A 288358-nucleotide genomic window follows, 5' to 3' on the forward strand; every position below is an offset into this window, starting at 1 on the left:
GCTAATAACTACTTTTGAACACCACCACCACACCACAGTGTATGACTACCTCTAAAGTATGCAGCAATTACCCCCCTCCCCCCTTCCAAGCCCTATATTCAGACAACTACGGTTTGTAACCTCCACCCCCTCACCTCCCTTCACCAAGGGTCCCTACATATCAAAAGCTTATCATAAAAATAAAGTTTGATACATGCGACAAGCAGTCATATCAATGTAGGCCGAGTTCCTACATGTTACATCTTTTAGTGATGGTTTCATCAGTGCCTAATTCCAAATATTTATAGCCGCGTATCACTGATACAATGCTTAAAATGGCTTCAAAATAAATAACTCTTTATCTTAAAACTTGAGAGAAGATTATAAATTAGATTCGTGATAAAATGTTGATGACATTTATAGACAATGATCTGAGGTGTAATATTTGATTATAATAGACTAATGTACTGAAAGTAGATGGTTGTATACCAAATACTAAAGTTGCAGAAAACGTTTTCGCTTCCCACGGGATTATTTGAAGTAATTAGATTGTTTAACCTGTTAAGTTTTGCTCCTCGCAAAAGATCCAACTATAAGTTGGAAAATAAAAGCTTGAAGTGAACAACCACTTCAGTCCAATTAAGGGTAGTTGGACTACTGAGACTAGTTGGACTGAGGTAAGTTGGAGGTGAGTAGGACTGGGGGTAGTCGGCGGATGTAAGAATAATGTAGGACTGATGTAGTACTGATAGCCAGCTATTTGTGTAGGTCTGATGGTAGTTGGACTACTGAGACTAGTTGGACTGAGGGTAGTTGGACTACTGAGACTAGTTGGACTGAGGGTAGTTGGACTACTGAGACTAGTTGGACTGATGGTAGTTGGGGGAGTAGGGCTGGGAGTAGTCGGCTGATGTAGGATATAATGTAGGACTGATGTAATACTGACATTCTGATACTTTAATAATCACTTAGCATGATGAAAAGTATGACTTTCTCAATCCTTATAAGGTCCGTACATCATGCGTGGCATCGTTCTCCACGATGTGACTTGTTATTCCAAGCACTGTAAACTGTCTCAATGGTACCGTATATGCCTGTACTGAACTTATTAGTTCATGGAAACAAATGTTAACAAATGACAACTATCCAAGTCCAGTTTGGGTTATACGTTTACTTGATTGAATTTGAGGATATTTACATGTGGCTGTTGAACTATAACGCCACCCCCCCCCCGCACCACCCCAAAAGTGTATGTATGTCTTTTTCAGTTCATATCTACCAGGCAATCTCATGGTTTTGTTGGTGCTGGATACACCAGGCCTATTTGCAACTAGAAATGGATAAAGTTGAAGATCCCTTTCGAGCTACATAATATATCGAGAAAGACCCCCCCCCCCCCATAAACATGATTTATGTTGGTAGGGTATAACTTTATGCAGTGAAGTGTGGAAACAACTCATTCTTATCACACTATAGTTGCTTCGTCTGACATTTTCTGTTTATTTTACTTGTTTATTTATTTTTTTGGTCCCTGGGCATATCTACAGCTCTAGTTTACTTTGTATTCGACAGCTCTCTGATTCCAATTTTACGGTGGCTATAACGAAAAGGACTTCTTTTGACAATATGCAAGAAATTGAAAAAGAAAAAGAAGCATGTGCCAACGTTTTCCTTCAAAGGGTTATAACGTTATAATGTGGGGCGTCACGTTGTCCGGGTTTTAGAATAAAGTACTCCTAATATCTTTAAAAACAGAAGCGAAAGATGGTTAAAACCTACTGATGCGACCGATTATGAATTCAAATAAAAGGGAAAGAATTGAAGAGTTAGAGTTGTTGTACATGCTCTAAACACCTGACAGACTTTAACCTTGTGTTGTATTTTAAAGTACAACTGTAAATACAAAGTGCGTGATTGAGTGAAGATGCGATAATAAAGGAATGATTAATAAGCCGATAACAAATGTGAACATTGATGATAGCAAGATATAAATGTTTGTAACATTCATGTCTACAGAAGGCATGATATGCGGTACTATCTAGTATGACATACCCTGCGATCAATGCTGTCATATACATCTGATTGTATTGTGATTTATCTAGGCCTATATGTTGTTATGTATATAAAATGATTTGAGAGTAAACGTATATACTAACCAGGGAGCACCGGAACTTTTTTTTTTTATTCCTTGTGCTATTTTTCTGTGCTATATCTTAAAAGATAGCCTAGGCTGCCTTGATGAAAATCTGAAAGGGCTCACTCTCAAATGTTCACACAGCCCCCACTCCACCCCTGGGGGTGGGGAGGGGTAAAATTGAGATTATTTAAAGTATGGCATTGTGGATATCAAATTAAAGGAAATAATACCAGTAATCCATATTTCACAATGCTGAGAGGTGGAACCCTCAATGCTCTCATATTCCCCGTGAATTAGGGGAACCCAGGGAAAGGTCAAAATGGTATTTCATATAATAAATGAATAATATAGATATAGATATGACTATCAAATGAAAGGAAAAAACACAAGGAATATTAATCTACATGTTACTATTATATATGAAGACCTTTACCGAAAATATTAATCTACACCCACTGTTGGCTCGGCTGGGCAACGTGGGTGGGTGGGTGGGTGGGTGGGCGGGTGGGGTTGAAAAGGAATAATGGGTATCAAATGATAGAAATTACATAAGGAATTTTTATAAGGATAAAAGTGATACTCCCAAACTTTGTCTCATATGCTCACTTTTAGGATGGGGTGGGGGCAAGGGCGGCGGAAGCACTTTTAATCTGGGGGGGCACCGACATCAAAGGGCACTTTGCAGAAATTCGATTGGACTGATGCAGCCTTATATTTAGTACCCTTTATAACTCTTATTGTACTAACTTATTTGCGTATACACATCACTCCATCAACGTCCTGCCCCCCCCCCCCTTCAAGGAAAATATGCATACTAGCACTGCAATATCCAATGTGCAAATTGGGAAACAAGGAACAAGTTTTCTTTTGAGACAAAATGAGGTGAAAACATGCTAGTTGCTAATGTAGGAATCTTCCGAATTAGAGTTTATTTCTTGTTAATATCTTAACAAATTTTGTCCATTCGAAATAGCTTGAGTTTGACCCACAGAAATTCAATAAAAGTCAGGGGCGTAGCCAGAATTGGAAAGTTGTATGCACGACTATCTGAGCGGAGCGCCACCATCGGTTGGCGCGGAGCGTACAAGAAAATTTTTGGTTCAATACAAACCCCTCAGATGGCCGGAAACGGCCCTTCCCGAGTGTTCATTCTGGTTCTCTGGCCTCTTGCTAACTTGAGACACCTCAATTTTTATGTAGAAAAAGGGCACATTTTTAACCTGAGGAAAAGTGGGGGGCACGTGCCCCCTGTTCCCCCCGGTTCCGCCGCCCTTGGGTGGGGGTCGTTGTTTGAAAACTCAGCCAGTTTGCATATATGTAGCCTAATTTTTGAAAATAAATGGGGTAAGGGAAGCCTGTGTCATTAGAGCCCTCCTTTAGGAGAGCTTCCAAAGATATGCATAGGTATCTTCAGACACAATCGGACCCCAAGTCAGAAAAGATGTTCAGGGCAATGCCAATAAGATATATTAGGTGAAAATATGTGACTTTGTTTCTCTATGAAATAGAAGTTAGTAAACACACAATGGGTTTGTATCACTTTAAATACATCACTTTTGTCTTCAGTTTACCTCCTATTTATTTTGCAATGTAGGTTTATCCTTCTTTAAACTTCATTTGCTTCCATGTATGCTAGCACATCAATACCTTCATCTACATCTATGTCCATCAATCAAGTTCATCTATATCAGTAATATCACTTCCTTCATCTGAACTGTCTTCTTCCCACATATCTTCACTTCCGTCTTTCGAGTCATCAACAATCCTACTGCAGGTGTGCTGTTTTGCTTTGCATCCACAGAGAACAGCTGGAAGGCTGATTGTGTGGATGTTACAGGTTCCAGGAAAACATTTTGATTGATTTCCCAGCCCATGGTTTGAGCTGCGGGTAGTTCAGGCTGTGGTAGATGTGCATTCTTCATGACCAATGAGGACAAAAGTGCTCTCTTCAAATGGTGCATAAAACTATCCTGAATCTCAAAAGGGGTGGGGCACCCCCTCGTTCCCTCTCCCAGGTTTGCCTCAAAACCATTACTTGGAAATAAGCTTACTAAAGGCTTCACCTTATTACATATAGGGGCTTAATAAACCCCGTTTTTATCTTATGGACAAATGAGGCACCTCCCTTATTGCCTTCTCACTGGTGTACCCCCTTCAGACCCATCACCCTTGGACAAACATGTCATGCTTATCTTAAAAAGCTGCATAATATCTAATCGTGAAGGAAGTTAAGGCGCTACATTCTGAGTGTTTCACTTACATACCAATGGCACCGTGAGTGATTCAAACACTTGGTATTGCATTCTGAATGTTTCACTTACGTACCAAAGGCACAGTGATTCAAATACTTGGATTGCATTCTGAGTGTTTCACTCACTTTGGTGATTCAAACACTTGGTACAGCTCACGGAGTGTTTCGTTTTCGATCATTTCTTGACTTGATTTTATGAATTTGGTTTTCACAATGATCTTAAAGTAACTGGTATCTTCATCTCTATCCCCAGCACATCTAAAAGCTTCACAATTTACCCAAAAAACGAATCATATTATCAGCGAATCTGACACGGTAATGACCTTAAGGTCAACTAGCTGTGTTGTCGAAACACCTTGAAACTAACCTCAGCCGGTGGTCATCAGCAATACCAGGACAGTGTTGCCAGATGCAAGTCTGTACTAGATGCAAATTTGGTACAAACTTGGTTTTCTTTTAAAAAAAATCAACGTTGCGATAAAATGTTTGCAATGGAATGCAATAAAAGTATACAGATGAAAGATAAAATAATGGGCAACATTTTAATATCAAAGATGCTGAAATACAGTATTTGATAAAGAAATGCAACCAAATACAATATAAGGTCCATTTTGCCTATACCCCCTGTACAAAATATGATGTTTGCGACCCTCTGGTGGTGGTTGTGTGTAAATTTGGAAGTGAGCCCTTACAGGGAAGATGCCAGTTGTTACATAGTTATCAAAAATGTGAGTGAGACAAAAATAGCAGGAAAACCCAATTTTTCAGCAAAGTTTGCCGGTGCTCCCTGGTTACCTGTGAGACGCTGTAAACAGGGAGTTGTTATGAAAAACTCCCTGCTGTAAACATACCGTATTACTGTCAAAAGCCTACGTCAGCTACTTGCATCATCGCGACCCAGGGTGCGAGTGTAAACCGAACGATCAAATCTATACGGCTGTTTATCTCCACTTACACACACAAGTCAAAGATGTAAATATGGTACTTGTAACTAGATATGTGGGGTTTACGGTTGTTGGATGAACTGATGTATTCACTTGGTATATCTACAATTAATCTTGCCAAGTGAGCTTTCGTGTGTCGATTGTGGAGTTTTGTTTTGGGTATGACTTGTCACCACATCGCGTCTGTATATACAATATTTGTCACCACATAGACGCAAGCCTAACAAGTTTACATGCATTCCGTGTTCCTGCATGACACTACATATTACATAGAGGAATGCCATGTTTGTCGTTTCAGTAGCTGTAAACACTTTTAAAATTGCAAGTGTCAAAAGGCTACACGATAACTGCGATTTGAGAAGAAAAATATGTAAGGATTTGCCAGACTGAAATTTTATTTTGTATTTATGTATCTACCTTTGCCTTAGTAACATTTAGGAAGAAAAAAAAACAAACAAATGTAAAGGTTACCATCGCTTGACGAGATTGAACAAACTTTCCAAGCATAGGCAAAGTAGTTTGTTTAATATGTATTATTACCGTGCACAAGGGGCAGATAGAGGGGAAGGCTGGTACCGATATCGTCAGTCGGGAGGGGGGGGGGGGGTGGCGGGGGTTCTCATTCCTTCGGGCAATCACGATTATGATCAGCTAGAGACGGTTAAATTCGGAGTCTCATTGGTCAAACTCAGAATCGGTGTAACGAGTCACCTCCATCTGTGTAACGAGTCGACTCCATCGGTGTAACGAGTCGACTCCATCGATGTAACGAGTCACCTCAATCGATGTAACGAGTCACCTCCATCGATGTAACGAGTCACCTCCATCGATGTAACGAGTCACCTCCATCGATGTAACGAGTCGACTCCATCGATGTAACGAGTCACCTTCATCTGTGTAACGAGTCGACTCCATCGGTGTAACGAGTCACTTCCATCGGTATAACGAGTCACCTCCATCTGTGTAACGAGTCACCTCCATCGATGTAACGAGTCACCTTCATCTGTGTAACGAGTCGACTCCATCGATGTAACGAGTCACCTCCATCTGTGTAACGAGTCACCTCCATCGATGTAACGAGTCACCTTCATCTGTGTAACGAGTCACCTCCATCGATGTAACGAGTCACCTCCATCGATGTAACGAGTCACCTCCATCGATGTAACGAGTCACCTCCATCGATGTAACGAGTCACCTCCATCGATGTAACGAGTCACCTCCATCGATGTAACGAGTCGACTCCATCGATGTAACGAGTCGACTCCATCGATGTAACGAGTCGACTCCATCGGTGTAACGAGTCACCTCCATCTGTGTAACGAGTCACCTCCATCGATGTAACGAGTCACCTTCATCTGTGTAACGAGTCACCTCCATCGATGTAACGAGTCACCTCCATCGATGTAACGAGTCACCTCCATCGATGTAACGAGTCACCTCCATCGATGTAACGAGTCGACTCCATCGATGTAACGAGTCGACTCCATCGGTGTAACGAGTCACTTCCATCGGTGTAACGAGTCACCTCCCTCTGTGTAACGAGTCATCACTATAAGTGTAACGAGTCATCACTATAAGTGTTACGAGTCACCTCCATCTGTGAGTCACGAGGGTCGGTGTAACAAGTCTTGACTAGAGTCACTTTATTTTAATTCCTTGCAGAAGTCCAAAGACAAGCTGAAAGAGAATATTGAAATTTAAGAGATAACATTCTATACCAGTGCAATTGAGAGCTTTAACAATGCTTCATCGCCACCACTGAGTATGTTCTGTTGACCATATTTACAAGTTCTTGTTCTACCTTTTGTGCATCTTGTGACCCGGCTTCTGATAAATCTGGTAAATCAGAAGGAAAAAATGGTCTCCGCAATTTTTTTTTTCAGATGAAAAAGCAGCTCCATATGTTTCGAAGGTAACTAAAAGATTTAGGTGGTTGCATTCAGTTATTAATAATTTAGTCCAGGACAGAGAATTGCGTATCCCACAAACTGATAACATTCGTAAACCTTTGTATGTTTGACGCTTATAAACTCATCCTTCCTGGCGGAATGCAGTAACCATTATTATGTGTTCAGCTACCGGTGCATTATCTTTATAATGCAGTCAGTGGCGTACTAAGCGGTCCGCCCGGGTACCAGCCATGGTGTGCCATGTCACATCCCACCCCCCCCCCCCCCCCCCCAATGAATATTTGGAGCAAACAATAGGAACACTTCAGAAACATTCACTAAAGAACGAGAATTCCTAAACATATAATCAGTTCAAAGCTGTGCTAAAGCAACATTTGCATCTAAGCCACCTTACATAAACAAAAATTTCACAATGGTGGAGGGGGTTACCCCCTCCCTTTAGACCCCTCCCACAGGACGGCATCCCCTGCACGGAGTGACAAGGGAAGAATTCCAGGAAGGTACACCACTGTATGCAGTACCAAAGCACAGAATACAGCTCTGTGACAGCAGTCATATCGAGATAACCTTTCAAATAGACTTTTGACGCCCACTATTTTCACATACTTGTTCGACTACCTATATTTTGTAATACTTAAATGTTATCTTTGTCTCTTCTTCATCATTCCTATCTCAAATGATTGACGTGATAAACATCTTCACTGGTAACATTGACCTTTGTCTAGATTTGATTTGTGTGATTTGAGGAGACTCGTCTACGATTACAGTCTCATAGAATCATCAGAATAACAACCAATCACGCCTATACATCCTGCTGCCCTCCCGAGAGAAAGTTAAGAAAGACGTCATTTATACCCTTGGCAAACCATTGTCTGAACTACTATATATATTGATAACATGATTGATGTGTCAATCATAAGTAGGTATCACATTAACTTATCTCTTTTAATTATTCTTATCATATCGCATGGTATGATTTTATCATGTACATATCGTCATCCAAAAGAGACTTTGGAAGAAAATATCTCAACCAATGCACTCATCAGAACAAACATGCACCTCTGAAGCAATAGCTTAGGTTCGAGTCAAACGATGATAGGCGACCTGTCACGTTATCACGCATGTCAATGCAAATATCGTGGGCGGAAGCTGCAGGGCAATGAACTCATTTCGGAGTGGGGGGGGGGGGGGGGAGGCGGCAGGTTGGGTTGGTCTTATATATTATTAATCTCCCGCACATTACATCAAAAAAGAAGAAATCGCCCTTGCAAGTCAATCCACGATAAGGCATGAAAGATGGAATTCATACCGTATAGTTGAGCTGTAAGTGCATATTTCACAGATTACCTATGTTGTGCTTCATATATATACTTGTTCAACATAACATCGCTGAAATACTGTGTGTATTGGTGTGTCGTTTGCTTTTTACAAGAGAGTTCATATTCTCAAATACACTGATTTGTTAAAGCGGATTGTTATAATAGTTTCACCTTCGTAACACAACCCTGATCGCCACCTTCATTAGGCTACGCACATAGCCTACATACAGTGAATCATAGATTCCATGGCAATGTTTGGCAATCAACATATTTTGATGGGTTTGATCGCTTATCTCGATAGGTCTTCACGAATCAAAGTTAATGATCAAAATGGAATCGAATATCCTGCCAGATTAATGCTGGAAAGACTTCGATCTCAGTTGGTATGTGTTAACTTATATTTAGCGCACGTTAAGTATTGGCTATGTAGGTATGGTTATGAACTATAGTTAAATAATTCATGATTTATGTGCCGATCGTGTGTCATAATAACCAGACAGCAAAACTGCAGTGTGGTTTCGATGATGCTACATGAATATTCTTATTTGAATGTGATACAGTAGGCGGTAGCGTATAGCCAGGATGAACAACACACTTCTGTCTGAGTAGTACAGCAAAAAGCCTTGAGATATATACAAACAATATTCACATTGGTAGCGGATGACCAAGATGGAAACTAGCTTTTCTTGTATTCCGCATACAGATTGATCTATACCAAAGACAACAGGTTTCTTCAGTTCTTATACTCAATGTGGTACACCTACAAGCCGGGCAAGTTTTACTCCTTGGTCCTGAAGAATTTGCCTCTGAAACATCTAACAAAGTGACAGTTAATTTTCGTAAACGGTGCCTGGTCATTTCTACATAATGATTCCCAATTATATCGTCCATTCCAATAGCAACGTTATGTACAAACATATTATTACACAGGCATGTAGCCCATGCAGCGACGTATGCAGTTAGCGACACACTTAAGTCAATGGAGATGGTCGCCTTCTGATTCGAATCTAAAGATGCCCTTAAGCTCATTTCCAATTGCCAACAGCCTCTCATATTCATATGAGTCGTAACGCACATGTTATCTAATAGGCTAGTCGGTAGGAGGTACGGTAGAATGTAAAACGAAATTTCCAAGGTTTGACCTCTGGTGACTCCAAATGACCTTCGCCCTCCACAAAAATACAATAGGCTTCTTCTACTCCATGTGGTGCTCTTGCACGCCAAATATGAGATTGGTCCAAGCTTCCCTTCTTGAGATACCATGTAATTGTAGGTATTTGATAACGTTAGTATACAGGACAGTAGCCATTCAATGAGAGAAAAGGGAATTGTGCCCCCCCCCCCCGCCCATATACGGTCTCATGAAAAGTTATATCCATACAATCGCTGATTAAACTTAACTTCGCTGACTCCTGAACTTGGGAGGTGGAGGGGGGGGGGCCCAAAGCATTGTCCCCTCACAGTTCGAAGGCTGGCTACGTGCCTGTACTTGTTGAAGCTGGTATAACAAGGGAGGTAGAGCGGCAGTTGACGAAGTGTGTAATAGTTTGATGCAGGCGCGGCGGAACGGAAAAGTTATTGGGGGGGGGGGGGGCTAATGTGTGGAGACTATCTAAGCGGAAGCCAGCATCGGTTGGAGCGGAGCGTACAAGAAATTTGGGGTTTTTTCAAAGCCCCAGATGGCCGGAAACGGCACTTCCCGAGTGTTTTATGCTGCGAATACCTAGTCCTAGAATATGGGTCTCAAGCCTGCAATTTCTTAGATTGCACGTAAAAAAGTCTGTAAAAACATTGTAATTTGTATATTCGATGGTGTTTTAAGAGAGTAGCTATTACTCGCAGTGTACTCGCAAAGACGTTTTTGAGTGTAGTAAGGGCAGTGGCGGAGCTAGGGGTATTGGTCAGGGGGCAGGAATGGTCTGTAGGGGCGCTTTCGACACTATCTAAGCGGAGCGCCACCACAGGTTGGCGCGGAGCGTACAGAAAATTTTTGAGTAAAGATACTCCCTAGATTGCAGGAAATGACCCTTTCCGGTCCTTGATAATTTGCAGATAAACGGAGAATAAATAGATTTCGTCGCCATTTTGTCGGAAAATTACACCAACAGAATATGACAAATGTCAATAGGTATATGAGAGCGCAATAAAATAGTCAATAATAGCGAATAAGTGAAAAGTAGTGAAAAGCTGAAAAGGGCGCCAGCAGTCCATTTGAGTCCGTCAGGGGGGGGGGGCATCCGCCCCCTGACTGTATATATGGACGCTCCGCCATTACGTGAGGGGATGTTGGAGAACTGGCTGATATGAGGCAAGTCATTGGCCTAAGACGAAGTTGTGTTAGGCTTACCGGTACTCACACTCACTGCTTCCACTTTTCACGGGGCGTAAAGACCCGGTTGGGGTGACAATGTGGTCTATAGCCAGGGGACGGGCCGAGGGTCCCCCAGCAATTACTTAAATTATTACACCTATATAGTATACGTGTGCATCGGACAGATCGTCAAGTATGCATTGAAAAATGGGCAGATGCACGTTTCGGAGCCTTGGTAAATATTGGGGGGGGGGCTTATCATGCATTTGCCCCCTCAACTTTTTCATTGGGGGGCTGAGCCCCCCCCCCCCAAGCCCCCCGGTTCCGCCGCCACTGGTTTGATGTATTAATCATAAGACGGTCGTACATTTCGGCGACAAAAAGGGAAATATCAGCTTTAATGAGGTTTTCATACTGTATGTGACTGGCATGTGATGTTTGTAAATTTCACCGCAGTAAATGAGGGTATGTTACTGGGATTTGTTAATAATTACAATAAATGATGACCATGCAGCAGCATGGTGTTAATCAACACAGATACCGGTATTTAATAAGGACGCCGTACTGCTTCAGAAAGCAGAACAGGAAAATAAAATACTGAATGTTAAACTAGTTGTATAAATGAACCAGGTCAAAGTTGTTACGTTCCGGCAAACAATTCCTTACACATCATAATTGTGTATACGCACTAACAGAGAAAAAAATGCTCTTCTTACATGAAGTGCTTCCTATATTTTCAATTATACATATATATACTCACGTACCCTCATCAAGCCACATCAGACCGTGTTGTCTGAGTTTCACATTAGCACACAGGATAACAGAAAACATCTTTACAACATCGGGGAATTGCAGAAATTAGATGACATGAACCAATCAACTAATATGTAATATGTAAACAAATTAGTACAGATAGAAATAAAGTCTTAACTTTTTGAACTTCCGTGTTTTCTTGTGTTGTTTTGAAAATTGCTGATCTACTGTGATATCGTGGTTACTGATACTTTCTTGTGTTGTTTTGAAAATGCTGATCTACTGTGATATCGTGGTGACTGATACTTTCTTGTGCTGTTTTTGAAAAAATTGCTGATCTACAGTGATATCGTGGTTACTGATACTTTCTTGTGATGTTTTTGAAAAGTGCTGATCTACTGTGATATCGTGGTGACTGATACTTTCTTGTGCTGTTTTTGAAAAAATTGCTGATCTACAGTGATATCGTGGTTACTGATACTTTCTTGTGATGTTTTTGAAAAGTGCTGATCTACTGTGGCATCGTGGTGACTGATAGTTTCTTATGCTGTTTTTGAAAAGTGCTGATCTACTCTGATATCGTGGTTACTGATAGTTTCTTGTGCTGTTTTTGAAAAAAATGCTGATCTACTGTGATATCGTGGTGACTGATACTTTCTTGTGCTGTTTTTGAAAAGTGTTGATCTACTGTGATATCGTGGTTACTGATAGTTTCTTGTGCTGTTTTTGAAAAAAATGCTGATCTACTGTGATATCGTGGTGACTGATACTTTCTTGTGTTGTATTGAAAAGTGCTGATCTACTGTGATATCGTGGTTACTGATACTTTTCTTGTGTTGTTTTGAAAAGTGCTGATCTACTGTGATATCGTGGTGACTGATACTTTCTTGTGATGTTTTTGAAAAAAATGCTGATCTACTGTGATATCGTGGTGACTGATACTTTCTTGTGCTGTTTTTGAAACGTGCTGATCTACTGTGATATCGTGGTTACTGATACTTTCTTGTGTTGTATTGAAAAGTGCTGATCTACTGTGATATCGTGGTGACTGATACTTTCTTGTGCTGTTTTTGAAAAAATGCTGATCTACAGTGATATCGTGGTTACTGATACTTTCTTGTGATGTTTTTGAAAAGTGCTGATCTACAGTGATATCGTGGTGACTGATACTTTCTTGTGCTGTTTTTGAAAAGTGCTGATCTACTGTGATATCGTGGTGACTGATACTTTCTTGTGTTGTTTTGAAAGTGCTGATCTACTGTGATATCGTGGTTACTGATACTTTCTTGTGTTGTTTTGAAAGTACTGATCTACTGTGATATCGTGGTGACTGATACTTTCTTGTGTTGTATTGAAAAGTGCTGATCTACTGTGATATCGTGGTTACTGATACTTTTCTTGTGTTGTTTTGAAAAGTGCTGATCTACTGTGATATCGTGGTGACTGATACTTTCTGTGATGTTTTTGAAAAAAATGCTGATCTACTGTGATATCGTGGTGACTGATACTTTCTTGTGCTGTTTTTGAAACGTGCTGATCTACTGTGATATCGTGGTTACTGATACTTTCTTGTGTTGTATTGAAAAGTGCTGATCTACTGTGATATCGTGGTGACTGATACTTTCTTTTGCTGTTTTTGAAAAAATGCTGATCTACAGTGATATCGTGGTTACTGATACTTTCTTGTGATGTTTTTGAAAAGTGCTGATCTACAGTGATATCGTGGTGACTGATACTTTCTTGTGCTGTTTTTGAAAAGTGCTGATCTACTGTGATATCGTGGTGACTGATACTTTCTTGTGTTGTTTTGAAAGTGCTGATCTACTGTGATATCGTGGTTACTGATACTTTCTTGTGTTGTTTTGAAAGTACTGATCTACTGTGATATCGTGGTTATACTGATACTTTCTTGTGATGTTTTTGAAAAGTGCTGATCTACTGTGATATCGTTGTTACTGATACTTTCTTGTGTTGTTTTGAAAGTGCTGGTCTACTGTGATATCGTGGTGACTGATACTTTCTTGGGCTGTTTTTGAAAAGTGCTGATCTACTGTGATATCGTGGTGACTGATACTTTCTTGGGCTGTTTTTGAAAAGTGCTGATCGCCGGTGATATCGTGGTTACTGATACTTTCTTTTGTTGTTTTGAAAAGTGCTGATCTACTGGGATATCGTGGTTACTGAAACTTTCTTGTGCTGTTTTTGAAAAGTGCTGATCGCCGGTGATATCGTGGTTACTGATGCTTTCTTGTGTTGTCTTGAAAAGGGCTGATCTACTGTGATATCGTGGTTACTGATAGTTTCTTGTGTTGCTTTGAAAAGTGCTGATCGCCGGTGATAACGTGGTTACTGATACTTTCTTGTGTTGTTTTTGAAAAGTGCTGAGCTACTGTGATACCGTGATTACTGATACTTTCTTGTGATGTTTTTGAAAAGTGCTGATCTACTGTGATATCGTGATTACTGATACTTTCTTGTGATGTTTTTGAAAAGTGCTGATCTACTGTGATATCGTGGTTACTGTTACTTGCTTGTGTTGTTTTGAAAAGTGCTGATCTACTGTGATATCGTGGTGACTGATACTTTCGTGTACGAGGGAAATCGTTTTGACAATAACAATGATATTAGAAATAAAAGTACCGTACTTACTATTTAGAATTTCTAATACAATGGATCATTGAATCAATTGCTAAGGTCATTTGTGCATGAGTACAAGTTGACTAACATTGGTTGCAAGCGCTCGGTGCGAGGTCTGGGGTATACCTTTAAGGGAATCAGACTTTCATCCCTATATAAGTACACATATGTGTGTAAATAAAGGTAAATTGGGTTTCATGGTGATTTCGTATGCTGTAAAGGGCAGCTGTATTGATTAGATAAGATAGTAAGCACTGTAGCTGTAGCCTACTTACGTTTATTGTAACTGACAAAAATCAGCATATTCTGACCCAGCTGCTTATCTTTATTTACATAAAACTGAAATAACTACTTAAAATAATTCCGAGTATAATAAATGATCTTGCACAAGCTCTGTCTGTCGAGCTCAAGATTATGATCTAGCGGCTTATCAAATAGTTTATGACCTTCATAAATAGATATGTATTTACGTCTGCATCTTAGAAAATAATGTATTGCTGAACCATTTTTTATAACGGTCATAGGTGACGTAGTTTGACTTCAGGGACTATGCAGTGAGCAGACTAAAGGTTACAGTCTCACGGGGTTTCGTCTCCATGGGTGCATAACACTATATAATGTACCGCAGATTTCAAACTTACCTCACTCTTACTTTTGAAGTCACCATTACAAATGTAATCTTAACTCCAACTCTTTATGATTTCGTGAGGTGATACCGCGAGTGATTTAAACTTGGACAGCAACTTTGTGAAGGGTAGTGATCTCTGATATTTGGCAGTGCCACTTAGACTCGAAAAGATCTTTCAAAATGTCTGCAAACGGTGTGAACAACAAGCCGTCCTCTAAAGAAAACAAAATATTTATGTGGATAAACCCTCGTAGCTTGTCTACATCTTTTGAGAAATGTGTTGGATGTATGGATAACGCTCAGACGTGGCATGAGCCGTATACTTCATGTTACTTCAATCTTCTCTTCAATGATCCGGCAACCTTTGCTCTATTTCCTGGCATGAGAGCGTTCGTCGGTCAATTTATGAATGCACAGAAGTTGGTTGATGCCGGCGGCCATTTATACGAGGGAGGAAACTTGTCACCTGTAACTAGCTTTAAGTAAGTATCTCATTTATGCAAGAAGTCTATGCATCTATATACTTGATATTATAAGCGCGGAGGGCACAGTCCTGCTCCCTATATGTTTTGATGGACAAGTATATATAGTGTAATAACGGGACAAACTAAAACGAATGACAGCGAATGACCGAATGACAATTGACTTTGTACAGGGTTAATTATCATTTGCGAATGACAGCAAATGACAGCGAATGACAACGAATGACAACGAAGGACAACGAAGGACAGTGTCGAGTGGAGATAGAATGATTAACGGAGTGGAGTAAATGCGGTTATTGTTTTACTGCGCAAAAATGATTTGAGGAAAATCGCATGTTACGTGGTTGCAGGGTTTTGGTGTAATTTACGGATAGAAACCACAGGGAAAGTTTGTGTGTGAGAATACGCTTGAGTGCTTTGCTTTTTACCTCTGTAGATTTATATAGAAATATATCCCTTTCAATATTATATTATTGTTAGTTTCTAACAATTAATATCGGAAAAATGACGTTAATTTTTTAACGCTTACTATAAGGTGCGTTTTTATCTTGTCCGTACTTTACTAGATCTAGATACCCACGAAATCTGAACTGTGATATCCGGTTGAAGCAAATGTCTGTGCTGTCATTACTGTCATTCGTTTTAGTCAACGCAATTTTTTTAGTGTGTACAACATATGGTCATTCGTTATGTGTAACGCAATTGTCATTCGTTTTAGTAACACCCGTAATAACTGTCTTATGGTGGAATTGTCATTTGTTTTAGTGAGGTCTATACGCATAAACAATTACCCTTTTGAGTAACTTGAGACTGATAAACATTTTGCACTATCGGACACGTTAAGTCCATCAGCTTCATTGTACATCAATGTACATCATTGATTGGTTATCTATTGTATCACGCCATGAAGAAGCAATTCAAAATATTTGAAAATTTCAATTTCATTTTGATGCAATTGTTACTACAGTGAAAAGAGAGAGAGACTGCAGTCTTCGCCGGATGTTTGTATTGGAGTAGAAGCATTAGTCACCCAATAGATAACATACATTTGAATACAAATCTTACAGGGGGTTTCTAAGATACACGATCACCATCTTATTTTGGGTAATATCTGTTGGATTTGTTGAAACTAATAACCAACCTAAGGTGCTCAGCGGCCTATGCATGACAATCGCTTGCAGTAATTTCAACTAGCGACCCTGTCATGCTCACAGCTCTAACATTGATCATTTACACAATACAAAACATCCATCGAAAGGGTTATGAGACTAGGGAACATTCTAGGGTAATTCCCCTTCCGGATACTTTATTTATTTTTCTATCAGGCACAATCATATCCAGAAAGGATGGATATTGGAAAGCAAATGTAAAGTTCACCGAGAGTAATCAATACATGTATTGGTTATTTATATATGACTAGATAGGTATTGGTAATGATGGTTAGTGTGTGGACACAAAGAAACATACGTAGAGGAGAAGGAAGCGGCCGCCATAGACATGTATAAAATAAACCTTGTTAACAACTATTGCAATAAGTGTTGAACGACATTGTCACGAAACCCTCTTTGAAAATAAATATTGAAAAACATTAACATTTTATCAGTTAAGCTTAGTTGGGTTCGTTAATTACATAGCAGTAAGTGCATGGTTACTTGAAGAAATGGTATACAAGAAATAATAGAAATGACTTTTTAAGTTGAAAATATTCCAAATTTGAGTTAAAATGTTGAAATGGAAGCAAACCGAAATATAAGTTGTAATCCATAAGCCCTTGCGGGTTTCTCCCACATTTGTGGTCGCTTAAGCGTCGTAAAAATAACTTCTGAGCATTATTATTATGATTGTTGTTGTTATTATTGTAATTGTTATTATTGATATAATTATGATTATAATTATGATTATGATTATGATTATGATTATTATTATAAATTATAATTATAATTATAATTATATTTTTAATTATAATTATTATTATTATTATAATAATTATAACTATTATTATTATATTATTATTACTATTTATTATTATTATTATTATTATCCTTCTCCCCTTGTTCCCCGCCCCCCTTTTCACTCCTCTTCTCATAACTCTCTTCCACCCTTTTTTCTCCACACCTTTCTGTCGTTGTCCTTCTCCAGTTAATTCCCTTTCCCTTCCCTTAATCCTCTCCTTGTCCCTCCACTGTTTGTCTCCTACCTCTCCTCTTCCCCTGTTGGTTTCCTTCTTTCTTCTCTCCATCCCTTGTCTACTAATCCCCTTTCATCAATCTCTTTGTGTTCACCATGCTCAATTAACCTGTCTGTATTCTGTGTGTGTTTTTGTCCCTTCTGTTACTGTTACTTGTCATTTAGCCTTTGAAGAAGATCCTGCTAGGATCGAAACGTCAGGCCAACTTACTTTTACACATATTAATATTTTTATAATAATTTTTATTATCATTATTATTATTTTTATTTACTCCCTTGGTTATCTCGGAAAAGCAAACAGCTCCCCTATACCAAACGGCGTTATAATAACAGGTCTCGTTAACTGAGAGTCAAATATGTTAAGATTGGATCAGAACTCTCCAGAATAAACAAGGCTTGAGAAATACATAATTGATGTTGTTACGTCATATCGTTTATATAAATAAACGAGGCAAAATAGATTAGATACAAGTGAATAGGTAAAAAAAAAACGTAGCAACTCCATGGTTAAAAAATGACGTATTTGCAAACGGTCAGTTTCACTATAAGTATAAGCATTATCAATACACATATATACGAGAGTCTAGTGGTGAAAAATTATGCATACTGGTAGTTTATAACCTCGTTGAAACATGATCTGTCATGCTATGTTTCTTTTTTATACTTTTATCGACCATATAGGTGTAATTGTTGATATAGACCATATCCATTTTACACTTCACAGCCACGACTGGGTAAAGGAACAACTTGAGAAACCAGTGGCCGAGGGGAAGGACTTCATGTTCATTAAAGATACTGCGTTCGGCATAGACGGTTACTACGACAAACTACCACAGGTAAAGCAACCCTACCATATGCACATAAGAATGTATTTTAGTATTTCTTGATAATTTTGGAGGTTAAAGTCATATTGCTATCTTGCTGCTACTTTCGCTCAAATTATAAAATCCATTTTAGCTGAAGAAACCCTTTCCCATGTAAAGGAAGCCTGTACAGCGTAAGTCATAGCAACCATACGAAATTCACATGCCACTGTATCGTCTTATCTGGGTAACCCTACATGTACTCAAATCGTAAACTGATATCCTTTGTACGATGACTGTTTATTCGTCCGTTTATAACTGGTTTCTATTTTTGGTGTTTTCACATCGAGTGTAGTATTATGGTGCTGGGTCGGGCTGTAGGACACTATGACTGTTCAGACACTAGACAATATCATATCGCAGATAAAAGGTGAACAACAGCTTGGTGCATTAAACTGTACACCTTGGGAGAGACGAGTGGTTATTGTGGGAGGGGAGTAAATATATTTCTTCCACACACTTTGCAGTTAAACCCATTTCCCTGCCGTTAGGTAGCTTAAAGTTTTAATAAATACCGCACACTAACAGTTAAATGAGTGCCATGCAGGCTATCAAATGTTCAATTTGTCGTTTCCATATTTTCAATTTCTTCCTCGAAATGTCTATGACAGTCGAACTGCCAGCGTAAAAGTCAACAATTAAATGAAACGCTTACAGTATACCAAGCAGTCTAACATAAGTATCTTCCTAAATAGTCACAGTTTCGGGAAAAAACGAAAAAAAAATAGGGGGGCAATCAAAATTTAGAGAAAGTGTTCAAAACTTTGAGAATGAAGTCAAAAGTTTGAGATAAATAGACTTTAGGGTTCAAATAATAAACATTGCGAAATGAAATGAGTTATTCAATTGAGTGAGAAGGCGACCCCTGACCCTTCCCCCATTGAACCGGGGCCCCTCCCCCAGTGGATCCGAGGCCCCTCCCCATTGGATCAGAGGATGATTTCTTTTATGTGTCTGATTTAACAATGATATTACACACACATGTAATATAATAAAACCTTAACTTATTTTAATTCGAGATAAGGATCACATACAACTTCATATTTATTCTTTGATTACAGATTAATGCGAAGCACACATTCATAATACGTCATCCTCACAGAGTAGCCTTATCAGCTCGGCGGTTACTGATGCATCTATATGAACACAAAGGAGACCCGGATGACTTCAACTTGAGCGGCGACCATCCGTTCATGGCCTGGGAGAAGTTATCACCAGACCCGCTCTTCAAACTCTGGAACTACGTCCGTGAAAATATCGATCCAAATCCCATAGTGATCGATGCAGATGATCTTCAAAATTATCCAGAAGAAACCCTGAGAAAATATTGTGAAGCGGTCGGCATTCCCTTTAAGAAGAAGTACACTAACTGGCCAAAGAGTGACGAATCTTTAAAATACTTCCACGGGGCACTGGAGCAGATGGTATGGGGTAAGAATGAGGGCGTCTACGATGCGGCCTTCTTATCGTCCTGTATCTTACCGCTAACGAAACCACTGCCGGATAAAGTACCAGAGAAGTGTGAGGGCTACGCAGCAGAGTTCCGTGAGGGATACAAGATAATGTACGAAACGAGGCTAAAACCCACTGAATGAGGCGACCCTATGACGAAAACAATAGCGAACTACGGACCAGAGATGCATCCTCGTCATCATGATCAAAATATCGATGACATATTAAACAAACAAAAAAGACACTTCTAGTAGGCGGGAAAGAAACGTTGACAAAAATGGTTTTCGTATCATTCAAGTTTTCAAGTTCAACTAAAAATTGTTGCAACAATGAGTAATGTTAAATTTAAAGTTGGTTCATGTTTACTAGAAATCAACCGAAAGAGGGTCAGGAGGGCCATGCCCACTCTAACTTCTTATATTTATCTGGATTTCTTTTCCTATTCACTACTATCCTTCGTAGTCTTTGCCACCCTAACGTTACCCTCTTTAACTTCAATAAACAAATCATCAAGTCTTATTTTCATTATTTGAATTGTCCATTAGAGTAGTTGTTCAGAAGGGGTTTTTCCCCACATATATAGCAAACCGCTCGTGAAATATTTTCCCATGAAACCCCCGCACCCTCCCGCTCAGATTAAAACACCCAAGACCCCGAAGTATAAGCTCTACATTACCCTGATACCCTAAAGCCTTCCATTACTTACTCCCTGTAGTTACGACTTATGGTTGTTACAATGAAATCCTTTCACAAGATACCGGCAACATCTAACATTAATTTGATGTAATGTTCTCATTATAAATACCTTGGGAGCGATTTGACAAGAATATTGCACGTGTACGAATATGCGTTATTGTGTAAGGGTAATATAATTGGAGTTATATATTTTGTTGAGATATTTGTAGCCGTTTGTAACATTTTTATTCCTAATCAAAATAAAGTGAGCATGTTCGTACTGCCCACTAAGAAAGGAACTTTCATCGCTTTTTCTTTTCTAATATGTATTTTTGTGCTTGTAAATTTTTACGAGAGGACAAGAAATTCAAAAAATGTTGGAGTTAAGGAGGTTCCGCCACCAGTATTTCGTCCTTGGTGGTCCCTGAATCGCCAACCAAGAACAATGTATCAGCGAGTTACTCAGATACCGGCGTATCTGCTCACGTGACCAAACTTTTCTTAATAACAGGCATGAGACTCTTCCGCGGAAACGCGGATTTCCGATTTTTTTTTTTTCATTTTCGCTTTTTTTCTCGTAATTCGCGTTTTTTATTATTATTTTATTTTTTTATTTATTTTTTTATTATTTTTTTATTTATTTTTTTAAATTTTTTTTTGCCGAACATGCTGGACAGTGAAGAAAAGGAACACCGAATTTGACCAGTGGTGGAATCAAGTAGCACAAAGTAAGCAAAAAAGCCTTTTTTGGTTCAAAAAAGCTAATGGATAAATTATACAAGCAGAAATTCCACACTTTTTTGGCGAGTTACGTGATGTGATAGATTCCATCTAGAGTCCACCATTTTGCATCTAAGCCCTCCTTACCTTACAAAAAATTTCTAAAGGGGAGGGGGATCCCCCTCTCCTTAAACCCCTCCCCCAGGCCGGCGATCGATAAATTTCAGATTTTTTTTCCCCGGCTCAGTCTCATCCCTGTAATAAGGCCGTTGAACTGCTTGATTTCTTCCTCAAAAGGGGATACCCGCACCGACTACTGAACTTCCACCTCAAATAGGTTCTGTCTCTACAACGATCTAGTATCCTAACCTATCGTAACAAATCTGATTCTGATAGACTATACCCCTCGTTGTCACCTTCCACCCCGCCCTTCGCCCCTTCTTAAATGAAATCAAGCAAGCATGGGGTACTCTAGGTTCCGACCCCACAATAGCTGAACTTTTTGAAGGTCCCCCAGTGAAAGCCTATAGACAACCACGTAATATCAGATCAGTGCTGGTTCGAACTAAATCCCCCACCCCCCACCCAGTGATGAGCCTGATAGTGGAAACATCACTTGCAACAAACCGAGATGCATGGTGTGCACACATCTCGACCCCTCTTCCGCTTTCCTCCACCGGGCCTCAGGTACCACTCTGAGACCTGGTAAATTTGGTTGCGACTCAGCCAAAGTCATCAACCTTCTTTATTGTTCCAAGTGCCCCAGGTCACCTGGCGAAACCAGCAAGCTCAGGCTTCGGTTAAATAATCACAAACTGAGCATCCATAAGAACAACCCAGGTTTCCCCTTAATTTGCAGAACACTTTAATCTTCCAAATCACAGCCTATGATATATATATATATATATATATATATATATATATATATATATATATATATATATATATATATATATATATATATATCTATATCTATATATAAATATAAATATATATATATATATATATATATATATATATATATATATAGCATATATATATATATATATAGCATATATATATATAGCATATAGTATATAGCCTGATAATTTATGTCCTCAACTTACACGTGGTACAGTAACACACTAAGACCATACGTTAACATACAAAAGGAACACAATATCATGCAATGTCAATATATGTAATCATATGTTAATGATAACAATGAGTCATATCTTGCTATCACCTAGTGAACCATATACTGCTGACAGTACCGGTACTACGTCGTAGGATCGCATCATAATGAATAATGGATACAATATTCTCTAATGAACATTTTTTGTTCAGATATGTCATACTTTCCTTTAACCAAGACATTGTTTTGTTATGCTATTGCCGTCTTAAACCTCCCAAGACACATCACATATGTTATCACCATAGGTGCGGCAAACAAACCGTATCGAATGTTCATAAAGAGGGCGTTCCGTTACTCGCTGTGAGTGAAGTGCAAAGTCTGAACATTCGAATAGCTCTTAAAACTGATGGACTCGGTGGCAAATGTTACTCTTTTCAGCTACTTTCGTTGAGTACAAGCTAGATCACTCAATATGGCTACTAACGGCATCGGAGATCCCAAACCAAAGAAGATTTTTATGTGGATCAACCCAAGAAGTTTATCAACTTCCTTCGAAAAATGTGTCGGTTTGATGGATGGGATACAGACATGGCACGAGCCTTACACAACGTGTTACTTCAATCAACTTTTCAACGACCCGGAAACTTTTACAAAGTTTCCAAAAATGAATATATTTGTGAACCAATTCCTTAAAGCGACAAAATTACTTGAAGCCGGTGGTCATATTTATGATGGGGGCAACTTGCAACCTACAACAAATTTCACGTGAGTAAAAAAAATCGTCGAAGGTTTTTCACTTCTCAACTTTCAATTTCACGTGAGTTTAAATTTATCAGCGTAGAATGAATAAAATATATTTATAATTTTTTAATAACAATAAGTTTTTCAGCCGATACATACTTTACCAATGAAACATGAACTAATTAAATTAAAGATTTTGTTAACATAAATGCATCTACTTTACAATTTGTGATAATTTTCCAACCGGATCTATCACGGATCCTCAGAGTAACCTTATAACACTCCGAATTCTTCATTATTGGTCTGGGGAGGGGATAGGGTTATCTGGAGAGGGGATAGGGTTTTCTGGAGAGGGGATAGGGTTATCTGGAGAGGGGATAGGGTTATCTGGAGAGGGGATTGGGTTATCTGGAGAGGGGATAGTGTTATCTGGAGAGGAGATAGGGTTATCTGGAGAGGGGAAAGGGTTATCTGGAGAGGGTTATCTGGGGAGAGGGGAGAGGGGATAGTGTTATCTGGAGAGGAGATAGGGTTATCTGGAGAGGGGAAAGGGTTATCTGGGGAGGGATAGGGTTATCTGGAGAGGGGATAGTGTTATCTGGAGAGGGGATAGGGTTATCTGGAGAGGGGATAGGGTTATCTGGAGAGGTAATAGGGTTATCTGGAGAGGGATAGGGTTATCTGGTGAGGGGATAGGGTTATCTGGTGAGGGGTCGGGTTTCCGTGAAGGCTACCCGCCCGTCCAGACACCTTGCATAGACTATCATGCATGGATCCTTGCAGCATCTTCCTCCTAAAGCCCGCTGATTTCTTCATTATTAATCTGCGTCTGTGCTATTTGTCCATCTTCACCTGCCAGGGACGACCATGGATCATTGCAACATCTTTCTCCTACCCCGAATTACCCCCTAATTAAGCTGACCTTATTCTAAATTGATCCTTCGAGGAGCTACAGAGTTGATACTAAGAGTTCAGGTATAACATTTTTCATGTAATCAATTGTTACAGTGTTTTACATTGTTACTCCTGCATCATTCCGTTCCCCCATACACCCCTCCTTCACTCATCTGCTCAACTATAAATGCAAGTATGTCCCACATGTTCTCTTTCTTTCCAAAACAACTAAAGAAAGAAAAATGAATATTAAAAACGTTCCATAATTTAATGAATTGCATGTTAAGTGATATGGTCATCCTCAGATTGCTTGCATTTCATTAATTATTAATATTGTTAGTATTATTGTATTGGTTAATATGCTACTTTAATCTTTGGTGTTCGCAAGATCTGCAATAATTAGTATAAAGACAATGCGTTAATTTCTAACACACTTAACAGGCAACGGTGTAGGAAATAATTAAGTTCCAGCATGTCAACAACAAAAAACATACTGAACCAATTCTGAAATTACAACAATAATCCTACGAAAAGAAAACAAACATATATATCAAGTTAAATTCAGCCTTTAATATTTAGGGAAAAGTAGATTCCATTTTGCAACACTGTGTACCTACCGTTAGACATATAAATATTCTTTTATTAAAAGTCAACATAAAATATTCGCGTTAGAAACTGTAAAAGACACTTAATTCCCATCAAACATCAGAAATATTTTCGAATGGTCATTGAGTCACGGTATTTTCTCTTTGTTTTCCGGCAAAGTTAAGTTTCGATTCCCGACATTTTCTATTGACCTATTAGACAGAAATATTTGAAAATAAAAGCATGTTATTACATATTGTGACACTCAAGAAAGAAGTCATCACATGATTAATTAATAAAGTGAGTTAAGTGAGAAAATAAATTAATAATGTTAACTAATGGAAATTATGACTGACCTTCACAGATAAGTACAATTAGTGGCGTACTTTATCCATCACAAATGAGTACAATTAGTGGCGTACTTTATCCATCACAGATGGGTATAATTAGTGGCGTACTTTATCCATCACATATGAGTACAATTAGTGGCGTACTTTATCCATCACAGATGAGTATAATTAGTGGCGTACTTTATCCATCACAGATGAGTATAATTAGTGGCGTACTTTATCCATCACAGATGAGTACAATTAGTGGCGTACTTTATCCATCACAGATGAGTATAATTAGTGGCGTACTTTATCCATCACAGATGAGTACAATTAGTGGCGTACTTTATCCATCACAGATGAGTATAATTAGTGGCGTACTTTATCCATCACAGATGAGTACAATTAGTGGCGTACTTTATCCATCACAGATGAGTACAATTAGTGTCGTACTTTATCCATCACAGATGAGTATAATTAGTGGCGTACTTTATCCATCACAGATGAGTACAATTAGTGGCGTACTTTATCCATCACAGATGAGTATAATTAGTGGCGTACTTTATCCATCACAGATGAGTACAATTATTGGCGTACTTTATCCATCACAGATGAGTACAATTAAGGACGTACTTTATCCATCACAGATGAGTACAATTAGTGGCGTACTTTATCCATCACAGATGAGTATAATTAGTGGCGTACTTTATCCATCACAGATGAGTACAATTAGTGGCGTACTTTATCCATCACAGATGAGTATAATTAGTGGCGTACTTTATCCATCACAGATGAGTACAATTAGTGGCGTACTTTATCCATCACAGATGAGTATAATTAGTGGCGTACTTTATCCATCACAGATGAGTACAATTAGTGGCGTACTTTATCCATCACAGATGAGTACAATTAGTGTCGTACTTTATCCATCACAGATGAGTATAATTAGTGGCGTACTTTATCCATCACAGATGAGTACAATTAGTGGCGTACTTTATCCATCACAGATGAGTATAATTAGTGGCGTACTTTATCCATCACAGATGAGTACAATTATTGGCGTACTTTATCCATCACAGATGAGTACAATTAAGGACGTACTTTATCCATCACAGATGAGTATAATTAGTGGCGTACTTTATGCATCACAGATGAGTATAATTAGTGGCGTACTTTACTTTTCACTTCAGTTGCATTGATTGAAATGAAAGGTGATCATTACTTTATGGAATTTTATCTCGAACAAATTTGAAAAAGTTGTGTTTTCATTTCTCTCTCAGACGCGACTGGGTGAAGGAGCAGCTGGAGAAACCAATCCAAGAAGACAAGCAGTTTATGTTCATCAAAGATACAGCCATGGGTGTTGACGGGTACTACGACAAACTCCCAAACGTTCGTACCTTTCTTCCAAAACTCATATGTACCTCAGTCTATGTCAAATAATACTAAATTGCAAGTTTATCATTTTCTCTCATTGCACATTCTCAAACCTATTCATGCCACACTTTTAAAATTCATGCACAGGTGAACAATTGTAACTTTATAGTACTGGTCACTCGTGTTTACAAATATATTGCAGAAGATATCGACAATGGTTAAGAGTTAATTATGACTTCAGTGATGAGGTAAAGCATTGTACTCTTGTTAGAAACTTTCTATATGAGAGAGTGAGAAAGAGAACGGGAGAAAGAGAGGTGGGGTTGTACCCTCCCCACCTTTCAAATCTTATGCACCCCATTGGAGTTACGAGTTGTCCATATAATGTAATGTGTTATAACAATGATATTAATAACATATTTGTTTCTAGATTGAAGCCAAACACACCTTTATCATCCGAAACCCTCACCGAGTGGTGTTTTCGGCTCGGCGGTTACTGATGCATCTATATGAACACAAAGGAGACCCGGATGACTTCAACTTGAGCGGCGACCATCCGTTCATGGCCTGGGAGAAGTTATCACCAGACCCGCTCTTCAAACTCTGGAACTACGTCCGTGAAAATATCGATCCAAATCCCATAGTGATCGATGCAGATGACCTTCAAAATTATCCAGAAGAAACCCTGAGAAAATATTGTGAAGCGGTCGGGATTCCCTTTAAGAAGAAGTACACTAACTGGCCAAAGAGTGACGAATCTTTAAAATACTTCCACGGGGCACTGGAGCAGATGGTATGGGGTAAGAATGAGGGCGTCTACGATGCGGCCTTCTTATCGTCCTGTATCTTACCACTAACGAAACCACTGCCGGATAAAGTACCAGAGAAGTGTGAGGGCTACGCAGCAGAGTTCCGTGAGGGATACAAGATAATGTACGAAACGAGGCTAAAACCCACTGAATGAGGCGACCCTGTGACGAAAACAATAGCGAACTACGGACCAGAGATGCATCCTTGTCATCATGATCACAATATCGATGAAATATTAAACAATTGTTTTACCCAATCACTTTGTTGTATATAATATACGCATAAAGCGTACTTAGTGAGATGTCGATTTAATTCGACATACACCGATTTCTTCAGCCAGAACCCAAGAATCTGAATTAGCCAATGAGAACACCAGAAACTGTCATTTATCGGGAAAAGCGTCTGATGTCGATTTATCTTACACATATGAACTTTTTGTCCAATGACAGCACGAAAAACTGACATTTGCCAAATTAATTAAAACATACGTCGATTTTAGAACCTATGGCAACAATCTCGTCTAATTTCATATTATGTTAGTGTTTAATTCGTCCTTTGTTGAAAAATGTTGGATTGTGACAGGGACAGGTGGCAGAGTGGCTCACCCTATCGACAAGATAGGTGGTTTGAAATCCTTCATCAGAAGGTAATAATGTATGCATTTTCTTTCTTTCTATTTTCTTTGCTGCAATGATTTCCCCTAAGAAAAAAAATATTCACAGATATGCTTAAGTGCTCATAAATATATCATTCGTTGAATTGGACTTCTTTTAGTAATGTAACGAATGTATTTTCACTGAAACAGACGACGAAAACTATCTCAAAGTTTATATATTAAGAGACATGCTGTTATTTCTGTATTCTGCATGGGCGACGGGAAAGAGTAACATTGAAAGGTAAAATACAGCTATTTACGTAAAGCAACAACTTATTCAAATAATTATCTTAAAGAATTAAATATACTACATATACTGGAGGGATACCGCGGTAGATAAAACAAACTATATATACTGGAGGGATACCGCGGTAGATAAAACAAACTATATATACTGGAGGGATACCGCGGTAGATAAAAAAAACTATATATACTGGAGAGATACCGCGGTAGATAAAACAAACTATATATACTGGAGGGATACCGCCGTAGATAAAAAAAAACTATATATACTGTTATTGAAAGTATAGAAAATAAAGATATAAAATATGAACGACTTGCGATGGTTCCTATTTATGTTTGTTTATATGTTAACGGTCAGTGGCGTAGCCGGGGGGGGGGCAATTATGTGGTCAGAAGTTATCGGGCACGGCGCAAAAAGTTACATGCACGTCAAGTCGTTTACCTTGGTAAGATTTAAATTTGTACTACACACACAGGGGCGTCGGAAGCTATTTGGGATTGGTACGGCAGAACAGTGTGGCCATCTATCATAACTATCGGGGGACGTTTGGTAGGTCAAACTACGCTACGCGCCACCATGGTCGGCGCGTAGCGTAATGGAGAAAATTTGGAAAAAATGCCTCCCAGATTGCAGGAAATTGCACTTCCCGAGCTTGAAAACAAGACCCCTGCCATGCCAGAGTAGTCACATTAAGCCTACTTGCCGTCATTATTATTGAAAATTATTGAAAAATATAGGCTACCTACCAGATTATTTTTTGCCATTTTTTTTTCTTAGTCCTACTTTTTTTTCTTCTTTTTTTGCGCCGTGAATATTGGTTCGGCGAACTCCGACGCCCCTGACACAGGTAGTTAAAATGATGGAAATGATAGTACCATGTTGCATTTAACGCCCCTTATAGAGACACAAATTTCTCAAAAGAGCGGGGAAGCCACTCCCCTTAGACCCTGCCTAGAACGAATACGAGCAGAATAATTTCTAATTCCCCCCCCCCCCACCCGAAAAAATCCAAATAGAGACAGAAGGAAGAGCAAGGGCGCAACCGCTGATACTTTTATGTGGCTTTAACCGACAGAAAAACCATAGTGCAAAAATGCATTGTGGTTTCGATGATGTAACATGGGCAGTTTTCTTCATGAATCTGACGTAATGTATAGTGAGGGTGTACATATTTACAAGGGTTTCATGATTTGACCTCTGATGACCCCAAATGACTTTTGATCTCCACCAAAAACAATAGGCTTCTCAATGTGGTACTTCTAACACACTAAATACGAGGTCGGCCCAAGCTTCCAGTATTGAGATATCGTGATTACAAGGTTTTCACAATTTGACCCCTGGTGACCCCAAATGACTTTTGCCCTCCACCAAAAACAATAGACTTTTTTATACTCAGTGTGGTACTTTTACACACTCAATATGAAGTCTGCCCATGCTTCCCATCTTGAAATATCATGTTCACAAGGTTTTCACAATTTCACCCCTGGTGACTCCAAATGACCTCCACCAAAACCAATAGGCTTCTTATACTCAATGTGATACTTCTACACACCAAATAATAAATTGGTCTGACCTTCCCTTCTTGAGATATCTTGTTTACAAGTTGCGTATCACAAACGCGCTCACACACTAACACACACCTACGCCATCTTGAGTGCAAAGGTTACAATTATCATCGAAACCAAAAAGGAGTGCTGAGCCCCTCCTCAAACTGTCAGATAGAATATTACAACCAGAAAGCCAGTGGGCTTATTGTGATTCCCTGCCAATTGAGATTATAATCCCAAGCTCTCATCATTGTTGATTAAAATGATCAGCAAGGTTCTTTCACCGGATGTGGACCTACCTACTAAATATGTTAACTTACCAAGTTTAAAGTTATATTTAGCAAAAATCAACTCAAGCCCTGTCCCCTAATAAATGTGCATAATATCACATTGAACATACATTATCATCACCTGCTATCAACCAACCTTCACACAAAGTATGTTTCAATTCTGAAAATGTTTACATTTGACCCTGTGACCTCATTTATATTCTTGAGATGAGCACCAAAATCAATAGGGCTCTTCTACTCACTATGACGCATGTATGTACCAAGTATGACTTCAATCCAACTTGTCGTTGTTCAGCTACCATGTTTACAAGCTATTTTAGTGAAAATAAACTTAAGCCCCGCCCCCTCATAAATATGCATATATCAACTTGAACATATATTACCATGTACCCGCTATCTACCAACACACTAATACCAAGTATGAATAAATTCTGAATTCGGTTGCAGAGTTATAAGCATTTAGAGATTTTCACGTTTGACCCTGTGACCTCATTAGTATTCATGAGATGAGCTCCAAAATCAATAGGGTTCATCTACTCACTATGGCACATATATGTATCAAGTATGACTTCAATCCAAGTTCTGGTTGTTCAGTTACCGTGTTTACAAGCTATTTTAGTGAAAATCAACTTAAGCCCTGCCCCCTAATGAATATGCATCATATCAACTTGAACATATGTTACCATGTACCCACTATCTACCAACACATTAATACCAAGTATGGATAAATTCTGACTTTGGTTGCAGAGTTATTAGCAATTGGAGATTTTCACGTTTGATCCCGTGGCCTCATTACTATTCATGAGATGAGCACCAAAATCAATATGGTTCATCTACTCACAATGACGCATCTATGTACCCAATATGACTTCAATCCAACTTGCCGTTGTTCAGTTATCGTGTTTACAAGCTATTTAAGTGAAAATCAACTTAAGCCCCGCCCCTAATAAATATGCATAATATCAACTTGAACATATATCACCATGTGCCTGCTATCTATAAACATATTAATACCAAGTATAAATACATTCTGACCTTGGTTGCGAAGTTATTAGCATTTTAAATTTTTTACGTTTGACCCCGTGACCTCATTATTATTCATGTGATGAGCACCAAAATCAATAGGGTTCTTCTACTCCGTATGGCGCATCTATGTACCAAGGATGACTTCAATGCTACTCTCCATTGCTGAGTTATCGTGTTTACGAGCCAATGGCGTCACATACACACACACACACACACACACACGCAATCACCATCGCATAGATTCCTTTTGTCCTCTTGAATGCCTCCTGTTGCCTCACTGAAGCACCCTTGCCATCTTCTTGAAAAACTTCACTGCCTCTTTGAATACCTCTGGGAAGGGAAGGAGGTGAAGTGTAGAAAGCACAGGGGTGGGACAGTATAAAAAGAGGGATATGGAAGTGACCTACCCCCCCTCACAACCCACACTTCCAGTATTGTACATGTGCATTGAAACTGTTATTTTGCCACTTTTGTTGACTTCCCTTCATCGAACAGGCCACTGCTCAACAATGGTCAATGGAGCTGCAGCTGTGTGGAATATAATACAACTGTGCTCCTATCTTCTCAGTAGTTATCAAAACTGAATGGTATTCCTGTCTTTCACCATCAGCATTGCAGCCATGTGTTATTATCACATCACAGTATCCAGAATGAAGGTGAAGCATCATAGGACTAGGAAAGGGGGTAGGGGATAGTGGGTAGGGGATAGTGGGTAGGGGATAGTGGGTAGTGGATGGGGGTTGGACGTATGGAGGAAAGAGGGGCATTTACTTGAATATTCACTACATAGACATGAAAGAAGTAAAAACATATTATTTAAATGCTTGATCTGTAATACTTTTATTGGTATTGTTTACAAGAATGTTGTAAAAGAAAATTATTTTTGCTAATATTATTCAAAAGATTGCATATGGTGAGATGTATTTTTAAGTACATATGTGTGGGCAAACTCTAACATAAGATAAACTAAGTTATGAATGGAATGATTTGTTGTTGCTTTTTTATGAGCTTTACATTAAAGCTTTGTTAAGTCCTCATCATCTACCGCAGGTAGGGCTAATCAGCCTTTTCAGGACTCCATACATTTGCTTCCTTCTCACAAAGTCTATAAATTACAATTTACTTCACTGGATTTTACTTCAGAGTAAAAATTTGTACATTTTGTTTTTCCTTCAAATAAAAATATAGTTTGTAGTCCTTGTCATCTGGGGTTGTAAAGTGGTGTTGGTGTAGCATTTTATATCTGTGCACATAGTGAGCTGGGGCGGCCGTAGTAGTCCCTCACACTCTTGCATACAACAGTTTTCTCTGCATAAGACACAAGCTGTGTTCTAAAAAGTTTCTTCATGATCAGCTTAAGATCTGTAGTTGTTGTCTCCTCCTTTACATATGCAATATGCATCATGGCTCCTAATGAAAAGAGAGAAAAGAGCTAACAGTTACCATGCTGTAAATAACTTCGGTTGCATCTATAACTCTTCCAAGGCCACAATTGTGCCAAGATAAATTGCAGCTAAAATGCTAAAATCACGATTTTGAAGAAAAAGTTAAGTTAAAACATCAGACAGTAGTACAATTGGATCACAAGAATAAAGTGCACAAACTATGACTGATAAATATAAGCTAAAACCTTTGTCACAAACCTGGAATGCCAAGTGATTCATTGTGAAAAAAAAAAGATCCAATAATTTACTCTTACAAGTAAAAGTGCAACACAGTCTGAAATAGTTTGTATTGACAATATCATGTGATGTTAGACATTTTATTCGAAATGGCCACTAATATTACCACTTTATTACCTGAAATGCAATAGATGCTTGTTTTTCTTCCTTTGGCAAGGGTGTGAAAATGAATTTGGATGGTTTAAGAAAAGCTGACAACTTGATTGTTTTTTTTGCATTTCTTGTTTTTAACTTGTAACAGTTTTGAGTTCAAGTAACTGTACACTGTTTTCAATACATCGGTTGGCCACAGAAGTTCACATGCAGACCCTGAATTAAAAGAGTATAAAATTAAAATCTTTAGTACTAACCATCTGTTGCTGTTGCAAGTTTAGCATAAGTTCCCTTTGGTGTGTCAAGAACCTCTGTGATACTTTCAGCACTGCTTCGCTTGTTGAACAATACACTGCCATCATAGTTGACACCGATGATGGGAACTTTGCCGATGGTCTTCTCAAGTCGGTTGTAGTTTGAGATGACATTAAAGGTGATTCCATTGTTTGACAAGGTGTTTACAGCTTCATCACGTTCTGTTTCCAAGTACTGGAGAAAGACAAAACATATTTGAACCATTGTTATGCTTGCTTGATGTGGCATAGGTATACAGAAACACCACCACAAAGGAAACAAAAATATATTTCCATTGATGAAAATGAGACTAAACAATCAGTAGAGAGTACCTTCTAATTGGAATTTTTCCACCAATAATCTCTCAAACAGGATAAGACACTGCTACAGAATTTCATTTTGACATTGAGGAATTGTCCCAAATTGTAAGCAAGTACCAACCTCTTTGTTGTTATCAGCATCAATCAGAATGAAGATCTTTCCAGCTGATGGTCGCAGGGCCAGCTGTGAAGCATACTTAATGGCCTTGAGGGCATCACCCTTCCTTGGAGAGCATGGACACGACTCTTCATTCCCACAGAATTCGAGACTCTCTACAGCGTTGCCAAAGTTATCATTGGTGAAGGATTCCATCTCGTGGCTGTGGAGGTGAGGAGCGCAGTGATCATAGTCCCGACCGCCAAAGGCAACCATGGCAAAGTTAGAATCAGGATAGTTGCTGCGGATGCTGATGTAAAGGTTCTTGAGGTTCATTTTGAGGTCTTCTTCTGAAATACCATTGGTCATGCTTGCGCTCTCAGAGATGACAAAGACAATATCAGCTGTTGTGACTGGTGGCCTGGAATATGTGCATGGCTCTGTTCTGACTGGGTCAGCTGTAAATCAAAGAGGAATTCAAATAAGAACATCAACTGAAATAAAGATCATATATGCAACTTGATGCAAACACAGTCTTTTGACTTAGTTTAAAGGTGATTGACTAGCTAAAAAGAATTCAATTAACTTCACTGAGCAACAGTTAATCTCACCTGAAACAATCTCCAATGTTCAAACAAAAACTATCAGTCGAAACATTTCTTTGCATTTAACAACCTAATTGACACTAAGGTTTTAGATAAGCAATGAAGCATCCAAATGTCACATTCAATTAACCAGGCAAAGAGTCCAAGCATAACTTGTGAATACAATCCTTCCAATATCATATATAAACTTATTGGCATTGCTAGATTGCAATACAAGGGGAAAAGTAATCAGCTCCCACATGCCATCACCATCTACACTTCCAGATTCTATCCTGCTGCTTGATAGTTTATATATCTTAAGTAATGTAATCTTTACCCTGAATCATACAGTTGAAAAATCAACAAAGTTAGCATCAATTCACATGAACTGACCCAGCTCTGAATGACTACATGGTTATTTTATGACAGTTTCAGACGAGCTGAACACTCACCACATCCTGGAATGTCAACGAAAACTCCCTCAACACGGGCAAGGTTGATGTATGGGTTGACCATTTCAACAGTGGGTCTGCACTTCTCAGCATTGTTTCTGCAGGCTTCAAGGAAAGGCTCTGGGTTGATGATGTCAAAGATAGGGGTGAGGTAGGACAACTCCTGGTTAAATGCAGCTTCACACTCAGCCTTGAGACTGTTCTGGTCAGCAGTGTAACAGGATAGATCTGGAACTGCAGCATCTTCTGGCAGAGCAATCTGGCATTCTGCCAATCCAGAGACCTCATAGCTGTTAGCAAAGTCTACCAAACTTGGAGTGACAGTGCCATCTGGCTTGATGAATTCGTTGAAATGTTCTGTGTCCAGGTTACCAAGGAGACCCTGTGTCTTACTGTAGTACCATCCACTGAGCCTGTATATGCACATGAAATTATCTTCATTGCATTTCAGTTCAATGCCGTAGGTAGTAGTGACATTGATCCATGGACCATCACGTGTGACAATGACATCTCTGCTTGGTGTCACAAATGGTGGTGACTGAGGCTCTGGGTTACCATTGATGAAGAAAAGTCCCTTGTCGTCTACTGTAACTGTGCATGTCTTCAGAACCAGGGTAGTGCTCAACTCCTTGACGAGGAGAGTGAAGTTTCCATCAACAAAGTCACGTGCCAGTACATAGGTGCAAGCACTGTCTTCATAGGATGGAAATTCATAAACATGACCATCGAAGGTCATTACATGGCCAGTTCCAAAGATCATTCCAGTGTCTGAGAAGAAAGGCAACATAAAGATTAGTGATCTTTCTGTTATTCTGTTTGCAGTGTCTTCACAGTAGTATCATGATAGGTTTGTATCGGAACAAGAAAACTTTGATTTTCTAGAAACAGCTGCTAAACAATACATTTTATGGCATATTTTGCTTATGAATATTCATTGTGATGATGTCATTCATGATACGGTTACAAGCCTTCTGTTAATAAGAATTACTTTTCTTCATTGATACCCAAGTTGTCACAATGATTACAGTTACTGCAAGCTTTATGTTTGTATTTTTCCATTAATATTCACCCCGACGATGTCATTTAGAACAATTATTAAGGATGCTTTGTTCATGTATATTCATCATGATGATGCCATTTAGAACAATTATTAAGGATGCTTTGTTCATGTATATTCATCATGATGATGCCATTTAGAACAATTATTAAGGATGCTTTGTTCATGTATATTCATCATAATGATGTCATTTTTTAGTATGGTTACAGCAAGCCATTTAGCATGGTTTTGAGTACTTACAGGTCCATGGTTTGACAAGAGGTGGCAGATCAGTTGGCAAATACAAGTCCCGGGTCAAATCTGCAACCTTCGCAAGTAATTGAGATACAGTCTCTGGAAATTCTTCCTGGTACTTCTTCAGTTGCTCTGTGATGTTGCCAGCAATCTCCTTAACTCTGGTGATGTATGTAGGGTAGTTAACCTTGATGTCTTCAATGGCACGAGTGACATTTGCTTTGAGTTCGGCCATGATGACGGGGTAATTTTCTTCAACATATTCCCTGGCTTCTTGGTAGGTCATAGTGACATTCTCCTTGAACTCTGTCCAGTTGAATTCAGCTCGCATCTCCTCAATTTGTTGCCTAGTCTCCTTGATCTTCTGTCTCAGTTCGGAGAGCTTTTCCTCAATCTTGGGACGATTCTCTTCAATTTGGCTGGTGATGTAGGTCATCAATTCCTCATAACGGTCTTTGATCAGCTCGGCCAGACGTTCAATCTGGTATTTGCTGGGTAGGATAAGACGGGTTACAATTTCATCTTTGGTGATTACCAAAGCCTCAATCTGAGCATCAGTCAAGGTTGGCAGAGAACGGAAGCTGGTCCAGTTGAATGGATGGGAAAAGTTGACGGTCAAACTATTGCTATCAATGCTGAAGTGGACAAAACGGCTAACAAACTCTTGCACAAACACTTTGGTGGTGTTGCTGAGCTCAATGATGGTTTCTGCTCCTTTGACAGAGGTGTAGTTCCACAGTTGGAATGGTAGTGCCTCCACTTTGTAGTACCTGTACATCCAACCTGGAAAGGAAACACCAATCATGTTAGACATGAAGACTTGGTACAGCATCAAGAGTGAAGTCCCCCACCCACTCCTTCCTCTTCTTCTTAACTATTTTACCATGATGGATGGATCAAATATGGTTTCAAATGAGCCAATGATGGCTTCTCAATCATTGGGTACACTGCACTATCAACCAATTAAGCAATTCCCTATTAAAGTGAACAGAAAGAAGCACTCTAAGAATAAAGAGTATGTATGAGGAAGAAGATTAATAGGTAAGGTCAATATCTATGATAATCTTTCCTTCTGAAGAGGGGAACATTCTAACCACAATGAGTGCCAGCCTCCCTCCCTTCACAACCTCCCCTATCCCCATCCACCTTACACTGAAGTATGGCTTGACATACCTGGCAGGGTGTTGTTGAGATACTCTACGTATCCTGTTGATCTGAAGACAACAGTATCCTTGGTCATCAGAAGAACCTCAATGGTGGAGTCCTTAGTTTGCTCCAAAAATTTGGTGATGTTAAGTCTAAGTTCTTCAACCTTTTCTTTGTATTCTTCCAGCTTCTCGACAAGCCCAGTTTCTTCCCTCAGGTACTCGATGGCTTTCTTGGTAAATACAATGGTATCCTGGATGGTTTCATTAACTTGGATGAAGGTTTTATTAAGGAATGTTACCACATTCTCTACATAGATGGGGATCTTGTCAAGGTTTTCTTGGCTGGTTAGGTTATTCCACAGCTCAATGGAGATGATCAGAGTTTTGTTAGCAACTTCTACAGTCTTGATGAGAGTTTGATTTCCCAAATCCAAGGCTTGAAGAGCAGTTTTGTTAGCAAACTCAATGATCTGCGATAAAGCAAGAAAGAACAATCCAAATCATTTTACGAAATTAAATGTTACTATAAACCTTGCAAAGTCTTCAACTGCATGCTATTTTTTGATATATGCAGACAGATCTGTGTTCAAATTCTCCAGCTACTTCACATTTTTAGCTACACAGGCTTTACATATTGGATGAAAAGATTTTAAAAAGTTCAAAAAATGAAGATAAGAAGATGTTTTCTAACCTGCTCAATGGTAAGATTTAATGGTTGATCCTTAGCCACCTCAATCCAGTTCTTCAGGTCTATCAAAGTTTCGTTCATGAGTGTCACAACTTGCAAAACGGTATCGTTAAGGCGCTCAAGGGTAATGTTGTACTCGATGAGGGTCTCGTTGATGGTAATAACAGATTCGTTGAAGAAAACCTTTACAACTTCAATGTATTCCTTGCCTTGATCTACCAGAATAGTGACATTCTGCTTGACATCTTCGTAAATCTGGTGAAGAAATACAATGGTATCGTCAATATTGTATAGAATATAGTTGAAAAAATGACTACACATTTCTTATATTTATAAGGCAAACTTGTAGAACACTCTCAAAAGGAGTGCACATAATTGTCCAGTTGAGTACTAACTTATCATCCTCCCAATGTCCATTCATGAATGTGCTGAATTATAATGGCACACAATACAACCCCCCCCCCCAAACCCATCCACTCACTAATATGAGAAGACTAAAAAACATTTTTTTAAACAGACAATGGAGACTGTTTATAAATTGTGCATCCTGATATAATGCACATCATTAATTTACTTTGTGATTGATAAATAAATGATGTATTAGCTCACATTAATTAAGAATGTCTTAAAGAAACTCACCTCAAACACAGACATTCCAAGCAACTCGATGGGGTATTTGTTGATGGAGTGGGTCTTGTCTGCTAAGATCTCTTCAAGCAAGGCAAGTTTTTCTTTGGTTGTTAACTTGAGTTGTTCCAGCTGCTGCTCCATGGTTACTTTGACTGTTTCCCAGGTCTCCTGGCTTAGGGTGTTCACAGTCTTTCCTGTCCATTCAACTGGGTAGTAGTTCAGACAGTTTCCTTCATTCTTTGTTATCTCAATGAGCATATCCATGGTTTCAATGCGCCATTCATTAAGAAGTTTGAGTTTCTCTGCAGTGTCGTTGAGGGTTTTGTTTGCAAAGATGGTCACATTCCTTATGAGGTCTTTGCTTAGCTCAGTGTATTGTTCTGTCAAGTTCAGCATGAGTTGCTGGTATTCAGGTAACCTCTCAATTGTGTCGTCGATGAAGGTGGTAATGTTGATGCACACATCACTGGATTGTAGGAGGATATCATTCTTGTACCTTGTCAAAAGACCAATTGCTTGAACAGCATAAGGCTTGCTCTTCTCAACCAACAGGGAAGTGATGTTTCGGACAATGATCATACCTTTCTCTGTGTTGTTGCTGACAAATTCGGAAACAATTGGATAGTATTCCTCATACTTCTCTTGGAGAGTCTGGTTAGCCTTCTCAACATAGTCAATGATCACAATCTGCCATTCTCCAGTTTTGTTGACAGCAATTTCCGAGACATTCTGAACTAAGTCAATGAGCTTCACACTGTAGATTTCATACAAGATGGTTGCATTGGTGTACAATTCCATGCTCTTCTCAATCGTGATATTGCTGTACTGCTTGTACAGTACCAAAGCCCTGACACGGTAAATCTCGTAGAGCTCGACAGCTTTCTGGCCATACTCTTTGGTCAGTTCAAAAGCCTTCTCACCGTAGACATCTGACGCATTGACAGCCTTCACCCAAGTGACGTTGAGGAAGTCTAGCACAGTGACGTCCACGAAATCAAAGATGGTGGTGTCAAAATACATGACTGGAAGAATGTTGATTGGGTGTGTTTCGTTCTTGGTAGCATTGATGATGACTTGGAGGGTGGTATTCAGTTTCTCAATTGCAAGGTCAACTTTGGTCATGTTGATTCTGCTGGTAACATTTTGCTTAAGCTGCTGGAGAATCTCCTGTATTTTAGTTGTGTTAACGTTCTCATAAACTGTCTGGTTGAACTGCAGAGCGATGGCAGAAACCTTGTCCTTGAGTTCAGGCCAGTTCATGCCAGAAACCTCCATCAGAGTATCATTGAGACCTTGAACAGCATCTTGGACCATGACCTTGAATTCTTCATACCTGATTTTCATTTTCTCCACTTCTTCATTGGCTTTGTTCTTGAGATCTTCAAGGGTGGCATTTAGTTCCTCTTTGATGTAGTCAGCAAGTTCCACCATTGTGGCATTCAGCAGAGGGATATCCACATAGGAACGGATGGTCTCGTTCCAGGCCTCTAGATCAAGGTTCGCCTTCAGTGTCTGGTTAGCCTGCATGGCGAGCTTCTCAACCTGAGAAATGTTGATAAACTGCTTAAGGTTGTCAAGCATCAACAGCTCCTTGATTTTGATGTATGTGCTGTTAATGGTTTCCATGTCGATATCAGCAAGGTCCTTGAAGGTAACACAGCCAACATTTATTTCGACTGCCCTCATTTCATCTATGGCTTCGGTAAATTTGGTTGTATTGATCAGCAGTTTCATCTCTTCTACGAACATCATGAGGTTTTCTCTGTTCAACTCTTTAAGCTGCTTCCTGATGGTGAGATTGAGCTTTGGAACATCAACAATCTCATTGAACTTAGCACTGATGAGGTCGTACTTGATGGATTCCTTCACTGTTGCCAGCATCTCCTCAAGTTTTGGCTTCAAAAGTTCCCAGGTCTCTTTGGGGTAGGTGATGTAGAAGATGATATCTAACATGGTCTTATTCACTTTGTCAATCTTCTCTTGAAGCATGTATCTTTCATCTAACTTTCCATAGGTCACAAGAGTGATATTGACAGCCTGTTCTGTGGTTGCTTTCACAACATCATACACATTCTTCAGGGCTTCCTTGGGGTTTTCTTGAGTGAACTCAACAATTTCCATAAGTTTGTCATTGATTTCATCATATAGTGTAACATTGACATACTTTTCCAGGAAGTCCCTTGGGTTTTTGATGATGTCGTTCACAGTGATGTTGAGCTCTGCTAATTTCTGGTAAGAAAGTGACATAACCTTCTCATAGCTGTCCCTGGTCTGGTTTACCAAAGTCATGGTGAAGTTGATGGTGCGGTTCAGCGCATCAGTAGAAATGTCCATAAGTTCTGCAATGACCTCTGGATTCCAGCTGAAGTTTGTGTATATAACATCACTCTGGTTCAGTTTCACAAAGAGACTGAAATCTTGAACCAGGTCTGTTGTCTTGCCCTGTAACAACAGAAAATATGAATTTTATACTTGTTAAGTAATGATATTCATCAGGCATAACCCAAATCTTTCATATCAAAGAACCTTATCAAATGTAAATTAGGTGTAGTTGTTAATGCAATTTAGACTCAAGATGAAAAATCATCATTCCTATTCCATATCTAGGATATTAAAAAAAGATCATTTTACAAAAGAAAATCATCAGTTTGAAGTCCATAGCAGAGGAAGGTGGCTTCCAAATTTTGAAATTTAGTAGTTATTTATTAGTATTTATTCATTTCAAACTCACCTCAAGCATGTGCTTCATCTTGATTGTCATCTCATCTCCAACCTCATTAAGGTGTCCATGAAGGTGGATGTAGCCATATGATGGAATAGTGATGGATACTTTGGCATTTTCATAGTCGATGAGTTGAGCAATCTCTACACTTCCCTTACTGGTGATCAGTGTAGTGGCCAGGGTCTCAACAACATTGCCCCAGCTTGATTCTCCAGCCATGGAAAGAACCACCTGACTGTCTGTGAGTGGAGTCCTCATCTTGATTTCACTATGAAGATTAATATCATCAAAGGAGTTGATGCCATCCATCCCACTGAGCTGAAGGCTTGATGTCACGTTGGTGCTAGTGTAGGGGGTGGAGATGTTGTGGACCATGTTGCCCTCAAGCAATGCTACATCGAAAATGTTCCTAGAGGCTTCAACGTGGAAGAAACCATTTGAGGTGACATTCAATGGTTTGCTGAAAACCTTCATGTCATACTGACTAGTCAAGATCTTGAAGCTGGTCACATTTAAAACATTTCTCCATAGTGCCTCACCGCTTACTTGCATCAATCCCAAGGGTCCTGATACAGTGGTCAAGGTATTCATGTTCATCTGACCCAGTTTTACGAGGCCGTCCATGGCAGTGATGCTCATACCATTAACACTATCCATGTTGCCAATTAGAGTTTCAGCAGTAGCATTTCCATTCAGTTCCACTTCATCAAATTTCAAGAAGCCGGTGACACCCTTGAGAGCATAAAGAAGACCAGTTGTTACATTAGCTGGCTTGCTGAAGAGGTCAGTCTTAGACACGAGGCTTATCAGGTCAAAATCAAAGATGCTCCTTACATTACTGATGAGCAGAGTGGAGCCACTAGTTGTGTTCATAACTGAAGTCTTAACATCCCAGGCAATGGTAGCATTGGCCTTTGTAAAGTTAGTTAGACTTTCGACATCATTAGCTTCTAGGTGGACGAATGAAGTACCATTGGCAACCAAAGACTTAACTTCATAGCTGTTTGTCAGGAAAGCTCTGGAAAATTTGGTCAGGCTTTCAACGTCATTGGCTTCTAGGTGCACAAGGGTTGTTTCATTTACAAGAGCAGTTGTGATATTATAACTGGTAGTAAAAAGAGCTTTGGAAATGTTGAAAAGACCTTTGCCATTCAAAGCCTCCACAACCATGTCACCGGTGTAGTTGACTAAGAAGTTGATGGTTTCAAGAGACGAGGAAACATTCATCCTTTCAAAAACAAATGGTCCTTCAAAGTTGACAAACTCAGCTCCGGCCATTCCTGTCAAAAGCTTTCCAGCTTCAACCTTACCACTCATAGCCATGTTAGTGAAGTTCATGAAACCTTTGAAGTCATCCATGTTAACAGAGCCAATAACTTCCAGTTCTCCAAATGGTGTGTTAACCACTGTTCCAGTGGTTCCTACACCCTTTGTAAATGTAAGTAGACCATTAGCAAGCATGATGCTGAAGACATTGGTTGATGTAGCATTCACATATCTGGTGTTCAGATCCATGACATTGTTTAGATGAAGTTCATCATAGATAAACAAGCCAGCATTGCCAGAAACTGCATACCTGAATTTATTGGTAGAGTTGATAAGTCCAGTGTTATATCCATTGACGCTGACTTCAAACAATTCACTTCTGAAGAGGCCTGTAGATTTCATCATGGTAGCTTGGTATCTCTGTTCCATAGTTTCAGGTTCGCTGACAAAGCTCAATGTTGCATTGTGTGAAAAAAGGTCGAAGTGCATGAATTTGTCATGTCCAAGTACTGCAACTTCTGTTCCCAAAGTCATGTTGGCTAATTTGCTGGTGACAGCCATCATACCTCCTAGATGTGCCTTGGTTAATCTGAGAAGACTAGTCTGGTTTAACATTTCAACGCCTGCTTCTGCCTTCATAGAAACGATGGTAGCATTGACAGAGCCACTTCCTCCCACCTTGAAGGTGGTGTAGTTGAAAAGAGCCTTGGAGTCAGTCATTTCACTGCCGACTGCTGTTGACATGTTAACCACTGGAGTTGAAAGACTCATGTTAGCACCCATGCTTGCCCTCTCAAACTTGAAGAGAGCATTCTGTCCCAGGAGTTCATAGCCAGCAGCAGTTTCAACAGACAACAACTTACTCTTCAAGCTTGATTTCATTGCAGCAGCAATCTTTTCTGATTCTACCAACTTCCTCATGCCAAGAATCTCATATTCAACACTGTTGTTCAAAACCAGAATTGGCAAGGAGAAATTTGTGCTGGCACCAAATCTGAGGCTGTCAAAGTCAAGGAACTTCCTGCTGTCAAGCATTTCAGTAATCATTCCATTGGTGAAGTTGATGTAGCGATTTTTGATGTTCATAGCACCCATGGTAGAGGCAACATCAAAGTCAAAGATTCCTCTTAAGTTGTTTATGTTGGTCTCCTGCATGGCTTTTGCAGCAAAACTTGAACTTGTTGAGGTTGCATTCTGTGTCATGTAAAATTTGTCAAAGGACAGGCCATTCATGTTGATCATGGAGGTAGTCATGCCCACAGAGCTGTTCATATACTTCAACAACATCAGTAGACCTTCAGAGGTGATTGTAAGTTCGCTGAAGGTGTTCCAGCTTTCAAATCGCTTTGCAAGCATTGAGCCAGCAGACGACATGTTCAAAAACCTGCTTATTAATGCATTTTCTGCCTTCAGGCTGGTGAGATCAAACTGGAAAGGTCCTTCAGAGTTCTCTGATATGTGTGAAATGTTTGATCCAATGCTGCCAATAGGTGTGGTGATGTTGAAGGCAAGTGTGTTGGTTGCAAGTTCATGCATCATAAACCCAGATGCACTGACCCATTTAGTGGAAATGTCCATGGTCATGTTAGAGACTGGAGTAGAAGATTCATGGGAAAGGCTGTTGATGATGTTCTTAAATTTGAATAGGCCATCCATACCCTTAGTGCTGGAGAACATGTTTCCACTCATGTTAAAAAGACGTGAAGTGGTCTCATAGTTCAATCTACCAAGCACAGTATTGGAATGAAGAAGTCCTTTCATCTTTTTTACCTTGCCAAACGATGTCAAAGAAGAGTTGATCCAACTACTTGTAACACTTCCTTCAATAGTAGAGTTTGCCTCACCGAAAGTCAAGAGTCCTTCACTTTCATAGATACCATACGTTTCAACAAGTCTAGCTGCACCCAAATATTTGCTGCTCATGGCATAATTCATCTCAGCAATAGCGCTATCATAAAAGGTCAGGTTTTGAAAGTTGTTAAGTTCAAACCTCTGGCTCATAAGACCATTACCTAACATGGATGTGACATTCCAGCTCATGCTGCCATTGACTTTGTCAAAACTGAAGATGTTACGGACACCTGTGAAATCCAGCCCATTGGTGGTTGTAACATTCACCATTCTAGAGGTGATGTTGAAACCAGAGGAGCCATTTATTTTCTGGAAGTCCAGTGGAGATGAAATGTCACTGATGTCATAGCCAAAGCTGTAATCAGCATTTCCGATGACTGAATCCAAGTGGTAGCTGTTGATGGACCTGATTTTACTTGCAACCAAGATGCCCTCGACATTGTTGATCTCAGATGAAGAGTTGATGTTGAAGCTCATGAATGGGCTGGTGACATTTACCGCAGAAGATGTGTTCAATCTGTCAAACTCCATGTAGTCATTGAAACCACTTGCTTCAATGCCGGACTCGGATGTGTAGTTCAAGAATCGAGATTGGAAGATTCCCTTGATTCCAGCTTCTGACTTGGAGAACTTGAAGAGGCGCTTGAATGTATCAAACTTGGCAGTACCAATAAGGTAGGAATAACCAAGGATGGATTCAACTTCTTGTTCCAGGCCGAATTCCATTACATCAAACTTGGTGTAATCTTTCATTCCCTTGATGATGAAGCTACCACCCATTGTGACGTTGGCAATTTTTGGGGTCTTCATGGTGCTGCTCAGAACCAGGTTAGAATTGAGGGATTTGCCGTACTTAGCCTTACCAGTAACTGTGGTAGTAAGTTCAGAAAATGTGCCAAGATTGCCACTCACCAGAGTGCTGACTGTAAATACACCAGAGTCTTCTGGTCCTTGAAGTAGGTGCTCGACATTAAAGTTGACTGATGGCCTCTTCATCATAACGATCAAGGAATGGTTCACCCTGTTCATGTCCAAGACTAAGTCATGGTCCATGCTGACGTTCATGATATATGGTGTACTTACATACAGATCATTACCAACAGTTAGACTTGAGTTAGTGATGTTGTAGGAAACTTCGAGGACGGTAGTTTTGATAGCTTCAAATTCGGAATGGTAGGTTTTGTTCAAGAGGTCACGCATAAAGAATGGCACCATACTGAGAGAAAAGTTGGTGACTGGCCCATCCAATTGTATCAGGTGGTCAGTGGAGATATTGATAAGTTTGTGGGTCAAGTGGAAGCCGAGACTGCTGTTCTGCCACATCTTCATGGTGAAATAGTCTGCAGAGAATAAATAAGACAATGACATCAATTAGCTAAAGGAACTTGCCGTGTCTCATCATCTGCTTCATTCTACTTTCAATGATATCTCCCCTTTTTATTTTTTAGTGAGTGGATTGTTTCATTTAAGTAGCAACAGATATTCCCAGAGTTTCAGTTATAGAGACCATATGAAGGATGGCAGAAAGAAATTCCAGATCAACCAGTGATAGTTGAGTAAGTGCCTTGCATGGTTGTCAAACTTTCATTTCATGTGTGCAACTTTCCATGGTGAAACTAGGGAACATAAGTGCTAAAAAAAACTAGAATATTCCATCAATTGATTGGAACTTTACTAGAGGGTGATATAAATGACATAAATATGAAAAAGCACTCTTATACATGCAGTCATGCTTATCCTAGTATGCACGTGATCAGCAATGACAACGAAGCCATACACTGACACATTTTAAACACTATTTGTTTGATGAATATTAAGAAAACAAGGCAGGTGACTTAATCTTTAAAGTGTCAGTAATTTACTCACAGTCAGTGAGGAAGTCAGTGATGTTGGGAAGGAGTACTCCCTTCTGGCCAATCTGGCTTTTGATGACCAAGCCATAGATGTCATCCATCGCAGCGACAAATTCGTCACTGTAGTTGTAGTAAGGAGAGGTGAAGTTGAAGCCATTCTTCAGTGACATGTTGTAAATGTCAATGAGGTTAAACATGTCAATGTTCATGTGTTTGCCATATTTGCGTTCCAGAGTCTGATGACTGAAAGACACATTGAAACCCTCTGCAGAGCTGTTGCTCATTCTTACTTCATTGCTGAAGTCAAGCTGGAAAACAAATACAAGGACTATAAATAAGATTATTTACAAACAAAGGTTACATACTACTTCAGCCACCTGCCCAATGGTTTCTAAAGGTGTGATGAATCACTTTACTAAGCCTGGTCTACCAATAAAATAAAATGAGCAAATATGATCACTGTCCCAGAACCAACTTTTTTAGAAAGTAATTATTTGATCTGAGGATCTGTTCGGAATAAATTCAGTATCTGTTATCATGAGTTTGATATAAGGCTGATATTTTGAATTCATACAACCTTTTGTTCAACTGTACCTGAAATTGCAAAATGCATTAAGCAAAAATCCCAACCTAATCATGATTAACGTTTGATGCATTACTGAAATTTAAATGTACAATGAAAATGATGTCAATCAGTCAGTTGTCTTACCAAGAGGAATGGAATGGTATTGTTCAGCTGCAAGACATATCCAAAGTTCTTCTCTGGAGTACTCAACTCCTTCATGAGACGAGCAGTAAATCCAAGTCCCAACCTAGTTTGGTTTGTAAGGTCAAGTGATGTGGGAACGGAAGAAGTGACATTCAGGGAAGTAAAGTAACTGGGTTCCGAGATGGTTTCATTGTTGAAATAGAAGTGGAGAGTTGTGTTGAAGTTGACTGGTTTAATGTCGTAAGCTTCATCACCGAATTTTTCTAAGAGTATCAAAAAGGTGAAACAAAATATTAACAGAAGAAAGAATCACATGTTTATCACCCAATGCCTCAACTTACTAATATCATTTGATGAACATTTCTGAGTCCCAACTTTTAATTGATGACTTGGAGACTGCATCCACTGCTTTGAATTAAACTCTCAATAGGGTTTTTCTAGCATAACCAAGATGAAAAGAAATGGCCGCACGGTACTTGAAATTAGCATTACAGAGCATTTGACATTCTAATCTATTTTGATGTGTTATGGTTTCGAATAGGCTTAGGATCTACTTTATTCATAAACAAATTTCACTGATGGGCTTTGCCTTCACAGAATGCATCATACTTTGGGTAGTGTGGAGCACTTACCACCAAATTGAGCAATGTGCATATCTTCCAACAATGCTTAAAGTACTTACCCAAAACTTTTTCCCCAAATTCAGAAAATTCCTTCTTCAGGACTTTGTTGGTAGCCTTCACACCAAAAGTGTAGTTTCGGCTCATGGTGTTAGACTCCAAGACCTTCTCGCCATCCTCTTGGTAGAAGAGAGCATAGTCACCACGGTGGACATCCAGATATCTGTAGGTTTCTTTCACACCCATACGCACAGCTTTATCATATTGGTAGGAGAAGTCAACAAGTGGCAAGTCCTGTAAAGCAAAGAATGAAAGCAAAGAATAAAACTGATGAATAACCCTCAGTAAGTAAGTTTCAATAATTGTGCCTTATTTATGAGTTAACAAAAGTTTGCCTGATGGTTCAGATGGGGATAACCGCCAGTGAATTGTGTTATATTCATTGGATGATGGTAATAAAAAACACAAATTTTATGAACATTTACCAGAGTGCACATTGACGGACATTTTTTAAAGCAAACATTCATGTGAAACTTTATGGAGACGAACAGAGAGATAGTGATGTTATTGTAAATCCTTTATCACAAATGACATCACACACTACTTTCCTGGTGTATTAATGAGTTAACCTTGCAAAACTAGGTATCCTTCCAACAATAATATCAGAATTGGCAAGGTAAGGGTCAAGGAGAAAATATCCGATTCATTATTTAGTACAAACACGAAAAGTAAATGTTGACATACAGTGTAGGTATTTTCAAATTTGCTGGTGATCTCATTTGTGTATGACTCTGGAAGACTCAGGGCCACACTCTCGACAGTGAAGTTTTGTCCCAATGAGCTGATGAATAGGGTAGTATCAGTTCTTGGTCCTTCATTCAGAGACTTCAGGAGGCCTACAGAGGTGCAGTACTTCTCAGGTTTGATGGCATATCCAGAAACTGGCCAAGACAGCTGTTCATAGATTGGTGTCTCATCATCCCTGCAGGAAAAACCGGAAAAACTGTCACCACCTTGTAGACCCTTTCAAACATATGTTTATAATTGGATGCCAGCTTCTAGCTTTACTTAACCTAACCATAACCATAATAACCAAATGAAAGTTCACAAAATTTGCTCCATACTTGGTTTCATACTTACATACCAATAAAGAAAACTGATTGTGAATACTTAGCTCAATTAGAAACCACTCTGGAGAAACTACATCCACCATATCGTGCAGTTTGTTGTTCTTTTGAATGGAATCAAAATACTACGTTACATTAATTATTAATGTCGCCTTAATATCATTTTAACGCTAACTTACCAGTAGTAAGTTTCATTCATGCTTGTGATCATAAATGAACCAGTGTTGATGTGCTGCATGACAGTTGCATAGTGCAGCTTCTCTACTGAGGCATTGAAGACAGCAGTGTAGTTGGTCTTGCCAACCATGGTCGAGTTTTTCACGGTGAATGATACAGATGACTTCATCTCATTGTAGGTAGCATTCCACACAAGGTGCATGCCTGTCTCACCAGTAGTCTTATCACTAATGTTCAAGAGACCAGCAAAGATCTGGAGTCCATTCAACTCAGGGATATCAAAGGACCATTTAGCTTCTGTCTTGTTACGATGGAAGGATAGAACAGTCATCACATCCCGTCTGATAGAATCACCTGAAAATAATAAATCAATCATTTGAAAATTGATTTATTTCTCAATACTGATAGGATAATTAGAATATTATTTGTTGATCAATTGCTTATCACCTCTCACCAAACCACTGCTTTCAAACATGATTCTAAGTACTTATTGTGGGGGACTGATCAGAAATAATGCTTGACATTAACAATACTGAGTCAACAAGCAATTCTCATTCAAATTAAAGAGAAATGAATTGTAAACAAGAATCATCTTAACACAAGTCATCTTAAACATCTGGATGTGTGGATTCAATTAGCCTTCAAACATCGGACTGCAAATACTGATCAAAACATGTTGCAAAATTGTCAACCAACCTGGTGCAGTGAAGTTAACAGTAATCATGTCAATAACCTCCTCTGGTGGCACATAGGTGCTGCTCTTGCCAATGCTGCCAAAGTTCTTCTTGCGGGGAACCTTGCTGGGCTTAGCTCCTCCCTTCACAACCTGGCGGTATTCTGCTACAAATGTGTAAGCTCCAAGAGTCCTGGAATCAATGAAAGATGATGCCAATTAATTAACTACAATGTTAGAGGATGAATGACTTATACTCTAATTCCCATACAAGGCCGAACAATGTGATGTTTGCAACTTCAACAATGGCAACTATAGATCAGGAAATATGTTATCATCACAAAAGCTGTACATGATTATACCATTTCTTGGCAGGAAGGAAAATTACGTTTCACATCCCAACAAAATTGTTAATTTTTTCACATGATAAATGATAACTTACTGATCGGTGTTGTTCAGGGTGATGTTGAAGCTAAGAGGTCCAGTCAATGGGAACCTTGGGGCAATCTCAACATAGCTGGCATTGGGGTATGCAAAGGACATACATAGTGATGCACCAAGGATCTTGCCGGGGTTGGCACATTGCTGATACTGAAAACAAAGCAAAATTACAAGCATTCAAATAACAATAAGGCATTTTGAACAGCAACTTTTGAAGCCACATAGACTGCAACATTCCACTTAATTTTTGTTTTGGTCTAACAATAAGAAAACTTTCAGTCGGTCAGATAAATTCTTTAGCCCAATGCAAGATTGGATAGCTTACTTTGGAGAACACTAATATTCACAACCTAGTCTACTCAAACTTTCACTATGCAATTGACGTATCTTTATATTGAACGCACACAGGACCATCTTCAATGTACAGTACATCTTGAGTGCATTAACATAATATCCACTAACAGATCTGTATAAAGGTTTGTAATCGGAGGGCTTAGGAAACCTTCAGGACCACCCAAACATTTCATAGGAAACAAAAGTATATCAGACTTAAAACTAACATACGAATAGTTCTTCTAGTAAGAAAAAAACAATCATCTTAATGATCAAACTTGATGATTGAGAGTTGAACTTGTTTGTATTGTCTTGTATTGTCTCACCTTGACAGCATCCTCCATAATTCCTGGGATAAAGCTCATCTCACCGTTGGGTTTCAGCAGAAAATAGTTGACAGAGAAGTTGAGAAGGTTCATTGGTTTATCAAGAGCCTTAACTTGGACCTTCAGTTTGGGTCCATCAATGGTAACATTACCCTCAATGTTAGAGCTGTGGTACATTGATGCATTGGCCATAACACCAGCATGCATTTTGGTTGTTGGGATGTGGACTCCCATGGTGCCAAGAATTTCAATGCCAGCGCTATTGGGAGAAAACACAAAGATAACTGTGTGAATGAAAATCCAACTGCTATGAATGAAAAACTTCTACTGAAAGCTTATAACTAAAGATTCCAGTGCCTACAGATATGCCCGCTTAGCTTTCTTTATAGCTATTGCCTCAAACTTTTATAGGTCATTTCTGTCGTTGCTTGTATTATGCCATCTTAGCTTTCATTTATTTTCACCATATTTTTTTTTCAGGAGATTTGTAACTGAAATTGGAGGAACAAAATCTGACAGTAGAAACTGACCTTGGGGCAAGACGTCCTGAAACAGTTGCAGAAGGTAGCTGAATGGAGAGCTGTCCACGAGTACGTACAGACATAACCAGTGATCCGTTGGCAGAGCAGTTAAGTGGCATACCAAGACCAGTTGGAAGAACAAGTTCACGCTCCAAGAAAATAATGGATCTGGTGGTGTTAAGATCTACACCTTCAGTCAACTTTTGACCCAACTGCAAAGAGACAGATTATTCATTAGGTTTTCCCTCTTGGAAGAATGATGTTACCTTCATCTATTACATTCTTCCCGATGTAAGCATGTATTTTTTGTCAAATTTTAATATGGTCTGGTGCAGGCTATGAAAAATATCTGATGGAGGATTGAAAGGAAATTGGATAGGATAGGATAGGATAGGATAGGATTCCAAACAAAATAGTATTGCCCTTTCACAGTTTGGGAGGCATTTCTTAAGTTAGTCGGCAAACTTAGGTCAAAGTTGTCCACCATCTGTGTATGTTTTACATTACCTTATATCTACAAGCATGGTTAAAGGGTTACTTGAATCAAGGGTGAAATACCTACCTCCTGGACCATGCCTTCAAGCATCTGTTTATCAATAACTGGAATTAAACTCTTGATGTCATCAAGGGTCACATAACCAAGTTCATTGCCCAAGATCCTGAGGTAGATGGAAGCAATGCGCTCCTTTTGTTCCTTGTTAATAACATCATGCATGTTAGCCAAGTTCTCCTGAATATCATTGTCCAATCCATTCTCAGGCTGCAGAACAAACAAAAGGAAATATACCTGTTATTGCTACCATGCCCTATACAAAATATGTCAATACCAAACACACACACAGCTATCACTCATGCTTACTGGAGTTTCCCTTAGTTATACATAAAGTTACTTAGCACTATATCATTCATCAAAATACATTTTTACATACAGTAGAAGAGATCCTGAAAACACTGTTACATTTTTTTCACTCACCAGTGGTTCTGGTTGTGGTACTGGCACTTTCTGTGTTAGGCTCTTAGGGAGGTTTGAGGCACTGTTCTTGGTATCAGCAATTGCCTGTGATCCTGCTGCTTGGAGATCCTTGAGTGGTGTGTTGGACATGATGATGTCCATTACACTAGCAAGCCAGTTCAATGGGAGGCTAGCATTGCGGACTCTGGACATGATCATCTCATCGGCTCCACGGAACATTGACTGCATCATGTTGTTAGGGAAGAAACCAGCTGGACCAAAGACACTTTCGAGAATAACCTCAAAGCCCTGAACATCCAAGCCAGTCTGAAATGACAATATGATTAACATTTAGCACAAAAACTTAAATGGATTGTGGCATTAACATTATCAGTAGGCATTCTGAGTGGTAGGTGAGATTGCATTTGTGTGGTAGGTAGGTCTGAGATATTTTTTAAGTAAGATGAATTATTTCTAAGGTTTGAAGTATGGAGTTATATTTGTTCCTTACCTCAATGAGTTCCCATTCTTTGCCCATGGCATTGATAGCAGATTTAAGCATGAGAGATTTAGGCATGAGAGCCTCTGGATTGAAGATGATGTTGCTCTCGATGGATCCACCGAAGGTCTTGTTGAAGTATGGGATGGTCAGTATCTTAGAGATCTCGATGTTACTTGAATACTTGAGGATGTTCTTAGGGTACTCTGGGAACTCTGTTTCACCAATAGCCAAAGCAAGTTCTTTCCTCAGGCTTGTAGGGAAGAGACAATATATTTATGATTAACTTCTTCATTCAATCCAAGTGTTTTCATAGTTTTAACATTTTAGCTGAACATAAAAAAAATTAAAACATATCTTCTTGGAGGTTTGCTTGTATTAGTTCTGTAAATCAATGATTCTTATATAATACATACCTCTGCACAGAGGGATCTTCAGATTCCAGGATATTGCTCATGTGGGAATAGGTAAAAGCCTTGAACTGCTTAACAGGTTCATTCTTAAGAGCCTCATACACACTAATGAGATGAGGGGCCTTGATATCAGATTTCATGTAGATGAGGTAGGCAGCAATACGGACTTCAACGTCGAAAGAAACATTCAGGAAAGCCACCTTGAGGTTGTTGATGACAAAGTTGCTGACAATGGACATGTTGAAACGTCTGAGAGCTTGGACAGCATTCAGTGAAATGTTGTAGCTGACCTTCTCGTTGATGGCACACTTCAACAATTCACGCTCAAAGTGGAGCCTCTTGCGGAATTCTGATGCATCATACTTCTGTGCAACAGGTCCAAGGTTTCCAAGAGCCTAGGATTCAAGGAAATTAGTTGTTATTTTGGGAGAACTAAACCCTCCTTTCATCAGAGAGTCCATTTTGATTTAATAAGTTTTGTACTACATGATATGAAACTAGTTTTAAAGTACAAAATGTCATTCATAGAAAAGCTGGTTGTATTTTGAGAGATAGAGTTGAATGGATAAGGTCATCTAAAAGTGAATGTTATCCTCCGATATTCACTAGAAAGATCCCAACATGACTGATAATGGTTAAGTTATGATCTCACTTCTACATTAGTTTTTCATTTCCAGAGCAATATATCTTCTCTAATTGTATCATCTTCATTGCTAAGGAGTAACTTGCATGATTCAAGAAACCACAACTGTTGAAATATTTAAATGTTTAAAAAAACTTAAACACACCTTGATGGCCAGCAAAATTTGGCGTTCTTCCTCAACAGCATCCACAGATTTGGGGTCTGAATTCAAAGTGCAGTCATTGTTGATGATGTTGTTCAACAATTCAATAAAATCCTGGATGGCAACAGGGAGCTATGGAAAGAAACACTTGGTCAGGTATATCACAATATATATCACACAGGTATATCACATACATACAACTACATATATCTGTTTGATCTTCTGTTCCTAAGCAGATCTACAATAGCTGTGATAAAAATAACAAAAGGCTTAGCAGAATGATTCAATACTTGATTCATTTAGACTGAGTTTGAATGTACTACTGAAGGTGTGAATGCTTCTTCACGGAACATTTATTAATGGGAAAACTGTGTGGTAGGGACAAAACATACAAAGAATTCAACATACCAACAACGTTCAGTATCAAACTTCCAATAAATTCTCTGAGCTAAATATTTAGGCTTACTCCAATATCATTAATTTGCCAGAGCTATAAAATACATACCTCACGTTCATTGTGGATCTCTGGATGGTCAAGCCAGTATTTGTAGATCATGGTACTGACTGGCAAGAAGATGGACCTGGTGCGGTTAAACTGAGCAACTCTCACCGCCTCGGAGATGATGTCCAAAGTTGGGTAGTCCCTGAAGGCCATTGTGTACATCATGACATGAGCAAGAGGCTTGGGGATAATGTTCTTAATGATGGCAGTGTTGACAACAGAGAAGCAGGGAAGAGTTCCACACTGGATCAGGCCATCCCAGAGGTACTCACTGGAAGAAAATGCAGTTTAGGAGGTAAATAATTGTATCAATTTATTAGCAAAAGGACCCATTTTCCACCTTCAAAAAGGCACTTTTGTTCAGTTCACAAAGGTTTGCAATACATCATAAAAACAAGAATGAAGTTTTTAAAAAAAAGTATTAAAAGAAAACTTTCCAACCAATTCCTGTGCCATGTGTGAGGTGTTTCTATAAGATCAAACTAAAACATTCTAAATTCATCAGATTTTACATTGATGGACCATGAACTCACCGTGCAAGTTCTGGTTTGCCTACAGTGTTGGCACACTTATCAGAGTACTTCTCACAGTAGAAGGTCTTTTCAAAGACTTCATGGATGGTGTCATTGTTCAAGCTCCTGAGAGCCTTGACCCAGTAACCGAACTTCCTTGGAGAATCCATCTTGACCTCATCAATAGTAGACTTGACCAAGTCTTTAATGTATGCCATAGCTTCATCAACAGACAATTCCTCCGTGGACTCAACCTTTGGGATTTCCTGAACAATGTTGGTAGAACGCTTATCATCTGTTAATAAAGTTAAGATAAACTTAAGTAGGCTAAAATACAGCAGATACATTAAAACAGAAATTAATTAGTTATCCTCATGGAGCAAAGTAAGGTAGATATTTTAATTTCAATGACTCACCTTAACCCTAATCACTTCTAGAGAGTAATGAAGTATACATTGGCCAGCACTTAACAAGAGATAGGGACAGACATGATATGTTCAGTCATTCAACTTACATCTCAGAGCCTTGAAGTCAAGAGAGTTCAACTTCTGCAAGTCCTGTTGCTCGAGTACTTGAGTCACGGTAGTCATGATACCACGGTCATTGGAGATGCTCATAGGCCAGAAAGAGTGGACTTCTTTACATTCTGCTCTTTGCATGTGTTGACCCTTGATGTCATAAGTCTCATAGCGACACTGTTGTGAGGAGTTGAGCAGGTTGCTTCCAATGCTCTACAAATAAAAGAGAAACATTTGTCATAGCTGCAAAACAATTGAATACTTATGTCATATATCAATCTTCAAAAATATCATTAGCTTTTAAATACACTCCCTTAACAATATGCAGACTTTCCATAACCCAGAATAAATATTAGGAAATAACACAGTTGGAATCAAATACGCCATTGCTTATCCTAGTATGCATATATGAACATTTTTCAAATAAATACTTGTATCCATGATTAATTTGATAGCAATATCTATTTATACTCTGTTTGGTATATCATTGTTTCCTTACCATGTTCTGCAAGTAGGCAAGTCCAGACCACAACAGAGGTGTCTTGAAGGGCTTCTGGGTACAGCTGCTAAGGTCTCTTGTCACCAAAAATTCTTCTGTGAATTCGTCAGAATTTGGAACATGAGTAGTAGTAGCAGAGCAGTTACCATGGATGGACAGTTGATCTGAGACAAGTTCCTCCTGAACAGAGCCAGTCCACTCCATCTGTAGAGCACTGAGAATACCCTTCTTCACATTGAGGACCTCCATAGTCTCATCAACATTAGGGAGCACTTCAATCATCAAACCATTGCTGACATGTGCCATAAGTTCATATCGCTCCAGATTCTGGGCAAATGCCCTTGTCTGTAAAAGAAATGAATACAGACATTCTTACAGTCTGTAAAGTCTATTGCAATGTTTTAAGGGAGGGACACACCTTTTGTCATCATAACAGGGAAGAGTACACTCAGTACAGAATATTTCTAGAAGTTAACTTACATTTGTAAATATAACATATACAATTTCCTCTTGTTATTGCATTCAGTTTCAACCTGCAAGATCTCTAGTGCATAGAATTATAGCAATAATGGATATACCATTTCCATACTTAGGCAAACAAACTGTGTTTTACTGAACAAAAATAATGACACTGTTCGTGATATTATGGACTGGTCTTGAAGTTATGGAGAAAAGGAAATTTGATAAATTGAACATGAAACAGCAATTGTAGCAGTTTACAATAAGAGAAAGATGAGTGAAGATATATGGAGGTGAGCTGTTCCTTACCTGGTCTGTTGCCGGTGTAATTTCACATTGTCCTATGTTCAGTACAACTACGCATTTCTGAGGTACTCTGATGACTACATGATCACAGGCGATCCTGGTGTTTGAGGTAACATCGTGAGTTCCTACGATTCCTGTTTCTGTGGTACCGATGTAATTGAATACATATTCCTTTTTGTACTGGAAAAGACCTATGGAAAAAGATTATTAATTGAAGAGATTATTAACCAATGAGAAGACAGAACAATGCGAGGAGCATATGATGGTTTGTATCACATAGAACAATTAAAAGACTTCCAACTAATCTCATTCACAAAACACGTACAGTGAAATCAGGTAATGACTCTATATGAAAACTATGAGGAAACAGGATTTAAGATTTATCAAGATGAAAAATCTTATCACAAACCTGACCCTTTGGGTCATGCATGAAGTTGATAATAAGCACCATTGTTTCATCAAGTAAATACTTGAGAGTTAATTGTTAATTGATAAGAGACTAATTAATCATAGTCTATCAGAATTAATCAGATAAATGAGATACAGTGATAAGCAACTATGACAGAATATTTTCCCAAAACAGAAATCCACCACACCAAGATTTAAATTTCAACTTAACTTTGTTGGCAAACTTATGCTGTGTGATACTGAATTTATTTTACTTGTCATTTTGATACTACTTTTGACAGCATATGATATAAGTTAGCAACATTGTCACCTACAATAAAACTACCATCTACTTTTAACTTCACATGGATGATCAAATACAGTCAACAAAACAGACATACAACGGGAGATCAACATAATTGTACTTACTGTTACATTGCACATCTTCAGCATCTTGGATGATTGGCACTGAGGAATTAAAAGAAAAGTGGGACATGGAGTAAATTTTTTAATTCACCGACTAATCGTATTACAATATACAAGAGTTAATCTAACTTTTGTTTGTGTTATTAAAAGTACTTGTGAAAATTCTTTGAAAATCACCTATTAAGTTAATAGAAATTGAGACCTACTAGAAGCAACTTAACAACAGTGACATAGTACAAAAAATTGTTATTTCATATGTTTCTCAAGTCTCACTTCCATGAAACGATCAACCTTTTCTGCAAAGAATACACCTGATATAACTATTAAGGATAGTAAAGTCTTGCAGTGGGAGGAGTGCCTCATAGAGTGGAATTATATGGAATGTTTTGAAAATGCTCTTAAACGGACCAGCCAATTATTAACTAGACTTGCAGTGATAGGAGCGCCTCACATGTAATACTCGTAGAATGGTATGGAAGACTTAAACTACGCCAGCCAACTTTACTGGGGAAGTGGGGGAATACTATCATAAACTAGCCCAGCAAACGATTACAGGAGGTTTAAAATTTGAAACCTCTTTTTGCTGACACACAAACACTGTACCATTGGGAAAATGTTTAAACTGAAAGGTTTTTTATTTCATTCAAATCTGAGGTCGTCTCTTGCACTTGTCACAATAAATTCAAGTGCCTGTTGATTTAGGAGGGACACTGAAATAAATTTGTATCACTTAAAGTATTGGAACTATGATGTTTTAGCGTTTACAAAGTTGCAACATACAAATTGTGTAGCAATCTGCTAAGTGACTATGCATCGTATGTTGCAATGGGATAAATTACTAAAAATATAAGCTGTGATCCTTCAGTAATAACATCAATACAACTGTTTGTTCTTAGTGTCAGATTTAAAATAACCTTATACAAAGAAAGGAACATGGATGTTAGAAACATAAAATTGTTGTACTGCAGTTCAACACACCAAATCAAAATAAGAACAGAGTTTGTTCCAAGACGTACCAAACAAAATACTTGGGTAAGAACACAAAGCATTATACTACCAGTTAGGTCCAAACCTCAAACCAACAGTTGGTTGGTAAAATATGTTTTGGTGGATCAAAATTAAATAAACTTTGATTCATCTTGGAATTCAATGCTTTTCCATAGGAAATTTGTTAGATGGTTAACTATCTAATCACTATTTCATTCTCCTATAAAATGTCTAAGTTACAGGTAAGAAATGTTAAGCAATGAAAAGTATCAGGGCCATTGTGTGTTTCACGAACACCCAAAATATTGACATTTTCGACAGTGGTAAGTAACCTCTCGTTCAAACCTGTCACTCTTAAGGTTGAAACTAACATCTATTATTATTAAGACACATATGAAAATAGGCCTACGCTACAATTTACTTGTGGAAGAACTAGTTTATTTTGATTCGCCACTTTCATGAAGTAGCCCACACGTAAAACATTTTATTACGTAGTCTTGTGTGTGTTAATTCTATTGCTAAGTTACACTACGTTCCTAACAGTAACAGTAACAGTTCACTGTATAGAACTTTGACTTTGTCTCGAAGGGTAGTCCAAATTGTAACTTCTTTAAGTTTATTCCACTGATTGTTCCTTATGCTCCCCCTAAATCCCTATCAATTTACCTCCATACAATCAGAAGAAACCATTTCCCCAACAATCTGTCGCTCTTGACTAACGCTGGAATATGTTGCCATATTTTGTTACTACGCAATTCACGGAGGTGCTTTGTTCAATTGAAGATTCCCAGTACACTAGTCACATGACAAACAGCTGGCTCAGAGACCGCAAATTTGCATACAATCTCTCCCAGAAAAGTTTAACTTCTCTACGCATGCGTAGTAACAAAACGAGCAAAACATATGAAATTTCAGTATCACATGGAAACTGTATGAAGGTCAACCTTTCATTCAACAATTTGGCAATGATTCAGAGAAACAGGGCAAAAATAAAAGAGTCAGAACACCATAACAACCTTTGCAAGTCTGGTATGTAATATGTGTGGCACATTAAAACGCAGCATCGACAACGATCACTGACATGAGTAGCCCAACCAATTAATTGGTAGAAAGGGGCATAAGGTTGGACTGCAAAGGAGCACTTCGGTTAGAAAGCCTGTTGTTTCTGTTCGCATTTAATTGAACTTTGAATGCCCGCTCCCAGCAATACACTTGGTTTTGATCTGTATTCTACCCCCTCCCCTTCACCACCACTACCCGATATCACCCCACTTCTTACGTCATTTGCCTTCTCTTTGCTCAATTGTCCTTACTAATAGCGACTATCAACAAAATATCACTGGAAAATCATTTATGGATGTGTCAAGCAAGTAAAATAAATATAGCACAAGGAGCATGAAGTGAGACATTTATACCGAATGTATGAAACATATATAACATCATTTCTTAATTTACTTTCATCCAATAGATCACAATAAATTTAACACATCGAAAACCAAAGAAAACATAATTGAGAACGTAATTGAGAGATTCGTCCAAGCCGATTATTTGATACAAAAAAATGTTAGAGGCCTGGGTTATATACGCCTTTAATTGCAGAGAATTAGTGTTTAAAAACTTAAAAAGTTTTTTTTTTTTTAAAACATTAGAAAAGAGAACTAAAATGTACATACCACCAAGAGCTGTAGCCACAACGAGGAGAAGTATACAGTACTTCATGGCGACGGTTTTTCCTTGCAACTTAAAAATTCCTTTTTCTAGTGCGGTGTCTTTTCCTGTGAACCGCCGACTTTCGTTGTGACTTGTAATCTGCCAATTTCTGACTTATATTCCAGCTCTTATCTCTTTCCGAGATTCTCTGCTTAACACCTTTATCAACAACGCAAGGCCTACAAACATTCAAAGATCAAAAGTCACGCAGCCTTGCATAATGTGTAGAAAGAATTGACAGAGAGAGAGCCAAGTTTAGACGTGAATATTCATATCGTAATACGTTGCCCAATGGAGACGTTGTATCTACGGAAAGTTGTAAGGTCACGCTTGCGCAGAGTTCCTTTTGTTACTTTTCAATAACAAAGTGATTTTCGCTTGGGATAAGTTATTGCGAAATAGATTTGCCCGCTCATTGTCACCAAGCCTGAATGTTTGGTCAACTAAAAGCACCTCGTGAAAGGCATATTCAGAAAGCAAGATTGGAAGCGTGCACTTTTGATCAGACACCCAAAGCAAGATTTCAATCGATAGTTTCAACTAAATTCATTACTTAATTTATCAAGCTGACAGTTTTCTATGATTGTAATAATCATGTTACCTTGCTATGAGTCGAAACAAGAAACAATTATTGGAAATTGTGTGTATGTGTTTTATGAGTAGTATCATGCAGGTTTTCAGATAGAAAAACATGAATTTTCTTAATCTGTTTGCGATGATATCCACCCCCCCCCCTCCCATTCTCCTAGTATCTCTCTCCAGCACCAACTTTATAGTGAAGTTAATTCGATTATTGAATCTCATGTACATACGGATTACTTTCTGGGTCATCCATTATGATGGATGAATCAGAAACAATACCACCATGATATGTTAACAAGCCTCCCCTACATTAAATAGGCTCATGCAGTCAGCGAAAATATGATGCTACATCATTGGTCCGAAATAATGTACAAGTACCCAGTTCACCCCCCCCCCCCCCCGGCCCAACCCTGTCCCTTCCTAGTAAAACCTGTACCTATATACTTTCCAACATTCCCTGCAATGCACGTTTGCGCAAATTAACAATTAACGAAATACTTCTCGATATTAACGTTGACACTACTACTACCATGAATGAGACTTATATCACAATAAACCCCTGGAAACCATCCTGCAATTAACACTAAGGTCCAAACTCAGTAGCTAAATCTTGTCCTTTTTGTCTTCTTCTTCGTAATGATTTTTTGAAACTGGGGAAGGGGATGGGTTAGGAAGGGGTGGGATTGGGAAGGGGTGGGATTGGGAAGGGGTTGGAAGAGGGTTGCATATTTCTCCCATGCACAAAACTGATGTATTTGGTTAGCACATTTACACTTTTAACGTAAGGCCTTTGGGAATTCCCTGTTACTAACGGCTTTCATAGCCTAAAATCCTGTAATGCGATTGAGTACGACGCAGATAGGTTGCCCATGCTAATAGTTACTAAGCTAACAAACTAATTTTCATACAATAGTTCACAGTGATTTATTCACACTGCGTACCTCAACTGGTTTACTTAATTACAGTAGGTTATCCGTGAAAGGCAACAGAAGGTCGTAGAGAGTACAGTGTTAGTTTCAACGAGAAGCTTATAGTAACAACGTGAGCAATAGATGGAACAAGAAAAGATATGTCAATGTATTGCTATGGCCAAGCGTATCCTATCTCCTTGACATCCGTGAGTGCACAAATTTACAGGATTCAAGATGACTTTGAGTCAGTCAACTTTACAAACCATTATTTCATCATTGAGAGTTCGAAGGTGATTTGATTGTTTTATACCGCAAATTTGTGGCAGCTCGAAGGTTGCAGTAACAAAGGCTACCTTTGGCCAATGCAGGTTTGCCGCTAAGAAAATGAAACTCTGGTTATAGTACGAAAAGTAAGAAAAAGAAATCCTGCTACAGAGAGAAACAGCTAGAGGAAAGGGGAATCCCCTCCCCCACCAGAATTTTCAGGACGAAAAGGGGTCGGCAAAACTTGGCAAACAGAAAATAAATAGCTATGGTGTATATGATATGCTTTTGGATAACTAGCACTATGTAATCTATTCTCAGAGCTAGGTTTCCTTAACCATAAGCACAGAACTAGATATTTTAGAACAAACTAAATTTGATATAGTGATTGACGCTTTTAAACACCTCCCTAGGCCAAATTTTGTCCCCCCCCCCCCCAAGAAAAAATATCAAACTCTCGATGTGAGCCTTATTATCCCTACATATACCGTTCTTTCGATACAACCAACAATTAAGTGATTACAATATTTTTGGTATTCTAACAGAATCAACAGTTTTGTACGCGCGGGGTCTAGGGGGTGTTGAGATGTAATCACTTCCGCGAGGGGTACAAGCGTAGTCCCTTCCCAGTGAGAAATTTTGATAAAATGTGGGGGGGGGGGATTCCTTAGGTACAAACAAAGTGGTTCTATATTTTGCAACTTATGAGACAATGTTGAACAATGTTTAGCTTGTACCATGCGTGCATTTTGCATATTTTTATATTTACGCTATCGGATTTTTGTTTTCTTTTTGGTTTCGATGATAATCGTAACCTACGCATTCGTACAGGCAGAGAGTGAGTATGTGTGTGTGTGTGTGTGTGACGCCTCGCTTGTAAACACGATATCTCAAGAACGGAAGCTTGGACCAATCTAATATTTGGTGTATATGAGTACCACATTTAGGTGCAAAAGCCTATACTTTTTTAGTGGAGATCAAAGGTCATTTGGGGTCACCCGGGTCAAATTGTGTAAACATTGTAAAAACGATATCTAAAGAAGGAAAGCTTGGATCAATCTCGCATTTCGTGTGATAAATACCACATTGAGTTCAAGATCCCTATTGTTTTTTGGTGGAGGTCCAAGTCCATTTGGGGTCACTAGAGGTCAAATTATGAAAACCTTGTTAACACGATAATTCAAGAAGGTTGGACGAATCTAATATTTAGTATGTAGTTGGTACACGTTCATTACAAGATTTTACTGAGGTCAAAGGGCAGTTGGGTTCACCAGACGCCAAATTGTGGAAACCTTGTTTTATAAGCTACCGTATCTCCCACAGACCAGCCTATCAGATAACATGTCATTACGCCTCATACGAATAGGAGGCTATTGGCAATTGGAAATGAGCTCATGGGCATCCATAGAATCTAAACTTCAAAACTTAAAACTCGAACATATTTGCATTGGCTACAACGTGCCGGTGTACTTTGTAGTACGGCGGTTCTATTGGACGTTTTTCGTCGTAGTTATTTCAGGTTGGATGTAGTTTCGTTGTGACCAGGCAGCGTTTATAAAACTTAATGGGTGTGAAGACTCGCGCACATATGGAAAGCCGTTTTAACATTTAATAAGGAATTTCAGATATCTCAAATTAAATTACAGATATCTCCAATTTATTTAAGATATCTACAAATAATTGCAGATATCTTAAAATCAATTTCAGATATCTCGAAATACCAGAGAATTTCAGATATCTGAAATTGAATTCGAGATATCTGAAATTGAATTCGAGATATCTGAAATTGAATTCGAGATATCTGAAATTGAATTCAAGATATCTCGGATTCAATTTCAGATATCTCGAATTAGAATCGCAGATATCTTGAATTCAATTTCAGATATCTCGAATTCAATTTCAGATATCTCGAATTCAATTTCAGATATCTGAAATAGAATTTCAGATATCTCGAATTCAATTTCGGATATCTCGAATTCAATTTCAGATATCTCGAATTCAAATATCTGAATTAGAATTTCAGATATCTCGAAATCCATTTTAGATATCTCGAATTCAATTTCAGATATCTGAAATAAAATTTCAGATATCTCGAATTAAATTTAAGATATCTCGAAATTAATTTTAGATATCTGAAATAGAATTTTTTGATATCTAAAATAGGAAACAATTTAAGATATCTAACATTCCCGATTAAATGTTAAAATGGCTTTCCATACGCACAAAGAAACGTCTCATGCCGGTAATCTGACCAATAACGAAACGTGATACCTTGTTATCTTTTATCTAGACCTGAGATGTCCATCGCTGTATCGTTTGTACACTGTGTTGTGGGTATTGACCGTAGCTGTATGTATTGGCTGTACACTAGTGTCTAATTACCGACGGTAGCAAGCCGTGTGTGTATTTTCTGGGATCGATGGTGGTGTCTAACACTTCTGTTACACCTCATTCGAAACTAGGTCAGATTACCGGCATTAGACGTTTCTTTTTGCGCGAGTCTTCGCACCCTGGCAAAACATCTCCTTAATTATTTCTTAAGGCATTTTCCTACTGGCTATCAGTCATAATTCGCAAAGCACAATACAATTTAAGGAGTTTTGAGACAAGTTTGCTCTTGTTGCTGCTAGGTATTTTGGAAGATAGATGCCCTTACCTCAGATTTTCATTGCGTAATAGATCTCTTTGATTTAGGCAGTGTAATGGAGTAATACTAGCGATATATTTCGCGCATCAATCTGCAGCTAAAAGACAAAATGAATTAAGGGGCAAATGTACGAGGTCGCGCTAATCGAGTAGCGGTTCAAAGTAGCAGTATAAGGTACTATAGGCTTAGGACTCGCACACACCTTGCTACTGTATATAGTATATACCTAGTAACATATGAGCCATACTGTAACAGAAGCCAAGCTATCTTCGTATAGGTGTTTTTACAGACAATTTACTTTTAATTGTTTACGACAGTACAGGAGGCCTACCTGCTTATTTATGATTCTGCGACATGTTTTACTTTGTTCAACACTTACTTTTGGTGGGAAAAGGTTAACTTTCATACTGCAAAGAAACATGACTTTCCAATGCGCGATTACGCACCACCATGTATCTGGCTAACTGCCTAACCTTTGTTCATAGAAAGTATTGATGTTGCAGATCTGTACTTTGAAAACGTTAACCTCAATCATAGGTCTACTGGCGAGTGAAATTTGGCGAGTAGATTTTTAGTCACGGTCGCCAAATAGCGAGTACTTTAAAAAATATTTGTCGAGGCCTGAAAACCTTCAAAACATGATTTCTCATGGTAGAAATCATGGATACTTTTCAAACATGATATATCGATTTGCCATATCGAGTACAAGAATCCTATTGCTTGTGAGGTCAAATCTATAGGTCACCAGATGTTAAACTCTGAAAAACCGTTTATATGATATCTAACGATGGAAATCGTGGATATACCTCTAATACTAGGTGTGTAGATTCATAACATTGAGTGCAAGATCCCTATTGTTTTTGGGGTTACATCCGACAATACGAAATTATTTTTGGACTCATAAATTTTTTTGACCAACATTTTTTCGGACCTAACTTTTTTTAACCAAAATTTGTTTGGACAAAAAATGTTTCGGACCAAATTTTATTGGGACCAAAATTTTGGTGCCAAAATAAAATTCGTCCGAAAATGTGGGTCCAAAAAAATGGGTCCAAAAAATTTGAGTCCAAAAAAATGTTGGTTGAAAAAAGTTGGGTCCGAAAAATGTTGGTCAAAAAAATTATGAGTCCAAAAATGATTTCGTATTGTCGGAACATAGAGACGTCGGAACATAGGGATGTCACCGTTTTTGGTGGAGGTGTGTGTAGCCACGTACAGTAGACTGACCTGTGTTTATCATATTAATTCAGTATGCAACAAAACGGCAAAAATTATAGGAGTCCTTTATAAAACAAGTCATTTTGTACCAAAGAATGTTCTCATTACGCTTTACCATTCTCTTATCTACTCGCACCTATCTTATTGTAACATTGTATGGGGTAATACTCATCCCACTTACCTTAATCGCTTGTTTATTCTTCAGACAAAAGCTATTCGTATAATCACACTGTCAGACTATAGAGCTCACACTTTACACCTCTTTAAAGATTCTCACCTTGTCTGACATTCATAGATTTCAACTAGGTATTTTCATATATAAAGTTAACAATAACCTTCTGCCCTCCCTGCTATGCAGACACTTTAGCTTAAACTCAGACATCCATGACCATTTTACAAGACACTCGAATAATTTACATTTGTATAGTATCCGCTCTAACATTAAAAAAAATATTTCAGTTTCTCAGGTACCCAATTATGGAATTATCTTGATAACACGATTAAAATGCCCCATCACTTGCTTCTTTTTCTAAAAATCTGAAGCATTTACTTTTATCCAATTACTGAACAGTTTAAGATGTCTAAGATAATACATATTTTTTGATTTTCTCTTTTTCATTTTTGTCATTACGTATATGATAATTCTTTAAATTGTATAATGTTATCTTCTGTAACGTAAGTACAGTTACATGGTTTATTTGTGTGTGTAACCTTTGTTTTATTGCATGCATTGTTCATTTTTTTCTTTTCTTATTGTCTTTGTACGGGGGGGGGGGGGTCTGCCTCGTAAGAGCCTCGGCTTTCTCAGACCTCCTCCACTTGTCACATACATTTTCTTCTATTATTGTGTAATATATTTTGAATGTGGAAACAAATAAATTAAATTAAATGAAATGTCATAGTGGTATTGTAACAGCTAGTTCTGGTTAAACTAACAAGCAGAAGTCTAGTGCATTGAAGTCATCGAAACCTCAACGCATTTTGCATTTGGTTGTTCTTGTAATATTATGTTTTCCAGTGGGGTTTTGGGATCCCAACCCCAAACCTCTGTACGTGGTTGCGCACCTGCTAACGCTTTAGTTACGTACTTACGTTTTAGACCGAAAGTTATCTCCAATGATGTATGGGGTGCAGGACGTACATGATTGTGCACTTCAGGCTTTTTTCTTTAACTTATGCAGTGTAAGAAAGGGTTTAACCTATATATATATATATGTGTGTGTGTTTATTTGTGTGTACCATCTGGAAGGTTTCAGAAAACACCGCATTATTTAATGGAACCTACCAATACCCTTCTCCAGGCCTTCTAGATCACGTCTGCTTGGATGCGACCATAACGAATATGCAAAGTTTAACTGCAGAGTGCATATTACTTGAAAGGTTGGGCTTGTATGGTCCTGTAGGGTCCTGTGGGGTCCTGTATGGTCCTGTTGGGCTTGTAGGGTCCTGTAGGGTCCTGTAGGGTCATGTAGGGTCATGTAGGGTCCTGTAGGGTCCTGTAGGATCCTGTAGAGTCCCGTAGGGCTTGTAGGGTCCTGAGGAATGACGGACCAATGGCCACACTGATCATCCCTTACCCATTATCAGCGTCTTCCTAGGACTATATGCGAACGGTCGTCACTTTGTATCAGAGTCAAGTCACAATTTCAATTAAAACAGTAGAAAGTTACAATGAAATGCCGAAATTTAGACTTGGTTAAACTTGTTGGAAGTTATAGCCAATAAGAACAAAGAATTTGAATTAAAAAATGCAAGTCTGATAACGAAAATGTTCGAAAAATGCATGGAAAAAAGTTGACAGTTTCCCATAGTTGGTGATTTATCAATGAATATGACAGAGCCCGGCCTATACTGGATATGCAGGGCCGTGGCTTGCACCAGGATTTCAACAATGGAGGACGAGGGAGCCTATAGAAACTCACAATTTTAGCCTACTTGCTAAATAAATTAATTGTATAGAGATTTGTTGGCTAAAATCAAATTCCCCTTTGCATTTTCCTTTAATTAGTACAATAGCGATAGAAATATACTAGGGCCCTTTGGGGGGGGGGGGGCTACTGGCATTCGGCGAAATCCACTGGCATTTAGCCAGTAAATAGCCTGCACTTCGCGGCCTGGGGGAAAAACTCTGAATTTACCCCACTGATTAGGAAATGGCAGGAACCTTTATGGGAGGACCAGAGGTGGATCCAGAAATTTGTAAAGGAGTGGGCGTAGTGGTGGGATCTTTGATAACCACTCTTATGTAGGGGCTCTGGGCTTCTCCCCAGAAAAAAAAACAAATAGAAAATGTATACGTCAAATGGAGCTTTTGAGCCAATTTGGACTATAATTGGTCTACAATTAGGTCTTAACTCAAGGATGTGCTGATAATTACTTTTGAAATTTTGTGTGAGTCTAAAATGGGTGTACCGCGCACGACCCGGGATCCAACTGAGGGCGTCCTGCGCCCGGCGGAGTGGTTTAATGTTTCCCCGATTGCATAATTGCTAACATCCCCGACTAAATGCAAACATATCTCGATTGAACATTTCATCCGACCCGAGTCGATGTAGATGGGGACCAATGCCTTCACCCCTTCGTGCAAGCCTGTTGAGATGACCGTTCAACTGTGTGTCCTTTCTATTTTAGCTTGTTCGTACCACGAATCTTATTTTTCTTGAATGACGATTACAATTGTCCATATCAGAATTGTAAACCTTGTTGTTGAACAATACTTTCTGCTCGAGGAAGTGAGTACACGCAGTATAAGCAATCCAAGCTTCCTGTTATTCTCCCACTCTGCAGTACCACATATGCATGTAAATGCGTGTTAGTATTCGCTGATCCGGTTCAAAGCGGTTTATTACCGGGATATTGTTAACAGCTTTCACCTCCGTCATAAGCGCCACGTGACAACAGAAGATGCATCATCGAGAACCATTTCCCCCTTTATTTTCACAGTATTTCTGGGAATTTGAATAAGTGTTTTAAAAGGTAAATGGACACACATGGACAGTCGCACACACACGCAAAAGTCAAATAATTTGTCAAAAACTAGAAAGCAAAATGCATTGAGGTTTCGATGACTTCATTGCACTAGACTTTTCTGCTTGTTAACCAGAAATAGCTGTTACAGTATAAATGGCCCAAACCACTATTTTTATGTACAGTTACACTATGGCATGATATAACCAGGCCCGATTACTGTGCGTGGCAATACACGCCTCCACCAAAAACAATAGGGGTATTTTACTCAATATGATGTAGCCATGCACACACCAAGTATGAGAAGTATCCACGAATCCAATCGTTAGAAATTATGTATTAAGGCTTCATAGGTTGACCTCTAGTTACCCCAAATGATATTTGACGTCACAAGCAACATGTTTCCTGTATTCAATATGGCAAATATACCATGTATGGAAAGTATCCATGATTTCTACCATGATAAACCATGTTTTAGTGGTTGTTAGGCCTCGAAACATTTTAAACGTACTCACTATTTGGCGACCGTGACTATAACTCTACTCGCCAAAACGCAAAATTCACTCGCCACTTTGATCGCTGTTCAAGTCTCCATAGTACAGATCTACAACATCAATAGTTTTTATGAACGAAGGTTAGGCACTTAGGCCTATACATTGTGCTACGTTGGAAAATTATGTTTCTGTGCAGTATGAAATTTAAACATTTTCCACCAAAAGTAAGTGATGAACAAAGTAAAACATGCCGCAGAATCAAAAATAAGCAGCTATGCCTACTGTAGTATCTCAAACAATTACACATAAATCATCTGCAAAAATAAACTCTGAAAACTCTTTAACATGATATCTAACGATGGGAATCGTGGATACTTCTCATACTTAGTGTGTGGATACATCATATTGATTACAAGACCCCTATTGTTTTGGTGGAGGTGTGTATTGCCACGTACAGTAGATGGCCCTGTGTTTAACATGCCATATAGTGTAATTTGAACAGCTTGTTCTGGTTGCTAACAAGCAGAAGTCTAGTGCAATGAAGTCAACGAAACATCAATGCATTTTGCATTCTGGTTACCCATAGTACCAGTTCGTGTTATTCTACACGATGAACTTAGATATGTGACATTTCGGGATTACTTTGACAAGAAGCCGATTTTATCAGTTGTTTTCATTGTCTTCTTGTACTAATTAATCGATTGTTTGTGACAATTCAAGTATTTACTCAAACGATATCGATAGTATAAGATCAAAGTTTCACCGGGAGTGCTCCTTGAACTTGTTATTAATTACCAGTACGTTATTCATCTACTACTTATTTAAACCAATCGTGTTGAAAACAAGATAATGCAATGAAAATGTACTTTGCTTCAACTTTTAAGTTATTTTGTAATTCACAATTGTATATTGTTTGGAAGATAGGATAAGTGTGATTTCCAATAATCACACCGTATACAGTTTCCTTCATATTTATCAGTTTCTAACGAGTTCAATTGTTCTTACTTGATCATTCAGAGGTTATCTTCTTACACAGTATGTGTAAGATGAAAAACCTAAAGGAAACAAAGAGATTCATGGAAGGTTGTACGACAAAAAAACCTATAAAAATGACAAGTTTTATCTTGGGAAGTACAATAAGGAATAAATTAAAAATAATTCAACTAATTAAAAGATATGTGTAAAAGTAAGAGGGCCTGACGTTTCGATCCTAGCAGGATCTTTTTCAAAGGCTAAATGACAAGTAACAGTAACAGAAGGGACAAATACAAGCAGGTAATACAGACAGGTAAATGAGCATGATGAACACAAAGAGATAGATGTAAGGGGATTAGTAGACAAGGGATGGAGAGAAGAAAGAAAGATAAAAACCAACAGGGGAAGAGGATAGGTAGGAGATAAACAGTGGAGGGACAAGGAGAGGATTAAGGGAAGAGGGTAGGGAGCAAACTAAAGAAGGACAAAGACAGAAAAGTGTGGGTAAAAAGATGGAAGAGAGCTACGAGAAGAGAGGTGACTAACATAGGGGGAAACAAGGTGAGATGGAAGGCGGGGGGGGGGGGCTAAAGAAAGGTTAGTCATGTCCTGAATGTTGAGCCCATGAGGTTGAATGGTGCGAAGGCGTTACATCCATAGTCTCGCTCTGCTGACTGGTACTATGTCAGGACTGTTACCTCAAGATTCAATCCCATGTAGGGACATGTCATTAACGGTATGGTTGGGAAGGTTAAAGTGTTCATGGTGTTGAATGTGGATCTGTGACCCTAGAACCGCTTCTCGAGGGTGGTTTTGGTTTCACCAACGTACTTGGATGCCGCAAACTCTAAAAAAGATCAGATAGATGACATTAGAGGTTGTGCAAGTGATGTGACCTTTAGCCTTGTGTGTGAGTTGGGTGCTGTGGCTGGTGATGAAATTGGGTTCAACAGTGTGGTGGCTGCAAACGATGCATCTCGAAGTACGATCACATTTGAAAGTACCATGCTGAATGGGTGTAGGGTTAGAAGTTAGAGGTGGAACAGCAGCATATAACTTAAAAGTTATAACCGTAAATGTTAATTTTCATTGAAATGTTATTCAAAGTTGGTTCAAAATGTTCCTTAATTGGCTGTAGATAATCAACGTCACCAGGCTGCAATACCAATAACAAAGAACAGGATCGACCAACTGTATAATTTTCATCTACATTCATAGGATTTCCATAATTAATATGTGCGTACACTGCATGTGCGCAAGAGCGTGTCGGAAGCATTTCATTGATATAGCTTCAGAAACATCAGGCAGTTATGTTTACGTTGCTTAAGCGACCCCGAATGTGTTGGATTACAACTCAGTCGCGGCGGAACGGAAAAATTATTGGGGGGGGGGGGCTAATGTGTGGAGACTATCTAAGCGGAGCGCCACCATCGGTTGGCGTGGAGCGTACAAGAAAATTTTGAGTTTTTTCAAACCCCCAGATGGCCGGAAACGGCACTTCCCGAGTGTTTTATGCTGCGAATACCTAGCCCTAAAATATGGGTCTCAAGCCTGCAATTTCTCAGATTGCACGTAAAAGTCTGTAAAAACATTGTACTTTGTATATTCGATGGTGTTTTAAGAGAGTAGCTATTACTCGTAGTGTACTCGCAAAGACGTTTTTGAGTGTAGTAAGGGCAGTGGCGGAGCTAGGGGTATTGGTCAGGGGGGGGGGGGCAAGAATGGTCTGTAGGTAGCTTTCGACACTATCTAAGCGGAGCGCCACCACAGGTTGGCGCGGAGCGTACAGAAAATTTTTGAGTAAAGTTACTCCCTAGATTGCAGGAAATGACCCTTTCCGGGCCTTGCTAATTTGCAGATAAACGGAGAATAAATAGGTGTCGTCGCCATTTTGTCGGAAAATTACACCAACAGAATATGACAAATGTCAATAGGTATATGAGAGCGCAATAAAATAGTCAATAATCGCGAATAAGTTAAAAGTAGTGAAAAGCTGAAAAGGGCGCCAGCAGTCCATTTGAGTACGTCAGGAGGGGGGGGGGGGATCCGCCCCCTGACTGTATATATGGACGCTCCGCCACTAAGTAAGGGGATGTTGGAGAACTGGCTGAAATGAGGCAAGTCATTGGCCTAAGACGAAGTTGTGTTACCCTTACCGGTACTCACACTCACTGCTTCCACTTTTCACGGGGCGTGAAGACGCGGTTGGGGTGACAATGTGGTTTATAGCCAGGGGACGGGCCGAGGGACCAGGGTCCCCCAGCAATTGCTAAAATTATTACACCTATGTAGTATACGTGTGCATCGGGCAGATCGACAAGTATGCATTGAAAAATGGGCAGATGCACGTTTCGGAGCCTTGGTAAATATTGGGGGGGGGGGGGGCTTATCATGCATTTGCCCCCTCAACTTTTTCATTGGGGGCTGAGCCCCCCCCCCCCCCCCCCAAGCCCCCCCCCCCCCGGTTCCGCCGTCACTGTTACAACTTTCATGTCTGGTGGCTTCCAATCCAATATTTTTTTCTCAAATTTGGAATCTTTTCAATAAAGACAATAATTTCAGATGGGAAAACGGTAGATTGCTCTTGGAAGAAAACCCACGATACTATGAACCGGCCGGGTATCCAACCCCGAACCTTCCGATTGCCAAGTCTCATTGCTTCAAATGCCACCGCATTTCAACTTTATAAGAACTCTTTCATCTACCGTGCTGCAATTTACATTCAATTTGGTAATTTGGAACCTTTCATTTAATTTTACTAATTGTTTCACCTAGTTCTAGTAATGAACATAGTTTTAACGCTTTCTTGATGTGCAATCTTTTGAATATCTTATCTATCACGGTTTTCATATTTATTTATCTTTAGTTTGACATGTGTACTCCTTTTTATAAATATGCTATATTTATACTGGTTTCAATAAATGAAATGAAAAAAATGCACTCGGCAACACCACCGATTTATAAATCATTTCTATCTTCCGCTAACAGGAAAGTAGTATGAACTCGTTCATATAAATATATTCGGGGAACTTTTCTAACAACTCATTTTCCCTCTTTGTTTACTTATTTATAGTCTCCCAACAGTCCAATTTTGGGGGGTCTCAAAGGTCAGGGATCATGGGCCCATTTGATGGGCTTAATAGCAAACCCGGCCCTGGATTAGTATCACCCAAAATAAGGGTCGGTTGTCAATATAGCATTGTCATGTTAGATCATGCAGAGATGTTTTTGTTTCGAGTCCCTAATCCCAACCGATGGGTTTTGACGATCATTGGCAGGTCATTAAGAATCTGAAACTTACAAAATATGTCTTAATCCGCAGTTAATCCTCAGTAGGGAGACCCCTCGATTCTTGGAGAAGCTTCTCTTCTCCCTGTGGACACTACATCCATGGGCGCAGATCGGTCTTGGATAATGGTATGTATGCGTGTATGTATGTATGTATGTATATTAGATCCTCCTGCAAGCAGGAACTCGCGAAGAAGCCTCATTGGCCTATCAAAGCCGCAAGCTGACCGAAGTCAGTCTCTCACATTCATATTTAACGTCCATGATTATGAATTGTTAATTGTCAACAACTCTGTAACTGGACGACATATACATTAATCTGGAAGTGACTCGAACCGGGGACCTCATGATTGAAAGGCACCGGCGTTAACCACTGAGCTAATGGTGGCGACCCATGTCTGTTCCCTGATACTATCTAAGCGGAGCACGATCATGGGTTCGCGCGTTTGGCAAATATACCTCCCAGATCGCCGGAAATAACACTTCCCAGACCCAATGATGCTCCCAAACCTGCTTAAGTTTTAGATCTCATGGCTTAGAAATTTAGTTTGGGAAAATACACGGGCGTTTGCAGAAAAAAAGGGGACAAATAATCCAAGTAGACTTTTGAATACTATGGGTCTGGGGTCCTCTCCCAGAAAACAATTATAGACTGCCGCAAATGCGATTTCCGTCCTATATTTAACAACTGTGGATAAATATAATGAAATGAGAACTGCTGCATGTCATTTGCACAATGGTGGATCAAACTGCGCCAAAGTTCAATACAGGGGAATTTGAAATACGGTGTTTGGTCAAGACAAATTGGTGGGGACACGGTATATCATGTCCCCACTACTGTAAAAGGTTGGCTGGGATGAGTCCCGCTGTCCCCGTCAGGATCTGCGCCCATGACTACATCCATTAGTAAGCTTTTACAAAGCAGCTGCAGCAGCCAAAAGAATTATTGTTCTACCAATCAACCTATGAATTAGTTTTGCATGTTTTCGTTGATTTCCCAGCTGACAATAATTGAAGACAATTAACATTTTGGTTTGATGACGATTTATCTTATGAATGTATGGAGAGGTGGAACAATGGCACACCTTTGCTTGGAAGATAAAGAAATTAAACAAACAAGTTGAGTTGAAATTATTGTTAATTTTTATCAGTTTATCGCCAGTTGTTTGATAATAAACATCTGTGGTCTGTGCAATCAAAAGCAGGGTAGTGGATGGAGGGGACGGTGTAGGGGGGGAAGGGCACATGTTCTCCCAGTTTGGGAAGCTAAAGTGCCCCTTTGCATAAATTACAAGTCTCCTTTGGTAATTATATGTACCTCTTTTCCCCTTTCGTTCATACATGATAAAAATTGCCCTATTGCTCGAAATTGTTGTAGTTGCAAGAGTAAAATTAACAGTAGAAGTAATAAAAGTGTAAACTTTTTGGTGAAAAACTTCCAAATACTGGAATTTGTGGCACAGAATACACAGAGGATTAATTTTGTTGTAAACTTGAAGGAAAAAAGAGGGATTAACCCTTATAGGAGGTTTAAGTGCTTGTTTAAAGCAAGAGTGTGAACTCTGAAGCAGATTTCCTTACCTGGATGCCAGGTTTGTTCCATTGAAGACGAGCCCCTTCACAGCAATAAACTGAACTGAATTTGACCAAACTATGTTCACTAAAAGAAACTCATAGCATTGGAGAATTCACAGATTAATTGTAGCTTTAATTTTGGAGTTATCATGTGTAAAAGGTTTTCAGACTTTGATGCCTGTTAACCTCATGTGACCTTTGACCTCTACCAATTTCAATAGGATTCTTGCACTCACCAAGCTGGATCTACATACTAAGTATTTAGTTCAAGATAGATGTAATTCTTGTGTTATCGTGGTTAATTGATTTTCAGACTATCATTTAAAATATCGATAAAAATGACCTGTGACCTCCACCAATATCAATAGGGTCCTTGTACTCAACAAGCTGCATCTACATACCATTTGTGAACTTCAAAAAAGATGCGCTTTTGAGTTATCTTGTTCGCAAAGTTTGCAGACTTTGACCTCTGTTGATTCCAAATGACCATTGAACTGCACATAAAATGATAGCCTTCTTGTACTCTATAAGACCAATCCACATACCAAGTATGAAGTTAATCCACCATTAATGTTTTGTGTTATCGTGTTTACAAGCAAGTGTCACATGTGCACACACACACATTCACACACATACATCACTAGTGGTGGACTGGCCACACGGCCAATGCCCGGTGGGCCGGCGAGCCTGGAAAAACTTACAGCCCATTTTCACAGTAGTTAATAGAATTCAGACGGGTTGTGTAGAAATATATTTTTAACTGTGGGAATCAGCTCATGACATCACCATGTTAGTTAGTCTGTTAGTTCGTAACAAAAGAACATGCTATTGGCAACCCGTACGTGCTAATGGATTTAACAGTTTTCCATGTTTTTCAAGCATGTTGTCACAAAATGCTTGAAAAAACTAAATAAATCCAGTCTAAGACATATATTGTCTATATTTTTAAGACATATAATGTCTAGTTTTGTTTACGTTTTAAACTTTCCTCAATTTAATCAAGTGTTGCTTCTGGAAATTATTTTTGGATCATATTTAAAGGATTATTGTAACCTACAAAATTGAGAAATATAGCACCATTTTGCATCCAGGCATTCCTTAACTTCAAAAAAATCTCTATGGGGAGGCGGACCCCCCTCCCCTTAGACCCCTCCCCCAGGACGGCGATCACTTTGTAAGTAGCATATATATGAATAATGGGCCGGTCTAGGTGGAAAATGCCCGGGCCGGTTTTAAGACCCAGTCAGCCCCTGTACATCACCATTGCACAGATTCCACCATTATTTCCGATTCATGACATCATTGGTCTCTTCACTGTCTCAGAAACAAGAAATACCTTTGTTTGTGTCTTTAGTACTTGATTAAGAAAATGCACCAGTTTTAGAAATTATGGTGGTGGGTGAGGTTTAATTTTTATTGCAAAGATATATCTATTTGAGCAAGCTACTCAGGCATAACAGTAATAGGAGACATAGTATTTCAACTTTAGTATGACTGCCAAACAGTACAACTGTGTAAATGTCACATACTAGTTTCCTGTGTCAGGTACAATGACCCATGGATTGGTCTAAATGAGGTCACCGGTCCATTTCCATCAAATTCCCTGTGATATGTAATAATTATTGTAATGTTACCTGAACTGGTTTGATAATATCATTGAGCCCTCTTTACAGCCTACACCTCTGCATACTACCATGCATGAGTGTACAATGTAAACCAAGTTGGTATCCCTGTTTGATCCATCAACTGTGGATCACATAATACAACCTTCATTTGAAATATTAAACACAATTAAAGGAGAGCACAAAGATTGTCATGGAGAAATTTTGCCTGATTACAAAATTGTTGATTTTATTATTCACAAGATACATGATATACAAAACATTAAACCAATGGTTAAGTCTGGCAACAAACCCTGTACTAAACAATGCAAAACTATTACAAGACATGAAAACATTGCCACTAGCTCTGAAGGCATTCTATAACCCCAGAAATCTAAGCCCAGACCAGTCAAACAAGTACATCAAATTAATACAAACAAGGCCACTTATATTTTTTTACTGGGAGACTCTCTTATTGCAAACTGCAGTTACAGTAGGATAAAGACAATGATGATATTGAATAGTGAGCATTCATGAAGACTGTATTAAACCCAATGATATAATTCCAGATATATTAATAATTTGATGCCAAGTTAATGGTATGAACATATTTAATGGTAGTTATCGGTATATCTTACTTGACATTACAAGGTTTCTGTGAACGATAAAAATTCAATAAGGTTTAATAATAAAGTTAACATGAGTGACAAACAATTAAGTTATGAATACAAACAACATGTTTATTTGCTATGTTTGCCTTACTTGCTGCCTAATTAGTAATTAGGCTTCTTTTCATCTTTTGAGATAATTTACAGTTGAAGCATTGATATATCTACTGTATTCCTTCACAGCTGAGTTCTTTTCATAATTGCAAAATGGTGTGTCACCTTTTTAAGTATTATAAGCCCCCCTGACCCTCCTCCTGGTTAGTGTGGTACTACTGTTATGCAGCAACCTGCTGAATTGTCCTAAATAATACAAAACAATGAATACATACAATAATCCAAAGTATGTCACATAATGTTGTATTAACCAACATCAACCAGGAGAGCAGTTCTAAGGATTAAACAAATCTAACATTTGCCTGGAAAAGGTCTGGAAAGATGTTGGAACAGGTGAAATACTGAATCCCAATAGCAGCTGTATCTTTTCTTGTTTGAATGACATAGTTACATCTAACTTGATTATATACCTGTGTAATATTGTACCTTACAGCTGGTCATACAGGGCTCTCATGATTTCCTACTACAAGCAACCACTTGCATATAAATCATGTTAGCATGCATAAATAGGTGATAGGTTATTGGTTGTCAAACCTTTTTCCAGAAGTACAAAATGCAAGGAACCCCTAGAGAAGGTGACAGATAGTGGTACAATAATGATTGGTAGCAGCAGATAATAAAATGCGGATGGCCTACACCTTTATTAAAGGATAAATTGAATCATACTGTTGGTAAAAATGAAATTGATCTTTGTAGTAATACAGTTTGGCTGAAACTGAACAAGACATGCCCTTAGATTTACTTCTGTGACACACTTTAAAGCAGGTTTCTTTTCCCTTTTTGTCAAATATTATCAGCTTTCTAACCAAACCTACTAACATAAAATAAGAATGCATTTGATAACAAAACAAGTCATCAAACAGATACCTTCACCAATTAAGAAGCAATACATTGCTTAATGTCAGGTGACATTAAGAAGCAATAACTAATTTGATCCATTTAATTATTTTAATTTCTTCATCCAGAACTTTTCAATAAATTCATTTTTTATAAGTTTTCAGCAATCATAATTTGTCAGAAATGTTTGGCTTTTTCATAAAAACTTCAAATAAAACTTACCAAATCAAGCTTAGTGATCTGCATTCTATGGAATTTGAAATCTTGAACAGAATTTAAAATTTGCCCTTAATTGCTGTCAAAAGCTGCCTTAATGTGTAGTCTTTGATCCATATGTATTGTCTACTACAACATACTGAATAGCTTGCTTTGGTACACACACTGCATTCTTTTATCAATAACATAAGGAACAAAATTAATCTTGAGATGCTACAGACAAGTAATATCAGTTTCCATCAGTTTAAGGACACATTCAACACTTGTAATACCAGATGCTCATCAATCAAATAACTGGACTCCTAATTTAACACAGAGCCTATAAAGTCAGCACTTCACAAGCAAATAGTCCCAAATAGCACAAAGTACAAGGGCACACATTGTTGAACTCATCCTAAGGTGCCATTTGGTTTAAAATGAAGCTAAAGATTACTGTTAAAATTAAGTCATACTGGGAAATATAGTCATATAGTCCTGACAGATGTAAAAAGGGCATCAATCCTCAAATGACTTCTTACAACAAGCAGAAGTCCTTGATACTGTAACCTTATGTGGAATATTCCCATTTCATAACATGATCTGTTCATAACATATAATTACTAGATTTATTGCTCTTTGTGAAATAAAATTCATAATATGTAAGCAACTGTTTAATTGAGATAAGTAGAGAAGAATGCTGAATGTACATAATAAATATATTTACAAGTGTCTACCCTTACCACTGATATTGTACGGAATGAAACAACATTAAAGGTATCAAACCTTCTCTCACGGCAAGGATGTGACCATATTATACATGTATGTAATGTAAATATTACCCACAGATACATAAAAGTGCCTTATTTAACGGCATGTGTAAAAAGACAGTGTAAAGTTATACTAAGGCTAAGTTGGGGATTAATTGGACCATGACAAGGATGAGTTTGATGAAAAATGCTATGATTAACTTTGCTTTAATTTATATTATGATGGGACCACTCTTCTTAGAAGGGATTCAAGATGCATATTGCATTGGTCAGTAACTGTGCAGCAGTTTAAGCAACCCATGTAATATAATTGGATGCACCTTAACCCTAACTAGCAGATTTATGTGAATTCAGCAAATGGGACGCTTGATCCACACTCAAATCAATAGAGGGAGCTGTCATAGCTTGACAAGCAGAACATAACGTTATCATGAGTTGATCACTAGCAGTTCATACAATTTCTTTCAAAATTATTGAAGAAGAAGAGATCTGTTTCCGTCAAACTCAATGTGTTAGGCAACCTTATAGAAACCTAGTTTTGTATCTGGTTAGTAACTGTCCGTTAGTTGAAAGTAAGGTAACCCTTGTCAGGTGACTGCCTACAATTTTACTCCAATACCAAGCACTGTTTAGATGACCTTGTACTGTTGTCACTAGAGATCTCTTTTGCACTGTTAAGACACAATTCATGCCTGGATTTAAGGAATGACCTGAAATGAATAATCAGCTGTGGTGAGTTTTGATACAAACAAATTCAAGTTTGCTCAAGTCTGCTTATCAATAGCATTTGACCATACAAAATGGATTGTGGGTATTCACAATGGCCTACTTTTCAATATCTATGAAAATACAGTTTCTTTCTTAATAAATTTACATAAAATCAGCAGAGTAAACATACACCAAGGTTTAGGGTGAATTAGGACTATCACTGAAACCCTCTGTGGCAGATGGCAGTGAAGGTGAGTTCTACTGCTAGGTCAGCTAAGTCTTAGCCTGCCAAAGTTTAGCTAGGTCTAAGGGCATGTTGTCATAGGCTATATACAGACTCTCAGAGTATGACATATGCAGTGACTATACAACTAAGTTTTATTGTTATTAATTACAAATGCAGATTACATTTTATTCTTCTTTGCAGTCCATCCAAGTTTCAAGATATGAGAAAATGGAGAAAGCAGTAACTATACAAACAGAAATGGTGTTAGTGATGCTCTGTAATGTAAACTCAATTAATTTGTGTGCTTTGTTTATTAACATGTCATATATAACAATGTACCTTTGAGTTTAAATAGATAAAGGAGCTATGAAGATGAAATAACCAGCACCAGTAACAGCATAAATGTATGTTTTATGCTACAAAACTCTCTTAAAGACATCATAAACCTAACTATGTATGAAAAACTCATCTCTTCATGCACTTAGCAACTTCTTCTACCTGTGGTACCCAACAACAGTTAGGTTTAGGTATTCCTGTAAAATAATTAGAACAGGTGGTTTTGCTATTTTGCAATCACATTAGGCTACAGTCAAATATATTCAGGATCCAACTATTGAAATGTTTCAAATGATAATTAATCAACTAATCAATTATGGTTGCATTATAATCACTTGTGAGTATCTTTGTGTCACTGAGAAACTGCCATAAATTATTTGGACACCTCACAATAGCAGACCACTGAGTGTCCTTTGTCTGTAAGAGGCTGACCATATTCCATGTACGGTGGAGACTGTGAGACATCATAGCAGATTATTGGGCATATTCCATACCATGGAGACCCCGACACATCAAACTAAACTCCTTCACTGAATCCTGAACTTGTCGCTTGTTGACTTTGTTCCTGTTGTGATAAAAAAGATACATAGTGTTAAAAACAACTCTGAAATACTTTAACACACAAAATTTGGATCATTTAATAAAGACAACTTTTTATTGATCTTTCAATGCACTTTTTACTGTTGGAAAATGAAGTTTTAAATGTGGCAAGTCATTGGGTAAACATGATATAATCCATTAAAGGATGACTGAATGCACACGATTAACTTTGTTGTATTTAAATACTGTCAATAAACAGCATTGTCAGTCTAGGTTATATTTCTGCAACTCCCTGTATGCTTCAGAGCTCCCCAGAACCCCCCCCCCCCCCTCCCTTCAATGATGGCATCATACAATTAGTACACTCTAACTAGTCTTTTATATGTACACAAATACATTCCAAGTCTTTCATAACCCTCATACCTTAGCTAGATCCAATACATTCTGTTCTACATCACTGGCCCAAGTCTTTCATAACCCACATATCCTAGCTAGATCCAATACATTCTGTTCTACATCACTGGCCCTTGGAAGTCTTTCATAACCCTCATATCCTAGCTAGATCCAATACATTCTGTTCTACATCACTGGCCCAAGTCTTTCATAACCCTCATACCTTAGCTAGATCCAATACATTCTGTTCTAACCCTCATATCCTAGCTAGATCCAATTCATTCTGTTCTACATCACTGGCCCAAGTCTTTCATAACCCTCATACCATAGCTAGATCTATCATTAAATATTTCAATCCTTCCAATGATAATCAAGATGTCTTAGTTTGGAATTAACTTAGGCGTGACTAGTTAATGAAATAATAACATTTAAAAACCAAAGAGCTCAGATCAATCTGATCAAGGCTCTAGAGAAAAAAACATGTCAAATTATTGACATAGCTTACAAGCTGCTCACTTGATATCAAGTTTACAGAACAAATGTGTTTATCAACAGCGGCCAAAATCCATCACTGATAAGATAGCCCTCCATTTAATTTCTAGGATTGTCTACTAAGTTACGCCATTTAATGCAGTCAAGTCAACGTGAGAATGCACATGTAACCAATGAATCCCTGTAACAATTATAAAATGTCAAGTCATACAGTACTTTAGATCTCTGGTCTAATACACTTCAATTGCCTAATATTATCTGCCTCATGCACTGTAAATTGATTACAATAAAATAATAATATACAAAAGAAAAGAGCACCTGAATAACTGAAATCTCAAAAAATTTGGTTAGTTTGATACTGTGGACTACAAAACTCCATTATGTTTACTACTTAATGGCCAGGGAGGGGAATGGAGTGCGTCAATGCTGATGCATCAAGCAGCTGGATGAAACCACTCCTTTCCGTAACAAACAGAAGGATTCACATATGAAATGTTGTGTTTACAGGATAAATCGTGCATCAAACTGGCAATGTTTCAATCTCACAAGAAAAACAAAGAAAACAGGAACCATATCTGACAAACTGACTGGCTGAAAGATTTACTGACAAAGTGACAACCCTCCAACCTCCCCCCCCCCCCGTCCACCTCAAACTACCCTTGCCTGATTTTCTTTCATGGTTGTCCAAAGTGTCCAGTACAAGTATGGATTAATGTTGCTTTCACTCAGTTAACATGGCCAAGTCATATTAGAAGCCTTCATTTCCTATTACCAACAAACATCAATCAAACTCAGCCTGCTGTACAAAGCAAGTAAAGTGTTGTCATTGCCAGGACAGTACACTGTGTTCTCAATGAAGGAAGGATTCAACACCCTGTACTACCCAGGTCAGCTCTTGTTGTTACTGCTGCTCAGTGCAAGGAGAGCATGGGGTCATTCTTGGTTTTATTAGGCATGTGTGTATCTTTGAGTATTGCTGGATATTTGGAAGGTTAGGCCTATGGGAGTACTACCTGTTTACACATTTTGGTACAATTTCTAAGAAAGCTTCTGTGGTGCAATACAGAAGAGGCAAAAGAGACTTTTTAACTGACAGCTATCAGAACATTGTTTAGTTAAACCCTCCAGAGAAATCTGACGAAAGCCAGGTGCATTCTTTACAGCAGGTTTGGATCATATTTACTTGCTTAAATGAAAGGAAGGACTAACTTAAATGTAGAGAATCAAAGACATTGATCAAAATGATTTTTTTTGGTCATGATTGACAGAAAGACTGAGGTTGTTCATTGATCAATAAATTATTATTCACACTATTATGTGGCAAAGTTACACCGTAATACAATATTACTAGCCTAGTACTGTTTATTATTATATATCAATATATACAATTTAGCCTAACTGTTTATTTTTATAAATCAATATATAACTATTTCATGTCTGTTAAAGAACTAAAAGTGATTCAAGTATAGGTCCCTCTACTAGAAGCAGCACAAGAGAGATTAAAAAGATTAAACAACTCAAGGTAAACTGTTTTTCACTGTTATATGCAAATGATGGGTTTACTTAATCTTAAACTTAGTTCCAATTAGTAAGAAGCTTATAAATGTGTTTGATCTTGTGATTGGATTGGACGAATGTAAACACAGTTCCTGATTTTGACACAAGAGCCATGAAATCCTTTCCACACTTCTACCACTAGCCCTCCTCATGTAATTCATCATATATAACAATTGCTGAAAAAATAAGCAGAAGTGATACCAGAATGCAAAAATGCATTGTGGTTTTGATGATGTTAACATTCAGAGCAGATTTCTACATGAGGCTGATGTAATGTATAGTGAGGGTGTACAACATACTTGATCTTAGTAATACAGTGAAAAACAGTGTGATGTGACAAACCATATATACACAATAACACAGGCTGTCCTGAAATGACCCATGGCTTCAACAACAGGCTTCATGTACTAAATGTGATACATCAACATACTAAATATGACATCTGTCCTTGTTGAAAATATTGTGTAAAAAATGTTACACAATTTGACCCCTGGTGAACTCATACAACCATTTACCTCTGCCCACAACATTAGGCTTCCTGTACTCAATGTGGTACAATAACATTCCAACTATGCGATCTGTCCAAGCTTCCATTGCAAGATTATGCTTAGGAAGGTGCATTAGTGTAGAGACACAGGTAAGAGGGGAGTGAAGTAAATGTTTGGCATTTGTTGACTTCAAATGACCTTTGCCCGCCACCAAAATGAATAGGCTTCATTTACTCAATGTTATACAAGGGAGTTGTTCCATAACAACTCCCTTGTTATACATCTTCATACCAAGTATGAGATCTGCCCAAGCTTCCAATATTGAGATATTATATTTACAAGGTTTTCACAATTTGACCTCTGATGACCCCAAATGACCTTTAACCTCCACCAAAAACGATAGGCTCCTTGTGCTCAATGTGGTACTTCTACACATCAAATATGAGGTCTGCCCAAGCTGCCGTTCTTGAAATATCATGTTTACAAGGTTTTCACAATCTGACTCCTGGTGACCCCAAATGACCTTTTACCTCTACAATAAACAAAACAATTCTTTTACTTAACGTGGTACTTGTCAACACTTAATATCAAAATGGTGCGACCTTCCCTTCTTCAGATATCATGTTAACAAGCTGGGCATCACAAAAGCACCCCCCCCCCGCCGCCCACACAGCATCATGACAGGTAACGATTATCATCGAAACCAAGCAACAAACTGAGTGACATGCAGACTATAGTACAAAGTCTGGGTCCTGATTTTTCCTGAGAAGGTTTAAACGCTATCTTATCATGTTCATGAAGCTGTATCATGTGCAGGCACACATGTAATGCACAGGTGTCCATGATAGCTAAATTACATTATTACTTCTTTTGTGACAGGTTCTAAGGCAACACTGAACAATAAATAATGTTTGGGGAAAGGTTGGATGCAATTAACTTGCTGAATTTGTTTATGGACAATCATATTATTAATTTCAAGCAGAGCATGGATTTAAATTAGATACTAAACATATCTTTCAACAGATTAGCAAAAGGTCATAGGCATAACGAAACCAGGGAGGCTGACACAAAAATACTGACTCAGACATGAATTGTACCAATTCAACAGTGCTTTCTTCAGTAATTGCTCCCAACTATGCCACATTTAGGGTTCACATCAGGGGTAAACACAAACTCAGGAAACATCTACCAAGATACTGTGGAGAAAGTGATTTACAGCAATGAAGTTGTATGTGTGTGTGTTATAATTATAGGTAAATACTTTGCCCTTTATTCCCCAGGTCAATCTGTTCTTGGCAACATCAATTCCAAACAATAAACTATTACTTGGACCTTTGCCAGGCGATTGAATTATCAGTATTAGAGTGATACAGGGGAGATGTGGATTGTGATACTAACTTTGTGTACTTATTGTGACACTACTCAATAAGCTGAAACAACCAAACTGTATCTCTACTGAATGGAACAAGATTTAAAGGAATTGAGCTAAGTCAATGCAACCTATTTTGTCTCAAATATTTGGAAAACTTACCAAATGCAGACCTGCCAACTTTACCAGCAAACTCCTTTTTTTTTACAATGGAAATCTCCTGCTCTCCTGATTAATGTGCTAATCTCCTGCTATCACCTGATTAATGTGCTAATCTCCTGCTCTCCTGATTAATGTGCTAATCTCCTGCTCTCCTGATTAATGTGCTAATCTCCTACTCTCCTGATTAATGTTCTAATCTCCTACTCTCCTGATTAATGTGCTAATCTCCTACTCTCCTGATTAATATGCTAATCTCCTACTCTCCTGATTATTGTGCTAATCTCCTACTCTACTGATTAATATGCTAATCTCCTACTCTCCTGATTAATGTGCTAATCTCCTACTCTCCTGATTTATGTGCTAAACTCCTACTCTCCTGATTAATGTGCTAATCTCCTACTCTCCTGATTTATGTGCTAAACTCCTACTCTCCTGATTTATGTGCTAAACTCCTACTCTCCTGATTAATGTGCTAATCTCCTACGCTACTGATTAATGTGCTAATCTCCTACTCTCCTGATTTATGTGCTAAACTCCTACTCTCCTGATTAATGTGCTAATCTCCTACTCTCCTGATTTATGTGCTAAACTCCTACTCTCCTGATTTATGTGCTAAACTCCTACTCTCCTGATTAATGTGCTAATCTCCTACTCTACTGATTAATGTGCTAATCTCCTACTCTCCTGATTAATGTGCTAATCTCCTACTCTCCTGATTAATGTGCTAATCTCCTACTCTCCTGATTAATGTGCTAATCTCCTACTCTCCTGATTAATGTGCTAATCTCCTACTCTCCTGATTTATGTGCTAAACTCCTACTCTCCTGATTAATGTGCTAAACTCCTACTCTCCTGATTAATGTGCTAATCTCCTACTCTCCTGATTAATGTGCTAATCTCCTACTCTCCTGATTTATATGCTAAACTCCTACTCTCCTGATTAATGTGCTAATCTCCTACTCTCCTGATTAATGTGCTAATCTCCTACTCTCCTGATTTATGTGCTAAACTCCTACTCTCCTGATTAATGTGCTAATCGCCTACTCTCCTGATTAATGTGCTAATCTCCTACTCTCCTGATTAATATGCTAATCTCCTACTCTCCTGATTAATGTGCTAATCTCCTACTCTCCTGATTAATGTGCTAATCTCCTACTCTCCTGATTTATGTGCTAAACTCCTACTCTCCTGATTAATGTGCTAATCTCCTACTCTCCTGATTAATGTGCTAATCTCCTACTCTCCTGATTAATATGCTAATCTCCTACTCTCCTGATTAATGTGCTAATCTCCTACTCTCCTGATTAATGTGCTAATCTCCTGCTATCTCCTTATTAATGTGCTAATCTCCTACTCTCCTGATTAATGTGCTAATCTCCTGATTTGTATTTGCTCTATACATTGCAATGTTTGAAATTGCAAGTCTTGTTAATGATGTAATGCTCCTCGTAAGTGAATTCATAATGACCATTTCATTCAACACAAACTTCTTTGTATCCTATCAATTTCATGTCTTGCCTTGTTTGATTTGCAAACCTTAAAATTGCTATAAACTTGAATCATTTGTGGTGCAATTTTAGTGGACTAATATGACAGATTGTGCTTCAGAATGTAAATTTCAATGGAATGTATTAAGCAAAGATCAATAGATATTCAAATTTGTGGGAAATCATGATAAACATTAAGTTAACTAACACAAGTAACAGATAAATTTACACTGGGAATCCATGATAAACATTAAGTTAACTACCACTTATCCAAGCTGGAATAACAACAACATTACTAGAAAAGAAAAGATCAGCAAACCTTGAAAGGAGAAATTCCAAAACTAACTGGTTTGGATAGTTACAAGTAACAAGCTTACCTGTCTCCCCAAAACCTTAGCACTCTTGTTCTACTGTGCCTAGAATGAACTGGTAACTTTTAACACTGTGCGCCCTCTATCTTCAGACGTCTCTGGTCAATGCCCTTCCTTCTCATGATAACACCTCCCCTTCTCAAAGTGACTTCCCTAACCTACATTATTTGAAGTAGCCTCCTCTATACATATAGAGGTACCAACCCTCTTCAATTCAGTAAGTGAACATGTAAGATGCAAAACATTTGACTACGCAGTTCTATGACATCATATGTCAAAGAAGAGAACTCACTACCAGCGGGCCCCTCGTAACCTATACTCTTTCTAAACCGTGCAATATGGCCTCTTACAAGAGTAATTAGCATTTGATAACATATAAACTATTTCAGTTCAAAACATTGAACTCGATCACTAAAACTGTAGATAGACACAGAAGTCGCTGTAGGGGACCTTCTTAACCCTTGGTATGGACCCAACTCCTGAGACAGCAATCTATCTATATAGCCTGTCATAACTGCTCCACCATCCGGCCGTGTTCTACCCCTCCCCCCTCCCCTCCACCATCCAGCCGTGTTCTACCCCTCCCCCCTCACCCAGGGAGAGAGGTGGGAATGAAGACAGGTAAGTTTGTCACTCCTAAACAACCAAACCAGTAAGTTTTGGAATCTTTTTTCTTGCTCCTTGCTAACCTGTCTCCCAACATCTTAGTACCTAATGGCACTGGCCGATGGTGGACACACAATTCAACAACTTAAAATCATTCATTGGGCCAAAATTGTTACAAACATTACATCATCATGATTGTGTGGTTATTTTCTACAATTTGGTAACAAAACAGTTTGTTCAGAAAATGGAGAACAAAAGAATAATGTTGGTTACAGAAGTATCTCTCTAATGAGAAAGTTGTAAATATACAGCAAGTCCTACCCACAAAGTAGAAATACCAATGTCTTTCTAGGTACACATATATATTGCTGAATTTGTCATTACCTTGAACAACCTACTTTTAAATATTTCATTGTTACCTTTCATCACTTATTATGATGACTTTGATAATATGGTAATACCATTACCATTCTGGCATTACACTATTCATCTCTAAAAATACTTGGACTGATGTTTATGTCTATAGCCATTTGCTGTTTCAGTTAAAGTTTCTACAATTTATTCAACCATCCCTATACCAGATAAGGCTCCTTTCTCATTTAAGGTGGCAGACGAGCCTGACAGATTTATGATGGGATGCTCCTACACATCTGGAAAGATTCAAGTCAACATAATGAACAAAACTTTTCAGGTGAAAGATTTTCTCACACATAAAGGAAAATAGTTCAGTTGCTTTAGCGCTCTGCAGTCTGACCTGAAACATTCATGGCTTGGTCTGCCACAGAGGTCATGACTGCTGCATACAACAAAACTTTTTTACGCTAAAGGAAGCCGCCAACATTGCTAAAGAAGTAGTGGGAGGAAAACATCTATCTTTAACAGGTCACTGTATCACACACAACAGGTAAATATCTATTGTCTGTATTATACAATCTGAGTAAAACCAGGCAAATAATGCTTCAGTATTCATATAAATCTATCTTTAACAGACACTGTATCACACACAACAGGTTAATCTATTTTGTCTGTATTATACAAGAGTAAAACCTGGCAAATAATGCTTCAGTATTCATATAAATCTCTCTTTAACAGACACTGTATCACACACAACAGGTTAATATATTTTGTCTGTATTATACAATCTGAGTAAAACCTGGCAAATAATGCTTCAGTATTCATATAAATCTCTCTTTAACAGACACTGTATCACACACAACAGGTTAATCTATTTTGTCTGTATTATACAAGAGTAAAACCTGGCAAATAATGCTTCAGTATTCATATAAATCTCTCTTTAACAGACACTGTATCACACACAACAGGTTAATATATTTTGTCTGTATTATACAAGAGTAAAACCAGGCAAATAATGCTTCAGTATTCATATAAATCTCTCTTTAACAGACACTGTATCACACACAACAGGTTAATATATTTTGTCTTTATTATACAAGAGTAAAACCAGGCAAATAATGCTTCAGTATTCATATAAATCTATCTTTAACAGACACTGTATCACACACAACAGGTTAATATATTTTGTCTTTATTATACAAGAGTAAAACCAGGCAAATAATGCTTCAGTATTCATATAAATCTATCTTTAACAGACACTGTATCACACACAACAGGTTAATATATTTTGTCTGTATTATACAAGAGTAAAACCAGGCAAATAATGCTTCAGTATTCATATAAATCTCTCTTTAACAGACACTGTATCACAAACAACAGGTTAATATATTTTGTCTTTATTATACAAGAGTAAAACCTGGCAAATAATGCTTCAGTATTCACATAAATCTATCTTTAACAGACACTGTATCACACACAACAGGTTAATATATTTTGTCTTTATTATACAAGAGTAAAACCTGGCAAATAATGCTTCAGTATTCACATAAATCTATCTTTAACAGGTCACTGTATCACACACAACAGGTTAATATATTTTGTCTGTATTATACAAGAGTAAAACCAGGCAAATAATGCTTCAGTATTCATATAAATCTATCTTTAACAGACACTGTATCACACACAACAGGTTAATATATTTTGTCTGTATTATACAAGAGTAAAACCAGGCAAATAATGCTTCAGTATTCATATAAATCTATATTTAACAGACACTGTATCACACACAACAGGTTAATATATTTTGTCTGTATTATACAATCTGAGTAAAACCAGGCAAATAATGCTTCAGTATTCATATAAATCTATCTTTAACAGACACTGTATCACACACAACAGGTTAATATATTTTGTCTTTATTATACAAGAGTAAAACCTGGCAAATAATGCTTCAGTATTCACATAAATCTATCTTTAACAGACACTGTATCACACACAACAGGTTAATATATTTTGTCTTTATTATACAAGAGTAAAACCTGGCAAATAATGCTTCAGTATTCACATAAATCTATCTTTAACAGACACTGTATCACACACAACAGGTTAATATATTTTGTCTTTATTATACAAGAGTAAAACCTGGCAAATAATGCTTCAGTATTCATATAAATCTACCTTTAACAGACACTGTATCACACACAACAGGTTAATATATTTTGTCTGTATTATACAATCTGAGTAAAACCAGGCAAATAATGCTTCAGTATTCATATAAATCTATCTTTAACAGACACTGTATCACACACAACAGGTTAATATATTTTGTCTGTATTATACAAGAGTAAAACCTGGCAAATAATGCTTCAGTATTCATATAAATCTCTCTTTAACAGACACTGTATCACACACAACAGGTTAATATATTTTGTCTGTATTATACAAGAGTAAAACCTGGCAAATAATGCTTCAGTATTCATATAAATCTCTCTTTAACAGACACTGTATCACACACAACAGGTTAATATATTTTGTCTGTATTATACAAGAGTAAAACCTGGCAAATAATGCTTCAGTATTCATATAAATCTATCTTTAACAGACACTGTATCACACACAACAGGTTAATATATTTTGTCTGTATTATACAAGAGTAAAACCAGGCAAATAATGCTTCAGTATTCATATAAATCTCTCTTTAACAGACACTGTATCACACACAACAGGTTAATATATTTTGTCTGTATTATACAAGAGTAAAACCAGGCAAATAATGCTTCAGTATTCATATAAATCTCTCTTTAACAGACACTGTATCACACACAACAGGTTAATATATTTTGTCTGTATTATACAAGAGTAAAACCAGGCAAATAATGCTTCAGTATTCATATAAATCTCTCTTTAACAGACACTGTATCACACACAACAGGTTAATATATTTTGTCTGTATTATACAAAAGTAAAACCAGGCAAAAAATGCTTCAGTATTCATATAAATCTCTCTTTAACACACACTATAATGCACAACAGGTATTACCCAACATCGCATAGCAATTTAACATGCAAAAAGAATCCCTTAAATGTTTGCACTAAAAGAAGATTAAATGAGAGAGTCACAAAATTAATTTCATTTGAGTCTCCATGTTTGTGACAATCTTCCTTGAATTAAATTACTTATCATTGAGTGGTTTCGATTGTTACATGGTTTTATTATTGAACTGCGCAAAAAACTTGATCACAAGGTGCTCAAAGCAAGATATATGTACCAGTGCTCAGAGAACAGGCACATAGTTGGTCTATGGGAAACCCCATGAAGCTTTATGGGATTCCCAGAAACGTTTGTAGCAACTTTCTTTTTCAGATCATACAAACATACTTTAACTCAAGTGCAACAGTAAAACATAAGGCAAGTTTCCCTTTTGGACAATTGCAACTTACATATATATGTCAACAACGGTTGTGATGAAGAAGATCAAATAAACATATCTGAACAGTTCTATTTCATTTGAAACAGTAATACTAGTTTGAATTTCCTTCATATGTAAGAAATAAAGACTAGAAGAAATCCGAGAGTGACTCAACTGAACCACTTTTGATTAAAGGAAAAATGAAGGCAGGCATCAAGACAATTTATATCATTCAGTAACCTCAAAATTATCTGATATTCAATTTTAAAGTGAACCGCTTTCTGTTGGACGAATATGCTCGCTTTAAAAATTGGCTCCTAAGGCTTCACCACAATATACAGTAAGCCACCATTGATTACGTAATACACTTGAAATTCCATATTGATAACGTCAGGGAGGAACAACTCTCTAACAATGCCATTTTCTGTGACTCCCTGTGGAAAATATTCAGCTGTTGTTGCAAGGGCTAGAACTTTCGGCCTTGCAATTCGTATAAGCCCAATGCAGTTTAAAATATTAACAAGGCATCTGAAAGTCATTATTACAAAAAAATCAAGAGTTATTAAGAAGGCCCAGGCTACGCTAGACAAGAACACTAAAGGTAAACCTAGGGTATGCTAAAGTAACATCAATAATGTAGGCTGAGTGTAACTTTAGTTGGTGATAGATTACTGAAGTTTGGCATTGTGTTCATTAACATCAATCTTTAGTTTCATCACATGTGAAGGTTTGAGAAGAAATCAAATCTCTCAGTGACACTGTGTAAATCTTCATTGCATAAACAGCAAGCCTTGTAATTAGGTGTTAATCAATGATCTACCATGCTTTTATCAGTGGAACAGGGGTATAACTCAAGCAATGCACAAGGCTTACTCTTACGTAAGGGTAATATTGATGGTGTTCTGATATTGGCTAGCCAATTGTGGTGTAGTAATATCTTTTGTTGATTCCATACCTTGGATTGCTGCTATCAGGACATTTGAAAATTGCCTTGTTTGCTGATTTAAAGCCTCCAGAAACTTCTGATACTAAGGTTAGGCCCTTTTTTTGTTTTGATGGTTGCCAGAAGTTGCTAAATGTGTCTTTCATTTCAACGCGAACGTTTAGTTCAGTACACTCCACTATGAAGCCCAGTAATACCACAAACAGTACAGTAGCATATAATAGGTATGGGAATTACCAGGTAAGTATTAGTAATGCGTAGAATGGGTATAATAACAGGTATGAATATACATCATGCGCAGAATCAGTATAAGAATAGGTGTGAATATACGTAATGCAAATAATAACAGGTATGGTAATATGTAATGTGCAGTATCGGTATAAGTACGACACACCAGATAACATTATAATGTACTACGAGGATTGAGCGCAGAATCGGTATTCATACTTTAGAAGACAGTGCTACTACTAAACAGGTATGAATATACGTATTGCGCAGAATGGGTTTCTTTCCAAAATAACTTGTTAGAGCATTTGGCAAACTACGTGCGTGAAAAGCAACTTGTGAGAACCATTTGGTGGGACACTGTAGTTTGCGAGTATGGTACAACTATGCTGGCCAATGTTTTAAAGCAATTAGCCGTAGCAAAGTGTGGGTATTATTATAATATGTGACTTGGGAATGACCTTGATTTGTCAAGTAGCAGTCTGTAAAAAAGAACTTGGGGGGTTTCATTTCTTTGAAATGGTATTCTCAAATGTTAAAGCAGCATTTTGCATCCTGGACTATGATATTTCTCAACCTCACTGACTCCACTATGCCATAACGACATACATAACTAGCTTATCTATTTATATTTTACTTCAAATGGTGGCATAAAAGTCGAAAAAATTGCAACTTTCACTTTGTTGTTCTCCAAGATATTTTCCGTTGCGAACCCAATAAACCTCGCCCATAATATGAATATTTAAACACTATGAACGTCATTGACAGATACGTAATTTAACACCACGCTTGATTTGTGTACAGTCTATATGGCAGTTGTACCAGGGAGTTGCATAACAACTCCCGACGCAAAGTCTTGTATCTATTTTTAGCAACGGCTCATAACTAAACCTGCATCTCTGATTGGTTGAATTCAAACTAGTGGGTTTGGGAACTGAATGCGATTAAATTTTGTATGTGGAATACTCGCCAATTAACGTTTTTGGCAGGGAAAAACTTGGCTAATATCTTAATTTGCTGTTTTGTGATTTGATGTATGCAAAAAACTCGATGGACATGTCAAAAAAGTAGAAAACGGCGACCAAACGCAAAATGCTCATGAATAAACATACTATTCACTGATTGGTGGAATTCAAACTAGTGGATTTGCAGATATGAAAACTTTGTCGAGGACACTTTTACTCGTTATCGATATATATCGTTAATTACTCGCTAATTAACGCTCTTGGCAGGGTGAAACTTGGATGGTATCTTAGTTTGCTGTTTTATGATTGATACATGTAAAAAAATCGATGCACATGTTAAAAAGGTGGAAAAAAGCGACCCAACGCAAAATGCTGCTTTAAGAGAGTAACATCTTAGAACCGCAAAAGCTCTGTGGCATCGTCAAAGTAGTGAGATAGAGACCAGATTATCCCATCAATTAGTTTTGTATGGATTGTTTTAAAACTTAGATGAAACTTTGCCTATCTCTCTGAAAGTAGGTAGGGGTTTGTTTCTCAAAATAAAAGAGGATGCATCCGCAGGACACAAGCAATTTGAAGATTTTGCATCCCTGGCCAAAGCATTGCGCCCCACAGAATTGCGGACGCAGAATCCTGCTTTCTAACAATGCTGACACCTTCAGAGAAGTTGTCTACCTTGAATCAACAATCCATTCTAAAACAATGGAGATGAAAAGGTACAAACATTTGATCATTGTCTGATGTTATCTCATTAAGAAGGTTAATGTCCAAACATCAGTTCTAAGTCTTGAATTGCAAGCTTGTGCAATCACTGACATCATAGTCTCAATTTAGCAAAGTCAAGATTTATTATACAACAGGAGTGGTTAAAGACGAAAAGTGCATGAAAAAAAAAATAGGATCATGCTGCTAACATTTGATTCCACCAACACTGGGATTAAAATCAGGCACTCCAACATTAAAACATGATAAATTAATGATATGTAATACATTTTACTTTTATTGGCCCAATCCATACACCATTCCACAACAAAACACAAGATTTCAACTAATGGTACGTTTTTGATTTTTGCTATTTTCTTGCTAGAGCTTGACAACAACATGTATGAAAATGTGTAAAGATACAAACATTAAGAACCTCCAGGAGAGCATGGAGCAATAACCATTCAACTAATGTAAAGGTTTGAAATAAACTTATCCCTTAGAACATATAAAAAGCTTTCCAACCCAATGCACACATGGAAAGCACATGTGTTATGATTTAAATGAAAAAGGTCCAACCCAGGAGGTGTGAATGGACCATAAGATCATTATATGTCTGGTCCCTTCAAATTTAATTCTAAACAAGCTGTGGGATTCCTTGAAATATTTTGATTTATAGTTCATTTCCTGTGGAAAATACCTACAATTGTAGTCTCATCAAATTTCAACTCAATGCCTCTGAGGTAGTCATAAAATGACTTTCTACTAATAAAACTTTGGTTGATAATGGATAACTGTTTATTTTGAAATGTTATAAAATGGGAACTTGGTATGTTATTTATTTCCTGACTCCTGTTGTTAACTCAGTTGAATAAAAGCATGTAACTTTTAAATGATACTGAGAAACCATCATAAAATTGCAGACATGAATTACAGTAAACATCTGTCTGTGGCTGTCCTCCTCCTCTATTCCTCACAGCTAGGCTTGATGCTGTAGGATGATGATGTCTTTTTTAACTTTCATTGCTTTTTTGAAGTACTCATCTCTATTACGGGACCTAAACCTGGTGCCCTTGGCAGAGAGGCGCAGACAAAGTAGAATCATCTTATTTGCTAAGGGCATCTATGGTCAGGCTCAGATCCCTATTGACTGCCTAAGAAAGCCTCTGCGTAGGAGTCGGAACATGCATGATATGCATTTCTGCCAGCTGTATGCCAGTACAAATTGCTATAAGTATAGTTTTTTTCCAAATACAATTAGGGATTGGAATAGTCTGCCTTCAGACCTCATTAGTAGTTCCAGTGGTTCTGTGAATCCTGTCACTTATATCAGTACTCGGGTCAGATCTAATTAATTACTCTCTTGACGTGTGTGTGGTGAGATATTGTCCCTTTTTGCGGATGTGTCACCGTATCGAAGACGAAGACGAAGTAAGAACTCATATTATGCCCGTTCTACAAAAGTAGGGATTAACATTTTATGCATACTAAATGGTGTCTTTATTTGTTGACATGAAAATCGAACTCATCGCATAATTAATAAAAAATCTCTGATTTTAGATTTACTGTGTAGATCTCCAAACTTCCAGTCAATGAAGTAAGCCTCACATTGAGTTCCAGTGTAAGGTTACTGTATAAAATAGTTTGACAACTTTATGTGTCCTCTGAGTTACTTACTTTGGCATAAAAATTACCAAAATTAATTTATTTGAAGTACATTGTTCTCTCACCAGCGAGAGATCACACTGAATTTTACAACAAGTGCATCATATTCTGTTCTTTCTTTGACTAAGTCTTTAGATAATAGACTATGTAGCAAGTTATGCAACCAAGTATAAATAAAACTACATCCATTTACACAAACTGGTGCAATATTAATGTTGCGGACCGCAGTGAGATGAAAAACAAACACTTAAAGATGTGGATTCTCCTAGGACATATTACTTTATATGGCAAATAAAGTATCACATGGTTTAATATTTTTAGGTCAGTAGTTTATCTTAATCACCAAAATGTTAAGTGATAAGAATGTGAGGTTTCCCGTACATAGCATGCACAAGGCTAGGAGAATAAATCCTTTGCTACTGACTATGCTGCTAACAATGCTACTAGTCACTATGCTATTCACTATGTTACTAACAATGCTACTAGTTACTACACTACTTACTATGTTACTAACAATGCTACTAGTAACTACACTACTTACTATGTTACTAACAATGCTACTAGTAACTACACTACTTACTATGTTACCAACAATGCTACTAGTTACTACACTAATTACTATGTTACTAACAATACTACTAGTTACTACACTACTTACTATGTTACTAACAATGCTACTAGTTACTACACTACTTACTATGTTACTAACAATGCTACTAGTTACTAAACTACTCACTATGCTACTAGTTACTACGCTACTCACTATGCTTCTAGTAACTAACAATGCTACTCACTATGCTACTAGTTACTACGCTACTCACTATGTTACTAGTTACTACGCTACTCATATAACTAACAATGCTACTCACTATGCTACTACTGACTACGCTACTCACTATGCCACTAGTGACTACGCTACTCACTACATATGTTACTAGTTACTACGCTACTCACTATGCTTCTAGTTACTATGCTACTCATGTTACTAACAATGCTTCTAGTGACTATGCTACTCACTATGCTACTAGTTACTATGCTACTCATTATGTTACTAGTTACTACGCTACTCACTATGCTCCTAGTTACTATGCTACTCATGTTACTAACAATGCTACTCACTGTGCTACTAGTTACTACGCTATTATGCTACTAGTTACTACGCTACTCACTATGCTTCTTGTTACTATGCTACTCATGTAACTAACAATGCTACTCACTATGCTACTAGTGACTACGCTACTCACTATGCCACTAGTGACTATGCTACTCACTATGCTACTAGTGACTACGCTACTCACTATGCTACTAGTTACTATGCTACTCACGTTACTAACAATGCTACTAGTGACTAAGCTACTCACTATGCTACTTGTTACTACGCTAATCCCTATGCTACTACTTACTACGCTACTCATGTAACTAACAACGCTACTCACTATGCTACTAGTGACTACGCTACTCACTATGCCACTAGTGACTATGCTACTCACTATGCTACTAGTGACTACGCTACTCACTATGCTACTAGTTACTATGCTACTCATGTTACTAACAATGCTACTAGTGACTATGCTAATCACTATGCTACTAGTTACTACGCTACTCATTATGTTACTACATTGCTATAGTGACTATGCTACTCACTATGCTACTCACTATGCTACTAGTTACAATGCTACTCATTATGTTACTAGTTACTATTCTAATCACTAAGCTTCTAGTTACTATGCTACTCATGTAACTTACAATGCTACTCACTATGCTACTAGTGACTACGCTACTCACTATGCTACTAGTTACTATGCTACTCACATTACTAACAATGCTACTAGTGACTATGCTACTCACTATGCTACTAGTGACTACGCTACTCACTATGCTACTAGTTACTATGCTACTCATTATGTTACTAACAATGCCTATCCTATATTGCTCCTAGTATCTGTCCTTTAATCATATTTCCTCCAAAAAGAACTTTACTCCATCAATTCCTTAAACCAAATTTCTCAAAATGGTTCAGAAAATGCAGTTTCAAATGTCCCAAGAGTGAATACTTTTGGAATTCCATACCAAAGTTATTCTCTAAAAAGACAGGAAAACATTCCACTGAATTAAATTAGTGCACAGCATTGTAATGGAGAATGATCATATTTATGGAATAGAACAAGTCATATAAGTGAGCACTGTGCAAACACATAGTATTCTCACAAATGTTATCATTTGCTATCATTACAAGTTTGGTAACATTAATGCGAAAATGCCCCAATTCTTGCAAGCCTTGTTATGCTCGGTGGTCCATTTGGAGAGAAACAGGTGGTACTAACAAACATGTTCACAGTAAATTCAACAAGGTCCCCAACCCTCGCTGCATTTGCGTCACCTACTATCACCTTATGGATTTTGAAAGACAACTAGGAATAAGTCGCCACATGGATGATAAAGAATATCACCAACGCCTGGCTTCACCTTACTTTACAACAGATACAAAAGTCCTATGATACCAAATACTAAAGACTATTGCTAAAAAGTGCCAATATTGTGGTTGGAATAACAAAAACACCACAAGTAAAAGGTGGACATAATTAGTTTTGTTTACATCCATACCATGCCACATTCATCAAATCTATTTAACTTTCCATTCAATTTAACAAATTTCTCAACGTTACAGTCTCTGTACCTTGAAAGTTATCCTATCGCAAACTGTTGTACCAAACCTCACACAATGTCACATTCAGATAGGCGTTCATACTTAACAGTCACAATTGCTTCCCATGGCTACTTTATCTTGCAAGTTCCAGGTTAATATTTTAGCATTTTATAAATGGCTATGGTAGCACACAAGTTATCCAGGCCTCTCTAACTCCAGCTTTATCATGTAGGGTACTTCTCTTCACTACATTCACATGCAACTCACTTCTGTGGATATTATTGCTTGACTGTCTGCTTCAGGTAACTATATACCTTTCTTAAAGGGATAGTCTGGTGGTTGAATATGATTGCTTCTTAAAAATGCTAGAAACTTTGTTCATCTTTAGGTGAAAACCTCATCCCCATAGCATTTTAAATGGTAAAGATATGAATGTCTCAAATGTTGTGATATTTTGTGAATGGCAACAGTAAAGTGAATGTCATCATCACAGTAATTCAGCTGAAAATGCTTGTGTTCTTCTTTGTAAATTCAACTTAGTTATACATTCACAAAGGAAAATATATATTTATACAAAATGTTGCATTTTGATGACATTCAAATACAGAGAACCTTGACAGGTTATCAAACTTTCCAAATATGTCAGGTTTCAAGGCTAAAACAACAAGAGGACTAAATAGGAAAGTAATGCTTTTGAAGACCATTAGCCGTGATGACATTACAAACCACCTACTTTGATCAACTCTTAAAGACCAACTATGGAGACTTTTCGATGAACATAAAATCCCACCATTTTTCATGTATGTAATCCTTAACTGACTCCAATTACATTGCTGTAATTAACTTTACCAATTTCGGACGTTAAATAAGTGAAAAATGGGACGAAAAGTCAGCTTCTATTTCAGACATTCCTGAAACATTCCTAAGACATCAGGTGACCATGTGACGTCAACGTTTGTATACCTCACTCACAACTATACTTTTAGTGTGTAAAGTAGTATACTTGAGCTGCCAAAAACACCAACGATATTACTCCTTTTTCCTCAAAATGTCACAATTCTGTGTTGTTGGAGGTTGCAGTTATACCTCATCCAACAAAAGCATCAGCTTTTTTAGATTTCCGAGTAAAAGAACCGACGTAAAACGCCGCAGACTTTGGATCAATTTTTTGAGATCCACGCGGAAAGATTTTTCAGCACCCGGAGTATCTCATGCCCATGAGTCCACATGCATGACCCTGCTTCTGTGTATGCTGCAAATGTCTCATTCTGTGAAAATTATATACTGTCGATAGCTGTGTCGGACCATGGTCGGACATAGCTAATGTGAAATTGACCGTAAACACGCCCTGGACGTCCTTACATGTAACATTATATCACGCAATTGACAGTAATATATTTACTGTAAGAGATGACCGTATATATATACCGTGCCAAGGGTATAGCATTGTTAGTACATGTACGGTAGTTAGTTACAACTCTCGCCGGCGTTGGCTCACAGCATGTGTAAATAGCCATGTTAGGATTTATCTATTTCATTTGTTGTATTCCAGTATCGTGAGTTTGTGATACATGTGTAATATTGTCCGTTCTGTTTATTCCGACATCTGCATGTTCCAAGGAGTTGAATAAAAACGGTAGTATGTAGCGATCGGACGTTTTATTTCGTTAGTGACTGTCTTGTGATTGTGGGATGTTAGTACTGGTCAAGGCCTGTTTCAACTAGACCTAACTCTATGGAATTACACAGACTCACGGTAGTTTTTCGCCCAGGATTGAACAAGAAACGTGGATTAGGATATTCACTGCTAAATTTGTTTATTGACAGGATACTTTTTCTGTGTTTGTATACTTTTGGATATTAAAACGAGTAAGTACTATGTAAGTATATTGTACCGTACGGACCTATTGACGCTACGCTATGTAAAAGATGCCTCCATTTGAGTGGAAATTTTGCTAATAAAATAAGCAATTTAACTAAAATTTCTGCTTATAATTGTCTTAAAACTTGTTGTTAACCTTCATGTGTTCTTGTTTTAAGCTAACAGCTTTTCAAACGCTCGAAATTGGAAGTCAAAAACAGTACAATTGTTCGCTATCTGTGTACAAACAGTGCCTATATCAGCGTTTGATTTTCGCGGTATACAAACTTTGACGTCACACGGTGACCAGAGGCTCCTTTGGGTCAATCTCTGTTTTCAGACATTCCAGAGGTTCATGTCACGTGACTACCCAAAATGTCCATTTTCGTGGTCGTTTTTGATGGGTTATAGTAGGTTTTCGAAGATTATTTTTTACACATGTTGATTATGGGTATGTAAACTCCTAAATTAATGGAAAATCTCAACCAAAAAAATTGCCTCCATATTTGGTCTTTAAGGAAGAATCAATGGTTTAGCCAGCCAAAATAACTGACAAACAATGAACCATATTGAAAGTGTGGGACAATATAATTAGGTGGGTTGTTCAAGTGTGGAATATTTTCTTTTCCAAATGAGATCACAATGTCTGCCACTAGAACATCCCTTTAATAGTTTTGCATTTTCATCTTAGCTTTTGTACCTTACAGTCCCCAAGCTACATGACTTCAGATGCTATTACTAAGTTACGAGCCACTTCACTGCTTTTGTTCTTAAAACAATTGCTGCTCAGTTTACGTTCCTTTTGTCAGCAAGAAAGATACCCTAACCCCTTAACATGCCCTTCCTCCTGACTTAAAAGGAACAGGAATTTTTACTGTTTCTAAGACCTTTTACCATAAAAAATTGACAATCTCCTGGGAATGAATATAAGTAACATAAAGTATTTGGACCATATATACTTCCTAGATCATTTCTAAAAGCCAGACTGGTAGGGTCAAAGGTCAAGACACATTAATGTCAAAGAAGATTTAAGGTTGTAAAATAATAGGAAAGACAAACTCTTGTGTCATAAAGCAAAAAGTGTGAAAAAAAGAAGAGGGCAAGAACTATGAAGGACATCAGAATGTTGCTAAGCAATCAAAAATAGAAGAGAAAACTTAACTGCTGTCATAATAAGAAAGATGATCTTTTGTAAAACACCCAAAAATATGTGAGAAATATAGGGGTAAATGACACTATATCCATATGCAAAGAGTAGAGATGGTGGGTGTGGGAGAGGCTCATCAATGTGATCTCTTATCTTAAAGGAAACTTAGAAAGGATTAGACTAATACAGATCTGGAGGGTGTAGGCTCACTGGCTAAGACTAGGCCTAATTCATTCTTTTGAAACATTCTAATAGCAACCAAATATTGTTTAAAACTTCATAAAGGCAACACCCTTGGACGACATCCTACACATCTTGTCCTTGATACTCTGTAACGTATTGTAAACATGTTGTAAACATGCTATATTTTCCTGTTGAGTTTCGTGTTGCATTCATGGAAGACCTCATTGGCTGTGCGCTAGACTCGCAAATCCAGTCAATTTGACGAAAGAATGAAAGTAATATTGAAATACACCCTGGACTGCCCAAATGGTTTAAGTATTTGAAACATTTGTGCCTTCAGTCATTTTTCAAGTCTTGAGTTCTACAAAGGATGAGGTACAAGGTGGAAAAGCAAGGTTCATATCGGCAACCAAGGAAGAAGTATGTCAAAAAGGCCTTTAAACTTATGACGAGTGTTGGATGGGAGGGGGGGGGAGGTATTGCCACTTTACCTGTTTTAATGCACATAGCATATCTAACAAGAGTAAACGTGATTTACTTGCTGAATGCAATTACTAAAAGCATATGACTTCTTCCACAAAAGTTGAGAGGACAAACGTGAAGTAAGACATGTCCTTTGATTATCTGTCCCCTAATTAGAGCCTATGATTCTATCTTATAAATACTTGTCTAGATACTGGTGTTTGTTTGCTGCAATTCTCCCTGTCAGTTGGATCATTTTTGTAGTAAAGGTCAATTTCACTAATTTGTTCATTGTACTTTGTCCTCCTTCACAAGAGGTAAACAGTCAAATTACAATGTCACTACTGAAAGACTACAAGAGTGCATTATCATATACATTCTTTGCATTAAAATATTGTAATTGAGAAGTCAAAATCCATTCACTTGGGATCATCATATCTATTACACATTGATATCTGACCACAATGACAGGAAACCAGGACCTGAAGGAGTGCCTACATATGAACAAGCCTCTCAAATATTAAACAAACCAAACTATTGTTTCTTCTGCTTATACAACCACTAAGATTAATCCTGTATTATAACCAATGAAATCCTCATAACCATCCCTCAATATTAGTGTTCTTACTTACTATGCAACAGTTCTCCATATTTTGAGGGGGGTAACATTACAACACAAAACAGCCAGGTCCAATCAACCAATGCTTGAACCTAATGATGCAATTGAGCATGAACAATAACAGCCAATGGGAGGTGAATACACAGGAGCAGTTCAAACGTTGATCTATCCAGCAGCAATATAAGCCTGCTAATAGTTAAGGTATAACTTCCTGGCAACACATAACATCATGAGTCACTATTCGCTAAACAGAGAGCCAACTGAAGTAACATCAAACTATTACTACACAATAATCACTAGGACATCATACAAGCTTACCGTGATGTACCATCAGTACATGCTGATTGTTTGTGAGAGTATTGCTGCAAGTGTTTGTTACATTAATTAGAGATTTTAATACAATCACAAACATTGCAGGGCAACGACTGTTTAAGTGGGTAAAATACTGCTCAATTCTTTTGAGGTTTTAAGACTATTCAGCCTTTCTCAAGTAGAAATATTAGCACACAGATACAGTGATATCTCAATGTCTGCCCGATTCTACCTCAAACAACCTTCCCAGGAGAGGACACTGAGGATGTATATCAATCATTATCCACAAAGTGATCTACCTTTAAGACATATAAGAGTTATCCTGACACAATTTGAAATGAGGTCAATAAATGGCAAACTAACTGAATTTTATGAGTAGTAAACATGTCATGAGTTAGAACTGTCTGTGTAAATAACAAAATTCAGATGAAATACAAGGTAACAGATACCATGTTTCATTGATTAAAATCAATCAATCATTACTCTTTTTCCAGTCAAAAATGAAGAATGAATTAACAAAGGTGTATATGAGTCAACACGTTCACAAACTTACAGACCTACAAATTGATAATTTGACCCAATAAAACAAGACAATCTAAAGTGACTGTTTCTTTGATTAAAGCATCTCACTCACAAGGGACTTGATTTATCAAGACCTAATTGGCAATTATAAACCTTTCACTCCTCTTTAGTTCTGTATCATGAAATAGAAAATAAAATGCTGACTGGGAAATTACTATCATTTATATACTAACAGGTATTTGATCATATATTTAGTTATGGTTAATCTCAGTTTTGTACCACTTCCCAAAACTTAATTGTGCATGGGGTGTTTGTTATAATACCGAGCATGTTCTAAAGGAAAATAGTTAAAAATGCCAGTATTTGGTAGAATATATCATGAAAATGCATGAATCTACAACTATGCCTAGATAACATAAGTGAGTGCTTTCTACTTACACCTGCAGTAGTTATTGTGAAAGTAGAAATAAATGAGCAGAGAAACGATTACCATTGATATTTTGTTCTTCCGAGTAGTTCTTCTCATTACCATCAACATTACATACAACAAAACAGTTACCAAAGCAAATAATGGTGTTTACAATGTAACTTCTCATGCCATGTTAGGACATTTAAACAACAACTATAATGTTAATTTCATAACTCTTTCCAATTATAACTACAGTACTTCAAATGATTAAAATGAACACATGCACACAGAGACAATATATATTTATTAAATAAGCAGATATACCTTTGTCTAGGTCACTGTGTTGATAGAAGATTCAAGCTGGACAAAGCAATTAACTGGTAAACAGTGCGTATAAATAGGACTGCAATAGCAAATCACTTTGAGTGAATCTGGTGGGAATATAGCAGCACACTAAACTACTGATACTACTCTCACTGTAATATAAACACATAACAAAGAATCTGTGTTCATTATAATTATTGACTATTTATAAAGTTTGGTTATTCAGTTTTGATTGCATTAATATGTAGTTTCTTTAATAGTAAGATGGTTTCCCTGAGCAGTCTGCAAAGTTAAGGTCCCAATATTACAATACCTTCCACTAGAGCAGTTTAACATTGTTAGTATCTATTTAATCACTTCTAGTCTGTCAATATAAAGTTTGTATACTCCAAACAAATTTCAATCGTTCTACTAACAATTCACACATTCGTCTGTACTTATTGCAAAACTTGGCTATGCCTTTTACCTGGTTTATAAACACATATGCTACTGGTAGTAGAAGAACTAACAGAAGGGCAAACCCTTTCAAGGAAAACCAATTTGGCAAACTAACATGTGCATTATTTGTCCTGGAACTAAAGCTCAGCAACTATAGTGGAGTAAAACCATAAATGGAGCATCCCTTTGATAACCTTTGACACTATTCTCTGAAGAACTAAGGCCATGACCTACTACTAATCTATTGTAAATTGGCACAATTGTTTGTCTAATTTTGCAGAGTTCACATTTCAGCTACAGATTAAACCAAAAGTTCCGTCTGCAAGGTCACTACTCAGTTCAGCCAGAAACAATGCAAATATGACAGCAGAATTACTTTTAAATGCAAGAGAAAATAGGGTTTCTAACACAACCAACGGGATGTTGCAACTTCCAGTTTCCCTGACTAACATTTCCTCTCATTCTCAGGAATAAAGTCTGAAAAGCATTTGTACTGTTAGAAAACAGTCAGCACAGTCAATGCATGAGAGAAAGGATTTTACTTCTTCCATTACTTTCTGAACAAGAGTTGAAAACCAATATTTCAGTAATATATTCTCGGTCAGCAAGCCCTCATGTAATCAGCAAGAATAATGTATTGCATGAGCCAGCATTCCATACCAAGCCATGAAGTTCAATCATGGTTGGTGTGGAAGAGGTAAAAGGTGACAAGTACTAAAAGGGGAACTAAGCATTACATTTTAAACAAACATGTTCCTACAAGTTGTTAAGCAATTCTGTACACAATATTTTCAAATGCCCTATGGTTGCACCAAGCTCTAATAGGGATATGACGCTTACTGAGGACTTACCAATGGTTTGAGACTTACAATCTGTGAAACTACAATGATATCTCTCGCACACTAAAGTAAATGTGGGATATCCACACATCAAGTATGCTACTCATCCTAGGTATAATATTAGTTATCCTATTTACAAGATTTGCAATTTATTGAGAGTTGGCTTCCCATCTATACCAACATTCTGGATAGTAATGGGGATTTACATACAATGTATACAGTCTAAATGGTAGAAACCACGCTGTACTATTGGAGCTTGTGTATTCACAAGGCTTTCATGACTTTGCTGCTGTATGTTGAATTACTGCATAGACAAGCTGAATAACTTTGACTCCTGTTGACTTGAAATGACCTTCTGTTTTATCTGAGATTGAGCTAATGTGTATAAAGCTTTGATCTCAATTTACCTGAAATAAAATTTTACTGTCTCCTCTGATCTTCTCTTGCAGTCTTCCCCACCCTCTCCACACACTTCCCCGCCCCCATGTATGTCACCCATTCACACATGTATGTTACTACAATAAAGAAATAGTAATTAAATCACCCATAGTGACCATTCTGCTTCAAAGCAACAGTTCTTAGTGATAGCTGCAGCTAGTAGCTTAAATAAGACATATACCATGATTGAGACTAGCAACTAACTTTTGGCTTTACGAATAAACACTGCCAATGGTCCTTAAAGAGACATCTGTGCCTCCTAATGAGATGTTCATTGTTCCTAAGCTGAATGGCCAAATATCTCTTGTAGAATAAATGAAAGGTTCTTCCATTTTTTCTCCAGGGCTCTTCTAGTGCAGGAAAGATTTCCTATACTGTTGCTAAGCTTTCATCCTTAAACTTTCACTGAATACAAAGAACTACAGTGAACCCATGGAACCTCTACATGGTATGCAATCTATTTTTATCCTTTTGAGGGCATAAAGGTGATACCAGGGGCCTAATTTTCAGGAAGTATATACGATCAACACATGGCAGAGATCATATTTATAATCTTCATATGAATAGGAAGCTCTTCACAATTCATGAGGTGAATGAATTTACTTACCGGAATAAAGACCTTCCAAAGTTTATTCTTTGATCCTTGGAAACCAGGGGAAGCTCAAATTGAGGGTTTGAAAGCAGTTCGTTGATCCAGGTTGAGAATATTGGAAAGCCATCCTTGACCATTACATAAAGAACATCTGCCATATTCTCCACCGATCTCCGAGCAACTGCACCACTTATCCCCTGAATGGTTGAAAAAACGATTTCAACAACATTACACACAATGACTAACCAACTTTGAAAAGTCATATAATTGCTCATCATCAAAATAGAGACATGGCTCCCTAACACCTCCTCCTACTTCATTGTTAACTATAGATACAACAATTACCAAAACATTCTACTTTTAAAACAGTCTTTGGCAAGAAAAGGCAGTCGTATATAGGTACAATGTAATTACCTTAAGAATGATCTCCAGCAAAGACTTTCCTTGTTGCTGTAAACACTCCTGAAGTCCTGAATGTTTGCCATTGTTTGTAATCCATGCTACCTGTTCAACCAAAACGGAGAAAGTTTTACAATCAAGGTTATAAGATTTCAAAACCACTATTGAGGTATTTCTTATTTGATCTTTCACACTTAAATTATTGCGAGTCATTTTCAATTGGTTGCAGTAGTATGCAATGTAGTTTAAACATGAAGAAATCATGGCAGAACAATTAACACATTAAGAAATCATGGCAGACCAATTAAAACGAAGAAATCAAGGAAAACCAATTAAAACGAAGAAATCATGGAAAACCAATTAAAACGAAGAAATCATGGAAAACCAATTAACACGAAGAAATCATGGCAGACCAATTCACATCAAGAAATCATGGCAGACCAATTCACATCAAGAAATCATGGCAGACCAATTCACATCAAGAAATCATGGCAGACCAATTCACATGCAGAACACATAGCAGACCAATTCACATGAAGAAATCATGGCAGACCAATTCACATCAAGAAATCATGGCAGACCAATTCACATCAAGAAATCATGGCAGACCAATTCACATCAAGAAATCATGGCAGACCAATTCACATGCAGGACACATAGCAGACCAATTCACATCAAGAAATCATGGCAGACCAATTCACATCAAGAAATCATGGCAGACCAATTCACATCAAGAAATCATGGCAGACCAATTCACATGCAGAACACATAGCAGACCAATTCACATGAAGAAATCATGGCAGACCAATTCACATGAAGAAATCATGGCAGACCAATTCACATCAAGAAATCATGGCAGACCAATTCACATCAAGAAATCATGGATAGCAGGTTTGTTGTTTGTGAACACAATTGCATGGATGCTACTTACTAGTGTTTTCATATTCCCCAAGTGACATGGCAGCTCAACTTGGATATATTAAAATTTATATAGTAGGCTATGTGTGTATTTTAGTAAATGCCTATAGTGGAACTGAGCTCAATGACGATAACTTAACCTGTTTTAGATGTCTTGTGTTGTAGGGTGAGGTAAAACAAGTATGGCCTCCCTATATGCCTTTCTTATTCTTTAGGACTACTTTGGCTTTGGTTGCTATGAGTGGAGTTTCCTTCGCCATTTTCAAACTTGTAATAGAAAGTTCTTTCCTTATTTATATCTTATGCACAGAGCTTTGAAGGTGACACTGAGATATCCAGATAAATAGCACCACTATGTGCCATTTTGAACACTAAATTACGAACTGCACCCAACATAAATAGCATTATCTACAAAAGAGTGGTTCCTCATTTGCATCACAAGAACAATGGTAGGAAATTGTCACTGACTGTTCTATTATTTTTGTTACCCAGAAGCCAAATAAGTCTATATGAGTTTTCTCCTGTAACTTTTACACTACACATGACTGTCCATTGGCTTTAATAAGAAGTAAAATTTATGATCTATGCATGTTAGAATCAAAGAGAAGTTTTAAGCCATTTTCTTGTAATGAAATACCGAAGAGTGACTCTTGTTGATACAATGCAATTCAACATATTGCAGGATGGCATGAAGTACTCAAATTGGATGTTTACCAACTACAATAGAATATTTCATTCCACCCATTAGTGATAGCTGCTTAGTGTTACGTGTCATATCAAGGATACTGGCAATCCTTACTACACATGTCCCTGTACCCACATCTCACAAACTGACTCTGCACAAACTAAAGGGCAAACATTCAACAAGAACTCTAATTGAACTTGCAGAGTTACAAGACAAGAAGCTGAAAATAGTTCCTGCAGCATCAGCAGTAATTTGAACAAGACACAAAGTTCCCTGGTTCAGTAAACTCAAATGACATAAGAACATGACAGATCATTATAACAGATCATGATTAATAGCAGTACGTGAAAGAGCTGCAATGACTAGTGCATTTCTGCGCTTACAAACAAGTTGCAAGCGTTCTTGGCAGTTAGTTTCAGTTTAACGATTATTCAACACATTTTTTTTTCTTGTGTACAAACAAGCAAACTCCTTACGGTGATGCACCCATTGTTACCACAAACTAATGAGTCACTTATAACTGATAAACGAGATAACACTAATTAAAGTCAATCCCCGACAGTTGACAGGAAAGGTTGAACTTCAAGGGAATAAACTGATGTACAGTTACACTGACATGGATAATATGGAGATGAACATCAAACAAGAACTATGTTTCTTTCTAGCTGATGTCATAGCAAAGTCAACAAATAATTTCATGTTTTGTGATTAGGATAACCTTTAACCAGCAGTGATCAAGTCAATGTCCTAGCTATAACAGGGCAGAAAGCACATCATCAGATATAAACACAACTTGCATTAATTGATGGCAAACATTGAAAAAACTAGAATCTTTTCACTTCAATAGCAGTTGTTATTCAGTGACATTTTTTTCTCTGCACAAAAATCAAATCACTTCAATGATGTGAGAAGATGTAAAGACTAATACATAAACTTTGGGTAATTTACAGTGGCCTAGCAAAATGAAGTGTTACAAAACATTGGTATTCTATAATCCTAGGTTTGCTGATCTCTGTCTACATCAAGAAAGGACAATGAGAGATGTTTACATAGTATAGAGATCAAACTAACTGAAGTTGACCTCAATGTTGTCTTTTAAATCCCTGATGTGCTTCTGTGGGAGCATCCTTGGGTTCAAAGATCAACAGAGCATTGTATTAAAATCAAATTAATGTTTATCTCCTCCCCTAGAGCAAACAATTCCTCTGAAATGACCTGAAAATGACTTACCAGATGATATAAATGAGCCATGGCTTCATGCACTGATATAAATTTGTAGAATGACTCACAAAATAATGTTCAAAGATTTCATTATGAGAAACTGCACAGGTATGTTCTTTAACTCCTTCAACGTGTTCACAAAACATAAAAATGAATGACCAGTTTAATCTTGGTTAATTGTGAAGTAAAATATAACAAGGCAACAAGCATTGTTGCGACCATGGAATCAAACTACTGAAGGACTCTGAAGAATATAATGATATGAAACTTATGTGGAGGAGCACGGAAGTAAGCCCCTGCCTTATTTCCAAATCCAAATGGGTCACTTCAATTTGAATGTCAAATTTTATAAAGATATTGCACAGGAATTCCCTTGTTTGATGTACCCCTTCCCAATCCCCCATCCCTTCCTCATCTGCATAGGAATGCAGTACTTTGGTATATAGATGTTACAAAACTCTCAAGGACTTCTGCTCTCAGTTACGGGCAATAAACACAATTGCTTGTTGAGTCTGATAACTGTAAGTGATATTGTTTGGATTCAGTATTTTTACCAAGTTGGTGTTGTCATAATAGCAGGGGGACAAAAGAGGGTTACTTACAAAGAAAGCACAAGCTGTTTTAATGGTATGGTCCTCTGGTAATGTGATTGCAATTAGACCACACTGGAACAAAGAAGGCAGTTGAATCTCTGGGTTGGTCAGCAGGTCAATCTGCTTCCGTAATATCTACAAGTAAATTATTGACAAATTATTGGAATTATCTGTGCATTGTCCAAATATTTCATCAATATTTATAAAATGAAAACAAAATTAACACTACTTGTTGCTGATTCATTCTGCTCAATCTGATCATTGACTGAAATATTTTTGATAAGTAATTAGTTTCAATTTCAGACCGGCAGCAATGAAACCACTTATAAGAAACATTGTCATTTAGTGGCACTGAGACTAACAGAAACACAGCCCAAACAAGGTATTACAGATACAGCTATTGCACATACAACAAGAGCCTTGAGGTGGACTTGGACTAGTTTGACTTCCCTCACATCCATTCTAGACGACAGTGATTCTCAATAAAAAGAAATGTAGTCAAAATAATAAATTGGAAGGGGGGGGGGGAATGTTTTTCACTTCTTGGGAACAATTCTACTTTACTATCTTAGAAGTCTTACTAGCTTTTGCCAAGGCCTGCTAAGTATTCCTAACTTACATTTTTGCACATTGATAAAAAACCCTGTAGTACATCTGTAGAATCCCTGGCACCTGTAAACAAAGAGGACAACAGTTAGGTACAGTAATTATGAATAATTTCATAGTGTTCATACAAGGTTCATCATACTAACCATAAAGAGGTACATCACACTCTTCATACAGAGGTTTGGTTCATCATACTCCTCATATAGAGAGGTTTGGTTCATCAAACTCCTCATTTTGAGAGGTTTGGTTCATCATACTCCTCATATAGAGAGGTTTGGTTCATCATACTCCTATATAGAGAGGTTTGGTTCATCATACTCCTATATAGAGAGGTTTGGTTCATCAAACTCCTCATATAGAGAGGTTTGGTTCATCATACTCCTCATATAGAGAGGTTTGGTTCATCATACTCCTATATAGAGAGGTTTGGTTCATCAAACTCCTCATATAGAGAGGTTTGGTTCATCATACTCCTCATATAGAGAGGTTTGGTTCATCATACTCCTATATAGAGAGGTTTGGTTCATCATACTCCTATATACAGAGGTTTGGTTCATCATACTCCTCATATAGAGAGGTTTGGTTCATCATACTCCTATATAGAGAGGTTTGGTTCATCATACTCCTATATAGAGAGGTTTGGTTCATCAAACTCCTCATATAGAGAGGTTTGGTTCATCATACTCCTCATATAGAGAGGTTTGGTTCATCATACTCCTCATATAGAGGTTTGGTTCATCATACTCCTCATAGGGAGGTTTGGTTCATCATACTCCTCATATACAGAGGTTTGGTTCATCATACTCCTCAGAGAGAGGTTTGGTTCATCATAATCTTCATAGAGAGGTTTGGTTCATCGTACTCCTCATAGGGAGGTTTAGTTTATCATAATCCTCATACAGAGGTTTTGTTCACGAAACTCCTCAAAGAGAAGTTTGGTACATCATACTCCTAAAAGAGAGATTTGGTTCATCATACTTTTCATTGAGTGATTGGTTCATTGTACTTCTCATAGAGTGATTGGTTCATGGTACTCCTTATAGAGAGGTTTGGTTCATCATTTTTTCCCAAAGAAACATTTGGTTCAGCATACTCCTCAGAGAGAGGTTTGGTTTAACTTATTGTTCATAGAGAGGTTTGGTTCATCATACTTCTCATAGAATGCTTGGCTCATTGTACTCCTCATAGAGTGGTTGGTTCATTGTACTCCTCATAGAGTGGTTGGTTCATTATACTTCTCATAGAGTGGTTGGTTTATTGTACTCCTCATAGAGAGGTTTGGTTCATGATACCCATCATAGAGAGGTTTGTTTCATTATAATCATGGAAATCTTAATCTAGCTATTCTATTTCTAGCCTGTTAACAGCACACAATTGATTTTGTAAGAGATGCATCTCAAAAGCTGGTGGTATCACATATGAAGCTACAACAAACAGTAGCCAATTACCACCAGTGACTGAGTGGTTAAAAACAGCATATACAATAGTTAAACTGAATAAGAAGACATACCTTGTGGAAGTAGGGTAAAGGTTTTATTACAAAGTTGAACTAATAAACCATGAACAACAGGCTTAATATCTTCATCAGACCCAAACAGGATAAATATCTGAAACAAAGACAGGAACCAAACAAAGTTACGGTATGTATACTTTAAACAGTCAAATATATTTATGTCATAAATACATGCGACTAAGTAAGACAAGTTTTAACACAATTGTAATGGATAATGTTTACTTAATATGAGTGATCAAAGTATTTTTTTCTCTCTGTAAATGTTAGCTTCATGAATACTTATGAGGCCAATGAAAAGACAGATTCCAATAAAGTTCAAATTTCAATAGCAAAAGTTTAACCAATAATATTGCCTTACAAATACAACCATTACCTGTTCAGCTAACTCTAAAACGGAAGATTGTGGAATGGTAGAGTAGATCTGACCAATAAGCTGACAAAGATGTGATGACATCGGTTTGAAATCATCCAATAGGGTGCGACTACACCTTTGAAGTAAGGAACACACAGCCTATCATCAAAAAAGAAAGATATGAGATAAACAAAACAACAAGCTATGTCATTGTATCAATGACCGACACTACTTTGTGCCAATGTGCATCATGATGTTCAATTGTTAACATTGGCTAAGCTTTACTTTATGAGCTGTACAATGTATAGAAGTATAAGGGTTTTTTTGTGTGTAAAAACTGAGCTCCTTTCAGTATTGTGGGAGATATTATCATATTGTTACACATATTTATATAGTTGAATCCTGGAAGGGGCTGAAAGTTTTTTCACTGTTCTGTACATATATATATATATCTATATATAAATCTATCTATATATATATATATATATTTTTATATATATATATATAATTGAAATCGTAATGAGTTGGAAAATCATGAACAGTGAAAAAACTCGAACCTTGGCCTCCGGCTTTATATCCGGAAACCCTAACCACTTATCTAGCGTCATACTTTCATTGTTACATTTTGTACTTTTCATTCGACTGCCAAGTATTGCTGACAAAGGTCCCAGGGGGACCAAAAATTCCAACATATTTTCTAAAACTTTACTCCTTATTTGTCAATTATGAGTCATATCTTATTTCTCTGGTTTACTCTAATAATATTTCTTTTGGAATAAACTTGGTTTTTCTTTATATTACACGATACTCCTCTTCCATTTCTAAGAGTTTTATTACAATATTTAGATTATCGATTGCAGATAACCAGATTTAAAGCTAAGAGTCAAAGTTTCCTACATGGTACCTACCTCTACAACTCCAGTATCTTGCACCCAAACATTTAAGACTTGTTCAAGTACAGGAAGAATGGATGGTAGAATCAGGAGGACTGGCTGAGGACCAGCAGCTGCTGGTAAGGTTATCTTGGAGGTCTCATTGTCTGACTCCACATCATCCAGGATTATGTCTCGTTTCACATCCAAGGAATGACATAAGAAAGCCAGCATATTTAACTTTGTAACAATTGTAGATTTATTGCTAGGAGAAGGCTGCAAGACAAAGTAGGCAAAGTGAATGAAATAAAATACAATAACATTTGTCAGAAAGTAGAGCTGACAATCTATTTTCTTTTAGTGTACCGTTTTAAGACATCTTTTGAGTAAGTACAGTGTTTACTCTAGTCCGTACTAAAAGGCTTAAAAGTCAATAACAACGTTATTCACTGGCTTGACTTTCCAATTTCAAATAATGAAGCAAAAGCTTGAAATTGTTGCAGTTTTCCAACTTACATGTTACATGTGATTCATCATACTAATAAGAACTAGAAAGCATAAAGGCAAAGGGTTTCCTTGCCATATCATTTGCTCAAAATTCCACTAAACTATAGGGTTCTTGTACCCTATAAGATGGACCCATATACCAAATATGAAGTTAATCCACCATGAAAAGTTTGAGTTACTGTGTTTAACATACATCAGGTGTCACATACACACACATACACTCAAGCCATCAACAATTATGGAAAGATTCCTTTTGCCTCCAGGAAGGAATCATTTTGTTTATTTACATATTTAGGAGGATGTCTAAATTGATGAACAGCATCTTACTTTAATAAAAACTTATTAAGGTTTAGTAAGATTACCAACCTAATGGTCTGAGTAATCTAGCGCCCATCTGAAAGAGTTCTAGATAATCTAAGTGTTTACTGTGGTAACTTATTGTGATATAACACAATTTGAAAGAGCTTAACAGCGTTTGATTCCAGTCATTAACATTGTTAATGAGTCAGCAGGGAGACCAGCCTCATATGATTCTATAAGACCATGTCATTGGAAATGTTTCTTGTTGTGTTTTTAATTTTCTGTGCTGAACTGTTTTGGTAGTGACGTTTTGGTTCACTGGACAAAAAAGGAGATGATTGAATTAGTGAAATTGTTTGACACTTTTACCTCGTCTTACTTTATACAAGATGTAGCAGAGAGAAACAGGGTAAACTGTTTATTGAAGTTCTTGAAAAGCCATGGTAAATAAAGGTGTCAAAATTGAAACATCTGACGGAACTAGGGCAGTTTGTCCCAGGAAGATCCTACTAAAATACAAACATCTGCACCTTGGCTTACCTGTAATCCAAACCCACACAACTTTCATCAGTTTCACAATAATTTATTGCAAATTTCATTCATTTGCTCTTGTCAGAAAAATTGCAGAAGTTAAGTTGTTTGACTGTGTACGTACCTCTTCCTTTGCAGCTGTCTCTAATACTCCCAGTTGAGGATTTAAGATGGCCTCCAAGTAACTCATTATATCTTCAAGTTTCATCGTAGACAGGACCACACCGACAATGGACATGACTCGTATACTGTCCTTTGACTGAACCAGAAAAATTGACCGAATTTAAAGTCAACTAAAGAAATAACTGAATCCATTAATTCATTTACACTGACAAGAAGATGAGAATCATCATATATTGAAGAAACAAGATTCAAACATGAAGGTTAACCAGACTTTTTCAATATATATAAAACACTGTGATTTCTTGTGGATATAAGCATATTTGGTAACCAATGCACAGTTTAATTTTCATCACTGTTGATCTCAAGTGGTCTGCAATTTGTAGCTTTTTGTCAGTTCTTTCTTGAACCGATCATTTAGACGCGATAAAAAAAAAAAAGCCAAATGGCTTAGTGATACCTTGCCACATTTCTCATGAGAATATCAAATGTAACACTGCAGAAGTTGCATGATCAGCAAGGTTCTTGCACTAATGTGAACCAGTTAATGTTTTCATGCTTTGACCTCCAGTGACCTCAGATAACTTATGAACTCTTAAAACCATTAGTATTCTTGTACTTTATATGGCAATCCCCATACCAACTATGAAGTTCATCCACCTCTGGTGACCTCAAATCACTTTTGATTTTAACAAAATATGTATAGCAGTTTTGTTACCAACCACAGTAGCCCTACATACTGCATTTGAAGTTCATCCAAGATTGTTACCAACCACGGTAGCCCTACATACTGCATGTGAAGTTCATCCAAGATTGTTACCAACCACAGTAGCCCTACATACTGCATGTGAAGTTCATCCAAGATTAAGTGTACACCCACCAGTCAGAAGTGCATGAGCCTAATGATTTAGGTGGACATCCCTGTACACCCACTGGTCTGAAGTACATGAGCCTATTGATTTAGGTGGACATCCCTGTACACCCACCAGTCTCAAGTGCATGAGCCTAATGATTTACGTGCACACCCCTGTACACCCACCAGTCTGAAGTGCATGAGCCTAATGGTTAAGGTGGACATCCCTGTACACCCACCAGTCAGAAGTGCATGAGCCCAATGATTTAGTAGGACACCCCTGTACACCCACCAGTCAGAAGTGCATGAACCTAATGAGTTAGGTGGACACCCCTGTACACCCACCAGTCTCAATTGCATGAGCCTAATGATTTAGGTGGACACCCCTGTACACACACCAGTCAGAAGTGCATGAGCCTAATGATTTAGGTGGACACCCCTGTACACCCACCAGTCTTAAGTGCATGAGCATAATGATTGAGGTGGACCAGGGAGTTGTTCCATAACAACTCCCTGGGTGGACACCCCTGTACACCCACCAGTCTAAAGTGCATGAGCATAATGATTGAGGTGGACACCCCTGTACACCCACCAGTCTGAAGTGCATGAGCCTAATGATTGAGGTGGACACCCCTGTACACCCACCAGTCTAAACGGCATGAGCATAATGATTGAGGTGGACACCCCTATACACCCACCAGTCTATAGTGCATGAGCATAATGATTGAGGTGGACACCCCTGTATACCCACCAGTCTCAAGTGCATCAGGCTAATGAGTTAGGTGGACACCCCTATATAACCACCAGTCTAAAGTGCATGAGCCTAATGAGTTAGGTGGACACCCCTGTACACCCACCAGTCTCAAGTGCATGAGCATAATGATTGAGGTGGACACCCCTGTTTGAACCATTGAACATTGTTGACCATTGACATCTTACCATAACTAATACTATCTAAACATCACTGTATCCTACATGAGTAGGACACATTTTGTTATGTGCATTAATTGTCCAGATAATGTTATATTTATGGCCTTTGACTACGATGTCATCCCTAATAGAGGCACTACATCATATGTCAGGCATACACTCACAAGATTTGAGGTCCAAAAGCCTTATGGTTCAGGAGAGTTTGTGACATCTTTCTTTTTCTTTTTGGCAAAATGGTCAAAAATACAAATCCCAGTTAGTAACATGTAGAGACGAGATCATAAAAATAAACAACTGACCTTAAGGTTATTTGCAGCAAGAGCCTGTTGGCATGATGTGAGAATTGTCTCGGCATATGGAGCCAGCTCAAAGATACATTCAGTAGCAATAGCCTTGAGTGCCATGGAAGCAGGGCTGCAAAGTGACGGCTCATTTATGCCTTCAGAGGAGAAAAAATCAAACACTAACTGCAAATGGATGTATCAACTTGCCTATGTTAACTCTATATAACTAACTGCATGTAACCATGAACTGCTGTATATAAACCTGTAACAGTTCTAATTTATCATAATCTGTAATTGTCATGACAATACCACACGTACAGCTCCATACACACACATCCCTGTACACATCAGAATTGCCTGAGATTATTAAAGCAAACACGTCTTAATTATTAATTTATACAATACTTATTTCCATCTCCTCCATGAATCTGAGAATAAATACTTACCATGAACAAGAAGAGGAATCACAACCTCTAAGGACTCTGTGTTGTAGCACAGCCATTCCGAAAAGGCACCTGTAGAACAGAAACAGAGGGCATGTATCCAATGACAACCAATCCCTCGGATATCATTACAACACAACACTTAAGGTATGTATTAATAACATACAATATTCTAAGAAATAAAACATGATAATAAAAGAGTGTAAACAAAATACCTAAAATGTGTACCATATTCTTAATGAAACAGTTGGAAGACAAAGGAAGTACACATATCAGCCACATTCTAATTGCACATCTTTGCAGTGGCCTACCCATAAGGATGCAGAAGCATGTACCTATAAAGGCCCATGGCCACTTGTGAATGAAATGCTGTGTGTTCTCACCAAGCATATTAAGAGATGTCGCTGATAATTCATAAGTCTGAGACATATCCACCTGACCAAGGAGTCGGAAGAGATCATTGAGACAGGGACAATCTCTGATGTTACCTCCCTCTGCTACGGACTGGAAGGCAAACAGGCAGGACTCTACAGGCTGTAAACAAAATATTATGAACATGGCTCACATTAATAGTTTAACACCCGCCCGCTGATAAAATAAAGCAACATAACAAACTAAGTGAATCTATAAGATCTCAAAAACTATCAAAGAATCTACCAATGAAGCTTTACTAGCATTGCTATATAACATTAACAAAGATAACAAAGACCCTACAAGAGTGATGTTTTCATACGTTGCACACAGCACATCTATCAACGTAAAAATGGTAACATTTTAGAGATTCTAGAGAAGCATTTTAGTATCTAACAAATGACTGTATTACCTATGTCAGTGTTTAGGAACTAGAATTCCTTGATTGTCATTGTGAGAACATGACAAAATGACTGTAGCCATCATCCCAGCTGGGAAGCTTTCTTACCTGCCATTGTGTATCTGGTGACTGAACTATCCTCATAAGAATCGTATAGATGTGACTCAGCAGAGGCTCATGCAGCAATGAGAAGCAATTCATCTAAAATATCACCACAAAGAAAATACATCATATAAGATTTCATGTTTACTTGAATATATTAAACTGATGGTATGTATCTACTTTTTAAAGTAATGAATACTACATACTCAGTCCTTCCTACGCTCTGCAATAACTAAGGATGGCAAAGAAACTGCCTTGCCTATATCTCTTTTTCAGCCAACTGAGCAAGGTTTAGTGGGCAAAAAAGCTGTGAATAATAATTATATCTTAGAAAGGCAATGAAAAAGTTATATATGGTAAGGTGTTCTTGTTGCTGCAAGTAATGGATTATACAATCAAACTAACCATTGATACAATTATATTAATTATACCTCCTGAGTGCTTGCAGTCTAACATAGACATCCATGGAAGGTAGATGAACCTGTTATCTATCTCTTAATACTAATGCTGGAATGCTGTAATTACTAGGCAATGTAACCAAACTCATCAGTATTGATATGATACTCTGACTGTATGGTGTCATCTTACTTTGATCCATTGACTATCTGTACCTCCTCAGGTCATGAGGACATGTTAACACGGAAAGATCTGGCTAGACCAAAGTATTGCAACCAAACGATAGAAAAAGGCAATAAAACTCACAAATGTGTCGCTGATGTCTTGACGATAGCATCTGAACTGTTCTTTCTCCTCTGTGAAGAACAATCACAAAGTATTAATATTTTGATGGTGATAAATCGATTATCGAATTGACACTTATTAACGTGTGTATGGAACAACGCATTGTTACTTTTAGTTAAAGGAATTGTCTGGTGGAAGATTTTGATACATTGTCTACACACTTCTTATTTTTCTCTTTCTATTACCAGGTTAAAATTGTCCCTATTTGATGTTTTCTTCTTGTAGAAATCTGGTTGTCAAATTCACCAGTTTCTCACCAAAAGCACCATTTGTTCAAACATCAATTTGGTGAACGACATAATGCAGGCAAATAGGCAAACAAGCTACTTGAAGTCAGCACTCCAATTTCTGAAGCAACTACACTCTCGCATGTACATGCACACATGATTGCCTATTATATATTACGTACATATCACAAACATACGTATACAGCCTACATGCCCAGTTGGTACGTACATAGCATAGCACATAATACACTCTCACCAGTTCATAAACCGTTCTTCAAAATCGCTGAAATAAAAATTCACAGACCAACTTTGCAGTAAAAGGAAGCTTCACAAACATTTGGAAGTTCAGAAGGTGAAACATGGCAAAATCGATGTCAGAGCAGATTGTAGTACCTGGAAGCTTAGGCTTCATAGAACTGTCCGATTGTAAATTTTACAGCAGCCTACATGCAAACATTTTTCGCGCAATATAAACAACAAAGAGTCTGCTGTTCAAACTTGTCTTGTGTTATACAAAGACCATGAAATCACCGACACACTACGTTTATGACGGCTAACAATATTTTTAAAACATATCTAATTGATAAGAAATTTCACAGAAGATGAAGGAAGAAATTTATCTGTATTCAAACGCATTTTTTGTTGTGCCTACTGTAGGAACAGTATGCAGCTCGGATTATGTTTGCAAACTGCAAACTGCATTTGGCCAGATGACAACACATTCGCTACTGTTTAAAGTATATTTGAAATATCCATCCTTAATGATTAAAAAATTATTTCTCTGTCAAACGCAATATTAGCATTCTCATACTTTGAAAACATGTTTGGAAAGTTGTTTACCGTTTCTTAAGGTAACTTCTATGGGCTACCAGACAATTCTTTTAAGTAATACTGATAGAAACTTAATATTTTCCTGAAGAAACAAATATCCTGTTCAAGTCATTAATAATGCTGTACAGAGAGAGCTATATAAAGAAGATTATGTAAACAACCTAGACTAGACCTGAAGGACCAGCAAACTGAAATGATTGAATTGCCCAGTCAACTGACCAAGACAGATTTAGATGCAATTCAACTCAGCTGTCTTGACCTAGTTAAGTAGTCCTAAAGACCCATAGACGTACAACTGATGGGTGAGCGATAAACAACTGATGATTGCACAATGAACCTCTCATTTATTAAGGACCTGTGCTTGTTTGAGTTAAGTACACGTTTCTTGAAACTAGATAGTTGATGCGAATCACTGCAAAGTGCGCAACTGTCACTTACAGCCAGACAAATCGTGTTTCCCCAACTGAAGTCAATGTATACAGTCACTGGCTAAACCTTAATCAGTAGTAGTTGTAGGCACACACATACTGCCCAAATATCAATGATTATCCAATTTAGCATACAAACCTGGCTCAATATACTTACCAAGAGTCCAAGATGTGTATTCCTTGTCTGATGGGTACTGTGCCTTCACCAACAGGGCTTCGATTAACTCATAATAATATGGCACAAAAAACTGAACACACCTCACAAAATGGTCCTTATCGCAACTCAAGATTTCATCCTACATGGAAGACAATAACAATAATGATCAATGTTGAATGCAGAAAGAAAAGAAAACAGCAAGCAAATGCATTCTGAGCTGCTATGGTCTATTTTACCTCCATGTTGGTACTAATTCTGCATCTATGACACAGACAAAGACTATCATTGTACCATTGATCTTGTACCATTCAGTTTTTCTTCTGTCATTGTTTTGTATTATTCTGTATTATTTGTATCATTTCTCATTGTCTATTGCGCCATGAACATTCTTTGAGTGGTGTGTGCGCATTATAAGTCGTATTATTATTATTATTATTATCATTAAAGCTGGGAGATGGGAGTTATTTTGGAATTTTTGGTGGACAAGCAATTGTCAGGCATGTCCTTTTGTCATTCATAATGCCCATACTACTCAGCTGAAGTTCTATGACAAAGATTCCTTTTAGAGGAAAGAAGAAGGGTGGGGAAGGGGAGGGAATTTGGAAACGGTCAGCTTAGGAAGGTTAGGGAAATAAACCTCTGTTGAGAGAAGTGAAAGATGGGGATGTATAAGTTTTGATACTATCACACTTCAAGTGATAACTGGCCCAAACTTACACATAATTCTATCCTAAAAGCAAGATTGGTGATGTGTAAACTTGTAATGGCACAGTGAATGTGAAAATCCACTAAACAGGTAACCATCACCTACCTACCAGTAACAGCTCACTGTAGTATTGCAATTGGGAGGTTTGAAATTTAAGAATAGAGTTCCTTAATGTAGAGTCAAGGATACAGTCTGTCAACGAAGTATAGCAAAGGATTTCTCAAAATATGTGAGAAATTCTGGATAAAAGGACCTTCTTCACATGAATCTGAGGTATTGAGCCTATCATGACAAATACAAGTGTCTTTTGCATCATGTAAATATCAGTGACCTATTTGAACTGTACAATAAACAACATTCTGACAATAAGCCTCTGTTGATGAGTCTGGGTTTATGTTAGATTTTCTCCTTTGAAAATGTTTATAGAATATGCAAGCAAAGAATTTACAGTAACAATTGTTTGAATAGTAGAGCAAACAACACTGTAAACATGTCCTTATTAAAACACAGTTTGAATCTTATCTTCCAGCAAACATGATATAATAATATACAATAACACTTAATCCTCTGCAACAGGTAACAATGCTTTGATTCTCACAGGAGTCACCCTTATATGTGGTAAACCTGATCAGGAGGCAATGGTATGTTGCAAGCAGACAGTATGAACAAAGCTTTGCCACAAGATTGTTGATACAAGCAGGGAAGACTTGAACATAACTATGTTAGACCTCTTCCACAACTATACAATACCAACATCAACCTGTAACTAATGATACAGTCATTCAGTCATCTAGTGACAACTAATGATATATCATTGGCAGAAGTAATGAATATAATTAACAGTGTTTTAAATTAATTGTTTTAATAGTGAAAATAATCATTTTCCATATAAACGGGTATAATATAAAAGCAATAGTGTGGTGAGCAGCTGCAGACTATTCTACTCTTTTTGTTTCTTGAAGAACAACATTCACTGTTTTACATATTGTGAGATTTACCTTCCATGTATGAGTGCATTGCCTTTAATAATCATGTTAGCCTCTTAGGTCAAGTGAGTCAGGTCAATTTAAGCAGAAATTAAGTGCTGTCACCAAACGTGACAATCTCTTAAAGGACATAGCTTACCAACACACTCAATGAAATAAGAATTAAAATCCTATAGATAACATTACATCTACCTAGAAATGTACCTTCATATATTATCAACTACACCATACTACTAATGACCTCCATAGTATAAATCAGAACAGGTAAATTTACAAGATTGAACAAATTCACTTTCACCTTGAGAAATTTTTAGCAGGTGAAGTTTGTTCATTATTTATCAATGGTATTTATCTTTTGCCAGGAAGTTTCTGATTTACACCAAAAACTATTATCACATTCGCTCTTTAGATGTCTGCACTGAGAGTGACTATCACATAATGGAAATCTAATGGCAACTTTTCTTGGGAGTAAAGTGATAAACAGTCCCTTAGAAAACGCAGAGCATCTCCAAGGCTTTGACAAAACTATTAGTAGCAAATAAGCTAAGACACAATACACTGGCACACTTTGGAAGACAGGAATGGTTGCAGATTTATGCAAACTTTCTTAAGCACAGTTATTAAAAATTCTTCATCATGATAACAATGTCATTTCCACATTAGAAAAATATTTCTCAAAACAGTTCTTAAATGAAAGATTTCCCCATCTCTTCAACTACTAAGTTAAAGAGTCAGCAAAAAATATACTTTCACAGAACCCCAAAGCATGTGAGTATATAAGTGACAATACTGAACTGTCTATCTGTTCTGTGATATCAGAAATACTGCATAAATTCTGATTGAATATGATTTAAGGTTAAAATTATAATTGATTGGAAAGTCTGTATACATGATAATGAACAAAATGTTTACTATGAAGGCATGCCAGAGTATGTTGCTGATAGTACCCACTTGACTAAATGTATAATAAACAAATGAAGAAACCAAAGACAAACAGATAAAGTACACCGACAAATAAAAAATGATCATATTTTTCTTGGTTTTTGCTCTCTCTGTGATCTAGCCAAAATCACAACATTTGCCGCATGCTTTCAAGAAAGTCCAAAGGAATTGTTGCACGTTACTCAATTTAGTCTTTTGTAGATGAAACACATGGTAGACATGCTACTCTTCAATAACGCTCCATTGTTACCTAAAATGGTTGTTGACATTCATTACGTGAAAATCTCTGCCTTTTCTCTCTCTATTTAAAATTCCAGCTATAGTCTGATGTAATCTACATATTGCAATCATTTATTTTTCTGCGTTACAAACCTAACCAAATATTCCGTCAGTTTACACCAGTTACTTCATTTTTGTTTCCTTCACTTTTTAATTAAAACCTTCTTGGGATTAGTTAAACAGAGAGACAATTAATAGAAATAGTTAATTAGAGTTGAACCACAAAAAGAGTATAGGACACAATGAAGATGTACCCACAAAGATGAAATTGCATGCAAGTTGTGCTTGAATCTTGTGTATCAGTCCTTGAGACCTCTGCCAACATTAAGCCTACCACCTTGAAGTTTTGTTTTATTATGTTGTACAAATAAATGACATGATTTGGTGCAAACTCTGCTTGCTCTGGATATCATAGAGTATATCAGGATTAGTATTTCCATCTCAATCTAAATATGCAACCACATATTAAGTCTGTGCAACTCTCCCCAGGGTAAGATAACTTAGAGCGATGACTCACACTCATGCGCTACAACACACATTAATGCATATGTATTGCAATGAAGAAAACAAGTATCCAAGACTATAGCAAGCAAAATACAAAAAAATTGAACAAATTCTTCAAGATATGTGGATTATGCAGATATTAGCGAGTACTATAAGGGTTGATATAGGTCCATTATATAGGTATAGGTCTCATTAGACAACAACCTGTTCATGAGTCTTCTTAGAACACCTGAGAGTCCTAAACCAGTTGAGCAGAGAACAAAAAAGACAAAACAAAAGGTCATGTCCATGTCCAGTATCTTAACTTGTACCATGTTTGTAGTGACCATACTCTACATTGATACCTCTGTAATCTATGTATAAATATATATTCAAGTAATTATCTGGTTCTCTAACTGGGTATAATCTAAAATCACATATCCATTACTACAGAAGATTTAACTAGCTGCATACAGGTGCTTGTGCTCTTACTTGAAGTAAATATAAAACAGAGGTTCCATTGCTCCTGTTAATACATCAAATACAACAATGACCAATATCTTCTCCTATTCTTTATTTCTTTCTCCTCCTTTTTTAATTATCCAGGTAGTTTGGAGGGGAGGGTTACTATAAGATCCAGTTGATACCAACTAGTGCACTAATTTACAAATCCTGTTTTGACATTAGAGGTTGTGTGTTGCAATGACAGTAATCCGGTTTGCACAGGGGTATGAGTGGCTATCTATTACAATCAGAGGGGAGATGGTTGGAAGGGGGGGGGGGAGTACTAAAGGACTAGAACTAAAGGAGAAACATTGTCTCCTCCGACAAACGTTATTCAGAAGAACACAAGGCCTGAAAGTTGCAGCCCAAAGGTACTCACAGAAACCTGTTGTAAATATTAGCAAAACCAACTTCACTGGAACAAAGCAAAATATGCATGAACTCTTTACATGATAAAGTCCACCTTACAGCTAATTATATCATCAATAACTAAGGCATACATAATAAAGTCCATCTTACAGCCAACTTAGGCATCACAAGTTAAGCCTATAAATAATAATGTAACAGCTAAATAAGGCATTAAGTGAAGCCTTTACATAATCAAGTCCACCTAACAGCTAACTAAGGCATCACTAGTGAAGCCTATAATGGAGTCCACCTAACAACTAACTAAGGCATCACAAGTGAAGCCTATACATAATGAATTCCACCTAACAGCTAACTAAGGCATTCCTTGTGAAGCCTATACATAATCAAGTCCACCTAACAGCTATCTAAGGCATCACTAGTGAAGCCTATACATAATCAAGTCCACCTAACAGCTAACTAAGGCATCACTAGTGAAGCCTATACATAATCAAGTCCACCTAACAGCTACCTAAGGCATCCCTTGTGAAGCCTTTACATAATCAAGTCCACCTAACAGCTATCTAAGGCATCCCTTGTGAAGCCTATACATAATAAAGTCCACCTAAAAGCTAACTAAGGCATCCCTTGTAATGCCTATACATAATCAAGTCCACCTAACAGCTAACTAAGGCATCCCTTGTGAAGCCAATACATAATCAAGTCCACCTAACAGCTAAGGCATTCCTTGTGAAGCCTATACATAATCAAGTCCACCTAACAGCTAACTAAGACATCCCTTTTGAAGCCTATACATAATCAAGTCCACCTAAAAGCTAACTAAGGCATCCCTTGTGAAGCCAATACATAATCAAGTCCACCTAACAGCTAACTAAGGCATCCCTTGTGAAGCCTATACATTATCAAGTCCACCTAACAGCTAAGGCATTCCTTGTGAAGCCAATACATAATCAAGTCCACCTAACAGCTAACTAAGGCATCCCATGTGAAGCCTACACATAATCAAGTCCACCTAACAGCTAACTAAGGCATCCCTTGTGAAGCCTATATATAATCAAGTCCACCTATCAGCTTAGGCATTCCTTGTGAAGCCTATAAATAATAAAGTCCACCTAACAGCTAACTAAGGCATCCCTTGTGAAAGCCTATACATAATAAAGTCCAGCTAACAGCTAACTATGGCCTCACTAGTTAAGCTTTTACATAATAAAGTCCACTTAACCCCTAACTATGGCATCACTCTCAATTTGAAGCTCTCATTTTGGTAAAACAATATGTACCATCAAACGTGAGATGGTTACATATATTTCTTAATTTTAGCGAGATCAGTGTCACTTTACATTTTACTAAATAAATCATATACCTCAGCCTTAATGTATCCACAACCAATACATACCTTTTACAGAATACAACAGATTCTATGTCACTCTAACCAATAAGACCATTCATAAATCTGAAGAATTTGAGTTTCGTTGATAAATAATTCAGTTCTCTCTGTGGCACATTCACTTGTTTATGTTACTTCTCTAGTCCTTTTTTGTATTGGAAGATGTATTCATCCGCTCTCATTCATTTAATTTAAAAGCAAGCTTGAAAGAAAACTATTTTAGGCATCCTGCAATATCTTTGGCTACAAACTACATCCATGTTTATCATGAGACAAAAATTTCAAGTAGTTTAAAACTCAGAGTTACAAATTCACATGAAGTCATTTTTGTGAGTATATTGGGGTGCCTAGGAGAATTAAGTAGGCATGACCATAAACAATCTGCAGAATGACACATACGAGAAGAACATTTGTCTCTGAATTAAAAGACTTTCAAATACAAACACATTTGTATCTGACAAGTTTTGCACATTAACTTACCTGTAGAGTGTACCAGAATATGAGAGGTATGGTACTGATTGTTTCATCTACCGGATAATGACCAGATATGACAGAAAAACCCTGCAAAATAAGACAAATCTTCAGTATATGTAGTATCTGATTAGCTGGTAAGTAGCAAAGACGAAATATACTGTTCAGTTGATTCATATTATCTACTGTTTGTTTGTGTCAAGTGTGCTTTCTGTTGTATTGTTAGACAGAGGACAGGCATGGAGAAACTTGAAGTGGAATCCCTTACGAAAGAAGGAATAAATTATACATTTCAACAATGCATGCTTTTACAGTTACTCCCTCTCTCTCTCTTGAAATCATATAGTAATAGGGGAAGCCACACATAAGAACTCTTATACTGCACCTTGATCCTGCAACCATTGATACAGAACATAAAAACAAATTATTAACGAGTCACATTTGAGTGCATCCACTCCTGGTTATCTCCAGATATGTTCTACTTCTCAGCCATGATTAATTATATCACATAAACAGAGACTGCATTCATGACACAATTCTGTGACCTTCAGTATGAAACTAACTTTAGCTCATTACAATTTGTTGATTAGTTTGATGCTGTATGCTGTACACATTTCAGATTAATCTCAAATCACAATGTCGGTTTTATCTCTAAAACAGAAGGAAATACTGATTTATCTTACGACAGAAATTTCTGAAATGTATTTCAAATGAGCTCTTCAATCTGTGCCATTTCTAAGTTTGTCTGAACCAAGATGCCTAAGGTTGCATCTACGTAAGAATTCTGCACTATATGTGTGTTTGTCATAAGCTAGAACTATCAACTTTCTTTGTCACAACTTCCTCCCTAAACAAGTCCATGTAAATCTGTTACCAAATGCCTCTTACCTTTCTTGTTTCTACATGTAATTCTCTGTCATATGTCATTCCAGGAATTCTTAATATTTCCCACCAATTTCTACTTACGTCAACCCCAGTCTGATCTGATATTCATGGTTTCTCTTACATTTAAGGATGAATACTGGCACTGAAACATACTTACAACAACTATTTTCATATACTCTGCCACAGCTTCTTGTCCATTACCAGTGCATTCAGTTATTAAGATCTTCGAGTGGTTTTCACCCAAAGATACCATCAAACGACAAAATCCTTCCACAATGTCCTTAACGGGTACAAAAAGGAAATTATTTAAGTCTTTCACGTAAATACTTTGTTAGTTTCTTATAAGATGGATTTTTGTTTGCTTTCATTGTTAATTGTATTACATTTAAAGGCACTGAATTGTTAATTGCCTGATTCAGATTTAAAACAAAATTACCAAAATAAATTGGTATTATTTATTTTGAACTCCCTTGGAAATGAAAGATTGACCTCCTACTAAGCTAAATATAAGAATGAATACTTCATTTCTTCACTTACAATTGGTAATAATCAAACTAAGATAAAGTCCTATCTTTTCTAATGCAAGCATGTTACAGTTATAACTAGAGGGTACTCCATGGACTTACAGATCTCCTCTCCTATTCCACCTCTGACCTAAATTGTCCTTTCAACCTCACCCTCAACATACAAAGAAGACTACTCTAGTATTTGTCTCATCATTCTCTACATATTGTGTAGTTTAATAGGGTTTTCCTACATGTTGACAAGCAGAAGGGGCTTAAAAACAAAGTTTAGGTTTTTTGGACCTTTGACCTCTGATGTTAGACACATGGTTACATGGTCAGGCACCTACCAAACAAGTTTGAACATGATCATACTTACGGTCTAGGAGGGGTTCACGAAACACTTTTTCACACAATTTAGGCAAATTTCACCTTTGACCTCAATTGGCCTTTGGTCTCGACCCTAAATACTTAAATCTGTTCTATTTTAAATTTGTATCATCATTATCTACATACCGTGTGGTTTAATGCCTTTTTCATACATGCTGACAAGCAGAATATGGCTATAAACCTCTGACCTATGTAATCAATCAGCAGGAATGAGTTTACATGGTCAGGCACCTACCAATCAAGCTTGAACTTGATCAGACTTCTTCCCTATACATGTAGGGAGGTGAGATATTCACATAAAAGCAGTTTGGTGACCAGACTAAACACACACTGATTCAAAAACCAACAAATTGTCTTGATCATTTGAAATGAAACTTTCAATTAAATGAGTTACATGGTAATTGATTTGAGAAACATCTTCCAAATTAATGCAAAATGCTCCTTTCACATATTCCTCCATAATCATTTCTTATAACCCCAAATTCTTGAGATGTTTTCTCCAGTGCTAACCCGTCTACATCTGGCAGGAATACACCTACATTCCTGATGACTGGGACTGTGATCTGAAACCATCTTGAGTGGTAAAAGTAACATACCATGTCTCTGTTATCTACTGCATTGTTCAACATATCCTTAGCAAGCAAGAGATGACCAAGTAACTTCCGGATAGTATCAGGATACCTATCATCAGAAACAGTTTCAATAATTAGGAAAACATGAAACTACAAGAAATATACCAAAGAGGAAAACGGGACTTGGCAAAACTATATAAAAGGAAGCATTAAACTAAAGTATGTTAAATAGATTTCAATAAACCATGCCGCTACTGCATGAAAATGTTAAGTCTTGTACACCTGTTACCTTGGTAAGCCTACACTACAACTTCAATTTACAGAGAGAGGCTGATAGCTTGAAATGGTTAGCATCAACAATTAAGACATGAAATAATTACAAGGGGAAGTGGGGATGAGGTGGTTTTCTAACTAGCAATGTGCGGGATCCCGGTAGTCAAGTGAATCCCGATCCCGGTATTGACTAGTCCTGATCACAGTGCAATGTGTAAATACTACCAGGAGTGGAAAAACAACCAGTTTTTACATTCGTTTCGGTATCATTCCCGGGAATTCCGGACAAAATAAAAATATCTACGTGTTACTGATTGAAATAAAGAAAAGAAAACATGTTTATTTCTGGTTTCTGTGTTCTTAGTTTGAATAACATCTGATCAATTTATGTACTGACCTAGACCTACATTTTAACGAATCAACTTTCCACGTTGTAATTTGGACCGAGGCTACACCAAATATCTAACATTACTTGGGCTCAGCATGTTGCAGGACCTCAAAGTTATTTTTAAATTTCTTTTATTTATTCTTCCTTCAAAACGATAATTGTGAAGGTTCCCACGTACAAAATCTTACCACATGTATTTCACCTCATTTTGATATAATATTTATAACGATTTAATAAATTTTGAGCCAAAGCCGCAAGGAGTATATCCAGTTTAAATCAATCTTCGCACAGGGGACTGTATATTATTATAGCCTAGCGTACAGTACTGGTACACACAGTGCAGTACGGTACTTGAGATTTGATGCTGTAATGGAATGGATTCGTTTACTAATGCGGAGGGTTCCACGATGTCATTTATAGTTATCTTTGGCAACTTTGTTAATTTTTAAGAACTTTTGTACAAAAGATGGATATTTTACGTATTTAAAGTATACTTTTTGGAGAACACAATAGCCGATTAACGATATAAATAAATCTGTACTATTCTCATGTATGTAGTTCATAATCCTGTATTTACATAGCCCCTATGTGACATTCTTTTTGTCTGAAGTTCCAAACACGTGGTGACTAGTTGATAGTTGAAAACTTTTCATTGTGAACTTTTGAACTTGAAGGGTTGCCCTATTCCAATATCATGGAATAGTGGGCACCCCCAATTTCTGTTTGTGTACGGATTACAAGTTTTATCCATGTGCGAACATGTTAATCTAATATCGTACGAAGAGTATGAATGAAGGATAGTGTGGGTTGCTTTTTTCCAAGGTTTGTGCTTTTCTTTTTGAAGTGTATGTTAAAAAACAAAGGCCCTAATATAGCATGTTATTTTGGCTGCTTTTGGTTATAACTGTGCGTGTAAGAGTATGAACATAGCCTAGGCTATGCATATTGAATGTATGACATTGACAGTCTTGTAACTAAGTGCTTTGAACCATAGATGAAAGTTGAGGAAAATCCCAGTTGTAATTACGATACCGGGATTCATGTTGCAACACTACCGGTTGTGTGAAATTTGCACTACCGCACAACGCTATTTCTAACTCTGTTTATATAAAGCAACAGTGTAAACCATATGGGCCAGGTACTCCTGGCTTTATGAACCTGTACCTATAATGTCATTTGCTATTCATTAAACAGAAGCATCTAATTAAAGTAAAAGATAAACATACAATCTACTCACTTATGCGAAGATGGTTGTGAAATGATTTCAATCAATGCCTCAATGCAGAGCTCAAATACATCTTGGTTATGAATCATTTGACAAAGTATGTCTATGATTGGTTGCATCTCCAAGAGAGGAACATCAAGCTTAACCCAACTAGCCAAACATCTCAGCGAAAGTAGCTGTATTTCTGGAGGAGTATTGGCTTGACTGAGCAATGATTGGACAACAGTCATCACTAAAAGGCATGGAAACAGGTAAAAATTAGGTTGAGATGTTTATCAGCCTACCACACTTAGCAACAAAAAACCCAGAATCAAGTAGAGAAAAGTTTGAAATATTTGAAACATTACACGAGTGACCATTTTCTTAACGATATCTTATATGATAATTTTTACTTCACTTGCCACACAACACAACACAACACAGCTCAACTCCTACACAGTTTTGGATTTAATGCGAATATGTTGTCTCAAAGGAGGATTATCCCTACAGAGGATAATCCTACTTGAGATTCTAATTCAGCCTTCAAACAAAGATACTGTCTGATGAACAAGTTATCTATCTCCTCTAACATGTGAGTGGCAAGACCCACTAGTAATTATATCAAAAGCATGAACCCTAACTTCTGATACAAACTATTTATTTCAGTAAAAGACTGATGTCTTGGACAAATCAATATGAAAAAATACTAAGCTTTCAAGAAAGGCTATCAAAGTAGGTAGACAGTGCAGGTTAAAAAACAAATGACCGATACCAATGACTTATGATAAAAGTGATGCAACAAGGTTCAGAAATTTAAAATCTTTAAAGTGTGGCAAAATATCAATGGTATTGACAACCATAAAGCTATAGCTGAGCTTGAATTATTTCATAATTTTATGTACTATTTTTGCTAATGTTGATTTAGCAGCCACATACTATCAAGCCTCCTCACCTTTCTGGAAGCCCTTCTGTAGTTCTGATCGCACAGCAGCTCGCCGCCCCTGCGGTAAAGCTGATGAGTGAAACTGTGAATAGAGACAGCATACCAATATCAATATTAATATCAATATCAACATCAATCAATTGTACAGTTGAGATATCAAATAAGAGATAATTTCTTTACCAATCCCAGTGCAATGCATTAACATCCCAGTTTATCTGAGAATTATTTAGAAAAATGAAATATGCCAATGATGTATCAACACATTCAGATTTGAAACAACTAGAGAATGCTACCAACCTAATTTAAATGCAAGCAGACACCAAACCACTGAACGAGAACTGATCATTTCTGTGGATACTCTTCAAGGAGTTAATAAGATATAGTGGATATATAAAAGTATAGTGCAACTTGACATCAATGTTTTACCTCTTCTGGAAGTACTGTCAAAAATTCCAATAAGGCGGTACATTTATGAACCTCCTGTAGAAATAACAAGACAAGAAACAACTTGTTAATCTATTTAATAGATGATACAGTAAAATATTCTGATATGCTTGATTCAAACAGACATAACAAGCAACAATGACAGGTTCTGTCATAAATTTAATTCCCCATCGTATTAAGTAGACAATGAAAGCTGAAGTGAAAATGTAAGACCTGGGAATATGTTGTCACTGTAATTATCAATGTAAGAAAGTAGTATAGAGCTTATATAGCCACTGCTTCCTATGGGAGGTAACAGCTTATAGTTATAGCTGATATGTCCATAAGCTGCTGTGGATGTGGCATATTAAGAGGATTGTCATGTGACTGTGAATGATGTCAGTGCAATGTAATACAGTGTGAACATGAGCCTGGCAAGAATATGTCAAGGAATGTGTCATATCAATATGATGTGAACTAACATGATTGTAATATGTATGAATGACAATGTCAGTGAGATGGATATGATTTGATAAATGATGTGATATGGTGTAAATTGAATGGGATGTCAAGTAGGATCCTTAACGTTTTGCATATTCAAGAGAAACAAATTAAACTGAAATATGTAATGTGTGCATCTGTTGAAAATAGATTGTTTAACTCCTTTTAAATTATTCATTAGTGAATATGAAGCACCATAAAATTGAAAAACTTATGAAGCCATCAAATTTCACTCTAATAAACATGTTGCATATAGTTTTATTAAGCTACCACTCTCAATAACAGTAAATCAACATAGAACAACAATAAATAAACTAGCAGAATAATACTACAGAATCCCACTGCTATCAATGTGCTTGTACTTGATATGTAGTGTATGTATGAAGGCACCTATTGTAAGGTGGTGTAACTGACTGGGCCCAGCGCATAAAGGCCTTCAATACTACGTTACTTTTACAGGTGTATTAAGGCACCTATTGTAAGGTAGAGTACTGACTGGGCCCAGCACATATAGACCTTGAATACTATGTTACTTTTACAGGTGTATTAAGGCACCTATTGTAAGGTAGAGTACTGACTGGGCCCAGCACATATAGACCTTGAATACTATGTTACTTTTACAGGTGTATTAAGGCACCTATTGTAAAGTAGTGTAACTGACAAGGTAGTGTAACTGACTGGGCCCAGGGCATAAAGGCCTTCAATGCTATGTTACTTTTACAGGTAAGTTGGTCAAAAATAAATTAATTGAAAAACAATGCAGCTTCTCACTCCCTGTTAAATTTAAACAAAAAATCATATAAGATATGTGATATCCAATAAGGATTCTATAAAATCTACAAAGAAAGAGACAAAATATACAATGTGCATCAAAGTATTGACCTGTGCAGCTATTGTTATATCAAAACCAATCATATGCTCCTTTATAAACTTGCTATAGCTTTACATATAACTTGTTCAACTGAATTCCAGATTTCATTTACTAGACTTAACTAATTAAGGCATTCAAACTTTCAAAATAAAACAGACTTGTGGTAAATTAAACTGGGCAAGTCCATCCAGTTCATTTTCCATGAAATAAATTACTAAAACAAACTTACCCGAACATCAAAAATATTTTTTGCTAATTTTATCCAGGTGTCCCACAATGGGTGAATGCATTCTTTGAGAAGTATGAAAACTTGGCCTTAATCCAAATTTACTCCTGCAGGTATTTGGCATCTATTTGTAACTTGCAATAGTCCTGAAGAGGTTTTTCATATGTATCACAAATAATCCCCAAAATGCTAAACAACACTTCAGCATAGCATATATACTCATATCAATTACAGTACTACAATGGTTGTGACAGCATGGATGCACTGTGTCCCTATATCCAACCTAGCTGGAGGACATACACGTACAAGCATAGTACAGATACCTATTTGCCAAACATATTAAATAAGACTTCAAAACATTTTTTTTTGAGGGGGGGGGGGGGTTAATTCCAAATTCCTTAGCCTGAATAAAAGCTGGTACTGTTTTGATCCTCTGGTTATGCTGAAAGTCAACTTATTCAAAGATGAGGAGTAAATAACTCAAACTAAAGGTGAGTGAGCCTCTCAGTCCTATTGCTTCCTTATTGGCTTCAAGCAGAGATAATTCTCTTCATTACTTCTCCATTATAAGGCTCCATTGTAAGTCAAAAAACTACAAACTTAGTGACAAATTGTACAGATCTGAGCAGTCTAGGTTTAGCTAATACCACAACACATGTACATAAACAACACACAAGACATAGAGCCACCTAGTCCAACATTTAAAAGTAAAATGGCACAAATGGTCCATACAGCCCAGTTTGAACCGTATCGCATGGGAACACATCAACATGTACAGTATACTACAAACTACAAACCAAATATTTCAACAGTGTATGATATGTGGAACTGTTAGGGCTTGTTTTGAACAAAGGAAATACAGACCAGCTTTTTTCTTTTCGTTGAACTTTAAATTTCTGTTACTTATGTACATTCACAAGAATCATAAAACAGTGTTTGATGGTAAGCGTGTAAACATAAATAAAGCTAACTGTGGGTGTAAACAACTGCAAAGAAAACAATTACTTCTTTGCAAGAGCGCATAATGCAAATACACCAAAGCAGGTTATGAATAATACAGTATATTCCCGTAGCGAACAATGCTTACCAAGGTACCAATGGGACGGCAGCCTTTTTAAAACTATAACTTACTGTTGCAAGGTCAAGTTCACACTTCATCAACCACTTGGCAAAAATATTTAACTTTGAAAGGATTTATCACAAACTACAGTACCAGTTCAAGAAACTTAAAATTTATAAAGTACAACAGCTAGGTGCTGGCAAGCATAACTATTTAGAGGAATATTGATTGTGGATTTATACTGTGGGTTTATACTGTGGGTATATAAAGCATTAGTTTGTGTGGAATTCTATTGCTCATAAAACTATATAAGAAACTTATCATTGAAACACATTCTCCATACAAACATCTATCCACATTTACTGTAGGTTCCTACATAGTTCTCAGCAAAGTCACTCAAACAATGGGTTTGAAGGAAAGCTGGGAAGATATCAGTAGAAATAATTCTGTTAACTATTAGAGATGCCAACAACAATTCAAAATATTTTGTAAGTGTATTAACCAAACAGCCAATATTTCATGTTGAGATCATTCATAGTCCCTTGGTGTCGTAACACAGTACCTTTGCTCAAAAACCCATTCAAGTTATTTATTATTTGCCTATATTGAAGAAAACTAATGCAGTGAACCCTCTTTCACCTCAGTCCCTGAAACTTCCAGGTGATGCTAAAGTAATTAGAGTTGCCCTACCGATGTAAATTTATGCATGCCCTGTAGCCACTCCAAATAAACCGCAATGGTTCTGCCAGTTTACGAACTACAGTATATGACTGTGGCATAGCGTTCAGCTGAAAGAACTGGAAAATCCATTTAGAGGCAGGTAAATCATAGATCCCACCCTTCATTAGCCTACCATAGCTAATGTATGTTCCAAAGCATACAGTACATCATCTAATGCAAAGAGATTCATTGAAGTTGATCCAAAAATTGCTCAAAATCAGTCATCCATTATGGGTTTTGTCTTCATTACTTGCCAGCCTACATATAGACGATTAGCTTCGGTGCATCATGCTGCACATAAATGAGGAAAAACCTATTTCAAGCAATAACAAAGGGCAAACCAGGGTTTGAAAATACCATACAATATACCCTGGATATGGTTTATGTCCACATCGATTTCAAACCATTTTGCAAAAACAATAAAACAAGAGAGGATGAGTTGGGTATGCAAACTACTGGCTTCCCATGTTTCATGTCTGTCACAATATATACACAGCATCATACGAAAAATGTGATGGTTGTGATTAAACCAGTAGTATGTAGCCTCTACAGGACCACTGTACACATATGCTAACTGTGCTATCAACAAACCATCCACTGAACAATAAAATACTATAACAAAGTTAAAACAATGGGTTGGAATAACACACATACCTAATTAAAATTTAATTATATATCTTTCTTCCAATAACTTGTGCATATGGAACAAAAATTATGTATAGTGCTATTATAGCAAAATACTGTTTCAATATTCTGCAACACCCAACCCTGTATCCTAAACTTGGTACAGATGTGACACTTTGGTTACAGTTTGTGTCCTTTCATCTTGATTTGAAAACCAGTTTTCACCACAAAGGAAAGAAGGTAGCATCATTAAACTTCAACTGTGGAGTAGGTAAGTACAGTTGTGTTATCACAAAATAATGAGAAAGCTTACATCTAAGCCAGTGGAGTTGACTTGCTGAAAGGTATCAATACTGCCAGCAATGGCATCAGGCCAGACCTCTGGTGCTGTGTTAAGGGTGAAGGCAGAGAGCTGTGAACAAGAATGAACAAAGAAGACACTTTGTAGTAGCAAATTCATGTCTGTTGTCAGTACAGTAAAAAAAATACCAGCTAAATATCTCAAATGGTGTCAAGATATATATATATCCCATTGACATTCTCAAAGATTCTTTTACAACCATTTAAACACAACCCCTTCAAGGGTAGGAAGACACAATAAAGATTGCTGGAGTGTTTCTGTCTGCTTGCCTTTATTATAAAGCTATGGATCTATGCTACATGTTCTGAGTTCATTAAATATTAAGCTAGTAGAAGACTTCCAGTACCATACAGTAGCTATGCCTTCATTCCAAACACAATTAAAAGAGTGTGACTGATACCACATACTTATAGCAAAACAACTTCCTTATTGACAACCATCTTCACCATGTATCTGACACATTTTCTGCATCATATAAAACACCATATACATGTCAAAACTTACATATATATTAATGTGAATTTGGGTAAATTATGGCAGGCCATGACATCAATGGAAATAAATTATGTAATGGCTAACACTCATATTAATTCATACAGACTGAATAGAACCTTCTGCATCTAACACAAGTGATGGAAACAACAATGTCGTTCTTAGAGTGAATAAACAAAAGTGACTTGCTATGACATTTCACTCAGCCTACTTATAGTATAGATTATAAATTTAACATCAAATAGTACTTTTTACACTGTCTGTATATATTTATCTGAAGTTTTAAGATGTGACTGTCAACTCACTGCCACGCAGAGCCGTCTCAAAACAATCTTCTCGCCAGTAGAAAAGAGAAAGATCTTTTCAAATAGCTTTGTCCTAAGGGTGTCATACTGCTCTGGAGACAATTCCTTCCTGTAGAAGACATCCATAATTTGCCACATCTATCAATTCATGAATTGTTCTTATTTTATAGTGCTTTTCTTAAAGAAATTTTCTTCACCCTCGAGAAACACAAATGTCAACTGATGGGTAAATTGTACTTAGATAATTAATGTAACACTTCAACAATATCAGTCACAAATTTATCCACAACGGTAGCAACTCTTGAAGGCTTTACGACCCATCAATGCCAGTCTTCAGTAAAAGTGGCAATGAAAACCAAAACTCCCACATAAGTCTTTCTTTAGAGCATCTGTTATACTAGAATGCTTTTTAAGGACAGGAAATTTCTTGATTGCTAATGCACTACTGTAGGTACTGTGGTATAGTGTTGTTGAGCTATCCCAATGTCAGGAATAGATTTCAGTATCTTTGCTCTCAATATCATTTGCCAAACCAGCCTAAGCAATAACATTACAATATTTGAACTGATAATCATCAAGACATTTGAACAAAACAAGTTTTAAAAATAAAGTAATCTATAATGAATCATACGATGAATCACAAGATTTTGATGGCAAAATTATTATTTTTTGGATCATTAATACTTCATTGTAATAAAGCTTTAAAATACAGGAAGCAACTATGGAATCCTGAAGATTCACCAATTCTACATGTATCTGGGTTAGAGCACATACAGCACACAGAACAGAACACACAGATCTTGATAAATGATGTCAGTGGAAAGAGCTGTTAAATCAAGCACAGTGACTTGCTACTATTATTGAGGATTAGTGTTCACATTTTTCCCTTAAAGAAAGTTTAGATTAACAAATGAATAATTCAAATTGCAATGATGAACATTTCAAAATTACTGAGAATAAAACATCCAGCAAACCAAATGGGCAAAAAAAAAAAAAAAAAAGTACAAAGTACAACTGGAACCAGAATGCAAACATGCATTGTGGTTGTGATGATATAACATGAGCAGTTTTCTTTATGAATCTGGCATAATGTATAGTGAGTGAGGGTGTATAACATACTTGATCTTAGTAATACAGTGAAAAGCAGTGTGATGTGACAAACAATAAATTCACAATGACACAGGCTGTCCTGAAATGACCATTCACCTCAACAACAAGCTTCTTGCACTAAGTGTGATACATCAAAATACTAAATATGACATCTGTCCTTGTTGAACTATTGTTTTAAAAAGTGGTTTTCACAATTTGACCCCTGATGAACTCAAACAACCACTGACCTCCACCCACAAGATAAGGCTTCTTATACTCTATGTGGTGCAATCAAACATGCAATCTGTCCAAGCTTCCCTTGTGATATTAGGTTTAGGAAGGTGCATTTGTGTAGAGACACAGGTAAGAGGGGAGTGAAGTAAATGTTTGGGGGTTGGTTGGATTCAAATGACCTTTGACCAATACCAAAAGTAATAGGCTTCATTTAAGTAATGTTATACACCTTCATACCAAGTGTGAGATCTGCACATGCTTCCAATATTGAGATATCATGTTTACAAGATTTTCACAATTTGATGTCTGATTACCCCAAATGACATTTGACCTCCACCAGAAAAAATAAGCTTCTTGTACTCAATGTGATTCATATACATATTAAATATGAAATCTGCTTATGCTTACGTTATGGAGAGATCATGTTACAAAGTTTTCACAATTTGACCCCTGATGACCCTAAATGACCTTTGACCTCCACAATAAACAATAAGCTTTTTGTACTCAGTGTGGTACTTCTACACACAACATATATAATTGGTCCGACCTTCCCTTCTTCAGATATCACGTTTACAAGCTGGGTGTCACATACGCCATCATGAATGCAAAGGTTACGATTATCATCGAAACCAAAAATGTTACATGTTTAATGCTAGGCAAGAACAACTACAAACTTACCAAAACTTTGATATTTTTAGACAAAGAGCACTAGCACCAAAGAACTGTATTTCTGGTCGCTGTTTATTAGAGAAAAACAAAGAGAAAGAACATATATAAATCATCTTGAAAGGTTTAAGTTAAGAAAACAGTTTAGATATCATCCCACACAATTCAAGTTAAGTAAACAGTTTAGATATCATCCCACACAATTGTTAGTACCGTTTGACATCCCACTGCAGTAATCTGCCACACATTGAAGTAAAATGTTCATTCTAACTTATAAATATTGTGCATACAGTATGCTCTAATTAAAATGCAGATTATCATCAAATACATCATTAGCAATTACACCTAGTGGCTAGCTACAGTAAGTGTCTTTGTATTCAACAGTAACATTCATGATATTCAAGTGGTCCTTCCAACACTCACTTCATCACTTTTAAGTTGATTTGCTTATGTCAGCAACTAATATGTCACTATCTTGTTCCAAATGTTAATTTTGCCTTTTAAGGGGTGCTTCTAATGAGAGATACTGGTAGATTCAACCATTTACTGGAAATGTTCTGCATGTGAACACTGAATCTCAATAGCACACATCACTACTGTATGATACCAAGTTTGGTGAAATGAATGCAGATCTGGCAACAGCACTCTGAGCTCTTGGCAATTCAGCTGAATTTCTTTTGGTTTTTCTTTATATTGTACATAATAAATCATTAACTTATATCCACAGAAGATTATTCTGGAAAAGAAAATGCAGTTCCCTCAATCCTTGAATTCGAATACAATCGAATATTCCAAATGCATCACATATTGGGAAGAAAGATATCACTTGTGACCTTTAAAATCCATACATGTTTTGAAGATTCTGGTAATTCAGTGTCCTTCAAATTTGTCCATTCATCTTTGGAGACTACATTAGTACGGTACTATTACACAGTAGTCCATACAGTAAAGGATACTAGTCCTTCACATGATGAAAAAATCACAGAATGTGGCTTCAACTGTCTTGTTGCCTGGCAAATATGCCTTCATTTCACACCATGGTATATATATACATGCCCCAAGAGCTTTACAGTCAAATGCAATACTTTGGCGAGTTAGCATGTCCTCTTCAAAACCAACGTTCCATGGCAGTGTGCTAATGAAATCATTATTCACACCATCAGCCAGTCTTAGTAGCTTGTTATCGGCAAATATTACAGTACAGTAACTGATGGGTGTCATTCAGGAAAATGCTAGCACTGCAAACTTGACTTTAGTCAGTATATTTTTTGTGTATTGCTTTTTGTTTAGCAAGTGGCTAGCAACTTTTAATTTTTAGACCTGATCTCTACAAATTAATAATATAGTCAATCCAGTAGGCACCTACAGTACTGTAGACAATTCCACTAGGCAATCCTTACTGAATCACATTGACTACAGAAGATCTTCTGCTGAAGCAATCAAACCTATATCTAGAAACAGTCTCTCTATGTTTTACTATCTATCCATCATAACTGAGCCCTGATAAAGTAGGGTCACCTGAAAGGAGTTCCTATCTTGTACTGTATGCTTGGTTTTTATTTTATTCCTGAAGGGTTTATATTACCTAGAGGTAAGTACATGGTAATAAACATTAAGGAGGGCAATACCATCCTGAGTCTGGACAGTTTAAAGTACCATACTGGTATTACCTATAAAATAGTTTGAATACTTGAATGGTGCAGAACTGATATACCAGATTGTCCACATATGTATAGCATACAAACTTGTTAGTCAGAAATAAACAAATGTGAGGTGGCTGAGGCCTTAGAAAGGTTTCACTGCATTACAGATGGAGAATAGTAACAAATGCTTCCAAACAGGACAGGCTCTGCTGAAAGCAACATTTAGCAATTGACCATTGTTAATTTATTTTGTGCTGTTTGGTTTAAAGTCAGGTAACAATGCAGTTTATATATTTGACTACTGTAGTCAACTTTCCTTTCAATAAGTGGAGGAAAAGGTTATTTCAACATATTTGTAAAAATATTGGAATTTTCTTTCAAATTTGCATTTTGCATATAATGACTATAAATATTTTTATCATAACTTGTGTGGGAAACAGAATGTTGACTTTCTTTTCAAATTTACAGGGATACTCCAGTGGCACATAACATGACAATTATATGAAAGAGAAGAAACTTCCACTAGTTGTTATTTCCCCCCTCCCCCCCCCCCCGTCCCCTTAATACCTTGGCTTTAAACTCAAGAAATTGTTAATTCAATGGAATGGAGTGATGACATTATCCACTCTACTGTAGCTAGATGCATCCACAAAATACCACTAAATTTAAAAAATTATAGTTCTTTGCCCCAAGAAGCAGTGAAAAGATGAAGAGACCAACAGAACATTTCCATTTTTTATATTCACAAATGCAGGCAGTGGAATGTCTCGTTTAGCCTCAACCGGGGAAAAACAACAGACAATGTGTCAATGTTTGATCAATGAGGATGTATCTGCAAAGGCCAAGTTCTGACATACAGCTCTGGGTCCTTATTTTGCATGTGACCTATCCTATTTAAAGATCTCCAAAGATTTTGTGTGGCATTGTGTATACCTCAATCTATGTGCTAGTTGTGAAAATATGTTTACAAAGTTCTGGTCTACAAAAATCATGAAAAGAATTATAGGTATAAGGGACCAGTATATAGTCCATTGAGAGACTTGGATACAATTTTACTAATTAATGCTCAAAGCTAAAACTCAGTTTAGTGGACATGATTTAAAATACCGCAAAGAAGTTCAAAACCTAAACAAGCCTCTTAACTATCCACTAAACACATGCATATATACTGCTCTTGAAAGGCATAGTGGTCTAAAATTGCTTGAATTTCCCAAATGTTCCTATCTCATGTACCTATATGCACATTGTCAAGAAAGCCAAAAAACAACAATGCCTGTTGGCAAATTATCGAAAAAGGTGTTCTCCTATTGCTATCTAGGCACTGTTTCTTAAGAAGAACATTTGAGGTTAGGGTGAGTTGGCTGTCAATGTTGACATTACTGATAACAATACTGTATGCAGATAAGCTACATCAACACTGGCTGATTTATGTATGTATAATGTAAGTATTGCTTTCCATGCTGCATGCTTCTGTGAGTTTTATCAGATGGCTACGGTTGGATAGATCCACATTGTTATTACAGGTTGAGGCAAGATGATTTCAGTAACTTTGTTTGGAGATCTCAACTTAATGCATGATGATACTACCTTTTTTGAATGTGTATTCTGGCCACATTGGAAGCTTTAAAACAACTATGTGATTTTAAACTTGGCAGCATTAATAACAGTCAAGAAGTGACAGGCAAATATCCCTATGTACTATACAGTAGGTCTAAAAAAAACAGAATTCAAAAATGCATTGTGGTTTCGATGATGTAACATGAGCAGTTTTCTTCATGAATCTGATGTAATGTATAGTGAGGATGTACATGTTTACAAAGGTTTCATGATTTAACCTCTGATGACCTCAAATGACCTCTGACCTCCACCAAAAACAATAGGCTTCTTAAACTCAATGGGGTACTTCTACACTTTAAATAAAAGGTTTGCCCAAGGTTCCAGTATTGAGATACTGTGATTAAAAGGATTCATGTTGCACCACTACCGGTTGTGTGAAATTTTCACAACCGCACAATGCGACAAATTAGTATACAAACGACATAATAGATACTGGTCTTTCAAGGTAAGAATATGTACACAGGACAGAATATTTACCGGTATCTCGCGGTACAACTACTGTACAGTGTTTGGCATTGGAAAACAGGCAGGGTGTGATGAGACACATACAAAAGTCAGAATACCAGTCTTCGGAGGTATGAGTATGATATTGGCAAACACATAACAGTACAGTATATATGTTGGCAGCTTCAAGAAGAGCAAAATGCAATAAGGAATCTAAGAAATTGACACCCCATAGACACAGAACAGCTGTTCATTTTACGAACTGCATGGCAGTAGTTTTCGTTCTGCATGGCAGTAGTTTTGCCCATGTAAAAAACATTTAGCGAGCAGTTACCAAATTAACAAATGGACTTGTTTCATTATAAGAGGGGGATGTTCTGATATATTTTTCTAGAATTTTGCTTCTCTTCTGGTGCCCCGATATTTCAAAAACAAATAGTTTAGCTGGCTGCAGTGGAGTGCAACTACTTAGCGGCCAGCTAATAGCCTTTATAATGTACGCTGATTATGTAATGCATGCTATGCTACTTTTGAATCATTCATTACCTTAAATGTCACTTTCAGTTTTTGCTTGTATAAGAAGGAAAATTTTTTTTAAAAATTACCCTCTACTTTGTAAGCAAGCTGTTATGCTTGTCAACTTGATCTTCAAAGTTACCAATTATGTTCCAAGGTTTCCACATATTCAACCTGGTCTCCAATACTGTATGTTCACCTTCAGTGGATGCCCAATTGTCATTTCACTTCAATTTGAAAGCAGGTTATGTTTATACAACTTTCAGTCTTGTGAAAATGTTGTAAAGCGACTGATTTAGGCTAGTAAACAGTTGCTACCCATTGGGCACTATTAGCCAGAAGCAGTTACTATACCGTCCTGTCTTTTAGAATATTCTTGCTTAACAAGGGCTATCTCAAGTCTAGGTTCATTTTTCTACGACATAATGAAACTTCCAACGATCTTTTTAACCATAAAAAGGGTCTGAGATTATGTTGATGTCTATGAATCTTATAAACCACAATCCTGGACATCTCATAGAAAAGAAAAATGATTTTCTACAGAAGTAATACAAAAACATTACTGTACCTTGTTCGGGACCAAAAGTTCCCAGGCAAACTGCCATGCTTCTGGTGACCTTTGAACTGCAAAAAGCCATCTCTGTGCCACATCTTTAACTGCTGGATTAGGGTCATAATATAGTTTCAGAATAGCCTGAAAAAATAATGTTGATTTGGATATGAAAGAACACCTATATACTGTATGATCACTTTTGAACAACTGATAATAATAACACCTCTCAATTTAGTTCCCAATAATTGACCAGGAATTTAAAGAAACTAGTAACAATTTATAGACTGTGGAATTCTTTATGATGTTGAATACTGCTATATGCCCATTGTACATGAAATGTAGTCAAAATGGAGGGAAAATATGAATACTTATTATAATGCTGCATTTGTAGGTTGTTAGTCTGTTAGTCTGCCAATATCGGTGTTCATTTCAACTTCTATATGCCAGCCCTTCACTTCCTTTTTGATTTTTATCTAGAATATGATGATTCTTTTCGATCAAGTTGGTAAGAAGTTTACTTTTGCTCAGTTTTAGCCATGTAATGTTCTTAGATGTTTTTCATATTGCAATTCAAATTAAAGACTATGTAGTTGCGATGGTTTGCCGTGGATGTGCAGGCCTTTTGTAGGAATCAATCACTTTTTCACTAAATTAAACAAGATGATGAAAAGAATAATTTGTCCATTTTGATATTCTGTTTACTACAATTTATCATAAATTAGGGTGACACAGAAAGAATACAAACGAGCTTATCAATCTTTTCAGATATAAGACATTTTCAAAAACTGTAACCAAACCACATCACATGTGAATAAAAAAGCGATGTGGTTAGCTATGAAACTTGGCCATCATCAGTGCAGTTGAAATGTTCATCAACAACTATACATAGATAGTTAATTAGATTATATGTTCATGGTACAGTATATGGAATGGAAAGATAACAACAGACAAATGAAGAGGATTCATGCTTGAAGAAAGGTCTTTGACATAAATAACCAATTTAGACATGGCTGTCCATAATGGTTACATCCCCACTATTTGTCTTCTGAACTTAATCCAAATGTGTTTTCTAACAGTTCCCTTTCAGCCAACTGACAATAATTATGTAAGGTTATCACTGAGGTTACATCATTCATCAAATTTAACTTTTTCAAGAATTAGCATTTCACATGTGAAACCTATCCAGCGACATGTATGCAAATTAAAACTCAAAATCTCAATTCAGTATATACAGTATATTGTTACTACTGTGCAGTGGTTTGCATATATATGCAAATTAAAACTCAAAATCTCAATTCAGTATATATGTTGTTACTACTGTGCAGTGGTTTGCGACTTTGCCATACAATAGAACCTCAAGTGAACTATGAATAGCCACTCTAAGTGAATAAAGCTGGTACATTTTAGGCAATTTGTGATTGCCTATTTTGGTAGTACTGTACTGTACTACAGTGGCATTTCAATGCAGCTGCACAATAAGTAGATAGAACACTTGATAAGGTGGTACAGTATGTGGACAAACGTGCTAGCTATTGACTTGAAGTTTTACCTCTGATATCCAGGACAAATGACGGTAAAAGTGATGTACTGATTTAAGAACTTGACAATCCTGTAAATGGCTTCTACAGTATGTACTTGGAATCAATATTTTAATCCCCACCTGTTATACAGTAGCTTTCAAACCAACTGTCTGACCACTTGACCAGTGGAGGGTTGAAGAATAAGAACAATCATTGAATACTTGTACTGTGAGATTGATAGAGATTCTATAATAAACAAACACCAACAGTATAGGGTGCGTCGGTATATCGATATACCAGGTGTACAGTACCTGGTATTTTATTCATACCCATACCGACGGTATTGAAATTTGTCATAAACGTATATACCGAACAATGCCAGGTATATCAGAAACAAACATTGAATATATACCCGGTAAAAATAATACCCGATAAAAATGCCGACCCAGATAATACACGCTAACTCGAGGAAATTCCCTCTGCTACTGTTTATCATACATGTATAACTTATCAACTTCCCGTAGTCTAACACTGTATAAACATTCTAGCAGCTTGTACTGTACCAGAAAAAAGGTCAACGAAACTTACGAAAGGGCAAACTGATGTTTCTTGCGTTTTCACCTTCCAAAATTACAAGTCAAAATCCAAGTTTACCTACTGTAAGCCTAATCAGCAAATCACGAGCACGGATGGGTTACAGTTACACACGATAAATTGGAACAATCTACATACAGATGGGGGGGAGCGGGATGTACAGAATACAGCACAGGCTGCACAGCACCTGATGGAGGTTTACAAATAAGTGCTAGAGACTGGCAAAGTTTCATCTTAGTTATAAAACAATCCATACTAAAATCATTGATGGGATAATCTGGTCTCTATATCACTAATTTGACGATGCCATGGAGCTTTTTTGGTTCTAAAATGACTTTCTTTACATTTGAAAATACCATTTCAAAGAAAGGAATCCCCACAGAACTCTTTTTTACAGACTGCTACTTGACAAATTAAGGTTATTCCCCAATCACGTTGTTTCTCATATCAAAACTTTGCTATGGCTAATTACTTGAAAACAAGTTATTTTGGGAGCAAACCGATTCTGTGCAATACGTATTCATACCAGTTTTTGTTAGTAGTAGTAGCACTGCCTTCTAAAATATGAATAGTAATTCTGCGTTAAACCCTTGTAGTACCTTATAACCAGCAGTTACGAACACATATTCTGCACTAGGGGCGTAATGTTTTGGCCAGGGACGCAAAATCTTCAAATTGCTTGCATCCGGCAGATGCAACATTTTTTTTGAGAAACAAACCCCAAGTGTACACTCGCAACTAGGTCAACGGAAAACATAACAAAACACATCTTTCATTCTTTCTTTTCAAAGAACCACAACTTCATCTGATAAGAACCAAAATTTCTCCCACTCCTAGAGATCATTAAATTTGTTTGAAAATAAATATACCAAAACAATCAAGTGCAAGGTACAGGGTTAACAACACTCCATTACCGAGATTTTCATGCTAAAAATAGACAATGATGCTTTTTCAGTATTCCTGTGTTTTGATTAGCTACTTTCCCCTATCAAATGTTCGGAAACATTCTTGCATCTGTAGTGCTCAATGACAAGAAGTATGTAGTTTACGACAATTACTTGCAACATTACTTTCCCGTGTAGAGATTACAAAATTTGTGGTACAGACTATCATATGTGTGCACTCAAATATCATAACATTAGGCCTTTGTTGGCACATAAAGTAATGTACGTACCTTTTGACAACAATCATGGAACAAAGATGCACTGAATTTATTTCTGAGACTATCACGTAGTACCTATTTGAATCATTGTTTTGATCAGAAAATGTTATGAGTTGAGACAATCTTTGAATTTAGTGCAAAGCTAACAACTCTGATCCTAAAAAGGATATTTCATCTCACAGTGTGTTTCTTCTCTCTGCATTGAGAGTTGCTCATGTAAAATGTGCATTCATACTAGTTTCTATTGCAAATTTTTTAGCATTTCAATTGACCATGTGCCTCAGAAAATTTTAATTTGGTTCAACATTCGTGTGTAAACTACTGTACATCATGAATTGTCAAAGTTAAGAACATTTAAGTTTGATTTTTTTTTTAATCAACACTGCGTACAAAGCTATTCACATGGGCCTACTGTTATTTTAGTATATATGATCGTTTGCAGAGAGCATTGTAGGATAAATGTTGGATCAGGTTTTGAGGATTCTACGCATTAAGTATAGTCATACCTGTTATTATACCGATTCTACGCTTTACTATCCAAATACCTGGTAATTCCCATCTATTATGCTAGTGTACAGTTTGTGGTTGGACTGGGCCTCGTAGTGGAGTGTACTGAACTGTACATTCCCATTAAAGTGAAAGACACGTAAACAACACTGATTTTTTGTTCTTTCTTTCTTTTTATTCAAATTTTTAAATAAGTTGCTGCAAAAGAAAAAACATAGATAGGAAAGTCGTCATAAAGCCACAAATACATTTGTAGGCTAGACTAGTGTCCAAACAGTTCAAGCTAGTACTGTTAATGCTGGAGTAGCGATTCCGCGAAATGTTCCGGTAAACCTGGTAATACCAGATACAGTATTCATTAGCAGGTATATCGGTATCTGTTTTTGCTTATACCAATGTACCTACAGTACAGTGTTTGTGGAAACTGCAAAAAGGGAATGATTGTTTTATAGTAGCATTTCCCTTGCTCTCATACATACGCACAATGTATGGACGGTTAAATACTGTATCCTATTGTAAAGCATTATTATCTTCAGTCTACATCATAACATATATTGGTGCTGACTACAGTAACACTAAGTTCAAGCACATCTGTAAATATATTTCTAATAGAGTACTAGTTACTGCTTTGACACAAGTACAGTATCAAACCAAGCATCATGTTTGTTAAAAGCAAAATTCTACTTTGCCAGCAAAGTATTAACTGAACTCATAAACCAGAATTCAATATGCTGGCAACTTGTAGTCGCGTGCCCTTAAGTATGGAAGGAGAGCAAACATCTTTCACATTGTGCAAAGTAATATGAATAATATGTAGAAAATGCTGTCTTGAATCAATCATATGTTCAACCACCTCTAATGTGTACTGTTCTGCTTACATGATCACTATCCTATCGTTGTTAGCATGAACCAATGTGAAAAACCCAAATTCTGAAAGAATGCATTTGACACGCGGGATATGAAATCAAATTGCGGGAATCCCGCGGCAAACCCTGAATCGTAGTAAAAGAAACAGTCAAAAGTAATTTTTTGTTAGTTTTATCTGTATTTCATGTGCATTTGCATTATTATATTTTACATCAAAACATGAAATTCAGTTCTTCATAACAACAGGAGTATCTAATAACCGTATATTGAGTCAGGTGTTATGCAAGGTGGCATAGTAATCTGCCATTTATGTACATTGAGTTTGGCTAGATCCGCGATTTTTTTTTTTGATAACAGATACCTACAGTACTTCTGATTTTTTTTTACCCGACTCAGGCCTACATGCAATACCATACTACTAAAAGTGAATTAAATTAGAGGGTGACATTGCCCAAGATGAAGCAATTCAAAATTGAGCCCAGCCTACCTCTTCAATGGTTTTCTCTGTTACACCAGCTTGTCCGCCCACAGCCGGAGGAGAAGTTGGGTCATTTGCTGCCATATAATGATGCCAAAATGCCTACTACTGTTGTAGCATCAGACTGGGATCAATGTTGAAAAAATACAACAGTACCTGTATGTGAAAAAAAATATTCAGGAGAAATATTCATACAAAAGAATGTATGAAATATTGACTATCACAGCTTGTAATTCACAAGATATGATCCAACTAAGAAGAAAATTTGAAGATTTTATACAGACAAAACTATCATGTGTAGATGGTATGGCTCCAGCCTAATGTTGGACACTCATGCCTTTGTTTCAGGGAAAATGAATTTGATATTGCATGCATAGTAAATGCTATGCAAAATGAGCAAATTGCAATAAGAGCAAATATGTATAGCAGCTTTGTACACAGGATCATACTATTTTGTAAGAGGCAAAATGTAGAGCCCTTAAGGCTGCTTAGACAAAATTTGAACAGTGATTTATTCCCTTCACATTTTTGTGTTAATGCACTTCCCAAGCCCAAACTACTGTATTCCTAGTGAAAATGGCAATAATGATTTTAAACAATGTTTCCATTGCAAGTTTCAAATGGAAAGGAAATGCTCCATTAAGCCTTTGAACAATCACTGCACATGAAAAATTCCAGTATATATTGCACTTAAAAATCGTGAACCATTTTACACAGTTTATTCCCATCGAGATTGGTCATTGACAAAAATCAGTTTACAACTAAAACCTGCTTCAGGTTCACCACTTTACTGCTATACTGTGCGATATTTGCAATGATGTCAACGCAGTCTATGATATTTTACACAACATCAAAAATAACAATATTGAAATGTTCAACAGGAAAATATCCACCTCATTTCAAACAATGGTCATTGACAATCATCCTACACAAAAATAAATGCATGGTAAAACATTTGTGGCTTCCTAGCAAATAGTGAACAAAACAAAAATGAACATATATTAATCACTTTTAGATTTTACACATCACCTCTCCCATAAATATAGACTAGATGTAGTAATAGTCATGCTAAACATATCAGGAGGGGGACCAAAGCTGCCCAAACTGCGTTAGCCAGTGAGTTCTACATATAGCTAGTGAGTTCTACATATAGCTAGATTACCAGGGCAGCTTTATTTGCATTTACACACAGCTGTGAATAAAAAAGGATATCAGCCCAAACAATTGTGAATCTGAACCTGAATGGGTTAAGTCGGCAAAAATCCTACTAGAGGACCTTAACCCCAACTGAGCACTATAAAAAGTATGATTAAGAGTATAAGTCATGAGATAACAAAACATGATTAAGTAAGAATCGAGAATGGCTGATTAGAACTTTAGAAGAAAATTTGCCTTTGCCCTTGTATGTATAGTAAAGGCTTAATAATTGACGCACCCCTGTAATTGACGCACCTTCAATTATTAAGTAGCAACGATACAGCAGGCCACCTAAAGTGTTTGCAGTCAAGCAAAATTACATATTAAATGAGTTTGAATACATTTCAGCTATTTGCTGACCAAATTGTGGTATTTGTTAAGCTTTTAACACCCTACCCCCAGTTTTGCACGTTTTTTGGGCATTTGGAAATCTTACACCCTAAAAATAACCAACATAACCTCAATATGATAACACTACTCTCTGGGACCTGACCTGTCTGAGCTTAGAGGCTCAGAGCATACCAAACAGCATCTAAAGTCAATGGATTAGCTTATCGACATGTGTAATGTCTCAACTTAGGGGTATAAAAGAACTTGATACAGCAGACATTTGGTGGTCAAATTCTGCTCAATTGTACGGTGCATAAGCACAGAACCTTAAATATTTTGAAATCATAACATTTCTGAGGAACTACACATATGAAAAACACATACAGTTGAGTGATTTGGATTTTCCTTGGTAGATATCGTTGATCAAATCCTTAAGTGCGTCAATTATGAGCCCACCATGCTACTAGTACTAGGCCAAAAGCCTGCAGTGTTAGTTTCCTCAACACCTCTCCGCAATAAAAATAAATAAAAAAGGTTTCTGTCATAAAAATAGGAAAGCATGTTTTTTTAATTTGATTGCAGAAGTTCGACTAGGCCTTTTCTTATTTTATTCCAATAGGTTCGTGATAAAATTGTGACAATACTGCATTCAAGTTTTCTTCAACTTAAGTATGTAGTATACTAATTAAGTACCTCTTGTATTTGTACGTCTAACTTAGCCTAGGCCGTGTAACCAAACGTACTGAAGGCTACATGCACGGTAGCCTACAGTACAACATTGTGTCGTTTAGTCAAACTTAAAGTTATCTTAGACTAGACTGAGTAACTTAAATGAAGCGGGAAATTGCAAATCACACTAATCAATAAAAAAACTTACCTATTTTAAACTTCTGGATAGAGTGAAGAATATAAATTGATTACATTGATTAAATTCCAACTAGTTTCTTTTACTTGAACCAAGGTCTAGTTTTCGTAACCTGGCAGCATCCACTAATGTCGACGTGATTGCACAGTGCAGATGACAATACTAACGCGCGCCGTCCAATTCATCCAGTACATGCAAACCTGTTTGAAGGTAGCAGCCATTAAGAGCAGCCAATACCAGCAGCCACTAACAGCAGCCCCAAGTGTATACATCAACGTTACGCGCCGTTGGCCACCGATGTTTGTACACTGTGACGAGCGCTGGGTACGCTGTGGCGGAAAATTGAATCCCAGCAGCCACTAAGGGCAGACTAAATTAGCCGACAATAACAAGACGGTTCTTTTTCTTACCTGTTTTAAAACGATAATAATTCACGTATGCATACTGTAAAAAGCCCAAAATGAAACCATCAGAGAGATGATATTTTGTTCTTTCATGTGATATAATTTTGGAATGGAATGGTGGACGATTTCGGCATCCATAGTCAACTAAAACTTGTAGCCTAATCCTATCAAAAACCTGTGGAGAGAGGCGTAAATTACGTCAATTTTTATACCAATTTTTTTCCCCCAAATATTTAAACCATTAAGTTATGAGAATATGCAACAGTCAAGAGAGGTACAATGACGAAGTTAAGTTATTCCTCTTGTATGCAAAAAATAGTCAGTAACACTGTGATGTATTAAATATCGATGGCTACAAACCGTTCGATCCTAGTGCACGGAATGGGGATGCAAATAGTTATAGAATTAGCTTGAAACGCGCGGTAATGTGTTATTATAGAAACGTGTTATTATTTCAAAATCGATTAATGTAAGTTATCGACCTAGCAGCACATTTAAGTAGAGAGTTTCCTCTTTCACGTGGTGTATCTCTACTATCGGTAATTAAAATAAAAATGTTCCTCTTACAGACAGGGACGTAGCTAAGGCCTGATGATTAGGGGATGTAGTGGCTGAAATTCCAACTGGATGGGTTTTGAAGCCAAAAAATTCCGACTGCTGCTGCCTTGTCCCCCCCCCCCCCCTCCCCGCTATAATCGCCAACGATACGGTCAGTCAGACACCCCATCTTTCGCAACTGCACTTTTGTTCCGAACTTTTCTCGATACATTTGCACCCACTGGCCCTTACTTCACTAACTTATTAATCTCTCTGGTAAGGCAACTGAGTATAAGTTATCTGCTTGAAGGCTACATAGACTACTAACTACAAAAGCTTTGTATGGTGTTACAAAGGGGAAACCTTTTTTTTCTCCAACAAATTATATTCGACGACATATTGAATTACCAAAAAATAACAATCTGCATATCATCTTCGTCAAGGACCAATAAAGTTCTTAGAAATAAGTATAAAAACATACTGTAAAACATACAGTTTTCAGTGCCATGGTTGCGGTTCTCACGTAGGCCTTTGTATAAATTCGATATGGAAAAATACGGTGGCGATATCGCTAACCCGTATTAACATGATAGGGGGGAGCACATTTTGCGATTGATATGGGGATGGGGTCTAAAGGGAGGGGGTGTCGCCCTCCCCTTTGAGATATTTTGAACAATTGAAGGTCCTTAGATGCGATCTGGTGCAATGTTTTGCCAGTTTCATCATATCATATGGTATCATATTATCAGCAGATGTTGTTTCCGGTTTGAATTATTCTTTTACATGTTCTTTTAAATATTATATCAGAAAGAAAAACATAGTGCTCTTTTACAATTTTTCCAGTAGGATGCTTTTTGTTTATTGTCTAATGTCTGGACTTTAAAATATTTGACGAACTAAACTGATGGACAATATATACTTTCATATTTAGCAGTGTAATAACTATTTATAGGAAGCGTGTATCACGTACGATTACTAGATACACGCTGTTCGTGCAACAACTTATGACGAATCATAGAAAGGGTCAGAACGCACGTTGTCGTCGTTGTGCATACGGTTCGTGACTCTCCATCGAGTGCGGTTAGGTAGCAGGCTATATGCAGGGGCGACAATCCGATTTGAAACGTGGGGGGACGTGATCGATTCGAGTATTCCGGCCGTAAGTACTATCTAAGCGGAGCGCCACCATAGGTTGGCGCGCAGCGCACAAGAAAATTTTTCTTCTGGCAGACCCCTCAGATTGCAGGAAACGGCACTTCCCGTGCATTATGGCAGTAAGCAACACCCCTAAAATTGATAAAAATTTCTGCAATTTTTTATTTTGGGAAATATTCTTGAAGGAAGTGATCGCAATTTATTCCTAAGTTTACCAATTCCTCGTCTCCCAGAAGCGCCCAAAATTTAAGATATCGAAACATTTTTGTGTTGGCTGATCCATGATCACCGCCCATGCCCGTGAGAAGTGGTGACTGGATGAATAAAAAGCTATGCCGTTTGAAAACATGGGCAGAAAAAGCGAAAGTAGCGAAACCTAGGGTAAAACGCGCGACAACGAAGTGATTATTTTCCAGGTTAATTGAGACTGTATCAAACGCGAGCTTAGGACAAACATAGTCAAAGGTAATGGCAGTACTAATCCCGATATGTCGTCTTTAGGGGGTGTGTAAAATCCGCAACGACCAGCAATTGAATATTTAGTCTACTTTTCGATTTCGAAAACACTTTTTTTTTTAAATTATGACAACATTTTATGACACCTTAGACTTTTTTGGGGGGGGGGCTATGCCCCCGGGCCCAAATGGGCACGACGCCACTGATCCCATGGCCTCAGATATATGCCTATTGCAGGGGTGGGCAATCTTTTGAATGAATGGGCCAGATTTTAGGAGTGAAAGATTGACAGGGCCGCACCTAACCAACGACCTGCTGTTGATTTCAAACCTTTGATTCCGAGGACGTTCAAGCAGTAGGTATGTGTACTTAATCTGTATTCACAAAACCATAATGTCAACACAGTCCAGTTGATAATTAATGGTGATAATATACCAACCTGACATCATCATTAGTGCAGATAAATTCTAAGCAGCTAGCTCGTTTTTGGTGATGATGCAAAATAGATTGATTTTTTGCTTTTTCTTGAGACATCTCACGGGCCGCAAAAAAAAAATCACTGGCGGGCCGCATGTGGCCCGCAGGTTGCCCACCCCTGGTCTATAGGAACGATGTCCCAAAATTTCCCCGGACATATAGGCGAAGGAAGCTATCCGCCGCGACTGCATGTGAGTTTCTCGACTTTCCGTCCTGAGAGTCATACCACGAAATGGTGCATTTCCTCATACGCCATTATTAATAATTTAAATAACTAACTAACAAGGCACAGCCCAGATCCGAGTTCGTATAGCGAGCTTAGCGCAAATTTGGCCAAAAGTCGTCAAACGCCAGCATGTTAAACCAGGTTGCTAGGTCTACGAGAATACATTTATATGAAATTTGAAAACAAGGATAGCAAGACAAACCACTTTTATTATGTTTTCAGGACCTCACATGCATGCGCATGTATCGTCAGACTTAGAAAAGGTCCAATGTGAGTGGTGGCTAAAGTGATGAAGGCATGAAAATAAATCAGTAGTTATTCGTTGGAGTCCTCAAGCAAGTTACCTCGGTTGCTAGGTGGATCTGCATCTGGTTATCGGGTGAATTCTGTTCGGAGCGTACTATGTAACCACCATTTACCCGGGGACGTAGCTAAGGCCTGATGATGGGGGGGGGGGGATTAGTGGCTGAAAATCGACTGCTGCTTTGTACCCCCCCCCACCCTCGCGCTACTCGTCAACGATACGGTCAGTGTTAGTCAGAAAACCCAATCTTTCGCGACTGCACTTCCGTTACGAACTTGTTACGATACATTTGTACCCACTGGCACTCATTTCACAAACTTAGTGCCCCCCCCACCCCAACCAAATATTTTTGTGAAATTCGGGCCATATGCTGATAGCTTTTGGGCACCTACTGAAAGAAAGATAATTTGCAATGTGTTTTTCAGTGGTTAAACTGATATTATTATTACCCAACAATTCTCACCAATACGTAAGGGTAATAAGACGGAAAATGATTGTATGCTATTTGCATGCGACGTAAAGACCGATGCATGCCTGTATGATATGCACATTATCACGCGAAAATTTTGGTTATATTTTTCGGGCAAGTCGTTACAACCTCCCCCCCCCCCCCCCACAAATCAAATTGGGCTCCTACGCCTATGACGGTAGTTCTATTAGGCATTTTTTTTTTGTAGTTTTCAAAATCATACGAAGTTTTGTACGGTGGAGTATAAGAATCGCGAGATACAATTTCCCAAAGTGCCAAGGAAAACGTGGTAAATATGACAAGTTAAAGGTCAATTTTGACCGAAATTTAAAAAAAAAATAGGTCATGCACAATCACAGGGATAAATGAATAGGCCTAGCTAAACTAGAGTGAGACAGTCGGAAATTCCGACTGTCGCACTCCAATTTTCCAACTAGCGTAAGTTTTACCAAGTTTGGGGGTGAGACACCCCCACACCCCCTCTAACGACGTCCCTGCGCGGTGAATATGGAACACGATCACATGGTTCAGCCTCTGTAGAGTCGTGGTGCTCCGTAGCCTTGTCTCTAAACGCCTCAGGGACTAAAAGATCTCTCGGCTTCCGTCGAACTGGCGAAGGAGACGAGGAGCAACCACAAGAGAGCTTCGACTTCACCAAACATATAGCGCGTACCACTGGATTCATCGACTTGAATATCTGTCTATACCATTCAACCGACGACGAATGGAACTGGCCTCGAAAGAAAGGCAGACCATGGAGCTATAACAGACTAAGCTTAAGTTTGTTGGAGAGCTCAGACAAGGGCGGCGGAAGCACTTTTAATCTGGGGGGGGGGGCACCGACATCAAAGGGCACTTTGCAGAAATTCGATTTGACTGATGCAGCCTGATATTTATATATTTGCCAACTATCGTCAGTTTTACCAAGATTTGGGGGGGGGGGTGAGGTACCCTCCACACCCCTTTCTAGCGACGTCCCTGTTTACAAGTTGTTTACGTCTGATATCGGTAACACAGCCAATTTTTTTACCAAATGTATTCTTAAAGTTGTAACCCCGATACCGACCTCTCTAAATGGGCGGTATATGTAATGATCATAAAAATGAGTTACTTTAAATGTTGTGCTAACCTGATAACTTATGTAGTTCGATAATTCGCGGGTCTGTTCTCTGATACTATCTAAGCGGAGCGCGACAACGGGTTCGCTGGTAGCGTACAAGAATTTTTTGGGTAAATATACCTCCCGGATCGCCGGAAATAACACTTCCTAGACCCAATGATGCTCCCAAACCTCCTTAAGTTTTAGATCTCATGGCTTAGAAATTTAGTTTGGGCAAATACATGGGCGTCTGCCAAAAAAAATCAGGGGACAAAAAACTTTTTAGGCCATTTATTTTAGATCATTACACAGGCCGCCTGTTTAGAGAGGTCCGTTTATCGGGGTTAAAATTTTAATGCCAATTTTGGTCAAGAAATCGGCCTCGTTAGAGATAATAGAGATATACCATGTGAAAAAGAGATCATTCTACTTTAATGTGGTGCTAAACCGGACCACTCATCTAGGTCGATAATTCAAATTAATCGATTTTGAGGAGAAAACACTTCTTATGCCATTTTATTTTAGATCATTACACATTACGTATATACCGCCTGCTTAGATCGGGGTTAAAATTTTAAGGCCACTTTTGGTCAAGAAATCGGCTCTGCTGCTACAGATATCAGAGACATAAAGAGGAACATTTCTACTTAAATGTGGTGCTAACCGGATCTCTCATCTAGGTCGATAACACAATTAATAAATTTTGGGAAAAAAATCAAACCAAAAAACAATACCTTACTTATTTATACTAATTGAGCAGCACACACACAACCGCAGTGTCAACTATAACACACACATAATAACGACCGCAGTGGCAATATTGTGGGTCAATGTCTTACTGTCTTTTTTCTCTTAGTGGCTGCTGTTAGTGTTTGCTCTTAGTGGCTGCTACCTTCAATGAGGCCAGTTCCTGGATTTGGCACTCAGTTCAAGTTCACGCTAACAAGCCAGAACATCGAGTGCATCTTCAAGAATAATTTTGTGATAAGATCTAACATTTTATCTTCCAGAAATGTCTGGAGGTCAAGGCACGAAATACTAAGTCAATATTTAGTCCATTCTTACTATAATCCAGTATAGAAATAGGTTCCATTTGTTTTGAAAAGTTGCCTGAGACAAAGTCATCCTGTCTTAAACATAGATACCGGTTACGCGATGTATGACTTCAGTAAACCCTGCTGTCTCTAGTCTTGTTACAGTTCGGGGACCTATGATAGCCTACTAGCCTCTAGGCCATGCATTAAATATACTCTCCTTTTATAGTCTTGCTAGTCTAATACTCATAGCTTGTTGACTTTGTCATAACAGTTTGACATGTTAAACTTAAAGCAACTGCTGTTGGCTCTCAATTACATATTAGACAGAATCTAAATATAAATAATTTCTAATTTAAGATATTTTAAACAAATGGTGATGGCTTCATTACTTTCCCTGCCTAGGATGGTGAATATGGCGATGTCTCATGAATTACAGATTTCAGATCACCACAGTATTATAGTAAGAGAGATGAGTGTTGAGTTGGTTGTAAGAGCTCGCTAGCAGACTAAATTTTGCAATGCATAAAGTTTGCCTCCTAAGCATCTAAGTTTTTTTGTTCTACATAATTTCAGTTTATTAACGTGCATTCTTATGGTCTAATAGTAATATAGCCTACCAATGGTTCATGGTAGTATTGTTGGAAGGCTTAAGCTTTGATTTCTACAGATATTTTCTTGGTTTGGTCACTTGCATCTGTGCAAATGCTGCTTGATAGTTGCCTGATCAGGTGCAGTACCATTTCTGATGATGTTTAGATTATGATTTCCACCTTTTTGAACAGAGCAACAAAATCGTAAAATTTTAGAAGACCTACAGCAACAGAAGAAGAGGTTAAGATTGCAAACCCAACCAGGGTAAACATTTTCATATACTTGTTTAATTTAAAACTCTCATAATATGACAATGATTGTGTAATTCAATATTGGCTAGCAAAGCAAATAGTAACATAGACAATTTCTTGTAGCTTGGATTCAATGGTAATTGGTCTGTTCCATGTAATTTCCCTGTATAGTGTTAATGACACCGTGGGAAAATATTCACTGTTAAGACTTTGCTATTTGAGGCAAAACAAAACCCAATAGTAGGGCTTGTGTTAATATGTACAGTAAAGGATAAATGTAGTAGTTAAAATTTTTGTCAGCAACTTAGTACAGTGAAGAATAATTCAGTTGTGAAAAGTTATACAGCATTCACTACAATGACTATTTCAATTATGAGTACATAATTTTCCTGATGATTCTACAGTACCTCAGATGAGACAACCTGTGTGAGGAAGTATGGTCATTGGAATGCATGCTCACACTTAGCATAGACTATCAAATAACCTGTATGTGAACCTGTGACTTAAACTCCCAGCAAAGTCAGTTGTTATTATCCTTGCCATCTCCATATAACAAACCACAACATCTACACTATTGCACTGCCTTGTCTAGAGCACTTGATATTAACCTTTTTGGCACTGTCCTCTCTTGCTGACCAGACGGTTCGAATTCACTGTCCTCATTTTTATTTTACCCACATTGTCTACAGAGCAGTTTCTTGGAGGAGACTTTCTTTCTTAAAGCCCCATAGTGCATTCAATCTCAATGATCTAAGTAATCATACAATTACAAACACAACGGCCAGTGGGACACATGAGCTGATGCAGATGACTTGGCCTTCATACGTTCTATTTAAAAACTGTGTAACCTAAACAGTGAACAATTTTCAGTGGATTCTATAGAGCAAGGAAAGTAACTAATGTGTCCTTTGAATGGATCTCAAGAATGTTGACAGAGACACACAGACATAACATAGTGGTGCTAGACATGGTGTAATACATAGCCCAGAAAATAGGCTGATGCACAGTTATGAACAGCATGGTCAATACATGAGTCCTATCAGTTATTTCTTCTCTACAAAACAACACAGAACAGACACCTTTGTTTTGGTTTGAATGTGTCATTCTCTGCATCTCTGTGTATGTGAGAAATTGCACATGGAAAAAAGTATATCGTCATGATTGTGTGCTTATTTACTAAACCAAAGTAACAAAGAAGATTGCAGAGTTAGGGATCAGCGAGTTCATGTTTACAATAGAATGCATGATGAGGCTATAAAGTCCTTATTTTGTTATCTGCCACTCGGAGCTAACTTACTGCTGCAATCAACAGATGTGAGTCATTTGTGCTTGATTTCTCTTCAAATGGAATGAAATTGCTTCAAAGACACATCAATACTGGAAAAAGGAGCCAAACTGTTTTCTTGTTCTTTTTTTTGTGCTTGAGGTGGTTTAGGTTGAAGTATATGTGTTAAATCTTTTACACAGAAAGTAACTTTATGGTAGATAGTGAACATGGTGCACAAGAAGTTGAATCAGAGGTCAATTGTAATCAGCAGTAGTCAAAATATGAAAACATTGTTTATGCAGGTTCAAGAGGAATGCAGACAGGTCAACTATAACATATGGGTTTTACATATTTGTAAGTTGATTTAAAATGTAATAAAACACAGCAAATGGTATGTCCCAGGAGTTGGTCCTGTCCATACATGTACATAATGACTGAATGTAATCACCTGAAAGTTAGGTTTGTCTGAGGAGTTGGTCCTGTCCATACATGTACATAATGACTGAATGTAATCACCTGACAGTTAGGTTTGTCTGAGGAGTTGGTCCTGTCCATACATGTACATAATGACTGAATGTAATCACCTGACAGTTAGGTCTGAGTAGTTGGTCCTGTCCATACATGTACATAATGACTGAATGTAATCACCTGACAGTTAGGTTTGTCTGAGGATTTGGTCCTGTCCATACATGTACATAATGACTGAATGTAATCACCTGACAGGTCTGAGTAGTTGGTCCTGTCCATACATGTACATAATGACTGAATGTAATCACCTGACAGTTAGGTTTGTCTGAGGAGTTGGTCCTGTCCATACATGTACATAATGACTGAATGTAATCACCTGACAGTTAGGTTTGTCTGAGGAGTTGGTCCTGTCCATACATGTACATAATGACTGAATGTAATCACCTGACAGTTAGGTTTGTCTGAGGAGTTGGTCCTGTCCATACATGTAAATAATGACTGAATGTAATCACCTGACAGGTTTGTCTGAGGAGTTGGTCCTGTCCATACATGTACATAATGACTGAATGTAATCACCTGACAGTTAGGTTTGTCTGAGGAGTTGGTCCTGTCCATACATGTACATAATGACTGAATGTAATCACCTGACAGTTAGGATTGTCCGAGGAGTTGGTCCTGTCCATACATGTACATAATGACTGAATGTAATCACCTGACAGTTAGGTTTGTCCGAGGAGTTGGTCCTGTCCATACATGTACATAATGACTGAATGTAATCACCTGACAGTTACCATGACATCTACTGTTCTAAGTACTCAATCTTTGGGATATCTACTTGACATGGAAACATCCAATTATAACAGTTGCCTTGGCAGCGTAGGTGTTGAATTAAGGCTGTGTTTTATGTAACAGTGACTTAAATTTGAATAAATTAACCTTATAACACACAAATAATAACTTGTGTTCAAAAGCTAACAGTGATGGTTAAAGATATTGGTATGATAAATATGTGTAATATGATAATTCACAACTGACTGTTTTCCAGATGGAAGACAGTTCCTGAATGGTGATGTTTAAATTACACATCAAATTAACCTTTTCATCTATTATATCTCTTCTTTGAATCTTCTCTCTGTGAATTTGTTTTTATACAGGACGGGATCACTTGGCCAAAATCGCACAAAAGATGGGGTGCCAACTGCAGTGAGTTTCCAATTAAAAGGGATTAAAGAAATCTGAGATGTAAACTTGTATAATAAAGTGCTTGTCTAAAGAATCACATTAAGTCCAACTCCAACCACCAGCTTTATAGCTTCTTCTACAAAGTGCTGAGGTATAATCTATATAAAAATCTATTCACTGTATTTACATCAGTGTATTGCAATAATCTGTGACGTCATATACATGGACTACCTCAGCAACTTTTTGTTTTGCTTTAGACTGTATATAAACCTTGGAAAGTAATTCAACTGGATGTTACTTTTGTTGGTAAGGTACAGTCATTTAACTTCAACATGAATCAATGATTTCATTGATGAGGGGTCCTGAATTTATCAATGAAAAACAACTAGAAACATCATTAATATTGCACTTATGCACTTATCCAAATAAAAACAAGTCAAAATGTAACTCATCACTGGAACAAGGTAGATTTCAACTGGACCAATGTGTTTCATTCATTGGCTCTATCTTATATATTGTTAATCTAGTATTTTCTGTCTTGCTCGGTTTGGTTATTGATATTCCCTTTTCTGGTCTTCAAAGAGTGACTTTGATCTAAGCAATTCACCTGTACGCAGAGAGCGAGTGGTTTGATATTGATAGCAAAGCTTTGCTTGTTTGTTAGTGACACCAATCTGCTAGTAGTGGCACTCCTGAATGCACTAAGCTATAGCATCTTAGAACTCTCCTCTTCTCATGTATCTGTGGTGTCATGTTCACAATGTCTCTTTGATTAGGCCTAATAGCGTCACTTTATCAGTACTAGGTCTCTGACAAGGCTACTAATATTGTACTATGACCTAGGCTTCTACTGTACCTCTAGTACTAGCCTATTAACAGTAACACTATTACTGTAACAGTTAGCTCAAGTTCTTACTGACTATGTTGAAGCTGATCAAAGTAACACCGACTTACCATCTTTATTGTATATTCAATTCAGCAATAATTTACTTCTAAAGTCCTATTATATGAAAGGAGCTGTCCGGTGATAAAACCTAAGGCAGAGGAAGAATTAAGTCGAGGAGAAAACAACAGCCTCGAACAGGATTAGTGTGTACTATATAGGCAGTATGCATGCCTTACCAGTACAGAGTTAAATAAATAAATAAAAACTGGCCAAGAGGCATTTCTTTTTACGACCACGAATGTGGGAGAAGTCTGCAAGGGCTTATGGATAACATCATCATGTCGAGGGGCTTTCAATTCTACATTTTAACTCAAATTTGGAATCTTAACTAAAACTTGAAAATCATGCATGTGTTATACTGGTGACGTAACTGCTGTTTAGTTTTGCATATTCATTACTAAACTCACATTTAGGCATGGTTGCTCTTATAATGAGTATCACTTTTGTTCAAGAATGCTATCAAAATGCCGTTTAAATTAGTTTTAATAACTATCACTGTCATTTTCAGTCATTAAATGACATATTTCATCCATAAACAACACCGGTTGTACATCAAAACATAAAGAAAAACATAACATCGAACATTATCTTAGGTTTTCTCCATTTTCGGTCTGCATGTAATCACTTTTAATTAGATTATATCCATACTTGGCTGATTTCATGAAAGGGTGGTCAAGGCAAATTAAATTGAAAGCAGGTCAATACAAATAATCTGAATCAGCATTGGGGTCCCCCAGGGAGGTCCATTTTCAGCACTGTTACTTACAATTTACACTGAGGAAATAAGATCAAAGTCTAATTTCACTATCACCAAATATGCAGACAACCAGTGCGGAACTAGGGGTATTGGTCAGGGGCGTGAGAATGGTCTGTAGGGGCACATTCCACACTATCTAAGCTTAGCGCCACCACAGGTTGGCGCTTAGCGTACAGAAATTTGTTGAGTAAAGATTCTCCCTAGATTGCCGGAAATTACCCTTTCTGAGCCTTGCTAATTTGCAGATAAACGAAGAATAAATAAGTGTTGTCACCAACAAAATTTGACAAATGTCAATAGGTAGATGAGAGCGCAATAAAAAAGTCAATCACAAATAAGTAAAAAGTGGTAAAATGCTGAAAGGGCGTCAGCAGTCCATTTGAGTGTCAGGGGGGGCATCCGCCCCCCCCCGACTGTATGGACGCTCCGCCACTGCAGACAACACAGCAATCTCTGTTAGAATATCTAATTCCTCACATAATGTCGATCAAAGTAATGATTCTGTGGTATCTCATGTTGCTACTGTCTGTGATTAAAGAAAGAACTTTTTTGAAAATTCCAATATTAAACATGAGGGCCTACTCACTGCCAAAGCAAGGAAAACTGTTATACAGGTTGCCGAAGTTACCCATACTGAATAGATGATGTATTTAGGGGTGTGTTTAGACAATAATCTTAATTTTATGTGTCATATTTCCAGAATTTTAAAGAGGGCTTGTTTCATCATTTCTACTTTATCTTTTATTGTGCTTTATTTTAAGTTAGACATAAGAATGGAAGTTTATAATACCTATATTCTACCTCATTTTATATAAGCTGTCCCTGCCTGGTACCATGTTTTTACGTGTAAAGGATCAGAAAAGAATTAGAGCCTCCTTGCGTTACTGTGCCAACAATTTTAGCCTAGATGTTAACACCATGTTAACAATGCAGCTGTGAGGGGTTTTAAAAGGCTTTCTCATAAAATTCATAGAGATGAAAAGCACCCACTCCATAATGAGCTGAAGTCACTTCTTCAACAGACTAATTATAATTCGAGAAATAGGACAATTGCGCCAAAATTTCGAACTGTACGTTTAAAAAATTCTTTCTGTTGTTCCACAAAACCTACTTTAATTCATTTATTAACTTTTGATTTATTATTTGTAATATATAGTACATGCTATTTCAAGCTTTATAACTCTTAACTGTTTTTCATATCTTACTATAAATATGTACTTTCATGTATTTATACTGGAGTTTTAATAAACTTGAAACTTGAGTGCAACTACTTGCAAAAAAGTACCCGAGTGCTACTCAAGTACCAAGTACTCTTTTGGAGTACTCAAACACTGGTTGTAATATCACAGATTCATTTTGTCCTTACTACCCAGGTTATTTCAAGGGCCTCTATCTCAGAGTCTTCTTTCAAGAATGTAGTGTCGTAAAATATACTATTGTGAAGAAGTATTAGAGAAGTCAAGTAAAATATATTTTAATACAAAAGAAGAGAATTCTTGGTGCTAGAAAACAGCAAGTAATCAATAGCTTTACTTCAAGTTTATCCTTATCTGTGAAAATGTCAACATTTTGGCATAAATAGTGTTTGGAAGCAATACAAGTTTTAATCTGTGTAAGGAATGGCGAAAGTGTTTTTTTTTTTAGTGTTTTGAATACTTATTTCAACACCTTTAAGTTGGAAAAATAGACATCATTTCAGTGTTCTTCTATAAGGTATGTGGTCCTCCTTGGTTGGACATATGAACGCAAAATATCCATAAAATCGCAACCATGTTGTAATGTTTACCATTTTGTGGGTTTTGGTAACTTTTGAATGTCATTATCTCTAACCTGTACTTCATATGATTATATGATTTGATTAGGGTTTGTTGAGTGATTTTTAAGTTATTTGCGACAACTATGAAAAACCTCTGGACTATTAAAAACTTGATAGGTAAATGATGGCCATTACAGTGGCAGTTATGTCTTGGGTATTCATTTAATTTAGCTGCTTGCAACTTTGAAGAAACCATCAATTTATATTGTAGATGTTACATAACATTGTATTGTAATATCACTCAATTTATGATAATAGGCAGTATAGAAATTGTGTGTACGGGTAAATTCAGCCTTACTGATATACAGTGTTGTCTGTTGTACCTTCTGTTTGATAACTTTAGTGATCCTTAACATCTGCACATCTTGAAACTCATTTTTGGTAATGTTCTGTTTCCTTAGCCATGTCCAGAAAGACATATATGGCTTAGTGAGTCCTTGCCACATTTCATATTAGAATATTTGCTGTAACACTGCACAAATGATTTCAAGTATTAACCATTGCTGAATTTGCATGTTCAGCGAAGTCCTTACACTCATGTGAACCTTTAAACAAGGGTTTCATACCTTGACCTCAGATAACCTCAGATGACCTGCGATGTCTGACCTTATCGAAGGTTTTTAACCTCTACAAAAGATTTTGATTTTTGTACTCAATGAAGTGTATCCAACATCAACTACAAAGTCTGAGCTTTAATAATGGAATTATTGTGTTTGAAGGATTTCAGACTTTGACCTCTGGTGAACTCCAAAGACTTTTGACCTCAGCAACAATGTGCTCTTGAACTTATTAAAGAGGATCCCACAGCACATGAACAGTTTATCAAAGTTTTCCAGAGTTATCGTTCTTCCAAATATTCTCATACTTCAACCTCTGGTAACCTGAAATGACCTTTAACTGCAACAACAGCAGTAGTATTTGCACTTGCTAAAATGGATTCACATACCACTTATGATGTTCATGCAGAATTTGATTTTGGAGTGTAAAGTACTTGCAAGATTTTCACTTTCAGACTTTGTCCAGTGTTGAACTGCAAATTACCCTTTGAGCTCCACAAAGAACACTTGAGTTTTTGTACTTACTAAAATGGATTGATATACTATGCATGAAGCTGATCCAAGATTTAAATTGGAGTTACCCTATTTAAAATATTTCAGACTTTTGACCCTCCAAATGTCTTCAAATGCACTCTGAACTCTACATAAAACATTGTTGTCGCAATTTTCTTCAGCATTACCTGGTTTACCTGCTACATAGAGAGAAGCAGATTACTGAGATGATGTATTAGTTGTTAATTTGATAGCTAGATATTAATGGGAAGAGACTGACATTGTGGGGAACATATTCTTTGCACAACAAAGGCAAAAGTAAGCACAACACTTTGTTTGTCTTAATTATTAAAGCTGAGTGTGGGTGTCATTGTAATGTTTCCTGGTTAAAGTAACAGGAGTATCGGTACACGTCTTGGTTGCATTGTTGACTTGCCTATAAATTGAAGCCTGTTTAAACACTATTAAGGAAAAAACTTTGAATGTAATTCCAAGGGCACTTATGTGATGGTGTGTGTATGTCACACCTGCTTGTTAACAACATGAATCCAAAAGTACATCTTGACTGAACTTCATACTTAACATGTAGTTCCTGCATGGTGAGTACAAGAACCCTATTGAAAATGGTAGAGGTCAAACATTTTGTAAGGTCAACAGTGGTCATAGTCTGAAAGCCTTGTGAACACGATAGCCAAAAGTTAAATCTTTGTTGAAGTTCATAGTTGGTATGGTAATACCCCTTGCATAGTACAAGAACCCTATCGAAATAGGTAGGCGGTCAAAGGTCATTTGAGGTTGACATAGCTCAAAGACTGAAAATGTAATCATGAAAAGTCAAAAGCTGCATCTTGATTGAACTTCTGAAGTTGGAATGTAGATACCGCTTGGTGACTGGAAGGACCCTATTGAGAGTGGTAGAGGTCAAAGGTCATTTGACTAGTGAAGCTTTGTACTTGATAGGTAAGTCTGCATTTATGCAAGCCTTACTGATCACTTGAAGTCAGTTAATCTAGTTTTAAGTTTGTTTAATTTTCTTATGCCAAAATGTGCCCAAGGAATCACTAAGCTTACTGGCTTCCTGGTGTATGTAGATTTTACTTGAAAATGAATTATCTGTCATGTTGATATATTTTCCTATAGATATCAAGAGATCTTGGAGAAGCTCACCATCTTGCCATGCAACAGAGACAAGCCCTTCAAGTAAGTAGAGTCTGCAGGGAGACAAGGAGTGCTCATTCCTTGCTGTACATAGTCTTACAGGCATGTTGTTCTTATTTCGGTCTGTTTTGGAAGGTTATTGTAATATGTATAGGAGATGGAAAGAATTTTGACAAATTCAAGAACTTGTTTTTGACCAAACTTGGTAAGTTAGTAGAACTAACTTGATGCATCTGTCCATGTTTCATCATGGCATTTACTAGATAGTATTGACATGGTAAGTTAGTAGAACTAACTTGATTCATCTGTCCATGTTTCATCAAACCATTTACTAGATAGTGTTGGCATGGTTAGTAGAACTGACTTGATGCATCTGTCCATGTTCATCAAACCATTTACTAGATAGTGTTGGCATGGTTAGTAGAACTGACTTGATGCATCTGTCCATGTTCATCAAACCATTTACTAGATAGTGTTGGCATGGTTAGTAGAACTGACTTGATGCATCTGTCCATGTTCATCAAACCATTTACTAGATAGTGTTGGCATGGTTAGTAGAACTGACTTGATGCATCTGTCCATGTTCATCAAACCATTTACTAGATAGTGTTGGCATGGTTAGTAGAACTGACTTGATGCATCTGTCCATGTTCATCAAACCATTTACTAGATAGTGTTGGCATGGTTAGTAGAACTGACTTGATGCATCTGTCCATGTTCATCAAACCATTTACTAGATAGTGTTGGCATGGTTAGTAGAACTGACTTGATGCATCTGTCCATGTTCATCAAACCATTTACTAGATGATATAAAATCCACCAAGATCAGAATCATGTTGTAAGATATTGTACTAAGATGTGTTGCTAAGATGTGTACCTAAGATGTGAAGTTACTTATCTTTACCAGTTAAATACAAAAATATCTGTGCTCAGGTTCACAAATGTGAAGAAAAGCCAAAACTTTCCTATAAATGTGTTTTAAGTCTGAAGTACTTGTTGATTATTTACTTTTTTGGTAGCAGACTGTTTAAGTATTTGGATATTTAGGTGATATAAATGCACTAATAATCTATTTGTGCACAAGTGTAATACATGAATGGGAGAATAGTTAGCATGCTGCAAGCACTAACAGTTACTTCAGCATTCAAACCTAAACAAAATAATTAAGTTGCTTAGCCTTTATTTCCTTACCTAATTGATCTGTATTTACTTCAACACACAGCATGCTCATAGCAACTCGGTGGCATACTTTGTAACGCAAGACTCTGCTTTTGGAAACCTGATACTGCCAGTGATTCCCAGATTACCACCTGATTGATAGCTATTGTATCAATATCGCAGTGCTTGGGCTGAAGTAAACGACTTAACTCATCGATGTTAACATCACCTTGAACTTCTTTTTGTGCTCAAAATGAACCTCAAAATAAGCTCAGTTATGGAAAGATAGTTATGAAGTTGCCATGAGTAATCTTTGATAGGAATCAGCAATTATGAGCATTGTAAAAAAAAGCCTGGAGGATGGTTTCTGTAAATGTACTAATGTTAACTGTTATCATAGCCAAAACTATGGTCAAGCTAACAGTAAGCTAAAAGCATGTGGGAATGTTATTTATAATAATTCAATACTGTGCTGGATATGTTTATGAAAAGTAAAAGATTTGTGTTAATATTGAGGTTTATATTTTTGTATGACTGGCTTTCAATCATGTAATATTTCTATGGGAACATATCATATTTGAACTAAATTCTATCTTTGTGGATGAGAAAATTCTGTCTGTTAAATAATTGTCCAGAGTTAAATTTGTTAGACCAAAAACCACATCACACCTGTTTGCTTTCAAGTTCAGTTTGGTACAGATCGAGTACGGTTGCCATATTTCTTTGGTTGAAAAGTGGAACACTGTCTCCTTGAGCAGAGTTATAAGGGGTACATCATCCTTTGAAGAAAGTTTTGGATTTACAAAGGAGACTACTTACCAAATGGTGGCATATTTACAGGCTAATATGGATATCTTTATTGAAGTCGTATCATTAAATAGCGACATTAACAATAGTAATAGTTGTAACTATATGTAGCCCACATGGAGCTAATATCACATTAACATTAGTAATAGTTGTAACTATATGTAGCCCACATGGAGGTAATATCCCATTAACATTAGTAATAGTGCTAGTTGTTAAGTTGTAGCCCACATGGAGCTAATATCACATTAACATTAGTAATAGTGCTAGTTGTTAAGTTGTAGCCCACATGGAGCTAATATCCCATTAACATTAGTAATAGTACTAGTTGTAACTATATGTAGCCCACATAGAGCTAATATCACATTAACATATTAATAGTAATAGTTGTAACTATATGTAGCCCACATGGAGCTAATATCCCATTAACATTAGTAATAGTGCTAGTTGTAAAGTTGTAGCCCACATGGAGGTAATATCCCATTAACATTAGTAATAGTACTAGTTGTAACTATATGTAGCCCACATGGAGCTAATATCACATTAACATTAGTAATAGTTGTAACTATATGTAGCCCACATAGAGCTAATATCACATTAACATATTAATAGTAATAGTTGTAACTATATGTAGCCCACATGGAGCTAATATCCCATTAACATTAGTAATAGTGCTAGTTGTAAAGTTGTAGCCCACATGGAGGTAATATCCCATTAACATTAGTAATAGTACTAGTTGTAACTATATGTAGCCCACATGGAGCTAATATCACATTAACATTAGTAATAGTGCTAGTTGTAAAGTTGTAGCCCACATGGAGCTAATATCCCATTAACATTAGTAATAGTTGTAACTATATGTAGCCCACATAGAGCTAATATCACATTAACATATTAATAGTAATAGTTGTAACTATATGTAGCCCACATGGAGCTAATATCCCATTAACATTAGTAATAGTGCTAGTTGTAAAGTTGTAGCCCACATGGAGGTAATATCCCATTAACATTAGTAATAGTACTAGTTGTAACTATATGTAGCCCACATGGAGCTAATATCACATTAACATTAGTAATAGTGCTAGTTGTAAAGTTGTAGCCCACATGGAGGTAATATCCCATTAACATTAGTAATAGTACTAGTTGTAACTATATGTAGCCCACATGGAGCTAATATCCCATTAACATTAGTAATAGTGCTAGTTGTAAAGTTGTAGCCCACATGGAGGTAATATCCCATTAACATTAGTAATAGTACTAGTTGTAACTATATGTAGCCCACATAGAGCTAATATCCCATTAACATATTAATAGTAATAGTTGTAACTATATGTAGCCCACATGGAGGTAATATCCCATTAACATTAGTAATAGTACTAGTTGTAACTATATGTAGCCCACATGGAGCTAATATCACATTAACATTAGTAATAGTGCTAGTTGTAAAGTTGTAGCCCACATGGAGGTAATATCCCATTAACATTAGTAATAGTACTAGTTGTAACTATATGTAGCCCACATGGAGCTAATATCCCATTAACATTAGTAATAGTGCTAGTTGTAAAGTTGTAGCCCACATGGAGGTAATATCCCATTAACATTAGTAATAGTACTAGTTGTAACTATGTAGCCCACATGGAGCTAATATCCCATTAACATTAGTAATAGTGCTAGTTGTAAAGTTGTAGCCCACATGGAGGTAATATCCCATTAACATTAGTAATAGTACTAGTTGTAACTATATGTAGCCCACATGGAGCTAATATCCCATTAACATTAGTAATAGTACTAGTTGTAACTATATGTAGCCCACATGGAAACTAATATCACATTAACATTATTAATAGTACTAGTTGTACTATATGTAGCCCACATGGATCTAATATCACATTAACATTAGTAATAGTTGTAACTATATGTAGCACACATGGAGCTAATATCATATTAACATTTGTAATAGTACTAGTTGTAACTATATGTAGCCCACATGGGGCTATTATCACATTAACATTAGTAATAAATATTACTACATGTCACTATATGTAGTCCACATGGAGCTAATATCACATTAACTAATATTACTAGTTGTGACTACATGTAACCCAATTAACTAATAGTAACAATACTTGTTGTAACTATATGTAGCCCGCATGGAAACTAATATCACATTAACATTATTAATAGTACTAGTTGTACTATATGTAGCCCACATGGATCTAATATCACATTAACATTAGTAATAGTTGTAACTATATGTAGCACACATGGAGCTAATATCATATTAACATTTGTAATAGTACTAGTTGTAACTATATGTAGCCCACATGGGGCTATTATCACATTAACATTAGTAATAAATATTACTACATGTCACTATATGTAGTCCACATGGAGCTAATATCACATTAACTAATATTACTAGTTGTGACTACATGTAACCCAATTAACTAATAGTAACAATACTTGTTGTAACTATATGTAGCCCGCATGGAGCCAATATCACATTAACATTAGTAATAGTACTGTTTGTACTATACTTAGCCGGCATGGAGCTAATATCATATTAACATTAGTAATAGTACTAGTTGTAACTATATGTAGCCCACATGGGGCTACTATCACATTAACATTAGTAATAAATATTACTACTGGTAACTATATGTAGTCCACATGGAGCTAATATCACATTAACTAATAGTACTAGTTGTGACTATATGTAGCCTTATTAACTAATAGTAATCATACTAGTTGTAACTATATGTAGCCCACATATTAATAATAATACGTAATACTTATATAGCGCCTCCCGGAAATCTTGAAGCGCTGTACATATGAACATAAAACATTCATCACTCTTTTACATCACTATTCATCTGCTGTACATTCACTCATCTATGGGTTTATTTAAGGAAGCTTAGTTATTTGAAATTTATCACCAACTTGAGTGGTCTTTTTGTTTTCTACCTCTTTTTTTTACCTTGCAGTATGCACCATGAGAGGTTTTTCTTATCTGGATGTTAGGAAGAATTTATACTTTCTGCTATGCATGATGTTCCCAAGTCCACTAGTATATTGCTAGGGGTGAAGGTCACTATTTTTGAGATAAAGCAACTAGCCTAATGAGGAAATCATCAGTACTTAGCTCTCATTCTTAGTATTTACAAAGGTTTCATGATTTCAGATGTCTTCAGTATAGCTCCTCACATGTTAGGAAGTCAAATTATGGTCACTCCTTCCCTCATTCTGTCTATCAGCGAGACAAATGCTTAATATAACACTCATTAGCCTGAATAGCCTCAAAGTACAGCAATTTTGAAACCTATCAGCAAAATCTAAAGTCGAGGCAATTCTAATGTCCTTTCACCTGCACTTGCATCTACACAAGAATGTTGTTGGCACTTATCTCAAGTATGTGAGTCACTAACTGGTACTTGACATATTTGTATATTACAGTTTTGCATTACAAGTACACAAACAATTCTAGACAAATTGTTTTTAATTCATTTATTCTCCACAATTTCTTTTTTATCAGCATAATTGCTGAATACATTTTTCTTGGTTTCTTAAACATTAAAGCAAGTGAAACATACATTTCTTTCTTTCTTTTTTTATCAAAATTTGAAAGGTTTCCCCAAGCAGTAACTTGACACTAATGAAAATATGTACATAGGAATCTTTAAAATAATTTCTCCAAAATTTGACTATTTACAAAAGCATTTGATGCTAAAGTCAGTCTCTTAAATAAATTGTACATCAATGTGGAGATACAGTTGTACCCCAAGTGATTGGGTTTATCCATACAGAAAGAAGGGCAAGATCCTTTATCCCTTCACATGATGGTACAAGCATCATCAACATACCTTAATACATGGTGACTGTGTACACAGACCATTCAAGGCTATCCATTACACATGGCATTGACTCTAAACCCTAGCTGTAGTCAAGTGGAACCCTAGAGCCATGATATATTACTCAAATATATAATCAGCTGACTAATCAATTTTGCATTGAACATGCTGAAGTATATAATTATTTGCAGTAAAGACAAAACAGGTCTGTTATAGCCTTACTTAATGACACAACTTGTTACTGTGATACACAAATAGAATTTTTCTCTTCATAACAGTTTGGCCCTGCAGTATGGCTATATTGATTGACTAGTACTTATAACACTGGGTAATCATCTGTAAGAGCCAATAAATGAAGCTGCATTTGAGCAACAATCCCCTTATATGGCATCATTCTTGCCATGTACTATTGCTGGTGTGATTTTGGAGGACTACTGTAACAGTTCTGGAAAGCAATATATTTCATGTTGGAAATCACCAGAGTATCACAAGGCTAGGAAATTCATTGCAAAATACAGCTTTAACAACTCAAAATGCTGCATCATCTTCTCTGATAAGACTTCCATGAACGGTATCCAAGCATACTGCTTCATTTGTCTGTACTAAGTGTTGTATGACATTCCTGACACTGTATCCTCCGCTCCAACTTGTTAGGAGACTGTAAAACCCCCTGATGCCCCCATTCAATGAATTTATTTATTTCATCTACCAGTCTCTGTCCTCTCCTTCACCACTTTGTCATCAAAGTAATTCCCCCACTTTTCACCAACAAATAATGAAAATATTAAGAACAAAATTAATGATGTACCTGTTTCAACTTACACTACAGACATGCCTTAGGTATTGCATTACATCGTAGCCACATCATGCTCTTTCTTCCTTTGGTCTTAGTAATACTCATTCAAGTGCTTGGTCTCAGGCACTTAAATATTGCATCATATAAAAGCCAAAACAGTTAAGTACATACAGTCTCAATTAATATTTTAAATGGATTTACAATAATTACTGTTACGTCAAAGCCAACTGCTCTCTTTACACTACATAACTGTTTAAATCTCTTTGGTTTCAGAAATGCTGTATTCATAGCTAATTACCAGTTGGGCGAACTTCTCAGGGCTGCAATATACAACGGTGGCTTTAAAGACAGCAAGTAAAGATCTCATAAAAACACAAAAGTTTCTACGAGCCTGTTCACCTGTTTTCAACTTGGTGGAATTTAACATCACCCTTCCTACCTTTGGTTTAAATTTTCCTATTGTTATTCAATTCAGACTGAGTTGCATATACAGAAGGATTGTAATACTTTGAACGAAAGGAAACTGTAGAAAAAATTAAAGAAAATGTCTCATTGAAAGTAATACTGTAAATTATCAAAAATGAAACGCCCTCTGGTTCCTTCATAGCTGATCAGATACAAAATTACTTACTCAATCGTTGTTAGGGTCATGTCTAAACTTTGAAGAAACAACTATTTTCTAATCACCATTACAACATGGAATGGGTGGGTATGTGTTTGAGAATTTGAAAGCAGAAGACTTATTAATTTTCAAGTGGGAATTAACAGAAGTGTACTCCCATAAACTAAAGAAAATAAATTAATGCTATGGAACAAAATCCTGATTGTGAAGTAGTCTTTCAGAAGTTCTGTACAGCTCCACTGCAGTAATAGTGTTGGTTGTCAAGCTGCTACTATTACAGTAGTACTATACTACATTCTTTGGATCAGGACATTGCAGTACTAGTAAGATCCAGCTGTGAAGAGGCTTGCAATTAAGTGTTAGCTAGCATGACTGATTTAATAAACCTAACAACAATCAAACCCTGTAATTAAATGATATTTGACACCTCATCTTCAATCTATCAACATCACTAAATGGCTTAGTGTGTAAGGTATAAGGGTGTCCTGCTCTACTAAGGGATAGAAGAGTAGTTGAGAGTTCACAGAGCACTACTAGCAAAGTCAAAGCTTTTAATAACAGTACTCAATACAAAATGAACTAGTAATACATTAGACTTACTAAGGTAAGTATTATGCCTATACCATCCCTGTGTCAGGAAAGGAACTGGTGATGCACATAAATGAGAACAACTTATCTTTGGTCAAAAAAAGATGTGCTACTGAAAGGAGCATTTATTGCAGCTATCAGTTTGTAAGAACCCAAAACCAAACAAGTTAGAAATACCCCTAATGGAAGTGGATGCAACTACCCATCTATCGATTGGCCACAATCAACAACCCTCTGGCCCTCCTCATCACCCACAGACATTGGCTGTACAACAGCCACCAAATATTAATACTAACCTTCTCCTTTACCAGCATCTTTTCTATGCTAACATAATCATCTGATTTGAATACTTTAAGGCATCAGCCATTGCATGAGCACAAAGACACAAACACTCAAATGTGAATTTGATCTAAGGACCCACCAGATGGAATGATCAAGAAGATCAGCAAACATATGTTTACCTCTTGGACACACAGAAAGCACAAAAGTATTCTGAGGTGTTTCAGTGAAAGACCAATAATGCTTAGGCTAAATTGTCTTTATGGTATGTCATTGCTATAACTTGGTCTATTAGTTGCTCCATGTCAAATGTACACCAGAAGACTTCTGCTCAAGAAGGCCTTTCACCATAACTACCTTGACCATATTGTACTCGTACTGTGAGAATATCATACTGTGTGGTTCACTGCCATGAAACCAGCAAGTTCCATAACCTGATAAAGAGGTGGGAGTGGTTTTCCATCTAAGCCCAGACATAGGTGGCATAGTTTGCTAGCCTAATCTACTGATCAGAAGTTCTATAATAATATTCATGGTAATCATCGATGGGAAGTAACAAATCAACTGAGTCAAACACATGACATTTTATTGCTTCTAGTCTTTGCACACATGTCAGCATATTCCTGCAGTTGAATTGGTCTTTTGTACTGCTGGTCATTTTCTTTGTTTCTTGCTCTTAACAGTAGAGCCAACCGTTCCACTACAAAGTATCCTTCTTCATTCCACGCTCTGTCTTTTCATTTGCTGCCTTTATCTGTCACAATCCAATCTTATTGCTGTTTGCAGTTGGCGGGGCTCATGCGCCGCAAACGGCTCATCTTTCTATTTCGTACCATGTCATCTCCAAGTCCAAATATTGGTCTTTCAACTTGAAGGTGAGATTGCACATCTGAAAATGAAATGTAGATGCAATAATTAAATTATTCTCCACTAGATTAATTTACATCTACTGACATACACGATCAATTATGCAAAACAACAACATCTCCTAAAGTCAATCAATGTGCATTGAAATAAACCTGTTGGCCAAAAGTCACTTTTTTCAGTATTGGGGAGTACCCTACAGACTCAACACACAATCACTTCCTCTTTTGTTCACTTTGTTCACTGATGAGAATTACACATGTATTGTGTGTAACATTTAATGAGTCATCTACTTCCTAATGTGGATCAATAGGTCAATCAACATCATGTAACACTGTGAGCTGAGTGCCATGTCTGACATTGGCAAAACTGAGTTTTCCTTTAGTAAATATGACATATAGTATCAATGCTAACAACTATAAAGGTATCAGAAAAATTGTAAAATTGATTTAAAATGCATACTAAGATCTTGGAATGAACTGTAGATCTCAAATTCATGACATCCTTTAGACCTACCATATGTTAATACCATGAAGAAGAACACTGAGCATTTCACAGTAGCCTCATAATGATTTTGGAAATGGATCTTTCACTAATTGATCAGTATCTACAATATATAAATACCATTCACAGTAGCCTCATAATGATTTTGGAAATGGATCTTTCCACTAATTGATCAGTATCTACAATATATAAATACCAGTCACAGTAGCCTCATAATGATTTTGGAAATGGATCTTTCCACTAATTGATCAGTATCTACAATATATAAATACCATTCACAGTAGCCTCATAATGATTTTGGAAATGGATCTTTCCACTAATTGATCAGTATCTACAATATATAAATACCATTCACAGTAGCCTCATAATGATTTTGGAAATGGATCTTTCCACTAATTGATCAGTATCTACAATATATAAATACCATTCACAGTAGCCTCATAATGATTTTGGAAATGGATCTTTCACTAATTGATCAGTATCTACAATATATAAATACCATTCACAGTAGCCTCATAATGATTTTGGAAATGGATCTTTCCACTAATTGATCAGTATCTACAATATATAAATACCAGTCACAGTAGCCTCATAATGATTTTGGAAATGGATCTTTCACTAATTGATCAGTATCTACAATATATAAATACCATTCACAGTAGCCTCATAATGATTTTGGAAATGGATCTTTCACTAATTGATCAGTATCTACAATATATAAATACCATTCACAGTAGCCTCATAATGATTTTGGAAATGGATCTTTCACTAATTGATCAGTATCTACAATATATAAATAACATTCACAGTAGCCTCATAATGATTTTGGAAATGGATCTTTCACTAATTGATCAGTATCTACAATATATAAATACCATTCACAGTAGCCTCATAATGATTTTGGAGATGGATCTTTCACTAATTGATCAGTATCTACAATATATAAATACCATTCACAGTAGCCTCATAATGATTTTGGAAATGGATCTTTCACTAATTGATCAGTATCTACAATATATAAATACCATTCACAGTAGCCTCATAATGATTTTGGAAATGGATCTTTCCACTAATTGATCAGTATCTACAATATATAAATACCATTCACAGTAGCCTCATAATGATTTTGGAAATGAATCTTTCACTAATTGATCAGTATCTACAATATATAAATAACATTCACAGTAGCCTCATAATGATTTTGGAAATGGATCTTTCACTAACTAATCAGTATCTACAATATATAAATACCATTCACAGTAGCCTCATAATGATTTTGGAAATGGATCTTTCCACTAATTGATCAGTATCTACAATATATAAATACCATTCACAGTAGCCTCATAATGATTTTGGAAATGGATCTTTCACTAATTGATCAGTATCTACAATATATAAATACCATTCACAGTAGCCTCATAATGATTTTGGAAATGGATCTTTCCACTAATTGATCAGTATCTACAATATATAAATACCATTCACAGTAGCCTCATAATGATTTTGGAAATGGATCCTTCACTAATTGATCAGTATCTACAATATATAAATACCATTCACAGTAGCCTCATAATGATTTTGGAAATGGATCTTTCACTAATTGATCAGTATCTACAATATATAAATACCATTCACAGTAGCCTCATAATGATTTTGGAAATGATCTTTCACTAATTGATCAGTATCTACAATATATAAATACCAGTCACAGTAGCCTCATAATGATTTTGGAAATGGATCTTTCACTAATTGATCAGTATCTACAATATATAAATACCATTCACAGTAGCCTCATAATGATTTTGGAGATGGATCTTTCACTAATTGATCAGTATCTACAATATATAAATACCATTCACAGTAGCCTCATAATGATTTTGGAAATGGATCTTTCACTAATTGATCAGTATCTACAACATATAAATACCATTCACAGTAGCCTCATAATGATTTTGGAGATGGATCTTTCACTAATTGATCAGTATCTACAATATATAAATACCATTCACAGTAGCCTCATAATGATTTTGGAAATGGATCTTTCACTAATTGATCAGTATCTACAATATATAAATACCATTCACAGTAGCCTCATAATGATTTTGGAGATGGATCTTTCACTAATTGATCAGTATCTACAATATATAAATACCATTCACAGTAGCCTCATAATGATTTTGGAAATGGATCTTTCCACTAATTGATCAGTATCTACAATATATAAATACCATTCACAGTAGCCTCATAATGATTTTGGAAATGGATCTTTCACTAATTGATCAGTATCTACAATATATAAATACCATTCACAGTAGCCTCATAATGATTTTGGAAATGGATCTTTCACTAATTGATCAGTATCTACAATATATAAATACCATTCACAGTAGCCTCATAATGATTTTGGAAATGGATCTTTCACTAATTGATCAGTATCTACAATATATAAATACCATTCACAGTAGCCTCATAATGATTTTGGAAATGGATCCTTCACTAATTGATCAGTATCTACAATATATAAATAACATTCATGAAGAAAAACACTGAGCATTTCACAGTAGCCTCACATAACCTCATGATTTTGGAGATGGATCTTCAGGAATTTACCAGTATAGATACCATGAAGAAGAACACTGAGCATTTCACAGTAGCCTAGCACACACACGCACACACACACACATACACCATCATGAATGCAATGGTTACGATTATCATTGAAACCAAATATGGAGATAAGAGGGTCGACGGTAAAGGGCAGGTGATGGGCAGGGAAGCATGGCCCTTTGCAAATTGTGAGAAAATGAAATGTCAAATTACAAATTAGTGCAGCAAATACTGCACTACAGAGCTTTTCATGCCTAAACATAACCTATACTCAGCTAATCAACATAGGCCTTATCCAGCATATTCGTTAATTCGCGGAATTGGTATTGTTGCCATACCTACGGTGCCGAGAAACATTGTCACAAGTCACTAACCACAAGGGTTGCAAAATCGGCGACCCTGGCAGCCTAATTTGATGAAATTAAATTGTGAAAGAGGTATAGAGGGTGTCTTTATTTTAATGTTTCATAGTAAAAGAACAACCTAGAATATAGGTTGATGTTTTTGAATAATGATATTCTAATCTTCCATAAGTTTTTGAATAATCCGTATGACATAACTGGTATTACAAATAATTTTTACAAATTCCGATTATGTTCTGATAATTATGCAATAATTGGCCTGATTCCGATTATTGTTTGAACATTAAAGAACACTGAGCATTTCACAGTAGCCTCACAAAACCTCAGAAAGATTTTTGAGATGGATCTTTCAGTCTTTGATCAGTAGCCTAGATTTTAAAATGTCACCTAGCTATCTTTTGAAATACTGTGTTTCTTCAAACTCATAACTTCTTTCAATAGTACCATACTAATTATGCTTACTTTGTTCATCCATATCATCATCATGCAATGCGTCAATTGGCGGGGCATGTTCTTCAATGATCTGCACCTGTGTCTCTACCTGCATTTCCACCCTGGTCATACCTTCCAGGCCCTCCTCTCCACTTCTTCTTTCAAACTGGTTTTCATCATCTGATTCTACAGGGTTATACATCGCATCCAAGTATGGTATGACAGTCATAGATCTAAGCTCATCTGAGCTCTCGGGAAGAGGAGGCAAGGGTACAGCATTGCCAGTATTTTTAGGTTTCCCAACAATCCAGCTGTATGGAATGAAGCAATAGAATGTCATATTCTGGGAAATAAACATGAAACCTCAAATGACCCAAATGCAAAACAACTCTGTGAAACAACTCTCTTAGCACCCAACAACTGTTAAAATATTCTTCAGATGTTCCTATATAGCTTCAACCAACATTACCTGGTCCTAAATACTGTTAGTGCAAGAACATTTAAATTATGAAATCATCTTGCTGTGAAAAGAAACTGCTCTATCGTACAAAATATAGGAGTGACATCATATGTATATTGTTTACTCGTAAAATATCAGCTGTCCTAGCACCCAACAACTCTTTAAATATTATTTTGATATCCCTCGATTACTTTCAACCAACACATCCTGTTTCTAAATGAGTGAAAGAACATTTAAATTATGTCGTTTCCATGTTGCTGTGACAAGGAGTAACAGGAGTTTTAATTGTCATCCTAATACACAACTTTTTGACTTGAGTTTTTAAAATAAGGTTAATACACTCCTGAAAAATGGTGCTTAAAGAAAAATTGAAATTTACACACAGGCCCAAATTGGACCCCCAATTAGGGCCAGAAGTTAGATTTCTTAAGTTTGCGGGCGCTGTTCGTAAAACATACGTCCGCTTGACTTTTTTTTGGCACTTTTCCAGTACAACTACCACTGGACAAGGATCCTATGCAAATAAAATCTCAAACATGCCTTTGCTTGTGAATATAGAGCACACTCAAAGTAGGGCCTGAGAAGGCCCCTATCTCATTTTTTGCCGTTTTAAGTACTTGTTACGAAAAATTGAGACTGTTAATGTTCCTCAAAATTAGCTTAATTCAAAGACTAGTCACATGTCTTCCACAATATCTGCAATATCAGACATAAAATACTTTACATTTATGCAAAAGATGCCTCCAAACTTGACACAAATTTAGGGCTCTTAAAATGCTATCTGGATTTGGTTGCTAGACAGGGCCGTATCCAAAAATTGTCAGCATTTTTGTTGCCCAATTCATCCTTTCAGACATATAGCAAGACACCATATTAATTTCAGGCGATTCTGAAATGGTCGACGTAGAGGCCTCTGCTGATTTGACCCATGTGCAACAAAACTTGTTTCTTAAGCACATTTTGAAGCCTGCCCTGATGGATAATATGTATAGTTGAAGATCACTTGAGATCTATTTTACACTTGGATCCTTCACTAAACTGAACTGAAAATGTGTTCTATGTTCACCAAAAGAATATCAAAGCATGTTAGAACTTACAGATTAATTGTAGCTTTAAGTTTTGGAGTTGACATGTCTTCCAGGATTACATACTTTGACATGACCTAATGTGACCTTTGACCTCTATTAATTTTGATAAGGTTCTTGCACTCACTAAGCTGCTTCTAGATACTTAGTATAAAGTTTTACAAGAATTTACTTTTGAGTAATCCTGTTTACAACATATTCAGATTTTCACCTCTTTTGACCAAATCGATCTTTGACCTTTACAGAAAGAAAAGGGTTCTTGTACTCAACAAAATAGATCCACCTACCACGTAAGAAGTTAATCCACCATGGACTTTTTGAATTGCAGTGTCTGCGAGCAATTGTCACATGCAGTGTTTACAAGCAAGAGTCACAGACACACACCTGCCATCACAATCGCTAGGAATCAAAAAGTTATCACAAATACCACAGAATCACTTAACGACAACTTTGGCACCATAAAGCTTAATGCTAAATTCACAATGGTATCATATTGTGTGGAATGTTAGTAAGCTTGCATTGCAACCATGGGAGTATATCCGGGCTATCCTGCTGCAATCTGTACATCAATAGTGAATTTTGTAAACATTTGCATACAGCTCGAAGACGTCTGGCACATGGTAAAGAATCTGTCACTCACTTGCAGGCTAGAGGTATAACTGTCATTGTTCAGTCAAGTGTGTCAGAAGCTCATTGGTCAGTGCTTACCCAATACTACTTTGGATAATCAACATCGTTTAACTTCTTTGCTAGCTATGCTTGGGGTATGAAAATCAATCACAATGTCTCCAATATGTTTTTGCTGACAAATTAAGTCATTTATTAAAGCAAATTCTATGTAGTACCCAATGACAAAATTTCACATGAATTACCCAACATGTATGTTTGTATATAAATAATGCACATGGTCGTTAAGCATGCATTACAATATGGCAATTGAAGTAAAAGTGTCAGACTAAAGATGATCATCTCAAAACATTCTGATTAGCTTTGACCAATAGTGCTTTCATAATGAGAAGGCAACACCTGAACATCTTCTCATATCTTGCTGGATAAATCATGAATTCTACTCACGGATGTCGTTTGATTTCTTGCACCCCTAACCTGTCATCTGGGTCCATCTTCAACATTCCTGATGGAAAGGAGACAGTTCAAATATTTACATCAGCTCAATTTCATATAACATTGTAACACATAACATTGTAACAAACCTATCATGGGTCGCACACCATTGATAAGAACCATTTGATGTTGTCTCTGTGTACCAGCAACATAAACTCTCTTCACACTGAATGACCTTTGAAATTATTATTGTAACCAGAATGCAAAAATGTATTGTGGTTTCGATGACGTAACATGAACAGTTTTCTTCATGAATCTGACGTAATGTATTGTGAGGGTGTACATATTTACAAGGGTTTAACAATTTTGACCTCTGGTGACCTCAAATGACCTTTGCCCTCCACCAAAAGCAATAGGCTTCTTTATACAATGTAATTCTCCTACACCCCAAATATGAGGTCTGCCCATTATTCCCTTCTTGCGATATCATGTTTATGAGGTTTTCACATTTTACCCCTGGTGACCCCAAATGACCTTTGACCCCAACCAAAAACAATAGGCTTCTTGTACTCAATACACAACAAAAACTTGTGGAAAATCAGGAATCTCTGGAATTATAATGATGGAATTATCATAATGGATTGGGGGTAGAGCAATTGATCATATTGGATAGGCTTATAAGTATACTGAAACCAAACCAAAGTTGAGTATTTTCATGCTCTGGATTTTCTTGCTTATCATCAAGTAAATGTACTTGAAAACATATTTTGCCATGAAGATCTTTGGCAAGCTGGACAATTCCCAGTGTTTGTTGACCAACTTTTTCAATCTTTGCACATCATGGAACTTCCCATGTGTGTAGACATTTGCAAGCTTTACAGAGCCGTGTTTCTCTTTGCTAAAATTATATAAAAAACAAATTATTCTAGTGTCATTTCCTTATAACATAAATGGTTTGTATTTGAAGCATTATGAAAATACAGTGATACTGAACTGAATTCATATAAAATTGAGATTCAGTCAGCCCTGTGACAGATTGTAAATTTGCTTTTCTTGTTGCCTAGTCCTATGGTTGCATGGTTTGTATTTCACAAATAGAAGAGAGTAAGCTTAGAAGACTTTTGCAGTTACTCATTTACAAACCTGCAAGGAGACTGGCCAGAAGTGATGGGATATCCTTAGGCATAGTAAAAACACCTGTGCCAATGTTTTCAAATAATCTGTAAATGTTGTCACCTTCAAAAGGAAACTTGCCAGTTGTGATATTGAATCTGGAGATAGAAAGGAAACTCATGCTAAAGAAGATGTTAAAGGTTCCAAAACAACATGAAATACCCTAGATGACTGCTTTTTCAAGTAGTGACCTAGTTGGGACATAGACCAGACTGGGCCAGTCAGCGTGGAAGGACTGTGCTAAAACATTTACCAAGACCTCTATCCACAGTAGAGCGAGAGTGCAGTCATTGTGGAGACACCCATACCCTACAAACAAATAGCCAACTTGAAGCTAAAGCCTGTTAAAATATTAGATACGGTGCTGTGTTCGAACATTTGCAAATGCATAGATTAGGCATGTGGGAAAGTGTTAAACTTAGGCCGGACAAAGGTTACATAAAGTGGAGCAAAGTAAATCAGTATATCTAAAATTCACTTACAGTGTGATTCCTGAAGACCAAACATCAACTTTGTATCCTGAGAAAGAATCCAATCCATTTGCAATCTCTGGAGGCTGGAATGCTGGAGACCCTTGGCTGGTACGACAAGTATCGTCTTTAGCAAAGTAATCAAGGCGCTGCAGAACAAAAAATCAGAATATATACAGGGTTGAAGATTACACATCAATGGACAACTACAGAAGTTTGTACACTCACATGTGACCATGCCCCAATGCCCCAATGCCTAATCTATGGTTTCTTTGTTATAATGATACTTTCCATAAGAAAGCTGTTAGTCAGAGTGAAGCTGTTAGTCAGAGTGAAAGTGTGTGAGAGTACAGAATCTTAGCAAAAATTATAATAAATTTTTAGAGCCTTCTTTGCCTCAAGTATCAATTTTCCATTCTTGAAATTCTGTGTTTACAAGCTAGAGCTAAATCCTATATGGTCACACCGACATGAATATTAAGTAAAAGAAAAATGTCGAATCTGACATTATTATCAGGAAACGTTAAGGAGGAATTCCACATTTTAATTTATCCAAGTCTCACTCAATCAGTAATACAGCATGGCTACAAAGCACTTCAAAACATATCATTATCAGTGTCACCTAGCATCAACTCGTGCTAAAGTTGTCATCTGTAAGGCTATTGCTAAGATTTGACAACAAGGTTCAGTCACATAAGTTGGTAACTTTGAATGGTTTCTTGCATAGTCTGTGTTCTGACTTCGGCTTCACATTTGTTGACATGTGGTCATGTTTCCAGGGTAGAAGGGATTTGTTTGCCAGGGATGGGTTACACTTTCTTAATACTGGGCCTCGTTTTTGGTAGGATGGTGAATTACTCTGTTGAACAGCTATGTTTTAACTAAATTGGGGGCGATGGGGGCAGGCATAAATTTGATAAGGATTATGTTTCTAGTGGAGGTGCTTATGGGTGGGTGTTTTGCGAGCAAAGAAAGTGATAGTCATAGTTCTAACATTATCAGGAGGCATGCTAAAGTTCATAGTTTAAGGGATAAGCTGAAGATTGTCTTTACCAATTCTAGAAGTATTTGTAATATTTTGCTGAATTTACTGTTCTTCTCGTGGATCTGAAACCTGATGTGTTTGGTATCACAGAATCTTGGTTAAGGAAGGACATTGCTAGTGCGGAGGTTTCATACCCAGGGTATGCTGTGTATCGTCAGGACAGGAGGGATACTCATAATGGTATTGGCAGATCAGGGTTACTGTATGTTAGGGATGATATTGTAAGTGTTGAGAAGTCTCAGTTGCAAGGTTCTTTTGTAAGTTCTGTCTGGTGCGAGTTGTCCACAGACAACTCCAAGAGGTCCAGTGATGTTATAACTAGTGGTGTTGTTTACCTTTCTCCTAACAGCAGCAAAGATAACGATGTCTTGCTGTTTGATTCAGTTAGAAAGGCTGCTAAAGGTGATGTTGTTATACTGGGGGACTTTAATTTTCCTGACATTAATTGGATAGATGGTTCCAGTAGTAGGAAGGGTAATAACTTTCTAGCTGTTGTGGAAGATTGCTTTTTACATCAACATGTTACTTTCCCTACTAGGGGGATAACATCCTGGATCTTGTCTTGAGTTCTGATCCAAGCAATGTTATTGATTTGACGGGTCTAGGTAAACTAGGAACTAGCGATCATAATATACTAGCTTTTGATGTTGTTTGCAAGGTCGTAAATTCTGTTAGCAAGGAAAAAGTCCCTAATTTTTGAAATCAGATATAGAGGCAATTGAAAGTTTCCTAAAGGGTACAGATTGGATTAATTTGTTTGGAGATATGAGTGCTTCTCAGTCTTGGATTTGTTTAGCTGATAAGTTAAAGGTCATTATGGAAAATCATGTTCCATGGAAGAATCATTTTTGTAAAAGCAATATGTCTTCCTGGATGAATAAGAAAGTAAGATGTGCAATAAGGCAAAATTGTAGAATGTGGAAGTTGTTTAGGAGGACTAATTCTGAATCTCTTTTGGCCAAGTTTAAAATTCATCAGCTGAAGGTAGAACGCTTAGTCTCTGATGCAAAATTGAATTTCGAAAATAACATTGCCTTCAATATTAAGGATAACCCAGAGGCCTTCTTTTCTTATGTCAGGTCAAAGCAGAGAGTTAAATATGATGTTGTTTCTCTAAGGGCACAACAGGCAGATGATATAGTTACTGATGGTCAGGATCTTGCAGATCTTTTAAACAACTGTTTTATGTCGGTTTTTACAAGGGAAGATATGAGTAGTATTCCAGATTTTCAGGGGGGAAGTGATGGTCCTAAACTGGATACGGTCTTATTTTCGGATGAGGTTGTCTTTAAGGAGCTGCTTTGTCTTAATGTTTCTAAAGCTTCTGGCCCTGATGCAATCCATCTATATTTGTTGAAGACTTTTGCACACCATTTCTGCATTCCACTATCATTGGTTTTTAGTAAATTTATGAATGAAGGTTATGTTCCTAAGGACTGCTAATTTTACCCCAATTTTCAAGAAGGGTGATAAGTCTAAGCCTATAGCCCTGTTAGCCTCACTAGTGCTGTTTGTAAGGTCATGGTGTCTACTGTTAAAAGGTCTATGGCAGTGTTGGAAAACCTTGTTCAATTTCCCGCGAACACACTGCCGATTTCCCGCCAGTGTTCGCGCAGTGAACACGCCAAGAACGTGTAGCGTGCGAGCATAATAGCGTGGGGTTCAGGGGCCCCCGGAAAATTTTGGTATTTTTGCATGTCTGGCGATACAAAATTTGCAGTTGAGGATGCAAAATACTGACAACTTTTGAATTTAAATTGTCACGAAACTGATGAAAATTTTAAAATGACAAGTTAGAGTAGCTATATTATGTTATAAAATGAAAAGAGATTTCATATGTCTTACAATCTTAAAAAAGTTAACTTACAAAGTTTGGCAAATTCCCGTTTCTAGACTGCCCAACAATTAATAACGTGCACTATATGTACATCAGTTTACAACTGCAGTACGGTTTAACCCTACTTAAATACTATGGTAGGCTACATGTGATGCGAATTTTCCCAGGTACCTTGCGAAACAACTGTGAGCTCACCCCCTGTCTAACACCTGTTTGTTAACAAGTAACTTTTCATGGAGTACAAGTTTTTGGCTCCACTCTATAATTAATTAGGTCAGTCAGTAAAGGGTCGGTAAAGTTATGCGAAATATTATCTTAGACGTTCAAGAAAAGTAGGTAAAATATCCGCGTAACATTTAGGTAAGTAAAACACACCTCAGGCCAACTGCTCCTCCGCATGCACACCCCATGAAACACGAGGCACAGTCCATACCATACACGCATAGCACGATTTCAAGACCCCTATAACTATGGCCTTCTTTATGAAAGTAAAACTTGAAATAACATATGTTTGAGGCCATTTGGCATGATTAACTAAATGCTAAATATTGTTTTCATGTTCCTGTAGAAAACGTCACCTTTGCAAAATACAATTAGTTTTTTAGTAGTTTTTGTAGTTACGTAAGATCCGTAACCAACGAGGTGGTTAGGCTATTTGCTATACACTTAACTATGGTAGGATATTATTTTTTCCGTATTCATAAATGGGTGTACTAGAGCCTTGTTTACATGACATTAGTTGCATTTAGCACGATATGCCAGTTTCGCATTAATATTTCGAAAGTGTTTTGCTCGATCTTTCGTAAACTTTGAAAGGTGTACCATCTTACTTTCGTACACAATAGGTAATATCTCTACTGATTTTCAGAGTTTTTTTCTCTATACAGTCAAGTGAATATGTTGTGCATCGAGTATAAACTTATTGCGAATGCCAGAAAACGATGCGCGTGGATTTCCAGCAGACAAATGTTTTCTTTGCGGGATTATTGAGTCATTTGAAGGGAATCCCGCACCATAGAGGGAACACTAAACTGAAGTCAAATTCATACGTAAGAAAACGTTTACTAACTATCATACAATATAAATTTAAAAAAATGTGGAATGGCAATATTGTTCAAAACATTTCCCGCGAGGCTGATTTATTACAGCAACCTTCCCGCGCTGGGCCGTGAGTGTCCGTGTAAACATTGCCCTTGTGTGAGTGGGTTGGGGACACATCATTACTCGTTATTGTGACTAAAAATGAGAACACGGTCTCTGAACACTTTTCTTGTTTCTGAAACTTTCTTCTGAAATTTTCCTTAATGTTTTTACAGATGTACTTTTTTTTTCCTTCGTGTTTTTATTTTATTTTTCGTCCCGTTGTTTTTTTCTCTATTTCTTTTCCCGATTTTTTTTTTCTCCAGCCGGACTGGATTTCCCGCGAGCATCGCGGATTTCCCGCGAACCTGGTTCGGAAGGTTCGCAAGGTTTTCCAGCCCTGGTCTATGCATGGTCAGTCACTTCAGTAGTCAGTCTTTGATCAGAGAGTCTCAACATGGCTTTTGTCAAAAAAAAGGTTTTGTCTGACTGATATTCGTGAGTTTATGGAAGATGTAACAAGCTCACTGAATTGGCAGATAATGTAGATGTTGTGTTCCTGGATTTCCAGAAGGCCTTTGATAAAGTTCCCCACCAGTGTCTTTTACTTAGGCTGAAGAGTATGGGTGTCAATGGGAATTTACTGTCTTGGATCGAGAATTGGCTTGGTAATAGGAAACAGAGGGTGGTAATTAAAGGCTGTGCTTCTCCTTGGCAGGACGTTACTAGTGGGGTTCATCAAGGGTCTGTTTTGGGTCCCTTGTTGTTTGTTGCCATATAAATGACATTAAAGGAGATATTTTGTGTATAGCTAAGAAGTTTGCTAATGACAGGAAACTGTATTCTGAGGTCTCTTCCAAAAGCAATTCTAAAAATTCCAAATGGATTTGGATAAGGTTTTTCCTGGTCTCAGGGATGGCAAATGCAATTGATAGATGCATATTGGTAGTAGTAACCACAAGTATACCTACAATCTTAATGGTGAAGAATTACAGGAGGTCTTGTTGAAAGAGACCTAGGTATCTACATTGACTCATCTCTGCAACCTTCTAAACGTTTGTCTCGAAGCTGCTATAAGAGGTAATAGGGTTTTAGGTATGATCAAGATGAACTTCAGTTTTCTGAAAGAAAACATAGTTGTTAGGCATTATAAGGAGTTGGTTAAGCCTTATCTGGAGTATGCTGTGCAGGCTTGGAACCCACATTTTGCTAAGGATAAGGAAGTACTTGAAAAGGTCTAGAGGGAGGGCTACTAGGATGATTAGTTCCCTAATGGGTGTTCCTTATTATAGGCGGTTACAGCTGTTGAATCTCACCACACTGGAGCTTTGGAGGTTGCATGTTGACTTGCTTCAGGTTTTCAAGATTGTGTATGGTTTTGACAATTTACCATTCACTGACTTTTTCATGTTTGCTAATAATAGTTGTACCAGAGGTCATTGACTTAAACTCCAAAAGTCACAAAGTAGGATTCATATTCGGCATAACTTTTTTCTAATAGGGTTGTGAATGAGTGCCTGAGAAAGTTGTACTTGCTAGTAGTGTGAATGGGTTCAAGAATGCTTTGGACAAGCACTTTAAGCATTGTAATCGGGTCTGAGTGTTTGTGTCTTCAGTTTTTTCCTCTCTCTATAGGGTCCTTGATGGGGACTTGAGTGTCCCTCCTGGTCCATGTTTTCCTACTAAACTAAACTAACACTATTATGACAAGTATGAACTCAAACTGACTTCTGGTTCTTGAGATTTTGTGTTTGCAAGCTTAGGTGCAACATGCAAACACATATATACAGACACGCCCACACACAAAAATAACATTCATGCTAACTTGATTAGAGAGATTCCTGTGGCTTCCGCATAGCAACCAAAACTTAACAAACTTTGTGAAAGGAATTAGATGAAACAAGCCTTTGTTGTTTATCAGTATTTTCCTACCATGCTAATGACATGCAAATTTATGTATGTGCTGATCTATTTTGTACAGTGATACTATGGGTGACTGTAATCTTCCTATCATATGTGTTACTTTAGGAAGGAATACCAATGAATGGCAAAGGGACATGAACTAAGGCAAATACATGTTATTATTACCTTCCAACTTTCCTTCTATTGCGAATATTTACCTCCTGAAGACTTTTTTTTAAAAACTAGACTGACACTATCAAACCATGTTGCATTTTCTATACTGTATAATGGAGGATATTAATCATGGTAACCATAACCAAAAAACCACCCAGCACTATCTGGAAGAAATTAAATGCAGATGATCTGTGTGGTTTCAGCATCACAGGTAACAGTTTTGATAGGGTATAGGCCATGTATAACAATACACTGTAGATCTCTCATGCTAATCAGGAAGTGTGTGCTTCTGTGTAAAGCAACAGGGGTTTGCAGCCTGCATGTTACAAATGACTAACTAATTTACTATTTCATTAAAATGAACATTAAAACTATTTTGACACTAAGTCATAACAAAGTGTCCAACATACCTCAGCAACACCGAAGTCAGATATCTTCAGGATACCACCAGTGGTTAATAGCAGATTGCTGGGTTTAATGTCTTTATGTATTGTACCCTGACTGTGTAAGTATTCCAAACCATCCATGAGTTGACACATGTAGCTGGCGATTAAGAAAAAAAAAACATTGCTAACAGCTTTGTTCTCTCCGATTGAAATAACACAGGAGAAAGATGCAAAATACAAAATTTGACTTGCATTATATTAAAACCAACACATACCTGGTAGTATAATGACTTTCAAATAATCTTTATTATAAGGGTCTGTTCACCATAAGAAGTCATTCCTTAAAAAACATGGATTGGAAAAATATGTCCATAATCTTAATAAAGTAACAGACAAATTCACCAAACCTTACCTGGTTTGTGAATTAACGAGCGACGTATTCACCTCATATAACCTATGCATTACCGTATTAACCTCGCTCTAGCATCTGGCAATTGTCTGTATGTGAGTGTGGCCATCTCCCTTCCGTAATTTCTAGGCCGCACTGGTTTATACGGTAATGCATAGGTTATATGAGGTGAGGGAGTACGCGCTGTGAATTTAATATTTCTGTGAGTTGGCACTGTGACAGTTTTCTAACTTCTAATCATACAAGCTATTCACTGGAACTGTATCTTTTAATACATATGGTTACTGTTTTACATTGTAACTTTTACCCAGATAGTCTACTTACCCATGTGCCTGCCATTCCGGAAAATTCTTTCCTTGAGCTGTGTCCAGCATCTCCTGTAGTCCTCCCACACAATATTCCATGAACAGATACGTAGTAAGTGGTTAAGGCAAAGGCATGTTATCAAATTCTATTGTCTTATTTTAAAAGCTGTTGAATTTCAGACAAATGCAAAGAACGTGGACCTGAAGGTAACTGATCATCTACTGTACCCCTTACCTTTACCATCAGATAATACTTTGATGGCTCTATGATCATGTCAAATCCTGGAGTCTGACATTAACCTCCACAGCAAACCTCTACTATAAACTCCACCGGCCATGGTAATAGCCAAATACATACCAAAAGCCTTGTTAACTGGCAAAAGAAAGTACTCTTACAGTAATACGCAGATGTTACCAACGTTTAACCCTAGATGTAGTGTCTGTTTCTCAAGGTTCAAGGTCCAGGCATCCGGTTATTTTCCTTTCTTTTTTTAATTGTTATCGATGGTTTTTTTGGGGGCCAATAATAAAATTTATTGCGCAAGTTTTGAACATTGTGAGAAACAGGCCCCAGGGACGTAAAATCTTGCTGTTCGCAGGCCGCGCACAACTTATACTTGTAGGTTGCTGCAAAGGTTGAGCTAACATGCGCTTAGCACGGTACCTGGGAGATTGCTTTGGTAACCCCTCCTGCTTCTCTCTTAAGAAATGGCTTTATATATTGCTGCACGTTTTCCTGGCAGTTTGCCAAGGTTCTAAGATGTTTTCTTTTGCTGGCTCAAAGTGGAATGCAAATGAACAGGTGTCAGGTCTGTGCCAGCAGAATCAGGTCATGACCTAGATTTCTAGGTCTGTCAATTCTGTCCGTGCACCTGCAATCAGGATACGTGTAAGTGCAGTAAAGTATGCATCCCTAAAGATACAAAACATGGATTTTAGTCTACTCCTTCATGTTCATTTGCAACTGGTTATTATAATGTCAAGTTGAATGGAGCTGGTTAGCATCTTAGTGTCATTTTATACTGTGCTCGAACACTTTTGCTATGGCCAATCAGTCTGTGAATCCTCAATGTTTTTTAGTTTGTAAACGGACAAAAAATGTCATGCAATTGGAAAATGTTTTCCTACATTCTTAGAAGTATTAGTTTATTTTATGTGACACCTCTTTTTGTTCAAAGTTATTGTTTTAGTTAACTCAAATCCAATGATTATTTTGTAATTATGACACGTCTTGTGTCAAAGAATTACCATACGTTTGTAGATGATATTCCACTCTGAATGTTCAAGACATCACAAAAAGTCAACATGGAATTCTAACCTAACCATTTGTTAATTCGCTCAAATTGTGTCGCAGTTAGCTAGCACTAAAAATATTTACCAAAAACATTTGTTATTGCTGCTATCTTGCTAAGTCAATGGAAAAATCTAGCCTAAACATATTAATTTGCTGAAATTGTGACACAGTTAGCTGGAGCTAAAATATCTATGGAATACTTTCATTATTGCTGCTATCTTCCACCACATAGAAGACTTATACCACACGAAAGTCCGGGTCACATCTGCGCGATTCAACACGCGATTCAACTCGCAATAGAATTGAAGGTTGAATCGCGTAGTTAGACACGGGTATCAACTTGTTGCGCAATAAAAGTTGCGCCGTCGATTTGGGTTGATTTGCAATAAAGCAATGTTCTAATCAGCGCAACTTCTCAGAAGCAACTTTTAATATTAGCTGAGAATTAAAAGTTTAGTCTAAAATGCAGAAGATAATTTTCTCATATTAATATTAGCTGCCATTTGGCAATTGTTTTCACGATCGATTCTGTAGTTGCTCCTTCTTTCGCCCACCCTGCCGTTTCCAACAATTTTGACCCCCAGCCCCCTCTTTCGTCAGCCCTTGTACTTCCCTACTCGCCAACTCCATAGTAGCTCCATGCTTCGACCTTGCAGGGCTTCCAACAACCAACTCTTCAGATATCACTGTACCTACAGTGTGCATATCTCTCACTAAATTCCACACAGTTCAATGTACTACTGCATGTACAGTACATAGGCCTGTTTATTCTTCATTTTCAACTACACATGCACATATCATCAAAACCTGATCCAACATTTATCCTACTGTAGGCTCGCTCTTTGCAAACACTCATCTGTATGAAAATTACAGTAGGCCTACGTGAATAACTTTTTACGCAATGTCGATTAAAAAATCAAACTTTTATGTTCTCAAGTACAGAAGTTTACACACGATTGTTGCACCAAACTAAAATTTACTGAAACACATGGTCAATTGGACTGCAAAAAAAATCGCAACAGAAACTACTGTGGTATGAATACACATTTTACATTACCAACTCTTAATGCAGAGAGAAAAAGCATACTGTGAGATGAAATATCCTTTTCAGGACCAGAGATGTAAGCTTCCCACAAACTTCATAGATTGTCTCAACTCATAACATTTTCCACTGGACGCAATCATTTTGAAGATTTGGCGTCCCTGGCCAAAACATTGCTACCGGACGAACGCAGGATATGTAACAATGCTGTTAACCTCAGTTTCTTTTATAACATACACCACCTAAAAGGGTACATGTATGTATGTTTCAGGGACAGAGCTGAAGAAGGCAGCAATGCTCATAGGGCATACAGTACTTCACCATAGGAGCAGTCTTTTCCAAAAGAGCAAACTACATTACTACAGCAATACTTATTTGCTTTATCGTAAGCATCAAGAAGCCAGTAAGCATGAATAAGAATCTTGTAAAGGATATATCTTCTGCTTTTCTTCGTTATGGATCACATCAATGAGTTCTATGATGTTGGGATGCCGTAACCTCCGGAGTATTTCAATCTCCCTATGGCGGAATAAAGAAAGAAGAATTAAAAGTGAAAGTGAAGAAACCTTAGAGCATCAATATGTTTTAGCTCAACTCTTATACAACATGGTAGCATAGCATATGTGTACAACCACAACGAAACTGAACTGAAAGATAAGTATAACAAAGGATTTCAACGTAATAAAGTCACACTGTAGGCCTACAAAATATAAAGTAACAGTTATGCACACAATAATATACAAAGAACACGTTCTTGTTGAGGTTGATTCAGTTTATTCAAACAATCTCACCTACTTGTGTTCATAATGAATCGCAGTAATAACAACTTAAATATATAATGGTTTATCCACTAATAAAGATGACTTAACTTTCCTTATGTAAAACGTTAACCCTGTATCTGTTAGCTTCGGTTCATAACTGTGTAGAAGCCCACTCTCCAACAGCAAAATCTTCCACATGTCAGCCCCCAAAACATGAAGATAGCAGCTAAAATTCAGCACTTGATCTAACACTAGCCACTCTCTAACAAAGAAGAAAGGTTTCAGTGATTAAATTCTACTAGCTTTGAACAACTATTGACTTGAAGCAAAATTATCCAGCTAGAGTACTTTTATTGTTTTACAATTTCTCCCATGCTGACCTCAAATGAGCTTTGACCTTCAAAAAGAATTACTGGGCTCTTGTAACCATCAAAGGAAAGTCATCTGCAAATATGATATCTGATGTCTTATGATGTCATGTTTAAATTTCCAGAGTGTAACCTCTGCAGAACCCAAACGTCCAGTATCCTACACCAAAAACAATGGAGTTCTAGTATTCATTATAGAGAAGCCATAGCCATACACCAGCTGCTGCAGTTTTCTATCTGGACATACTGTATTTACATAGTGTTCAAGTCTTGACAACTGTTGATCTTGAATGAATCCTGACCTACATTAAATTGGGTACAAACTATACAATACACAAGGCTATCATACCATGCATATATGAGCTCCTTTCATATTCTGATTCTGGAGATACAGCACTTCTGACATATTCAAATTTTGCCCTCTACTGACCCCAAATGACCTTTGACCTCCACCAAAACAACAAGGTTTGCTGAACATTTTACAGGAAGTCCACGTGCCAAATATACAAACTGCACATTCGACCTTCCTTGAGATATCATGTTCCCAAGATTTTAACACTGTTTTCCTCAAATGACCTTTAACATTCAAAAAAACACTACAGATTGTTTACTCACCACCAAAGTTTGAACTTCTTGCAACTTTTACTTCTTGAGATATTATGTGAACAATGTTTGCAGACTTTGACCTGTGCTGACCTGAATGACCTTTGACCAACACTAAAAACAATCCAAAATTAGTTCTACCTAAGGGGAATCTACATACCAAATATGAAATGTACCCGTTTTATCCTTCTGAAGTTGGAGCATTTAAAAGCAAGTGTCACATCACCATCACATAGATATAATTCTGCCTTCAGCAAGGAATCAAAAGGGTACAACAGCAGAACTACTACTTAACACAAGTTCAGATTATAAATGCATTAAAGCAGTACTATATGATTGGAGCAGGCAAGAGAATGAACCACACTAGTACTATATTGTTAGTCCTGTTGACTATACTGTAATACTATACTGTGAAGCACAGAATGCCAGAATGCCAGTAAGAGGAATGAAGAATTTGAGATAAAGGTTTTCTGTGTATTAGCACTGATACCAGTTATGTCCCAAATGAACCCTTGACCTTTCCAAAGGTATATCAGAGATCTGCATTCACATCCAATCATGCAACGTTATCTAGCGGCACTCACTGGGATGCTCAGCCATCCATAAAAGCTGTGAGCAATTAATTGAATTCCTGACACCAGTCTATATCATCTTCTACTCTTGTAGTTCTACTTAAACTTCTACTCATAAACATTGCAAAACAATCTACAAAGGCAGGCTGAATATTTAGTTCTTCTGTCAAGTACAGTTTTACACAAAATTTGGGCTAAGTAATAAACTGCTAATGTATTCATTATAAATGTTCCAAATGGGCAAGTTTTCCACATGAGGTTTTTTTTTATATCAGAATTACAAGAACAATTTAAGTATAATCTTCAAGCTTTGTGCTTAATGGCAAAAACGGTGTTTTCTACTTTCATTGTAAGTTGCATTAACCTTTAAGCTCCTAAGCAATCATGAAAGATTACTTTAGGCAGAAGTTTAGCCTTTAAATGTTGTACTCCAAGCAAAATACCAGCTTTGAATATTGACTAGTCTGGTGATGAGCAAAACATTCTAGAAAACTAGTGAAAGGAATACAGAGACTACATGACCAATAGTTACAACAACTGAAACATGTAAATAGCAGGAGGGAAGGGCGGGAAAATATCAGTAGCAATTCACGAAACCGCTACATGTATCCTGATAAAGCTTTAAAAACCGGAAAAGGGCAGAGCCTAAAATCCACCTAAAAACCCTCCAAATTTAGGCTGTGCATTGACAGTTAATCCAAAGATCTGCCCCCAAAAAAGCATCAAGAAAGGTCCTGATACCACTGTTTGGTAAGATTCAAGCTGATAAAAATCTGTGTTGAAAACAGAACATGCTAGACACTTTTAGTTATAGAATGAGAAGGGAGGTCATTGACCAGATGCAGTGTTAAAGGTTTCCGGTTCACTCTAGACATGGTAGAGCAAGAATGCTCAGGTTGTGAGGAGACAGGTGAGCAAGGAGTGAAGTAAATATGAAGACTTTGAATGCTACTTTTGTTTCTATAACCTGTTTTTAAGACTTACTAAATATTCACCATTAAAATATGCTATATCTCTGCAAGGCTAACTTATGAGAAAGTCCGCTCCTAATTGCTGGCCTAAATATTAATGTTAAAACATTGTTTTATAAATATCTCAACCTAAACATGTTCTTTATACTTCATATGAACAACAGAACACCCTTGGATGACAGTCAACATCATTGTAAAACTTATAATGCATTGTAACATGGGATTTGAGACACATAAAAGTGTTATCTCTTGAGCTTTGTGCTGTATCTCAGGAACTGACCTAATCACCTGTGTGTTAATCTAAGTAGTCCAGCCACTTTATCTAATGCACTTCAGATGTTCAAATGGCCATTTCTAAGAATGAGTAGCGGTATAAAAATTCTAACTGGACTACAGTAACAGCATATTTTCCCCATTTATTTCATTACCAACTTCCATACCACGATTTGCATGATAACATTAAACAGTAACATTGCAAATAAGAATTTTAAGTGTTGACCATCAATGGCTTCAAGTGATCAGCTAAGTTCTTACAATATTGTGGACCTACTGTATCCAGTTCATCCAAGGTTATCATGTCCAAGAAGTTGTCAGACTTTGGCCTATATTAACCAAAAATGACCTTTGTCCTTCACCAATATCAACAGGATTGTCCAGCACACCAATCCATGTACCAATTATGAAGTACACACACATACATAAACTTCTTGAGTTAGAGTATTTACAAGCAGGTACCAAATACACCATCACTATCCCACAGCTTCTCTTTGCCTCTGGCATGCATCAAAAACAATAACAAAACAACAAACAATTTTTATGGATTCAACTAGGAGGGAGGAAACTCATGTTTCAAGAATATTGTGAAATGTATGTGTCCTTTAAACAGCTCTCTCTGCTAGGGAAACATTACTGCAGAGACGGAGAGAAAGACATACATTGCATAATGGAAATGGGCATGTTGATTGCAAAATTCTAGCCCAACATCTAGCCTGCGATGTACAGGTCAATACATCTCCCAGCACATGCATCTGATTGATATTTTCATTTTGACCAAAACAATAAAGAGTTGGGACAAAACAGTTTGTTTGAATATTTCATTATCTGGGTCGCTTCCATTGTGGAAAAATTTTGGACAAAATATTTCATCATGATTGTGATATCATCATGATATCATCATGATTAACAATAAAAAAAAAATCATTTCTATACCATAAGCTATAAGGAAAACAACAGGATAGAACTGTTTAATTACTTTCCTGCTATTCACTTAAATAAAAGTGAAACATGTCCCCCATCAGCGAGTGCCTATGACAGTTGAAAATTGAAACAAGCACAGGTAAGTTTGTACAGCCACACAGTGGGCTCTCTGTCAATGTCATGTTTCTACTACGTTAATATACATCTAATGTATATTCCCTCAATACATGTTACACTTGAACATTGGAGCAATTAAAATCATTTACTGAATCAATTCCAAGCACTTGCTTGCTTGTTTGAACTCACACAGGGCTGCCACTGTGTCAATTTCAAACTAAATCCACAGAGGACTTTTCCAACAAATTTACGATCAGCTACAAAACTTGGCCAAAAGCCAAGTTCATTCCAAGGTTAGCTTGAGTTCAGTTTACTCTTAACACACAGTGCCTGGGAACAGTTTTGTTTGCTTTTGTTGAGTGCTCCAGAAAAAGGCCAGTAACAACAGCAGCAGTATTACAGTGATTACTTATCGGCTCAAAAAACCTGGAGATTTTTGCTGATGAAAGAATTAATGTAACAGACACAATCATCATCATCCAGGTAGATATCAGGTGAAACAATATATAATACAAAGTTACTTGCAAGGTTTTCACATATAAACAAACTGATGCCCAAACTAAACCAGTTACAAATTTCCATTGGTCATTGCAATGAGTATGAACCTTCATATTTTAATAAAAGGTAAAATATCAAGCAAGGTAGGCAAAGAGCTGCTATAAGAAACCATGTTAGTACCAATGATGGGGAAATCTACATATTAAGTGTTACGTCAGCATTCTCCTTGATATATTTCCAAACATTCAAGGCTTGTCTACAAGGTGTTCATTCTTTAGCCGCTGGCGATGTCCAAGGACCTTTGACCTCCTCCAGCAATGGAAGTGGCAGATGTCAACAAGGGGGATCTTCTGACTAAGTTTGAAATTCATCATGCTTTAAACCGCAACAACACTCGAAATGGTTCTTGTACAGTGTACTGTACAAACTAAGTTTGAAACTCATACAAGTTTGTTTCTTGAGTTACCATGTTTATCTTTTTTCAAGAATCAATCGGCTAATGACCTGCAACCTACACTGAGTTCAAAAGAGTAGCTAAACACACCAAATGGGGATCTACACACAAGTACAGAATTTGTCCAGATGAACCTCTTTTGAGTTCATTTATTTACAAGCAGGATAACATACACACAGCTACACACACATGGATACACAAACCATCACCACAGCCTAATTTCCTTATAAATGCCTCTGGCAAGGAATGAATAATATATGGCCAACCATACCACACAGGTAATGGTTACAAATTCAAGCCAATTTTCCTATTCTTTTATTTTCCAGTAACACCATTTCAAGGAACAGTAGCTGAAATGGTTTATGAATATCTTTGTTCACTGAAAGTTCAAACTTGAGATACAGTACATACCAGTTGGCAGGAGCAGAACACTGCATGTTCATCAGCACATTTAATGTAGGTGGTCAATGTGCTTTAAAGTATTGACATTCATAAACCAAGATGATCACCCTTAAGATCATATCAATGTTGTTATACTAAACTGCACAAGACAGGAAACAACTGAAACTGACAGGATTCGTGCTGAATGTTTCCTTATATCATTTATCGTTGGTATGCTGTAGAGCACCTCCCAAGTTACTTGTATCTTCTTTATATTAAGGTACTCTACTACTACAGTACCTGCAAGTGCAACTACAACTATTTAACACATCTCTAAGTGCTGTAACCACAAAGCCAGTTGGCCTTGTGATTCCTTGCCACATATATTTGCTCAAATTCCAAATAACTATCTGACTAATGTAGAGCAAGTGAGTTAAATTTGTCCAAGTATAAAGCGTACCAGAAAAGATCAGACATTTCCAGCTTTATTGTAGCATTCCCTTATGGGCTGGCTTTTGCCATTTCATTTACTGGTAAGGAGTTTAAAGTATAGAAGCTTTATTCCAAAATGTTGCAATATCCAGAAAGAAAAGTCTTCTTGGGTGAAATATAGACACAGAGATGTATGAATAAAAGGACATTTTCTTGCTTGTGAAAAATGCACTAAAATGTTACATACAAATATATAGAAGTTTACACAAACTATTCTAGTCAGAGTGTGCTGTACACCAGACTGTAGATTTGGTTATTTTGTTCTTTCAGTCTACTTGAAATACTTATTTTTAAAAGGTAAAATTAAATCCTTATGCCCTGATATGACCATATACTGTATGCTACACAATACTTCCAAAAATGAAATTCTTGTATTTACTTGAGTGAAATTTATTCCTGATTCAATTTAATAGTATTTCATCATTTCTCAATGCCCAAATGAAAGTAAACATGCTACCTTTCATTGACCGATCTTCAAACTCCATGACATTATTTTGAACCTGGTAAGGAGAAACCTCATTGGAAGATTTGTCTTTACTAGGAAATACATTGTTTTCCTTTCACTGGTACAATGGTCTGCTATAAAGCTCTTCTAACTATTCTGGTTCATGATTGCTTTGGCATACAATAGTGATGCCTCCATTTGTTGCTTTAAGGTGTAGTGAAATGTGTGCTTGTCAGTAAGGTCTGTTTCAATGGAGAAATTTGTAATTGTACAGTTAATGTGTAGTGTGCTAAAATGTGAATTGATCCCATTTAACATTCACATAGGCAGGCAAGTATTAAACAAGTTGAGATGTGAGTGACTTACAGTAAGTTTGTAAACATGTAGACCCTGTTTGGTATGTAGAGAACCCTGTTGAAGTTGGTGTAAGTCAGAGGTCAGCAGAAGTAAGAATGTAAAAACCTTATTAACATGGTAACTCAAAAAGTGAGGGGGGCAGGGGGGTGAGGGTTGTAGACCCCTCTTGGTGAGTTCAAGAACCCCTCTTGGTGAGTCCAAGAATCCCTTTAGCACTGGCTGCGCTTGAATATCATTTGAGGTCACAAGAGGTCAAAGTCAACATTGTATGCTCTGTAACTCCAAAATTAGAGGTTGGGTAACCATTGATACTTTGTATGTGTATACTGAAAACTCTAACCACAACCCAGAAAGCTCCTCTTAGTTAAAGGGGCTCAACTTTTGTAAATACATATTATGTATGTAAATCCCTCTTGGTCAACAAATTAAGTTACCACAATTGAAATTAGTTGAGGTCAAAGGTCATTTGAGGTTTAATTCTGTAAAATTGAAGTGACAAATGTACATTTTGGATGTCATGAATGAATTTGGTACTTGATAGGTACAGTAGGTCTGCATTAGTGATGAACTTTGCTATGTATAGCTAATCAATTGTAGTCTATAACTGTCAATGATTAAAATACTTGTTTGCAGTTTTCTTGTTGAATCTTCTCACAAAAACTAATGTGCTTTCTGGTCTTAAAAACCTTGTTGGCAGTTTTCTTTTTGAATCTTCTCACAAACACTAATGTGCTTTCTGGAAATTCTGGTCTTACCAACTTGCCAGGTTTTGATTCCGTGCTGAAAGTGAAAGGAATCATTGCAGTCATGATCATCTATAGGCGTACGAGGCGGGGGGGGGGGGGGGCAGACTGCCCCCCCAAATTTCCAGAGGACAAGAAATTCGGGCAAAAGTCCTGAAAAATTTGGGCAGCCTAAGAGGAGAAATATATATATGTATATATATATATATATATATATATATATATATAATCTATATCTATATAAATATGCAGTAGCTTACACGAATCTTTTTCAAATTTTTGCCCGACAATTCTTGATTTTCTTTATTTAGCATCATGATGCCCGAAATTTTCCGTGTAACACCACGTAAGCGCAACTCATCTGGGCTACCAAGCTTTTCGCATGATCAATTTTTTTTTCTAACTTGTCAACTGTATACCTGGACATCCCCGACATGAGTGTATATAAGAAACATTTTCTTTTTCATGGACGGTGGGGGGGGGGAGAGTGCCTACAAGTCTAGAAGTACAAGTTTATCATATTCTGTGTTATATTTTATACTTTTTTTGTTAATTGCAGTCTCACCCGACACAGCGACATTATCCCGTGTTGTTGAACAATATATGTTTTTCTGGAGATAGCTGAGTACTGTATTAAAATAAAAAATACGGTACCTAAATAGGAGCTTAAAAAATATACTGTCCTATATTTCCCCTTCAAAGTGATGTTACCATTTTTTCTTCTTCTAATTTACCAAAGCTTTGGGGAAGTGTAAATTTCTAAAACGTGAGATTATAAAATAAAGAATGTTTAGATGCAACTTGCAAGGCCTCGGAAGTGCCGTTTCCGGCAATCTGAGAGGCACTTTTTGCTCAAAATTTTCTTGTACGCTACGCGCCAACCGATGGTGGCGCTCCGCTTAGATAGTGTCACAGGAAATTTCGGGCACAAAAATTTCTGCCCCCCCAAACTGAAATGGTCCCGTACGCCTATGGTCATGATGCTGTGTGTATGAGTATAACCCTCTTATTTTCATCCTCTGAGCATCAAGGGATCATCAGGTTATCTCAAATAGTGTAAAAATGGGTTCAAGGGATCAACAGGTTATCTCAAATTTGCGATTTTCTCTATGATATATATTAGATGACTTTTGCTTTGGCAGTAAGTTGTGAAAATATTTCAGTGTATAAACAATGTCATGTAGAGCTCTCATTCATTAATAACAAACTTGTGTTACAGGGATGGTTGCAAGGTGCAGGGCTGATCTCCTAGCTCAAAATTGTTAGAAGAAAATGTCCTTTTATTCATACATCTCTGTGTCTATATTTCACCCAGGGAGACTTTTCTTTCTGGATATTTGCAACATTTTGGAATAAACATGATGAACATGCAGTGTTCTGCTCTTGCCAACTGGTATGTACTGTATCTCAATTTTTAAGTTAACCACTTCTTGTTTGACTGAATACACTCCCTTGAAAATTGGCTCCTAAGCCCTCACCACACACAGTACACAGTAAGCCGCCATTTATTACGTAATACGCTTGAAATTCCATATTGATGACGTCAGGGAGGAACAACTCAATCGAGCAGTAGCCCTTTCTCTGTACAAACGCTGTACTAATGAACAATCAGTAGACAACAATTTCATTACAATTTCTCAACCAAAACGATAGAAATCAAAGAAGGTTCAATGGCAGGGCAGCAGCCTTATGATTTTGATCTGATATCAACAGCAGAGGAATTACAGGCATTGAAAACGAGTTAACAGGGAAGAAGAGGATCGTGTGGCAACTGTGCGATAATGCCTATACAGAGGTGGAGTGTGTTTGTTGCCACGAAGTGGATAATTTTGCAAAGCTTCTTTCATCCCCAGAATGCTGTTTAACAGTCAATACAGACTTTGAAACCGTTTGCCAAAATAAAGCGACACTAAAGTGTACCTTAGTATGTATGTATTTTAGATCCTCCTGCATGCAGGAACTCGCACATAAGCCTTAATTGGCTTATCAAAGCTGCAAGTCATGGTTATATGTTAGATTCATAATATTCATATTTTATCGTCCATGATTATGAATTGTCAACAACTCTGTAACTGGACTACATACATTAATCTTGGAGTGACTAGAACTCGAGACCTTATGATTGAAAGGCACTGGCGTTAACCACTGAGCTAACTCTCCCTAGTGATGAGGAACAACATCTCTGGCTACACAAGCAACATTCCATTTGAATTGGATATGAAGTTTAGCCTAAGTCTGGCAAGGCAAGCTGTTTGCTTAACGTGACAGTCAGCCTACATTGTTACTATTACTTTAGCTTACCCTAGGCCTAGCTTAAGTGTGCTTGTTCAGCGCAGCCTAGCCCTCTTTTTAACTAAAATTTTAAGAAAAGAGAACTCTTGATTTTTTCGTAATTATGACCTTCAGGTGCCTCGTTAATATTTTAAACTGCATTGGGCTTATAGGAAATTGCAAGGCCTTCTAAAGTTCTAGCCTAGCAACAACAGCTGAATATATTTTCCACAGGGAGTCTACCACACAGAAATTGACTTTGTTATGAGAGTTATTCCTCTCTGATGTCATCAATTTGGCATTTCAAGCGTATTACAGAATCAATGGTGGCCTACTGTGTACTGTGGTGAGGGCTTAGCATCCAATTTTCAAAGCGAGCGTATTCAGTCAAACAGGAAGCCGTTCACTAAAAAATTAAATATCAGAGAGTTTTGAGGTTACTGAAAAATATAAATTGTTTTTGATACCTGCCTTCATAATTCCTTGAAGCAGCTAGAGTCCAACTCCACTTAGGTCACTGCCTCCAGTCACTACAACCCTGCATTTGACATGTGGTTATTAATACTACTGTAGTTTGAACCAGAAAACTAACAGGCTAAGAATATCCTTGCCAATTTTTTTATTAGACCATGTGTTTCATGTAACATTGCACACAATTTCAACCTTTTTACTTTGAATGACCCTTCCATCTCCACAGATAACAATAGAGTTCTGATCTACTGTACACATGAAGCATCAAGTTCATTAAAACATTATTTATCTCATCTCCTTACATGTAATGCATAGGGAGATGAGATATTTTACTTGGTGGGTAGGTGCCTGACCAAGTAAACTTGCGTCTGTGATTGATGATGTCATGGGTCAAAGGTCATGGGTCAAAAGTCAAGAAACCTAAAAATTGGATTTAGCCATTTTCTGCCTGTCAACAGGTAGGGAAAAGGCAGTAAACCTAAGGATATGAAGAGAATAATGAGATGAAATTTCAAATTGGACAGATTAGGTTTACAGGGTCAGGTTCAGGGCTACAGGTCAATTAAGATCAATGGTCAAATTGGCCTAAACTGTGCGAAAAAGTGTTGTGAACTCCTACACCGTAAGTTTGATCAAGTTCAGGCTTGGTGGGTTGGTGCCTGACCATGTATGTTGTGGATCTTCACATCAAATATGATGTTTAATCAAGTTTCAACTTTGGAACTATCATGAATTATCAAGCTTGCAAACTTTGATTTCTGTTGCCTGCGAGTAATGTCTGCATTTCACAGAAAAGAACAAAGTTCTTGTACTCACTAAATTGGATCTAAATACTAATTAAGTAACAAGTCAAATCAAGTCAATTGAAATTTACTTTTTGTGTTAAAGAGCTTAAAATTCATTCAAGGTGCACATCTTGAGTTATCAAATTCCATATTGATCTCAAGTGACCTTTGACCTCTGACGAGTTTGATAGGGTTTGTGCACTCACTAAGGTAGATCTACTGTACATACCAAGTATGAAGTTCAACAAAGACACATGGTATTGTGATTATTGTGTTCACAAGGTTCTCGGACTTTGACTTAATATGGCCTTTGGCCTCCACAGTAGGATTCTTGACAGCTTATCAAGGAGTTCATAACATAATTCAGTGTCACAATGTTAGCTTACAAGTGCAACATTCATTCACACAATAAACTCAATGTGTAGGAAAGAACAGAAGGAGCCAAGTGCTTGTTTTAAATTTGAGATAGATAGCCAAACTACCCCTCAATAAGTCTTCCGGCTATGCTTGAGATATTGGCACTAGAAGTTCTTGACTTAGTACTGTTCATAGAACTCAAATTCTCCAAAGTACCTTGCGAAGGTGCAACCAGCAAAATTGACTAACCAAATTGACTTGCAGCAAAAGTTGAACTTCATATAATGCAGGGCTGAAATCTAACGGTCGTCCGAAAGTCTGTGATGATGTGTTTGACAACCACTTCCTCTCTTTGAACTTGTCCAATAGACAAGTAGATTTTTCCTAAATTGAATAGTTCACTAACTGAACCCAAAAATTACATCATGAAATATATATTCCCCAGAAATAGTCATAGAAAAGACAATGGTATTGCCATTCATTCATCATTGATACACAAAAATAAAAAATAAGCATCAGCATCGATCAGCATCGGGCCGATTCTTGCATAATCGGAACATAATCGGAATCAGAAACCAGAAAGCCAGTGGGCTTATTGTGATTCCTTGCCAATTGAGATTATAATCCCAAGCTTTCGTCATTGTTGATTAAATCGATCAGCAAGGTTCCTTCACTGACTGTGGACCTACCTACTAAATATGTTAACTTACCAAGTTTAAAGTTATATTTAGCAAATATCAACTCAAGCCCTGCCCCCTAATAAATATGCATAATATCACATTGAATATACATTATCATGTACCCGCTATCTACCAACACCTTCACACAACGTATGATTCAATTCTGAAAATGTTTACATTTGACCCTGTGACCTCATTAATATTCTTGAGATGAGAACCAAAATCAATAGGGCTCTTCTACTCACTATGGCGCATCTATGTACCAAGTATGATTTCAATCCAACTTGTCGTTTTTCAGTTACCGTTGTTTACAAGCTATTTTAGTGAAAATCAAATTAAGCCCCGCCCCCTAATAAATATGCATAATATCAACTTGAACATTCTTCACCATGTACCCGCTATCTGCTCTACCAACATATTAATAGGCTTGACCCCATGACCTGATTTTTTTTCATGAGATGGGCACCAAAATCACGAGGGTTCTTCTACTCAGTAAGGAGCATCTACTGTATGACTTCAATCCAACTTGCCATTGTTGAGTTATCGTTTTTACAAGCCAAGGACGTCACACACACACACACACCCACACACACGCAATCACCATCCCATGGACTCCTTGAGCCTTCGGCTAGGAATCAAAAAGCAATACAAAGAGAAACAGGTTCATAAAGTTCAGGCAACATGGCTCGTAAATCCATCAATCTGTTTTTCCTCATTCATTTCTTTTTCTTTCATTCGGACAACGGACATATTATTTGGGACATCCAAACTTGTGAAGCACGTTGTCCTAAGGACAACCTGAAAATTTTCTTTAAAATCAGGCCTGATATGACACTTGATATTTTTTATTTCGATTAAGCACACACCAAACAGCAGTTTTCAAACTATCCAATTTGCCATGTAGAGGTTTTGGCTTTGGTGACTAGAAAATGCACTACACACAACATACAGTGTTGTGTTCATCCCTACTGTTCATCACTACACAATACTACTGTGACTCAATGCAAATATATCGGAGTATAGCATTAGTTTGGCAAAAAGCAATACTGTACTTTGGCCAACTTGTAGCCAAGTCTAACTTATGGGGTGTTACATTTTCTCTTTGCACATGTTCCTATCAATTTTCTTCCATTTGAAAACCTTTCAATGAAAACATCATTCAAAATGATTTTCAAGAAAATCACTTCACCAAATAATGAGGGACACTAACTGCAGCTGGTTTAGCTTCATTGTGACATGTACACTAACAATGGTTCAAAAGTATTCACTTTGTTGACACAAAAAAATTGAAGAAAACAGAATCTGAGGTGTTTGACATGCTTCGACATTGTTTACTTTCAATTGGGAATTTGGGAGAGGAATAGAGACAAAATTTCGCATTGCACACAAATATCACTTCCCAATGTGCATTTTGTAACGACATGTATGTAAACCTAGTTGGAAAGTATCGATGTTGAAACTAAAACATAGTACTTATTATTATGGTGAGTGCATTTGGGCATAGAATTTCATGAAACTTGCCAAATGGCATGTACCTATAGTTTTAACAAAACAAATTGAGGCTTGGCACACAGTACTAGTCGTACTGTACAGTGCACAATGAGGTCAACTTTAAAATTTGCAACACCAGCATTCATTTTATAATCATTATTTCATTAATTTGGAAAAGTTGCACAATATCACCTGAATTATTTTAATTATTTAGACTGTTTCCAAAGAAAATTCCAATTGCAGTAACTGATAGCTACAGTACTGTACTACTCAAGCTAATGTAGTCAAAAAAGTTTCTACTGTACAAGTCATTCTCAAATATACTAGAAAAAAAGTTCAGTGATTACAAGTTTCAGTGTTACAAGTTATGTACAATCTTTCAAATCTAAGAGAAGAAAACAATCTGATGGCATTTCAGTAACTGGAATGGTTTCACAAAAAATGTGCAGACCACAACAATACTAAATATATTTGATGTTTCTGTACTGCTACATGTACCTCGATGATCAATGACATTGGTTCTATCAGTTCAGGCCTAAATGGGCTTTTTACTCAATTGTTCACTAAATTTGAGTTACCCAACCAAACAATGCTCCTTTAGCTACATTGTTACGTTGGAATATTACGAGAGGTCTCGATAACTAATTTTTAACGAGACACAAGCCTGGGTTCGTTTCCGTAAGGAACACAGACAAATTGACGAGTCTAGAGATTTTAAATGAGAACGTAAACTATATTGAACAATGGAGTCTGAACCAACAACAACAAGTGGTAATTACAAATATACAGAAAATTACTCACAAACTTAACAAGATAGGATACACTTTAAAACACGCTGGTCTCTTCCAACGGCGATATCCCTCAGCGGCCACGACCTCGATGACGACGATTCTCGGTCCGTTGTACCGCGAAATTCACTGGTCCTCGACGAAGTTTCTCGCGATCCCAGAAACAGCAGTCACCTTCTTTCCAGTGATGCTCCAAAATAGAAGACGGACTTCCAGCCACAATCGAGTGAAGCACATGTCAAACTTCTCGCCGACTAAATATTACCAGAGTCAGTCCAAAATCAGCTTTATAGCCACCAACTCCTGGCGTAACGAACTTCCTCAACGGAGACAGAAATTCTTTACCTTCTCCGAAATAAAGACTGAAAAACTGTACTTTCACAGCAAAGTGCTCTTCAAACTTCTGAATGGAAGTGTAGAATCAATCTTGTTATCGATATCTCAATCCTTCAGAAACTACTGGCAGTTGAGCACTGACGATATATAGTAGAATGGTATAATAAGTGTCGTCGCTTGTATTCGTTCAGAAACTGAGAAACTCTCCGATCTGGGCGGGTTTATATACGATTCGCCATGTCAAGAATCATCTAGATCTCTCTCGATACACCTGAGTAACAACGCGACCCTGTTTCTCTATTCTTGGAAGTCCTTTGCATCGCTCGCGAATATTCCAGAGAATCCACGAAGATGTGTACAGCTTACACGCGATCTCACGTAAACCGACGTTAACCCGAGACCAGCGCGTCATCATGAGGAATATACTAGAACAATCGTGTATTATAACATTGTGACACGGTAACCCGACCTAATTTCTCAAATACTGATTTATCACGTAGGCAATTTTAAATACTTTCTATCATACAACATTAGGTTCCTCAATAGCAGTAACTAGCGTTAGGCTACAATGGGCCCTCGTAACAACATGCAAACAACAAAATATGTAATGCATTGTTTCATTTGTGAGTGTTCCACAAGATTAGTGTTAAACAATTATATGATAATCCGTTTTACCGATTACCGATTAGTTCCTGCGACAATCAGGCTGATGCCGATTACCGATTATTCCATAATTTTTGTGGAACTGGCCAACTGTATAATTTATTGTTATGCATGATTACCAACTTCTAGTCCAATACAATCAAAGAAGTAAATGAATGACTTAATATTGTACAGTAAACATTAGTAGCGTTAATAAATAACACTGTAATACATACATGGGCCACTGTACATTTATAACGAGGAGTCGCAATATTGCAATCACGCCAAAACACGGTTAATGACAGTGCTATACAGACTACAGAAGGGGGAAAATAGTAGCCATTGGCTACGAAATGCACAAAGAAGAAGTTAGGGACAGCTTTTTACAACTGGTATCATAACCATTATCAGTGTTGCAACTCCAACGTAAATAAAGTGAAGTATATTGCACGGAAATAAAATATTGGTTATTTCATTAGCTGATATCGAAAAATATAATCTGATATGAAACGTCAGGCCAACTTACCTTTACACATATTCTTACACAGGTTCATTAGTGGATAAGCAGTGGGCTAACAGTTTTATTTTATAATGAAAAATAAAACAATCCCGAACATTTTGCCTCAAGTTTTCAATAATTACCATCTGCGAGGGAAAATTTCCGATCAAAGGTCGCTTCAAACGAATAATACACAGTAAGTCAATGGCGATTATCCATTAAATTAACTACATGTGGGGGAAATCACACTCAAGCCCCATTGATTTTGTAGTGCGTGTCGCTGGAAATCAGACTTGCTTGAGTCGGTTGCGGGAAAAAGTTAGTTAATGCAAAGGGGTTATTTTAGCACGTATGGTACATTCGATCAGGGGGAAAAAGGTTGCTTCAGGTTTTTTCACAAAAATATGCGTAAGAATGTTTGCCTAATCACAAAATAATGTAATGCAGTAGAACTACTGAGGACTGTCACCAAACATTTTTAGGAGTATTTGGCGCCTTGATTTCATCATTTTATTTGTAAAATCTTGGGCGCATTTTCAAACTGAACAGAAGCTCAACCTCTAGCCAGAATAGCCTAATGTATGTAGAACTCACAATGAACAAAGCCTAATGTTATTGTTTTCACTTTCCAGTTTTCACCTACGGTGAAACGGCCAAAGTGGTTCAATAGTACATTGATTTGGTTTATATTAAGTCGAGACAATTAATCTTTCTTATCAATCGTTAAACATGATAACAGGAGGTTTTGTTGGATGCAATAAGCGAAGTGAAAAACAAATAATTACGTCTTCCCCCTAAGCTTATCGCGGGTATACTGTATGATACTAACTGCCAAAACTGGCTAGTATGTCGAACAGCATTAGTACAAACTCGCGTGAGGGACTTGGGATACCATTACACGAAGATTAGCGCACCTTCCCACTTGCTAGGAATAGCATTGAATCGAATGATCTACATTCTTCTCCTGTTGTGGTTGCGGCATATAAAAAGCGCAGAACAATACAATACTTTATGTGGAACGTAATTATCAGTTCCAATAATCAGTAGCGCAATGGATTGTGCCGATGCCGATTACAGTATTTACTGATTGTCTGATAAACGTCCCGTACCGATTATCTAACCGATTATCGGTCGAACACGACACAAGATCAATATCTTTACCTCTATTTTAGCACATTGTATAAAACAGTAGATACTAATGGGAACAAGAAAATTGTAATATCACAAGTTCCAACATTTTAGTTAACATAGGCCTAATCAGTTGAGCATAGACCTATCACAGTATCAACTGAGTTAATCTCTATTCTTGCTTGTCCGGAAGTCCTATCTTCCTATCCTACATCTCTTAAGTTTGCTGAAATATTTCTATTTCTACGGAAAAGGCTTCATAAATACATGCGATACAAAGTACACAGAACTACTGTAATGTGGGTCCCTGTGGAATTGGTGATGCTAATAGAGCCTAGTACTAGCCTAGTACAGCAGATGTACAGTACAAGTGTTTGTGTTATAGCCCTCACCTAGACATAGTCTCAGTTAGACCTGATATGTAGGCTTCAGTAACCTAGGCCTAGGTTAAGCTTCAACTTGATTCTGATGTTTATCATTCATCTCAAAGAGTTGCATACAGGGATATTATTGTTAATGGCAGCTGGTCACCAAAACACCGGTTCAATAATAATGACAAGTTCTAACATATTATTAACCAGATCGTTGGTTGAATAAGTGATTCATTGATGATTATTTACCTGATCATCAGTTCAATATGCAGATTCATTGATGCTTATTGGCATGATCAACAGTTTAGTAAGGGGTGCTTAGCTACCCAATTGTATGTTTAATATGCGTGATGTTTGACACTTATTTAGCAGACCGTCTGGAGATTTCCACAGGGTGGGGTATGCCTGCACCCTTCTTCTTTTCACCCCTTCCCGAACATTTATTCATTAAAAAATTAATATGTAATTATTAGTCCAACCTTAGTTGCATGAAACCTAAATTTAAAACTAATTTCTAGCCTAAATATGCTTTGGAATGCACCATTTAGCATCTATTTTTTTATTAGGGGGACCCTATAATCACCTAGGCTAGGCCTTCACTGGAGTCGGCTTCAAGAACCTCAGGGCAGTGCCATCCCCCTCAAAGGGCATACAAGCATATTTGACAAAACATATTGAAATTTCTTTGGGTACGCAGCATGGTCTTTTATACACTTACAGTAAGATAGTATAATGCATTTGAACACTTTTTGGCTGTTAAGACAGAATCATGAACACAAATTCCTTCCGCCCACTCCCAGTCTATCATGCTTGATAAGTCTCTCACTCACACTGACACAGTCACAGACTGTGATCAGGTGAATAAGCAAGCGGGCCAGGCTTACTCACCCAACGATCTGGTAATAAACCACAATCATTTTCTTACCTTTGCACATTTTGCTCTCCGTTTGGGATGCGTCTTAGCCTTTTTTTCTTCAATATTTTAACAGCTCTACGACAGAGTGTTTCTGAGTCTAGAACCTCTTTTACCTTGCCGTAGGATCCTTCACCTAAACACTCTCCCATCAAATACTTTCCTACTAATTTAGCTTTTCGAGTTCTTGGTGAGTAGATGATATCTTCAGAATTGACCCGATGAATAAACAGACTATCTCCATCATCTTCGTAAAAGAAATCGTACTGATGACGAAATTCATCTGGGTCCAAGAAGAGAGGACAGGTTGGAATAGGGTCGCCAGAAATGACAGTCAGTGGCCTACCACTAGTACCACACTGTTCCGGGATAATTTTCTGCACTTTCTCCAACATGTCTACGTCGACCATCGTATGCCTGGTCACCACTCAAAAAACCTTGAATTTGTATATAAGTCTTTGTAAAAAGGATATATTTCTCTGATGTAAAAGCTACATTTTGCTTCCGGTCGGCTGTTAGCTAACGTTTGTAATGAAAAGTTCTAAACCCTGACAGTTGGCTAGTATTGGTAAACCCTTGTTTACACAACATGATACACTGCTTGTAAGTTGTAATGACAGTATGCAACGTTCAGTACGAGAGATTTTGCACGTCAAGGCTGGCACACAAAATTTCCGACTAGTCCTAGCCCGAAACAAGGTCACGTGGTATTGATCATAGAATTTCAGAAGGTCAGAATACAGGCTCGTACATTATTATGAATGAACGTACTCATTATAATACCTACAAATATATTTGACTCCTTTTTGTACATATTGCGTTATTATTTAATACTAGTAAAGATCTTTTTTAATATGAATATAACATAACAGATTGCAAAATATGTGCTTAATTTAGAAATACTCTTTTTATATTATTTCTACTAATTATTCATGAGAAGAACGTAAACAAAGGTAACATGTGCGCTCTGACGCACGTGTTTACCCTTTGGCCGGGGTAATGTGATGCAAGATCGCAAGCATCAGTGACGGCGTTGTTGTGATAATAAAATTCCGGAGAGACAAAGAATCGGTTCGTCCAGTATGCAGGACGTATGGCGTTACAGATATACAAAGCAGTTACACATCGCCAAGTATGTTGTTTCTATTGTTATTTACTAACAACTTTCCAGGTTTATTAGAAGATGCTATTTTTGTATTACCAGGTATTCTCATTTGAACTTTTTGGCCATTTGGTTGTTAAAAGTCAAGCCATTTATACTGAGTATTATTTTTGTCGCAGTATCGTGAAGTACTACTTATTTGGGCAATTCATGTTTGTTGGTGTGGCTCCATGAGAAAGGGATCTCAAAACTCCAAAAACTAACGAGTTCGTACTTTTTCCTTTACGGAGAAAATCCTGCCGCAATACAAATATAACAGTTTATAGCTAGTTGCAAATTCTGTCTGAAGTTATTGGTCCATTAGCCATTGATTTTCAATTAACACTCATATTTGTAGGCTCATATTTTGTTATGTAGACTCATAATTTGTAAAACGCTCCATAATGTGTTATCTTATATGCTTGCTAGCTATATATTGCGTGTGTCAGCGCCGTTAGTCGACCTTTCAAATCACCAATGTAGGCCTATAATCACTCTTTATACGCAATTGCTATACCTTTTGGAACATTTGCTTACATTTAGCCTTAATTGGGTTTTGTAGGTAAATTAATATGCGCATACGTCGACTTTCCCAAGGGAGGGTTCAGATAACATCCAAGTCTGCTTAAGCAATTTCTCCAGGTCGATCATACTGTAGTATATCATGGATGCGCATCAACGACTAATACCTTCGTAATTATGATCAGAATGTTTATTTTTCAATATTAATATCTTACAGTATTCAGAGACAGTTGAAAACAATCACTGAGTTATTAGTGCAGCTATATACCATTTACTGAAGTTTAAGTTGCTAGGCAAATATGCTCAGTAAATAGTAATTGTGCAGTTTCAGCAAAACGGTTTAGTTTCCTGGTAAATAGGCCTACTACTCTGTGGTATACTGAACAACCTACTAATAAGCCAGGCAGGCGGATTTTAGGACCCCATTCCCACCCCAACTTCGAGCCCTGTCATTATTTCATTGATGAACATGTTTGTTCGGAAGAAAACATTAACAAGCAGGGAAATGGTATCACCCATCAATGAAATTTTGAAAGTTTATAAAGGGAAGGGGTGTAAATGTACCACCGTGCATTTGTGTTCCCGATAGCAGTGTCCCAAAATGGCCCCTCTCATTGTTTTTGTGTAGGTCAAAGGTTATTTGTTTTGTATACAATACAGTGGCACACTGATGCAGAGCTAGTCTGTGGTCTTGCTAAGGTTAGGGTTAACCCTACTGCACAGTGCACATTATAACATTTTAGCTTAATATTAAACATTAGTTTTATATGCTACTACAATAACTTTCTTAAAATAGCTTCAGAATATTAATTACTTGTAACAAATTACTAAGTTTTAATTGTAATTTACAAATGTTTCATTTGCTGTTACAACTTACACATGTGTTTTTACAAATTGTTTCTTCGTTACAACAATTATTCATCTTTTTACAAATTGTTCATAATTTTTACCAAATTATTCATTTGTAAGTACATATTATCCAGTTGTTATTACCAATTACTCATTTGTTTAGTACAAATATTCCATATTTTTTTACAAACAGAGCATTTTTTCATTGATTCCTTGCCGAAGGCAAAAGGAATCTATGCCAGGGTGATGGTGTGTGTTTGTGCTCAGTGATGCGAACAAATTTCATATGCATAGGGGTGTACTTTAACATTTGTCCCCAACACTTTTGAAAAGCTATCTACGCCGGCAGCCTACACCCTAACGCAAAGGAATGTAAACTACCAAATCAAACAAAAGTGGACAGTAAATTCTCAAAATTTGACTGGTTGTGTCAAACTGGTTGTGAAAAACTAGCAATCCTGCTGTAGAATGTAAACATGAAACTGGCATCACATTGTGACACCTTTGTATTTTTTGTTTTGTATTTACTGGTTATTGCCACAGATTTGACTAGGCCACCTAGAATTAGCTTCTAAACAATATTATGCTAACCATATGCAGTATTTTGTACATTTTAATATAATTTTAACTTTGACAGCTCTGAAGCCACTTAAGTCCACCATATCGTATAGCTTCCAGGGGCTTCGCCCCTGTACCCCACCAGGGCCCAATAACGGGCCCCTGGGATCCAATGCAGATAGCGCCAAAGCATTCTTGTTGACAGGTCAATAAATTGAATCCGCCCCGTCCCCCCCCCCCTAAGATTAAATTCTGGCTATATGCGCTTGACTTCCTCTACACGGTATTAATTTCATATTTTCACTTGGTCTATCTCTCAATTTAGCAGATGGAACTCAGGAATAAATTGTTCAATTTGGGTAAAGCAACTTTCATAACCGTTACCATGGTTTCAAGTGTTTGGGAATGGGGCATAGTGCAAAGTACCCCCCCCCCCCACTGAAGAAAAAGTCTTGTTAAGCTACTGTGGATCATGCAGTTTATTCGTATATTAAACTTGTATTCAGGTAACTTCCCCTCCTTTTTGATATAAAGACGATAACTGCCAAAGTCCAGACTGAAATTAGTCACAGTTGGTAACTCCACCTTTTGAGTGCTTTTGAAATCCCTAGTATTTCTTGTAGAAGTCAATAGCTTACTTCTGCAGGGTCAATAGGATTCAGTGTATGAAAACCTCATAAATTATTGAATTAAATTGAAGTGGTAAATAAACTTGATATGGATAGGGCCCAACTACTGCCCCATCAGTGGTGTGCGAAAACCACATGCTGTTGAATTTGATCACATGAAGGAAATATTCTTCAAAACTTATGTGAAATGTTACTATTGAATTATCCAACATATAATGTAAATTTGAAATATTCTTCAAAATCTTATGTGAAATGTTACTATTGAATTATCCAACATATAATGTAAATTTGACTTGGTCAGGCTATACTAACTGCAAAGCAAGAGAAACTCACTTCAGGAAGCGATTAGAAACGATTTCCCTTGCTTTGCAAACCTCAATCCTTTCAAAAGTCCTGTACTATGGACCTCAATGTGCAGGTAGTCTGCAAACTATGCTGTCTTTTGCTGTGTTCTTACCAGTACCATTGTGCTTTTCGTGTTGCATAAGCGAAGACATCAGCTTCTACAGGTCTCTCTCTGTCTGTCTCTCTCTCAGATTGGGATATTCGATTAAGGAATAAGATTTTTCTTTGTCCAGTAAGTCTCATGTATGTCACATTGCCAGTCATTTATAACACGATAGGTAAACATACATATTGAATAATTATGTGTTGCTTATCAAACTCTTGAGAAATGGTATGTGAGGAAGAGGCTCTGGAAATGTTCAAGTAGGCTTTCAAACCCATGATTAATCTCTGCATCATGAGCCAAAATCTTGTTTAAGCCAATGGTAAACATTCAGTTATTGTAACATACACTACATTCAGTTATTGTTACTGTAAATATACCAATTACAAACAAATATAATATTCATAGCGTAAACTTATGCCCTATATACAGTATTTCAATGCAACAGTGCATCCTGGTTAAGATGATTACGTAATCCCTAGTAGTCCATTTTAGTGCATTTCCTGGTACCTGTATATACATGCGTAATAAAATACAACAAGTCTGGTAGGAGAATGGGGGGAGCTAGGGGAAGAGCTCATTAAATGTGTATTAGAACTGAACAACAGAAGATTGCAACCTCTGAAATTATAAACAAATTTTCAAACAGCAAAGAAATTTAGGGTAGAACAGGATTCGAAATATTGATCTCAGATGGTCAAGTCCATTGTTCTTTCTTAGCTCTTCCAAACTCTAGAATTTTTCTCTCTCGTTCTCAAAGTTCTTGTTAATCTGGAAATAATCCAGAGGTCACCGGTTCGAATCCCATTCTAGCCATCAATTTCTTTGCTCTTTTCCATTGTCCTCCATTTTCCAGTCAGTTTCATATGATTCAATTACTTACATATTAATCTGTGTACTAACGTGTGCAAACTATTACTTAAAAGTATATATTTACACTCATAGGTCAACCTAACCTTTAAAAATGAAAAGGACTGAATGTTATGATGCTCATAAGGCTTGAAATTGAAGAGTATACACTGATGGGATCATCATTGTTAGAAAATACACGCGCTAAATATGTTATGGTACGGTTGATTATTTCCTGCCGCTGACTTAAGGAATTTATGCGATTTGTGTTTGTGTGTGTGCGTGTATGTATTTGTGTATATGCATGATACCATAATGTGATACTGTACGTGCAATGTGGATTTATCCTAGAGACTACAGAACCCCATTGCATATTTATTGAGGTCAGAACAGAACTAATAGAGAAAAGTATAAAAAACGTATAGACAAGATAAAACCCTCAGTAAAGTTTGAAAGAAGTGATGAAAGCTCATTTAAGGTCACCAGAGGTCAAAGTCTGCAAACCTTGTACACACATAACTCCAAAAGTGAAAGAAGAACTACAAACCTAGTGTGAGAATCCATCTGACTGAGAACAAGAACTCTGTGCGGGTCATTGTGGTCAGCAGAGGTCAAACTGAAAACTCTTTAATCACAGTTATTGAAAAGTAATGTTGATACTTGGAATGTGAATGCACTTTATCGAAGTCCAGGATCCTGTTGTTTTCTGTGAAGGTCAAAGTTTTCATAAGTCATCAGATGAAAAAGTCTGAAGAATTTGTAAAAAAAATTTAGGGGGGATTGGGTTAAAATGTCACAACGGTTCTTATACTCAGTGGCGTAACCAGACTTTTTCATCCGAGGGGGGGGGGGAGGCTGGAGCAAACCTTTCGAGTGGGGGAAAGGTTCGCGTTCGTCCAGTTCGGCCATTTTAGGTACTTTTGCAATGGTCTAGCTTGTGCTCCCTCTCTCACTCTCTCTCTTTCCTTTGATTTTTTATTGGCTGAGCGCTTGGAGAAAGTCACTATACTCTTAGCTGATAACCCTGTGTGCTCTGTTCTCATACTGTTTACATTATAAACGTATCGTTCACACTTTGTCTACAAAAGTCTTTGCATTTCTTTATAACTAGATGATTCATTTTTTTTCAGTAAAATTTGTTATTTGCCAAAACAAGTTTAGAATTTGGATCAATTTAAAAGTCAAAAATGGTATAGCAATGGGATTTTGACAATTGGGTTCAAATGTTTTGTCTGAAGTTCTCATTTTGGTTTGGACTATTCTTATTGTAAGGGAACCAAACACTAGGGTTCTTGTTAGTTTCTCAATAACCTTTGGTCTTTGGAAATCCTAATGCTCAGTATGAGGACTCCTGAGCATTATCTTAGAGACACATATACAAAATAAATAAGTAACTGGACAACAGAGTGCAGGGACTTAAGTCGATATATATAATTTAATATAATATATTACTATATTAATATATTATAACCGATAAAAAAGTTATGAAATTATAGCCTGACCTTTGGGGCTCCTCCATCGAAAAACTTAACAATACAAATAAACAGTTCTGTGTAAAATATGTTGCCGGGTGGTTCCTAGTTCTGTTCCTTTCTGGTGCCAATTGATATAGATCGGCTGGGGTGTCCATAGTAATGTAATAATAAGAAAATGTTCCCATCCAGTGAAAAGGAGTAAAACTAGTTCTGCCACAGTTCCCACATGTAAATAGGATATAAACCCTTCCAGTTTCCTCCAAATAATATAAGCATAATAATTATATACCTACACAACTTCAAAAGGTGGCCTTCACTGCTTGGTGGGTAGGGGTGCCCTGCTTATACATTTAACAGGAAGAATAATAGGGAGGACTAAAACAGAGGTACAGGGTAGCAACCAATCTGCCCAATCAGGAGATGGCAACGTCCTGTCTTAACTTAAATAAACTGTTGCCACTGGTCAACTAGCACTGCTATTACATAATATGTTGACACTGCACATATTCAGTAGCAAGTGCATACAGTATGTTGCCAGGGCTGGTGACTAATCTACTGATGAAAAAGAGAAACAATGTAGGGCTTGTTTTAGCACCAGAGTAATAATGAAAAAAAGGGGCCTTTTTCACCACACCTGCTGGGGGAGATAATCTTAATTAAAAACAGTGTCTATTTACTGTACATTACAACAGTACAGTTTGAGCTATCTCATTGTCTATGATTTACTATAATAATGATTTATGCTGCAGCTTCCAAATAACAATGTCGGATTAACTTCGGACAGTTGATATAACGATACTTCAACCATACACATGATATAACAAGCATGGTACAGTAGCAGGTTATCTTGTTACTGTACGTAGCGTTAGTAGCAAAGGGAGGGTCGTGTGGGCCTCGTACCGATCACAGAAAGCAAAATGATTGGATATTATTTAACTTGAGACGCAATTGGCTGATACAGTAGTTCAGAATAGATGAGAATCTCGGTCAATACGGATTAAAGTCAACCGGGAACTGGTTAAAGTGAGCTTTTTAAGGAATTTTGTCCTATATGTCCAATATTTTTTTCGCCCACCAATGTCATTGGGGGGGGAGTTGAGGGGGGCTAAACATTTGACTGGGGGCTCCTGCCCCCAGCTGGTTACGCCAACGAATGGGCTTCATCTTGTTGTTTATGTTGTTTTAGCGAATGCTAAAGGGAGAGTGGATCTGCCAATCAATTAATATACACATGTATTACGTTTATTCCATAGCAGTGGATGCTTTCTGCCACCCACAGCAGATTGATATTTATTTTTTGCTGGCTATTTGGGAAGTTTGTATTGTCGCATGTTTAAATTAACGTGGAAGATGTCACCACATTGTTGAAGAGATCATCAGTATGAGATAAGAGCAGGGCTAAGCCCAAATTTTCTCTTTCAAAAGAAGGTTTTTCCTAGGCTTTGGTCTTACAATAGCTTTCTTTATTGATTTCTTTGCAGCGTGACAAGATCTTAGAACGAGGGCAGAGAAGGCACTGGTGTAATGATGCTGTTTCTTTGTGGCACCAGTATATCCCTTTGCATCACTTATACTCTATAGAAATGTTCTTCAAGTTTAATTAACACTTCTTTTCTTGCCATCCATCTCATAGAAGTTTATTACATACATGTGCAATAATGGGCAATACCAACAGTGTGCAATTTTCTCGTGCAAAGTCTAATTATAGTTTCCCCCGATATAAATGGCGTCAAATGAAACCAACTCAAAACACCAAGGTGACCTCGTGGGGCTCCTCGTCATGTGACGTCGACTCACATGGGCAGTTAACTATGGTCATCGATCTGGCCAGAGCCTACGGAGTCAAGCGTCGTGACTTGCAATCTGTAAGTCTGACAACAGACTGCGTATTCCCGCCATACGATGACAGTCGGCTGGTAACCTGTATCAGTATCCAGGGTGTAAGTCCCGCTGCGAGGCGGGTTTGGATTAGAAGTGCAGTATTGTTGATGGAAGATGCCATTACCATATGGAATATGAATGGACATAAGAGGCCCACATGCGGAGGTCCCATAATCCACGACCAAAAAGGTGAGTCACCACAACATGCCACAGTAATTCTACTGTACATACAATCATTTCACCAACAAGTAAGTTATTCCGCTCGGTGTTGCTTCCTTGTCTATTATTGACAAACAATAAATGCTGCCTGAAGAAAAATCAAATTGTTATGAGAGAGCGTCAGACAATTGACTACAGTAGTGACAGCCTATGATTACGCTCTGGCAATGGTTCAGGTGTGACAACAAGGCTGAGAAGACTATCGAGGGTGTATTCTCAGTGGATCTTCTATAATAGGGAATTGAGAACCCCTCCCCCAGTATATTGTAAGAGACTGGAGGAAAATATATTGTTGACATATGACCCCTGAGAGTAAAAATTCTTAGATTGATACATGGATACATGTGTGCGAGATTAGTGATTTAAAATTGTGCAATTAGTAAGCATAGTATACATTTACTTGGTTACAAGCTATACTTTCAGTTAGTCGTCCATTGTTTTCATCACTAAAATATATATTTGTGTTATCTACTTTTCAGAGAAGTTTATTGCAATTGCTGTACATTATAGTATACACATTCATCCAAAGTTCATCTGTTATTGTGAAGCAGCTTATCAAACCCTAATTTCTCTTTCCGTTTATCCTAATCCAATAACATGGATAATAAGCCATGTGCAACGTAGAGTGTAAGCGGCGAAATTGAAGTTACTTTTTTTTCAAGCCGGGTATACTATAATGGCAAAGCGATTGGTTACTATATAATACCCTGCAGGGCCTGTTCAACTCTAGTTTAGAACAAAGTCACTATGGAATGCCAAAAGGGTAAAATTCGTTAACAACGTCCTGATTTGTAGCAACAAAAATGTAATTGTGATTTGTATGAATAACCATGTGAACATTGTTAACAACATGATTTTCGGCAAACCAAACACCAAACTTTCTTATGTGAACATTCGTATATCATAACCATTGTAGACTACGCCTCCAAAAACTTTTTGAAGGGCACTGTTGTTGCAAATCACATTTTTAACGATATTTAAATGTTTGTTGCCACAAATCACATTGTTGTTGTTAAAAATCCTTTTGTTTTACCTTTTCGCGTTGCATAAGTCAGGGGTAGATTCGACACTGTCACGTGGGTACTACGATACGTCTAGTAGTTCCACACGGAAAACATTAACTGCGAGTGGCATGCGCAGGATTCAAAGGTGGGGGACCAAGTTTAGAATTTCCCATGACAGATTTAGGGGGCCTGAACCTCAATGGAAGAACCAGATGCGAAACAAGGAGTGTGTAAAGGAGGGGTGCTGCTCTGGGGTCATTGAAGCCGACTCCCACGTACGGGGGTCTGGGGCTTGTTGCCATAAAAAATATGAGACGTCACTTTTTTCACTCTCAGGCATATTTAGACTGTAAGTTAAATATATACATAAGTAGCTCTAAACACAAGATCGTGATAAAATGTACTTTGTGTGAGGTTTAAATGGAGGGGGGGACCCTCGGCATATGGTCTAATTCTTCCCCAGCTGAATACACAAAAAATCCTCCGACTGAACCATTCCCCAGATTGGCGATGGGAGGTGTGGCAAGCCACTGGGAACAGCGTAGAGTTCTGCATGAATTTTGGAGATAGGGGGGAGGGAGAATGACCTGATACAATGGTACAAACCATCAGTAATAAATAGCTAACATTCAGTAATCTATCATTAATTGTGCCTCTGTGTTTTCTTTCTAGCTCTTTTGACCATAAGAAAACGAAATAACTGGCCAGTGGCAGCAAGCGTTCGGCCCTCGCAAGATGCTCGATTTCTCTGCTACCCAGACAGTAATCATCTTGAATTTCGCCATGTCAGGAATTCCAGCTATGTCTTCGTTCGTGACGCCATTTTTAAGCGTAGTAACTACTACAAATGTATATCCATATCTCCAGATGACACTAGAGCGGCAGGCATTATTGCTGTCAATGGTGATGCCAACCTCTTTGTGTGTTGCACAGACGTATTTTACCTCTACTGGACTCGTTCTTGCCTTAAACTCTTCCCACGTCTTGCAGAACTCGGTTCATTGAACAACAATACGGACATGTCATGCGCTTTCTCACCGGACGGTGCCCTTATAGTGGTGACCACTGGCACGGGTGCCATGTTTCTAGTCAGTAGGTACACATTACGGCTGGTGCTGGGTGTTCTACCTAGGAAGAAATCTGACCAGAACCTACTTTTGTGTTGCGCTTCGGCATTTGATTTTCATCCCTTGGTGAGCGTCGGCTTAATAGCATGCTGTACAAGTGATAAGTCTCTAGCACTCTTCAGTGTGTCCTCTGACAGGTTTACAAGAATGGTTCCTTATGAAGACACAGTCGGATCGCCCACGATTGTGCGCTTTAATGCACTAGGTACCAAGGTGGCCGTGGCAGGCGACAACTCTCATATAGTCATTCATGATGCCCAAAACTTGAGTGTCCAAATGGCAGTGGATACAACCATCCCTTGTCCACGATGCGCCATTAAGATACCCACACACAGCCCAGGTAACTCTAGCAGAAGGCAAACAACATTCCTCAGTGTTAGCTTTTCCCATGATTCCTTGCACATGGCGGCCTCCTCAACAGATGGCTTAGTACGAGTGTGGAAGCTACCGACAGTTCAATCTTTACTTCAGTTGTGCAGATTGGCTATCATTAAAGTAACACCAATTCATAAGATCTACAAGCTACCGCTTCCTGATGTTTTAAAAGGTTTAATTGTGTGCAAGCCCACAGAAAGAGCTTCACCAAATTAGACTGCAATTTTAATAAGACCGAAAGTCCAATATATAACTACTATAACTACTACTTTATACTGCAACTCAAGTTGTACGGTGGTAGTTCAATTTGTGTTGTCAGGCACAGAAACTTGTAGTCACAATTAAGAATAATTTCTCGACAGTGGGTGCATGTGTACTATAGGGTAGCAAGTGTAAGGGGGTTTGTCCCTCCCCTCCCCTCTCTATTGGGAGGGGAGAGACAAATCCCCTCACTATATGTGCACCCTCAAAATATCCCTGATTTCCCCAACAAAATTTCAGATAATTTATCAATCACTGTGTAATTCTTGCCCAAACCTGTTATAGTTTAGTCTTTGACAGGGAAAGAACATCCAACAAAAATATCATTTTTCCAAATGGATGTTAATGACTTAATGTTGAATCATTTTGGTAACTTAATGTAACAGGCTTAAGTACAACACATAGAAAGTACAACAGGTTATACCTGCAGTGGCACCAGTTTGCATGTTCCATGACAACATTTAAAAAGTCCTTTGTCTCTCTCCCAGTCAGAGGCAGCACTGCCCAAATCATGCAATCTTCTGTGTATTATATTCAGGAAACTATTCTAGTTTGTAAACCATGTGGTCATTTCGTTATATATTGGCACAGTTTGAAGAAATTTTCTTGTTTTCTCTCATTTTAGTTGGTCTGTTTTTTGTATTAATTAGGTGCACAATAATATGTTTGTTTATAAACAAACGTGTCTTAAAGAATGGTTGAAAGCAAGAATACCTATGTCTCGTTAAAGATTTAAGTCGGTTTTGCCCATTCAAGTTATCTAATCTTTAGCTTATCTTTTCACAAGCTTTGAATTTATTTATAATTAACTTTCTGTTTGCTTTGGTCACAATACCTGGGAATAGCTTAAACCGTACGTATCTTCAATCAGACATCTAGGTGTGTCCAATCGACCATTCTTTTCCATATGGGATTGACTATAGTAAAGGGTTGGTATACATGTTTTGAGTTTAGTGTATTGTGTTGATTGTTGTCTCTTATAGTGATGGTAACAGGGGCTATTTAATTTACTGAATAAAGTGTTTCGTCATCATTAGAGCATGTATGACTACTGTATATGTATATGGGAAGAGGGGGGGGGGGAGTAGTTATGACTCTTTCTGCTCTGAATGAGATTAGCATTCAACGAATATAACATATATATTGTTAGAAATAAGCAGAGAAATAAGATATGATTCATAATTTGCAATAAAGAGTATTGTTCTAGAAAATATAGTGGAATTAAAAAGATATATATAAATATATATATATATATATATATATATATATATATATATAATTATATATATATATATATATACTGTAGGTATGTATATATATATATATATTTATATATATATATATATATGTATATATATATATATATAAATATATATATATATATATATATATATATATATATATATATATATATGTATATTAGTCATACCACCTGCTACACATTCAATATATATATAGAGGGTGTAGCAAGTGGTATGACTGATATACTGTATATATCAGTCGTACCACTTGCTACACATCGCATCCAATATATATATATATATATATATATAAGTATATATATAGATATATATATATATATATATATATATATATTTCCTGTATTATTTTCCTGTATTATAATATTAACCGTCCAGCCTTTGAGAATCACATAGGACTACCGTGGCAATGGAAGTAATACTTATACTACAATCACTATAATGTAGGTATAATGTCTGAACGACTTGTGATTTACAATACTTTCCTTTGTCATTGACTTGGTTATTCACATGGTTACAGGCTTGATGTGACTTGTTTGATTGTCAAATCCCTTTTTGGATCTCTGTTATCTTAATCTCAAGCCTACACCAAGTCGCATAGTGTATACTTTGTTTATTTATGGATTTTATGTGTGTTTTGGATAAACAATGCAGAATATGAATTGCATTCTATAATCGGCCCCATAGGATTAACAAATTTCAGGATTGGCATGTATCCTGCTTTAAGCAGTCATTCACTCAGATCAGTTTCAGGATAAACTCCAATAGATATTACCTATATAGGGGAGATGAGCCAGACATTTTCCAGATTCGCAGCATATCTTGGGGTAGGGTTGACAAGGGTTAGATCCCCAAAGCGTCAAGCAATAGTTGTTTTATGCAGTTTGGTAGTACGCTGCATCATATGGGTGAACTAGAAAGACACTCACCACAGAGTTGTTATGGAAAACCTCCTTGCACTCACTGCCTTGATATAACATGAATTGTCCAAACAGAACATCTAATATATTGTTGAGGCTTACATCACTAAATATATGACTGGAACGGTATGTAAAGCTTATTACATTTTGTACTTGATATTATTACATCACGCTAACTTATGCTGCAATACTTTCCTTTAATTTATCCATTTTCTGCGTCAATTGTACATGTTTACTGCCTTGTAACAGTCTTATATTTTAACTCAGAAACAAATTTGGATTGCATTTTCTGCTCTATATAATGTGCAATGAAATATTGATGACTTTGACACAAATATGCAAGCTTCGTTGTTATTTTTTCCTCTGAAGTACTTCCGAAGACAACAATTTGATTTCAGAAGAATGGTGCTGCTCGGATTACTGCCTGAAAGACCCACATTATTACTCTGACCACAGACTATTCCTAGTAGCAGATAAAGATGCTACAAGTCTTATTGAAAAAAAAGATCGAAAATGCTCAGTTTGCACAATGACATCTTTCTAGTATTTCATTTGCGATTCCATGCCGAAGGCAAGATGAATATGTGCGATGGTGATAGCTTGTGTGTCTACATAGGTGCAGGCCTATGTGTGTTACACCTTTGGTTTATAAACGCTGACTTAAAACCATAGATGCTTGTTGAATCCACCTTAGTGATCATAAGAACCATATTTTTTTTTCATAGAGACCCAAATATCATTTGAGTTTAAACTAAATAAAGGTCAAGATATAGAAACCCGGTAAACATGGTAGTCAAAGCTTGCATGAACTACATCCTTGTTATGTAGATCCAATTCATCTGGAAAAGTTAATATAGAAGCCTCAAAATCCTGTAAACATTGCAACTCAAAAGTGAAGCTTGCATGAACTTTTGTGGAGATCAAAGGTCATTTGGGGTCACCAGGGAGTCAAAGTGTGTAAACCTCGTAAACATGATATCTCAAGAAGGAAAGCTTGGATCAATCTCGCATTTCGTGTGAAGGAGTACCACATTGAGTTTAAAATCCCTATTGTTTTTGGTGCAGGTCCAAGTCTATTTGGGGTCACTAGAGGTCAAATTGTGAAATCGTTGTAAACACGATAACTCAAGAAGGGAAGGATGGACGAATCTCATATTTAGTATGTAGTTGGTACACGTTCAGTACAAGATTTTATTGAGGTCAAAGGTCATTTGGAGTCACCAGACGCCAAATTGTTGAAACATTGTTTTATAAGCTACCGTATCTCCCACATACCAGCTGATACGAAACTATACGAATAGGAGGCTATTGTCAATTGGAAATGAGCTTATGGGCATCCGTAGAATCTAAAACTGAAAAGAACCAACTCGCATTGTCTTCAAAAGCCTTATTTTGCGTGCAGAAAGGCGTACTTTGTAGTACAGCAGTTCTATTGGACGTTTTCCGTCTATCGGGTTGGATGTAGTTTCGTTGTGACCAGGCAGCGTTAATGAAACTTAATAGTTCGTCTAGTTAGATTTTTTGCTATGACCATTCTCAATGCGAAATATTGGTTTGGCAGTGAGTTCACGAACTTTTGTCTGCATCGGCTGTTGATCTCAATTTGTGTAATCTCTTCCACCAGTTTCAGCGTAACGTTCGACTTTCGTCACGTTTATGATTATGGGACAACTTGCATACTAACCTGGCTAGGCCCGTGAGCAATTTTATGTTGTCTAGGCCAGCGACGGTTGGGTAGAACAGGGTGCAACGTGAATAATACCAGCCAGAATCAGTGGCGGAGATAGGGGGTATTGGTCAGGAGGGGCGAGAACGGTCTATGGGGGCGCTTTCGACACTATCTAAGCGGAGCGCCACCACTGGTTGGGAAAGAGAAATTTTTTGAGTAAAGATACTCCCTAGATCGCCGGAAATTACCCTTTCCGGGCCTGGCTAATTTGCGGCGATCAACGAAGAATAAATAGGTGTCATCGTCAAATTACATCAACAAAATGTGACAAATGTCAGTAAGTAGATGAGAGAGCAATAAAAAAGTCAATAATCACGCATAAGTAAAAAGTGGTAAAGAGCTGAAAAGGGCGCCAGCAGTCCATTTGAGTCCGTCGGGGAGGGGGGGGGGCATCCGCCCCTGACTCTATGGACGCTCCGCCACTGGTCAGAATACCAATACACTTAAGATGGCAAAACATCTCCTTAAATATTTCATTAAGGCATTTTCCTACTGGCTATCAGTCATAATTCGCAAAGTATTGGACAATTTGAGGAGTTTTGAGACAAGCTTACGTAGCACCATGTATCTGCCGAACAGGCTTGTTCATAGAAAGTATTTATGTTGTAGATCTGTACTTCGGAGACTTAAACAACAATCATAGGCCTACTGGCAAGTGTAATTTGGCGAATAGATTTTTAGCCACGGTCGCCAAATAGTGAGTACTTTTAAAAATATGTGTCGAGGCCTGAAAACCTTCAAAACATGAAGTAGAAATCATGGACACTTTTCATACATGGTATATGGATTTGCCATATTGAGTACAAGGATCCTATTGCCTGTGAGGTCAATCTCCTACAGGTCACCAGAGGTCAACTCTGAAGAACCTTTTACATGATATCTAACGATGAAATCGTGGACCTCTAATACTTGGTGTGTGGATTCATAACAATTTTTTTATTGTTTTTGGTGGAGGTGTGTATAGCCACGTATACAGTCGACTGACCTGAGTTTATCATGCCATAACGGTATTGTAACAGCTAGTTCTGGTTATACTAACAAGCAGAAGTCTAGTGCATTGAAGTCATCGAAACCTCAATGCATTTTGCATTCTGGTCTATAAACGGAGAGGTGCTGTCCTGGAGGAATAAGGCCGACTTTTTTTACCCAAAAAAATATATGGACGTCAAATGGTGCATTCATAGGCATATTTAAACTAATTTAGGGCTAAACAAGTAGGTCAAACGTACGATTTTGCTAATAAATACTTGTGTGAGTTCTAAAAAATTGGAAGGGGTATGTGATGTCGAAAAAAAAGGAGGGATGTGTAACATACTTGAATAGGAGAATATGTATTGCTATGCACCCTCAACAGCTGATCGTTACATAAACCTCGTTTTGCTAATCCGCTATCTTGTGTGTAGGACCTCTTATTTCCAGACCCAATATATTACAGGATGTACACCCGTAGTAGTGGTCTTATCCTTTCCCGGCTAAATGGGCAACCCACTGCACTAATGTCAAGTTTTCATCCATCATACTATCTTAGTGTGGTGTTTAGTAAACACAAATGATCATGGATTGTTGGACTTTAGTAGCTTTGAAGATGATTCCTCTATGTCCTAGCCTCCTAGGTTCTCAAGCTTTTTCTATCCATGGACCCCTTGATATAAACTGAAATGTTTGGAGGACCCCCGGACAGTGACCGACGGCCTGGGGGAGGGGTATACGGGGAGGGGGTTTCCCCCTCCCCTTTTTGAATTCTTTTCAATATTTGAGGGTTAGATGCGAAATGGTGCATTATTTTGTGACTTTTGAAGTAAATTTATGTTCAAGAATTTATGTTTAGAAATGCATTTTTTCTGGGCATGGAATGCAGTTTTCCTAGGCCTGCAAGTATTGCTAGGCATAGGCCTACTTGCAAATTCTTACTTTCAAATTATATATTTCCCAATTAAATTTTAATTTGTTGTTGTCAGATACAAACTGGTTGATTCTGCATGAGGTCAGGAGAATTATTGGTTTCTTTGTCAGAGATAGCTGCAAATGGCACCGTTTTTTTTTTGTCAAATCCAAGTTAGTTATAACTTTTCCTCCACCAAATTTCAGCTCAGTCATCAATTATGTACCACCAGTCTTTTTAACCATACTAGTCTTCCCCCTGGAACCAACCCGCCCATATAGTCCTGCGGGACTAGGTGGGCATAGGCAAAAATCTGATTTGATCTGTGCTACTGCCGTTCATCTTTGTTACATCGAAATGAAAAATTGTAAGTGTATATAGTCTTGGAAATTACCAAAGTGGGCTACTATTGAACTCCAGTCCTCGTTCAGTGCATTGCTCAATAGCTTCCTGGTGATTCTGTAATCAAAGTCTTTATTTTTGAGACTTAAAAACGCATAATGAATATAACAAACGGAACTATAACAGGCGCGTATCCAGTGGGGGGTGTTGGGGGCGCGCGCCCCCCGGGTAAGAAAAAGAGGAGAGAAAAAAAAGAGAAGAAAAAAGGAAAAAAAGAGGGGAAAAAAGGAAAAAAGAGGGGAAAGAAGAGGAGGAGGAGCAGAGGAAGGAAGGGAAAAGAAAAAGAAGAAGGAGAGAAAAGAAAAGAAAAGAAAAGGAGGGAGTAGAAGATAAACGCCAAGACACCGGGAAGAGAAAGAGGAACAGTGACATCATTACAGCGCTTAACCCTATTATATACATATGACCGGGTAGCCAGTGACGGATGGAGGATTTCGGAAGGGGCGTGCGCCTCACCCTACCCCTTACACCGACAACTCCATTTTTTACGTTTCCATTTTTCCTCTCTCACTAATGTATCTATATATATACCATATATGGTATACCATAACGCGTGTGTGTGTATGGACGCCTTAAACAATTGTGCTATGAAACCAACTGTGGCTGGTCTCGAACTCGACCGAGTCGTCGGGGAACATGACGCATTTCGGGAATGGGGCGAGCGCCGCCCCCCCCCCCCCCGAGCATATTTTTTTTATGATATCGCTAGTAAATTCGAAATAGAAAATGCTTAGATGCAACTTACAAGGCATGGGAAGTGTCATTTCCATCGATCTGGGAGGCATTTTCGGCCAAAATTTTCTTGTACGCTTCGTGCCAACTCGTGGTGGCGCTACGCTTAGATAGTTTGCCTGCAGGCTTCGCCCCTCCCTTGGCAAATTATTCACTACGCGTCTGTTCGAATTTGTAAAGCAAACAGCAGATATCACATCATATCAGTGAGCATGAAAATGGCGTTCCAGGATGAACAGCCTCAAAACTGTCTATGTGTGTAGTCAAAGGCGAATGAGCCAAATTTGATTTGGGAGCTGTAACGACTTGCCCGAAAAATATAACCAACATTTTCGCGCGCTCCGGGCGCGTTCAACATGTTAATGTCAATATCATATATGCAAGCATCGGTTATTACATCGCATGCCATCGTGTACCGTACGGTCACTGAAAGTTGCGCAGTATACCGCGAGATGCTCATATAAACAACGAATTGTCCTATGTAGATGGAGAAAGAGCATGGAGGTCCAATTATGTCAAAACTCTCTTTTACATTAGTAATGGTGAATTAGTCGGCCAAGCTTAGAACTTTATTTTAATTACCAAGGAGATAATTTTTAAACTATTCATTTCCTTTAGCTACATCATTGCATTTTGTTTCTTTCAGTATAGGTGCCCGAAAAATTCTCAGCATATTGCCCGAATTTTCAGAAAGAAATATTTCGTTAGCCCCCCCCCCCGCCTCCTTGACCTATGAGTGTAGTGTTCGTTTTCGGAAATATCTGGTATATTTTTCATTTCCTTCAACGAAGTTTTATAATAGCCGTTATAGGAGGTTTCAATATTTGTACACCAATAAATTAACTGTGTCTGAATTTTCGAAAATTTCCTGACCAACATTCTTCATCATACTTCCCTCTACTCGTGCAATTTTGACCAGTCTGTTAGGGGTTCAAGGAGGTTTTTCTATATTGGTTGTCCATAGATGAAATTTTTTGCAACATTATGGGTATGTTTTGAAGTGAGTTTAATCACGAGAAATGTGAATTTTGAAATTCTGCACAAAAAATGGGCTGTCGGGTATTGTGGGCCGCGACGTAGAATCACCTACAAAAAGCAATGATCCACAGGAGATGCGATGAGGTCGAACATGATGTGTGACTGGTGACAATCTTCAAAAAGGTTATGGATGGGAAAAAAACTATTGGGAAATACTTGGTTCTCAGGCAAAAGTGTACATCTGGTTGGTCATTTTCAAGCCCGAGAAGTGTCATTTCCGGTGATCTGGGGGGTATCAAAACCAGAAATTTTCTGGTACGCTGCGCGCCAACCGATGGTGGCGCTCCGCTTAGATAGTAATTCGCCCCCCCCCCCCGGGTTATAAAATCCTAGATACGCCCCTGTATAAGAAAACATTGGAAAAAATAATATGGCCAACAAATGTAAGAAACCTAGCTCTTGGATTCCAGTCCTTATTCTGCTCAAGAGTCAGTGGCTCCTTGAGCCTGTACATCAGAGACCAGTTTTTGTACGTTTGGTTTCACCTTTGTTACGGCCATCCGTAAGTCATTATGAATTGTGAGTTTGTTCCGGAACTTAGTTTTCATGTGCACAACGGCACAGAAAGTAGATTCTGTCAAGTATGTAGTTGCGAAAAGGATTATTGCTTTCTCCAAAGCGATCTTCGTTAAATTTGGGGCAATCAATGCTCCTTCAGCAATCCAGAATTTAGCATAGCCATGCCTTTCCAAATATCTTCTTTTGACGATCGAGGATTGAATTTCGATGAGTTCCTCCGCATCAGGAACATCCACCCTTCTTTTTTACGGACCCCCTGCGGACCCCTTTGCCATCACGGACCCCCAAACAGTGGCGTAGGAAGATACTTTTGAGTGAGGGGGCTGAAGACTGATGGCCGGCCTGGGGGAGGGGTCTAAGGGGAGGGGTGTCCCCCTCCCCTTTGGAATTTTTTGGCATTTCCAGGTGGCCTCAGATGCAATTTGGTGCAATTTAGCACACTTCAACCCACCCACTCCATTTTGTATATAATTTTGCATTTTCACCTGGCCTTAGATGCAATTTGGTGCTCCAAATGAGCTTTTTCCTCATTTGGAAATGGAAAAGGGGTTTTCTGACTTGCGAAGCGGGGGGGGGGGGCGGAATGATACTTCCGCCGCTCCATATTTTTCACTGGGGGCTGGCGCCCCCCAGCCCCCGGTTCCTACGCCCTTGCCCCCAAATAAATTACACGGGCCCCCTAGGGGTCCTCGGACCCCAGTTTGAGTAACCTGGCTCTATGTGATGTATGAAAACTTGCCGAAGTGTACAAAAGCTTTTACAAGAAGATGACTCTTGGCCAAAACCTGTACCCAGAGAAATTTAAATATTTAATATACATAGGCACGTTGCGACGAAATATCAGGTTGTGTTATGCGTGAACCAGGTTGCCTCATCTGTTCGCTAACGGCACGTTTCCGAAGCAAATCTTCCAAAAGTAAAGATCGCTTCTCGGCCTTTTGGCTAAGATCATGTGTAGTATCTGTTCCCTTTCGAGGGGAATGGTGATGCACACTCGACGATGATCACACAGTCACAGTCCCGATGCAAGGGGCCTGGGGTTGAGAGCGGATCAGTCGTTCGGTAGTTTGGTTTTCGTGCCCAGGTTCTTTCCTAGGCGACTTTTTCTCAAAAAGTAATATGTTCGCTAACGGTACGTTCTATAAGAGTGTGTTATTAAAACCTCATTCGCCCAAGATATATGAAGTTGTTCTTCGTCTTTGTCACTCCATTATGGCATCCGCCGCCGGATCAATCTACAGTATGGTACATAAATGTCAGCTTGTCAGAAAATAGTTTGTTTTAGCATTTTCAGCATATTTCAGCAAGTAGCGTTTACCTCCGTAGAAGGCAAAGTGTAAATATTTGTCCTTATAACGTTTTCGCATTAATGTTGCAAGGTCCTTAGATGCTCCCAATTTGTAAAACATGTTCTTCGTCCAAAAAACAAAAACGAGACATGATAATGATGTCATTGTGTCATTTTTGTATTTCCTCAAAGTTTATAACATTAAAGTACCAAGCTATGAAGCCTGTTCTATGATTACACACAATTCTTTATATCCTCGTAGTTTATATCATATAAGTAGGGCCAAGCTTTGTTCTAAGTCGTAAAGATAAACAAATAATTCTAAGCAATAATGATGACGCCATCAGTCACCTGACTTACAAGAATTTTTCGTCACCTCAAACAGACAGGTACGGTACCAAATGAAACAAAAAAAAAATCCTTTTACTCTTAATCACAAATATACACCAAAAAAAATCTAAGAAATAATGAAGATGTCACCCAGTCAGGTGGCTTAGATATGATGATCTATATGTTTATTTTCATATATAATACTGGTGCCAAACTTGACAAACAATAAATATTAACAAGGCATATCAATGACGCCACTGTGCGATTTAGGACGATTCTATTTTGGTTATCTCATATCCCTTCATGTAATATATAGGGAGATAAGATAATTTACTTCACCTAACATCATAAATGTCAGGAAGTATGTAAATGGGTCAGTGATTGCTTGAGTGTGTGTGTGAGCAAAGAAAGGGAGTCATGCTGAAAAAAAAGTCCGATCAAGTTCAAACTGGTTGGGTAGGTGCCTGACTATGTAAGCTCGTGCTTGCGTTATTGATGACGTCATATGTCAGAGGTAAAAGTCACGAAACCTAAAACTTGGTTTTAGCTATATTCTGTTTGTCAACACGGAAGGAAAAAGTCATTCAATATGAGACGAATTTTAAAAAAAAGGACATGTTTAGGGTCGGGGTCTAAGGTCAATTGAGGTGAAAGGGCAAATCGGTCCAACCTGTGCGAAAAGTGTGTCGCAGACCGTAAGTCCTGTTAAGTTCAATCTTCGTGCGTGACTTTTGCGAAAGATGGAAGGCTTTATTGCGCTCGCCGTTTTTTTTTTATTCCGGGGGAGCCCTGGAACCATTGTTCTAGGAGTTATTCTAGGAGGAGAACCATTGTTCTAGGAGCTAACCTAGGAGTGTTAGCTCAGTGGTTAACGCCGGTGCCTTTCTATCATAAGGTCCCGAGTTCAAGTCACTCCAAGATTAATGTATGTCGTCCAGTTACAGGGTTGTTGACAATTCACATTTTGGATGTTAATATGAATCTAAGAGACTGACTTCGGTCAGCTTGCGGCTTTGATAAGCCAATGATGGCTTCTTCGCGAGTTCCTGCTTGCAGGAGGATTTAAAATACATACATTGTAGTCATTCATCTGTTGACCAAGTTTTGACCCCGACGGTGACCCCGACAGAGGTTTTTTCGAAGTACAACTTTGTCACAGACTTGGACCAGAGAAGACATTGCTGTGCGATTGATCGAAGGATTGTCAAGTATTTGAACAAATTACTTCCTACGGCAAGTCTGTGCTTGTGCTGCCTGTTTGGAAAAGAGTATGCGCACGATTGTCTAACGTTTGTAGTAGAGTAACTTAGGCCTAGGCTAGTACCTGAAGCCTAGTAGTACGGCGTTAGCATTAACGTTGTAACCTGTAGATACTAAGCTCTAGGCGGAATCAGTCATTTAAATTCGTTTAGGGCCTCTAAGGCTGTAATATTGTGATGCCGTTGGTCATTATATTTGTCGCCCTCCATTTGTCGTAGGCTACATTACGTAATAATTACAGGTCACGTGATGTCTGCTCACCAGCTCAGCTGAAGCAGACCTCAAGACTTGTGACCAGTCTTCGCTCCCGATCTGAATCGTTTGGTTCGGCAGTAGCCCTGGCTCCGACCGTTGTGGTCGTACTTGTATCTGTCTTGTATTCGTCTTTTATACACTTTTGTACGTATCGTTATAGGACTCTACTTCGGTATGGAGACCTCGTTGGTGACCATTATCGTTAAGTGCATGTTTTCTACCTATTATTGAGGGCTTCGTGCCGATGTATTGTTTGTACCGTGGCTGGTTATAGTAATATATTGCGAAATCTACACAGCGCTTGTTCTTTACTCGTTTATCTATGTGTTATATTTTTTTGCATGTAATAGCGAGATTTAAGGCTCGTCGTTACTAACATACAACCATCCAAGTCGCATTTGTTTCCATACCACCACCAGTCCTCAGCAGGGAATATTTGGACGCCCCAGAATCTTAGACTGAGTTAGCGTTACAATATTAATACGTAAGCATTAATGTTATAGTAGTTGTACCAATATATTACTTGCAGTACCAATTTCTGTATTGAAAGTGCCACTGGGCTCGATAAAACTCTTTCTATCTATCTAGAAAGTATTTATAACTTCCATTTTTGGTTTCGATGTAATCGTAACCTATGCAGTCATGCTGGCGGATGAGTGTGTGCGTGCGTGAGTGTGTGTGAGACGCCTTGCTTGTAAACACTCAAGAAGGGAAGCTTGGACCAATATCATATTTGGTGAGTAGGTGTACCACATTAAGTAGAAGCAGGGAGGCTGGTAGAAGAACCATATTGCTTTTAGGGAAGGTCAAAGGTCATTTGGGGTCACTAGGGGTCAGATTGTGGAAATCTTATAAACATGATATCTCAAGAAGGGAAGCTTGGACCAATATCGTACTAACTACTAAGTATGCAGTTGTGACACGTTCAGTACCAGAAGCATGTATAGTTTTTTAGAATGTCGAAGGTCATTTGGAGTCACCCAGTGGCGTAGCCAGCGGGGGTGGGAGGGGGCGGGAGCCCCCCAGTTGAAATGCTCGCCCCCACTTGCCCCCCCCCCCAAATAGAATTATTGACTGAGAAAAAAAAACTTGAATGCACACTAAATATGTTGCTGGACCTATGTGCATATTACCATGGTTTTAATGCAATTGTTATTCTTTACCTTTTACCCAATTCTCTATCTGCGAAATTGGGTGGCCAAAATAAAAATCACTTCCATGGGAACATTGCCTTGAAAAAGAATTTGACCCAAGCAGCAGCGCAAAAAACGCCACTGTCTCTGTATTGTCAAATGTGGAACGGGTTGGCAATTTAATTAAACGGTCTCCGTGGCACTCACAAGCGGAGGCTACGTTCAGTTTTATGTTCACATGGTTATCCCTGATCCCTGGATTGTGTTCCGAAATGATTCACACGTGAGTGACGTGTATGGCAGAATGAATATCACAGTATTTAGAAACAATTTGCATTTTGACTGAAACTTACAACATGTTTTGCTACGCCTACGCGACCAATCGCGATGTGTTTCTTGGGTTAGGTACATTCAACACAGAACAGCCTAGTAGTCTATATACGTTTGTGTTTCCGTAGTGAGCTCAGAGGCCCGAGGTGACCAGACGTCCCCGATTTTCGGGGACAGTCCCCGATTACAGTGTGCTGTCCCCGATGAACAAGTGTCCCAGAAAATGTCCCCGATTCGTCAAAATGTTCAGGAATTTCGAAAATATCCCACATTATTAGTAAAATAATTGTAAAAACAAAATTTAGTCAAGTGTGCAGTCGCAGAACGGAACTTATAACCAGTATTTCAGGTGGGCCAGTGTAAAGTGGAAACACTGTTAAAAATATGCTAGATCGATCTAGCCTAGCACTCTTTCGACCGTATAAATGGCAACTACGGCGACACAACGACACTTAAAGTGTGAGCATGAGCAAATCACAAGCTCTCAAAGAACCACGTAAAGTAAGTGGATTTCATTTAAGAAAAAGCTACATTTTTGAAAATAAAATTGAATTAAAAAGTGCTTCAAAGTATCACCATTTTACATCTAAGCACCTTAGGCACTTGAAAATTTTCCCCTCCCCTTAAACCCCTCCCCCATATCAGTCACACAATAAATGTTCCCGATTTCAGTCACGAAAATATGGTCACCTTAACTGTAATAGGGCGCGAAATTCGTCGATAAGTTCGCAGACAGTCATCAGAATAGGCGAAATTAACCTTCGCTAGACTGTTTAAGTGAGCCCTAGAAAGTGCAAAAGAAGGGCCCGAAGGGGGAATGATAACACTTTTTGTTGATTGGGAGGGGGGGGTGGTTACACTCCCAGGCAAGTCAGATATCATGCTGATCATCTTTAAATACTGACAGAAAGAGCATAGTCTATTCAGATTTTTAAAGAGAATTATCAATGACTTTTTCAGTGATCTGTTTTATCGTTAATAATACCTATGTGGAAATAACATAAAACGTCAGCTAACTAGAGTGACCATCTGTACCCTACATTGCTTACACAATACCCGATTTGCCACAGTTTGTCATGCAAACTGTTTGGTATGTCTTTTGTACTAGCTTAGTCTGCCCCACTAATCAGACCCTTCGCCCCCCCCCCTTTTGCCCCCTCAGATGGAAAAGTCTGGCTACGCCACTGGAGTCACCAGACGCCAAATTGTGGAAACGTTGTCTCATAATATACCGTATTTACCGTAAGTAGCTCATGGGCATCCGTAGAATCCGAAAGTAAACAAGTTGCCTATAGCTATACTGTGTCGTTCACTGCATACGTCGTTGCATTTCAAAGGTGTGCTATTTGTACATACGACGTTGCTATTGGAGTGAACGATACTAATTTGAATCATTGGGATTAGGCCTACGGTATATAGTTGCTTCCGTTGTTGAAGTTTTCTGTCGTATTTCGAATTGTCGAAATTCAGTCCAATTAAAAACTCAGGTTTGGAAGTAGTTACGTCGTTTACGAAAATTAACTGTCGCCAAGTTAGATTTTTATCAATGACTAATCTCAATGCGAATTAACTGTGTAAAATGGTTCGCTATCTGCACGTGCATTATGTACGAGAAGTTTTCATGTGCGGAGATTGTTCGCAAACTTTACGGAACATTTATAAACACATAACGAGAGCGTCATTTAAAATCTAACATAACAATTTATTACAGGGAACGATTTAAGCTTACGAAGGACGTTATGTTTTTTAAAGTATTCATAAATATGTTTTGTTCATATATTAATTTCTCAACCAAATAAAAAGTTTATTAAACAGTGATATCACGACGGCTTGGTTTTGCGCATGCAACCCCTTCAAAGAGTACAGTAGGCTACTAGCGACCCAGGTAGACTCCTAACAATAAACATGGGATATTCCCATCTGAAGTTTAGATATAAGAGCATTAAATTACTACAGCCTATAATAACAAACTTTTTACAAGTTGTAGGCACAAAGAAAATTACAAAAGAAATGGTGATTGATTTTAGGAAAGGAGATCATGAACCTCCTCCTGTTGTTATCAAAGACCTGGCTGTAAACCGTGTCTCGTCCTATAAGTACCTTGGCGTAGTTTTGGATGATCAGCTGAATTGGCATGACCACATTGATTATTTGGTAAGACGGATCAATCCAAGACTCTATTCCTTGCGGAAATTGAACACCTTCAACATCAGTAGAAACATTCTTTCTATTTTCTACAATTCTGTGATTTTCAGTGTGTGGTCATATTCAGGGGCGGGGGTCTGACTGGTCCAGCCGCGCCTGATCGAAAGACTATCTAAGCGGAGCGCCACCATCGGTTGGCGCGGAGCGTACCAGAAAATTTTTGGCTTTACAAACCCCCCCAGATGGCCGGAAACGGCACTTCCCGAGTATTCTAAGCTGCATGTACCTAGCCTGAAAATATGGATCTCATGTCTGCAATTTCTCAATTGATGAGAAAAAAACAATCTATGAAATATGGTAATACATATCAGATGAGTTGAGATGATACAAAAATCATAATGCCTTTAGCCACCAATCCCTCTCCCGTTCCGTCACCACTGTTTGATGCAGGGCCGGATCCAGGATTCTGGAAGGGTGAGGGGTTTGGCCTCCAGTGATCCTAGGGTCTAAGGGGAGTGGGTTTCCCTCTATCCATTGTGAAATTCTTGGATATTTAAGTACAACAGGGAACCCCCTTCAATTTAGCCATTCAAAGCACCTACAAAAACTCACTCGAAATGTATCTGCATCAGTACGAGTTAGCTAGTTTTATTGATGATCTATTCATGGTAGATTGGAGAGAACAAACGCCGTGGATGTTTCTCAATGAACTTTCGGACCACTTCGTCAGTGTCGATATGAGTGTTATAATACGTGTGCATGAGAACAAGAGCTGTGAGACGTTCCTTGCCGATTGTTGATCGGAGAACAGTTTTATGCCTTCTCACCGCAGAAAACGATCTCTCATGAAGAATTCGTCGGCGCATCCTATGCAGCCTACCGCTCTGCCACCTCACCGCCCAAAACAATTCGAACACCACCTCAATTTTGAAACTTTTCGGTCTGAAAAATGAGATTTTTAGGCTTTTTTTGCACGTGTAGCACGCGTGCACACTATAGTTCATTTGACGGAAAAGACACACCTGGCTGACTTGTAAGGATAACCGCCCTTCTGACGTCCTACATGTTTAAAATTGGCGTTTAATTTAATTATTTTTTCTCTCTCTTTTTTTTTCTCTTTTTTTTTCTCTTTTTTTGGCCAAGAGCAGGGGGGGTCCGGACCCCCTGGACCCCCCTGGATCCGCGCCTGATATTGCCTTAATTGTTGGGGAGGTAATGTCAATGGTACCGACAGAAGACGGATAGATTCTATTATAAGCCAAGTCAGTCGCATCCTAGGCGAACGTCAGCAGTCAGTGAACACCTCATATCATCTTCACCTTCAAAGTAAACTTGCTGGGGTTCTCAACAACAGTAGCCACCCTCTACACATTAATTTGGAAAGTGCAATAATACCCCGCAGTGGGCGGATGAGACTACCCCGTGCCGTTACGAATCGTTACAAATCCTCCTTTATCCCTCGTTGTATTAGACTTCATAATCAATCTTTTACTCGTTAGGTCAGTAATCTTGCTCATTGTGCAATCCAATGTTTCACAAGTATATCTGGTGCTGTTTTACTGTATTTTGTATTTTACCGTTTTTACGTATCTTGCCAGCTTTGTTTTAAGTCTTATGTCTTAGTATTTGAGAGTCTGATATATTTTGTGTGTATTTTATGTACTGTACGTATGTTTTATATTGTGAGCAATAAATTGCCCAGCTTGGGATGCAATAAAGAGAATCTGAATCAGGCCAACTGCTTTATTCCGAGTTTCGCGATATTAAAATTCATAAGTTAATGACACAAGACCCCTTTAGAGTTGATCTGCAGAATACAAATACATTATTATCTGTCAAGTTGGTAAAACATAGTATGTCTTTTTGTCTAGTGTGTCACATTCATATAAGATTATTCATGTAGCATCATCGAAACCACACTGCAATTTTGCTGTCTGGTTGGTTCCCAAGTCATTCTAGGGTGTGCGTCTATTATCGTAGTTGTTTCACATGAAAACCATTATGTGGAAAGGAAAGCTGGTATGCGTCTCATGTTTGCTATCTATGCATTATTTATGAATACAAGAAGGCTATTCCGGTAAATCTGAATACCATTTAGGGTGCAAATAAAGAAAAGGAAAACTATATTCAACAGGTTAGCTCAAGGAAAACCTTACACAATCCTTGATTTAGGATTGCTGGTATACAATTTTGAGTACACATCTAGTCAGTAGTAGCCAAATGGGGAAACTTTGTTGGCAAGATATCTCACGACGGAAGGCAAACCACATGGTTCACATGAAACTGACAGTTGTGGTTATGTACGGCACATGTGTGTATGTGTGCTTGGGACACCTAGCTTGTAAACAATAACTCAAGGAGGAAAGCTTGTACTTCATATAGCCTGAAGTGTTATCTATTATGAGTAAAAGATGTATAGCGCCACCACCAGGGGGATCAACGTGGCGGCATCCATGTCTGTACGATACTTACGGAAGCGTAGAAAGGACATTGCATTGACGAGTTACCAACTTGACAAAACGACAATTATCTGCAAATTGACGAGTTGACGAGATGGTAACGTGACAAAATTCAGAAAATTGACGTTTTGACGAGATAACGGATCTCGTCAATGCAACAATTTTGTCATCTTGTCGAGATGGTATACGTAGTAAGTGTGCAACTCGTCGATTTGCAAAAATTTTTGAATTGACGAGATCCGTTATCTCGTCAACTCGTCAATTTTCTGAATTTTGTCATCTTGTCGAGATGGTAGTAAGTGTGCAACTCGTCAATTTGCAGAAAATTGTTGCATTGACGAGATCCGTTATCTCGTCAAAACGTCAAGTTTCTGAATTTTGTCATCTTGTCGAGATGGTAGTAAGTGTGCAACTCGTCAATTTGCAGAAAATTGTTGCATTGACGAGATCCGTTATCTCGTCAAAACGTCAATTTTCTGAATTTTGTCATCTTGTCGAGATGGTAGTAAGTGTGCAACTCGTCAATTTGCAGAAAATTGTTGCATTGACGAGATCCGTTATCTCGTCAAAACGTCAAGTTTCTGAATTTTGTCATCTTGTCGAGATGGTAGTAAGTGTGCAACTCGTCAATTTGCAGAAAATTGTTGCATTGACGAGATCCGTTATCTCGTCAAAACGTCAATTTTCTGAATTTTGTCATCTTGTCGAGATGGTAGTAAGTGTGCAACTCGTCAATTTACAGAAAATTGTTGCATTGACGAGATCCGTTATCTCGTCAACTCGCCAATTTTCTGAATTTTGTCATCTTGTCGAGATGGTAGTAAGTGTGCAACTCGTCAATTTGCAGAAAATTGTTGCATTGACGAGATCCATTATCTCGTCAATGCATCAATTTTCTGAAGTTTGTCGAGATGGTAGTAAGTGTGCAACTCGTCAATTTGCAGAAAATTGATGCATTGACGAGATCCATTATCTCGTCAATGCATCAATTTTCTGAATTTTGTCGAGATGGTAGTAAGTGTGCAACTCGTCAATTTGCAGATAATTGTCGTTTTGTCAAGTTGGTAACTCGTCAATGCAATGTCCCTTCTACGCTTCCGTAGATACTTGTTAAACGTTTGTAAATAAAAGGCACCGTTTGCTAATACAGGCTTACTGTCATCTTTCCAACAAACAGAGACAACTCTCAGAGGCAGTGAGGAAGCCATAATCCGACCTAGCCTAGTTGGCATATGGATGCACTATGCTTGGTAGCTGTGCTCTACTGCTTTTAGTAGAGGTAATTTTTGATAGCAGATAAAAAGTCCAACAAACTTGTAAAGACTCTAACTCAAGTGGGGATGCTTCTACTTCATTTAGGCCTATCTGTATTCTATGTGAAAGTCACATGTGATTTGCATTCAACTGAGTGTCCATATGTCAAAAGTATGTAAACATGATATCTCAAGATTGAATTTAAGGGAGGGGTGAGGAATCCACAGCAAATAGTGTCGTCGACGGTGTTGCCAGAAGAAATTACAGCAACATTTGGGAGGCACAGAACGAGGGTAATGCAAACTGACGTCATATCTGCCAGTGCCAGGGCGAAGCCATATGTGGGGTCCACAGGTCTGCCATGGGATCCCTGAAAGAGGCTTCACCCCTGAACTTTTGTGGTCGTCATCATTTCCAGAACCTCTATCAGCTTCAAATCACCAGAAATTAGGAAGTAGAGACGTAATAAATATCATTTGGGTAGGAAGCGGGCATCACCATGGAACATTCTGGGGGACACTTGGCTACACCCCCCTCCCCCACCCTGGCAATGCTACAACTTTCTTTCATGTTAGTTCTCAAAATATACATGTCTGAAGACTGCTATTTGTACTTGGTTGGGAGATAAGTGGTTGTTACCTTCCATATATATATGATAAGGAAGACTGGGTTTGTATTATATATTATTCTCCTTCCAAGCACCACCAGCCATCTATACACTTACCACATATTAGTTGCTGCAGCACCTCCCCAATCACATATTGTCATGCACCAATGTTAGTAATTTCTTAGCCTAACCACTCTGTCTCACTGAATGGCAGCACTTACACTAATATTTATTACTTATTTTGGAGACATGGGATTGATGAATACTTGTTTAGAAGCTGCTAAGATATATGAGTCAATACTTTACAGGAAATGCAGTACACACACCATACAATAAACTTGTTTATTATTTCCTTTTACACATTCACCATAATGCTGCTGATAACATTATATACATATTCAATTAAATGAAAAGAAACAAAACAACATGAAATCCACAACTTCGAGGCAAGATAGAACACCAGCATTTAACATTTCATATCCATTGCCTGCAAGGCTGCATAGCATAAGCTACAATAGGTAACTGGTCTTAATTTTGACTTCTAAGCTAAGTGCATTTTGGGAAGTAATAATCAGGTTTGTTACAAGAGGGACACTTCTATGTATTTTGTAATATGCAAAGTAGTTCAATCAGTAATAACTGTCAACGATACCTTGGGCTAAGAGAGTCTATATATAATGGAACTGAAAAATTATTGATCATTCTGTTCGATTTTGTTGTTGTCAAGGTTGATGTTTACTTCACATTGCAATTAAACAATATGAGGGAAACCCTTCACACTGAACTTGGTACTGGTACCAAAACAAGACACAAATCATGATTTGCATGATTACCAATGGAAAGCCAAATTCCAAATCAAACCTTTACCCCTATCCAATCACAAGACTATAGTTAAGCAGATACATAATGGGGAAATATGTTAAAATACCAATGTATAACATACCAGCAATTTGTGGAAGCCCTCACAGAGCAGCTGCAGTTAAATTGCACATTTCTTAATTTCATCATAACGGTTTAAACAGAGATGTGGATAGACTAAACACAGATAGATTGAAATATGATAGCCTTTCACTGTACTATTGTGAAACCAGCTAGTACAGTTCCCACAAGACTGACTAATCAACTTTCAAATTACCCTGCAAGTTTCAGAGTCACAATTGAAGTATGCTTCTTTCATTGTTCCCAAATGTCCAAATGCAAGTTAGATTCAACACTGAGTATAAGAGAGCACTGAAGCAATTTAAAAAATGTTGAAAGGTATCCCAATTTCATGGAATGAATTAAATGCTGATCTACCTCTGGTCTTCCGGTTTCACCATTCTTTGCTTTCCCTATCTCTTCAACTACTGTAGCTTACATTACACATCTCAAATCACTTTTTTTCTTTTTCAATCTGCAATGGGGAAAATAAAAAACCTCCACCAAGAGAGGATAATTTGAATTGCATGCATATAATCTCCTCATAGAAGGCAACAATATACAACTGGGAGATGAAGAAAAGCATCAAGCCAACGATGGTCTTAGTTTTACACAAATAATCTGCACTTGACAATGTAACACTACACTGTGTCCTGTACAAATGTCAATGCTGGCATGTATCAACAATTAAACCTTTCTAGCTAACCAAGACCCTTTACAGTCCAGGTTTAAGCTGTGCTATTGCATAGATGTAGCATATGCATGTTTCAGTCTGCCATAACAAACAAATCTATTTTGTTTATCCAACAGGATATGTTTGTCCTTGCACTTATGTTGGTTAGAATTCTATCTCAAGGTGCTTCATATCAAACATGAAGAGGTCTCCATGTTTTGACAGAGCAATACATGTTTCCAGTTTACAGCATTTAATATAGACAGCTGTTTGTAAGTTAGCAACTCGTTAACCTCACCGTAATCACAAATATGTAATAGCTTCTTTGATAAACTCTGATGTCATTAACTATGTAGAATACATTCCAGCCAATTAACACTTGGAGCATAAAATATATTACTCAATATAAACATATTTAGGTTTTACTGTGAATTGAAGACATGAATAACTGTGAAGCAAGAAGAGATAAATAACCAAATGTAAGTTCATATTTGCATCATAAATTTCTTGCAGTTCTTGTTAAATCTTTGATAAAATGTGATAGATATCACTTTTCTCTAAGTTTTCATATGTTGTCTTAGTTTTCTGTATTTGGAATGAGACTATAACAAGTTGAGTGGCACACAGCTGTTGCAGTCTTACTGATGGAACAAATTCTGCATTCAGTATCTGGTAGGATTGACACAGAGAAGTCTCACATATCAATTGTGCGTATCATATCCTGTGATAAAACTAGCCTTTCTTTTCAATAAGTTTCTTAAATTTTATCACTAGACTTTACAAAAAACTGTCAAATCAGTTAATGCTGCATGGTTTCATTCTTGGACATACACAACGTGTTTACATCTGAGATTGGATTTCAGTCCAAAATCTGCTGCCTCATTTATATTGGTTGACCAGTATATATGCTGCTATGATTGGCTCTTTCTGGAATGGATCCAATTTCTATGGATTCTCTATATCTTCTGGATGGGACTGTTGGCTGGATTCTTGTAAAAGGGGTACAACCAAATCAGATCCTGGAGGTAGCGGTTGTAATTGGAAAGAACGGGGAGCGGTCAATTGCTTAGGTAAGTCACGCTCATCGTCTCTTGGTAAAAAGAACATGACCAGCTGGGACAAAAGAACTAGCACCGAACCAAAGACAAATGGAGGGCCAGCCATAATAATGTCATCCTGCTGAGAAAAAGACATTTAAACCTGTCAGATGTAGACAATAAAGTAGATTTTATCTTTTAAAGAACTACATTGATAGTGGAAACCAGTGTCCCTGGGAGATGATCATTTTTGGCAATAGCTTATACTCATCATCTACATAAAGCAGATAATGTTACTGTTCAAAATATAGAAATATTCAAGCTGAGCAGAGAAAGTGTTTTCTTGCCACAACATATTCTAAGAGAGCATCTATTATAGCATGCACAAAAACAAATTCAAGTTTTGACCCATTGTTGACAGCAATTGTTCTGGTATCAATGTACCTTTGCCAAGGAATCAATTCTGCAACATTCGTATTGCTAACATATGGTGGTACCATACTTCCAAAAGGAAGGGGTAAGGTACATGAAAACAAAAATTTGTATTTACCTTTATACAAACTATTAACAAATTTAAAAAGCAGCAATACTGCACTGCGATGAAAAATATACTGATTGATATCATTGGGTTTGTATAAATCAAGCTGAAGGTTAATATGGTGGTGTATCTTCAATAGCAGAAGAAATTGGGAAGGTTGACTAACAGGATGATCCTCGCCACAAATAATGATATCTTACAAATAATTAGCTACAGTTAGTTTTACACAGAGCAGGATGGATATGTAGTATTTTCAATTACTATTTAATCCCTGTAAACCTTAAATTTATCTAACAAATTCCAAAATTTAATTAATCACTACAAAATCTTCAGTAACATTCAAGGTGCTTTAATATGGCCTGGAACTATCGCTAATACAAAACAGCTGAAGTTTTTGTAAGACATTTTGCAGATTTTTAGCTGGACCAAATTAGTTGCCCATTGAGATTGATGTATATAAAATGGATTTTCATTTGTTTTGTTTTCAATAAAATGGTAGACCCCTAATGGTTAGTTTGGGTTAATCAGTTGCCATTACACAATACTTCAAAGGCAGCACTACAGAAGACTGGATTTCTTACCTTTCCATATGGCACTCTAGGTTTATCTTCACCTGTGTTTGTATCCACATTGTCCAGGTCTAGGTCAAAAAAATAGAATATGAAGCCATAGAGGGCTGGTCCAAGCCCATTGCACAGACTCCGTATACCTGTAATCATACCCTGCAATACACCTACAAAGAGAAAGAGGTATCAAGCTCAATATTTGCCAGGATTAATTCACACATTGTAAAAATTCCATTACACAAGTAAAATTCATTAACCTGAGCAGAGAAGGGCTGACTTTTACATTAGAATACAATGTATTTAACTTTTTGTAGCCATCTATCTTGTCACAATTGACACACAATCTACTTCACAATGCAGAGACTCATAACCATTTTATTTCACATAACTTCTTAGCAGGACCATTTATATCAGCCCCTTTTATTAATAAAATGTTCAGTTCAGCTTACCTTGTTTATCAGGAGGTGCGTTACGTGAGACCAAAGCACTGATAGCAGGGTAATTGATGCTACTGATAGCTACTAAGATTCCAGCTGCCCACATCATCCATGGCTGAGTACCAAATCCATACCACATTTGCTCCAGCATCTCACATGTTAAACCTACCATGATGGTGTGCTTATGTCCAAAGTTTTGCGTCAATACTCCAAGAATTGTGGTCTGAAAACAAATATGTTGACTGCATTGATAGAATTTTACTACTACTTAGTACATGTTAATCCCAGTACTCAATTACTAACAAAAACAGATGTATTTCCACTTCAGAATACATAATATTATATCAAATATAGTGTATCAACATTTCACTATTCAGACTTAATGGGTATCTTTTGTGAGTAAGGGTATATTTCCATGTGCTGTATGGATAAGATATATACAAGCACAAATTTTCTGAAAAGTTTGTAAACATCCTGCTAAACCTTGAGGAATTTCAAAGAGCAACCAGAATGCAAAAATGCATTGTGGTTTGGATGATGTAACATGAGCATATTTCTTCATGAATGTGACGTAATGTATAGTGAGGGTGTACATGTTTACAAGGTTTTCACAATTTGACCCCTGGTGCCCCTAACTGACCTTTGACCTCCACCAAAAACATTAGGCTTCTTGTAATCAATGTGGTGCTTCTACACACTAAATATGAAATTGATCTGACCTTCCCTTCTTGAGATATCGTGTTTACAAGCTGGGCATCACAAATTCACCAACACACATGTATACACACACATGCCATCATGAATGCGAAGGTTACAATTATCATCAAAACCAAAAAAGGTACTATCTTTCTATCACAATGAGAGTGATAGATGGACAGGTCACAAAAAGATACAGTAGGAGTGTGGATTGAATAATTCAGTCTGATTCTGTTCCATATTTCTTGTATGCTGATGCAAATTTGCCATTGATTCAGTCATATGTATTTGATACCAGAAAACATATTCATGTTAATATTCATGAACTTGCACACCATCAAAATGAAGAGGATTATCTATTAACTAATGTGGCAACATAGAAAAGAAGGTACCAGGAATCAGTTATTGTGTTTACAAAGTCTATTAAGTGACAAAGTGTTAAACAGTTCCATGTATAACTATGAATGGGGTCAAATGTATCATGTATCTATATACTTACATCGTATAAATCCAAGTACATGTACAATGCTAATTTCAGAGATATCTGATTAAGAATTTTATGTTCACTGATTAATATTCATGATATGCACATAAAAAACAACACAGTTGATTGTATGAATGTAGTGGGACAAACCTAATATGCCAAGGATGGAAACCAACTTGTGCCTCTTGAGATATGTTTATAAGATTGACGTCACATACAAACACACACACCAGCACATCTTAAACCAAATAGAAATAATGGAGATCATACCTGAGCAAAGACTGATAATATTCCAACAAAGGCAATGTAAGCAGGGACCTCTGGAGTACTGAAATTACCAACCTGAAAGGCAAGAAATTACCATCAAAGGTAAATTATTGAACAACTTGATAGGAGCAAAGACTAGAACTCCCACCATGCTATCAAATTCAGTTAATCTTTGTTACAAAAAGCAGGAGAGAGTAGGCATCCTCTTGAATTTTGGAGCATTACCTAATATAGCATCTTTCTTCCATTATGCTGTGATATAATGTGCTCAACTGGGAGACTGCTTGAATGCAATTATTCATTTTAAGTAAGTGGAAGTTTAAAGTAATAACCAATCATGGCTACACATTGCACCATGTGTTCAGTGAGGATGAGATTATTGGACACGATCACTGATCACAACACTCATTAAGAATGAAATTTACAAGTACTTAATCTACAGTGAAGATTAACATCTTCCCTCAAAGACTACTAATTGAAATGAGGCCATCTACATTTTTATTGAAACAAAAGTAATTAAAATACATACCATTTTTAAGTACAAAAACATGCAAGAATACTGTCCTGCTTCTGGTAAGTATGACAAAAAGACTGCAACACATAGCATCAGGACTGTGTAGTCTTGACCAACTTTTCTTAACGTCTACAAAAGGGAAGACAAACATGGCAGCTGTTTCACCATTAAGATGATAGACTTACATGTGTATGTTATGACATCAGAGGAAATATTACATCAGCAACCACTAAGAATGTAAACTAGCAAAATCAAGGAACTGTTCAAAATCATTTAGGGTCGAAAGAAGTGAAAAGTACACTCTGAAGGAACCAGAAATCCAGTTAGCTTTGTGATAACTTGCCATACAATTTCCTCACAATTTAAAATAACTATCTGACTAATGTAGAGCAAGCTATGTGATATATAGACACATTTTACCAATTTTGAGCTAGCAATCCCTTTAATAATTGTTGAGAGTTACATGACATTGTTTATACACTGTGCAATATTTTTGAAAAATTGGCCTATTTTTTTCACCATTTGAGATAACCTGTTCACCCATGGAGTCAGTTTGTGCCCAATTGAGATTACCTGTTGACCCCCTTGAGACTCAGAGGGGGGGGGGGACTGATAGGAGGTTTAAGTGCACATTTAAAGCAAGACTATCAACTCTGAAGCAGATTTAATTCCATGTTTCGTTGAAGGCCTATAGAGCCCCTTTACAGAACTAAACTGAACTGAATTGACCAAACTATGTTCACCAAAAGAATATTCATAGCACTGGGGAATTCACAAATTGTAGTATTAAATTTGCAGTTATCATGTTTAAAAGTTTTCAGACTTTGATGCCTGTTAACCTCATGTGACCATTGACCTCTACCACCAATTTCAATAGAATTCTTGCACTCACCAAGCTGGATCTACATACTAACTATTAAGTTCAAGGAAGATATACTTCTTGTGTTATCATGTATACAAAATTTTCAGACTTTCACTTAAATGTTGAATGCAAATGAGCTTTGGCATCAACCAATTTCTATAGTTCTTGTTCTCAACAATCTGAATCTACACAGTTTGTATGAAGTTCAACAAAGATGTGCTTTTTGAGTTTTCGTGTTCACTAAGTTTATAGACTTTGACCTCTGTTGACCCAAAATGATCATTGAACTTCACAGAAAACAATAGGCTTCTTGTACTCAATAAGACCTATCCACACACCAAGTATGAAGTTAATCCAACCATTAACTTTTTGAGTTACTGTGTTTACAAGCAAGTGTCACATACATAAACACACACACACGCCCTCACCATCGCATAGATTGCTTTTGCCTCCGGCAAGGAATCAAACATTGGCTGAGTGATGTCTTTCCCTCAGTTTCTATGATTCATCAATGAGAGTTAAGTCCATAAAGTATGTTCCTGCATAAAAAGAATCCTTTACAGACAAAACTTTACAAGGTTGGATTCCTTGTGTGGCAAACAGATGATTGACAGTCCCCTTCAGAGATCTACAGGGAATGATGTTGGATTCAAATATTTTGTATCAGTTTAAAAGGCTTTGAACATTGGCTCCAATGAACTACTATGGTTCCTGTCTTCATAGATTGTTATACACCATTGCACTTGGAACAGCAATATTGCACAGTTTGCAAAGCATGTATTACTCACATTAAACGGGTCGGCTTGTTCCCAAGATATTGCAGCACCCCATGAAACTGGCCGCACCTTCTCTGGTAAAGATTCAGGAACAGCCACTAAAACGAACAGAACATCACACAGAGCAACTGCTGTGGCTAGAAATATCACAAAGCTGTCACCATATATACCTCCAAGGTAGGCACCCAGGGCTGGACTTGTAATTAAACTAGCTGCAAATGTGGCAGAAACCTTGAAGAAAAACCAAAAAACATTGAATGATGTGCATAAAGTTTGACATTAGGTAGAATTTTAGTCTTGATTTGGTATAGGCCAACGAATATTTGAATGCTAGTAATAATTCTACATCTTTCCTGGTTTTCAAGGGATTCACCTCCAAAATATGCTAAATCTTTCTTCCTCCTTCAAGAATAAATTGATGAAGGCCTCAGCTTCTCGGTGCAGGTCTCAATATTAATGCATTGTGTTATATATTCTATTAACTTAACCAAAACATATTATTTTAACTTCATATAAACAAACACAACACCTGGATGGATAACAATCAACATCATTCTTTGCTTGACAACTTTGTACTTTGTAAACATGTCAATTGAGGCCACAAAGGTCTTGTTTTTTCATTGATTTTGTGTTGCACCTGAGGAACTGACCCAATGGTCTGTGTATGAGCCCACATACTCTAGTCACTTTATCAACCTCAGCTATTTCAAGATTTTTTATCAAATATTGAAAGTGTTATAGAAATACAACCTGAACAGAAAGCAGTGGTATTTAACGGTCTACAACATATCAAAATTAATTTGTGGCTTCAAGTCATCCCCTAATATGAAGACACAGACAAGGTCATTTCAGCGCATCAAAGTCATCTCAGCTTTTACTGTTGCATGGAGGTGACAGTGGTCTGATCTGGACAGAATTAGTGTGACACTTTCTTAAGGATGAATATCTGTTTTTTCTCTCATCTGTTAAGTTTGAAAAGTGTGTTTTCTCAGTGACAGTGATCCTGCATGTCTATTTAAACCTTTCCAAAAGCTTTCAAACCTGATTTTCCTTCACCCATTGTTGATTCCCCTCAGCATCTAGGTAAAAATGTGACAGGTTTGTCTTATTTTTGTGCCTTTGACTGTTTGGGTTAAAGTATACATCTCCCAAATACTCCACCTTACCAGTTCTAAACATTCTTGTACAAGTTAACCCTAAAATGTTTTTAAAGTGATTAACCAACATGTAAATTGCTTCAAATTTCTAAATACCAGAAAACGAAAACATTTAGTGGTTCCAATGCCAAACTATTCATAGAGTGGTAGGCCATACATGTTAATATTCATGAACTTGTGCAGACCAAAATGAAGAGGTATCGATTGACTAATGTGGAAACATAGAAAGGAAGGTACCATGAATCAGTTATCATGTTAACAAAGTCTATTTAGAGACATAGTCTAACAACAGCCAAACAGGCACTATGGTTCCTTGCTAAATGGAATATTAAAGTTTTTTATATCATCACCCAATATCATATTGGGTGCCCAATATTTATGACCACATAGAAAAGCTATTAAGCAACAACTGTATTCCAAGTTGTAATACAGTCCCTCCACTGTTAATCCCTCCACTGTTTATCTTTTACCTCTCCTCTTCCCCTGTTGCTTTCTTCTCTCCATCCCTTGTCTACTAATCCCCTTACATGTATCTCATTGTGTTCACCGTGCTCATTAACCTGTCTGTAACTCTGTATTCTGTGTGTGTTTTTGTCCCTTCTGTTACTGTTACTTGTCATTCAGCCTTTGAAGAAGATCCTGCTAGGATTGAAACGTCAGGCCAGCTTACTTACACATTCTCTTATACAGGCTCTCTAGTGGATAAGCAGTTTGCTAACAGTTTTATTTTATTTCAAGTTGGATATAATATGATTAATGATTGTGGAGTTATTGCAATTTTAAAATTTTGGTCCTTCCCAAAGCAGTTGGGCCCAATAAATTTTGAGCATAAATGGTCCAACAAATATTTGGCACAAACAAAGTGGCTCGAAAATATATTTGCCCCAATAATTGAACTCCAAAAAATGTGGGTCAAAATGGTCCCAAATATATTGAACCCAAAGAATGTGTAACAAAATGCATTTTGAGGTGGAAAAAAAAAATTGGGCTCACCCATCCCAAAAATGGACCTGGACTTTGTTTGGGTCCAGATGCCCTACTTGTAACTCTATTAACCATCACTGTATACCAAGTTAGGCTATAATCCGACTAAAGGTTGCAAAAATATTGCAATGTTAAGGAAATGTGGGCCCAAATGGTCCCCAAACATACTGGGCCCACAAATTTGAGCCAAAAGAATGTGTCCCAAAGGGCATTTGAGGTGGAAACTAGAGCAGCAATGCTGCAGTGGCTCAACCCATCATCTGTGAAAGGAAAACCAATTCAGTGGAGGCCATGTGTCTAAAGTAAAGTGTTATATGTACATGCACTGTTTAATTAACTAAACTATGCATACAACTCCATGGCCAATGTGGTAAAACAATGGTAGCTCAAGAACACTAGGGAATCAGGTTTCACTGACTAGCAAATTCTGCCATGAAATCATTCTAGAAAATGATTTATGTCACCTCATCAAGCTTAGACTACATCCCTGCTTAGACTGAGATAAACTAGCATCAAATATTAATTGAGGGTAAGGGATGATTCACCTTCAAAATGCATTTGAGGTGGAAATAAACTTTGGACAAACCCAGCCCAAATATTAGCCCAGAATTTTTTGGGTCCAAAATGGTCCCAAAAAAATGAAGCATATATTTACCAGCTATTAACCAACAACTGTATAGGAAGTTTGGTTACAATCGGACTTAAGGTTGCAGTTGAAGATTTTTACGTTTGACCCCATAACCTCATATTCATAACGTCCAAGCCAAAAACATTAGGGAACATCTTCTCACTAAAATGCATCTACATAGAAAGTATGACAAATATCCATTACTTCGTTGTTGAGTTATTTCGGACCCAAGCAAGTGTCACAGTTGCACATTCACATACACACGTCAACTTGACTACTGCATCTATAGGTTCCTTTGCTCCAGCAAGGAACCAAAACAGATACATGTATGAATTTTAATGATCTCATTAGCATGTATCTGTATACTTACATTGTATTGTGAAAGTACAGACATGTATCAAGGTAATTAGACATACTACATCCATATAGATATCTGATTAAGAATTTTATGTTTACTGATTAAATTCATGATATGCAGACAAAACACACAGTTGATTGTGTGAATGTAGTGTGACATTATATAATATGCCAAGGATCACACCATGGAACATTTGGTTCTTGTCTTGTGTTTAAAAACCATATCTTGTAATTTGAGAATAATAATGACATAAAGTTGGAGACAACATGAAAGTGTGCTTATTATCAATGATAATTATATTGATGTGGTAGAAGTTATTGTTGCAAAGAACATGTACTTACTATGTAGTTACATCACCATACCAAGTATATCTTAAATTGGACATATGGTTGAAGAGATTGACATATTAATCATTTTCAGCCCACTCATTAATATTCAAGAGACGAGAATGAAGACCCAATAGGGCACATCTACTCATCATGGGGCATCCATCTATCATAGTATCACATTGATTCAACTTGTGGTTGTTGAGATATCATGTTTACAAGCTGGCTTTTGACAATTTCCCATTAAGCCCCACTCACCATAAATATGAATAAGGTAAAATGTACTTATGTAGTTACATCACTATAACACCTATAAACTAAATCAGACATATAGCTGCAGAGATATTGACATCGTAAAATTTCATGTTTAGCCCCCCCCCCCCACTCATTAATATTCTTGAGATGGGAAATACAAACATAAGGGCACATGTACACATCATGGGACATCTACTTACCAATCATTACATTAACTCAACTTGTGGTTGTTGAGATATCTTGTTTACATGATACATCCACACACACATGCCAGCACACTCAAAAGGTTAATGAGCTTTCAGCATCGTAACCAAAAATAAATTTCCATCATTCCATGCAAATGTTTACCTTACGGTCCTTACCATACAAAATTTAGATACTATTCATGATATTTCCCATCATTGCACCCCATTTTTCCCACATGCACACTAGGAAATATCCAAAGGAAATGTTCTTATTTGTCAAGAATAGAGGTAGGGAATGCTTTTTGTGTTCATGGAAAGGCACTATCTGATATATCCTTAAATTTAAAGGAATTGTCTGGTGGAAGATTTTGATACATTGTCCTTGTAGTTATTATTTTTCTCTTTCTAACCATGTAAAAATTGTCCCCATTCGACGTTTTCTTCTTGTAGAAATCTGGTTTTCAAATTCACCAGTTTCTCACCAAAAGTACCGTTTGTTCGAACGCTTCAATATGGTGATTGACGTAGTGCTTGCAGATAGGCAAAACAGGCGACTTGAAGATAGCACTCCCATTTCCGCAACAAATACACTCTCACGTGTATGCACATTGGATTGCCTAATATAACGTACATACTCGCGAACGTATATCCTACGATGCCCAGATGGTGCACTTGTATAGCGTAATAATACACTCACACTCAAACCACAGTTCATAAACTGTTCTTCGAAATCGCTGAAATAAAATTCACGGATCAAATTAACAGTAAAAGGAAACTTAAAAAGTATTTGTTACACCGAAAGATGAAACTTGGCGGAATCGTTTTCAGAGCAGAATGTAGCAAGGAGAAGCTAACTAAGGCTTCGCAGAACTGTCCGGTTGTAAACGTTAGAGTAGCCTATACGCGCTAACATTCTTCGCGCTGGAGCTGGATAGCGCGATGTATAAACAACGAAGAGTCTGCTGTTAAAACTTATCTTGTGTTACAGAAAGAACACGAAACCACTGATCTACTACGTATATGGCGGCTTAAGGAGTTTTTTAAATCATATCTAATTTATAAAAAATGTCACCGGAAATTATGGAAGAAATTTATCGGAATCGTTGTCAGAGCAGAATATAGCGCGCCACTGAGAAGCTTAGGCTTCGCAGAACTGTCCGATTGTCAACGTTTGAGTATAGCCTACATGCGAACATTCTTCGCATTGGAGCTGGATAGCGCGATGTAAAGCCTAAACAACGAAGAGTCTGCTGTTAAATTTACATTGTGTTACACAAAGACCACCGAACCACCGATCTAGTACATGGCGGCTTAAGGAGTTTTTGAAAACATATCTAATTTCTAAGAAATTTCACCGGAAATTAAGGAAGAAATTTATCCGTATACAAACGCGGTTTTTGTTGTGATTACCGTATAGGTACTGTGCGGAGGGTGGGTTATGACGCAATCTGCTATGGCAGAGCTGACGTCACGTATTGTACTGTTCAAATCATATTTGAAATGTCTATCCTTAACGATTAAAAAATCGTTTCTCTGTCAAACGCAATATTAGCGTTCTCATACTTTGACAACATGTTTGGAAAATTATTTACTATTTTTTAAGGTAACTTCTTTGGGCCACCAGACAATCCTTTTAAGCCTAAGTGTGATAATAAGGTAATCATATTCATTGATGTTTTATGTGCCTGAAGAAAAAGGTATCCAATCTGAAAAGTGGCAGAAAAAAGGCCAAAATATCCAACTATGGATTCTTTCCACTCACTGCATGAAGTTTCAACCTTTTCTACCACGACAATCAATGTTTTCATGTTCAAATACGTACATGTAAGATAAGGTATAAAACCTTCTTTAATAATTTCTATTTGCTTTTGTTTCTTTCATTAACTTGTTAATAACTTCATATAATTAAATTACTACTAATATCGCACTGCTTATGCTTGCTCTCCATGTCTATTGGATCAGACCGTATATAATAATATAGTAATATCCAATTTAGCTCTTAAACAGTTGTTACTACTACTATCTATTATGCAGGCCCAGGGTTCGCATTAGCCGCGAGCTTGCGCGATCCGCGCAATTTGATCGCATATGGAATAAACGATTAGTAAAAAGCCACTTGCGATTATTATTTTATAGTTAATCCGTCTATAATCCGTAAACATCTCGTAAAATTCCTTGTCAGCCTTTCCTTCTATGAAATAAACGAATGAATAAATAATAATTTCTTCCACATGGTAGCCTAACACCACACTAAGTCAATGAGAAATCTAGCAAAGCCTAACCATCTGTTTATTCGCTGAAATTGTGACGCAGTTATAAGATATCCATGGAATACTTTCGTTATTGCTGTTATCTTCGACGACCACATGGTAGCCTAACACCACACTAAGTCAATGGGAAATCTGCCTAACCATCGGTTTAAAAAAAAAAAGTCCCAGTTTGCTTAGGATTCGGGTAATAAATTAGGAACCGGGAAGTATCGCGCCGGGCGGGTACCTTCGTTATTGCTGTTATCTTCGACCACATGGTAGTCTAACACCACACTAAGTCAATGGGATATCTGCCTAACCGTTGGTTTGCCCAACTTTTTTTTTTTAAATCACACTTTGCGTAGGATTCGGGTAATAAATTAGGAACCGGTTAGTATCCCGTCGGGCAGGTACCCGGATAACCCGTGCAAACACTAATGAATACAATATAGTACATAGAAATTGCTGGTAATTTTGATATAGACTGTGAAGCTTGCTGATCCACACACACAGACTTACCAGGCCATATGCTGAAGTTCTCTCTGATTCATCTGTTATATCAGCAACATATGCAAAAATGATGGAAAATGTGACAGAAAAGATACCAGAGACAGATATCATGGCAAAGAACCACCTGTAAAGATAAGAAGTTAAACACAGTAATTTCATCAGTTACTTCAATAGTGCAGTGTTGCTTTTCAATTAGAATTTTATAATTACCTGATCCCAGTTTTCAAGAGTACTTACTGAAATGTGTGTAAGACTTTATTAACATGATTCTTTCAAACCTATTGATGACATTCAGCTTCCACAAAGGCATAAAAGAACCTTTCATGTTTACTTCTTACTGTATAGTATGTGTGGTAAAGGCTGAACTTGTTTGAAATCAGCAATGAAGTCAGTAACAAAAACTAATTGCATGGTGAAATGTATAGATGTGAATCCAGAAATAAGAGAAGGCATAATTACCATGGGCTTATTCTCATCAGTGGTATAGGCATACATGTAAAGAAAACCGTTAAAAGAAGGAAAGATTTGCGACCCCAGACATCTGACAGAGCTCCTACTAGGGGTGCACTCAGAAATGAAAGTATACCCTGGAAGATATATCAATGTATAAGAGAGTAACAAAATCAATTCATGAACAACAAAGAACTTCTTGTTACAACTTCAACAAGTCTGTGGTTGAAAATTGTCAACTGATCAAAGTCTTAAACAACAATTACATTTGGACTTTAACATGTATGTTTTGTAGAAGTAAGCATAACAGGATTGTAAAGACCATGCTGATTCATAAAAATGTACAGAAAATGTATATCTAGATAAAAAGAACTTGTAAATTGGGATAGTAACAAGTATATATATGAGTTGCAACAAATCAATACAGCTTAGATACAAGATATAAAGAATTTTCAGCTCTATTTTTTAATTGTCTGTACTTAATACAACAAATGCATCTGGATTACAACTAGTATGAATGTATTTATCACATCCTGTATCCCTGTAGGTATAGTTGTTGCATAATAACTAACAACCAGAGTTATATGAGTCAGTTATATGAGAATCACATTGGACAAAATTCTTCTTCACTACAAGCAATTGCTACACACAGAGCTAGTGATCCGAGCAACCTTGTTTTACACAGAGATTCCATAGGTACTGTAATTACCTTTACTCCTTGAACCAAGCCATTCATCAGAAATGTATAATCTGGGAATGTTTTGTTCAAAACCTGAAACAAAACCAAAGGTAAATAAATGAGAGATGCTTATCGTATTTAAAATATTGAAAAAAGAGCATTACTATATAAAGCTTAAAGGGCATAGCTGGCAGTTTTTAATCCATTCAAGTTAATGTTACATGAATATTACACTTGCACCTTTCCATTGATGGATAGCAAGAAGTAGTTGTCCTCTTACCATAATGTACAATGCCATTTGCTAAAATACTCTTCAATGTAATACTAGGAGTGAAAAACCTTTGAAATATAAACCAATATCACCTCCAAAGCTATCAACGACAAGCATTTTCAATGATTCTTTCTCTGTGAATCATGGGTCAACTTTGGCTAAAAAAAGCAATCCTTCTTGATTATACTCACTGTCAACATAGGACTTGTCAAGAGTCCCCAGGCAAAGAACTCCAGGAAAATAACTATCAGTGCATGATAAATACTTGGTTCTCCTATGCCCTGAAAGAGACAAGGGAAGGTTACATTAACTCTGCGTTCACATAGCACACTCATATTCAGGCATAGCTCTAAATTGCAGGGAACATCATGGACTCTATTTTAACTCTTCAACACCATCAGTGAATGAAAGACAGAGTATGAAAGGTGTATACTGTGACAATCAATGGGTGTAAAATTGGCAAAGTTGACTTGCTTGATGATCCCCTTGCCCCTATAAAACAAGGGAATTAGCCCGGTGAAGGGGGTTGTGAAAAATTTCGTAAACACCCTCTTCATGTTGTATGAATTTGGGGGGCGACAGGATGTCACGTTTTCCCGTGGGGGTGGGGAATTTGTCAACCTCTCAGTGATCACGGACTTAGTGTTTTTATTAGAATCGTTTTACGTGCAGAGTCTATGAGAGATTTTGGACTTAGTCTAGATTTGTGTACTACTGCTTTAGAGTTAGCCTCTGTTAGCGCAATAGCCCCTACTGGCATTACTGTATCTGTAACTCTTTTTACTGGGATATTAGCAGCTGGCAAAATACTTATGCTCTTTGCACTACACAAACTTCCAATATGGTATACAAGATGCAAAGAGTAGCTCCACTGTGTGACACCCTGCTAACATGTACCATAACAATAGTGAGTCTACATGCATGCATACTACAAGTGCAAGGGCTCTTACTACATATCCTGAAAAAGCTGATGAACAGCAGGTAGCATGGTGGGCTCATAATTGACGCACTTAAGGTATTGATCAACGATGTCCATCAAGGAAAAATCCAAATCACTCAACTGTATGTGTTTTTCATATGTGTAGTTCCTCAAAAATGTTATGATCTCAAAATATTTAAGGTTCTGTGCTTATGCACCGTACAATTGAGCAGAAATTGACCACAAAATGTCTGCGGTGTCAAGTTCTTTCATACCCCTAAATTGACACATTCCTCGATAAGCTAACTGTAGTGTAGGCATTAGTATACATCCATTGACTTTGGATGATGTTTGCCATGCTCTGAGCCTTTGAACAAATATACTTCAAGTTCATGGGGAACACTTTGAAAACTGACAAAATATGCACAGATTTAAATAGAATCACAGAAATTGCAGACAGAAATCTGCCAGTCTGTGTGAGAGGGTAATGAGTTCCCTATTGCAACTTGCAAGGCATACTGTGATGCCCGGTGGAGCGTCACGTAAACGCCTCCGTACATAGGTGGCATCACTGCTGGAGTACTTTTCCTGTTTGTGTGTATTGTTTTATTTTTTTCTGGGGGTCTTTTTTATGTAATATCTTTTTATATGTAAAGTGAATTGTTGTAGTTTTCACATGCTAATTTATACCTTTTGTTTCCGTCTCCCTTTCAGCTGTCCAGCTCTCGTGACAATAGTCTGCTTCCTCCGTAGCTATGTGGAATGTTCGAGCCACGCAAAGTTCCAAGGTTTCGATTCAGTATTTGTGTTAGGTTAGGGCACTTGCCATTTTGGGTTCCAAGAGTGTGTTCTATTTTTCGTGTTTGCTGCTGCCTAGTGAGGTCCGTTGGTCAGTTTGTTAAGTAAGTTAAATGTTCTTTCATAGTTTAGGCAAGTCCGAGTCCTTTTTCTTATAATATTGTGGGCATATTTCCCCGTTTGTCAGAATCCCTTTAAATTATTACAACTAAAACTCATTAAAAGGTTGGGAACACGGTCGATAGTATTGCCGCACCCTGCGGGGTTATTCTTATATTTGTGGAGCGGGGGTGACTTTGATTCGGGTTGAGTTATCCCCGAGGCAACGCCTACGTATTGTAGATTTAGGACTCGAAATTATACGTTTGGCCACGGACTTCGCAGGTACGGAGGTACGTATCGTTATTATTTATGTACATTATAAGCTGGGAATTATGTGGATTTATATGTTATTAATTAAATATTGGTCCTAATTTACTTATTTGCTACACTATTATTGGAGGTCACTGCGTTGACCTCATGTATTATTTAATTGGGTTTTATAGACACCTAAGTGGAGAAGGCAAAGGTATTGTATTAAATGTATTTGTAGTTCAAAAATCAATTTATTTGTTCATGTTTTATTGGTTCAGGTTGTCTTAACTTGTAGTTGCCCCACATTCATCCTGACATAGGGTGGCCGACAGCGGCACTATCGAACCAACGGCCGCTCGGCTAGTTAAAACCCCGTTGGGGGGCGCTACAATACAGACTGATGGGGTCAAAATTTTCAGGCAAGGCTTAGCCTAGTTTGATTGGTATTTGGTAACTGCTTCTCTGGAGGTGAGGCTTCAGATCGGCGGGGTATTATATACTTGTACCAGAATAACTTGCCTACTCCATGGTGTAACACACCCCGTAATGGTTGTTTAGCCTTTATATATTTATGACTAAACTTATGGCCAGCTAACAATAGTCAATACAGCATGAGTACTACAGTACTACTAGTAGTAGACTAACGCTAGGCTAGCACTGTCCAGCCTAACATTAGGCCTGGGACCTACCGTCGATTCAACTGTGTCTTTGTTTCCCTTCCTTCTAGTGACTACCTTCTTTCGTTTCTTCATCACTTGATCAGTTGTGGCCTAGATGTCACGTATAAGAAGCCTAAGCTAAAATAAGAAATGACAGATCATCTATTGCGCTAATGAAACTCGGTGGAAATGACGAAGTAATAGGCTAGTAGTGAGACCGTAGAGCGATATGTAGGCCACCGTACGTGGAAATAGATACATAGGTATGTATGTGACAGGCATATGTCTACTGTACGTGTATTACATATAACGATCAGTGCAATCGGATTCTTTGATCATATGATGCTTGATGAATATACACTACATTGAATTTTATGGAACGCCATTAAATTTTACGGATGCAAACGTAATGTGTGAACAAATCTCTGTGGTGTGCACTTCTTTGTATTCTGACTGGGGATAACAAGGAATTTATAGTATCCCATTGTACATGCGAAGGTTAATGTCAATTCAATGTTTTCCAATGGAGCACAAAATAACTTTTCACTTAATTTGACCTTTCTTTATGAGGGTCTGAGGGTTCCCATAATGGCACCTTCCTACCGTGGTTTGAAGCGTCTGCGTGACTACTGATGTCATAGGGTTAAAGGTCAGAAGTCAGAGGTCAAAGGTAAAAAGTGTTTTGGCCATTACCTGTAGGCCCTATACTAAAATAACAATATGGGCCAAACCTGCAAGCACAAGTACTACACAACACTACCACAGTATATGTATCTACCGTGTGTGAATTGTCATTTCTTCCATTTCAATGAATGAACAAGTTATTTTAAACGTTTCCTCGGTGGAATTGTAAAAAAATGGACGATACGAATAGAACTGCTTTAAAAATCTTGATCGGGCCACATGTCTAGACTGTTTTGCTTACATTTGTGTTATGAACTGCTGAATCTTCAAGATGTTGACATGGGCGGTCGCAGTGATTTTACGGTCGTTCGCGCTAGAAGGGCAACAGAAAATAAATTTCTTTCTTTCGATTGCAATAGCTTTTCTGCATTAAACCCACCTAGTCAGGGTGCATTAAGTATAAGAAATACTGAATCTACTTCGGAAATTTGTTTTCCGAAATTCATCAGCAAACACACATTGATAATTTAAAAAGCAGGAAAAAACAAGGCAAACCATAACTGATGCACATAAAAAAAAAGTGAAGTGTAAATGTAAAGGGCTATTACGAAGGCATATAGACATATAGGAGCATTTTCTGGAGGAGTATATTGCTAAGTGTCTGAATGGCATTGATGTACTGAATAATAGAAATGAGGAGAGTGTAAGTAAAAGGACTCTGTGACTGAAAGTGGTGCAATGACTACCTCAACAGCCAAATATTTGTGAGTTCTGTGCTCCTTAATTGAGATACATAATTTTATACAAAGCTTCTTCTTTTATCTTTCTGCATTCAGCTGTAAGTATGCTTACAGATAGTTCATCATGAAATCATGAAATCGAATGTGCGGTACCGATCAAAAGAATGTACGGTACCGATCAATCGAATGTGCGGTATCGATAAATCGAATGTGCGGTATCGATCAATCGAATGTGCGGTACCGATCATTCGAATGTGCGGTATCGATCAATCGAATGTGCAGTACCGATAAATAGAATGTGCGGTACCGATTAATCGATTGTGCGGTACCGATCATTCAAATGTTCGGTACCGATGAATCCAATGTGCGGTACCGAACAATCGAATGTGCGGTACCTATAAATCGAATGTGCGGTACCGATCAATCGATTGTGCGGTACCGATAAATCGAATGGGCGGTGCCGATAGGTCGAATGTGCGGTAGTGATCAATTGAATGTGCGGTACCGATAAATCGAATGTGCGGTACCGATCATTCGAATGTGCGGTACCGATAAATGGAATGTGCGGTAGCGATCAATCGAATGTGCGGTACAGAACAATCGAATGTGCGGTACCGATAAATAAAATGTGCGGTACCGATCATTCGATGTGCGGTACCGATCAATCGAATGTGCGGTACCGATAAATAGAATGTTCGGTACCGATTAATCGATTGTGCGGTACCGATAAATCGAATGTGCGGTACCGAACAATCGAATGTTCAGTACCGATAAATAGAATGTGCGGTACCGATCATTCGAATGTGCGGTACCATTCAATTGAATATGCGGTACCGATCAATCGAATGTGCGGTACCGATCATTCGATTGTGCGGTACCGATCAATCGAATGTTCGGTGCCGATCAATCGAAATTGCGGTACCGATCAATCGATTGTGCGGAACCGATCAATCGAATGTGCGGTACCGATTAATCGATTGTGCGGTACCGATAATGTGCGGTACCGATAGGTCGAATGTGCGGTAGTGATCAATCGAATGTGCGGTACCGATAAATCGAATGTGCGGTACCGATCATTCGAATGTGCGGTACCGATCATTCGAATGTGCGGTACCGATCAATCGAATGTGCGGTACCGATCAATCGATTGTGCGGTACCGATAAATCGAAAGTGCGGTACCGATAAATGGAATGTACGGTACCGATCAATAGAATGTGCGGTACCGATCAATCGAATGTGCGGTACCGATCAATCGAATGTGCGGTACCCAACAATCGAATGTGCGGTATCGATAAATCGAATGCGCGGTACCGATCATTCGAATGTGCGGTACCGATCAATCGAATGTGCGGTACCGATAAATAGAATGTGCGGTACCGATCAATCGAATGTTCGGTACCGATAAATAGAATGTGCGGTACCGATCATTCGAATGTGCGGTACCATTCAATTGAATATGCGGTACCGATAAATCGAATGTGCGGTACCGATCATTCGATTGTGCGGTACCGATCAATCGAATGTGCGGTACCGATAAATCGATTGTGCGGTACCGATAAATCGAATGTGCGGTACCGATAAATGGAATGTACGGTACCGATCAATAAAATGTGCGGTACCAAACAATCGAATGTGCGGTACCGATAAATCGAATGTGCGGTACCGATCATTCGAATGTGCGGTACCGATCAATCGAATGTTCGGTGCCGATCAATCGAAATTGCGGTACCGATCAATCGATTGTGCGGTACCGATAAATCGAATGTGCGGTACCGATAGGTCGAAGGTGCGTTAGTGATAAATAGAACGTGCGGTACCGATAGGTCGAATGTACGGTAGTGATCAATCGAATGTGCGGTACCGATAAATCGAATGTGCGGTACCGATAAATCGAATGTGCGGTACCGATAGGTCGAATGTGCGGTAGTGATCAATCGAATGTGCGGTACCGATAAATCGAATGTGCGGTACCGATCATTCGAATGTGCGGTACCAATAAATGGAATGTGCGGTAGCGATCTATCGAATGTGCGGTACAGAACAATCGAATGTGCGGTAGCGATAAATCGAATGTGCGGTACCGATCATTCGAATGTGCGGTACCGATCAATCGAATGTGCGGTACCGATAAATAGAATGTGCGGTACCGATCAATCGATTGTGCGGTACCGATAAATCGAATGTGCGGTACCGAACAATCGAATGTTCGGTACCGATAAATCGATTGTGCGGTACCGATAAATCGAAAGTGCGGTACCGATAAATGGAATGTACGGTACCGATCAATAGAATGTGCGGTACCGATCAATCGAATGTGCGGTACCCAACAATCGAATGTGCGGTATCGATAAATCGAATGCGCGGTACCGATCAGTCGAATGTACGGTACCGATCAATCGAATGTGCGGTACCGATAAATAGAATGTGCGGTACCGATTAATAGATTGTGCGGTACCGATGAATCGAATGTGCGGTATCGATAAATGGAATGTACGGTACCGATCAATCGAATGTGCGGTACCAAACAATCGAATGTGCGGTACCGATAAATCCAAACAATCGGTATACCAAACAATCGAATGTTCGGTACCGATAAATAGAATGTGCGGTACCGATCATTCGAATGTGCGGTACCATTCAATTGAATATGCGGTACCGATAAATCGATTGTGCGGTACCGATCAATCGAATGTTCGGTGCCGATCAATCGAAATTGCGGTACCGATCAATCGATTGTGCGGTACCGATCAATCGAATGTGCGGTACCGATCAATCGATTGTGCGGTACCGATCATTCGAATGTGCGGTACTGATCAATCGAATGTTCGGTGCCGATCAATCGAAATTGCGGTACCGATAAATCGAATGTGCGGTACCGATAGGTCGAATGTGCGGTAGTGATCAATCGAATGTGCGGTACCGATAAATCGAATGTGCGGTACCGATAAATCGAATGTGCGGTACCGATCAATCGAATGTGCGGTACCGATAAATGGAATGTGCGGTAGCGATCTATCGAATGTGCGGTACAGAAAAATCGAATGTCCGGTACCGATAAATCGAATGTGCGGTACCGATCATTCGAATGTGCGGTACCGATCAATCGAATGTGCGGTACCGATAAATAGAATGTGCGGTACCGATCAATCGATTGAATATGCGGTACCGATAAATCGAATGTGCGGTACCGAAAAATCGAATGTTCGGTACCGATAAATCGATTGTGCGGTACCGATAAATCGAAAGTGCGGTACCGATAAATCGAATGTACGGTACCGATCAATAGAATGTGCGGTACAGATCAATCGAATGTGCGGTACCGATCAATCGAATGTGCGGTACCCAACAATCGAATGTGCGGTATCGATAAATCGAATGCGCGGTACCGATCATTCGAATGTGCGGTACCGATCAATCGAATGTGCGGTACCGATAAATAGAATGTGCGGTACCCATTAATAGATTGTGCGGTACCGATAAATCGAATGTGCGGTATCGATAAATGGAATGTACGGTACCGATCAATCGAATGTGCGGTACCAAACAATCGAATGTGCGGTACCGATAAATCGAATGTGCGGTACCGATCAATCGAATGTGCGGTACCGATAAATAGAATGTGCGGTACCGATCAATTGATTGTGCGGTACCGATAAATCGAATGTGCGGTACCGATAAATGGAATGTACGGTACCGATCAATCGAATGTGCGGTACCGATAAATCGAATGTGCGGTACCGAACAATCGAATGTGCGGTACCGATCAATGGAATGTGCGGTACCAAACAATCGAATGTGCGGTACCGATCAATGGAATGTGCGGTACCAAACAATCGAATGTGCGGTACCGATAAATCGAATGTGCGGTACCGATCATTCGAATGTGCGGTACCGATCAATCGAATGTGCGGTACCGATAAATCGAATGTGCGGTACCGATCATTCGAATGTGCGGTACTGATCAATCGAATGTTCGGTGCCGATCAATCGAAATTGCGGTACCGATCATTCGAACGTGCGGTACCGATAAATCGAATGTGCGGTACCGATCATTCGAATGTGCGGTACCGATCATTCGATTGTGCGGTACCGATCAATCGAATGTTCGGTGCCGATCAATCGAAATTGCGGTACCGATCAATCGATTGTGCGGAACCGATCAATCGAATGTGCGGTACCGATTAATCGATTGTGCGGTACCGATAATGTGCGGTACCGATAGGTCGAATGTGCGGTAGTGATCAATCGAATGTGCGGTACCGATAAATCGAATGTGCGGTACCGATCATTCGAATGTGCGGTACCGATCATTCGAATGTGCGGTACCGATCAATCGAATGTGCGGTACCGATCAATCGATTGTGCGGTACCGATAAATCGAAAGTGCGGTACCGATAAATGGAATGTACGGTACCGATCAATAGAATGTGCGGTACCGATCAATCGAATGTGCGGTACCGATCAATCGAATGTGCGGTACCCAACAATCGAATGTGCGGTATCGATAAATCGAATGCGCGGTACCGATCATTCGAATGTGCGGTACCGATCAATCGAATGTGCGGTACCGATAAATAGAATGTGCGGTACCGATCAATCGAATGTTCGGTACCGATAAATAGAATGTGCGGTACCGATAAATCGATTGTGCGGTACCGATAAATCGAATGTGCGGTACCGATAAATGGAATGTACGGTACCGATCAATAAAATGTGCGGTACCAAACAATCGAATGTGCGGTACCGATAAATCGAATGTGCGGTACCGATCATTCGAATGTGCGGTACCGATCAATCGAATGTTCGGTGCCGATCAATCGAAATTGCGGTACCGATCAATCGATTGTGCGGTACCGATAAATCGAATGTGCGGTACCGATAGGTCGAAGGTGCGTTAGTGATAAATAGAACGTGCGGTACCGATAGGTCGAATGTACGGTAGTGATCAATCGAATGTGCGGTACCGATAAATCGAATGTGCGGAACCGATAAATCGAATGTGCGGTACCGATAGGTCGAATGTGCGGTAGTGATCAATCGAATGTGCGGTACCGATAAATCGAATGTGCGGTACCGATCATTCGAATGTGCGGTACCAATAAATGGAATGTGCGGTAGCGATCTATCGAATGTGCGGTACAGAACAATCGAATGTGCGGTAGCGATAAATCGAATGTGCGGTACCGATCATTCGAATGTGCGGTACCGATCAATCGAATGTGCGGTACCGATAAATAGAATGTGCGGTACCGATCAATCGATTGTGCGGTACCGATAAATCGAATGTGCGGTACCGAACAATCGAATGTTCGGTACCGATAAATCGATTGTGCGGTACCGATAAATCGAAAGTGCGGTACCGATAAATGGAATGTACGGTACCGATCAATAGAATGTGCGGTACCGATCAATCGAATGTGCGGTACCCAACAATCGAATGTGCGGTATCGATAAATCGAATGCGCGGTACCGATCAGTCGAATGTGCGGTACCGATCAATCGAATGTGCGGTACCGATAAATAGAATGTGCGGTACCGATTAATAGATTGTGCGGTACCGATGAATCGAATGTGCGGTATCGATAAATGGAATGTACGGTACCGATCAATCGAATGTGCGGTACCAAACAATCGAATGTGCGGTACCGATAAATCCAAACAATCGGTATACCAAACAATCGAATGTTCGGTACCGATAAATAGAATGTGCGGTACCGATCATTCGAATGTGCGGTACCATTCAATTGAATATGCGGTACCGATAAATCGATTGTGCGGTACCGATCAATCGAATGTTCGGTGCCGATCAATCGAAATTGCGGTACCGATCAATCGATTGTGCGGTACCGATCAATCGAATGTGCGGTACCGATCAATCGATTGTGCGGTACCGATCATTCGAATGTGCGGTACTGATCAATCGAATGTTCGGTGCCGATCAATCGAAATTGCGGTACCGATAAATCGAATGTGCGGTACCGATAGGTCGAATGTGCGGTAGTGATCAATCGAATGTGCGGTACCGATAAATCGAATGTGCGGTACCGATAAATCGAATGTGCGGTACCGATCAATCGAATGTGCGGTACCGATAAATGGAATGTGCGGTAGCGATCTATCGAATGTGCGGTACAGAAAAATCGAATGTGCGGTACCGATAAATCGAATGTGCGGTACCGATCATTCGAATGTGCGGTACCGATCAATCGAATGTGCGGTACCGATAAATAGAATGTGCGGTACCGATCAATCGATTGAATATGCGGTACCGATAAATCGAATGTGCGGTACCGAACAATCGAATGTTCGGTACCGATAAATCGATTGTGCGGTACCGATAAATCGAAAGTGCGGTACCGATAAATCGAATGTACGGTACCGATCAATAGAATGTGCGGTACAGATCAATCGAATGTGCGGTACCGATCAATCGAATGTGCGGTACCCAACAATCGAATGTGCGGTATCGATAAATCGAATGCGCGGTACCGATCATTCGAATGTGCGGTACCGATCAATCGAATGTGCGGTACCGATAAATAGAATGTGCGGTACCCATTAAAAGATTGTGCGGTACCGATAAATCGAATGTGCGGTATCGATAAATGGAATGTACGGTACCGATCAATCGAATGTGCGGTACAGAACAATCGAATGTGCGGTACCGATAAATCGAATGTGCGGTACCGATCAATCGAATGTGCGGTACCGATAAATAGAATGTGCGGTACCGATCAATTGATTGTGCGGTACCGATAAATCGAATGTGCGGTACCGATAAATGGAATGTACGGTACCGATCAATCGAATGTGCGGTACCGATAAATCGAATGTGCGGTACCGAACAATCGAATGTGCGGTACCGATCAATGGAATGTGCGGTACCAAACAATCGAATGTGCGGTACCGATCAATGGAATGTGCGGTACCAAACAATCGAATGTGCGGTACCGATAAATCGAATGTGCGGTACCGATCATTCGAATGTGCGGTACCGATCAATCGAATGTGCGGTACCGATAAATCGAATGTGCGGTACCGATCATTCGAATGTGCGGTACTGATCAATCGAATGTTCGGTGCCGATCAATCGAAATTGCGGTACCGATCATTCGAACGTGCGGTACCGATAAATCGAATGTGCGGTACCGATCATTCGAATGTGCGGTACCGATCATTCGATTGTGCGGTACCGATCAATCGAATGTTCGGTGCCGATCAATCGAAATTGCGGTACCGATCAATCGATTGTGCGGAACCGATCATTCGATTGTGCGGTACCGATCAATCGAATGTGCGGTACCGATAAATCGATTGTGTGGTACCGATAAATCGAATGTGCGGTACCGATAAATGGAATGTACGGTACCGATCAATAAAATGTGCGGTACCAAACAATCGAATGTGCGGTACCGATAAATCGAATGTGTGGTACCGATCATTCGAATGTGCGGTACCGATCAATCGAATGTGCGGTACCGATAAATCGAATGTGCGGTACCGATAGGTCGAAGGTGCGTTAGTGATAAATAGAACGTGCGGTACCGATAGGTCGAATGTACGGTAGTGATCAATCGAATGTGCGGTACCGATAAATCGAATGTGCGGTACCGATAAATCGAATGTGCGGTACCGATAGGTCGAATGTGCGGTAGTGATCAATCGAATGTGCGGTACCGATAAATCGAATGTGCGGTACCGATCATTCGAATGTGCGGTACCGATCAATCGAATGTGCGGTACCAATAAATGGAATGTGCGGTAGCGATCTATCGAATGTGCGGTACAGAACAATCGAATGTGCGGTAGCGATAAATCGAATGTGCGGTACCGATCATTCGAATGTGCGGTACCGATCAATCGAATGTGCGGTACCGATAAATAGAATGTGCGGTACCGATCATTCGAATGTGCGGTACCGATCAATCGAATGTGCGGTACCGATAAATCGAATGTTCGGTACCGATCATTCGAATGTGCGGTACTGATCAATCGAATGTTCGGTACCGATAAATCGAATGTGCGGTACCCAACAATCGAATGTGCGGTATCGATAAATCGAATGCACGGTACCGATCAGTCGAATGTGCGGTACCGATCAATCGAATGTGCGGTACCGATAAATAGAATGTGCGGTACCGATTAATAGATTGTGCGGTACCGATGAATCGAATGTGCGGTATCGATAAATGGAATGTACGGTACCGATCAATCGAATGTGCGGTACCAAACAATCGAATGTGCGGTACCGATAAATCCAAACAATCGGTATACCAAACAATCGAATGTTCGGTACCGATAAATAGAATGTGCGGTACCGATAGGTCGAATGTGCGGTACCATTCAATTGAATATGCGGTACCGATAAATCGATTGTGCGGTACCGATCAATCGAATGTTCGGTGCCGATCAATCGAAATTGCGGTACCGATCAATCGATTGTGCGGTACCGATCAATCGAATGTGCGGTACCGATCAATCGATTGTGCGGTACCGATCATTCGAATGTGCGGTACTGATCAATCGAATGTTCGGTGCCGATCAATCGAAATTGCGGTACCGATAAATCGAATGTGCGGTACCGATAGGTCGAATGTGCGGTAGTGATCAATCGAATGTGCGGTACCGATAAATCGAATGTGCGGTACCGATAAATCGAATGTGCGGTACCGATCAATCGAATGTGCGGTACCGATAAATGGAATGTGCGGTAGCGATCTATCGAATGTGCGGTACAGAAAAATCGAATGTGCGGTACCGATAAATCGAATGTGCGGTACCGATCATTCGAATGTGCGGTACCGATCAATCGAATGTGCGGTACCGATAAATAGAATGTGCGGTACCGATCAATCGATTGAATATGCGGTACCGATAAATCGAATGTGCGGTACCGAACAATCGAATGTTCGGTACCGATAAATCGATTGTGCGGTACCGATAAATCGAAAGTGCGGTACCGATAAATCGAATGTACGGTACCGATCAATAGAATGTGCGGTACAGATCAATCGAATGTGCGGTACCGATCAATCGAATGTGCGGTACCCAACAATCGAATGTGCGGTATCGATAAATCGAATGCGCGGTACCGATCATTCGAATGTGCGGTACCGATCAATCGAATGTGCGGTACCGATAAATAGAATGTGCGGTACCCATTAATAGATTGTGCGGTACCGATAAATCGAATGTGCGGTATCGATAAATGGAATGTACGGTACCGATCAATCGAATGTGCGGTACCAAACAATCGAATGTGCGGTACCGATAAATCGAATGTGCGGTACCGATCAATCGAATGTGCGGTACCGATAAATAGAATGTGCGGTACCGATCAATTGATTGTGCGGTACCGATAAATCGAATGTGCGGTACCGATAAATGGAATGTACGGTACCGATCAATCGAATGTGCGGTACCGATAAATCGAATGTGCGGTACCGAACAATCGAATGTGCGGTACCGATCAATGGAATGTGCGGTACCAAACAATCGAATGTGCGGTACCGATCAATGGAATGTGCGGTACCAAACAATCGAATGTGCGGTACCGATAAATCGAATGTGCGGTACCGATCATTCGAATGTGCGGTACCGATCAATCGAATGTGCGGTACCGATAAATCGAATGTGCGGTACCGATCATTCGAATGTGCGGTACTGATCAATCGAATGTTCGGTGCCGATCAATCGAAATTGCGGTACCGATCATTCGAACGTGCGGTACCGATAAATCGAATGTGCGGTACCGATCATTCGAATGTGCGGTACCGATCATTCGATTGTGCGGTACCGATCAATCGAATGTTCGGTGCCGATCAATCGAAATTGCGGTACCGATCAATCGATTGTGCGGAACCGATCATTCGATTGTGCGGTACCGATCAATCGAATGTGCGGTACCGATAAATCGATTGTGTGGTACCGATAAATCGAATGTGCGGTACCGATAAATGGAATGTACGGTACCGATCAATAAAATGTGCGGTACCAAACAATCGAATGTGCGGTACCGATAAATCGAATGTGTGGTACCGATCATTCGAATGTGCGGTACCGATCAATCGAATGTGCGGTACCGATAAATCGAATGTGCGGTACCGATAGGTCGAAGGTGCGTTAGTGATAAATAGAACGTGCGGTACCGATAGGTCGAATGTACGGTAGTGATCAATCGAATGTGCGGTACCGATAAATCGAATGTGCGGTACCGATAAATCGAATGTGCGGTACCGATAGGTCGAATGTGCGGTAGTGATCAATCGAATGTGCGGTACCGATAAATCGAATGTGCGGTACCGATCATTCGAATGTGCGGTACCGATCAATCGAATGTGCGGTACCAATAAATGGAATGTGCGGTAGCGATCTATCGAATGTGCGGTACAGAACAATCGAATGTGCGGTAGCGATAAATCGAATGTGCGGTACCGATCATTCGAATGTGCGGTACCGATCAATCGAATGTGCGGTACCGATAAATAGAATGTGCGGTACCGATCATTCGAATGTGCGGTACCGATCAATCGAATGTGCGGTACCGATAAATCGAATGTTCGGTACCGATCATTCGAATGTGCGGTACTGATCAATCGAATGTTCGGTACCGATAAATCGAATGTGCGGTACCGATCATTCGATTGTGCGGTACCGATCAATCGAATGTTCGGTGCCGATCAATCGAAATTGCGGTACCGATCAATCGATTGTGCGGAACCGATCAATCGAATGTGCGGTACCGATTAATCGATTGTGCGGTACCGATAAATCGAATGTGCGGTACCGATAAATGGAATGTACGGTACCGATCAATAAAATGTGCGGTACCAAACAATCGAATGTGCGGTACCGATAAATCAAATGTGCGGTACCGATCATTCGAATGTGCGGTACCGATCAATCGAATGTGCGGTACCGATAAATCGAATGTGCGGTACCGATCATTCGAATGTGCGGTACTGATCAATCGACTGTTCGGTGCCGATCAATCGAAATTGCGGTACCGATCAATCGTATGTGCGGTACCGATAAATCGAATGTGCGGTACCGATTAATCGATTGTGCGGTACCGATAAATCGAATGTGCGGTACCGATAGGTCGAAGGTGCGTTAGTGATAAATAGAACGTGCGGTACCGATAGGTCGAATGTACGGTAGTGATCAATCGAATGTGCGGTACCGATAGGTCGAATGTGCGGTAGTGATCAATCGAATGTGCGGTACCGATAGGTCGAATGTGCGGTAGTGATCAATCGAATGTGCGGTACCGATAAATCGAATGTGCGGTACCGATCATTCGAATGTGCGGTACCGATCATTCGATTGTGCGGTACCGATCAATCGAATGTTCGGTGCCGATCAATCGAAATTGCGGTACCGATCAATCGATTGTGCGGAACCGATCATTCGATTGTGCGGTACCGATCAATCGAATGTGCGGTACCGATAAATCGATTGTGTGGTACCGATAAATCGAATGTGCGGTACCGATAAATGGAATGTACGGTACCGATCAATAAAATGTGCGGTACCAAACAATCGAATGTGCGGTACCGATAAATCGAATGTGTGGTACCGATCATTCGAATGTGCGGTACCGATCAATCGAATGTGCGGTACCGATAAATCGAATGTGCGGTACCGATAGGTCGAAGGTGCGTTAGTGATAAATAGAACGTGCGGTACCGATAGGTCGAATGTGCGGTAGTGATCAATCGAATGTGCGGTACCGATAAATCGAATGTGCGGTACCGATCATTCGAATGTGCGGTACCGATCAATCGAATGTGCGGTACCAATAAATGGAATGTGCGGTAGCGATCTATCGAATGTGCGGTACAGAACAATCGAATGTGCGGTAGCGATAAATCGAATGTGCGGTACCGATAGGTCGAATGTGCGGTACAGAACAATCGAATGTGCGGTAGCGATAAATCGAATGTGCGGTACCGATCATTCGAATGTGCGGTACCGATCAATCGAATGTGCGGTACCGATAAATAGAATGTGCGGTACCGATCAATCGATTGTGCGGTACCGAAAAATCGAATGTGCGGTACCGAACAATCGAATGTTCGGTACCGATAAATCGATTGTGCGGTACCGATAAATCGAAAGTGCGGTACCGATAAATGGAATGTACGGTACCGATCAATCGAATGTGCGGTACCCAACAATCGAATGTGCGGTATCGATAAATCGAATGCGCGGTACCGATCAGTCGAATGTGCGGTACCGATAAATAGAATGTGCGGTACCGATTAATAGATTGTGCGGTACCGATGAATCGAATGTGCGGTATCGATAAATGGAATGTACGGTACCGATCAATCGAATGTGCGGTACCAAACAATCGAATGTGCGGTACCGATAAATCCAAACAATCGGTATACAAAACAATCGAATGTTCGGTACCGATAAATAGAATGTGCGGTACCGATCATTCGAATGTGCGGTACCATTCAATTGAATATGCGGTACCGATAAATCGATTGTGCGGTACCGATCAATCGAATGTTCGGTGCCGATCAATCGAAATTGCGGTACCGATCAATCGATTGTGCGGTACCGATAAATCGAATGTGCGGTACCGATAAATCGATTGTGCGGTACCGATCATTCGAATGTGCGGTACTGATCAATCGAATGTTAGGTGCCGATCAATCGAAATTGCGGTACCGATAAATCGAATGTGCGGTACCGATAGGTCGAATGTGCGGTAGTGATCAATCGAATGTGCGGTACCGATAAATCGAATGTGCGGTACCGATCATTCGAATGTGCGGTACCGATCAATCGAATGTGCGGTACCGATAAATGGAATGTGCGGTAGCGATCTATCGAATGTGCGGTACAGAAAAATCGAATGTGCGGTACCGATCAATCGAATGTTCGGTGCCGATCAATCGAAATTGCGGTACCGATCAATCGATTGTGCGGTACCGATCAATCGAATGTGCGGTACCGATAAATCGATTGTGCGGTACCGATCATTCGAATGTGCGGTACTGATCAATCGAATGTTAGGTGCCGATCAATCGAAATTGCGGTACCGATAAATCGAATGTGCGGTACCGATAGGTCGAATGTGCGGTAGTGATCAATCGAATGTGCGGTACCGATAAATCGAATGTGCGGTACCGATCATTCGAATGTGCGGTACCGATCAATCGAATGTGCGGTACCGATAAATGGAATGTGCGGTAGCGATCTATCGAATGTGCGGTACAGAAAAATCGAATGTGCGGTACCGATAAATCGAATGTGCGGTACCGATCATTCGAATGTGCGGTACCGATCAATCGAATGTGCGGTACCGATAAATAGAATGTGCGGTACCGATCAATCGATTGTGCGGTACCGATAAAACGAATGTGCGGTACCGAACAATCGAATGTTCGGTACCGATAAATCGATTGTGCGGTACCGATAAATCGAAAGTGCGGTACCGATAAATCGAATGTACGGTACCGATCAATAGAATGTGCGGTACCGATCAATCGAATGTGCGGTACCGATCAATCGAATGTGCGGTACCCAACAATCGAATGTGCGGTATCGATAAAGCGAATGCGCGGTACCGATAGGTCGAATGTGCGGTACCGATCAATCGAATGTGCGGTACCGATAAATAGAATGTGCGGTACCGATCATTCGAATGTGCGGTACTGATCAATCGAATGTTCGGTGCCGATCAATCGAAATTGCGGTACCGATCAATCGTATGTGCGGTACCGATAAATCGAATGTGCGGTACCGATTAATCGATTGTGCGGTACCGATAAATCGAATGTGCGGTACCGATAGGTCGAAGGTGCGTTAGTGATAAATAGAACGTGCGGTACCGATAGGTCGAATGTACGGTAGTGATCAATCGAATGTGCGGTACCGATAGGTCGAATGTGCGGTAGTGATCAATCGAATGTGCGGTACCGATAGGTCGAATGTGCGGTAGTGATCAATCGAATGTGCGGTACCGATAAATCGAATGTGCGGTACCGATCATTCGAATGTGCGGTACCGATCATTCGATTGTGCGGTACCGATCAATCGAATGTTCGGTGCCGATCAATCGAAATTGCGGTACCGATCAATCGATTGTGCGGAACCGATCATTCGATTGTGCGGTACCGATCAATCGAATGTGCGGTACCGATAAATCGATTGTGTGGTACCGATAAATCGAATGTGCGGTACCGATAAATGGAATGTACGGTACCGATCAATAAAATGTGCGGTACCAAACAATCGAATGTGCGGTACCGATAAATCGAATGTGTGGTACCGATCATTCGAATGTGCGGTACCGATCAATCGAATGTGCGGTACCGATAAATCGAATGTGCGGTACCGATCATTCGAATGTGCGGTACCGATTAATCGAATGTTCGGTGCCGATCAATCGAAATTGCGGTACCGATCAATCGATTGTGCGGTACCGATAAATCGACAGTGCGGTACCGATAGGTCGAAGGTGCGTTAGTGATAAATAGAACGTGCGGTACCGATAGGTCGAATGTACGGTAGTGATCAATCGAATGTGCGGTACCGATAAATCGAATGTGCGGTACCGATAAATCGAATGTGCGGTACCAATAAATGGAATGTGCGGTAGTGATCAATCGAATGTGCGGTACCGATAAATCGAATGTGCGGTACCGATCATTCGAATGTGCGGTACCGATCAATCGAATGTGCGGTACCGATAAATGGAATGTGCGGTAGCGATCTATCGAATGTGCGGAACAGAACAATCGAATGTGCGGTAGCGATAAATCGAATGTGCGGTACCGATCATTCGAATGTGCGGTACCGATCAATCGAATGTGCGGTACCGATAAATAGAATGTGCGGTACAGATCAATCGATTGTGCGGTACCGATAAATCGAATGTGCGGTACCGAACAATCGAATGTTCGGTACCGATAAATAGAATGTGCGGTACCGATAAATCGAAAGTGCGGTACCGATAAATGGAATGTACGGTACCGATCAATAGAATGTGCGGTACCGATCAATCGAATGTGCGGTACCGATCAATCGAATGTGCGGTACCCAACAATCGAATGTGCGGTATCGATAAATCGAATGCGCAGTACCGATCAGTCGAATGTGCGGTACCGATCAATCGAATGTGCGGTACCGATAAATAGAATGTGCGGTACCGATTAATAGATTGTGCGGTACCGATAAATCGAATGTGCGGTATCGATAAATGGAATGTACGGTACCGATCAATCGAATGTGCGGTACCAAACAATCGAATGTGCGGTACCGATAAATCCAATGTGCGGGTACCGATCATTCGAATGTGCGGTACCGATCAATCGAATGTGCGGTACCGATCAATCGAATGTGCGGTACCGATAAATAGAATGTGCGGTAACGATTAATCGATTGTGCGGTACCGATCAATCGAATGTGCGGTACCGATAAATCGAATGTACGGTACCGATCAATCGAATGTGCGGTACCGATAAATGGAATGTGCGGTACCGATAAATAGAATGTGCGGTACCGATCAATCGAATGTGCGGTACCGATCAATCGAATGTGCGGTACCGATCAATCGAATGTGCGGTACCGATCAATCGAATGTGCGGTACCGAACAATCGAATGTTCGGTACCGATAAATCGAATGTGCGGTACCGATCATTCGAATGTGCGGTACCATTCAATTGAATATGCGGTACCGATAAATCGAATGTGCGGTACCGATCATTCGATTGTGCGGTACCGATCAATCGAATATTCGGTGCCGATCAATCGAAATTGCGGTACCGATCAATCGATATTGCCGTACCGATCAATCGAATGTGCGGTACCGATAAATCGAATGTGCGGTACCGATCATTCGAATGTGCGGTACCGATTAATCGAATGTTCGGTGCCGATCAATCGAAATTGCGGTACCGATCAATCGATTGTGCGGTACCGATAAATCGACAGTGCGGTACCGATAGGTCGAAGGTGCGTTAGTGATAAATAGAACGTGCGATACCGATAGGTCGAATGTACGGTAGTGATCAATCGAATGTGCGGTACCGATAAATCGAATGTGCGGTACCGATAAATCGAATGTGCGGTACCGATAGGTCGAATGTGCGGTAGTGATCAATCGAATGTGCGGTACCGATAAATCGAATGTGCGGTACCGATCATTCGAATGTGCGGTACCGATCAATCGAATGTGCGGTACCGATAAATGGAATGTGCGGTAGCGATCTATCGAATGTGCGGAACAGAACAATCGAATGTGCGGTAGCGATAAATCGAATGTGCGGTACCGATCATTCGAATGTGCGGTACCGATCAATCGAATGTGCGGTACCGATAAATAGAATGTGCGGTACAGATCAATCGATTGTGCGGTACCGATAAATCGAATGTGCGGTACCGAACAATCGAATGTTCGGTACCGATAAATAGAATGTGCGGTACCGATAAATCGAAAGTGCGGTACCGATAAATAGAATGTGCGGTACCGATTAATAGATTGTGCGGTACCGATAAATCGAATGTGCGGTATCGATAAATGGAATGTACGGTACCGATCAATCGAATGTGCGGTACCAAACAATCGAATGTGCGGTACCGATAAATCCAATGTGCGGGTACCGATCATTCGAATGTGCGGTACCGATCAATCGAATGTGCGGTACCGATCAATCGAATGTGCGGTACCGATAAATAGAATGTGCGGTAACGATTAATCGATTGTGCGGTACCGATCAATCGAATGTGAGGTACCGATAAATCGAATGTGCGGTACCGATAAATAGAATGTGCGGTACCGATCAATCGAATGTGCGGTACCAATCAATCGAATGTGCGGTACCGATCAATCGAATGTGCGGTACCGATAAATCGAATGTGCGGTACCGAACAATCGAATGTTCGGTACCGATAAATCGAATGTGCGGTACCGATCATTCGAATGTGCGGTACCATTCAATTGAATATGCGGTACCGATAAATCGAATGTGCGGTACCGATCATTCGATTGTACGGTACCGATCAATCGAATATTCGGTGCCGATCAATCGAAATTGCGGTACCGATCAATCGATTGTGCGGTACCGATCAATCGAATGTGCGGTACCGATAAATCGAATGTGCGGTACCGATCATTCGAATGTGCGGTACCGATAGGTCGAAGGTGCGTTAGTGATAAATAGAACGTGCGGTACCGATAGGTCGAATGTACGGTAGTGGTCAATCGAATGTGCGGTACCGATAAATCGAATGTGCGGTACCGATAAATCGAATGTGCGGTACCGATAGGTCGAATGTGCGGTAGTGATCAATCGATTGTGCGGTATCGATAAATCGAATGTGCGGTACCGAACAATCGAATGTTCGGTACCGATAAATCGATTGTGCGGTACCGATAAATCGAATGTGCGGTACCGATTAATAGATTGTGCGGTACCGATAAATCGAATGTGCGGTATCGATAAATGGAATGTACGGTACCGATCAATCGAATGTGCGGTACCAAAAAATCGAATGTGCGGTACCGATAAATCGAATGTGCGGTACCGATCATTCGAATGTACGGTACCGATAAATCGAATGTGCGGTACCGATAAATAGAATGTGCGGTAACGATTTGTCGATTGTGCGGTACCGATCAATCGAATGTGCGGTACCGATAAATCGAATGTACGGTACCGATCAATCGAATGTGCGGTACCAAACAATAGAATGTGCGGTACCGATAAATCGAATGTGCGGTACCGATCATTCGCATGTGCGGTACCGATCAATCGAATGTGCGGTACCGATAAATAGAATATGCGGTACCGATCAATCGAATGTTCGGTACCGATAAATAGAATGTGCGGTACCGATCATTCGAATGTGCGGTACCATTCAATTGAATATGCGGTACCGATAAATCGAATGTGCGGTACCGATCATTCGATTGTGCGGTACCGATCAATCGAATGTGCGGTACCGATAAATCGATTGTGCGGTACCGATAAATCGATTGTGCGGTACCGATAAATCGAATGTGCGGTACCGATCATTCGAATGTGCGGTACCGATCAATCGAATGTGCGGTACCGATAAATGGAATGTGCGGTAGCGATCTATCGAATGTGCGGAACAGAACAATCGAATGTGCGGTAGCGATAAATCGAATGTGCGGTACCGATCATTCGAATGTGTGGTACCGATCAATCGAATGTGCGGTACCGATAAATAGAATGTGCGGTACAGATCAATCGATTGTGCGGTACCGATCAATCGAATGTGCGGTACCGAACAATCGAATGTTCGGTACCGATAAATAGAATGTGCGGTACCGATAAATCGAAAGTGCGGTACCGATAAATGGAATGTACGGTACCGATCAATAGAATGTGCGGTACCGATCAATCGAATGTGCGGTACCGATCAATCGAATGTGCGGTACCCAACAATCGAATGTGCGGTATCGATAAATCGAATGCGCAGTACCGATCAGTCGAATGTGCGGTACCGATCAATCGAATGTGCGGTACCGATAAATAGAATGTGCGGTACCGATTAATAGATTGTGCGGTACCGATAAATCGAATGTGCGGTATCGATAAATGGAATGTACGGTACCGATCAATCGAATGTGCGGTACCAAACAATCGAATGTGCGGTACCGATAAATCCAATGTGCGGGTACCGATCATTCGAATGTGCGGTACCAAACAATCGAATGTGCGGTACCGATCAATCGAATGTGCGGTACCGATAAATAGAATGTGCGGTAACGATTAATCGATTGTGCGGTACCGATCAATCGAATGTGCGGTACCGATAAATCGAATGTACGGTACCGATCAATCGAATGTGCGGTACCGATAAATGGAATGTGCGGTACCGATAAATAGAATGTGCGGTACCGATCAATCGAATGTGCGGTACCGATAAATCGAATGTGCGGTACCGATAAATCGAATGTGCGGTACCGATAGGTCGAATGTGCGGTAGTGATCAATCGATTGTGCGGTATCGATAAATCGAATGTGCGGTACCGAACAATCGAATGTTCGGTACCGATAAATCGATTGTGCGGTACCGATAAATCGAATGTGCGGTACCGATTAATAGATTGTGCGGTACCGATAAATCGAATGTGCGGTATCGATAAATGGAATGTACGGTACCGATCAATCGAATGTGCGGTACCAAACAATCGAATGTGCGGTACCGATAAATCGAATGTGCGGTACCGATCATTCGAATGTACGGTACCGATAAATCGAATGTGCGGTACCGATCAATCGAATGTGCGGTACCGATAAATAGAATGTGCGGTAACGATTAGTCGATTGTGCGGTACCGATCAATCGAATGTGCGGTACCGATAAATCGAATGTACGGTACCGATCAATCGAATGTGCGGTACCAAACAATAGAATGTGCGGTACCGATAAATCGAATGTGCGGTACCGATCATTCGCATGTGCGGTACCGATCAATCGAATGTGCGGTACCGATAAATAGAATATGCGGTACCGATCAATCGAATGTTCGGTACCGATAAATAGAATGTGCGGTACCGATCATTCGAATGTGCGGTACCATTCAATTGAATATGCGGTACCGATAAATCGAATGTGCGGTACCGATCATTCGATTGTGCGGTACCGATCAATCGAATGTGCGGTACCGATAAATCGATTGTGCGGTACCGATAAATCGAATGTGCGGTACCGATAAATGAAATGTACGGTACCGATCAATAAAATGTGCGGTACCAAACAATCGAATGTGCGGTACCGATAAATCGAATGTGCGGTACCGATAAATCGAATGTGCGGTACCGATAAATAGAATGTGCGGTACCGATCAATCGAATATACGGTACCGATCAATCGAATGTTTGGTGCCGATCAATCGAAATTGCGGTACCGATCAATAGAATGTGCGGTACCGAACAATCGAATGTGCGGTACCGATCAATTGAATGTGCGGTACCGATAAATCGAATGTGCGGTACCGATAAATCGATTGTGCGGTACCGATAAAACGCAAGTGCGGTACCGATCAATCGATTGTGCGGTACTGATAAATCGAATGTGCGGTACCGATAGGTCGAAGGTGCGTTAGTGATAAATAAAACGTGCGGTACCGATAGGTCGAATGTACGGTAGTGATCAATCGAATGTGCGGTACCGATAAATGGAATGTGCGGTAGAGATAAATCGAATGTGCGGTACCGATAGGTCGAATGTGCGGTAGTGATCAATCGAATGTGCGGTACCGATAAATCGAATGTGCGGTACCGATCATTCGAATGTGCGGTACCGATCAATCGAATGTGCGGTACCGATAAATGGAATGTGCGGTAGCGATCTATCGAATATGCGGTACAGAACAATCGAATGTGCGGTACCGATAAATCGAATGTGCGGTACCGATCATTCGAATGTGCGGTACCGATCAATCGAATGTGCGGTACCGATCATTCGAATGTGCGGTACCGATAGGTCGAAGGTGCGTTAGTGATAAATAGAACGTGCGGTACCGATAGGTCGAATGTACGGTAGTGATCAATCGAATGTGCGGTACCGATAAATCGAATGTGCGGTACCGATAAATCGAATGTGCGGTACCGATAGGTCGAATGTGCGGTAGTGATCAATCGAATGTGCGGTACCGATAAATCGAATGTGCGGTACCGATCATTCGAATGTGCGGTACCGATCAATCGAAAGTGCGGTACCGATAAATGGAATGTGCGGTACCGATCTATCGAATGTGCGGTACAAAACAATCGAATGTGCGGTAGCGATAAATCGAATGTGCGGTACCGATCATTCGAATGTGCGGTACCGATCAATCGAATGTGCGGTACCGATCATTCGAATGTGCGGTACCGATAGGTCGAAGGTGCGTTAGTGATAAATAGAACGTGCGGTACCGATAGGTCGAATGTACGGTAGTGATCAATCGAATGTGCGGTACTGATAAATCGAATGTGCGGTACCGATAAATCGAATGTGCGGTACCGATAGGTCGAATGTGCGGTAGTGATCAATCGAATGTGCGGTACCGATAAATCGAATGTGCGGTACCGATCATTCGAATGTGCGGTACCGATCAATCGAATGTGCGGTACCGATAAATGGAATGTGCGGTACCGATCTATCGAATGTGCGGTACAAAACAATCGAATGTGCGGTAGCGATAAATCGAATGTGCGGTACCGATCATTCGAATGTGCGGTACCGATCAATCGAATGTGCGGTACCGATCAATAGAATGTGCGGTACCGATCAATCGATTGTGCGGTACCGATAAATCGAATGTGCGGTACCGAACAATCGAATGTTCGGTACCGATAAATCGAATGTGCGGTACCGATCACTCGAATGTGCGGTACCATTCAATTGAATATGCGGTACCGATAAATCGAATGTGCGGTACCGATCATTCGATTGTGCGGTACCGATCAATCGAATATTCGGTGCCGATCAATCGAAATTGCGGTACCGATCAATCGATTGTGCGGTACCGATCAATCGAATGTGCGGTACCGATAAATCGAATGTGCGGTACCGATCATTCGAATGTGCGGTACCGATCAATCGAATGTTCGGTGCCGATCAATCGAAATTGCGGTACCGATCAATCGATTGTGCGGTACCGATAAATCGAATGTGCGGTACCGATCATTCGCATGTGCGGTACCGATCAATCGAATGTGCGGTACCGATAAATAGAATATGCGGTACCGATCAATCGAATGTTCGGTACCGATAAATAGAATGTGCGGTACCGATCATTCGAATGTGCGGTACCATTCAATTGAATATGCGGTACCGATAAATCGAATGTGCGGTACCGATCATTCGATTGTGCGGTACCGATCAATCGAATGTGCGGTACCGATAAATCGATTGTGCGGTACCGATAAATCGATTGTGCGGTACCGATAAATCGAATGTGCGGTACCGATAGGTCGAATGTGCGGTAGTGATCAATCGAATGTGCGGTACCGATAAATCGAATGTGCGGTACCGATCATTCGAATGTGCGGTACCGATCAATCGAATGTGCGGTACCGATAAATGGAATGTGCGGTAGCGATCTATCGAATGTGCGGAACAGAACAATCGAATGTGCGGTAGCGATAAATCGAATGTGCGGTACCGATCATTCGAATGTGCGGTACCGATCAATCGAATGTGCGGTACCGATAAATAGAATGTGCGGTACAGATCAATCGATTGTGCGGTACCGATAAATCGAATGTGCGGTACCGAACAATCGAATGTTCGGTACCGATAAATAGAATGTGCGGTACCGATAAATCGAAAGTGCGGTACCGATAAATGGAATGTACGGTACCGATCAATAGAATGTGCGGTACCGATCAATCGAATGTGCGGTACCGATCAATCGAATGTGCGGTACCCAACAATCGAATGTGCGGTATCGATAAATCGAATGCGCAGTACCGATCAGTCGAATGTGCGGTACCGATCAATCGAATGTGCGGTACCGATAAATAGAATGTGCGGTACCGATTAATAGATTGTGCGGTACCGATAAATCGAATGTGCGGTATCGATAAATGGAATGTACGGTACCGATCAATCGAATGTGCGGTACCAAACAATCGAATGTGCGGTACCGATAAATCCAATGTGCGGGTACCGATCATTCGAATGTGCGGTACCAAACAATCGAATGTGCGGTACCGATCAATCGAATGTGCGGTACCGATAAATAGAATGTGCGGTAACGATTAATCGATTGTGCGGTACCGATCAATCGAATGTACGGTACCGATCAATCGAATGTGCGGTACCGATAAATGGAATGTGCGGTACCGATAAATAGAATGTGCGGTACCGATCAATCGAATGTGCGGTACCAATCAATCGAATGTGCGGTACCGATCAATCGAATGTGCGGTACCGATCATTCGATTGTGCGGTACCGATCAATCGAATATTCGGTGCCGATCAATCGAAATTGCGGTACCGATCAATCGATTGTGCGGTACCGATCAATCGAATGTGCGGTACCGATAAATCGAATGTGCGGTACCGATCATTCGAATGTGCGGTACCGATCAATCGAATGTGCGGTACCGATAAATGGAATGTGCGGTACCGATCTATCGAATGTGCGGTACAAAACAATCGAATGTGCGGTAGCGATAAATCGAATGTGCGGTACCGATCATTCGAATGTGCGGTACCGATCAATCGAATGTGCGGTACCGATCAATAGAATGTGCGGTACCGATCAATCGATTGTGCGGTACCGATAAATCGAATGTGCGGTACCGAACAATCGAATGTTCGGTACCGATAAATCGAATGTGCGGTACCGATCACTCGAATGTGCGGTACCATTCAATTGAATATGCGGTACCGATAAATCGAATGTGCGGTACCGATCATTCGATTGTGCGGTACCGATCAATCGAATATTCGGTGCCGATCAATCGAAATTGCGGTACCGATCAATCGATTGTGCGGTACCGATCAATCGAATGTGCGGTACCGATAAATCGAATGTGCGGTACCGATCATTCGAATGTGCGGTACCGATCAATCGAATGTTCGGTGCCGATCAATCGAAATTGCGGTACCGATCAATCGATTGTGCGGTACCGATAAATCGAATGTGCGGTACCGATCATTCGCATGTGCGGTACCGATCAATCGAATGTGCGGTACCGATAAATAGAATATGCGGTACCGATCAATCGAATGTTCGGTACCGATAAATAGAATGTGCGGTACCGATCATTCGAATGTGCGGTACCATTCAATTGAATATGCGGTACCGATAAATCGAATGTGCGGTACCGATCATTCGATTGTGCGGTACCGATCAATCGAATGTGCGGTACCGATAAATCGATTGTGCGGTACCGATAAATCGATTGTGCGGTACCGATAAATCGAATGTGCGGTACCGATAGGTCGAATGTGCGGTAGTGATCAATCGAATGTGCGGTACCGATAAATCGAATGTGCGGTACCGATCATTCGAATGTGCGGTACCGATCAATCGAATGTGCGGTACCGATAAATGGAATGTGCGGTAGCGATCTATCGAATGTGCGGAACAGAACAATCGAATGTGCGGTAGCGATAAATCGAATGTGCGGTACCGATCATTCGAATGTGCGGTACCGATCAATCGAATGTGCGGTACCGATAAATAGAATGTGCGGTACAGATCAATCGATTGTGCGGTACCGATAAATCGAATGTGCGGTACCGAACAATCGAATGTTCGGTACCGATAAATAGAATGTGCGGTACCGATAAATCGAAAGTGCGGTACCGATAAATGGAATGTACGGTACCGATCAATAGAATGTGCGGTACCGATCAATCGAATGTGCGGTACCGATCAATCGAATGTGCGGTACCCAACAATCGAATGTGCGGTATCGATAAATCGAATGCGCAGTACCGATCAGTCGAATGTGCGGTACC

General features: G+C 38.2%; 8 protein-coding genes and 1 pseudogene across 13 annotated transcripts; 5 read left to right on the forward strand and 4 right to left on the reverse strand.

Moving 5' to 3' along the window:
- Positions 1–14901: 14901 nt before the first annotated feature.
- LOC139976292 (uncharacterized) lies at positions 14902–20359 on the forward strand. The gene is made up of 3 exons (XM_071984956.1): positions 14902–15351; positions 18263–18374; positions 19463–20359. Exons 1-3 carry the CDS (start codon positions 15050–15052, stop codon positions 19994–19996), a joined length of 948 nt encoding a protein of 315 aa, XP_071841057.1. The 5' UTR covers positions 14902–15049; the 3' UTR covers positions 19997–20359.
- Positions 20360–22774: 2415 nt separating this feature from the next.
- LOC139976303 (uncharacterized) lies at positions 22775–27341 on the forward strand. The gene is made up of 3 exons (XM_071984965.1): positions 22775–23127; positions 26192–26303; positions 26719–27341. Exons 1-3 carry the CDS (start codon positions 22835–22837, stop codon positions 27250–27252), a joined length of 939 nt encoding a protein of 312 aa, XP_071841066.1. The 5' UTR covers positions 22775–22834; the 3' UTR covers positions 27253–27341.
- Positions 27342–31737: 4396 nt separating this feature from the next.
- On the reverse strand, positions 31738–59836 carry LOC139976310 (uncharacterized). Its single transcript, XM_071984979.1, has 30 exons — positions 59677–59836; positions 57020–57058; positions 56207–56394; positions 55439–55783; positions 54936–55152; positions 54443–54716; positions 53913–54180; positions 53411–53539; positions 52626–53017; positions 52222–52462; positions 51732–52037; positions 51321–51518; positions 50768–50970; positions 50238–50496; positions 49580–49728; positions 49161–49330; positions 48467–48818; positions 47905–48142; positions 47223–47454; positions 46541–46803; positions 45845–46139; positions 40871–45318; positions 38149–40581; positions 37513–37764; positions 36847–37291; positions 35680–36456; positions 34383–35150; positions 33371–33804; positions 32893–33124; positions 31738–32270 (listed from the first exon to the last, which is right to left on the reverse strand). The coding sequence occupies exons 1-30, from the start codon at positions 59720–59722 to the stop codon at positions 32098–32100; spliced, it is 14766 nt and encodes a 4921-aa protein (XP_071841080.1). The 5' UTR covers positions 59723–59836; the 3' UTR covers positions 31738–32097.
- A 16614-nt stretch (positions 59837–76450) lies between these two features.
- On the reverse strand, positions 76451–152348 carry LOC139976312 (importin-13-like). Its single transcript, XM_071984994.1, has 27 exons — positions 152192–152348; positions 149797–149943; positions 144675–144800; positions 139899–139957; positions 137898–138006; positions 137053–137151; positions 132741–132794; positions 132324–132396; positions 131405–131624; positions 129531–129615; positions 128199–128321; positions 127166–127246; positions 121033–121171; positions 119351–119400; positions 118655–118747; positions 118119–118269; positions 117739–117807; positions 117308–117447; positions 115230–115364; positions 113804–114043; positions 112917–113054; positions 112541–112637; positions 111044–111096; positions 110434–110559; positions 107023–107112; positions 106624–106805; positions 76451–80651 (listed from the first exon to the last, which is right to left on the reverse strand). Exons 2-27 carry the CDS (start codon positions 149869–149871, stop codon positions 80561–80563), a joined length of 2898 nt encoding a protein of 965 aa, XP_071841095.1. The 5' UTR covers positions 149872–149943; positions 152192–152348; the 3' UTR covers positions 76451–80560.
- Positions 152349–158181: 5833 nt separating this feature from the next.
- On the forward strand, positions 158182–173379 carry LOC139976329 (SOSS complex subunit C-like). Of its 3 annotated transcripts, XR_011796092.1 has the most exons (6): positions 158189–158348; positions 159126–159198; positions 162075–162123; positions 167811–167870; positions 169051–171489; positions 171550–173379. XR_011796092.1 is itself a non-coding variant. In XM_071985025.1 (5 exons), the coding sequence occupies exons 1-5, from the start codon at positions 158319–158321 to the stop codon at positions 169144–169146; spliced, it is 294 nt and encodes a 97-aa protein (XP_071841126.1). In that variant the 5' UTR covers positions 158182–158318; the 3' UTR covers positions 169147–173379. The 3 variants fall into 3 exon arrangements, 2 of the variants coding, with proteins under 2 accessions (XP_071841126.1, XP_071841115.1); XM_071985025.1 differs by having other exon boundaries at positions 158182–158334; positions 169051–173379; XM_071985014.1 differs by having other exon boundaries at positions 169051–173379.
- Positions 173280–213796, reverse strand: LOC139976320 (serine/threonine-protein kinase stk11-like). The gene is made up of 9 exons (XM_071985005.1): positions 213120–213796; positions 194852–194935; positions 192100–192189; positions 191391–191523; positions 184955–185091; positions 184443–184570; positions 183312–183369; positions 180723–181003; positions 173280–176812 (listed from the first exon to the last, which is right to left on the reverse strand). The coding sequence occupies exons 1-9, from the start codon at positions 213515–213517 to the stop codon at positions 176694–176696; spliced, it is 1428 nt and encodes a 475-aa protein (XP_071841106.1). The 5' UTR covers positions 213518–213796; the 3' UTR covers positions 173280–176693.
- Positions 213797–214081: 285 nt separating this feature from the next.
- On the forward strand, positions 214082–225683 carry LOC139976343 (uncharacterized). 3 transcript variants are annotated; one of them, XM_071985037.1, is made up of 3 exons: positions 214082–214239; positions 221060–221648; positions 223355–225683. In XM_071985037.1, exons 2-3 carry the CDS (start codon positions 221237–221239, stop codon positions 224398–224400), a joined length of 1458 nt encoding a protein of 485 aa, XP_071841138.1. In that variant the 5' UTR covers positions 214082–214239; positions 221060–221236; the 3' UTR covers positions 224401–225683. The 3 variants fall into 3 exon arrangements, with proteins under 3 accessions (XP_071841138.1, XP_071841146.1, XP_071841153.1); XM_071985045.1 differs by having other exon boundaries at positions 214155–214311; XM_071985052.1 differs by lacking the exon at positions 214082–214239 and adding an exon at positions 214347–214475.
- An 8165-nt stretch (positions 225684–233848) lies between these two features.
- Positions 233849–233925, forward strand: LOC139957813 (U2 spliceosomal RNA; annotated as a pseudogene).
- Positions 233926–244315: 10390 nt separating this feature from the next.
- Positions 244316–262815, reverse strand: LOC139976365 (hippocampus abundant transcript 1 protein-like). Of its 2 annotated transcripts, none has more exons than XM_071985062.1 (11): positions 262568–262815; positions 259999–260088; positions 259567–259629; positions 258867–258994; positions 258417–258531; positions 251768–251986; positions 250133–250246; positions 249607–249678; positions 248169–248379; positions 247735–247886; positions 244316–246757 (listed from the first exon to the last, which is right to left on the reverse strand). In XM_071985062.1, the coding sequence occupies exons 1-11, from the start codon at positions 262628–262630 to the stop codon at positions 246524–246526; spliced, it is 1461 nt and encodes a 486-aa protein (XP_071841163.1). In that variant the 5' UTR covers positions 262631–262815; the 3' UTR covers positions 244316–246523. The 2 variants fall into 2 exon arrangements, with proteins under 2 accessions (XP_071841163.1, XP_071841173.1); XM_071985072.1 differs by having other exon boundaries at positions 244316–246754; positions 262568–262813.
- Between the last annotated feature and the right edge of the window lie 25543 nt (positions 262816–288358).

This window comes from Apostichopus japonicus, chromosome 2, assembly GCF_037975245.1.
Source record: "Apostichopus japonicus isolate 1M-3 chromosome 2, ASM3797524v1, whole genome shotgun sequence".
NCBI lineage: Eukaryota > Metazoa > Echinodermata > Holothuroidea > Aspidochirotida > Stichopodidae > Apostichopus > Apostichopus japonicus.

Coding starts and splice junctions, on each gene's coding strand:
- LOC139976343 (XM_071985037.1), top strand. CDS start 221,237: ATGGGCAATACCAACAGTGTGCAATTTTCTCGTGCAAAGTCTAATTAT. Junction 221,649..223,354: donor CATAATCCACGACCAAAAAG/GTGAGTCACCAC, acceptor TTTTCTTTCTAG/CTCTTTTGACCATAAGAAAA.
- LOC139976329 (XM_071985014.1), top strand. CDS start 158,204: ATGAGGCCAGTTCCTGGATTTGGCACTCAGTTCAAGTTCACGCTAACA. Junction 159,199..162,074: donor AGATTGCAAACCCAACCAGG/GTAAACATTTTC, acceptor GTTTTTATACAG/GACGGGATCACTTGGCCAAA. Junction 162,124..167,810: donor AAGATGGGGTGCCAACTGCA/GTGAGTTTCCAA, acceptor ATTTTCCTATAG/ATATCAAGAGATCTTGGAGA.
- LOC139976292 (XM_071984956.1), top strand. CDS start 15,050: ATGTCTGCAAACGGTGTGAACAACAAGCCGTCCTCTAAAGAAAACAAA. Junction 15,352..18,262: donor TCACCTGTAACTAGCTTTAA/GTAAGTATCTCA, acceptor TACACTTCACAG/CCACGACTGGGTAAAGGAAC. Junction 18,375..19,462: donor ACTACGACAAACTACCACAG/GTAAAGCAACCC, acceptor CTTTGATTACAG/ATTAATGCGAAGCACACATT.
- LOC139976310 (XM_071984979.1), bottom strand. CDS start 59,722: ATGAAGTACTGTATACTTCTCCTCGTTGTGGCTACAGCTCTTGGTG. Junction 56,395..57,019: donor TGAAGATGTGCAATGTAACA/GTAAGTACAATT, acceptor CTTTTTCCATAG/GTCTTTTCCAGTACAAAAAG. Junction 46,804..47,222: donor ATTTGGGGAAAAAGTTTTGG/GTAAGTACTTTA, acceptor TGATACTCTTAG/AAAAATTCGGTGATGAAGCT.
- LOC139976303 (XM_071984965.1), top strand. CDS start 22,835: ATGGCTACTAACGGCATCGGAGATCCCAAACCAAAGAAGATTTTTATG. Junction 23,128..26,191: donor CAACCTACAACAAATTTCAC/GTGAGTAAAAAA, acceptor TTTCTCTCTCAG/ACGCGACTGGGTGAAGGAGC. Junction 26,304..26,718: donor ACTACGACAAACTCCCAAAC/GTTCGTACCTTT, acceptor ATTTGTTTCTAG/ATTGAAGCCAAACACACCTT.
- LOC139976312 (XM_071984994.1), bottom strand. CDS start 149,871: ATGGCAGCAAATGACCCAACTTCTCCTCCGGCTGTGGGCGGACAAGCT. Junction 117,808..118,118: donor GACATCTCTTAATATGCTTG/GTGAGAACACAC, acceptor TCTGTTCTACAG/GTGCCTTTTCGGAATGGCTG. Junction 111,097..112,540: donor CTTTACCCTACTTCCACAAG/GTATGTCTTCTT, acceptor CTTTGTTTACAG/GTGCCAGGGATTCTACAGAT.
- LOC139976365 (XM_071985062.1), bottom strand. CDS start 262,630: ATGAAGAAACGAAAGAAGGTAGTCACTAGAAGGAAGGGAAACAAAGAC. Junction 258,532..258,866: donor CTGATGAGAATAAGCCCATG/GTAATTATGCCT, acceptor TTATCTTTACAG/GTGGTTCTTTGCCATGATAT. Junction 247,887..248,168: donor CGCACCTCCTGATAAACAAG/GTAAGCTGAACT, acceptor TTCTCTTTGTAG/GTGTATTGCAGGGTATGATT.
- LOC139976320 (XM_071985005.1), bottom strand. CDS start 213,517: ATGGTCGACGTAGACATGTTGGAGAAAGTGCAGAAAATTATCCCGGAA. Junction 192,190..194,851: donor AACGAAGAAAAGCAGAAGAT/ATATCCTTTACA, acceptor ACCACTTACTAC/GTATCTGTTCATGGAATATT. Junction 184,571..184,954: donor TGGTCTTCAGGAATCACACT/GTAAGTGAATTT, acceptor TTCTATCTCCAG/ATTCAATATCACAACTGGCA.